Source organism: Agelaius tricolor, unplaced genomic scaffold (genome assembly GCF_023055355.1).
Source record: "Agelaius tricolor isolate 1412-34295 unplaced genomic scaffold, bAgeTri1.0.p SCAF_5, whole genome shotgun sequence".
NCBI lineage: Eukaryota > Metazoa > Chordata > Aves > Passeriformes > Icteridae > Agelaius > Agelaius tricolor.
Window position 1 is genome coordinate 54,669,375 of NW_027269265.1, and position 247,500 is coordinate 54,916,874.

At 45.2% G+C, this 247,500-nt stretch overlaps 9 protein-coding genes and 3 long non-coding RNA genes across 31 annotated transcripts; 8 read left to right on the forward strand and 4 right to left on the reverse strand.

Moving 5' to 3' along the window:
* Nucleotides 1–451: 451 nt before the first annotated feature.
* On the forward strand, nt 452–112,126 carry ABTB2 (ankyrin repeat and BTB domain containing 2). Its single transcript, XM_071428307.1, has 17 exons — nt 452–1,588; nt 72,610–72,756; nt 75,339–75,549; nt 95,581–95,733; nt 97,369–97,534; nt 100,582–100,671; nt 101,111–101,212; nt 102,603–102,699; nt 103,363–103,498; nt 104,516–104,742; nt 105,430–105,608; nt 105,958–106,063; nt 106,209–106,311; nt 106,758–106,848; nt 108,490–108,558; nt 108,959–109,072; nt 110,338–112,126. Exons 1-17 carry the CDS (start codon nt 727–729, stop codon nt 110,533–110,535), a joined length of 3,051 nt encoding a protein of 1,016 aa, XP_071284408.1. The 5' UTR covers nt 452–726; the 3' UTR covers nt 110,536–112,126.
* Nucleotides 112,127–115,608: 3,482 nt separating this feature from the next.
* LOC139590591 (uncharacterized) lies at nt 115,609–118,807 on the forward strand. Its single transcript, XR_011679367.1, has 3 exons — nt 115,609–115,677; nt 117,100–117,216; nt 118,241–118,807. It is a non-coding gene; the product is annotated as an uncharacterized lncRNA (long non-coding RNA).
* A 2,275-nt stretch (nt 118,808–121,082) lies between these two features.
* Nucleotides 121,083–124,235, forward strand: LOC139590731 (olfactory receptor 5G3-like). Of its 2 annotated transcripts, XM_071428448.1 has the most exons (4): nt 121,083–121,441; nt 121,875–122,258; nt 122,683–122,746; nt 122,848–124,235. In XM_071428448.1, the coding sequence occupies exon 4, from the start codon at nt 122,949–122,951 to the stop codon at nt 123,873–123,875; it is 927 nt and encodes a 308-aa protein (XP_071284549.1). In that variant the 5' UTR covers nt 121,083–121,441; nt 121,875–122,258; nt 122,683–122,746; nt 122,848–122,948; the 3' UTR covers nt 123,876–124,235. The 2 variants fall into 2 exon arrangements, with proteins under 2 accessions (XP_071284549.1, XP_071284550.1); XM_071428449.1 differs by lacking the exons at nt 121,083–121,441; nt 121,875–122,258 and having other exon boundaries at nt 122,634–122,746.
* A 4,136-nt stretch (nt 124,236–128,371) lies between these two features.
* Nucleotides 128,372–129,646, forward strand: LOC139590593 (olfactory receptor 5AP2-like). Its single transcript, XM_071428309.1, is given in 2 exon segments — nt 128,372–128,437; nt 128,439–129,646. Coding segments are annotated over 2 exon segments (948 nt in total). The 5' UTR covers nt 128,372–128,374; the 3' UTR covers nt 129,324–129,646.
* A 3,155-nt stretch (nt 129,647–132,801) lies between these two features.
* LOC139590592 (olfactory receptor 8J2-like) lies at nt 132,802–133,937 on the reverse strand. Its single transcript, XM_071428308.1, has one exon. The coding sequence runs from the start codon at nt 133,935–133,937 to the stop codon at nt 132,942–132,944; it is 996 nt and encodes a 331-aa protein (XP_071284409.1). The 3' UTR covers nt 132,802–132,941.
* Nucleotides 133,938–139,956: 6,019 nt separating this feature from the next.
* LOC139590732 (olfactory receptor 8U3-like) lies at nt 139,957–141,655 on the forward strand. Its single transcript, XM_071428450.1, is given in 5 exon segments — nt 139,957–140,418; nt 140,421–140,579; nt 140,582–140,671; nt 140,674–140,731; nt 140,734–141,655. Coding segments are annotated over 5 exon segments (1,275 nt in total). The 3' UTR covers nt 141,240–141,655.
* A 289-nt stretch (nt 141,656–141,944) lies between these two features.
* LOC139590594 (Golgi-associated RAB2B interactor protein 3-like) lies at nt 141,945–146,924 on the forward strand. 13 transcript variants are annotated; one of them, XR_011679368.1, is made up of 6 exons: nt 141,945–142,228; nt 143,127–143,219; nt 144,912–144,989; nt 145,382–145,498; nt 146,359–146,547; nt 146,638–146,924. XR_011679368.1 is itself a non-coding variant. In XM_071428310.1 (5 exons), exons 1-4 carry the CDS (start codon nt 142,007–142,009, stop codon nt 145,448–145,450), a joined length of 462 nt encoding a protein of 153 aa, XP_071284411.1. In that variant the 5' UTR covers nt 141,945–142,006; the 3' UTR covers nt 145,451–145,498; nt 146,359–146,924. The 13 variants fall into 13 exon arrangements, 6 of the variants coding, with proteins under 6 accessions (XP_071284411.1, XP_071284412.1, XP_071284413.1 ...); XR_011679372.1 differs by having other exon boundaries at nt 144,702–145,009; nt 146,359–146,924; XR_011679369.1 differs by having other exon boundaries at nt 144,702–144,989; nt 146,359–146,924.
* Nucleotides 146,925–150,341: 3,417 nt separating this feature from the next.
* On the forward strand, nt 150,342–152,926 carry LOC139590597 (uncharacterized). Of its 3 annotated transcripts, XR_011679376.1 has the most exons (4): nt 150,342–151,336; nt 151,451–151,630; nt 151,807–152,445; nt 152,796–152,926. It is a non-coding gene; the product is annotated as an uncharacterized lncRNA (long non-coding RNA). The 3 variants fall into 3 exon arrangements; XR_011679375.1 differs by lacking the exon at nt 152,796–152,926 and having other exon boundaries at nt 151,807–152,574; XR_011679377.1 differs by lacking the exon at nt 152,796–152,926 and having other exon boundaries at nt 151,854–152,574.
* Nucleotides 152,927–152,963: 37 nt separating this feature from the next.
* On the reverse strand, nt 152,964–171,887 carry NAT10 (N-acetyltransferase 10). The gene is made up of 28 exons (XM_071428317.1): nt 171,010–171,887; nt 169,443–169,534; nt 168,897–169,068; nt 168,482–168,604; nt 168,091–168,152; nt 167,736–167,850; nt 166,262–166,369; nt 165,608–165,741; nt 165,147–165,240; nt 164,685–164,783; nt 163,583–163,719; nt 163,367–163,491; nt 162,274–162,424; nt 161,789–161,885; nt 160,767–160,883; nt 160,565–160,666; nt 160,377–160,451; nt 159,820–159,936; nt 159,516–159,649; nt 159,002–159,050; nt 158,218–158,311; nt 158,011–158,121; nt 157,532–157,704; nt 156,694–156,813; nt 156,024–156,122; nt 155,578–155,651; nt 154,411–154,494; nt 152,964–153,389 (listed from the first exon to the last, which is right to left on the reverse strand). The coding sequence occupies exons 1-28, from the start codon at nt 171,115–171,117 to the stop codon at nt 153,296–153,298; spliced, it is 3,060 nt and encodes a 1,019-aa protein (XP_071284418.1). The 5' UTR covers nt 171,118–171,887; the 3' UTR covers nt 152,964–153,295.
* An 872-nt stretch (nt 171,888–172,759) lies between these two features.
* On the reverse strand, nt 172,760–202,959 carry CAPRIN1 (cell cycle associated protein 1). 3 transcript variants are annotated; one of them, XM_071428318.1, is made up of 19 exons: nt 202,752–202,957; nt 202,210–202,415; nt 193,857–193,919; nt 192,578–192,664; nt 190,809–191,047; nt 190,613–190,695; nt 189,432–189,569; nt 188,829–188,881; nt 188,657–188,743; nt 184,171–184,326; nt 183,973–184,081; nt 183,480–183,541; nt 181,987–182,097; nt 181,315–181,464; nt 181,024–181,174; nt 180,164–180,358; nt 179,024–179,124; nt 178,572–178,635; nt 175,660–177,901 (listed from the first exon to the last, which is right to left on the reverse strand). In XM_071428318.1, the coding sequence occupies exons 2-19, from the start codon at nt 202,411–202,413 to the stop codon at nt 177,837–177,839; spliced, it is 2,118 nt and encodes a 705-aa protein (XP_071284419.1). In that variant the 5' UTR covers nt 202,414–202,415; nt 202,752–202,957; the 3' UTR covers nt 175,660–177,836. The 3 variants fall into 3 exon arrangements, with proteins under 3 accessions (XP_071284420.1, XP_071284419.1, XP_071284421.1); XM_071428319.1 differs by lacking the exon at nt 188,657–188,743 and having other exon boundaries at nt 172,760–177,901; nt 202,752–202,959; XM_071428320.1 differs by lacking the exon at nt 181,987–182,097 and having other exon boundaries at nt 202,752–202,953.
* A 33,481-nt stretch (nt 202,960–236,440) lies between these two features.
* Nucleotides 236,441–239,169, reverse strand: LOC139590603 (uncharacterized). The gene is made up of 2 exons (XR_011679378.1): nt 238,953–239,169; nt 236,441–238,673 (listed from the first exon to the last, which is right to left on the reverse strand). It is a non-coding gene; the product is annotated as an uncharacterized lncRNA (long non-coding RNA).
* On the forward strand, nt 238,967–246,493 carry LMO2 (LIM domain only 2). Of its 3 annotated transcripts, none has more exons than XM_071428325.1 (4): nt 238,967–238,985; nt 239,710–239,887; nt 242,506–242,721; nt 245,539–246,493. In XM_071428325.1, the coding sequence occupies exons 1-4, from the start codon at nt 238,982–238,984 to the stop codon at nt 245,756–245,758; spliced, it is 618 nt and encodes a 205-aa protein (XP_071284426.1). In that variant the 5' UTR covers nt 238,967–238,981; the 3' UTR covers nt 245,759–246,493. The 3 variants fall into 3 exon arrangements, with proteins under 3 accessions (XP_071284426.1, XP_071284424.1, XP_071284425.1); XM_071428323.1 differs by lacking the exon at nt 238,967–238,985 and adding an exon at nt 239,249–239,300; XM_071428324.1 differs by lacking the exon at nt 238,967–238,985 and adding an exon at nt 239,414–239,608.
* Nucleotides 246,494–247,500: the final 1,007 nt, after the last annotated feature.

The following is a 247,500-nucleotide window of genomic DNA, read 5'->3' on the forward strand; positions in this document are numbered from 1 at the left end:
GGGTCTGCGTATTGTAGGAAGACGCGCAAAGCGCGTTTCTAAGTTAAATTCCAGGGATTTGAGGACCCGAGCCCGAAGCACAGCGAGACCCGCGGCTCTGCCCGCCGCTCCCCGCCACGGCCGCGCGGGGGCGCGCTCGTCCCGCGCACCCCAGCGGGACGGGACGCGCTGGGCTTCTCCGCTGCGCGGGCGGCTCCCGGCCCGAGCCCGCTTTGGGGGGACCCGCCGTGCTTCAAAGGCTCCCGTGGGGGGCTCCGGGCCCCGGGACCGCCCGAACAATCCCCGGGCCGAGCGCCGACCCTCGCCCGCGGCCCTGCACGGGCCGCTCCCCGCGCCCTCCCTCGTCCCGCCTCCCGCCCCGCCCCTCTCGCGTGCGATTGGCCGGGCCGTACCCCCGCCGCCGCTGATTGGTGCTCGCCGCGCGCCTCATTAGCATGGTGCGGTGCGGGGCTCGCGGCGGAGCCGCGGCGGAGAAGTTGCGCCGGAGCCGCCGTCGAGCGCTCGTCCCGGCCCGACCCGCCTCAGCCCCCGCACCCTCCGCCGCCCCGGCCCTAGCGGGACATGGCTGAGCGCAGCCTCCCGCCGGGATGGAGGTAGCCGGGCCCTCGGGGAGGGCTCCTGCCCGCTGCGCTGCCAATCCTCCCGCGCCGCTCGGGGCTCGCTAGGGATCTGCCCCTGCCTCACCTTTCGCGCTTGTCGTGCCGCTTGGCTTAGCCCGTCTTTCCTATGGCTGGGATATACAGCTCGACTCTGAAGACCCTGGAGGATTTAACTTTGGACTCTGGTTATGGGGCAGGGGATTCCTGCAGGTCCCTTAGTCTCTCTTCTTCCAAGTCCAACTCGCAAGCCTTCACCTCTTCTCAGCACAGAGGCAACTGGTGGTACTACTCGGGCTCCATGAACAGTAGGAATAACAGCTGGGACACCGTGAACACCGTGCTGCCGGAAGACCCCGAGGTCGCAGATATCTTCTCCAAGTGCCCTAAGCTGCCGGATCTCGAGGAGTACCCTTGGACCGATGAAGACATCGGCAGAATCCTGCGCAAAGGGAAGGGAGAGGGCCAGGGCAGGAGCTTTTCGCAGGAGGCTGTCAGGCGGCTCTCGCAGCTGCTGCGGCGCGCCCTGATCCGGGTGTCGCGGGAGGCTCAGCGGCTCAGCGTGATGCACTCCAAGTGCACCCGCTTCGAGGTGCAGAGCGCCATCAAACTCATCCAGAGCTGGGCCCTGGCCGAGAGCTGCGTGCTGGCCACCGTCAAGGCGCTCTCCCTGTACAGCATGAGCGCCGGCGATGGGCTCAGGAAAGGCAAATCCGCCCGCTGCGGCCTCACCTTCTCGGTGGGCAGGTTTTTCAGGTGGATGGTGGACACGAGGATCTCGGTGAGGATCCACGAGTACGCGGCCATCTCCCTAACCGCTTGCATGGAGAACCTGGTGGAAGAGATTAAGGCTAGGGTTTTGGCGAGTCAGAGCCCCGACGCTGGAGGGGAGATCTCGGCTGAAATCCTGGAGATGGTTATCAACAACGATGCGGAACTTTGGGGAGTGTTGCAACCTTACGAGCACCTCATCTGTGGGAAAAACGCTAATGGTAAGATCCAGCTTTTACGGTCTGCTGTCTTCATACTAGCAAGCTTTACTGTAAAAGTCCTCACTCTCTGTGGACTTGGGGTTTTTCTGGGTTTTCTTTGCATCTGGATTGCATCTTGCTCGTGGTTTGTGTGTGCGTAAAGGAGGCATGACGGTCCTGCCAGGCAAGAATCCTCTTGCTCTGTCCTTAAGAGGTACCAGGTTATAAAAGGCTGTGGGAACCCAAGCCCTGTTGTCCTAACAAATATCTGACTACACCAGCTGCTGTTTTGAGCATTTTCCCTCTAACTGGCGTGTAAATATGTTCTCTTTAACTCTAAGATGAAATGTGCTTTACAAGCTGCTGTCCAGAAAGTACCACTATATCTCTTTTAAGCAAAATTTATCTTACAGTGAGTATCTGGTAGTTTCATCTTAAAGATGCTGTTACCACGTACAGCCTGGAGAGGGAAAACAACGTTAATTTTTTTTTTCCTTTGCGGTTGTAAAATGCACTTTATGAGTAAAAACTTTGAACTTGTATACTTTGGAATTCCTTGTAACTCAGCAGAAACCTGTGGTGTTCTTTCCTGCCATAAACAAGAGCGCGTGTGTTAGCGTAGGACGGTGTCTCAGTGATGAGAATAACACAGTGTTAAGGTACTTACCGCTGCCATTTGTTTGGAAAGCAAAGTTTCCGAACGCTTAAGCAGATAGAGGAATGTTGGCATCTTCTTTCGGGAGCGAGGAGCAGTTTGGAAGGCTTAAGCCGTGACAGTTGTGTTAAGGAGCTGCACTGTTTGTTTTGCATAGTCACACTGAGGAATACCATATTTTTCCCATGGAAAATTCAAGGAAACGTCCAGTTTAGAAAAGTATTTTGTGTACCACCCACGGTTTCATGACTTCTGCTGGCCTCTGTTACGGTCGAGTATTTCATGCTTAATACGTTTGTGATTTAACTCTATAAAACCAAGGGGCTTTTCAGAAGGGAGTCTCATAGCGAGAGAAGTAAAGGAGCTGTTTTGATTTGAGGGGGAAAAACCCTTTGAAATGGTCAGAGATGGGCTGACTCACCTTCTCCTCCCTGGGTGCATTGATTTCCTGCAGTTTTTCCATACCCAGGCAATTCTGTTGTTCAGATCACGAGTAGGTGACTGCAGGGAGTTGTCCCCGTTGGGTCAGCATTACTAAACACTTGTGAAATAAATGTGAAGAGCCTTTTAGATGTTCTCTTGGCTCTGCTCCAAGGCATAACTGAAAGTTTCAAGGTCAAACACAGACATCTACGCTTGTAACTAAAAGCGCTTGGGTGGTTAGAGAGGTATGAGGATGTGTCTGCCAAAACACTTGTCATTCTTCGTTTTTCACGGGAGTGTTTGTTTGCCACCAGCTCTGAGAAAAGGACTTGTTTCCCCTCCCTTGTTCCTTATTTAGGGAACCCGGAGTAAAATATTTTGGTTCTGCGAACCGAAATGTAAATTTCAGCTCTTCTCTGCTCGGTGCGTCTGCCACACAGGTTCTGTGTGTAAGTGAAGAGTTGGACCCTCACTCAGTTGTTTTTTTCTCTTTAATGTATTTCTTAAGAGAAATTTCACTGGAAAAACTGCAGTGAGTGAATGGATGCTGGTGCTGAATGGGAAGAAGAAGGGTGAGTGTGCAGGGAAATGCTTATAAATATTCAGAGCACCAAATGGTCAGTTATGATAACGCTCCTGCACAGTGGAAAGCCAAGCAGTCTGTGGCCACAGAAGGATTGGCTTCTGTTGCCTCTTTTGTTGTTCCTGCCTTTCAGATCAATCCTGTCAATAATTGAATGCATTTTTTAAGTCTGGAAATTGAATAAAACCTCACATGAAGGCATCCTGTGATTTCCTGTGACAGTCTGTCACTAGTGTTTTACCTGACACAAGTCAGTGAATCCTCTAAATGGCTTTTCTTGCAGTTGGAAGGCCACAAATGGTTTTATATGGATGCAAAAAAGCTTGAAATAACTTCTCTATTCTTCTCCCTGTAGGAATTGTAAATGAGTAGTATTCACATCATTCTGCACAGTGCTTTCAAATGATCTTGTCTTTTACATTAATTTAAATCTGAAGTAGATCTGGCAGTGAAATAACTGGATTTATTCCTGTTTAAGGAACAGAAAAACTTGCTTTACTGTCACTTTTGTTTCTTTCCTAGTAAAAGCATTTAGTGGAGCGCTGGTAAATTGCAAACTTGGGGAGTATGTGTGTGTGTGTTGGGTTTTGTTTTATAGCCCTGAGTTTGATGGCAGAGATAAAAAGCACTTAGAGGTTCAGTTCTAGCTCCAGTCAAGCATTGTAATCCCTGGATGAAATCCATGGCGCTGTCCTATGCAGAAGATTGCATGGGATTATCATAATGGACATTTCTGGCATTGTGATCTATTGAATACCATTTTCATTATTAGATCAGGACAGCCTGCTGCTTTGGAGTCAAAGAAACGGTAAGTAAATACATAAATCTTCCTAAATTCTCATGATACTGAGGTTTAGACCTGTATTTCTTCAGTGACTAATCTCCCATCAAAGACCACAGTCCAGTCACTTGAAGCTTTGGAGGCTGAAAGAGCAATGTTGTGTATTACAACAAATGTGTTTTAATCAACACCTGCTGTGTGAAGGGTAAAGTTTAAAACTCCGTCAATGCTTAAGGGGGAATTTTAATAATATTTTTAAATAAATAATAATCAGTGGCTTGCTTGTTTATTTACCCTTTCTGTGAAGCTGTTCTTTAATCAACTTTTTTGCTGCTTCTGTGAGCCGTTCTCTGCCCTCGGTGCGAGTTCTGACTCTGTGCTTGGGACTTGGTGGCTCTGCCTTGGAAGGAGGAGGAATGACCCGAGCCTGTGGCCCTGAGTTCTTAATGCCCCCAAGGGTAAGGGTCCTCTTGGGCAGAGTTCAGGTGGAACGTTGCAAAAACAATGCAGTGCTGGAAAGAAAATGAAACAAAAGCAGCAAAAAAGATAGATAAACAGCTACTGAACAATGTAGCTAATGAAAGGTAAAGCAAGTGTAAATTGGCATGCAGGTTTTATTTTCTATTTTTATTTATGTGGAGATCTATATATGTAGTGGTGGAAAATGCACCCAGTGGTTTCACAGGGATTTTGAGACACTCTAATTAGGAATATTAGTGTCTATTAATTGAAAATGCTGGAGAGAGAAGTTGAAATCTGAACTTACCTTGGGAATGTGATTCTTTCACTTGATCTGCCTGTGTTTGGTGCATGGTTCTTTAGACTCGGAGCTGTCAGCACTGCAAATACATTTGGATATCATTGCCCTGTTAATTACAGCACTTGGGCTGTAGTGAACTCTCTGGTTATGGTCAGGCACTCCTCTGTCTGCCAGTCCACCTGCTGTGCTGTTTAATGCATCAGCACATCCTGGTGCTCTGGAGATAGAAGTGTTGACAGATGTTTTGCCAAAGGAAAAAAAAAAAAAGGAGAGGGGGAAGGGTTGGAATTTAACCTGATAATGCTGTTTCTTCATGTACCTCTTAGCCCAAACACTTGAAGTTCTCCCTGGACAAACTAATACACAAATGAGTCTTGTGGTTTGCTCACCTGAGGATGAAGGAAAACAGGGTCTGAAAGAATTCTACTTGTGTTTTAAGGTATTTTTCTTAGGAAGGGTTGAGGGGGGAAATGTGTAACCTTTCCTCACAGTGTGAGGGAGTGGTTTGGACTCTATAGAATTAAACAAGGCATGAATTTTCTTCTCTCTAATATTAAATACTGACAAACCGTACCAAACATCAAACATGGGCTTAGCATTTACTGTCACCAACCTTGTGTTCTTTTATATTTCACACTACAAGTTAAAAATTATAGCTGATTTTAACAGAGGATTTTTTAAAGCTACACTGTGATGGAAATTCCTTTTTATACCTGTCACATGGTCTGAAGTAACTTTTTTATTTCTGCATGGTCACGGTACTGTATTGAAATGCAGCATGGGGGAAAAAATAATGACATTTCAATAAGCAGAATGTCCTTTTGTTATCTGAGCTGAACAAACTGGTGTGCTCATCAAGAGCCTCATCAATTTTAATAAGCTATCAGCTTCACAAGTCTTCAGGAAAGCACTGCATGGTGGAAGGGGGGGCATTTTGGGGAAAAGAGCTGCAAATGCAATCAATAAATGAATTTGAGGGGAAATACAGGATTCATATGGTGCTACAGCAGGTACAGTTTACAAGGTGGCTTGTAAATTGTTTCAGAAAAAAATAATCAAGTAACTCTATCTTCCATGTTACTTTGTCTGAAGCAGGAGTTTGAAGCAATTTTGAGGATTCCTGGGCAGGAATTTGGTAACTTATGTACACACTTCCATGTTGGGTGAGCTGGGTGTAGCTATGATCCTATTCCAACTTTGGCTTCATTCACCTCTGGACCCCCAGCCCACCTTGTGTGCTTCTGCTCCTACACAGCTAAGAGCTTGGATTTCTATCCACAAACCCACAGGGACAAATTCTTTAAGCCTAAATATTAATGCTTGTACACACATGCTCTCCTCTCCTACAGAAAACAAACCACCAGGTGCATATCTGCAGATGTTTGTGTTTTTAATTGTGCATCTTATGTTAAAGTACAGAGCAAGAAAGGCTGACCTGCCTATTTTTTCCACTTTACTGTGTGTCTGTATATATATTTTTAGTTATAGCAAAGGAAAATGAATGATGTAATGATTCTGTCTTAAATTAATCCTTCACATTGCTGATATTGCCTCATGGCAATAAAATTTGTGTCCTTTCAGTAAAATTATTAAAGAGCAAGTGCTGAAATCCCTCTGTCTGTAACTACCAGCAAATGCTGCTGATGTTTAGATTTTTAGTGAAATCATTGTTGCTGGCAACTTAACCCTGTGAAACAGAGGAGTTGTTTCTCTTGGAGAGAAAACTCTGTGACCTCTTTTGTCAAGGCTGAAATCTTTTGTTACTGCTAAAGTTTGAACAGAGCTAATATTTTTGGGGTCAGGACAGAATTTTATCCCTAAGTGACAAGAGAGTTCTGGTCTTTGGTTCATTGATTAATTGATTTTCCAGGTGAAAAAAAAGCTGTTTTAGCTCAAAGATTAGCAGTGAACACGTGTGCAGTATCTGAGGTGCTGTTAGATGTAATTTTTTGTGTGCGTGTGTCAGCAGAAAATGAAGAATGAGCTCTAAATGTTCATGTTATTAGTAATAAAATGCAGTGTGTTTGATGTACATGTCTTCTGATCCTGGAATAACTGGAACTAAAGTAGAGATCTTGCAGCTGATTTTGCTGAACTGAGCCACCAGAGTGGGATTTTTTTTCTCATGTACCCTGTCTAATTTCTTATGTGATTTGAAACAGCAACTCACCTGATCAAGGGAGGGTTGCTGATTGTCAATCAACTTCCATAACTGATCTATAGGATTATGGATATCCTCCTCTTCCTTGAGATCAGCACTCATCCAGAACATGCATATCATATATATATATTTTGGCTGTTATGGCATCTTAATCCACCCTAATTTGGAGTTATTCCAAAACTAACTGCAGTAGTAACAAAGAGTAGTGGTGAATTTTGAATACATTTTGTTCTATTAATGGGGTTAAGATGAAACATCTTTTTACACTGAAAAATCTTGTTTGGGTAGTAATGTTATTGCAATGTTTTCATGTTGTAATAATTTGTCTCTGCTGATATACATCATATGATTCAATTACTCTAGTTAATGGTCCATTTAGAGCTTTCTTCATCTGTTTGATTTTTCTGTCCCTTTCCCCAGCTTGCTTTGTAATGGATGGGTCTGCAACAACTCAAAGGAAATGTTTCAGTTTATGAAGTCCTCTGTTGCAGGAAACATAAGTAAAAGTACTGGAAACATTTATTTACAATAAACAATTCCAAGTTGCAGGGGAGGATGGGTGAAGACTCAAACCCTTAATTAACTGCAGAGAAAACCGAAGCTGCAAAGTGCCCATTGCACTTGGGAGCTTAAACCCAAAATCTTGGTGCTGAAGTAGAAGTAAGTTGTTAAAAAACTCATTTTACAGCAATGCAAGAAAATGGAATAAGGCCAAAAGTGGTATTAATCCTGTGATCTTCACTAAATTAGCTTGTTGTCCCTTCTTAAAGGCTAATGCATTTTACATTTCACTTTTTCTTGAGCAATTTGTCCGTTGTGCCAGCAGAATTAAACAGAGGAGAAACAGAGGCTTGTAAACACAGTAACCCCACTGGATACTCTGCAGTGCCCAGTTAATCTCTCAGCTGTCTTAATTCTCCTGAATGTTTGGAAACAAGATGAAAATAATTCTCCATTTACATTTGAACTCTCACTTTGCATTTGGTCAGGGCTGAGCTTTACAGTCAGTGTATGTGGTCCTTACTTATAAACATTTCCTGTTGTTGGAGACTCAGGATTTTGCAAGCTGGACATTAAGGAGAACCTCTCTCTCCCTGATGAAGTTTTGCCCCACCAGTAGACAGCAGGAGGAAATGTCCATTTGCTCATGTTGAACTATGAGAATTCAGGCTGATGAACAAAAGGGTAAAACCAATTGAATTTCTGGTGCTCCCTTGTTTTATTGGGATTGACTTTTGTGGTATTTTGATTCTTAGTGCCTAACATGACATTCCAATAAATCCAAACAAGCCTGAGGCACCAGTACATCCAGGACAGTGGTGGCTTCATGCTTTCTTCTTTTACAAATTGGGCCCAAAGTACTTCAACAGAACTCTTGATTCTTTTCTGTACAGAAGAGCAGCTACATTTAAAAAACAAAGAACAAATATGTATATATGTGTAAAAAACTGGTGGACCTTGTTGAGAGCATGAGTCAATTTAAGGGTTCCAAGTTGTGGATTTTTATGGAATACCAGATTGGAAGGGACCTGAAGGATGACCTTTCAACCACATGAGTGAGGAGAGCCTTTGAAGTGGAGTTGCCTTGTTTGCATCACAGGACTTGTCCCAAGAAAGCAACAATAGAAAGAGGAAAGGTTTGTTCCTTTCACCCCCAACACATCCAGACTTGCCTTTGGCCCTGGGTCACAAGCCAGGCAGGATCTGTGAGCTCAGCCTGCTCCTTGGGAAGGGTTGGGATACAGCAGCTGACCTGCTGAGTGAGCTAGGCAAGGCAGAGGTGGCTTTGTCAACCCCCTAATTCAGGTGTCTGCCTGCAGCCTGCCAGGGTGGTGGCTGCACTTCTGTGAGCTTGGGACATGTGGGATGGAATTAATAGCATGGAAGTAACTTCTGAGGAAAGGGGATGATGTGCTCTTCAGGAGTGAACAGTAAGGATTGAAGTTAAATGGAATTCTGAGCTATAAAATCCTTGTTTTCTAAAACCTACTTGTTATGTGGTACTTGCAGGTGAAAACCCCTTGGAATTGTAAACTTCCTCCTCTTCATCTGCTCAAAACCTGTTCCTTAGTGATGTGGTTCCTGGTTGTTTGAGGAGCTCTTCTGTGGGGCAATGGTTTGGGTTGGTCTTTGCTGTGATTTTATGTGAAGCATTTCTCTGAAATTGCCCCTCAGCAGAGCCTGAGGTGCTGGGCTGCAAGCTGGGAGCATCATTAAACTGGGTCTCAGGGATGGTTTGGCGCTCTTGGTGTGGCTTTGACCCAGACACTCAGAGGTCAGTTGTACACCTGAGCACTTGTCAGTCTTGTTCTGGTTGTTTAATTATTACACCTGGACCATCTCTTTCTTAAAACCTGTTTGATGTTCACATCATGTTGTGCTTGACCTGCTTCAAGTCTGAATTGAGCAAAATGCCAGAGCAATCTGTCATGAGGCTGCATTTGGCTCTCCCTGTCCAAAAATTAAAAAGCCTTGACATAAACCAAAAAAAACCCCAAAAAAAGGGGAAAATGTACTTGAACAATTCCTGTAGTTTTTGTGTAGTGACATTAAAATGCTTGAGATGATGAAGAGTGTTTGTGGTAGAATCCTGGGGTAGAGACCAAGAACTGAAACCAAATAAACATTTCAGAGCAGCTTTTCAGTTTGTGGATATAGATTTATAACAACTGATAAATTTGCTGTGGAGCTGTGCAAGATCAAAGTAAAAGTTGTTTATGATATTATGGGGATGAGAGGAAAGGAACACTACAGAAGACATAATCTGCTTGTTCCATTCTTCAGTGTTTATAACATCACAGTCCATGCTGGATACTTCTGTCATTTTAATTTCTATCCCAATCTGGAGTCTGTTGCCTGGGACCTGGAGAATAAAGAAAAAATATAACTCTGTTTATGCTGGGACTTATACATTAAAAAGATAAGCATGCAGAGGCATAATTATCTATTATTTTTTGATCCTATATAGCTCTGGATTTTTTCCTTATTAATTCCAAGATGACAGTGAATAGATTTTCTTCTAATATTTACATTTTATTGTTTGTGAACCAAGCACACTACTATTGGAGCTGAAGGACAAGAGTTGAATATTGGCAGACAGTTAAAGTAGGGAATTGGGCCAGTTTTGCCTCATATTTATTCTTCAGATGATTTGGGTTTTTGATGTTTTACTAGAATTTAGTAGAAGTCAGTTTCTTGTTTATTTTGTTTAAATGACGACTCAGTACTCCAGGCAGCTCTGACTTCTATCAGGTGAAAGCAAAACCCAGGGTTTCAAGCTGCTTTTAGGCAGTTCACTCATCTTTATCTTTGATTCCTCTTACAAGTGGTTGTGAGGTTCCTTTTTATTTCTTTTCCCAGTTTTTGTGCAATTTCCTGAGATAACACCACAGGCCTAACCAAAACCTTAGGGATGGGTGTTTGTTGTAGTAATATGAGAGATAACATATAATGAAACGTATTTCCTCTGAGGGGGTGGATATAAGTTCTCTTGAATTGCACATTGAATTTCTGCTCTTTGGTTGAATGTTATCTTCATTCCAGCCCCCCACCCTGATTTGTGCTCAGCTTGCACTGGCGACTTTGTTTAGTCTAGAGATCATAAAAATGTCTCCTGAGCTGCATTGATACAGTTTTATTACTATCTTAGTGTGGTTTTTGGTACTTTTAAGCTGTTATATGAATTTTATAATGTGTCTGTGGATATTTGCACTGTAGGGACAGTTGGACTTAGAGGAGGGAAGAAGGTGAAAAGCTATAATGGTAGTAACCAATTCATAATCTTTATTGTTGTTTTGAATAAACAATCTCATTCTATTGTCAATATATAAAGACTTTTAAAACTTCCCCCCCTGGGAAGTGTTATGAAAATTTCTGTTATGCTTTGTTAGCATATGTTGAAACTTTGGCTTGAATGGATGTCAGTTTTGCTCAAACCTGAAATAAGATCAGGAGATTTCTCAGAGTTGTTGTCAATGACCTGCTGCTGAAAAAAAGCTCAGAGTCCATGCATGAAGTGCTGCTTACCTCGAGGTTAAACCTTGCTGCAGCCTAAGGAATAATTTCCACTTGTTTTAATAGATATTGGTCAGTTTTTGCTTAGCAGGAAAGACTGAATCCTTTCTGAAGCAGTTGCCTGGGTTCAAAATTGCTTGGATTGAGGCCACATGTTTGTCTGAGGTGGTTTTGTTTTAGTGCTTTGTAATAAACTTAAGGGATTTACACCTTGAGGTGGGAGAAGCTTTGGCTTTGGTGACCATTTCTTCCATGGAAAACCTGGATTGGGGGATTTAAAGCATCTGTGCCCTGAGGTCTTGTAGCTGTGCTGGTGAGTGCAATGTAGGTGACTGGTAGGTTCTTGTTAATCTTATTATTTTGTTGATGTTAATATTACTTGGAAAAGTGTATCCATTCTCCAGCTCCATTCTCTAAGGTCAATGCCAGATGCAGAGTCTCCTATTAAAGCCATTCAAGGGAGATTCATGCTCAACACTTCTCTGTGGATAGCAACCTTGGAATCATTTCTGGCACTTCTTCCCTGTGTGTGTAATTCTGTTGCTCATGTTTTTGTAGCAGACATGTGGAAATGCAGCTTTCACCACAGGTTATTTTGTGGGATGATGTATGTGCTACACATTTATAAATTTGGGGAGGGGGCTGTCTTGCTTTGTTTTCAGACAGTTGATGTGACCTGTGACCTGCTGGAATTGAGTGATTAAACTCTGAGTTTTCTTGTACCTCCACAGCAGTTCAGAATACTCAAAATTCTCCTGTTATAGTGTGATGATGTATATGCAAGGCTGTGTGATTGTGGTTTTTCACGTTCACTGCAGAAGGCCAGAGCTCCCCTAAGGCAAGCACAACTTATAAATGAAAACGAATATAATTTATTAGCATGCAGGTAACCCTTGCCACACAGCCAAGACTTAGATAATTCTTAAGTTATGGCAGAAGATACTGAGCTGGCACGGGGCATTTGGCCTTGCACCATCTGCAAAGCCCGCACTCCAATTTTCTGCTGTTGCCATGGGCTGCAGACTCAGACAGGAAATCATGGTAGGATGGGAAAGGCTCCAAAATACACACAGCCTGTATAAGGTTTGCAGTTAAAAGGGACTTTGAGAGAACAGGCTATCTGTTCTGCTCACCAGGCAGGGAGAAGCAAAGCTGCCTTGTGTGTGTGCCCGTGCGCTTTAAATGTCCTGGTATGTTTTATACGCTCATTTTTTTAAAAGCTGGAATTTTTTCCACGTAAAGTAACGTGGAGAACTTCAAATGATCCATTGATGTACGAGGGGCCTGATTCAGCCCTCACTTAATTGGTCGTGCTGGGCTGAAAGTGGAGGAGAAAGGAGTAATCTAATGGAGCTTGGGGCACATGAGGCAGAAGAGTAGCCCCGGCCTCTCCTTTCCAGGGACTCAGTTTGGGGGTTTAGTTCTATTTTCAGGGATCAAGGCCTGGGTTCTGTGCACTCCAGTGTTGCTATGGGAGGCTATGTGTGTATGGCCCATCAAGTGACAGGGATGCAGAAGGTGCTTGGTTAGTGGAGCTGGGTCGCTTTCTAGCACTGGGTAGATCACAGGGTCAGAGTTATTAATGCATTTTCCTTGAGCTGTAGGTTAAAATAGGTAATACTGGAGTGATTTGCTTTGGAGAGCAAACAGTTTTATCATCTGCCTATGAGAGATAAGCACAATAATCTGTGTGTAATGAACTGCACAGTCTGCAGAGCTTCTAGTGTGTCTCAAGTGTAGTGTAGGACTGGTCAGCTTATGCTGCCTTGACAGATGGGGGACAGGATAATTTCTCCAGCAGTTCCTAATTTAATTTTAGTAAAGGAGATACTCCTTGACTAAAATTTCCAGCAAATCCACACTGAGCATCATGCTTGGGAGGCATTCTGGACAGACAGAACAAGAGCTCAGCAAACTTCTTGTGGTAAAAACCTGCTTTAAAACTTTCTCTCCAAGGCCCATGTGTGGTTTTTAATTCGGACTGAAGGGAGCCATATAAGAGGGTGGTTTATTCACTGGGCATTTTCCAGTTTGGCTTGGGTATGTAGTGACTCTCCAGCTGCTTGGAAGAATGGACCTGTGACCAGGAGTAAGGTGAGGTCTGTGTGCTACACTGCCAAATATTGCTGGATGCACTGGTGATATATTTGTCAAGAATGAGACTGGAGCTACCATTAATCTCATTAGAAATTAAAAACTTCGGTAGGGTTTAACCCTGGGCCTGGGATCAGTGACTGAGGCAGTTTATTTCATGACCCTGCATCTTCCAATAACTGCTGCCTTTTTATGTGCAATATAATGTCAGAAAGATTTGCTGCTTTTCCTTTTTGATTTTATTTAAATCTGACGGGAGACAGTGTTCAAATGGCAGACTGTCTCAGCCAAGCCATCTGCCTGAGCCCTCAGCAGCGCATTGTATTCCTGAAAGAGCATTCTAGGGAAACATCCCAATTCTGAAAAGTTTGAGCTGATTCTACATTAAAAGAAGTGATCCAAAAAGCTGCTGGTGATTTACATGTGAACACTGCCAAGTATTTCTCTGATGAGAGTGCATAACAAAGGAGTGCTCGAGTGGTTGAGTAAGGCTGATTGGAACAATCTGTTGTGGGCTACAGCTCTTTCTGATGCTCCACAATGGTGAGAAGCTACTGTCACTTGTATTTAAAATCTGTATTTTGCTTAGAGGTACGAGATCTTTTGTTGTCAGGTCCCTCGAGCCAGTTGGGGGGGGGGAAGAGACAATATTTCTTGCTTTAAAATATTCATGGAGCTTGCATGGGCTGGCTTCAGCTGACTTTGTCACCCAGAGTGATTTCTAGAAGAGACAGAGAAGTTGTATTTGATTCGTCTTAATTGGGGCTTGATAGACACATTCTAATTTGACTTCTGGATCTGAATATGGATCTGCATTAATAATCAACTGCTCTCCTAACCTTGCTTTTTGTTCTCAGCTGTTAGTGAGGAGTTTGCTCAGGGAATAGCTGGAAGAATGTGTAGGATTTGTTGTGTGGACAGTTCAACTGAGGACACTTTTCTGATGTTCAGGGACAGCAGGTTATTCTCTGGGCTTGTTCTGTGATGAACAGCACGAGCTTTAGGAGACTCGTGTGGGAGTGATTTCTTCTACTTTTTTTGTGATTTGCTGTTGAAATGAGGCAGGTCATATAAAGCAGCTGCTTATTTTGGAACAAAATCAGCATAACACATTAAAGAGCTCATTAATCACTTAGCTTGACCTTCATTTATTATTAAAAAAAACTTATTGCATCTCTTGTACATTTTGAAATGCCAGGGATCCTAAGACATATGTTGTCTATTCAGATCTGTAGGTTAAGAGCATCAAATAGTTATAATTGGGAGTAAAACCAAAACAGATTCCTGTTTAAGTGTTGACTCTGCTTTTACTCATTTTTAGGAGTGGGAAGTGGCTGTATAAATACCTGCACAAAGAACTGCTGTGAACTTTCCTCTTGCGTAAATTTTTGTCCTGGGATAGTGGCTTCTTCCCTTTGTTCAGTTTTGCTAACACAAAAGACTTCACTTTCCTAAGAGTCTTTCAGTGCATTAACCAGCTTCTGCATCTCCTCTCCCCTCAAAAATCCCAGTGCTTATTTTACAGCAGGACTTATTCTGTAGTTAAAACTCCCAAGTTCCTTGGGGATGTCATTCTTATATATCCCCTGTGTAGTCCTAATGGTATGAGAAGAGCTTACTACATTATAATCACGTTAACTTGTTACAGAGTTGGGTTTTTTTGAGGTGTGGGAGTAAATTGATCAACCATTAAAACATAGATTAGTTTTGAGACTGGGGAAGGGATCAGTAGATTTGGTCAAACCTGCTCTTTAACTGTCTAATAATACAATTGTCTGTTCCTGCAAGCCAAGATGGGATCATAAGCATGGGACCAAGCTTCTATTCAGCCTTTATTTAAGGAGGGTACTCCAGCAGCATTTTTATTTTATTGGGAGGGTACAGTCAGGTTTGTGTGGTCATTAATATATAGGAGTTCATAAAACTGGCAGCCTTAATTGGATAGAAGGGTTAGTAAAGCATGAGGTGAACCAGAATGAGATCTCTGGGGGTCTGAGTTGTGCCTCCTCTTAAAATACGCATGGCTTGGCACAGTGAGTAGCTGGGGCTGAGAGCAGAGTAGTATTAATTTTGTTTGAATAATGGCATTCATGTGCCTATGCTAATGAGTGTGTTCTGCTGCCCGTCCTGCAGATTGTGGACTGGACTCTGAGCTTATTTCACATCTCTAGTGCTTATTTCACATCTTTAATGGCTTCCTTCTGCAACAGAGCCTGTCTTGATTCCCAGTGATGTAATGGATCAGAACCTGACCTTGCTGCACTGCTTTTCCCACAACTGTTGTGCAGCAATCACACAGCTGTTCACTGATTATTATTTTTTTTTCCAATTGGCTTCTTTGGGATACATTATTCTTTGGCCTCAGCTTCCTAATGCAAGTCATCAGCCACTCTTTGGTAACAGCATTCAGACAGTGCAGGCAGCGGTGTTGAAGGCTTTAAGTATTGCTGAAGTGTTTGGGTCTGCTCAAAATGTTGAATGAATATTAGGTTTATTTTTATTGGTGGGGAATTATGTGCTTCCTTCACCCTTCTCTTTTCCTCAGTTTATGACAAGCTAAGACAGAAGCAGTATTTAATAAAGGAGTGAGATGTTTCAAGTAGAAATATCCCATAGGCTTTTTTTCCCAATAATGTCATAGATATGTGCTCTGTTACATTCAGCATCAGGGAAGTTGCATGGACTAGCAGTTCAATGTGTTTTGGGATTTATTTGTGTTTTTGGGGGGATTTTTCAAGTATTTGTGATTCATTGTGAAAGTATTGTGAGCTGATTAATTAAAGCTGAGAAAGGGTGGGAGGAGGAATAGAAATGAAACTTCACAAGCTGGAAATCTCAGCTGCAGTGCACCTTAGAATCACTGAAATGCTGGTTAGGATTCGCTCCTGGAGGTTGCTCAGTCCATTTCCACTTCTAGTTTGACTCCTGCCAGAACTAGATCAGCTGAGTGATGGCTTTGCATCTCTAAATCTTGGAAACACCCCTGTGGTAGATCCCACAGCCTTGCTCAGCAACCTGCTCCCTTTTTTAGTGAAGAAGTTTCTCCTGATGTCCAGCATGAGGCTCTTAAGTCACTATTTGTGCCAGTGCCCATGTGCTGCTTTAAAGAAGAATTTGACTCCATAAATTTTGTAGCCATGCTTCAAATAGTTGTAGGTGCTTTTAAAATTGGCCTTTAGTGTCCTCAAAGCCAGATTCTACAAGCCCACCTCCTGTACCCTCACAATTTCCAGGCAGAGACCATCTCTGCAGTTTATCCATGTCCCACTTGAAGTGGGGAGCCTAAAATTGTGTTCCCCACAAACCTGCTGAGGCTGCTGGTGAAGGGATTGAGCAAGCTGGACCTCAGGATCAGCCGCTGTTCTCTGACCATTATCAGTACATTGTGTTTGCCCTCATCTCTGCCTCACCTTGAGTGCAGGACGCCTTTCAGGTTGGAAAGTGCTGCTGAATTATGTGGTTGAGGCTCTTTGAGGTGGAAAAAGAGAAGTTTTAAATGTAGAATTTTCATTCTGTCAGAGCATGAAATTCAGAGAGCCCTTTGGAGTTTCCACAGAGAAATGACTTCATTTCATGACTGGGATGCTTGCTGCCACAAGCAGGGGTTCTTGAGTTCCTTTGTACCCGTTGGTACAGTCAAAACTATTTCTGATGTTTAAAAAAACCGAAATGAAACAAAAATGAAAAAGCCACTGCATCTCCAAACCACCAAAAAACTCCCTGAAAAACCCGGCAAAATCAAACCAACAAAAATCCTTAAAGTCTTCTGTGTGGCAATTGAGTATTATGGTTTTTTTGCAAACTCACCTGAGTTACAGCTATTGCAGTGGGTGAGAATATCAGTGTTTTCAGTGTCCAGACACCTTCAAAACCAAGGGTTTGAAGTCTGGCTGTGAGTCTGCTTCTGCCTAAGATCTGGTGTCAGGTTTCAGTGCTTGTTTTCTTTCTCCTTTCCTTTCCTGTCCCCCCAACCAGAGTTGAAGGCACAACCTGCCTGATGATTTTAAGCTTAGAAGATGGGAAAGAAGGTTACAGCAGATTCTCTTTTGTAATTCTTCACCACTGGCTGCCCTTTCTAAATTTGCAGTCACTTACATGAATGCTGCCTCCGTGTACTTGGAGAATTGAGGCACTCTGCAATTGGAGAAGCGAGAAACAAATATTTTAGTTTCTCTACCCACTGCATTGTGGAGCTTTCACAAAAAACCAAAGGCTCATTCAACATCTCTTTGGAAAAATGTGGCTCTAAACACTGCTTGCCCAGGAAAACAGGTATGGGATTATGTTGTAGTTTTACATAACCCTTAAAAACATAACGTCACCACCAAAAATTACAGACCAATAATATAAAAGCAAGCAGTTGAAGAGGATCCTATTTCAATTAAAATAGCAACGCTGGCGACTGGGCAAGTTTCAGTGTAGCCACACTGCTTGTCTTCCAACTTTCATTTATTTTGCTTCTAGGGTTATAAACTTTGGGGGAGAGAGGGGGATGGAGACTGTGACGCTGCAAGTTATTCTGTCTTAAGTTGTTCAGCTCTTGAACAAAGCTCCTAAATCTCGAGCTTTTGAAGTAATTAGTACTAATAACTGATAAGAGTTGTAACTTTCTCTCCTGTGGAGAAGTTGAGCTTGTGCCGAACCCTTCCTTGAAGAGGCTGGATGCCATCAGCCAGCAGTGCCATTCCTGGGTGCAGGCTTCCCTCAGAGGAATGGAAGATGGAAAAAGAGTAGAGACTTCTTTTTTTTGCATAATTAAAAACTCTGGAAAATGTCAGCAGAGATAATGCTGACTAATGAGGTACAGACTGCAAATATTGGTATATCCCAGAAAATGGTGTTCTCCTGTCTGAGGCAGTAGAACTAAATTGGGTTTGGTAGTAGCAAGAGGGAACTGCACACAAATTCATGTCTGTCTTGCTCTAATTGAAGTAAACCCCCTGTGAAATTGCTACCCAGAAATGACCTCACCAAAGCTGTTTGCTCAAGCTCTTGGCAATCAGTTTTGAATACTTAATGCAGTAGCCAGAAAGCAGCAAAATAAGCCCCCCATGTGCTAGAGAATGAGTGAGGTGATGGTGTTGTCCCTTACACCAAAATGCTTTGTAATTCCTCTCTGCTTTCAGCTGAAAAAATAATTAAAATAGTATTTTAATGTTGCATTTATTAGTTACACCCTGCCATGTGAAATCCAAAGAAATGGCTCTGTGTAGATGCTAAAAATGCTGAGGTTAACTGTGTTTCAACATTTCATATTAATCTGAGTAACTGTAGTGGGCTACTTAAATACAAACATTGGGGGGGGAAATTCTGCACTACCCTTATTGCCAGTGAGACTTTGAATATTGGTAATTTCATGCATGCAGAGGGTAGACTTTATTTTTCCTTCATCAGCTAAAATAACAATAAAGCCCAACTTGGTGTATTTATTTAATGAAACACAGGATCCCTGCCCTGATGGTTTTAATCAGTCCCCTCGCTATGTGGTAATTAGGGGTTCTCTCCCGTGGTTCTGTTTTTACTTAACTTTCAGAATGTGCAGCCAGTTTAAGTTTCGAGAGATGCTTGCAACTAAGTGTTGCCTCATTTACATGTGGATTATCCGGAGGGGACCCTAAACGCGCGCTCACGTTACAGAAATGCAGCCCCTTTCAACACTTTCTCATTCAGGGAGCAGCGTTCTCCAGGAAAATGTTATCTTTTGTCAGGAACTAATTCATTCCACTCGGGGGATGTGACCAGCCCTTTGATTCCTCACACACACGAGGATTCAGAAGCTGGAGGTGGCTCAGAGCCAGGTTTGCCTGCGTCCCGATGGATGCAGCTCTGCTAATTCAGGAGAGCATCCCTGAAATCAGGTTCGGGCTGTGCATCTGTCACAGGCGAGACCTATATTAAACACAGGGCGAGAAATGGGCTTTTCCTGACCAGACAGAGCCTGTCAATGCTTCTCATCTTTGTTTAATAACCAGATCCCTTCGAGGGACCTGGGAAGTGTTGCATTTGTGCCTCTAACTGTGCAGCTGGGTGCCATTTGCTCCTGGCAGCTATGGAATCGCTGGAGACGTGAGGAAGTAGAGCAAGTACAGAGCATTTAAAGCTCTCTAAAACAGCTTCCCTGCATAATGTGTGATGTTAAAATACTAGGTGGCAGTTTGGGCCAGTGTAAAAGTTTTATTGGTGTGAGTTTGAGCCAGCCACATTATTCAGGAAGCCACTACTGAGCTCTCAAGTCATCTGAAACGTGTGCTAGTAAAACCCTTTTTATAAAGCAATACAACCCCATGCAAGCTCCCCGTGTAACTCGTCATCTCTGTCCTGGGATTTAGCTGGTGGGATGTTTGGGCTGCTGGTTTGTACAGGTACTCTGCTTGTAAATCCAGACAGGAGTGAGCTTCTCCCAGTCCCAGGATTCTGGAGAAACCACCTCTGCACTGTGCTGAAAGCTATTAATTAGACTTTGCTCATTGCAGAACTGAGCCCTGCTGCTGGTTAATTCCCTCCCCAAGTATTAGGAGGGAATTTGTAAAGTTTTATCCAGCACACCATGCACTTATATGTTTCTGACCCTACTGCAGTTGTATCTGGGGTCTTCTCTACAAGAAATACAAATATCAAAAAGCCTTCCCAAAAACGTGACCATAGACAGTGGAACTGGAGTTTGCGATTGCAGAAGGGGAAGGAAAGTTCTCTTCTATAGCTTTTGTCTCAGAATAAATTAATCTGAGACTAGATTAACAGGATATTAAAGCATTTGAGGTGCAAATACAAGTGAGTAGCTGGAGAGATTTGGGGTTGAGCTGGGACAAATTGTACAGGAGCATTGCTCCCCAGATGTGGATATACACACAACTGGTTCCCAAGCTCCTGTGCCACAAATACCCCCCCTGCTCCCATTCTTGGGAATACTGATAATTGTGAAATACCCTCATAACAGAAATGCAGTGTTAGGATGAAGGTCTCTTGTGTTCTGAAGGCAGTGGGATCTCTTGTTATTTGTCTAAAAAGCTGTTCAGATTCTGAGCTAAATAGGTCTTTCCAGGCTTCTTCACTCACTTCTTTGATCTGGTTTGGCACTTTTCTCTTTCATTCTGTTGTAATTTTTTTTCTTTGCTGCTCAGCTGCTCTTAATCACAACAGCTCATGAATTTGGGTACATAGCTTAGCTCTGACTTTGAGGGGGTTCATCTTTACATTTTTATCATAAATAACAAACCCAAGAAACTGGCAATGTGCTTTAAACAATTTCATTAGGAAGGCTTGTTGTGATGCACTGTGAGAAACCTGTTTCACTGGTACCAGTAAGTCTATTAACAGCAGCTTAACTTTAAACTTAACACTTACTGCCCACAAAAAACCCTCATACACTTAAAGCCAAGGCAATTTTCTGGTGGGAAGAAGACAGAGGTACGTAAGTAATACGGTTGTGGAAGATCTGTGTGTGAATAGTGTGGTTTGGAAACCAAGCAGGAGGTGGAGATTGCAAAACAAATTGCTCAGAATTCTTCCTTCATTCTCCTCACCAAAAAAAAAAAAAAGGGAAGGATGACCAAGAATGAGAATTATGACCAAGCAGCACAGAACCCAGCACTGAATGGATTTACTGTAATAGTAGTACACTGTAGTTACTTCTGTAGCAGAATCCTGTGAAGAGCATGTAGGTGAGTGGAGGACTAGGGGTGTCCCCTGCTTTCCTGAGGGATCAAATATTATTCCTGCTTTTGTGTTAATTGGCCTGGATGCAGTTGAAATATTGGAAATATTTGCAAACCTCTCCAGGTTTGTCCATGTTATTTCTAGGGAATGTAGCAGTGGATGGAAGATTGTGGGTGAATAAACATGACAAGGTTTAAAAAATGGGATCTGTTTTCACTGCTGGGGTTGTTCTGTGGGAAAAGAAAAACTAATCCCTTTGGGGAAAAAAGGAAAAGGAAAGCAGATCCCTTTATGAAAATAAAGACATGTGTGGGATAGATTTTTCTTGTATTTTGAGTACCTTTTTATTTTTTCAGCAAGGCCTGACTTAAATTAAGTTGAATATTGGTGCTAGTTAGTACAACACCCTACCCATTATATTGATGTGGCACTGAAAACTCAATTAACTGTCCAAGATCACCTTTTAAGTCAGTCCTAAAGTTGGGATTGAATTCTAGATGTTTTGTCTGGTTCAAGTTCTGAGTTTTTGTGTTCTCCTGGTGTGAAAGTTTAGAGCTTAAGATTCCAGAGGACAAGTTGCACTTGGAACAGCACCAGTTGACGATGGGAATCTTGAGCAGTGATTTTATACCATGAGCATCAAGCCTTCAGTGAGAATAACTGCAAGACCTTACTGCAGTAAGAATCACTGATGTTTGCAATAAATTCCACAACTGCTTTGAGCTGCTTGCTCATCTGATGCGTTCTCTGCAGCCTGGTAGGCCGGGACAGCCACGAGGAAGAGCAGTGACAATCTGAGTAGCCACATAACTGGGGATTTCCATTCAGCTCAGCTGTGGCATTCTGTCAGATTGAAAGTCAGTGTATCATGATGGAATATTCTGAGGAATACCCTGTGTACAGCCAGCCACATTTGGGTAACATTTCCATGCTGTAGGAAAGCAGAACACTGTGAGCCTCATTACAGAACATGTTGGGGCAGCTCCCCAGCAGCAACCTCCACGTTATCTGCCTGGTGACAAACGCTGCCTCAGCCCAGCAACTTCTCTTTTCTGATAAGCCAAGGTAGTTTCCTTGTTGCAAATGATGGGAAGGTCTCTTTCTCTTTCTGAAGCTCAGTCTTCTATTTTTGGATTCAGTTTGCATGGCTCTGAATGGTTGGCGATGACTCTGCCGGGTACGTCAGAGGCTGTCATGGTTCTTTTTTAAAATATTCTCCAGCTGGGCAGAATTAGGGCATACCAGGCACATGAGGAAAGCCTCTCTTCCCCTTTCAGCAATATGGAAAAGCTGTGTGGGTTCTCTGGGTGTTTGTGTAGATTTCCAAGCATTGTAGGCAGCGTAGAGGTGGAGAAGATGACACACAAGAAGTTGTGTGCTGGTTCTACCTCACACCCTGCTTACAAAACACTGAAAGTGCTCAAGCCTTAAATGAAGAAGCCTATAAAACTTACTATTATAATAAATAACTTGGATTTTTTAATGAAGTATTGCTTGTTGGCGTCTTGCAAGTACTAAATAAGCTTTGTAGTGCTTATTAAGCACTACAAAGTATTGCAAGTTTTAAACAAAAAGGAAAATAGGAAATGTATACAGAAGTGATTTGTTTAAAATGACACCAAAAAGTGGCAAACCTGGAAAGAATCCTTGAATCTGAGTTGATGTTGTGGTGCTGCCTAATGGCCAGAAGTGCTGTTAGTTCAGGACTTGTACCAGTTCTTCAGGAATTGAAGCAGAGGTGTCCTGAACGTGCTGTGAGGCTGCAACAGAATTCAGGAGCTTTCAGAGCAACCCCAGGACTACATGAATTTACAGCCCACAGACAGTGGAGGGGTGAAACGACACAGCAAAGCATCTTCAGCATCCTACTCTATCCCCTTCAGCATCCTGTCTATCCCCAGACAAGAAATGGGATGCTGTCTTCCTGAAATGCCTTTGGATATTGGGAAGTTTTCAGAGGGTGGTCTGCTTGAGACTTAGGGAGCAAAAGGTTGTGCCATCCTTAGGCTGTGGAGTGTTGACTGTTCATTTTAAGGAATTACTCTGGTTAGAGGTTTCGCAGGGAATTTTGCTGGAGAGAGGTGCTCCTGCAGCAAGGTGAGAATGGGAACTGCCTTCTTTGGATTGAGCCAACTCTCAGTGCATCACCTATGATTTGATTACAAAACTCCTTTCCATGATGAAAGTGAAATCTCAGTCTGTTTCCATTTGGCCATTCCCAGAAGGAGTTCGTTCTTTTCCAGCCCTCTGGTAGATGCTGAAGGTGAAGGGGGATGCATCTGCTACTGCATTTTTCTTTATGGAAGCTGTATAGAGAGTTCATTAGTGTCTTATTTTATAAAACTTCACCAAAAATAATCAATCCCTCATTGTTTTGACTTCTTTTAGAACTGCAACTCAATTCAGTGCTACACTAAATAAGAACTGGTTTAGCACAGATAAAAGCAGCTTCTGTCATTAATCAGCCAAGAATGATTTCTTTTTTTAATTACAAATAGAAAATTCCAAAGGCCTGAGGAAGTTCACTAGCATAACTTAAAATAAAACAAAAAGTTGTGATTTATTGCTTTCAGATTAGGCTCTGACTTTACCAAATGGATCTGGTGTTCATCTGAGCTCCAGTCATGTATCTGAAATGAGCATCTGGGCTCCTATCTCTTATCTACAAAGAAACCTGTTTTAAACAATGGCCCTTCAGACCAATAAAAATTAGCTACTCAGTAAAATTGGTTGTTTAAGGTAAAAGCAAGTTCTGTATGGAGGTTTAGGCTTGTTCCATAAATGTGTGTGACCATAAATTTATCTGGTTGAGTAAGCTTGCAACAACAGTCCTAAATTAGACATAAAGAACAGCTTTTACATAAGTCATGTTAAAACTCTGGAAATGTTATTGATTTATGTGCAGCTGAATTTCCTTGTTGCTAAATTTGTTCTAAAATGTCTCTTCCTCCTGAGGAAAATAATTTTGAAGTGTTGGTGTCTCTGGTTCTGCGTAAGCTGTGGGGTGGATTCATCCTGATGTGCCTTGCAGAGCTGGTCTAACACCTTCTGGTGTTCCTACCTACCACAAGGCAGGACAGGACTTGAGTGTGGATCTCTCCACCTCCTCCCCAGTCTGCCTGGTTACCTGGGCACCCAAGTGTTCTTCCAAGGAAAACGGGAGTTTCCAGCAGAGTTGGGAAAACGGGACTGCAGGGAGTCCCTGGAATGGTGCTGGTTTGGAGTTGGGCACGACTGATGGGTGAGGACCAAGTGGGGCCATGCCAGCATCCCAGGAGAGAGGTGACACCAGAGATAAGGCAGAGCATTCCATATCTGTGGGTAGGATTTTGGCATTCAGATTTGTAATTTCATCTTCTGCAAGGCAATGAGATGTTCGTGAAAGTGTTTTCCAAACAGATCCCAGTAAACAACAGAAATATCTTAATGAAAGCTAATTGTTCCTTATGGGGGGGAAAGTTTCATTTTCAACACTGCAAACTGAAACAGTGTTGGAGGAGGCTGCTTGCAACAGAGGCCAGACTTGGCTCTGAGAACTGAGCTCATCCTTTCCCAGGAGAGGCTCTGGAGTGCAAATCCTGCCCTTCCAGCATGGGTGGCAGCAGCACTGAGCTGGGTTTGTGCTGAGGAGGGGTTGGGATCCCAAAGCAAGCAGCACCTCTGTTCAGCTGCAGCAGGAGAGCACTTGGTAAATAGCATCTCATCCTCTTCCTCATGCCCCCAGATCCAGACTGTTGTGGTCTTTTAATTGGTGTCACCCTGTTGAATGTTTTCCTAGGGAAAATTTCTGGTGTGATTTTTTTTTTTTTTTTCATTGGCTAGAAATTCAAGTAAAAGAACAGAAAAGTGCAAAAGGCATGATGTGTGCCCTAAGAGCAGTGATCTGGCTCGGTAGAAGGAGCAGAGCTGTTAAGAAGAGCTCATCATGGCTTTAAAGTGATTTTTTTCAAAGTGGAAACACTCCTGAAACAGGAACCTGAAGAGTCAGGTGCTGGTGGAAGTAAAACTGAACACTTGCACTAAAACAAGTTAACTGCACCATCCAGTTAGATCCTGCTTTGAAATTCATTAGCTCTGAGTTTTGTTCTTGTAACTGGAACTGGGTTGTATTTTTGGAGGAATATTCACTAAAGTGAGTATCGTGGTTGACAGTTTTTCCAGGTGTTGATTTCAATGCAAAATAAGCAGTGGTAAGCCTTTCATAAGGCTGTCTTAAAACAGAATAGATGGAGTTGCTCTGTGTTTGGCAGGGTTGGTCCCAGAAAGAAAAGGGCACCCAGAAAGTCATCCCCATTTATGCCATGGCTTCATGATGATTACTAAAGCTTACACCCTGTACATCCTGGAATATAACAACTCTGCAGTTGAGAGGGAGAAAAATATGGTATTTCAGAATATTCTTAATGCCAGTGAACAAAGAGAGAAGATCAAAGCCAACCAATCAACCCCATTTTTTTGTTTTATTGAATTGATTTCTAAAGGCCCCGTTACTATAGTAACTCCAGGAGGTCTTTTAATTACAAAATTTGTAAAAACGCTTTAATTATTCAGAACTGCTTGGCAGGGGGGGAGGGAACAGTGGCACAAATGATTTTTACAAATATGTAGAAAATTTGCAAACAAAGCTTGACAGACTTCCAAAGCACACCAGGGGCTGCCACACCATCAGCACAAACACTCTGAGTTCAAGTTCTCAGCAATCCCCAGTGAGAGGGTTCCCTTTGGCTAAAGAGAGGCAAATCCCAAACAAACCCCCATCCCAGTCCAAATCAAGCACTTCCCTCTGCACAGATACAGATGGCAGAGCTTGTTCTTTCTGTACCCTAAGTTCAATTACAGTGTATCTGAGAGGAGCCCTGGTGTTATCACGTTAATTAGCAGTTTAGGGAACTGCTCACTCCTGGGAGTGTGGAATTCCAGTGCAATACCAGTCTGTGCTGCAGGTACTGAGCTCTATCAAAGAGGAATCATTTAGCACTAACGAGCACCTTTCAAATAATAATTGCATTTAAAATAGATGCTGTCATCTTTTATCATCAGGTACAGTTCCAGAATGGATTTATACTCCAAACAGACTTATATTTATGGTATCAGAGTAGAATTGGAGACATCATGTGAGCAATTTTGAAATGCCATCTCTTGACTTGAATCCATGCTGAGCTAATGTATTTGGCAGAGCTGCTGGAGCTTCAGGAAGTCACTGACACCCCTCAGAAATGCAGTAGTGAAATTTGGGTTCTGAATCTAATCTCTGGATTGAATTGGAGTTTTAGCTCAAATCTAAGTGGCTTTGCCTGTACTAAACTACTCCACTTGCTTGGCTGTGTTGGAAACAGTCTGCTTCTCGTGGAAACTCTTGCTTTGCAGTTTCCCATTTTTATTAGTTTTTCTGCTTACATGCTCCCTACTTGCCTTCTGTATGTCAAAACCTGTTTGCTTCTGTGGTGTGGCCAGGATTTAATCCTACATTTCATATTGCCTGTTCCATTTCTGCGAGACTTGGACCCTCTGAAGTAATGGAAGTTGTAGCAATGTGGGCCAAGAAGTCTGGATCCTGTTAAATCTACTGTGCAAGTGCAGGGGGGAAAGAAAAAAGAAACAAAAAAGATCATCCTAGATTCTGAGGATGGTTTGGGTTGGAAGGGGCCTTAAAGAGCATCTTTAACCCTCTGCCATGGGCAGGGACACCTTGCATTTAGACACCTTGCATTGATTTTTTTTTTTTCCCATTCTTGAAGAAACCAGGTTAGTGTCCAGCATTGGAAATAGTAGAAATAAGGAATTGCTGTGCTGTATAAAGTAATAATGGGTGTGGATACCATTCTGACCCTGGTAATTAGCACTTCTCTCTCAGCCTCTTCATTAACCCCTGGTGGCAGCACTGTGGTTTGAAGTGCATGTGTAGTTATTAGGCATGACTGGGTTCAAAGCAGGTTTGGTGAGGTTTGTTTTCATCCTTGGAAAGGCATCCCTAATAGCTGCTGCATGTAAAGGTGCAGGTTTTGAGCAGAGGAATCCCAGGAACTCAGTGGGAGATGAAGTTGAACTTTTCCTTGTCAAACAGCAAGAGCTCTGAAGGTCTGGGAACAACTCCCCTTCAGCCAGTTGTATTAATGAAAATAAAATATTTTGTGAGTCTTCCAGAATCTGTTACGTAAAATTTGTCCTCGCTTTGAAAACAAAGAAGCAAAATGAGCTTACTGCTACCGTGGGAAGGTTACTGGTTGTATTCTTTCCTACTTGTGCAGTTCCTAGTGCTACAAGGAACATCCTGTACCTGCTGTTTACTGAGCATGGGTTTGTATCAAACAGGACAATGGAGGATGTTTGTTAACCCCCCTTGGGGTGGTTTGGTGCGAGCTGCATTACTTGGCCAGAGTGAAAATGCACCACAAGTTTTTGAAAAGGTTCCCCCAAGACTCTTGTGTGTTTACACAGTGACAGCAGGTTGCAAAATTATTCCCCCGAGATGCTTTCACAAACACCACCCTGGTGGTGGATGCTTTTTCACGTTTTTCAAACTCTGGGATTATGTAAATCCAAGGTGGTTAACAAAGCTTCAGTGTTGGTGAATTCCTGGGAAAGAATTTGTTCCTCCTTAACATCTTGCATTCTGTGTAAGGAAGAAAATGGGAACTTTCTTCACCTGAGGAATAATCCATGCTGATGTAAAAGGAATCACACTGTGCTCAGTTCTGGGCCCCTCCACTAAGGAAGGACATTGAGGGGCTGGAGTGAGTCCAGAGAAGGGAATGGAGCTGGGAAAGGGTCTGGAGTGGCTGGGGGGGCTCAGCCTGGAGAAAAGGGGGCTCAGGGGGGACCTTCTGGCTCTGCACAATTCCCCAACAGGAGGATGCAAGCTGCCAGATGCTCTGCTCCCAGGAACAGGGACAGGACAAGGGGAAAGGGCCTCAAGTTGTACCAAAAGAGGTTTAGTTTAAATATTCTGAAATATTTTCATGGACTTAACCTTCTGCAAGCCAATAAAGGATTATTTCTCAGTTTGTGAAGCGAGCTAATGGTATGGAATTTCAGGACACAGAATTGTGAGAAGCCCTTGTTTATCCCTGTCTTTAAAAGTTGCTTTCAAAACAATTTATTAAAAAAAAACCCCAAAAACTCTGAAATTTTGGGAAGAGGACTGTAATTTGGGTGTTCTTGTGACTCAAGAAAATAGCAAATGTCTTGTATAGCATCACAATATTTCAAGGGAAGTGGAAAATGCTTTTCTTGAATGTTAACTTTTAATGGTTAAAAGTAGCATGTCTGTTGTGTCTTAATAGCACAACCTCCTTAAGGTTCAAAACTGCCACAGATGATGAAGTTTCCATTAAAGGATAATAAAGTCTCTCTGTCAGTGTGACAAAAGAACTCCCTTATCTCTTTGGAATAAGAATGCTCTTTGAAGAGCGTCATAAAAGGCTGCGCGATGAAATAAGTCTGGTGGATGGTTATTTTGAATTTCTATAAAGTGCATCAACCCAAAGGCTAAAGGGATTATCTGGCAAGTGCCAAAATGTGAAAGATGAATGCTTTCCTTCTGTGCAGTGAATGACATCTCTTTAGAAAGCACAGGTATGATTTGTTCTTGTCTCATTGGGAATGGTTCCTTGAAATTAGCGGAGCCTCTCGGGTCCAAGGGGTGCAGCTACAGAGGAGCTAATTCAGTTTATCCTGAGCGTAGATCTGGAGTGGAAGTCAATAACCATAATCCTGGTCCAGCACGTTTATCCACCTCTGCCATTGGAACACCTTCCTTCTTTTAGCTTTCATTACACCTTTAGCTGAATTATAGTGACCAGGAACAGGCATTTTCCACACATGAATTTAGTTAACAATTGCTCTCCCTGACCTACCTATTTGCAAGTCTGAAATAACAGGTAGGTTGTATCTGATGAGTAATATTTAACATTTATGCATTACTTTTTATTATTTTATTCATAAACTATTGAAACACTGAGCTTTTATTCAAAGGCAGTGGGAATGAGGCTGAGGAGAGAGTGCATTTTACTTACTATTGGCCATATACACAAAAATTATTTTTTTAATTTTTAACTAGCAAAGAAGAAACTGTTTCTATTTCATCACATTCCTGTGTGCCAAAAGTGTAAAAGCCCCTTTAAGAATGAACAAATTTGGAAATAATTGCCACAGCACTGTTCTTTTATGATGGATATATCTCTGAAATCAAAGGCAATGTGAAATTTATTCACCAAAATTTGAGTTATTAAAACCTTTGAATGGTTTTGGTGCTTTTCATTCATTAAATGCCAGGACTCTGGGGAAAAAATAAAGGGATGTAGGTGAAAGCTGTGAATTCAGATTTCCAAGCCCCTATCATTCCCAATTAGGTTTGGCAAATGGCAGAACAAAATTAATGATGCCAAATTATCCTTCAGTGCAGTGTGTGATAGCTTAACTCTTTTAGCTGTTCCAGGGTTGTAAATGATGAAACTGATAACACACTAATGTGATCCTTTCAGGCTTCTCGTTTATATTAATGAGTTTTAGTCATCTAAGGCAAACTGATAACCACTGATTAATAGCTCAGCAACTTCCAGACTGGCATCAAAGCCTGATCTCTCTTTTTTTTTTCTTTTTATTTTTTTAACTCTTTGATGGGTCAGGAGTTAAGGCAGTTAACAATTAACTCTGAGCTTAATTGAAATCCAGATGTAAAATTTTTGATGGGAGTTAATTTAATTGTGCTCTCTATGCTCATAGCTGATTTCAGTCTGATTTTTTTTAAGTAGGTTTGAACTTGCAAATCAAGAGTGTGATTTGTTTCACAATTTTTTAAAAATTTATTTCTTCACATGTGCAGTCTGTTGGAGAAGGCTTGTTAAACAAACATTGGACAAAGATAAGTTATCATAGAAGCATCAAATCACTGCCAGCAAAAGCAATTAAAAGCTCTCAGAAAATCTCAAAATTAGCAAGAAGAGGCAAACTGCTCAAGTCTTTAAGTTGTTTTAAATTTTTATATATCTATCTCTCTCTCTCTCTCTCTCTATATATATATATGAAGGACAGAAACTGCATTTCCTGGACACTGTCATGGTAGAGACCAGAGTGAGAGTTAGAGAAGTCAAATAACCATCACTTGGTTAAGAAAATATGTTGGAGGGTTTGGAAGAAAAATCATGGAGAGTGAAATAACAATCCTGCATACAGGATTGACCAAAGCTCTTGGAACAGTGGATGTAAGGCACTGTATTAATAGGACACCATATTGCTGTGGGCTTTGCTTACACACATACCTCCATGATACTTCCAAACATTCCACTCCTGCAGCAGAGATTTCCAAAGCCAAGGAGACAACAATTTAGGGGAGTGCTTGTGCAATTATTGTCACAAACACTCTGCACTTTCCCTGGCCTGATTGCTAAAAATTGCATCAAGCAGCTGAAGTTCTTGCCCTGACACTGATAATCCAGGTCAGCTTCTGCTTTTCAAACAACTGCCTGCATTCTGGGAGGAATATTGCTCCAGGTTTCCAAAGAAGCCATTCCTCAAAATAAGGAAACCTGATCTGCTGAGAAGTCTTGGCCTAGAGATCAGAAACAACATTCTTTAATCAGTATTTTTTTAGAATATAGTGCTGTGGACACTTCATCTTGGTGCCTGGATTTTAAGGCTGTCCCACAGATTATAGGAACTAGATTTGCAAAAAACCAATCTCCCTGAAGAAAGGGGGTTATTGGTGCACATTTTAGTCATCACTTTAGATCAAAACCTCTTGCAATCACTGGATATTCCACACAACATCTGCTGGAAAGATAAATCCATTGTAGTGGAAATGAAATGCATATTTTAAGTTCAGGCAGTTTTGTATTGTGTTGTCAGTGATGGAGAGGCAAAATAAATGTGAAAGCCATTTAAAAAGCCCATGTAAAACGTGCCTGTGTGCTAAAGGATGTTGTCCTCTAGAATTAGACCCCAAATCTGACTCTCTTGTCAGATTGACTGGGTTGTTTCTAATCTTAACAGTTCTTTTCATCTTTAGAAACTCGAGTTTGAAAAAGAACTTCAATATTCTGCAGCAGAATTATGCATCTGAACAAAAAGCATCTGCTGCCATTTGGGATTCTTTCCTCCCTTGCCAAGTGCCCTGGTTCAGAGTGTACTGGTGTTGGTGTTGCTTGGGGACTTCATCTTGAGCAGCTTAACCTTTTTGCTCAGTTTTGAAGAGGCCAGCCTGAATTTTTAAACTACCCCCTAACTCAAGCTGGGCAGGTTCTGTTTGACCAGGTGAGTTTCCGGGACATGCAGTAAAGACCATCTTGGCAAAAATAGTAGAATTACAATGTGAATTCCTAAATTCCAGATTTTCTCCTCAGAGCTGGCATAAGATTCAAATACCAAAATTAATAATAATAATAAATAAGACATGAATAGATTATGGTATAAAAGTTTTAATACTTACAATTGGCATCCTTTAAATATTCAAGCTATTAACCACAGAAGACAAGAACACTAATAAAAGAAACTTAATATAAATTACTGGAGCCTTTCAACTAAATCAGAAGGACCCTACCTGCAGAAAATACATAATATATAGTTTTGATATTGATGATAGTCTTGGAATGCTAGAGAGTTCTTATTATTTGCAGGATCAAGGCTTGGCTCTTTTGGCATCTTCAATATTCTAAAATCCTGGCCTGCCTATTCAAAAGTTAGGAGCCTGTTGTTTGTTTGTTTATTTTTTTTAATACAGATCAAAACAAAAAAACCTTATTTTTGCTTAGGTTTTGGTTGTTTAGTTGTGGTTGTTTTCTGGTTTTAGCCTGCAGTGTTTAAATTGTCCTTACCTATGAAAAACAAGAATATGTATGTTTTGCCTTTTTTGTTGTTCTTCTAAAGAATATTTTTCTGCTCATTTAACACTTGTGCTTGAGAATTGGAGAAAGCCCCAAATTTGCAATAGAGTGGCAACTCCTGACTGTTCTGGAGCCTTGGCTTCACACTGAAAACTGCTAAGACCTTGCATAGCCCTAATAATAATAATAACAATTGGTAATTTGGTAAATCTTGTTTTTCCTGAGTCCATAGCATGTGGACAAGGTTTCATCAGGAAAGTCTCACAATTGCTTTCTGGATCTGTTGTTCCTCTGTTTATCCAGAGCTTTGTGCCAACCTCTGTCACCACTAACATATGAAAACTGTTGCAGCAAAATCCTTAACATCTGTTCCATGTTCTCATATGGAAGAGAAGAGGAATCAGCCTCATGCACAGCAACTTTTGTAGTTGTCCAGAGATCCTTCCGTGTCCTGTGAGTCAGTCAGAGACAATTCAGGGTGCAGGTTTGTGTTACATGGAGTTCAGCCCCAGTTTGGGCTGCCAGTGAAACAAGATCCTGTTCTCCCTGGGCCAGCCATGTGCTCCCTGTGTTTGTGTTTGCTCTGGCAGCTCTGACTGTGGGCAAGCTGGATCAGTTTGCTGACTTAATGGAAAACTGCTTTCCAAACTATAAAAGCAATTTTTCTATTGGATTGGATTTTAAGACACAAAACTCTGCAAGGCTGAGGGTATGAATCTGCTCCTTAAGGGAAAAAGAAAATAGGATTTCACTTTTTGACAGCACCGGCATGATGTTACCTCAGTGATTAAATTCTGATAACACCTAGCTGAAGTTTACAGAATAATTTGGATTTTTTTAAGACATCATTTGGTACCTCCAGGTGAGATCCTGGTTTCTTTGTTGTTGGATGTGAGCTGCCCTGTGTGATAGCTCTGCATGTGGAAACACTGGAATGGGTGGAATTTGACAGGCAAATATCCTGTCCTTTTTACCACTGACTCACCCCTTGCCAATGCATCACCTGCAGTCCTGAGCAGCAGTTACATCATGGGTATTTCCTAGAGAAGGATGAGATAAACATGAAACTTCCCTGCAGCCTTATCAGAGGGTGTGGAACAAGTCTTGAAACACCTTGCTTTGAGTCAGGAGCAGGAGGAAGCTGCAGCCCAGGTCAGAGTTCTGGGTGAGTGCTTCCCCTTGAGCTGGTGACACACTTAACCAGCAGGAAACTGCAATTTCCAGCATGACAACAAATGCTTTATCCTCTCATCTCCTGTGGACTAATCTCATCTTCCTGATTGGTGCTACATGAAGGAGTGAATGGACACACTGCTTCCTTTTCTCTTAGAAGTTGTATGCAAGATCCCATCTTGCTCTGATCCCCTTTCCATTCACTCTGATATACATCAGGAGTAGTTCTGTTTGAAGTCAAGGTGTTCATAAAGCAGAATGTTGCCCTTTATTCCTGGAAGTAGTCCCTACAGGTAACCTGGGGAGAGATGCACTGCAGAACCAGACTAAATCGGTGGAAATCATGGTTTTTCTGGACCAGGTTTATGGTGGGAATAAATGCTACAAAAAGCATTTAGTAAGAAGTTATCGAGCTCTCTGTATCACTCTCCCACCCCTCAGCAGGGGAAAGTAGAATAAATAAATTAATTTTCTGTTTTTAAGAGAGCAATATCCAAGTAAGATCTATCCCAGACCTGTGAGCAGACCCAGCCTGATGCAGCTGCTCTTGGAAGCTCTTCCCATTGAGAGGAGTGAAGCCACACTCAGCCCATGTTTGCACATTTTTAGGGGGACTGTTCCAGAAACTCACTTTGCTTTGTGTGCTGCAGATCAAGGTTCTTTATTACAGTAGCTGCTAAAAAGAGCTTTATCAGGTTACTCTGCTTTGTAGCTGGTTCTTGCATCTGTCTCTCTTAAACATTTCCCTGTTTTTTGCAAGGACTATCCAGTCCTGCAGCTGTGCCTGTGGTGGTGAGGTGTTCCACAAACAGGAGTTTGCATGGAACAACTTTCCCAGTAAATCCTCTCTTCCCAGCTCTTCACAATTTCCTTTGCCAGGCACTCACTTTACTGGCCTGAGCACATATGTTGTAGTAAAAATTGGTTAAAAAAATCTAAATTGTGCTATCAAATATGATCCAACCACTGAAATGCAAAATGTACAGTCCCAGTGTGTTGTATAAAGCATGCAAAAATATCTTATGGCCATGGTGCAAATCCTTGTGCTTTACCTGCTTTTGTTCAGGTACAGAATTGGGGTAACAATAATAAACAGCCTCTCATGGTTCACAAGTGCATTTTCTGAAGCTGCTTTTTCATGTTAATATGGTTCATTGTTAATGTACAAGGAACAAATGCAAATCTGAAGGCCAAACTCCAGGCTTTTTAATGAAAATTGAAATTAGTGTCACAACACTGGAAGCAAGAACAGAGGCTGTGCTCTGACACTGGGAAAGAGAGCAGGAAATTCAGATGGATAATTCTGATTGACCCTCTGTTGGAGATATTGTTTACTAGTACTGAGTAGTACTCAGTACTACTATTGTTTACTGAGTTTTACATTCAGAAAATTACTATTATTGTATACAATTATTTTTCCTTAATGTGTCTTTTTCTTTAGAGTTACTAGATTTTTTAAATTTTTGGTTTGCAGATCTGCTCAGTGAAAGGGATAGAAAGTGGCAAAGTTGTTTTGATCTCTTTCAGCATAACCTCTGGCTAGAAATTCATGATATTACAGAACAGGAAGGAAAAAAAAGAGAAATGTGAAAGCTCTTCGCGTTGTGAGTGGAAGCCCTGCTTCCTGAAGGATAGAGCTATTCCATGTCCCCCTATTCCAATGAAGCATTATAGCCTATAATGCAGCAATTATTTTGTTGGGTAGGTGTTTCATTACCAACCTGGGCCTTGGAGGTGATGGGAGAAAATCTGTCGACCTTCCAGGGAAGCCATAAAAGAGAAATGATGTCTAAATAATAAATGTCCAGGAGAAATGGGGAATGCCTGAGAGTGTTGCACTTAGTTTCCATGATATCTGGGCACTGTAGGATAAAGAGCTGGTATGTGGATAATTTCAAAAGCTGGAATATTTTCTATTGTTCCTCTGCATTTTTGACCTTCCTCCTCCTGGTTCAATCCCTATCAAATAGGGTTTAATTTTTTTTTCTTTTTTTCTGCAGAATGTGCATTTTTCTGGTTTTCACTTCAGACTGGAGCAAACCACGAAAAGCAGATCTTGGAAAAAACCCTTTTCATTCCAGAGTGAGGGTGATGGGATCAGGTTTTTATTTGCTGTACTTTGCCATATGTGCAGCATTTGGGATTGGAGCCACCCAAGAAGGAATCTTGCCTTCTCCCTTTGATCCTGTGACAGTAGAACCAATAATTGTGTGGAAGAGAACATGCAGGAGTAGCTGTGGTGACATGTGGCCCTACTCGGTATTGATGCTCAGGGGTAGGAGTGAAGGTTGCTCTTGGTTTGGGATGTTGTGGGGTTTTTTTCCCCATCATTTCCCAAATTTAAATGTAATAATTTCCAGGACCAGCAGTTGAGGATGTTGTCATTCTGAAGTTCCAAAACTTTCTAATTCTCTTCTGTTGGTCAGTCCCTTGCTGATTATTCATATTGCTTTCTATGCTTTTGCTCTTTGAAATTGTTTTGAATTCCTCTGTGAGTGATCTATGATAAAGCTGATTTTAATGAAAAAATAATTTTTCTAGAATAAATAGTCCATTAAACCATCTCATTTTTTAAATCTTCTAACCAAGCATGAGTGTTGCCATGTGCTACTGTTCTTATTTTATGTTCCTCTGGGTGTAGTGGAGATGGAGATTCTCCTGTGCCAAGTGAATGTAATGCCCCCCAAAGAACTGCAGATCTGGGCAGATAAAAGACCATTATATTGGAGTTTAATGTTCCCAGGAAGCCTTGTGTAACATTATCCAGCCTAGCAGAGCATAGGAGGAACTTGTGATTCTGTCTGTCCTGAGTGATCTGCCTCATTCACTGGAGTTTTACAACCTCCACAATCGCGGACACTGATCCATCAGCTGAGGGGTTTCTGTTCATGGCTCTGATTCTTGCATAGAATTAATCCTTCCAAGACATAAATGCTGAACAACTCCCCTGCTGCTTTACTGCAGCTCTGTCAGGCGGGCTTTGGGGCTCTGTGGGGTTTGGGGCAGTGTACCTGGACGCAGAAGCGGATTAGGAAAGGTTCAAAGCAGGCTGCTGAGGCAGGTGTGGAGCAGAACTCGACAGCCAGGTCCTTCAGCTGTGGCATCTGAACTATCAGCCAGGGCAGGGGCTGCTGAGCTCAGAGGGCCACTCCCTCCTGCAGAGATAAGGAGCTGCTTCAGAAACCACTGATAAGGAAATAAGCAGGGTCTTGCCTCTTTTTGAAGTCACTTTGTAACTTTAGATTCCCATTGGGAAAGGAGAATCTCATCTGATACCTCGGCCTCAAAAGGTTGCCTGTGCTAGGTTGAGCTTGGAATCTAAGGAAGCACAAAGGGAACACCGTCCAAAAGCCTCTTTTTGTCACAGGAGTCACTCCTAACGCTTCTATCGTGCCTGTTGTGTTTCTGAGGTTCTCCTCCTCCAAACTTAGCTGTGCCTCTCTTCCTCCTCCATTTCAACCTCACTTTTCCACTGTTGAGAGCCTTCATCAGTGGATTCCCCCGATATGACTCCAAACACACTTAATTTGTGCAAGCTGAGCACTCTTCCACTGAACTGACCTCAGTGATGTGCCCTAAATCCTCTTTCTATTCTCAAGACTTGATCAGGTTCTATTCCCCTTCCTTCAAGCATCTTTCTTCACCAATTTCTTTTTACCTTCTCACAGCTGCAAATACTCAGAATCTGATTATAAAGCTTTCTTTTAGTTTTTGTCTCTTCCTTGGAGTGTGGCCTTTTGCCCATAAAAAGCCCTTGGTAAATGTTTGGTATAGAACAACTTCTGGGAGCTGCCATGTCCCTGTGATGAGGCTGTGCCTCTGATTTCACCCATGGCTGGTTCAGTTTTGAACCACAGGCCCCAGTCATGTGCTGTCTGAACCTTGTCATCCTCTTAGGGAGAAAATAGGTGTCTAAACTGCTTTAATGAGTATTGGTTTGGAGGTTTCAGATGACTGGGGGTAGTACACAACTCTGGGGGCAGTGGGAGTGTGAGGGATAATTTGTAGAAGCAGAAACTGGATGAGTTGAGAGGACAGAAAGTGTGATTCATCAGTTCATGTCACTATTACAAACCTAAAAATATCCCCAAGGAGTGGCTCTAGTGTTAAGTGAGCTCAGCTGAGAGGTGGTTTTGATCATGGGAAGAGCTGCCAGTTCTCCTCAGGATTTCCAGACAGCCTGGGTACCACGCTGACATCATGATCACTGTCAAATATCTATTTGCATATATGTACATGCAAAAAAGATTTACACTTGTGGTCCCTTATCTCATGACAGATGTGTCTTGCTTTACTGTGCCTCAGAACAGCATCACTGCTGATATGTTTTCTCTCCTTTTTTACTGCCTGTCAGTTCGTTGGTTTTGCCATAAAGTGGTGGTTTAAAAAAAAAAATGTACCAATGTGTACATTTAGATGATCACATTGGTGTTTGCTGTCAGCAGATAGTTGAGATAAGCAAAAGCACATTCCAAATTGGAAGCTGGAAAGAGCAATCGTCATTGCCCTGCAGCACGGCAGTGGCAAGAATGATGATAACAAAGCCATGTGGTTTTCTTAATTTCCTAAAAAGTGAGTCCTGCTCAGTGTAATGGGGCTGCTCAATAGGGGGTCTGTGTAATGTATGTTAAGTGAACACAAAGATATTTAAGATAGGAAGTTGTTGCTGAAGTTAATTATTTTGTATAGACTTTAAGCATTCGTTAAACAGTTGTTTGCCCCAAAATTCCATGCAGATAGTAGGAAGAAATGCCATAATAACTGTGAATGAAGAAGAGTGTGTGGAGTCTGTCCATCCATAACTGAGAGGGATGCAGGAAACCAGCAGGGACAAAAATGGGAAGAGCAGAGTGAAGATGAGACCTCCAGGTTTCAGCTCTGGGGTGTGGCTACCCGAGTTCATCTCAGAAATGCAGAGGCAATTGCAGAGAGCACAGGTAGTTCTGAGGAAAGAATTCTCCCTCTCGCCCCCTGCAGAGACCTTCAAGTGCCATCTTGACACAGCCTAGGATCCAAGGTTTTTCCTAGTGGATGTAAGGAGATAAAGGTCCCATGCAGGGTTGCTGTTCTGAGTTAGTCTCACCTGGAAGTCTGAGCAGCACTACACCAGATTTAAGCATCTGTTAGGAATTAAGCAGAGCAGTGCCCTGACTTTTCCTTCTATCCTTACTAATTTTCTGGGCTTTGTGTGTATTTTTCTTGGCTGTTGGTGAGTGTCCCCCACAGGAATTGGCTGCTGAAGTGTGGTGTCCCCCCAAAACCCACCCTGGAGCACAAAATAAAAAAGATTCTGTGTGTGCAGCTGCAGAGGAAGAATCTTTAAAGGAGTGCTATGAACAGCATCCCCTGGGATGCTAAAAGTATATGGGACCAATTAGTCTTCGTGGCCCGCTAATGAGTTTGTGACTGAATTGGAGATGGATCCTACCTGGTGTGTTTGCTGGAAAACGTGAGTTGATGGCACAAAAAAGGCCACTTGATCCTTGGGATGCCAGCCAACAAAATTCCTGTATTTCTGTCACATTGCCTGTTACTACTCTGGCAGGTTTGCCTGTCAGGGCTGGTGCTTCCCCTTCAGAGGGGTTAATTTTGTCTCACTTGGAGAACACAAGGGAATCAAACTCAGCCTCTTTATTCTTTTGTTCCCCCTCCATTGCCCATGTTAATTTAATTTGACAGCCTGGCGAATAGGATTTGTCAAATATGGTAACCTTAAGCATCTGAGATATTGAAAACTGTGCTTTAAATTTATATAATCCAGATGTGAGAACCAATAAAAGGCTTGGATGAAATGAAATGTCAGGCTTTGTGGAGAAAGAAAGGGGAAAAATACTCTTTGCCACTTATTTTTCCACATGGCATAAAGTGCAGAGCAGGGTCCAATCAATTATATTAGTCAGGAATAGAAGCAGGTTTTGTCATCTCAGTGCTGGTAGCTAGCAGTAAATCTGATTGATAGCAAAATGCTGAATCTCACAAGACTGGGTAAAGTAAAAACTTCAGTGTTTGGGCAGCGAAAAGATGAGTCTTGGGAAATATTTAGGGTATGATGAACACAAGGCATTGCTGAAAGAGAGTATTTCTCTTAGTACTAATAAAAAATCCTATTTAATGAATTTAGCTCTGTAGGCATTATCCAAATAATATCCCACTCACTCGTTCTGCAAAATATATTCTCAGATTATACACACAAAACAACTTCTGTTTCCACAATATTTGTTTTCCTGTATGTAGAAAGAGCCTGAAAGATGTAGAATAATTATCTTAAACTAATTCTCAGCTAAAGCTCTTCATTCCCTCTGGTGACCCTCCTTTGGCAGGAGGGAAGAAATAAATACTGAGGCAACACTAGGAATTATTAATCAAATAGTTCATTCCCCAAAAGTGCAATTTAATTTTAGCTCAAAATGGGTATTCATCAAATTCAGAGCATTGGCCTAATAAGTAGGATTAAAATTTGGAAAGTTTAAAACATTTACATTTTAGACTTAAAAGGCAAAGATTTTAATGTCAATATGAATTAAAATTTTTAATTTGCCTGCATTTAATGTGAAAGCTGAAGAAACTTTCAATCAAAACAAACCAGTTTTTCATGTTGTAAAAACAATTTGATAGTAGGCCTGAAGTTGTATGCATAGCTCAATAAGTAAATTGATAGAATTAGACTTATTTCCATTCTCTCCCATATGCATTCAGTGTTCAAAAATAAGAATAAATTAAACTATATTTAAACCACCACCCTCAGTTCCACTCTCTGGCAAAACTGTCTTTAATTTTTAAATAAAGTTAGACGTGAATCAAGTCCACCTATGATTTTGATCACATAAAAGCAAAACATGCAGGATAAGATTTTGCAAATCCAAAGCAACCCCTAGCTCTGTGTGTGTGTAAATTATGATTTGCTTGATCATAAGCTGTAGGAAAAAAACCACAAAGGTTTACTGGGAAAATAAAAGAGTAGGATGAGAAAATGCTTGTGCTGAGATTTTTGTTACTGCTCAGACACAAACCTATTAGGCCATGATATTGAAAGAACTTCTTTGGGCTGGTGGAGAGGCAAAGCTTTTATCACGGAAAGTTGCTGGAATGCAAATGTGGGGCAAAGTCTGCTCTTCTTGCTGGAGTCTCCAGGTATCCCAACCTCTCCAGACTGCTTAGGGTACAAACCAGCTTAGAGGTTCAGGCTGATATTATGACTAAAAGGGAGAAGTTTGAGCAAATAGAACTTCACAGCCCTGGATATTTTCCAAGAGAAGTGTCCTGTTAGGATTGCCTGATGCCATAGGTGTATTTGAGAGGGAAATGCTCCCGAAGCTGTTCTGTCCCACATTTTGTAGAGGCTGTCACAGAAGTTTCTGCATTAGTGGCAACTAATTTGGATGGAGACAACACTGATGAAAGATGTCAGTGGGGGCAGATCCACACTGAAAAATTCCACAGTTTTGGAGATTTTTTAAACAATTCAGTGTCTGTCTGGATCCTGGCTCTTTGAAACCTCAGTGTAACCATGCACAAAGACCCAAGTAGTAGAAATGCCATTTCAAAAAGTGAGTCCCACGCAGCTGATGATATGATCTCCCCTCTTGGGTTTGTTTGATTCATTCATTGGCCCTGTAATCTATTCCTTTTGCTGGGCTCCCATAAATCATATGCTTGCCTGAGTGGAGAGGGTTATTTGAAAAGATGGAAGAGCCATTAAGTAGGAATGAGAGCGTGTGTAAAATGCTCACCTCGGCATAGCTGGGGGGGATGAGCTCTGGCCTGTCTAAGTGTGGAGCCCAGCAAAACCTCAGCCATTTCCCCTCTTTTTGGTTAAAGTAATAAACACGAGGCTGAGCTGCTCCCAGGAGGGACATCCTGCAGCTTCCAAAACTGGGAATGGCTTTCTCCCGTCACGCTCAGCCGTGGCTTTGTATGTTTTCCCTGGAAATTACAACATGGTTTTAATCTAAACAGACATCGGCTCTCTATGCCAAGCACATCAAATCTGTGCTGCAGGGATCACAGAATGGAAGGAACATGGCTCATGGAATGACAGTGCAGGGAAGAGGAGGGGGAATTGGAGGAAAGGGCTGAGCAGGGAATGGACCCCTCAAGGAAAGCAAGTTAGAGAGGTTAATGAATAGAGGTATTGTATTTGGGTTTGTGAAGCAGAGTCCCCAGGGAAAGGTTAGGTTCCAGGAGAAATGAAATCTCCCCTCAAAAGTTCTTCTCTGTTTGTATACAGGCCTAGTGAATACCTGGGAGGAAGAAGAATTGAAAATATTTATCACTTATGTTCTAATTTACATGTCTGTACAAGTGTCTTGTTTTTGCCTGGGTTGGAAATGCTATGTCATCAGGAGAGTCTGCCTTTCTGGGAGACATTTTCTTGTAGGATCTCTCAAGCACCTTCTCCCCTTTATTTTCTTTTCTTACAGTTTTCCATGCTTAGTGCTGGAGGAAGGTCCAGACTTTTTCCACAGTCATTGCAAAACTGTTCAGAGAACAGAGTCAGCACTGTGTGAGTCCCACACTTTGGTGTCTCTCCACCTTGAAGGAGTTTTGGAAGGGAGTGTCACTGGAGAAGTGCTGGCTTTGAAAGCCTTAAATCTTGTGTGAGCTCCCAAATTTGTACAGGCAGGGGATGTGAAGTGCGCACATGCCTTATGGACTGCTTCAGGTTATCCAGATACTGGAGTTGAATAGAATTAGTTAGCAAGCATGTAGATATGCACATCTATTTAGCAGATCAAAGGTATACTACACCAGAGTCATCTGCAGCTGCCACTAACATGGTGAGACAGATCAAATATCTGGGATATTTGTTCTGTTTTTAGGAAGTTCTGCCAAACTTTTTGGAAAAAAGACAGATTACAGAAGTAGTCGTGGCCCAAAAAAAACCCAGGCACAAAAAAGAGCCATTCTCAGAGCGTGAGTGAAAGCACAAGGGAAACAAGCTGCTTGCAGAAGGTGTAGAAATGGCTTTAAAAAACAAAAATCAAGCTGAAACATGTTCTCTGTAGTCTCTGGTCTCAGTCTACAGCTGCTCCTTCTCCAGCCAGGCATGCAGCAGTTTCCTTGCAGCGCTCCCTGAGGCCTTGGCATTGCTCAGTCTGTCAAGACCAACAACAGCTCAGCACTGCTGAAACGTATGAAGCACGAGTTGAATGGTGCCAATACTTCATAATGTTACAGGGCTTTTCCCCCACAAATAGAGGGATCCTGCACTGAACTGCTTTATGTTCAGTCCTCTTTACAAATCTACATCTTTGACTTGTAGTTTTGGAGAGGCACTTGTGGCTTTTCGGAGGTGTGGTGCGTTCTCAGGCTTTGTGCTTTGATGTTGAGTATTTTGACATTTGGCTTCAAAGCTGAAGGGGATCGGGCTCCAGAGGGCTGGAGGTTCAGACTCCAGTTTCAGATGGATGAGAATGAGGGAGGCAAGTCAAGTATCAAAACAGGGCCCTGGGAAGCACAGTGGTACTCGGCAGCAGAGCCGATACAATAATGCATGACCAGAGAGCCAGGAGCAGAATTACAGGACAACTGGGGCTAAATTCATGTCTTTCCGAAACTTTCTTCTCTGGAGCTCCTTCAGTTTCTTTTATGGACCAATGAAAATGGCCTATAGTCAAAGACTAATGGTGAAATGCTGAATTTGAGGCAGTGTTTTCACACTGACTCTCCCTTTGTGGCCAGAGGTAAAATGTTTTGTTGTTTCTAATGTGTAGAACAGGCCAGACACTTCCCTTCTCAGAGAGACATGTGGGAATTAGCTTCCACTTCCAAAATATTTTAATGTGCTGTCGTCCTTCATGGTTCAGAATGGACTTTAACCGTGGAGATCTCTGCCTGTGGCTCAGCACAGACCACACCTACCACATTGCTGTGAGCTTTATGCAATTGAGTCACCAGAAAAAAGCTCACAAATTGGCAGGAGCTCACAGGGGAGCAACCCAAACAACTCAGGGACTGGCTGGAGGGGTTAAATTAATAGCACAAGATTAAAAGAGATAAATACAGGTAGTTTGGTGAAAGCTGTTCCCCTGAAGTTAATTATGCCATATTATTTGAAAGATGTAAATGGTGAAGGATTTGCTTAGTGCACTCTGGAGAGGTAATTGGCAGAGGAAAGAGGATGCAAAAGGAACTTCAAGTTGAATACCAAAGGATTTCCTGACAGTGGATGTCTTGCTCTGTCAAACAGACTTGCAGGAAAGCAAGACTTTTATGTTTCCAACAGTGAAAGCCCCACTGTTGGAAACATAAAAGTCTCCTCAATAGAAGAGAAATCCTGAGCTGAGATGAAGATGAAACCCAGTGAGTTTTGTCTGTTCCAATTACTGTAATTAGAGAGACAATTGATACATCAGTAATGCCCCGGAGCTCGAATCAGAGAGATGCTGTAGGAGCTCACAAGCAAGCTTTCCCTTTCTGTCATAAAATCTGTAGAGTAATCTGGATCTAGACTGACTCAGAAGTGAGTCCTGAAGGGCCACAGCCCTGGATATTCCTCTCTACCCTGGAGTACCCAAGAGTGGAATACAGCTCTTTAACTCATTCTCCATGTATGGGCTACAGTTCACAAACCCAAAAATGCTGTCCCAGGCTTCCAGGGTCCTTCTGATCTGTAATTATAAGAAAAGCTATTAAAAGCTTCAGAAACTACAGAGAAAAACTAATTTTCCTGGAGGTTTTCTACTTCACCTAACTTCCCAATTAATTCTGAACATCTTTTCCCTTTCTTAAATATTTTTGTTTCACTTAGATTCCAGGTGTTCCTATGCTGCAGCACATAGAGTTGACCTGAATATTTGAGAAAGGACAGCTGGGGTGCCCTGGAGTTCCTTGCAGGCAGATTTATCCTGGAGCCCTAGCAGGGTATATTAACCCATATTTAGTGCTGTGCTGTTGCAATTACTGCACTCCCAGTGATTAACTTGTTTACAGTTATCATGAGCATCTCTGCAGCGCTCAGCAGTCAGCTGAGCCTTTTTCTAGAAAACAGTATCAGCAAAAAATCAGTATTCCTGCCAGCTAAATAAGCTGCAGTCCTAAAATCAGACCATTCTGGGCACTTTATTTAGACCAGGCAAATCCTGAGCTCTGTTCTGTAGAGCAAGGAAGAAGTCAACCTAAACAGTCATGGCTTTTAACTTGCCACACACTGGGTTTGATCTGAAAGCTGGATCAAATTGTCCTTTGTAAACAAAACAGCACATTGGAAACCACATGTGAGAAACAACAGCTATGAAGCTGTAATCATATTGCATGGGAAATACCAAAGTGAGTTGTTTAACTAGGAGCATTTAAATTTCTGGGGGGAAAAGGTCTGAAGGGTTAACACAATTCTTTTTTTTTTTTTTTTAATCTGTGATAAGCACATGAGATCTGCCAAGCTCCATTCCCTGTGCTGATGAACCTTTCCAGGGTTTTGTTCCCAACCTGTAATAGTCCAGGAATGGAATTTCAGTCCCATTCCCTTTCCCATGTCAGCATTTCATGGCTTATCTACAGCTTTCTGCCAGACCAAGCCTCAGCCATGGCATAGCAGCTCTTAACATTGTGGTCATGATTTGTGGTTAGCTGGACATTGTATTTACAACATGAAGCTTCAGGGCATCTCAGATGGAGGATCTAAAATCCAGGGAGATGTGGGTGTGGGATTTCAACCTTTTCAGGTTATTTTCTTAGGATACTTCTGTTTTGGGGCATTAACTTGTTGATGGCTGGGTTTTTAGGAGGCAGTCCTGGTGGAATGAAAACAGCAAGATTTAGTGTTGCTGAAACTCCAAGAATTCCCTGCTGTTCCTGTGCTGGGTAACTCCGACACAGGAACACGTACAGCAGCATTTTTATAATTTTAAGTGCTGCCAAGCACTTCACTAAATGTGGGAGAACTCGTGAGCTGGAGCTGAATGTATTTGCTCTATTCTTTCAAAATAAAAATACACGTGCCATGACAAAGCTTCCAGAGTACTGATGTAATTCTGGTTACTTAAAAACCGAAAATTGACAATTTGAAAAGCCTGTAGTAGTTTTGGGTTTGTTCAACCCTTCACCTCAGCCTCGCTGCTTCCCATGGGGGAAAGCAAATTAAAGCCAAGGTGACAATTCTATTCCCAGGCCCAATTCTGGAAGTGGGAGCAGAATGCCTGACTTATCCAGGCTGTCCCAGCTTCCCTTATCCTCTCTGTGCCGCCCTGCACCCCGTCACTGACACTGCTCCAAGGAGAAAGGCCGCGATAAGGAGGGGCAGCTGGGCTGTCCCGTGGGTTCTGTGCTGTGACTCCACGATAACACGAATTGAATTGGCTCAGTAAGTGCTCTGTGGGCAGGGTGCCAGCCCTGCTGGGGGTTCTGCTGCTGGGGCAGGGCTGGGATAGGAGCGGTTCTCACCGTGGGCCCCGCTGCGGCATCGCTTCCCATCGGCTCCCAGGGGATGGGTACGGACACACAGGGCTGGCTTGGGGGCACTGGGGTGTTTTCCTCTGGCACAGAGATGACAGCGGGAATGAGCTCTTCCTAGATGGAATTCTCTGCCTGGGTGGCATGTCCACCACCAGCCACACTTTCTTCTCCTTTGCCTCCTCAGCTCTCTACATCCCTGGCCTTGGCTTGGGGTGGTCAGTGGCTCTTTACTTGCTCCCTTACCTTCTGCCCTCTTCATCTCTCTGACAGGAGAGAAGTAAGAAGCAGGAAAACGTTTTCTGTTGTCCTTTGGACACTGGCAAACCCACTGCTAGCATTGTCCCTTTCCATTTACTACTTCTGTGTGTTATTCCTCAGAAATTCTGCTGGGAAATACTGCTCTGCTTCAGATACAGGGCTCAGCCTTCCAGTGATGATGCCACTGCATCAATCAGACACAGTATAAACTACAATAGTTACTGTGCTGAGGTTTTCACCAGGACCTGGACTTGGATGATCCTTGTGGGTCCCTTCCAGCTTGGGATATTCTAAGGGATAACTCCTTGTGATCCATATGGATGCACAGTGTGTGTGCATTACCAAAATCTGAGTTCTTTCACTGTTCATTCATTATTTTTATTCAGGGACAGGTATACATACTGAGGGCCATTTGAAATATTTATTGCTTCAGCTGGTTAGAAGTTCCTTGGCCTTAACTAAAAATCTCATACAGAGGGAAAAAGTGTGTGTATGTGTGTAGCTAGAGAGACAAGGGCAGTCTTTTTAGGTATGCTGTTTTGTTCTGAACAGACATATCCCATTCCCATTTTCCCCCCTCCTCTGTCAAATTTGGAGCTTCAGCAAGCTGATTCTAACTACTAACATATGTCTGGGGGTGGGGAAAGTGATGCAGGAAGGAATACTCCAAGGAGTACAGTAGCATTTCTATATTCAGCAAGTTAGTCAGCAGCTCCTTCAGTTGTAACACAAAAAATAAAATGAATGGTCTGTAAAGGAGCTGTAAATCTGGGAGAGCAAAGCTTGTGCTGTTCCTGACATGATCAAATAGCAGATCATAACTGTACCTACTGTTTTCTCTGTGAGGAGGAGCTCAAAGCACTGCAGTGCTTTGAAGTAGCAGAGATGTTTATTGCCTCTACTTCACAAATGAAAACATGAAGTGCCAGACAAAGACAAAGCCAGATCCTGAATTTCTTGCTTCTCAAGGGCCATTTGCTGTTTTCAGTGTGAGGTGCTGTGTGGAAGGAGTTTTGACAATTCAGCAAGTTGTGATGGAGTGGGAGATGAAACCATGTCTGAGGTGGGGGAACACCAAGATCTCTTGCTTCTTAATCTGTTCTTTGAACCTTGGAATCATCTTAACTTTTGTCATCCAAGTCAAGCTCCACTAACAGCTCTACCTGAGCAGGATCTGTCCTTGCCTGAACTTTTGGAAATCTCTCCTTTGAACCTGCCCCGGTGGTGATCTCTTTGAGCCTGAGTTCTTGTTTTAGTTTGGCCTTTTACTGTACAAATCATGACCTGGGGGTTGTCTCACCACCTCATGTTCTCACCTCTGCCTTTCAGTGCTTGAGAATCTTCTTTCTGTGTTCACCCCTCCCAAAATAGATAGTTTCCCCCTTCTATTTTAAATTACACATATCCCTACACCTGGAAGTGTTCAGGACCAAGCTGGATTGGTCTCTGAGTAGCCTGGTGTGGTGGAGGGTGTCTCTACCCAGGGCAGGGGATGGAACTATGGTGATATTTAAGGTTCCTTCCAAGCCAAACTATTCTAGAATTCTATGATTCTATGACATAGTTCTATTTACTTTTAGTCCTTAAGGATCAACAAGTTGTTTTCTAATTGCTGTCTCCTGAGTGTTTCTTGGTTAGGCAGGTAGCTGGAGAAAGAAAAGCACTAATAGTTGTGCTTTAAATCAAATTACTTTAATGTATGCTATGTGTGTGGTCAGTATCTCCATTAATTTTTGGTCTCAAATATGAGTTGCCCATAAAGCCTCTATGACTCTTGCTGGGTGTGAGCCAAGAGAAAGGAGAGCTATGAGGAGTAGAAGCACATCTTCCCCATAATTGCAATCATATTTGAGTCCACTGGTGCTGCAGATTTAACCTTCTGCTTCTGTGCATTCCTTCACTATTATCACCTGGGGTTCAGCACTGGGCTGAGGCTTTTGCTTCAAGTCTCATCTTGAACACACGCTCTGCCTTTCTTCTTTTTTTCCCTTCCCTTTGTGTTTGCTCAGACTCAAAACTCTGGTTACAAATCTCAGTGGAGGAGTCCTTTGAGCCCTGCCAATTGTTTCTGGAAGCTAATTATTGTGTGTTAGTAAATGAACCAGGTAGAAAGAATGTTAAATATATCAGACTTGCAGCAACACGTCTCCTGTCAAAAGGCAAAACACTCACCTCTCCCTAGCAGATGAGATAGCAGCAATTGCAGCCACCAGCTGGTAGGAAGGTGAGGCACAGAGTACACCAGGAACAGGAATAGAATTGTGATTTTATACAATGAGCTGCTCATGTAAAAAGGAAACTTTCTGAAAAGTGGAGCCCAAGACGGTTTCCTGTAGCACACACGTGGATGTGTGCTGCTGGCAGTGTAAGGAAAGCCTCTTGTCTCTTTTTTATTTCCTCTTGTCCTTTCCAGACTCAGTAAATGCTGCAGTGGAACAGGAATTTGAATGCTGACTCAGAATATGTATCCCATCCTGGTTGGTTTGATTCCTGCTTTTCAGCTATAGCAGGATTTCTCCAAATGAAGGCTCAGGCTCTGAAATGCATCCCCTTGCCCAGAGGGGAATAATGAAATCCAGAACACAGCAATTCAAACCATCCCTGATTCCAAACCCATCCCCTGAGTACTTGGTTGAGGGGACACCATTTAAAAGTGAACTCAGTTCAAAACAAACCTGCAGTTCATTGTCAGTTTGGGCTGGTTTAATCTTGCAACCCTTTTGTTATTCCTCCTTTTGGAGACTGTCTGAGGTGAAGGCTGCATCTCCCACTGCAGAGAGTGCCTCATGTCAGTGCTGTGCAGCACAGCCTGCTCACGTTGGTCTGACAAACTCCAGGAACTTTGCAATCCAAAAAGGAAGCTCGTGCTAAAAGTAGAGCACAGTCAAAGAGCTTGCCACGAGTCTGTGAGCTCCTGGTGCCTTTCTGGTTCTACCCATAAAACACAGGTGACCAACTCTGAAGTGCTGCATTTTTTAAAAATTAAATGCACCCTTCTCCCTCCGTTTTTCCTGTGTCTGTGCTGTGTCAGAGGAGGGGATCACTGTGTTCCAGCACACGCTGTGCCAAGGTAGCAGATGCTGAGGCAGTATCAGGTGTCTCCAAAGTTCTCTCCTCTCATGGAGTCTTGTCCTGGAAGAGCAGAATTGAGAATCGAATCTCAGGTGTCGACGGCTGTGCTGCATAATTGATTATAACTTTATATGGCAGAGAGAGAAACAGCAATGCTGCCTCTGGGTGCTAATGGTAATAATGGATCTGGTTACCAAGGATCTGTATCACACTTCAGGGGTTTTTTTAATCTTTCCACTGGTGTATCATTTAATCCAGACGTTACCATTAATTAATTATGTTGTAATTAATCCTTGTTGCTGTTCGTATCTGTTCCATCTGAATAAATTTGTCTTAGCCAGTTGACTAAGAACAAAGGCATTTTTGAACTTCTGTCAGTGCAGAAAGTGACCCCAAGTAAACTATACTTTTAATCCTGTGGGTATCAGTCACTTCAGCTCCACTGAAGTACATATATTTCTATTTTGTAATAATATGTCTTTACCTTTACACACGCATGCTGTGAATTTCTTTTCACTACGTACCTTATGCAGCCTGTCCTGTGAATCCAGTGGTTGAGAGCTGTTGTGATGATTGGGTTAGGTTGGCTCTCTCCCTCTGCAGATGCTGAAACATCCTCTAGATGCACTCCGTGCTCTTCTTGAATTGGGACAGCAGCTAAAATACAAAACTGTTTCCTTCACAAGCTACACCTCTGCACGTTTTCCGAGTGCAACCTAAGGATGTCACTTAATCCTGACACTCTCCATCTGCTCAGTAACCATGACAGCTCCAGTGAGTTTTATTTTCATGTGCAGGAGAGGTGTATGTATTATTCAGGATGCAAAACGTAACACAGTGAACAGGTATTTGTGGTTTCATTCAGGCCAGTTATTTGACTCTCAAAAAACCCAGCAAGTAGTAGGCTGGGTTTTCCTCCCTCCTGCTGATTGCACTTTATCCTCTTTCCTCATACCCTTCTTATCTATTCTTAATTCTCTATAGAAATGCTTCACTGAACATGTCAGATGTTTAATATTCTGGTGTTCCCTGCATGGGCTCAGGCATTTTAAGCAGTTGCTTTAGAAGACCTATAAAGTGATCTACTAAATATGAATAATCTTATCTTAAATTGGTCCGCTTTAGAAAAAATAAAGAAATTGAAATTGCAGAGAAAAGTTGTTGGTTAAAATGTAAGCACGAATCACAAATTGCTTCTGAGGATATCTGAGTTTTGATTGTTTCTAGTGCAAATACTGCACAGTCAAATTTTGATCTGATTTAAACCCCTGGCAGGCCTTTGATGTCAGCGAGGTTATGCAAGGCTGGCTTTGCAAGCCTCTCGCCATTTCCTCCCACGAATCCAACCCAGACTCTCAGTCTCTGCAGCATGAGCAGATGGTTTACTGGGAAATTCACTTGGTTTCACCAAGGTTTTCCCAAGTTTCAATGTGTAAGTGAGGCAGAAATGAACACAGGCCACCAAAAGCAAGCTTGATGTATTATCCTGGCAGTACCTGCCCTAGGAGCACAGCGCTGGCTGAATGCCCAGTGGATGAAGGATCCTGTTGCTGAACTGGGAGGTGAGGGATTCTCCTGGTGTTGAGAGGAAAGGTTGCACTTTCAACCTTAACTCACCCTGGTTTTCTCCGGCCAGTGACAATTCCCAAATTGCCTGGCACATTCTCAGTGTTGTTGCTTTAAGGTAAGAGATCTGGAGGCTGCTGGAGCTTTAATAACCATGTCTGCAGATACTGGCGTGGCCTGCATAACTCAGCTCTTGCCTGGGCTTTTTTGCAAAGCCTTTCATCTGCCAGAACAGTGTCTGAGTCTCAGGCTCCTCTTGCTCACACTGATTGTTGGCCATAAGTTGTGCAAGTCCCTGGCGTCACAGCATCCAAAGGAGAAATCTCTGGTGCCTTTGTTACACACGTGGGAGTCTCCTCAGCATTGGCTGTCTGGCAATTAATAGGGCTACTTAAATATGTCCATGCTTCCATTTGGGATAGTTTAGGCAGAATGTTTACTAGTCCAGTGTGCTCCATTGTTGCAGTGGAGAAGGAATGTGAAGGAGTAGATGTGGCACTTCATGAATGGTTCAGTGGGCACAGGGGTATTTCATCTTAATGATCTTGGAGGTCTTTTGCAGCCCTAATGATTCTGTGATTCTCTTTATAGGATGAGCTATTATGCACTCAAAGCAGAACCAGCCCATCATAAGCCTTCTCCCAAATCCAAAGCTCACCTCTGGGCACTGTTTCTATATATAAGACTCACAGTGCAGGACACTGAATTTTCTGTCTGAAAGAGCTTTCTGTCTTAGATGAACCCTGCTAAACAGCTGTGACAACCATGGGAGATGAAATAAGTAAAAAAAGGTGGAAGGAGATGGCCTGAGGAGAGGAGAGGAGGGCTGCATGTACAGAGAATTATGGAATTAGGGTTTTTCAGTTCAGTAGAATTGACTGCTCTCAACAGAAATTGATCCTGCCTGTTCCCTGAGAGCCCTGGCAGATGAGTATCCCTCAACCAGGGCAGTATTTGTCCTGACAAAGTGTGGTCAGTGCAGCGGATCCAATTCCAGTTTGTCCCACAACCTCTCCTAGAAAAAGGCAGGGCTGCTGTGAAGAGCATAATTTGGGATTTGTTTGCTTTTGTAGCCTTCTGGACCCGCCTTTTCCTGTAGGTCTCCCATGACTGTTGAATGTAAAATAAGAGAACCTGGAGCCCCAGGGGGCTGTGATCACACTGGCCTTTTAGTGGGGCTAACAGAGCTGGAGTGTGTACCTGGTTTTGCTTGGAAGAAGTGGAGCGTGTTTTTAAGGAGCATATTTCCTTCCTACCTTCCCTCAGTGCACACAGATGTTATTCCAGAGAAACTGCAACTACACAGCTTTGTAGAAATTGTAGACTATACTGTTTCCTTCTCAGTTTCATGCATCTGTACAGCCTTGTAACTCAGAAGGGCTCTGTAACTCAGAAGTTCTTATCGTTTCCACCATGAGATTTATTTTCTGGGCCTTACTGGAAACATTACCAGAGCAAACTCGGAGCTAGCGATCCATCTCCGTTGTGTTTTACTGTCTGGTTTTTATTATGCCTGTGGTTTTCACTAGATTTGCTTCAGCTGTGATTTATTTTGGTCTCCTGCTCTGGCATTTGCTGGGTAAGCTTGCGTATTCTTTGCATTTTGTTGTGTTACTACATTTCTCTTCTCTGAATTGTTATTTTTAGGTGACTTTCAGGCCTTTGTCTTTCTCCTGAGTACTGGTTTTCCAGATTCCAGGTTGGCTCAGCACCTCCTGCTTGACTCAGGAGTTCTTGCTTCCTTTTCTATCTTGCTGAAGAATAGTCAGAAAACTGTTTTAGTAATAGGTCGGTAATTGTAGTCAGGATGTTCAGCAGTTTAATGTAGTAAATAACAGCTTGGTGGTGCTCAAAAGCATCTGAGTAAATCTTTTTTATTTAACTCACTATTACAAAGTTCTGAGGCAAGTCTTCAACAGAGAAGGATGGTGGGGTGAAGTAGGAGCCAGAGTTTTCTCAGTAGATTTGAGGTTCTTGTGTTCGGGGAGACAGATAAAGTGTGACCATTCCAGAGCCCAGGTTCTCTCACTTTTTTTTGCTGTTCAGACTCTTATGGGGGCCTTTCCAGCTCTCAGTCCATGAGCTCAGGGCTGCTGCCTACACAACCTGTAGCCCAACACTGTGTGCATTGTTTAGGCAGGAACTTCTCTGATTACCATATGATTCACAGCCCTGCTGTGCCACCAACTTATGTCATACATGTCCTGCTCCCACACCCACCGTGCTCACAGCAATCCTCTGCTCTGCTTGTATTTATTTTGTTTCTTTTGTAATAAAAAACGGGGGCTGGAAACCTCAGCTGTGGAAATCAAGTGTGGTCAGCTCTGACAAGGTTTTTTTGGCTTTCCTTTTGCTTTTCCTCCATGTGTGTTTACACACAGAGCACAGCCTTGTCTTTCCTCCCCAAGCCAGGATCCAATTACACCCTATCCCTGTGCTGTTCCCGCTTTTCCTCAGCTACTAACCCAAATGTAGTTGTTAATACAAGCCTCCTGCAGGTTCTGCACCGTCCTGAGCCTTCTCTACACAGTGCCAGCTTCAGAAGCCACCAGGCAGGTGCTGATGTGACAATAGTGACTAAAGCCTGGCTGCTCTCATCTCCAAGTGCAACAGCTTTACCCTCAGTCATTCCCATGCAGCAGGGAAGGGTGGTTTCTCACAGGAACTAAACATGAAGGTTGCCTTCCACGGGCTCTTACCTTGGGGACTGAGCTGCTGGTGTGTGTCCCTGTGGGGAAGGACCACAGAGTGTCCCTGCTCCTTCTCTTCAGTCAGCCCCCTGGGATCCATCAGGGTGAGCTTCCAGTGCAGCCATGGCCCCGAGGGTGGCGTTGCACTGGATGCTCTTCTGGAGATGCTTTGGACATGGACAGTGGTCCTTACCCAAGGGGACAGGAACTTCTGAGGCTGATTGCTGGTTATACTGTGCTGTATCCCACTGGATACCTGTGAGGGGATTCAGATCCAGGCATCTGCTAAGAGCCTCCAGGACAGAGCTAAAGCACAGATATTCTGGAGGCCCAGTGTGGATTCCCATTGGAATTTTATTGTTTCCAGTGAAACTCTGCATAGTCATTTAAACCACTTCATTGTTGGCAGGGCTCTGTCCTGAGCACAAACACAGAGAAGCAGAGAAATGTCACTTGTAAACCACAAAAACTGCAAGAGAATTGAGTGTTGAGTAAGCCTTTTCCATCCCTTTCCATGAGTCTTCAGTTTGTGATCTAATGAGCCAAAGATACCAAGTGCTTTCTTGGTGTGAGGATTTTTTCCCCCCAATTCTTTGTTATCCATAATACTTTATTTTAGCCCTTTGATTTGGTATTGCAGACTCCCAGTTTGACTTTTGTTGCCTTAAACTGGAAGGAAACCACTGTCTTAATAGAGTTCACTTTTCAGAAGATGTAGAGAGAGTGCCAGAAAACCTTTTTCACTTCTGGTTTCTGCCGTAGTGGTTCTGAACCATGCGGAACTGCACACTTTAGTTGGTGAAATACTGTGGGAGAAGATGATTTGCATTTCCTTGGCCAGCACAAAGCAGAAAATGCTCCAGTGAATGTGACAGTGTAGAAATTCCAGCAAGAGCTCCCTCCTTGCAACTTCCTCAGCCCTTACTTCCAGTAGTATGAGCTACAGGTGGTACCTGGGTCTTCTGTTGTTTGCTTTTGGGGTTTTTTGTTTGTTTGTTAATTCATCTAGACTTTATACGTGGCAGGATAAGCTGCTTCCAATAATAGGCTGTAAAACATAACAGGAACAATAATAATAAATAAAGTTATTTCAGTCTCGTTTGTGATGTTATTTATGGGCACTCCAAAAGCACTCTGCTTCCAGAGTGCAGGATCAGATGATGTTAAATAATAAAAAGAACAAGGAATGGTTTTTGAAAAAAAAAGACTGTGGAACAGCAATTGCATTCTAGTTGGTGAGGAGAATGTATGAATACAGCAAAGAGATTAAAGAGGCATGAGAGTAAGCCAAGATGTTACACTTTTTAAGAGATCAGGAAGGGGAAATTCATCCCTTTCACAGCCTGGCTGTGAGCCTGCCAGCCCTTGGTCATGACCTTGGGAAAGGCAGCAGAGAAGCTGAACTGACCATTTACTTGCCTTTTATTTTTGGAAGGGATTGGTCTGGAATTAAAGTAAAAATCAGTCTCTTATGTGATGAAATAAGCTCTTTTTTTTCTTTTTTTTTTTTTTTTTTTTTTTTTTGGCTCTGCCTGTCACAAACTTGTCTGCAGTTCAGCCCCAAGGGGAATGGAGCAGCAGGTCCTCACAGGGGCAATGTTATTAATGTCATATGGAGTTGGAGCTGCTCAGAACCAGTCAGGGAATGTGGAAAACTGCAAGGAAAGAAATAACTTTGTTTTAAAGATGACAATTGAAGTCAGGAGTAAAAGCTGAGGCTGATAAGTGCAATTTCAGCATGGATTGGTTCCATGCAAGAGGGAGATGCTGGAGCACGTGGGTTGGGAGTAGCTGTTGATTGAGTCCAGCCAGGCTGAGCTGCAGGGAAAGGCCTTTTCCTCCTCTGGGAAGCTCCATGGATCACATGCTGCAGATGGAAGCCCTGTGGGTTCATTACTCATTGCAGAATTATTGCAAACTGTCCTCTCTGCAGCCTCTGTGTCAAACTGAAACAGAACTGAGAGAGAAGCTGCGCTGCAGAAATGAGCCTTGCCCATCAAGAATTGAAACTCTGAATATTGAATAGAAATTCCTGTGTTATTCCTCAGTTCACAGGCATGAAAAAGAAGGCATGGAGTAAAATGTCCTAATTGGGGGATATAATTCCCCAACAACAACATCCTTCTGTGCTCTACCTTGTGACAGAGCAAGCCTCGTGCTCATCCCTTGCTCCAAGGCTCCAAGTTTCAAACAAAGTGAAGCTTTGTGTGAAGCTCAAAGTGAAGATGGCTGATGAAGCTGGGTGTCTTTTAGTCTCACCACAAGGGATTGATCTTCTTTTTTAATTGATTTTTCCCCCCTCTCTGGTCAGACAGTGCCAGTAAAGGGAATTTTCTGTGTGTGTCACTGGTGATCTTGAAGTCATTTGCTTGCTCCCACTGGCATGCCCCGGCTCGCCTTTCATCTCCCTTCAGGCTTTTAAAGGCTGGGGAGAGAGCAGAGATTTAGCCTTATCTCATAATTTGTTGTAAAACAGCTTCTTTGCTGTGTAATTTGTTTTGGAAATGTTAAAAAAAATTGTATTTTTATCAGGACACAGATGTTGCCACAAACACAGAGGCAATGAGCAGCCCCTTTGGTGGATCTGGACAGAACTTCTGGGTTCTTCCCCAGCTCTGCCTTGTCCCTGCACTGGTTGAGAATTAAGGATTTAATTGCAAATATCAGAAATCTGTAATTGCAACAACACCTGCCTTGTAATAGACAAGAAAGTGCTTGTTTTTCAGGTTAATACTTGTCTTGAAGCAGCTGCTGACTTTGTCATGGCTTTGTTCACTGAGAGTTGTCTTGCTCTGTGTTGGTTGAGGTTTTTTTTTTCCCCCAAGAATTCTTTGGAGGAAACCCAGAATTCTGAAGTTGCCTTGCTTTGAGGCTGATATATACAGCATTATGTTTTATATAAAGCAGCAGACTAATGCTCAGCTTTGCTCTCAGTGGATCAGGAATTTAGTGTTCAGTTTAGAGCTTTTCCCCTGCGCAGACTGAGAGCTTTTGTCTTGCCCTGCCGCTTCCTTCCTCGCATCTCAGAGCATTTTCCAGCATCTCTGAGGCAGGGTCTGTGGAAGCAGGGTTGGTAACTGTTAAACAGATGAGAAAGCTGAGGGAAATGCCTTAGCCACATGATTTAGTGGCAGACTGGAATAAGTTCAGTATTTCTGCTGCTGGGTCCCAGGAGCTGTGTACTAAACCTACTGTTGCCTTTCCAGCCTCCAAAGGCTTTTCCCACTCCAACCTCTATTTCAGCACAGGCTTAGGGTTTTTAATGCTGCCTCAAAAATAGCTGTCCTTCTCTTCTGAGAATAGAGAAGTTTTTCTTCAAAATACCTTCCCTCCCCCAGATATTCTTTTTTTTAAAATTTTTAATCATTCCCTGCTGAAAACCTCCACATCAATCTGATCTCAGCTTGTCCTTCCAGCAGGAGAGAGGGGTTTGCACAGGCCCCATCCAGAGCTGGGAATGTCAGCGCCTCTCTGGGTTATTTAAGATATGTCTGCCGTGCAATAAATCTCATCTTGTCATTCTAATGGTACAATAACTTGGAAATGAAAGAAGTCAGCTGGGGGAATATGTGTGTGCACTGGAAAAACCATCCAGAACACTGTGCTGGAACAGGCCTTTGGATATTGTTGTGGAAAAAGCTTGGAAGCCGTTAGCCTGGTGCGCAGGAGCAGTGAAACAAAACAGGGGTGCTTGTTTAACAAAGAGAGAAAATAGGAGAGTGGCAGAGCGAATGTGCCCATTCCTTCTGCACTCTTCCATTGCTTTTAGGTAGAGGTGCATGTCTTGTTGGCACTATCTCTCAGGAGAAAGGGCACATAAAGAAAACAAGCCAGAGGATAACCAAAACAATACTAATGTAGGCTAGCATTGAAATGATTTATTTTTCTGTTGTACCTCCCAGCTGAAGACACTGAATAAACCATATCCATATGGAAATGCCTTGAACTTTTAGGCTGTCAGGCAGGTTCCATGGAGCATATTTCATAAATCTGCTTGAGGGAGATGGCTTTCACCTGGACATGGCACCAGGTGCCATGTGGTCACCAAAGATGTGCAAACAGGAAAAGAATTATTGATAACCCCTTCTGTTCTCCCACCCTTTTCCCTGACTTCCAGGGCACTGGGTTTCCAAAGGCTTTGATGGCTGTGCCTCTGTTTCTCCTGCTGGAAAACAAAGACAGTGATATGGATCTTTGCTTTGTACCAGGTATTGTTTAAAACTTCAAACTGCTTTAAAAGGAGGAAGGGCCAAGGCGATTCAAATCCATAAATCAGTGTTCTGCAAAGAGTGGTATGGGTCTATTCATTGCATCCCAGAAGAAAAGAGGAATTGTCAGTTTGTTTTTTCAGTCTGTTACATGAAAATAAATTCAGAGACCTTTTCCTTCCTACCTAAGAAATGCAGAGATGGAAATAGTTCCTAAAGGCTCCAGTTAGACCCAAACCTCAGCTTTTCAACCATGTTTGAAACGAGAGTGGTGATGATGATGTCTTTAGTGAAGCCTAAATCTCCTAAACCTAATTTTGACAAAACACTGTGTTTGTGTAGTGGGCCCAAATGCTTCCTTCACAGCTTTTTGTGATAGTTTGAAATCCCTGCCTCAGATTTCAGGCAGGTGTGGATAAAAACAAACAAAAAACCTAAACAAACAAATAACCACCAGCCCCCCGTGATTTTCCTCCTCAGTGGTGAGGAGGAGAGAAATGCTGATGTATCTAAAGTGCATTTCCTTTTTCATGACAAAATACAGAAAGTGAAATTGGGAATGAAACCTGATGCAACAAATGCTCTTTTATTTGTGGAGAAGACATTTGGCAGCAGAAACACAAATGACAACATAACCTCTTTGAAACAGATGACCTCTCTTTGCCCTGTAAAATTTCCTGCGTTCTGCTTTTCATTAGCTATTTGCTTATGTGGTTTATGTATTTTATAGATAAAAAAAATCACATAAAATATGAACTATGGCATGATCTAGACCTAACATGAGCCTTATGGATGATGTGACCAAGCTTGTAAGAACTGAGCTCTCTGTGGTTGGATGCAATGTGGTTCTTACCGGAGTCAATGCTTGAGTGGCATTTTTCCATCTGGGTCTGCCCATGGTATTCATGGAGGTTTTGGGTCAGGATGTGCTGATAACTTGGAGGGAGCCTGTTCATCCTGGGATGATGTACTGAAAGCTTTAACTCAGGCACTAAGTGCTTTTGGTTCAGGGTTGTATCCTGGAACTTCCCCCAGCCCCAAAGGATTAAAGATGATTATATTTTTGCCCCAGAGTGTGGTGAGAGATTAATAGGAGATTACTGGAGCTGTTAAAGAGGATTCACCATTGTAAGAACTAAATGTTCAGAAGCAGAACCTCATTTCAGACCTTTTTTCCTCAGAATGCTCCAGTGTGAGGGGAGAGAAAGAGAAGGGAGAGAAAGGCTCTGTCCAGGAAGCACTGCTGATGAACCACCTTGTTTAATGTATAAGAAAGTTCATTTAGATGCTTCAACATAAAAGGCATCTATAGTGCTGCTTCAGAATTAATGATGTCATGCCAGCTCCATCAGAGAGTTTATGAGTCTTGGCTTCTTAGACTTTCATAAAATAGGTAATTTATCAGTGCTGCTAAATGAGAGAAATCACCCTGCAGCTGCAGTGGTGAACACTCAGGCTTTGATTGCAGTGGGAGAGGAAGAGAAAGTTGTTGGATGAGCTGTCATGTCTAAACTACTCAGTGCTGTGTTTTATTTTGGAGGAAAATTGTCTAAATATTGCAGAGGTGTTCTCTAATTATGATCTTTGAATTACTTAAGTGTCAGCTGCCCTTTTTGCCTGTGCTGTGCTTTCCTTTTTTGAACGTGGCACCACAGAATTCCCTGGATTGCTGGCACTATACTTAATTCTAACTCACCATCAGCACCAGGGGCTCTGTGGCTTTTGGGCTGGAGTTACCTTGTAGTCATTCCTCTTTCAGCATGAACCAAGAAAGCTCATGTGGAGTACAGAGAGTTCTGGAGGCCTTACTAAGAGATGCTCACTGCCCTAAGAATCTTAAGATGTTGTAAAAACAAACACCATTTCCCCAACCAACCAACCTCAGGAATAAAGAGAAGAAATCCTTTGTTTCTGGTCACAGGGAGTGAGTTTAGAAGCAGCCTTGCCCATCAGAGCTGAGGAGAGAACCCAGACCTCCTGCAAAACCATTTCTCCCTGCCTGTGGTACCAACAAGTTGCTAATTTGAGAGCAATATTGTTCCAGTTCTCAGGCTATCTGGGCTGATGTAATATTCTTGGCTACAGTCAGGTGGGTCATAATAAATTTTCTGGAACCACTTCCAGTTCTCTGTTTCTTTTCTTATAAACAACTTCTTGCACTTGGCAAATTCCGTTTGCTTCAGAATGCCAAAACTGTGGATAAGTTTTCTATTGACTTCTAAAAGTAAGTCTTTTACTATTTTGTCTGAAAGCAGAAGAGATTAAATTTAAGAAGTTTTATTTAATTTATGATTTTTTCAGCATTTCAGCAGTTTCTGTTATTCCTACAAGATGTGGTGGCACTGGCAGGGTGGTGTGATTTTGTGCCGGTTTTAGCTGAACTAAATCGGGAGTGCTGCAGTCTCACCCATCCTTTTTTGCCCCCAAGCATTTCCCCACTGCCCTTTTATGCCTGCACTTGCATTTGTGTGTTTATACAGTGCTTACACTGAGGCAAGGAATTGATGTAGCCAAAGCTGATCCTGCTGAGGGAGAATATTGACAAAAGCAGAGGCCAGGAGCACAAAGCTTGGGACAAAGAGGAGCAGGGCTGCTCTCACTTAGGATGTAGTTCAGTGGAAATTTAAAACAATGTAGGTGGTAATGAGAGCACTTTCAGCTGATTTTTAGTGCCTTGGGTGTCTGAGATATTGCCTCTTATCAGTGTAATGTGGTGACACGAGGGTGGAATCCAGCCTGGAGCACAGAATATCGATGGTCTTTCATCAGAGAGGGTGAGGGGTGACTCAGTCTGCAGCAGGTTAAACGAGTGCCACTCACCTGTGGGATTTGAGCTTCCCAGGCTGTCTGCACCCAGATCCAGAGCGAGCTGGGAGAGCACCCCAGGCACAGAATCCTTGTTTCCACAGAGCCAAGTGTCCAGGCTCATGTCACAGACACAGGATAAACCTCTCTCTTTTCTTGGTTTGGACAAGTCATACACGACTTTTGCATCTGGAAAATGCCAGTGGTGGGAGCTGCAATAGCTGCAGGGCTTGGATGTGTTTCCTGCTCTTAAACCCTCCAGCTTTGCCACCAGCCAGTGATGCAGTGCATTTTAACCACTCTTTAATATAATACAGTACAGCTCCAGCTACTGCACATGGCCAGAACTGAGAGGTTTGGCCTCGACTCCCACTGAAGTTTTCTCTGTGTACAATAATGTTTTTTCCCCTCACATCTGTTTTTGGCAAAATTGCAGTTGCCAGATTTGATCCAAATGTGTGTTTTTTGCTGCTGGCTCTGTATAGTTTTGTACTTTGGCAACATCACCAGATACCAGGGAGAAGGCTTGGGGTGACCTAATTGCAGCTTCCAGTACCTGGAGGGAGCTACAAGAAAGGAGAGAGACTTTAGACAAGGGCTTATAGTGACAGGACAGGGGGGAATGGATTCACACTGACAGAAGACAGGGTTAGATGAGATATTGGGAAGAAATTATTCCCTGTGAGGGTGCTGAGGCCCTGGCACAGGTTCCCAGAGAAGCTGTGGCTGCCTCGTCCTTGGAATTTTTCCAGGTCATATTGGACAGGGCTTGGAGCAAGCTGGGACAGTGGAAGATGATCACAGGAGGAGGGGGTTGGAATGAGATGATTCCTTGAGATGATCCCTTCCAACCCAGACCATTCTGTGAGATACTGAGAAAACTTTTCCATCCAGTCCTTGCCTAGGTACCATCTATGACCTGCTGGTTTACTGATAAGAGTGGGATTACAGGCAGAAAGTCAGAATAGAAGAAATCTTTTATACTCTAGAGATAGTTTTAGTGGGCACTGTGGTGACATTTCCCAAGGGGAGATGGAGGAGATGGATTGCTCACACCTGAGTGAGAGCAAAATGCAAACAGAGGAGCAGTGCAGCTGCAGATCAGGATTCCTCCTGGCTTTGCACAGCACAGATTTCCACATTAGTTCCTGTCAGCATGGAGACCCCTTGACATTATTGGGTCAGAGAAAGGTGCTAATCCATCACAGAAAATGGCTTAGCACTTGATTTATATTCATTTATCTTCACTCTCCACAAATGCTTTGTTCCTTACCCTGCTTTGAATCTGGCCAGCCTAATATATTGGCATCTCAATCATCATTTGGCTCCCACTGAGATGAAGAAGCAATGGTCGAGCCTGCAGGGCCCTAACAGTAAATCAGTGATTTATTAGAAAGAACAGGGCAGGAAGGTGAAGATCATCTTGAAAATAGGTAGTGAGGAGACTGTTACATTTTTCTGTTTGTCTGATTATTCTCCCCTGAAGAACTATAAACCAGCAAAAAACCCCGAATCAAACCCAAGTAACTTCAGGTTTCAAAGCAGGGTGTTAAAAAATTGAGACATTGATTTTTTTATCTTATTATGGTGATCTTGAAATTAGCCAGGGAAGGGGTATTGGAAGCTGAGTGACTTTGCCCACACAGCTACAGTGGGTATCAAGTTCCATCAGCACAGGGCCAAGGCATGTCCAGCTCTGCTCAATCACCCTTTGTTTGTTGTGCCACTTCTTAAGGAATGGGATGAGGGAAAGGGAGAGAAATGATCCTGGGGGTTAAAGGATAGAGAATGTCACACGTTCCTCAAGAATTTTGAGGAAAAATAAAATATTTCCAATGTTGCCTTTTTTATAGGACTGTTTCCCATTCTTTCACTAATTTCTTCCATCAGGGAATGTTTAGGATTTGGGGTTTTTTTCCTGTTACTTTTTCACCGTCCTTCTTCCATATATCTATTTCCAGCCTCTCTGAGTCTTCTGTGTGCTCCTTTCCCATCCCTGTTATTATTATTGTATTACTTTTGGGGGAAAAGATTGTTCTGAAGTACTGTTTGAACTCCAAATAAGTTTCTGTGTCAGTTCCAAGTGATGTTCCCTATCTCCTATTCCAGTCTGTTCCCACCCAGAAGTGGAGCTGCAGGGCAGCCCAGTTTTAGCCTTTACCAGCTTGTCCTTTTTTAACAGAAGTCTCTTATTTGAGCTGTCACTTCAATAATTTGGTGAAAAGAACCAAAAAAAGCATTCTTAGACAGTTGAGCCTCCCCAAATGAGCCTCTGCCATGGTTCTGCCTTTTGCTTTATTCCATGACAAATCTAAAAAGCCTTCTAAGACGTTTTTTCCCTTGGCAATAATCAAAGCTATTAATATTGCTGGGATATAGTGGTTGCAGACAAACAGCTGGATCCAAAAAGTGATTACTTCTGTGGGATGGGGTTATTTGTGTGGGATGGACCTTTGCTTTTCAAGCCCTTCCATGCTGTGCATCTCTGCCTTGCAGCAGTGGAGATGCTCCACATTGCCCTCAGAGAGAAAATCATAATTTAAAACAACAGAGAACCCACAAAATAGAAAATGGAGGTTTTATTTTGTACCTTAATGACTACAGAAGTTTTATGGACAAAGGTGACACTGTGATTGTTCATTAAAATAAAGAAGTTTTTTCCAGCTGTTTAGTTTTTGTCAGTTAAAGGAGCTTGCTCTAAAAAGTTCTTTCATTTACATTTCACTTTCTTCTGCTGTGAGGCAATTTTCCTTGTTTTTCCATCATTTTGCCTGAAATGATGAAAAATGTTTGGGTTTTTTTTTTTTTTCCTTCATTTCACCTCTACAAATAACAGTGTTCCAAGTGTCAGGACAATAATTGCATGCTATGAAATGGGGTAACTGGAAGTCCTGTGCAGGAAAGCCCTGAGACAGCAGCAGGCTGTCAAAATCAATTGGGCTGAATGCTTGAATCCATTATGGATCTGCTGCACGGCTGTGATGGAGATATCAAAGTGTATTTTTAACATAAAATACAAGATTAGGATTCTAATTTTCCCCTACACAGATGCTGTGTTAAAAATCCAGAACATGTGGTTGTGTTTCCAAATTCTTCAAAGAACCGTGGCCATCCTGAGAACTGATGCTTTTTATGCTTATGCAAAAAAATTTGCTGTTTTAAAATAAAAATACTGGTTTTCTTCAGTTATAAAACAATGTTGGAGATCCATTAATCAGAGTGGTTTCCTGACCAAGTATTCAGATCTTAATGTAAATGTCTGTAAATAATATAGTGGCAGCAACATTCTTTTGGAAACAAAATTCAAAGAGGTCCTGTTTGAGCAGCAAGTACTTGCTCAGGGCAGTTATATTTAGGGCTCTAATGGAAGTGTACAAGTTATGCTTTTTATACAAACTATAAATGGCTACAACCAAGAGACTTAGATTTTGAAATGCACTTGGCACTTGTGCAATAGTGAGACAGGCCAGAGCCTTGTAGTACAGTTGGATTTGGTTGGTTTTTTTTTCTTTTGCCTGCCAGCTTTACAAATATTGCCAAATTCTTACAGTGTTGCCACCCCTGAAGGGCACTTTGAAAAATAGATGTTGGATCTGCTCTCCTTTGGGACTGGTGTGGAGCCTTGAAAAGGTTGGAGCCTGAATGCAAGTGTAATGACAATGAAGAGGTGATGGGGGACAAGAAAGAGGAATTCAGATGCAGAAGCAGGGAGTAAAATAGGTGCTGAAACCAGAGCAAGACGTCATGGAAGGAGGCCAGGCATGAATGTGGATGGTATGAGATGGTCCTTGAGTGCCACACACGATGTGAGAAATGGGCTCAAGCACTGCAGATCTTTCAGACTGAGGGTAAAGCTGAGCAGTTGGTGAGTAAGTGGAATTCCTCAGCTTCACTTCTGAGTGTCTAAACAATTGGTCATTGTTGACAAGATCTCCAGGATGCTTTGATGTGAGGAAGCAGAAAGTTGCAAAATACTGTCATTAGTAAGAGACTAATCAGCTGTATTGAGGGGGGAACTGCCAAATACTTCCAAGTGTTTGTTTGAGGAAATGAAAATTACGAGAGGCATAGCTTCTGTCCTGGGCTAGAATTGCTGCTGGTCTTTAGTGCTATCAAAATACTCTTGGAGAGCAAGCCCTGCCTAATGGTGCTTGTCAAACACAAACATTGTTATCAGGATGGTGAAGCTTTTCGTGTTTGTCTTGTCCCAAAAGCTTGCACTTATATGGGCTGCGGCCAGAGCTGGGGTAAAAAATGACAAAGCTTGTGATTCATGAATTACTCATGCACGTAAACGCTGCTGTGCTGAAATAATACTGAAGGTTAAACTGGAGGTATCGAATCTACAGTGGTGCTGGCTCTTTTCTCCTGAACTGCTCACCATGCACCCGCCCCAGGTTTTGTGCTGTCTGGCCGGTGACTCCAAAGCTGAATCATTTTTGTCTGCAGGCAGGGTGGGAATGTGCTCATCCTGGGGAGCCTCCAAGCCTTGCCCTCCTGAGGTCAGACTCCACGGGCTCGGCGCTGCACTGTGTTTCTCTTAGATAAAATTTCAATTTCATATTGAGTGACAGATGCATATTTCACCCAGACAAAACCTAAGCTGCTGTTACTGACAGCTAAAGGAGACAGGCCCTGAGTTGCCTAAAAAATTCCTTTAGGGAGCAGTGAGTTGGTTACTTCTGAGCTCCTATTTCCTCGTGGCTTTTTAAAAATAAACTGAGAGTAATCAGCTCTTATGACACTCTGATATTTTAGGTCATTAACTGATGTAATTGTAGTCTTGATGTTTATTATTTAGTGACCATGGTTTCTGAGATCTGATTTTAATGGCTTGCAACAGCCAGGAGAGGCTAAGGAGGGTAGATTTTATAAGGCCAAGGACTCACCTGTATGAAGAAGCAGCCATGCAGGGGTAATTTCTTCCCCAAAATTGCTCTGGAATACGTTAGAAGGGATTGCACTGGATTATTCTGGAGTACTTCCCTGGTCAGAGTCTCTGTCTTGACATTCCCTAAGAAAAGGAACTGGGAGTGGCTGAGGATATAAATTTACTATCCTCTTTGTTTGGCAAGCATACAGATCATGGGATGTATAAATAGAAGAATTGAAGGCAAGTAAAGAGAGGTCATTATGGGATGTACAAAGAGCTTACTCAGAGCACATCTGGGGAACTGGGCATGATTCAAAGGCCAGATTACAGGAAGGACAGTGAACAATAAGGAATGGATTAGAAGAGGGTATTGTGGAGGGTATGAGGGCTCGAGCTGGTGCCTGCAGTTGCTGCAGTCCCACTGCTTACACCAAATGAAGCTGGTTTTACTGTAAAAGCACCTAAACTGGAGACTTCTGAAGAATTCCAGGGGAATGGAGACAGAACCCTCTTCTTCCTAAGCCTTCTGATCCCCACAGCAGTGCCACTAAAGGACTCTTACCACTGCTTACCTGTCATACCTCTCTCCCTGTTTCAAAAACAAAGCTTATTGTTTTTAGCTTGCACAAATATATATATATATATATATATATATATATATATATATATATATATATATATATGTTGTTTCTTTATAATTTCTTATGGTACATCTGCTCTGTTTGTCAGAACAAATGTCCAGTATTGTGTCCACATTCACATCTCTACAGGGCTTTCCTTAACCCTCTCAGAGTTGGGTAAAGCTTCTCTTCTGATGTCATAAGCTCCACTGAGGCACTGAGGTGCAATTAAATATTGTCATAATATCTGTACTTTCATCTCAGAAGTAGCTGCATCTTGGGGAGCCTTATTGAAGGTAAAAAGGGCTTTGTAAATGAAAAAAGGGCTTGTTGGTAAGGGGCAAAAAATGTGCTACTGACACATATGGGAAATGGGGACACTGCTAAATGTTGAGCAGCATGAAGGAGTAAGTTGAGGATGAGAAATGAAGCAAGAACACTGCTGCTGTCACGCCACCCTTACCAGGAATGAAGCAATATCCTCATTTTCCAGATAAGCAGACTGAGACTCTGAGATTATTCAAACTGGTCGGGGTTTACACAAGTAGGGAATTCTAAGACTTCAGCTTCTTGGACCACAGTAATTTTTTGGCACATGATTCTGGTTTTCTATTTCTTTCACAGTGTTCATAATCTATTTATACCACTCCTCATAAAACTTTGTTTTTTCATTGATATTTCTAACCCAGTATGGGATTTCCTCTTTCGTGTGCCGTATTGGATCCTGAAAATAAGAATCCATGGAAACATGGATTTATTGATAATCGGTGTATTTTTTTAATACTGATATTACAGTGTAGTGCAGGTCTTTGCCTGCCCTTGGGCCCTGCATAGAAGAGCCAATGACTGGAAAATAACGTACAAAATTCCAAAAGGATCAACCAAGTTTTAGGGATGTACTTGTTGACATCTGAGCACACATGCTCCTCTTCAGAAGTAGCTGTAGGAAGTAATAATAGTAGGAAGCATTTACAGTTTATATTTACAGATTATATCCCCAAAGGCCTTTTATTAGGACATATAAAACAGGAAGCATAATTCTACAAACCTAGACTTAAAGCCACATCGTTATTCCATTTATTTCCAGACTCTGCATCCGGGTTGTGGGAGCAAGGGCTCTGTGCTGCCCAGTTTGTCACACTGAGAATTTGAACTGGGAATTTTGAACAGGGAGCAATGGCTCTGTGCTGCCCAGTTTGTCACACTGAGAATTTGAACTGGGAATTTTGAACAGGGGGCAATGGCTCTGTGCTGCCCTGTTTCATACAGGGAATTTGAACTGGGAGGTTTGGGCTTTGCCAAGTGCTGGTTCTGGTGCAGGAGTTTTGCGGTTGCTTCTCTTCCTTTTGCCCGCGTTTCTCCGTCTCAGAAATGGGAATGAGGACAGTCATTGTGCTGTTTTTTGGCAGTTATGACAATGCAAGCCCAGGGTATGTTCCCTTGTGCTTATGTTCAATTAAGTGCTTGGGGCCAGGCCAGGTTAGTGGTTGTCCAGAAGACCACAGGGATATGGAAGTGGGATTAGTGACTCAGTAAATTCTGACTCGGTATTAAACCAAGGCCTTTCTCCTACTTTTATAGTCATTTGCAAGCCCATATATCACAGCTGGATTCAAATGGAATACAGATCCTTCCTACCTTTGTCCAATTCCACCGTGTTCCTAGCAAAATGTGTGGGATGAAGACAGGCACAGGGAGTTTCCCAGGACTAGGGAGGCATTTTTAGTGATGGTCCACAGGCTCCTGCCCCTTCCCTGGCTGTATGCTCTGTGGGTTTCCCTGCTTTTTAGACTTCCAGTTCTGCAGTGACCTGTACCCCAGGAGGAAAGAGTGGTGAATTTTGAGAGTGCTTTATAAGTCTCTCCTGGGTTATTTTTGTACTTTACTTGAACAATGCCTGTAGACACTGAGCTACAGGAAGACTGTGAGCATGAAGGCAACTCATTCTCTGATAACATTCCTGAAGTCCAGGAAAACTGTTTTTTGTTAATTTGGAGAGAATGTTGTCTATTTGAGCAGTAGGACCAAGACTGAGGGCTGTGTGACTCTGAGATGTCCAGAAGTGTCCCCTTAGGACATCAGCTCTTTGATGGAGAGATCCAGCGTAGCACATGCAGAAAATTTTAAAATCTCCTCCACTTGCAGCTTCTCCCTCCTCTGCTTCTCCTCCTGTTTCCAATTACAGAATTACTGTTTAATGTGGATGCAGATATAGGAAACTGTGTTTGATTTTTCTTACTGCTGACAAACTGGGAGAGATGCCTGCCTGCTTTCTAGCAGAAGCCACACTCTTTTCCTATATATGAGCAATTAGGTGCATTGTTCCCTGATCACAAGCCTCTCTCACCATCTATAACATGGCTGCAGCTGATTATAGAGCCTGATGTGTTTAAATGTTGAGGGAGCTCCATCAGGAACACTTTGGTTGCTGTTTTGTGGAGGGATTTGTTTATGTTCTGTCAAAATGATCCCAACTCATTTCATAAAATAAAGAGGGGTTGAGCTTTGCTAGCCGCGGTAGGTCAGCAAGGAGAAAACAGAACTCCAGGAACTGGCATTAATTCCTGCTGGTGCTCCACACTGGGAACTGATTGGCAAGAGGGAACTGCAGGGCATTGTGTGGTGTGGGAGAACGCGGAAGGGAGAACAAGGAGAGCCTTGAATGCTCCTGGCCATGAGGAATGGCAGGACTTTGTGCAAGGTGACAGCCGTCCCGATGTCATGGCCACGTTCCAACGTGGGAACTGCACTTGCACTTGGCTGAGCTTTCCCCAGGCTCCCTTGGAATCGGTGGGATTTGGCAACTCCAGCACAGTGAGGTCATCACTGTCCGCCTTCAAAACTTGGGCCTTCCAGAATTTCACTTCACAGGGATCAGCCATCATTCCCACCCCCCGGAATGTTTCTTGCAGAATTTATCCCAAGCCAAACATTGCAAAAGCACGCTGCTGTAGGGATTCCTGCTCGCTTTCCTAGTGCATTTTTCAAGCATACTCACAGCACTCCTTGTTTCACACATGGGACTTTTAGCAGCAATTTATAATGTATAGAGATGATTTTGAATTTTCCAAGGGCTTTCTGGTTGGTTTGGCCAAATAGGTGCTTTTTTTCCTACTGTTCTGATTTGTTTTATGGAAGTGTTTAGGTATAAATAGCACATTGTATTGTCCCATGCATTTTGCTAGGTTTATTTTTTAAAAAAGCAGTTTTTTCATGTCAGTAGTTTATGGTGTATATCCCTGTCCTAATTATATTCCTGATCCTTTGCCTAATCTGTCATGAGCAGAGCCAGTGCATTTCTGAAATAAGGAAATCAGTACCCTGGGCAATTTCCATGAGGAATCCCAGACAGCAGAATTCAAGTGCTTTCCAGCCAAGACTCCTTGGCCCTTTGCCACTTGTGAGTGGCCCCATCTTAACCTCTAGACATCATAGAAGTGTTTGAAAGCCATCAAATGGCTGATGAGTTAATCTCTAGGAAGCTGTCTGCCAACATCAAGGGTCCAGTCTGGAGAAAGCCCAGAGAAAACCATTACAAGAAGGTAAAAATGATGGCAAGTCCCTTAGCACAACCGTGGTGTACAAATGGTTTGAGCTGTGAAGGGGCCGTGGGTAGCTGAAAAGTCAAACATTCCAATCTCAGAGCAAAATTCAGGGAAAGGTCTGCGTTTGCCTGTATCTTGAGAGCAAAAGAACAGAATTTGATGCCAGCCTCTGAATTATGAGGACATTCAGAGATGGACCTGGGGTTCCTTACAGGAATTTTCCTGCTTGAGGAACTGGATTGACTGCCCAGCCTGGGAAGTCATAGAATCAGGCAGTGGTTTGGCTTAGAAGGCACTTTTAGAGATAATTTTGTTCCAAACCCCTTGCCATGGGCAGGAACACCTTGCCTTAGACCAGGTTGCTCCAAATCCTGTCAAACCTGGCTTTGAACACTCCCAGGGATGGGGCAGCCACAGTTTTTCTGGGAAACTGTGCCACGGCCTTCCCACCCTTACAGTAAAAAATTCCTTCCCGACATCCCCTCTAAACGCACCCTTCTTCAGTTCAAAGCCATTCCCCTTTATGCTGTCACTCCATGCCCTTGTCCAAAACCCCTCTCCAGCTCTCTTGCATCCCCTAGGTCCTCCCTGGACCCTTCACCTCTCCAGGTTGAACATTCCCAACTCTCCCAGCCTGTCTCCAAAGCAGAGGTGTTCCAGCACGTGCTGGAAACCACACAAGAGCTTTGCCCAGCCCTGCTCGGGGGAGCCCTCACGTTGCAGCCAGAGCTCTCCGCAGAGCTGCTGCACCTCTTAAAGCAGAAAGATGTCCAGGAGTGTGAACAGACTTTTCCCTGGATCTTGCTCAGACTGGAAACATTTTCAGTTGCTATTAAAAAGCATCAGATTACGGACAACAATTTCAAACTCTTTAGGCAAGCAGAATAATTTGAGTTTAAGGAACTGCTTAACTGGAATTCACCCAGTCGTGACTGCCTTTTAAGAGCGTTGGCAGCAAGTGCTTGTGAACAGGTTTCATATTTAACTGAGGCAGAATAAATATGGCTTTATTTCCAGCTGCTGTTTCAAAAACTATGGAAAGATCAGGAAAAAATTGTTAGCCAGCCGTGCTTTAATTGAGAATCAGGCCATTCCAGGGGTGACTTGTGAGCTCTTGCTGCTCCTGAGGTTTGAGCTAAGCCACACTTGAATTTAGTCTCTCCTTAGCTCCACCAGGGCCTGGATCCTGTACTTAAAATCTTAATTAAACATGCTGCCCAAGTGGTTCATTCCTGCACAGTAATTATGTATTGTTCTGCATTGTTTTGAGGGAAAAACACAGTTTGGAAAGTCAGGAAATAAAGGTGAATATCAAACTGAGAGTGTTCTGACATGGATTGATTTATTTCAGTTGCAGTTTTGCTTATCTTGCTAGTCATTATTAAAACCAGTGTTGCCACTAGTATGAAAATGCAGGAATGTGAATGCCAGACAGAAACTGCCCATGGTTTATACCATTTTAACACCTGTTGACTGAAAATTCCATGATTTGGGAAGTAGGAGAGCAAGAACAATAGTTTGGGATACAAATAATCAGCACAAGGCACTTGCCTGTTATCAAAAAACGGGGTTTTTAATTGGTATTAAAGATTAAATCCTGTTCCTACTTAAAACAGCACTGGGCAAAGCTTGACTGCAGATGTCCTTGTGCCTGAATTTCTGATCTGAAGAGCAACAATGATGCTTTTCCAGCTCTACAGAGTTACTGGGAGTGGATCAGAGGGGAAACCCAGGGTTAGGGTGCTGCAAGATAGAATAGTTGTGTGGTACATTTCTGTTTTGCTTCCCAGTGTCCCAAAATCAGTGTTGGGAGGTGTGTCCTCATTCCCAGGCCTGCTTGTACCTGCGGAGACCTGCCAGATGTGGGGAGCCTTGGGAATCTGTGTGTCATTCATCCCCCTCTCCAATCCCAGGGTGGCATCACTGGGCTTTGGCACATGGCCAAAGTCTTGGTGAGTTCCTTATTCCTCTCTGGTGCCTGAAGGATGTTCCTCAGCTGTGCCAAGGCAGGTGACAGCATAAATCTTGTCCATAGCTATCTTGGATGAGTCATTTTTCCAAAGGTAAATAAATCCTCCCTGTTTCCAAGCATCACCTGGCAAACTGTGAACTGAAAAACTGAGAAAATGTTGTTGCCTTTTGCGAGCCAAAGCGTTCTGCAAATCTTTAATTCCTTGTTAGAAAACACAACCAACTGAAAGGGGCTGGCAGAGAAAATGTGCCCCTCTCCTTTCCCTCTGCCGGGCTCAGCAGTGGAGCTGCCGGTTTCTGTTTTTGCCTCTGTCGAATTATGTGCCTCTATTTGAAAGTTTTGACAAACCAGGCTGTTTTCATTCTCCCTCTGCCATAAATTCAATCCATATGTCTCTCAAACATCCTTTCATAGCTTTGGCATGGAAAAGGAAGTGGCTTAGGCTCTGTATAGTGTATTTAAAGCAAAGCTCTCCTAGTTTGCATGCATGGCTTCTGGTAGCTCTTAAAGCCTCAACTTCCTAATTATTCAGGTTAAGAGGGCATTGGCAGAGCATTCTCCATTAACCAACAGTGATGTACAGTGAAGAAGCACAACAGGATAAATCATTCCCTTATTCTCATCATGTCCAGGAAGTTTTTGATACAGCCCTTGGCTTTGCCACAAAGCAGGATGCAAAGAGGATGTGAAAAGGGTAGGAGAGATCAATCCAGCATAAAATCTCAAAAGAGAACATCAAGACAAAGAAACAAAAGGTCTTGCACAATGAGTTGCAGGGTTTTGTTGGGCAACAATACCCAGCACCTATGTGACAGGAGGTCACTGCCACAGGAGTAAAGGATCTCCACATCCCAGCCTGAGCCAGGGTCGGGAGGTAAGGGCGGAAGGAAACGTGGGTCCGAGCTGAACTCTATTGCTGGGGATCAAAGTTAAAAAGCAGAAATACAGGATGCAGCAGGCTAAGAGCACAGGCAGTCGTGGCTGCTCTGAGTGCCCTTGTCTGGAATCAGGGAAAATATGGGCCAGGAGGTGCTGCTGGAATTGTGGGATGGATCTGTAATTAAAAATGGGGCAGTAGGGAGGGCACAGGAACAATGGCTGAGTGACTGCAGGTGGCTTTTTGGAGTCCACCTGCCCTGTGGATGCAGTGGCACCAGATCTACCCCAGGGTGCCCCTTGACAGGGCAGGTCACTCTCCGAGCCCAGCCTTTCACGCTCCCTGCCTCACATCCACTCCAGAGGTCACATTCCCCCTTTTCTCTGTGCCACACAGAGCAATCAGTTCCTGTGCATTTGATGGAGAGGAGATGTGTGTGGTAAACATGTGTCTGCAGTGTAATTACCTTCCTAATCTCTCTCTCTCTCTCTCTCACATGGGGTCATTTACAGAGACGAAAATTCAGGCAGCCTCAGAACTGCTGGGCGCATCCAGAGGCGTGCACATGCAGAAACCACAGTCTGAGCACCTGAAACTGCATGGCAGGTTCAAAGGGCTGGCACAGCCCCTGGTTTTGTTTGCAGGGTTCCAGGGATGAGGTGGACTCCAGGCTATATTCCACATCTCTCCAGATCAGGCCTTTCTATCTGGGGATCTGCATACAGCTGTTCAGCAGCAAGCCGTGTGTGCGCGGCCCTGTTGTTGTATAAACAAGAGTAGAGACTTAACCAAAGCTTTTCATGTAGTTTTATCTCGACTGCAATTTGTTTCCAGCTCTTAAAGGCTGTAGGAACATCCAGCCTTACTCCCTGGAGCCCGTTTCAGCCATTCCAGCAGTGTTCACAGCGCTGTTTGATTTCCTTTGAACCCGTTCAAAAATTCCCGGAGAAAGGTGTGAGTTCTGTATCCCTCCTGGAGGGATTTGCTTTTCCACACGAAGTGTGGGCTGATTTGTAAGAGGTGTGCTGTGTGCTCTGTCCCAGGTGTGCTGTCCCTCCCTGCCTACTTCAGCCCCTACCACGACGGCTCGGTGTGCAGCGACGGCCGGGCCGACGCCTACGCGCAGCTGGAGCTGCGGACCCTGGAGCAGTCCCTGCTGGCCACCTGCGTTGGGAGCATCTCGGAACTGAGTAAGTCTGGGATGGAATCCTCTAATCCACCGTGGGGCTCTTCCAGCAGGGCACAAGAGCCCCATCCCTCCTCCTCCACTGCTGAGGGGCAGCAGGAGCACTGCCACTGTTGGCAGCGTGAGCAGCATTTAATGTTGGGTGAGATGTAATCGTCTGGTGGTGCTGTTTATGAAAATCAGCTGGTTTCATTAGTCTGTTTAATGTCTCATTCAACTGGAGAGGTGTGAGATGTGCTTCTTTTTTTTTGGTAGAGATGTTACTGCCAGATGAAATTGGATGCTCTTTCCCAGATGCCTCTTGAGGCTCTCCTGTGCATTTGTGAAGCACAGCAAAACTCCCAAAGACAGCAAAGAGGGTTCTCTTGGTTAGTGTTTCTGCAGTGGACATGTCTGGGATATTCAAGGAAAAGTTTTTGGTTACTTAAAAAACAAAAAGCGAAGGAAAAAGAAAATCTGAGAGCACTCTGGTAACAAAAACTTGTTCAATCCCCCTTTTTTTTTTTTAAAGCTGACCAAATGAAATGTTCCATTCCTAGAGTACTCACAAAGCCCCTTTAAAGTAAACAAAAATGATTTGTGTTTTCCTGGTCTACTTTCCCCCTTGCAACGTTTCTGCTGGCATCACTTTCTTAGCCTGCACCATCTGAATGCTAATGAATGCCAGGGCCAGTAAGGAGTTTGTGTGTTTCACCATTTATTTTGCAACCTGCCTTAGTTTGAGGTTTTCAAATTCCTTCAACACACCTCTATTTATCCTGGAACACAAGAGAACATTTGTAGCAAGGGGCTGGGATTGAATACAGCTTCCTCTCTCCCTCTTCCCCCATCCCTGCCTGGCCAACTTGGTCAGTACATCCAGTGAATGGCTCCCCTGATACAGTTGCCTTTTTTTTTTTTTTTAAAAACGTTGCTGCCCATTGCCAGAAAAATAGAGTGAGTGTGCAAAGGAGAAGGAACGTTATTCTGAGCTGAAAATTTGAATTCCAGATGCATTTCTGCTATAAACTGTGCAGACTTCTGTGTTAGCACCAGTGCTGGAGGATCCGTGATGCTCTCGTAAAACGTGCGGATCCTGGAGCTACTGAAGTGGAAAGGCAGAGTTGTTAGAAGGATTTTTTTATTATTCTGAAGTGGGTCCTTAAAGCTGAATGTGCTGTACAACAAAGGAGTGGCAGGGCTTTAGACTACAAGCTGAGATTTTTAATACCCCGTTGGTCTGAACCACTAAAAATGTCATGTTTAGACGTACAGTAGCTTTGTGGGGCTTTCTCCTGTATAACAGTAGAACCCCAGGGCTTCTGACTAACAAATTTAGTGTCTTGCTTTTAGATATAAATGAACAAATAATAACTTCCTAAGAATTTCAGAGGGAGGTGTTGCTAATGCATATGTGGCAACACTAAACTCAGGTTGCTTTCCCAGGAGCCAGCTTTGTGATGGGGTGACTATTTCGGTTCCATCCTTTCCCAGTATTGTAACTTTTGGACACAATAGAGCAATGTTTCCTGTGAGAGTTTGAGGGGACTGTGAAGCATAAAGCAGCAGAGATTCTCCCAAGGAAAAAACAGATCCTAGCTAAGTATAGTAATAATTCAGCTCACTGGTTGGTAGTCACACTACTCAAAGATGAAGCTTTTAAAGCTTTTTGGAGTTTGTAATGTACCACAACACAAGGAGATTAAACAGGGTTGTGCCTAAAGCAAGCTTATTGCAAAAAGACCAACTTTGGGGTCATTGCTCCGGGAGCTTTTTAAAAACCTGCAGTCCTAAAATTCTGAGTGCAACTGTGTGATCCAGGTCACCTTAGTCGAGGCCTCCTCAGGTCCACCGTGCTCCGACACAGAGGCAGTTGGCTCTAGTTCAAAAACCAAGAGGAATGAGAAGCCCAGAGACCTCCTGGACTGAATTTCTTATAATGCTGCGGGATAGATTTCTGGCACAGCTTGAGACAGCCAGCATGATAAAGATTGGCTTTTTATTAAGAGAGTCAGGTCCTGGCTGTTCTGGAGAAACCTGCAGCTGGGGTGAGAATGGGAGCAGCAGACCCCTCAAAGAAGGGGTTTCTGTTTTGAACATAATGTCACTAATTTGTCTCAAGTGCCTGTACAGGAGGGTAGAACAGCATGACCCAGTTGGAAGAAATGGGAGCAACTTCCTAAAAAAAGGAGAGTGAAGTATTGGTGCTACTGACTTTGCCTTGTGAGACTGTCGCTGCCAGGTTGGGCAGAGAGCATTTTACAAAGACATCAGTAGTTTTTGTAGGCTGGCAAAAAATTTTGGTATTTGTGGGTGGAAAAAGGAGAACACCAGCAGTAAACCAGCCAACTCACTGTAAAGAATGTGTGCTAACTGAGAGGTGTTGCACTTCATGTTTTCTAACTGATAACTTGGTATTTGAAAGAAATGCAGCAGCCTGAAGGACAGGACACCCTCTGCCTTCGTGGAGGAGGTTCTGTGCACACAGCAAACATTCCTCTGAGCTGTGAGAGCTTTCCTCTGAGCTGTTCAAGAAGCATGATTAAAAGCACTGTGGGTGCCTAATAAAGAAATGATTTTGTGTTTTCTCCCTGTGTGTGCGCGCAGGCGATTTGGTCTCGCGAGCCATGCACCACATGCAGTGCCTGAACACCATCCGGCCCGGCATGAGCCCTGTGAGGCAAACCCGGCAGCAGCAGCCCATCTCCTGGTCCCCTGATGCCCTGCACACCCTCTACTACTTCCTACGCTGTCCCCAGATGGAGTCCATGGAGAATCCCAACCTGGACCCTCCGAGGATGACGCTGAGCAATGAGCGGTAGGTCGCTGAGCTGGGAGCGGGCACGGAGCAGGCTGAAAGGGCTCCTTCTGCTGAATTTCCAGGGCAGGTTTGTGGGATGCTACCTAGGAGGCATCACTTATTCCTGCAGCCAGGCCACATTAGCTTGTCAGCCCTGCCAAGTTTGTGAAGCCTTGGAATGGGAGCTGGAAAGTGAGCTGGTTTTTCGTGCGGTCTTTCCGAGCAAGGCACAAGGCAGTGTGCTGCCAACAGGGCTTGTCTGGAGACCTTGCCAAAAGTACATGTGGTTGCCTAAAGCAGGAGAGGCCTTCCCAAAGAAAATGTTACCTCCTGAATGGTGCCAATTAACAATTGTCATCGTTCTGGGGAAAAGCCACGGCGTTTGCTGTGGGGAGGGTTCAGGGGATTTATGAACAGGGGATTTATGAACATCCTACTTGAGGGTTACTTCAGATGGTGCTGTGTGTCTGGAGTAGAAAGAAATTTCTGCAGGAAGCCAGGAGCTAACCAGGGAAGGCAGTGGGTCTCCCTGCCTTCTGCCAGCTCCATGACCAACTCTCAAAGTAGGGCCATTATTAGAGCAGTCAGAAATTTTCCAGCGGGATGTTTTTGCTCTTGGAAGCCTCCCTCGTTTCCTTCCTGCCCAGCCCCTTGGCAGGCTGCCTGACAGGCTGGTGGCACAGGAGAGCTGAGGAGCCCTCAGAGCTGAGTTCCTGGACAGGTCAGGCAGCTCCTGCTCCCCAGTTGCATTCTGGAGGGACACCCAGGCCACTCCAGACTTGTTTCCCCACTTCCAAGTGCACATCCAAGTTTCTGTTCATTTCAGAAATCTTAAATGGGAAGTTCTGTTTTCTGGTTATCCATTATTTATTCTAGCTTGCTTCTTAGATGTCTTTTTGGCCTGCTGGACATCAGGCTGAGGGAAGGTTCTATCCTGGCCCTTCCCAAAACTAGCCTGTGGTTGGGAAGTTTCCCAGTGTATTGATGTGCTGAGGCCATACTCATAAAACAGAAAAGCAAAATGCTTCTTGGACAGGTGAGCAGGGAGAGGAGAACATCTCTGCAGTTTTGTACATAACATGGTTTCTTCTTCCCACCTTGGGCTTTACTGTACTCAGCCCAGCTTCTGAAATCTATATGAAATCCTAGTAACACACAAATAATTAATTACAGAAGTAAAAAAAGGTTGCCTTTCTGTTTGATCCTCCCCTGAAATCTTTTCAAAAAGAGCAGAACTCTACAAAGAGAAGGAAGAGATGTACAGATATGAAGAATCAGGAGGAATGAAGTTGAATAAAATAGGAGTAGAGAGAAGCATGGCTGCACACCTCAGCCTGCTGCTGGCTGAGTTTTTTGTGCTCACTAAGCTTAATCTAGGTTACCCCTACATAGTGCAAGGCTGTTTATTTTGCACACTGTGCAAAAAAAAAAAGTTTTCACGAGGCCAGATTGTGTAAAGTTGTGCCACTGGTTCCCACAGTACAGCTGAGGCTGCTGAACAGCTCGTATCAGAAATGTAGATTAGGCTTTCTGTTTTGTATTCTTTTCAGTGCTCTCAGTGCAATGATGTTACTGTAGCTACTTGTTTTGTACACTGGGGATAATATATGAGTTAAATCAGGAGAGCAGTTATCTCTCCAATTGCTCCCAAACAATGCTCTTCACATGGTTCACCGGCGTTTTTCTGGAGGCAGCAGCTCTGTTCTGTTTTGAAATCCACACTAGATCCTACAACAGCTGGGGTAAGGGAAATTTCTGCCATTTTTTCTGACCAGTACTTAGCTGTAAAGGAAATTAAAGAGGATATATTAAAATGGAGCAAAAACTGACATGAAGAAAAAAAAAGGAAAACAACCTGAGCACTTAAAGGACTGGCTTTGAAAATTTATGGAAGCTGGAAATGAAATTAATACTGCCCATCCAACCCTACGTTCAGTCTGCTGCAGGATGTGTTTGTGTCTCTCTGTCCTGAGCTCTGGGCACATATCTAGCAGAGGCAGGGGGTGAATCCTGCTGGCAGCACTTTGCAGAGGAGGTGCTTTGCTCTCTCCTGGCTGAGGAGGAGAGAGGCAGCCGAGGCTGCGTGCGAGGCGCCGGACTCGTGGCGTGAGAGACGAGGGCACTGATTCACCTAATGTGACTTGGCAAGGCTGTGCAGCCCAGTTCTTTTATTCTTCCCTGAGCTGTGCTAAATCAGCTGCAAACTGGGCACTGCTCTTTTGTGTGTGTGTGTGTGTGTGCTCAATTTCTGGAATACACTTTGCAGAACACACGTGGCCCGTGCTCTGCAGCCCCAGCTCGCTTTCTGCTGGAAAAATCCCGGTCACGAGCAGGGACAGTAACGCTGACCTGTTCTGTCTTTGCTTGTGCTTCAGTCCCCACACTCCTGCCTAAATCTGTGCATCTATTGATCTGAAATTCAGCAGAGAGGGGTGGCTGTTAGAGCTGCAGGCTTGGTAAGGCCTGGTTTTGGGGAAGATCCATGAGACACAGTGATTCAGTGGAAGGAGCTGCAGTAGCTCATCCACAGACCTGACAATCGGCTGTGCAGTTTGGCTTTCTGTGTGTCACACTGCCATGCAGAATGCTGTGAAAATCATAACACTGTAGGATCTGGAAGATCTTCACTGCAGCATGAAGGCAAGTCTAGGATTCAGTTCTGAAACCATGCCTAATGGAGGCTGTCACGTGCAGTGAAGGGCTTTTAAAAGCCTGGCTGAGCTTCTGCACTTACCCTGCAGCAAACTGCAGAGGGTATGAAAACAGACACACTTGCAGATTTGAGGCACCCTGGTGAAGAGAGCCAGTTTCAACCCACACAAGTGGGTTTTTATCCATGCTAAACACCTTGGCAAAAGACCTGAGGTGAGGAAGGTGGAGAGGGCTGCAGCAGTGTGGTGGATGGAGTCACCTATACAGCTCTCTGGAGTATGTGGATGCTTTGGGATACCCAATAGGCTGAAACTCTGCAGAGTTTGTGGGTTGGGGATGTTTGCTTCTGGCACCTTCAGGTGAAGGCGTTGAAGCAAGGGGAGAAGAGGAGGCAGAATTAGAAAGCACTCAGGGATCTCAGGCAAAACATGAAGCATTTCCAAAGTGAATGCAGCTGCTCACTGTGCAGCCAAGCCATGGCCTACTTAGAACCCCAGAATGACCTCGTTTGCTGCACAGACAGTAAACCATCTGCTGTTTGGGGTCGAACAGGACACCTGAGGAAGCGTTTTGCAAACACAGAGTGCCACTTGTGCAATATTTTGGCAAGGGAATTAGACCCTGAGGTGAGCACTAGCTCAGTGAGGATACACCTGAGTGCCCGGAGGCTCGGAGCTTTTCCGTGTCAGCAGAGTTCTGTCTGTGCTGCTGCTGCAAAAAAGGCCTCTGCTGGGCAATAAGATACTTTTATTTTCTCTGAGATCCTAGTCTGTGTTGTGTTAGGGGTCAAGCTATGTGGTTTTGGACCAGGCACGTGGCATTTCTGCTTTCTTCAACTCTGTTCCTGTTCTGGGATTTCTCCCATTGCTTATGTCAGGCAGACTGAGCTTGGGAGCACTCTTGCAGTGTGAGCTCATGTCCCTGAGCATGTTTGCTGGGATTGTTTGGGATACTGTGACTTGAGAAGAGCCATTCAAAGGTAAACGAAGTTCCTTTCTCCTTTTTCACTTTTCCCCAAGTGGGATATAAAGCTTTTGTTTTATTTTTAATGGTGTGTCAAGGCAGGAATGCTCTCACAGTGATGCTTATCTTGGGGAGTATTTGTCAGCTCCCACAGAGCCCAAACCCAGGTCAATATTTAGGCTCATTTTACTGCTGAATGGACTGCTCTGCCCTGGGCTAATTACTTGGCCAGCATAGTGGTCCAACCTTAAAGTTGGGAATAGACACCACTGACTGCCCTCATCCTGTCTCTTTTTGGTTATCATCTGCCTGCAGCACTTATTGTTGGAAAGTCAGCATGATCTAATACCTAAGAACAGGCAAAAAAAGTTGGATCCTGCTTCCTTGTGTAGCTGATTATCTGTGGGTTTGGGTAAGCTGGGCTGCTTCCCCTTCCAGCTGCCCTATTAAAAAAACCTCTCCATTTTTGTCTGTTGTTGGTACTGTTGGTCTGTGGAACACTGTGGAGCTCATTCCAGGCTTGTCCATCAGTGCCTGTCGATCCAGCCGTGTCAGGCCTTTCCAAGCTGTCCGTGCTGCAGCAGTGCCAGGTTTTACATGTTGTCTGAGTTTGCTGGTGCATTATTTTATCCCAGACATCAGGGAGGGAGTATAAAACAATTTACATCTGCAGAAGCCCACAGACTGTACCCATCTTGAGCTTGTCAGTGGAAATCCAGCAAAACGCCGGGGAAATTCCAGAGCCGATGGAGGATTTGTCAGCTGCCAGCAGTGAAATTTTGGGGCTTGTCAATTTAAAGGAAATTCACAGCTCTTAAGCTGGAAAACTGGAAGAAGCCCAGGGGCCACCTCTTAAGAAAAGAGAAAGCTCTGTGGTGTTTGCCATGTGCAGGCTCCAGATTTGCTGCTTGCAAACAAACCTGGCCTCACTCAGTTTCTCCCTTGTCACAGAAAATCCTTCAGGAAGGCTGCTGCTCATCCTGCCTTCAGCTCAGTGGCTGCTCTTGCCTACCAGGCTCAAAAGTGACCTGGATTTGTTTTCTGCTTCCAACAGGAGTCTTCCCATTACATCTGTTACCTCTCGTGGTCCAAAGCCAAAGGATAAACATGGAAACCATATTTTTCAGGAGGATCAGGCAGAAAAAAAGGACTCCTCTGTGCCATATTAGCTGGGCAGAAGAGGAAGGAGCTGAGCTGCCTTCTTGGGATTTCTCTGTGGAGTATTCCCAGCAAAGTTATTTATTGGGAAACGGTGAAAATTGCATCTGATTCTGAAGGAAGATGAATCAATGCTACAAAAGCAAAGATTGCAGCCCTTTCATGCTGGTTTTCAGTCCTCTTTGCTTAAATACTCTATTTTTCCAACATCTGAACTATTGATTTAAATCATCATTGGCTGGAACACTTGATAGTTTTTGTCATGTGTGTGATCTAGACTTACTTTGGCTAGAACAGAAACCAGAGTTGGGTCTAAATTAATCCTTCCTGGTAGAGTGTCAAAATCCTGCCCAAGCAGGATGGATTGATTGATTGATTGATTGATTGACTGATTGATTGATTTTGCAGGGGCCAATGCAAATAAAGAGCCCCTATGGCATGGCTGGCTTTTAATCCCTAGTGATCCTGGGTCTCCTCATCGTATTTCCTAAATTCCATGTTTTAAAAACATATGACTTTGATCTTACCTAGTTCCTTTTTACTCAATGATTTCTAGGTGCCTCATTAGAAGTAATTAGAGCCTGCAGCTCCTTCCCTCATGGCTCACTGGGTTCTTTTCCTGTGTTCAAAAAATGCCTGCCACGACTAAATGTTCCTTCTGGAATTGCTTGAGACAGGAGTGATTCGGTCACATGGATCACATTTATGCAAAGATTCTCATTCAGATTAAAGAGAATATTAATAGCCCAGTTATTAGTGGGAATTGTCTCCAAAAAGTCTTGCTTGGCATAGCATGGGCATCCAGCTGGCAGGAAAGGAAGGAAAATCAGGAATAACCTGCAGAGCCTGCTGCTGAGACCTGGGTTTGCTTGAGCTGCATCCTCAACATCACTGGGAGGAATCCCTGCTTTCAGAGCTGGTTGAGGCTTTTCAGGACAAATCTCTTCTCCAGATGGATCTTTCCAGACTCTCACTGATCTGTCATGAGGCTTTTTCCCCCTCTGCTCCTTTTAACTGCAGGTTTATGGAATTTTATTAAGTGCCATAGCTACATCATTGCCTGTCTTTTAGATTTATCTGTGGCCTAGTCTTTCCTAATTCCACTTTAATGTATTTATGTCTGAATTCTTTTATTTTACAGCCATACCCTATTGTTTCCATGCAGTATCAGGAGCAGAACTTGATACACTTAGTTCCTTTGAAAAGGTCTGCAATAAAACAAGTTCTGGGGTCTCTTGTCTGAGAGCTCTGAGTATCTTTCCATTCTGTCTGCAGCTGCCTCACTACTCAAATATAGGTGGACAGGAATAATAAAAGCAGACCCTGACCCAGTCATTTGCCTTGAGAGAGCAAAATGCTGTGATCCTGCAGAATTTGACAGTACTTAAATCCACTCAGAGTATCCCTGAAGTCAACAGAAAGATGTGTCCACACATTCCAGCCCCATCCCCATGCCACAGTCTATTGATTTTATTCTTTCCCCCAGAGCTGTTTCGATAGGAATATAGTGATTAAATATAGGGAAAGAGAAGGAAGCCTTACAGTGAACTGTGTCATTAGGGCATTGCTTGTGCAAAGGGCACATATAAATGTGCCTCCTCTTTAAAGGGAAAAAAAAGCTATTTGCTATCCATGAAAGCCTAGTCTGCTAGATTTATTAGCAGAATAAAAGGGTTATAAACAGATAAGATCAACTTCCTTCACCAACACAGGGAGAGAGGCTGCTACCATGCATTTTTCAGACTTTGACCAGTTAATGTCAGCCTTAATTGTGATTTTGAGGTGCTCATTCACAAGGAGATGACATGAATAACCCTATTTCAGAGGCCAGTAAGCTGCAACCCACATGTATCTATTGACTGAAATTAACTGTTCAGTGGCAGTGCTGTTCCTGACCTTAGGCTCGATCATTTGTTTGCTGAGTCCACACTAAATAGTTCAAAACATTGAATATATTGCACAATTTTGAGATCTGAGGACACCTATCCTTTTAAAAAGTGAGTAGCTTTAGCACATTTATGATGAGCAGCTTTCACTTTCCTGCTGTTTATGAGACATCTCAGCACATATTCAGCAGTAACTTCTAGATCAAAATGAAAAAAAAAAATGACATTTTGACAGAGTCAGAGCCCAAGGAAGTGGGACTCCTGCATATGTGCTCCTGGTATTTTAACTGAAAGGCTGCAGAGAGACACAGGATGAAGTGTTTATGGAATATTAAATGGAAAGGAATTAAAACAAGTCTGGCTAAAGTCAGTAGGTGACAGACCCCAGTTATGCTTCCATTCCTGGAATATTCCTGCCTGTGCCTGGCATCACCTATTGAGGTATTTTTAAGCTGTATATTTAAGCTATTGAGGTATTTTGAGCTTTTTCTTTTAAAAAAATTGTTCATTTCTTTATAGTTCAAAGATTGCAGAACTGGAATGTGAGAGATGACCTTGGCATTGGTGAAGGGAATTAATTGCAAAGCCTGAGGATCGAATCCATTCAAGTGCAACTGCTGAAGCTGGCAGTGCACTCTACTCTCAATTAGATACTTTCCCCCCTCTCTTTTATGTTGTTTGTATAAACATGCACTGCTCAGTTTTTGGGGTTTTTTTTCCACCTCTACATATCTCACACCTGGGACAGACCAGCCTTTCTTCCACATTGCTGGCTGTGAGCAGTTTGGAGTGTTATTGTAGTGCTTCCAAAGGAGCCCCTGCATCTTCTGATCTTTCTGTTTCAGAGCAGGGGTGTGATACAAACACAGATTATTTCATTTCTCTGCAAAAGTGGGAGGAGAAGACTCTCCCTGTGTATGAACTGGAGCAGCACAGAGCAGACTGCATGGAGAGACAGGGGTAATATTACAGGTACAAAAGAGAGTACAGTGAAACAGAAGTTTGATGATAAAGGCCTTGTGTGAAGCTGTGTGGGAAAGGTCAGGTTTTTGAGCTGTCTTGAAACTTGGCTGCTGTTTTTCATGTTTTGAGAAGTCTCAAATGTCATGGTACAGATGGGACTGGACACCTGAAAAATCACCCATTTCATGTGGTCCTGGGCAGTGTGCTCAGCTGATCCTGGTTTTGAGCAAGGGCTTTGGACTGAATGTACTCCAGAAGTGCCTCCAACCCCAGCTGTCCTGTGCTGCTGTGGTTCTAATTTTGGTGTTTGCCCTCAGAGCTGTTTAACATCTCTTCACTTGGTGATTTCCCACTCAACAGGAATCAATACCTTGTTCCCTGGAACTGGTTCTTCAGCAGGCAGTGGTTGATCCTCACCACCTGCCTGGAGGTGTCTGACGTCTTTGTCCTGTCAGTTACACAATCTTTGTTTGAAAACCACAATTTTCTGCTCTTCCAGTGGTTTTACCCCAGTGCTGGGTGGAAATCCCCACAAAGGCCGTCACTGACCAAGGCCACTTCTGGTAAAAGTCCCTGATGTAAAAGTGTTGAGAAGTGGAGAGATGATCTCTGGCTGTGCAGTTCAGCAGTGAAGAGACAAGAGGCACTGTGTATGTGTGTGTTTGTGTGTGTTACCACCCTGCAATTACAGCTCCAGTAATTACTGTAACTAAGGCAGAGATGCCCACGTTGAGCTCTTGGCTCCTGCTCTTGAGTTCCCATCTGCTCAGATAAAAAAGAAGGTGTAAGAAGATGAGAGCCTGGCAACTCAGCTGCCTGGAATCTTGGGGCTGGTGCACCCAGGAATCTCCAGTGCCTGTGGGCAGCCCGGGTTGTGCATTGTTTGTTGTTTGCTCCTTGTGATGAGCAGCAAACCAGCATCAAGAGTGAAAGGAAAATAATCCAGGGAGACCTAAAACAAAGCTGTTAGAGCATTACAGAAACACAGGAATGAGGCAAGGTCTTCTGGCTTCTTTTCCCACCTTTTAGATAGTGCCTATGGGAATAATAGAGGACTGACTGAGAGTCTGCACCTCTCTGCTTGACTCTTGCAGGTTTCTGTCTTTCCTGTGTCCGTCTTTCCTTAAGGACAGCCTCCTGACAGCAGCACAGTGCTCTTGTAACTAATACAATGAAACATCAGTAATTCTGGGGATGAAAAGTTCTGTGCACGTTGCAAAGAGCAGTGATGGTAACAAGCCAACAAGTTTCTCCTTTTTCAGTAATTGCTGTTGCCAATTGAAGTTAATATTGTTTCCTATTGGACTAAATTGCAGCCCTTCCCTTGCAGAACTTGCCTGTTTCCTGAGGAAGGAGTTATCTGGTGCTTTTTAACAAAGGCCACACTAAATAAATACAATCCTGAGCCTTTGCTGTGCAGCAGCCAGGGCTGGCAGGTTGTTGGGGGTTTTGCTGTTATTGTTCCTGACATCTTTGTAACACATTGCTAAGAGCCAAGCTCCGCTGCAGAATAAATATTTCTGGGTGTAATTTGTGATAATAGCAGCTATCATTCTCTGTTTGACCTTATGGAGATTATACCATTAGACCTAAGCTTTCCCTGGGGTAACTGAGGTTGGTGAGTCTCTGCTGGCTTTCTTTTTCCAAGGCAGTTTGCACTTCCCCATCCCATCCCTGTGCTGCCCTGCACCATTTTTATCACATGTTTTTTACAGCAGCTGCTGAAGTGAGTGTTTCAAAAAGCACCTCTGCTCTGCAAGACAAATCCTATTCAAATGAGCTGCATGTCTGAGCTGATTCAGCCCTGGGTTTAGACTCTTCTGGGGCTGAAGCACCTGGTGTTGATCCCATGGGTGCTGGTCTAACATGTTTGCTGAGAGAGGAGGGACCAGGCTGTGCTTTGCTGGTGATGCTGCTGGAAGGGGCATTTCCAGCCTGGAGTCAAACCACTGGCAACTCGAGTTCCACTGGAGACTTTGTACCTGCAGGTCTCCCTTCCAGAGATTGGAAAGTCTATCTTAATGTCTAGAGAACAGAAGAGGCAGGCAGAAGCTGGAAGGTTTTATTCCTAGGCTGGCTGGAAAACTCTCTGCTGCTGCTGGAAGGAATTCAGTTAACAATTCCTCACCCCTTTGGCTTTGTTCAGAAATGGAAAAGATCCTTCTGGAGAAACAGGGGGCTCTTCTTGGACAGGTGCTGCAGAACTGGGGACATTTTCAGTGGGAAAGGATGAGTTGTTTGTGATGCAGCTCCAGAAGATGGTCTGAGAGGAATAGGAGCACGTTAGCATGGAATTATAACAGGGCTAACATAACCTGCTCAGAACTTATGTGCTTGTAATTATCCTGCTCCCAGCAGCCAGACTGGGTGATTAAGAGTTCCCTCTGTCAGCCCTGCACTGTGCCAGGTAGCCAGTGCTCAGTTCCCTGTTGGGGCTGCCAAATTCTTCAGGAAGGATCTCTCTGAAGAGCTGGTGCAGTGGAATATCACAGAAACATATGTGCTTTAAGTGACTTTCCATCTGGGCATCCCATTCTTCCTTGTACAAGAAGTTACAATAGTTTAATTAACACACTTTGGGGCTACTTTTGGGCTGCTAAACTGTCTGTGCTCAGACACTCAAGATACCTAAAGATAAGTGGCTTTATCTGAGAGCACAGTTTGCCCCAGCATAGTGACAAAATCTGGGCTCTGTACAGCTTCATTCACAGTCAGGGCTCAGAGGTACCTGCTACAAAGAAAATAGAATGAAAGCCAGTTTGTTTCTCAAATAATTTTGCTCCTTCATGGTTATTTTGAGGTAGAAACCCTGGGAAGAAAGGTGTGTGCCATGTGTTGTAAACATTTCATTGATTACTCTTTCTTTGTGCTTGAAATGCAGAGCATTGGATGCTGAGAGGACAGTTTATTAAAGCAACAGGTACTCAAGTGTAGAGCAGAATTTTAGAATGCTGTTATTTTCCTCAACAAGCTGAAAAAGAATAATTGTGCAGGTTGAGTGCAATGGTGCCAGAATAGGCTCATGTTCAGCTTTGTCATTTTTATCATATCAATCATTGATGCTTCTGTGGTTTGAGGTTTGCTTTTTGGCAGCAGCATTTTAATGGGGCTGAAAAGGAAAAAAAACTCTTGCCATTTGGCATTAGAAACAAAAATTATTGGTTTTTTATGCTGATCATTAGCTGAGAGAGCAGCTGGAGCTTGAAATTCCTCTGTGTTCCTGTAGGAAGCCCAGAGCTGCTCCCTCTGCCATGGTCAGCATGAACGAGGCTGGGCCTGTTGCAAGAACAGGTTTTATCTGAGCATAAAAAAACTTCATTATTTCATCCCTAATAGAATGTTTATCTAATCTATTAATATGAGACTATTTAAATGTGGCTTTTTAGAGAGAGAGGGGGGGTAGCTGATAAGTTGATATGGAGACTTGAGTGACAATTGGGTTTTTTCATCTCCCTATGCTGCAGGTGTCGGGGTGTAAACAAATATTGCTGGTGTCTTACTCAGGCATTTGCCATCTGGACATAAAATCTGCAACTCTGTAGTTCACAGTCCATGAGAAATAGATATAAAACTCTGGTAACTTGACAAGTTGCTTTGTAGGAGGGCATTGGTTATGCCTCTGGCCTCCTGTTTGTGCTAGTACTTGGCCACAGCATCCAGAGAGTGTCAGGGTAAGAGCTTTTTTTCCATGTGTCCTGTCAGCATTGCTCTTGGTTAGGCCAAGCTGTGACCTGCTGAAAGATCTCCTGCATCCATATATTGAGGTTTGAATCATTTTAATTACTCTCATTTGAGATTCAGTAGAAGTTCATACACTATAGCAGGCAAAGCAAGAGGCTGCTCAGCAGCACTGCTGGCACTAAAAGCAGACTTAATAGCTGGAATTTGTGGCATCTGCTGAGAAGCTCCAAATGTTGAAATGTAGTGCATGCATGCTCTAAATTTAGGATATTTGAAAACTGAAAGAATTTGAGCTTGGCCAATTAAGTCCACCTACCAGAATCCCAGAGTTAAGCTGTTGTGTCTGCCATTCCCAGTGCTGTTTAGGTTCAGTGATGATGCCCATTGATAGGATCATAAAAATCCCAGAGGTAGAACCATAAAAAGAGTTTGAAATTACGAGATTTCACAGTCTTAAACACAAAATGGGAGAATGAGATGATTTCTTGTCTGGCATAGAAAGACTTCGTTGCAACAGTTGTTTTCTTTAAATTCAGGACACTTCTGTTGCTTGCATTTCTCATATCTGTAACTTTACATGGCACTATTTATTTAGTTTTTTAAGGCAAAATGCAAGCATGGAACTCTATGCTTTCCAGTAAAAAGCAGAAACAAATTCATTCACCACTGGAATTTTCTCTTCATTCTGTGCAGTAACTCTTCAGTGTTTTAAGACAAGAACTGTGGAGCAGAGCAGAAGCTCCTTGAAGATTTAGGTGAAATGTGTTCATTGAGCAGTTTGCCATTAGGGCAGAGTGATGTCTTCCTGAAAAATAATAATTAAAATGTTTCCAAAATGCCACACTAGCATCTATTTGATCAGTGATGTTACTTCTCCCTCTGAACTTTGATTAATGGCAGATTTTGTGTCTTACATGGCACTATTAGAAAAGTGCTGTCCATTCATTCACAAATGCTACACCCCCTGGGCTTTGAATACCCTTTATTTAAGCAAATGGACTCTTAAATTACATTATTGGGTGGAGTGGATACCTGATTTTAGAGCACACACTGCATTATTTCACCTAAGAGAGCTGCAAACCTGCATGTGTCGGTGTGTTCTTAGTGCCTTCATGCTAAATTAATTCCTGGAACATCTCAGATTCTAGGAAAGTGAAAAGGCAAAAGATTTCTTGGATTTTCATGAAGAAAGCACTGACATCAGCAGTGGGGTGACTGATGACACACAGTGTCCCTGCTCACAGGAGTGTGACATGGCACAGGAGTGCCACATCAGTCAAGTCTATAGAAAAACAGGAGTTTCATCAACTTTTTCTTAGTCCCTAGAAAGGGAAAGAAACATCTTAGAATCATCTTTTTAACCTTGAAATGTTTTGCCTCTAGATACCAATATTCTGTGTTTTAAAATGTCTTATTTGAAACACTAATTAGGTTTTGGCTTGTGCTGGGATGTAAATGGGAAAGCTTTTCCTGTTTATTGTGAAAACCCCTTTGCTTCGGTAAGAATTGTCTTTGTTTAATGGAACAAACTTTTCCAGCTATAATTAATTGAACAGCTCTCAGTATTCCAGAACTGCAGAAAAAAAACCATTTCTCTTCCTGGCTCTTTGCTCACCCAGCTTTAACTGGGGAGCTCCGGGCAGTTTTCATGAGCGTGGCAACGCTCCGTGTCAGGATTTTACAAGTGGGCCCTGAAAACCAGTTCAGTGATTGAATCTGGCACATTGGGTTTGGCTCCAGAGCCAGCATATGCTTTTAACATATGCACATTGGCAAATCAGATTGAAGTCATAACTAAAAGGGCTGCTGTCTCAATCCTGCTCCTGCTGTTGGGAATTATGTGTAATGGGCAAAAAAAAAATTGGGGAAGGAGGAGTCTGGGCTGTGGGTAGTGAAGAACCAGCTGACCCCTGGTAAATCTGCTTGCAGATAGCATGGGATATTTTTTTTGTTTTGTTTTTGGTTTGGTTTTGTTTTGTTTTTGTTAGTTTGCCAGTGTAGCTGCTGGAATGCACCGTAGGAGTTACTGCTTGGCGTTTCTGCCCACAGGATCAAGGCTGATCCAAGAATAGCAGACACCCCACTCTGGCTCTCTGCCTGTGTTGATCTCTGACTATCACCTAACGTGCTGCTACAGGCTCATTCCTTTAATGCATGTAAATTGTGCTCCTGTCCTGCTCCGAAATGTACCAGTTTTTTCCTTTGCTGCTGGAATTGTTGGGCATGGCAAGGTTTTCCTGGGTCAGATTCCTCAGGGTGGGTCCTGGCCACCAGGACTCCACATGGCTGCACTGGTTGGATCTTGTCTGGAAAGTGTTTTGTGCTTGCAAACCAGGGCAGACACTTTTTTGTAAGAGTTGGAAAGGGCTTGGGTCTGATGTAGATGGCCTGGCCAGAGCCCCTGTTGGAATAATCATGGAATCAGGATAATGGGATGGTTTGGGTTAAAAGGGGCCTTAAAAGTGATCTTGTCCCACCCCACTGCCATGGGCAGGGACACCTCCCACTATCTCAGGTTGCTCCAAGCCCTGTCCAACCTGGCCTTTGACACTTCCAGGGATGGGACAGCCACAGCTTCTCTGGGAATCTCTTCCAGGGCCTCCCCACCCTCACAGGGAAGAATTCCTTCCCCATATCCCATCTGTCCCTGCCCTCTGGCACTGGAAAGCCATTCCCTCTTGTCCTGTCAGTCCAGGCCCTCTTGTCCTGTCAGGTCCCAAGTCCCTCTCCAGGTCTCCCTGGAGCCTTCTCTCATCCAGGCTGAGCAATGCCAGCTCTCCCAGGCTGGCTGCAGAGATGGGGTGTTCCAGACCTTGGAGCATCTCCATGGCCTCCACTGGACTCACTCCATGTTAACTGAGGTCAGGACTGCAATTAGGTCCAGACACATGGAAGAATAGTTCATCCCCCAAATGGTTTGCTGTAGTTTTCACCTAATGAAGAGCTTTAGGGCACTGAGGAGTTGGGAGCAGCAGCAGGAGCAGGATTGGTGATTTTCCTTCCTCTGCGTTTCCTCCGTGTCCATTAGGGCTCCAACAGCTCCGTGTGGGGCTGGGAGGACAGATGGAAATCTGTCACATCTTGACCCCATAACTGTGACCATATTGTCATGGTTAAACTATCATGTATATTTATCTGCCTCTTAACAACAACTGTGTACATTTGAAGTTGGTTTTCATTATGTTCTGCCTCTCTAGAAACCTTCCTCCTGCCTCAGCTTTGCAGATGTTGCAAATATGTTTTTCTAATGAGACACATGGCACATTCCAGAGCAGCACCAGTGCTTGTTTCCAGCCTGAAAATGAAATCTTTTCCCTGTTGGTAAAGTTTGTAAAATGTGATTACAATAAATAAACCATAGACTTGAGAGCTCTTTTTAAGTTTCATAGTGAGTTCCCAATGATTACTTCATGTTATTTTTTTTAGTGAACTCAAATTTAATTTTTCCTTTGATTTGTAGCAACATGAAGTAAAACCTGTCTGATGCTGCACCTTATTTTTAAGTGTGGTTTGCAAAGGATGGAAAAGGTCTTATATCTGTCTGTGGGAAGAAGGATCAGAGCTGCCAGTTCTAGATTTAAACTACTCTTGTACCATTTTATATTCTCTATATAAAGAGGAAACTCTGAAGGCAGATTCAGTGGAGAAAGGATCCCAATAAATATAATAGTAACCAGATGGCTTTCATTCCATTAGTGTCTGACTGCAGGATAACTCTCTAAACTCATGGCATAGCCAAGCCAAGGCCTTAGTAACTTGATAACGATCCACTAAAATTTGAGAACTCTTATCTTCTGAGATGTGAGCCAGTCATTGTTTTAAGGGAAGTCAGAAGAACACTTTTTGGGGTCAGTTGGATGTGGTTAAATTTCTTCTTCCTTTTCTGTAAGGATCTGGACTGTGTGCCTTGAAAGATGTTGCACATGTTGAGATGATCCTTGAATAGGGCCCAGCATGGTAATTCCTGCTTTTTTCTCCTGTAAATGTGGGAAGCTCTTGAAATTTTGTAAAATACTTTCGAATCTGTGAGGAATAGCTCCTGTCTGAAGCTGGTTGTATTTTGGAGCAACAATTTTGTGTTTCTTCTAAATCAACATCTCTGTTGTTATTTTATTCACATATAATTACATACTCTAAGATACATTTTTTTCCTCCCTGCTGCTTGAAGAGGGGTTTTAGTGTTTGAGAATCCAAATTGTAAATATGCCACTATTTTCCACATCAGTGTGCCATGGTTTGAGTTTTGGATACTCTGTCTTGCCTCAGAATCTTTTCCCTTCTCCAAGCAATGAGACTTCACTCTAATTTCTTTTTGACTCTGTTGCCATCCTTGGGATTTTTCCATCTGAGTGACTTTGAGCCATAGAATTTGATTCCAGCAATAAATTCAAACATTAGCTCACTGCACTGAAAACCTTTCCTTTTTATTTTTTAGTCCCTTGCAAACTGATCTTTAAAGATTTGGGATTCTTCTCCACGGGAGCCTCTGTATAGTCCCTGTAAGTCAAATATGGGGGGTTACCATGGGCTACCCCACTCTGACCATAAACATTGTGAGATTTCCACGTGCTTTAGTTCACTCAGACCATTTAGAAGGCCTGGGCACAGGCAGGATGGAGACTGTGCCTGTGTGGCTCAGGCCCTGCTCAGGCTGCCAGGAGGGAGGTGAATTTTGCCATTCCCACCTGCTTCCATTAGGACAGGATTTTCTTTCCCACTTTAGAAGAAGGAGAGCCTTGTTTAGAAGAACAAGGTTTTTCTTTTTTGCTGTTGCTGTCACTGTTGGCTCCTGCTTTGTTTTGCTGTAGCAGAGCAGAAGGCAATGAAAAATGGCAGAGAAGAGGTGGGGCAGCAGGGAAAATGTTTTATTCCTCCTTTTTCCCTCCAGGTTGGAAGGGGCTCTGAGCAGCCTGGGCTAGTGGAAGGTGTCTCTGCCCATGACAGGGGGGTTGGAACAAAATGAGTTTTTTTCGCCCCAAACCATTCTATGACTGATTTTTCAGCAGTCTTGTCACTGGATCCTCCTGGGGGCACAGCCAGGGGGAAGGAATGTGATAGAATGGCTTTTTTTGTGGGAAACCCCACTGTCTTCACCTGAGTTAGCAGGTGCTCAAAGCACAGGAAAGATCATGTGATTTTCTAACTCCTCTGGAGTGCTCTCCTTTTTGCATACAATTAACTTCCCTTTGCCAAAATATCTTGATCCCAGTGCTCCTAGAAATCCCCAGAAGAGCCCACTTTGGGAAAGATTTCTTTGTGATGGATATCCCTGAAAGTCTGTGATCCCACAGCTTCTCCTGGAGATGCTGCTGCATGTGCTCTCCACATGCCAGTCATGTCCAGAGCCATTCTAATGAAAGTACCTTTTCCAGGAAAAAGTTATCCTAAAGCTTGCTGTAAATTCTCTGCCAAATGCTGCTTGGCCTCCTCGGCTATGTCTAAATAAAACAATGTGGTTTAGCTCAAAGGAAGGGGGAAAGCCCATAATAAAGTCTGTTCTTTCTCAGAGTGCTCTCACCCAGCTCCAAGGTGATCCCCTCGGGAGTGGCTGTCCAATTCCAGATGGAGAGAATTTCAGAGAACTTACGAGTGTGAATATTGACAGCCCATGACAGTATCAGGCATCAGTGTGATCCTTCACAAGGTGTACAGAAGAGGAGAAGTTCCTATTCCACTTCCCAATCCTGTGCACTGTCCCAGTTCACACTGGCATCACTCCAAAACAACTTCACGGCAAAATAAACTGGAAGAAGCCATGGTGGCCTTGTGCTTCTAAGAAAACTGAGGGTCTGCGTCCCCAGGGAGCTGCTGCTGGAATATGACAGCTTCCCAAGGCTGGATCACTTCATGTGTGGAATTTAATGAGCTGCCAAATGCTTCTAAATGTCAGGAAGACCAGAGGAAAATGGCACCAGGCAGAGCATGGCACAGGCAGGAGAGCAGAGACAGAAATTAATTCTTTAGCTTGCAGCATCTCCCAGTTAATTTTCCACTAAGGTTTCCCCCCTTCCCCTGCTGCAGTCTGTGAAATGATCAGTGATTCCTTGGGGGCAGATGGATGCCCAGGTTAAGGGCCACAGGGTTGAGAACAGCATTTTATTTTCTAGGAAATGAGTAATTTCATTTATTTTCTTAGTGCGACGTGAGCCAGTGTTGGTGTTTCATTCAGCTGAACTGCACCTCTTCTTTCTGCTTCAATCCTGGGATAATGCTGCTTATCTGGTGGAGTGTCAGTGAGCAAAGGAAGATAAAGCTGTTCCCAGAGCGTGGCCAAGTTGGGAGAAAGGAAATAATTGGATAAAAGCAGGGAGAAAGAGTAAGAAGCCCATCCTCAAGCTAGAAATTTTGCAGAGAAACAAAGTTTTTTCAGCAAAATTGAAGCGATTATAGTGACCCTCGATAGAATAATGAATAATAAAGAATGATTTATCCAATTTGCACAGCAATGCCAGCAGTGGGGTTTGGAAAATCAGGACAGCAGGATGAGAACATCCTTCCTGACACTGCTTTTTGCATTCCAATGTCTGCTCCCCTTTGGACACAAGGAGAACCAGGCAGTCTGAGCTGTCACTTTTAAAGCCTTTGGAAAAAAATCTGTTGAGATTAAAAAAAGAAACAGAAGGAGAAAAAAAAATCTTTCTTCTTGCTATTCCTCCCAAAGCAAGTTTTCCACATCCAAGGTCTGCTTGTGTGGAAGCCATTTATAACCCTGGCACATGTGGATTTTTTGCAGAGTGGAAATTCCTTCAGGATAGGTGTTATTTCTGGTGCAGACTCCGTGGCATTTGCTGCTGGCTGACCACAGGTTCTGGCTGCCCAGGGCCTTGAGTCAGTCACCAGGGTTTGATCAGGGTTCCTGCCCAGCAGTGTTCCCACCATGGGAGTGTCAGGGAAGCTGGGATATGGCCTAAATCTTTGCTTACCACAAAAGGTGGCAGATGGAATCTCTTGTAAGATGATCTTTTCCAGTGCTCCTGAGCATTCCCAATCTAAATATAATTTAATTCTGTACTTAGTTTTGGTGCTTTTAGCCTCCCTGGCCTACCTCTCTGCCCTCATCACCTCTGTGGACTTTGAATTCCATGCTAGAGGCTCTGCAGAGTACATAGAAAAGATAAATAATTATTTTGGCTCCTCTCTTAAGTACCTGCATTCAGAAAGTGTGAATGGCTCTTTTCCAGGCCTGATAAGAGTTGAAATTCTCTGGAGCAGAGAATTTGCTTAAAGGCATCTCCCAAAAGCCTGTGGACACTTCCTGCTCTTCCCTTGAGGAGGTCAGTCAGCTCTGAATTGGATGAGCTGGAATGATTCATCCCATCCCTTTCAGAAAGTCTTGGGAAGGATGAGCTGATGGGTGATTTTCAAAGTGGTGATTGTAGCAATATCAGCAACTGTGATATTCTGATTCTTTGGCAGAAAAGTGAAACTGATAACAGGAGAAAGTCAATGTCCTGTTAGAAACACCCTGGCCCTGGGCAATCCAGGATCCGGTGCTTAAAACAGCTCTGGTTTTGTAGAAGCTGTTTCACAACTTAGAAGAAAAGGAAGAGGAGGAGAAGAGTGAAAAATAGTGGGTGTGTTCGCAGAGTGATAGTGGCAGCGTTTCAGGGTGCACCTTGCAACTGGGAATAATGGGAACAGCACATTTTTACAGAGTGGAGTTATTCCAGCCTGGAGGGTGTTCAAAGTCGCGATAAAGGGAGTTGTGCTTGTAAATCCCATTATGAATGAATGGTTTCTAAGGGGATTGGTGCAGCTCCCTCTTCCTGCCCTCACACATGTACACAGGCACAGCTTTGAAAATGCCTTTCATGGCTTCAGCTGCTTTCATTAATGCCCAATCCGTTCATATTGCCTCATATATATATTTTTGTCTCTGAACGTTGTAAAGGAATTGATCCTTTCTCTCCTCAGTTCTTTTCTTTTGAATGGTTAAATGGAACAGACTTTTTTTTTCCCCTTCTTTTTCCACAGCGTTAATGAAGTCGTTTCTGGGAATGGGAGAGGTGTTTTCATTACAGCTGGCAGTTCCAAGCCTTCCACTGGGGTGGCAGGTATCCTTGGGGAAAAAATCAAGCAAAATAGATCAGTCTGGCTGTATATTGAGAGGGTAGATGAGATGTGTTGTGTATGAGAGCATTATGGTTAATATACATTAATGTATGACCTCAGTGCTGTGTTCATTCTTACAGCAGGAGTAAGGGGGCTAATCACAAGCTGGTGCTGCTGTTATTATCTTATTTATATTCCTTTATTGCCTTGTAGCCCTTCATATTGAGTAAAACCTCATTGTTCCACCAGTTCTGTGGTCTGGAGGCTCAGGGGGGTAAAACTGAGGGTCAGGTGGGCATAACTGAGCTCTGCATAAGAAAGGCATAATGCAGAAAGCCGCGGGGATAGAGGTAACGTAAAGATTAATGGAGGCAGGACTGAATTTAGCAAGGTTTGAAGTTGCAAACAGTCAAGGATATTTGTAGTGTTCCTAGCGGAGGAGTGTAAAATAATAATAAATAATAAATAATCCTGTGCCTATGGATTATTTAGAATAACAGACACAGCTATTACATAAACTGCTCAGGTGGCCGAGGCTGAGCGGCTCATTCCTACAGCCATGACCTCCAGCCCAGTTTCCTTCCTCAGGTGGGATTTATCCGTGCCATGCTCCTCCTTGCACACCCAGGAGCCCACAAAGTGTCCTGCAGCCCCAGCCCTTGTTCCCTCATGGATTTCTGCCCTCCCTTCACAGCCCCTTCATGCTGCTGCCGCCGCTGATGGAGTGGATGCGCGTGGCCATCACCTACGCCGAGCACCGCCGCAGCCTGACCGTGGACAGCGACGACATCAGGCAGACGGCCAGGCTGCTCCTCCCGGGGCTGGACTGCGAGCCACGCCAGCTCAAGTACGTGGGCTGAACTTTGGGAAGCTCCTCCGGTCCTTGGAGCTTCTTAAAACTTTGCTGTAGTGGTTTTGGCTCGCCATTTTGAGATTTCCCGGCCAACGCGCCAGTTAGTGTGGTGGGTTCAGTGCTGGCCAATCACCAGCACAAAAATGGACAATATTAAACAACAAAACCTCTTGCTGCTCCAGAAGAGGTGACAAACTCATAAAGCCCCCTCTGTGGGCTGTAGCTCAGCTCACTTAGTCTCTTATCAGTCCCTCCAGTGCTGGAAATGCTGTTGCCCCAGCCACAGGTGGGAGCTGCCAGTGCTCAGGCACAGAATATTCCTGGCTGGAAGGGACCCACAAGGATCATCAAGTCCAACTCTTAAGAATTAGCACCATGCTCTAACCACGGAGCTAATCTCAGGGTCATGCTTCCACTGTGTTTGCCAGAAGCCAGATCTCTCTGTGCTGCACAGGCGATACGCATTTAACCTTCTGGTACTTCCCTAGATAAAGGAACTTTGGCCAAATTATGCAGCTGGGGCTGAAAGATTCTTTTGTCTTTCTGAAAATTAAATGTGAAATGCAAGTATTTGGGTTCAGGGTTTTTCTGTGCCTCAGACTTAATGACAAGATTATTCTTTGCTTTATAAGATAGCTTGAATGAAAGATCTAAACTAGCAAAAAAACCCCAAACTTAATTCCAGATTGCATTATTTGATCCTTTAAAGCAGTCATTTTGTATCCAGCATGTTCAGGGGGAAAGAAGGTCTTGAAACTGGTATGTTTGTTTAATTGCTTGCTTATTTATTTATTTATTCCTGACTTGCTGTGGGATAGGAACAATGTGCAAAGGCAAGTTCCATCTCTTCAAAAACCTTTGTTTTTCTGAAGTTCACTGGAGTTCAAGTGGAGTCATTTTATTTCACTTTTTTTTTTTACATAGTTCTTTTTTTTGTCTTTCTTCTTACTATTATGTAAAGTAATTACATCTTATTCTGGGTAACATGGTAGACTGTGATACCAGTTAGAACAAGATTATGGTAGGATTTTATGAGAGATTCATCCTGAATCTTCTGTGTGAGGTTATGAGTGGCCTGTTCCTCTGGCAGGCTGTCCAGGCTCTCCAGAGGAGGATGGCTGTGCTGAAAGCATCTCATTTATCAGAGGAACTTGGCAGGCTTATATCTCACTCACTGAGAGTTTGCTCAAGAGCCTGTGCTGGAAACCAGGAGGGCACTGTGGAAGGCATTCACCCCAAAATAACATCAAAGGGCTGAGCTCCCAGTGCCAGCCTCCACTTGGGAAGTGATCCTCCAGTGAAGGAGACACACTTCCAGGTCTGGAATTCAGAAGAGTCTGAGCAGACAGTCAGAGGATTTACAGTAATCCCTGGGCTCCTTCCAGATGACATAAAAGTTGTCCTGATAGTCATCTAAAGGATAAGGATTTAGTAGATCCTCACAGAAATGTTAAAGCATTTCTTTCAGTTGAGTTGCTGGAAAAGCATTGAGGGTGTTCCCCTGCCTAAATTGGATTTTGATTTCATACTTTAAAAAATTTTTGATATTTTTTTGCCCAGAAAAGACTAAGGATCCATATATTTTTTAATGGTGTGGGCACTATCCAGGAATTCTTTTGTCTTTCACAGACCTGAATGCTGCTTCAGCTCCTTCAGGAGACTGGATGCTAAAGCTGCTACTGAGAAATTCCAGCAGGATCTGGGCTTCCGCATGCTGAACTGTGGGAGGACGGATCTGATCAACCAGGCCATCGATGCACTGGGCCCCGACGGGGTGAACACCATGGATGATCAGGTGTGCCACAGAACAAACCCTCACCACCCCAAAGCCCCCTGCATCAGCAGCTCCCTCCTTCCTTTCCACGTGGCAAATCAATACCAGGTCGTGTTTGTTGCCTCTCCCAGGGTTTTCTAATTTTGGCTTGTGGTTTAGACTGAAAATGCATCCCTTAAAACACAGAAAAATACTTCCCCACCCCTCATGCCACCCCTCCAAAAAAAAAAAAAGCCCCATTAGAGCCTGGAGTGGATTGTTTATCAGCTGGAATGTCTGTTCTTCTTTGGATGGGCTGTCTCAGGCACTGATGGCAGGCAGGTTAACACAGGGGCAGTGAATGGAAAGTCTGATCCGTGCTGAGAGGATGTCAAAGCAAAGTGGTTTCTTTTCCAGTGACACTCTCCTCTGGCTCAGCAGCCCAAATCCCGGCTGGGTTAGTGAGGAGTGACCAAAAGGTGTTTTTGTCTCATGGCTTTCGAGCTCAGAGCAGTTTGGAATACAAGACACAGCACTGAGAACCCCGCCCCAGTGGCCTGGTGTCAGTCAGTGTTAGATTTGCTCATAGTCCATCGTGCTGATGTGTCTGTTTATCCATTCTTAACTGTTCCCTGCTCAGCTACACTGAACCACAGGGATTTGATAGTCCTGGGAGTCTCTGGCTGCTTCTGCTCATGCTGTCAGTCCCATCAAGTAACAGCAGAGTCTGTCCTCTGGGATATCATTCAATGCATGGAATTAGCTTTTAATTTAAAAAAAGGGGGGAAAAAGCCACCTCTCCTAAATAAACACTCGTTACAGCTGTCACAGCGAGGAGAATGAGCTGTCACATCTCTGGAACAAGAGGATATTGAGCAGTGGGAAGGGTTTATGTTCAGGTAGAGAGGTTTTCTCACTGCCAGCATTTTACTGCAGTAACATTTCAGACCCAGCTCTGAACCTGGCACATCTTCCATAGCACTTCCCACCTTCCTGCAGTTTTAAGGGAAGTGTGAATGTATACACAAGTAGCAGAAACTGCTCCTGGACATATCTGGGTGTGTAGTTGCCTAATTTACAAATCCAGTACCAGGAGCTTTGTGATCACTGGGGTGGGTATCTCATCATAGATACTCACTTCAGTAAAGTGACTGAGGTGGCAGATTTATATTATAAAGGTTTCCCACCTCCTCTTTATTTTTTTTTTAAATAAGCTTTTGCAGTTCCTGTAGCCCAGAGGCCACTCAATCTCTCAAAGATTATTTTGTGATTTGCATTGTGAGCCACTGTGCCCCAACACCTCAGACACTGGTGCCAGGACTGTCACTTCTTGCTGCAGGATGTCCCCTACCTCTGACACAGACAGCAAACTGGGAGCTGTCTGGCTTTTGTCAGCACAGAGACTCCTGTGTGCAGCTCCTTGGGAAGTCTGAGGAGTTTCTGCTGTCACTCACTGATGTCTCATCCTGTGGGTGGGATCCTCGTCTTGCCAGCCATGCTGTGAGAGGGGCAGCTCTGTCGTCTTTGGCCCTCAGAGAGTGTTTTGGCACCAACAAAAAGGGCAGGACAGGCCCCCTCTGGAGACATTGTTGCTTGGAAATTCTCCGCTTGACTCTGGAGCAACTCAGCTTTGTGTCCAAGCAAGTGCCTGCACGGCACTGCCCACCCCAGGCAGAGTTAAATCCCAGTTCTGGGAATGAGCTCTGCCATAGCTGGAACAGGAAACCAAAGCTGGACTTTGCCACCAGCTTGTTTTGCTCCTTTTGGAAAAGAGTAAGACAAAGCCAGATGCCCAAACGTGGGAAAACTGACTTGGGTATGACAGAGCTGCTGGATAATTTAATACAAAGGTTTTAGATCCAGGTTGGGATTTGGACCACTCCCAGGGTGTGAGCGTGTCCAGGATGTTCAGACCCACTTGCCCATCTGTGTACATGGAAATCTGTGGAAAAAAACTCAGAACATCCCCTCAGAAATGTGAGTTTGGAGCAGGACCCTATATTCAGTTCTGATGGGGACCAAGCACTCTGGTTTCAAGGGATTGGAGATGTTCAGGAGAACAAACTCTTCTTCCCTTTGCAAGGAGCAAGCAGGAAGTGCAAAACTAACATTAAAAATTAAAAAGGACAGTGTTAAGTCTATACAAGTTTTAGAGCCCTAACTTGGGTTTGTGCCTGCAGACCTGCATTTTGAATTCTCAGTTTATTTGTCTATAATGAGTGTGGAGCCTCCCAAGCCCCACGAAAGCCAAAATATCTCACCCAGAAATATCCTCACCAATGGAAGTGCCCCAAAGCAGGAAACTGGGAGTTGTGGCTGCTTTGAAAAGAAACCTTTGCAGAGTCAAGAGCAGAGCTCCTGTGTGAGAGATGTAATTCCATTTTACAGTGCAGCTCCCATTAAGGATGAAGCTCTGTTATTGCACACTGAGCTGCGGAGATGCTGCCTGTAAAAAATTCAAATGCCTGCAATAATTAAGAGGAGGGGGCAGGAAAGCTGTGAGATGTGAGCAGGAATGGATTTTACCAGGCCATTTCCTTTCTGTCCTTGGCTACTTCAGGAATGAGCTCCATAAGTAAGGCTCATTTTTCTCATCATTCATCTCTGAGCCGTCATGGTTTGCTGGTTAAGTAGAAGGAGGGAGATTTATGGGATTGAAATGCTGAAATATTGAGGCAAATAGGATTTTAGCGATGGGGAGAAGTTGCCAAATAAATTCATCGTCTGTATTTTTGTGTTGCTTTCTGCCTTCAGTTAATTTGGCTACAAATGAGCCAAGAAATGGGATTTTTTTGTTGGCAGCCTTGGGAAAGCTGGAGAGTTGTGGACAATACAGGGCTAGAATTTTCAGTGATCCTTTTTGTGTTCTTTCAGCCTTGTCCAGTGATGTTTTGTCCAGGTCATTTTCCAATATCAGTTGTACCCACTCTGCACAGAAATCATAAATGCTTTATAAATACATGTATGCTGTCCCTACACAGACTCTGTAGGTTAAGATTCAAACTGGCTGTGTCCATGACAGTGTCACTGTTGGTAGGGATAGAAAGATAACTTTGTTTATGTTGTTATTTTTTGTTTCCTTTCTGAAGGGTATGACCCCCCTCATGTACGCCTGTGCTGCTGGAGATGAAGCCATGGTCCAAATGCTTATAGATGCTGGAGCAAATTTGGATATACCAGTGAGTAACCCTCTCCCCATAACTATCCAGCTGTAAACTAACAGGAGTTCTGAAATCTCTCCTAGCAACTGAAGGCTTCAGTCCTGGAAGCTTCAAGCAAGGCATTTCTCCCAGAAACCATCACTTCAGGGATTTGGGAGGGGGGAGAAAACCTTCCAAACCTCTTGGAGCACTCAGTGGCTCCAGTTAGGATAGGCACTGGCAAGTCTAATGGGCAGGGGAGGGCGAGGGAAGGAGCTGCCACAGGGAAAAACCAGTGAGCCCATGAAAAGTCCCAGGGGATGGGGCAGAGCGAGTGGTGGTCACAGTGTTCTCTAAGTGGCCCAAGTCCCCGTTCCCTGGGCCAGTCACTCACAGAGGAAGAGGCTGGTTGTGTAGAAGGCAGGGGAGGAAGGCAGGCAGGCTGCAGTGGGTAATGAGTGCTGCTTCCCTGCTCCAGGTGCCCAGTGCCTCTCCACGATACCCCTCGGTGCATCCCGACAGCCGGCACTGGACTGCGCTCACCTTCGCCGTGCTGCACGAGCACATCTCCGTGGTGCAGGTAAGATTCCAGCCTGCAATCCTTCCAGCAGGCACAGGGCACTGAAATGCCTTGCTCCCAGCCTTCCTGAGCCTCCTAAACACCAGTGAAAAAACCTGCTGCTGTTTAAAACAAGGAGAATGAATATTGGTGACATAATTCCTAGGAAGGCCTTGATAACAAAGCACAGCATGTTTCTGTATCTTTCTTTGGTTTCAGTGTTGCTCCAAAGCTCACTGCTCCTAAAACAATGCTGCACAAAATTTCTTTAGTTTTAAATAAACTAGTGCTTCACGTGGAGTGGTTGCAGGTTGGCTGTTTGATCAGGAGCTTTATAACAGTAGATATTAATTGGTTTATAAATTTACATGCAAAAATCCAGTGTGTGCTGATGTCTGCTCTAATGGCAGCAAATCTCTGTAACTTCCTTCATAATCCTTGAGAATTGCATGAACAAGACTTGAGCTGTTGTGGGATTTGAGCCTGTGGCATCCTCCCTGCTCCTTTCTCTGTGGAATTATCACAGGGGGCAGCAGGATGGGATGGAGCCCCAGAAATGCTACCCAGACTTCCAGGGGAATGAAAAACTGATCACAGCAGACAATCAATTGCTGTTGAATTTAATTTACCTTCTGCTCAAAGGGAAGGAATAAAATTAAAAAAAAAAAAAAAAAAAAAAAAGTAAGCAAATGGAGGCTGCACACACTCATCTTTTGTTTGTGTACATTTGTACATAATTATAAAGATTAGATTCCACCTGGCAAACTGCCCAGGCAGCCTTTGGTATTCCAGAGGTTGGACAGCCTTAATTTATGTGTGAGATATGAGTTTGATTCTCCCAGGAGATGAAGCCAAGTGAATCAAAGCTCCTGTTGTGTACTGCAGTGCCCACAATCGTGGAAGCATGGAATATCCTGATGGATACACACACACAGGGCTGATCCTCCTTGCCAGCCCTGCTCTGGGTGCTCCAGAGCCTTCTGCCAGCCCCACCTGGCCATAAAACATGCCCATCACCCTGGCACCTTCTCCCCTTCACCTGGGAGGGGGCTCTTTCCCTCACAGCAGCTCAGTGAAGCAGGTTCTGTGTGACAGTCCCTGCAGCTGCCTGGCCTCCCTACACAGGCTCCAGAGGTATGACCAGCCTGGTAATTCCCTGGGGGAACCCTGCTTCCTGTGCACGGCATGGAGCTAGGATGGACTTCCTGCTCTGATTGCAGAGCCCTTTGGAGCTGGAGATTCCAATTGCACAGCCACGACCATAAAGGAGATTAAAAAGGAGGCAGTGCTCTCCACATGGGCCCTCCTCACTCTGAACCCACTGGTTCTTCTTACTGACACCCAGCCCTGGCTGCTTGGTCCTCCTGAATTGCCCTTTTCCCAACTCCCTGTCTTTCCTGTGCCCTTGCAGCTGCTCCTGGATGCTGGTGCCCACGTGGAGGGCTCTGCCGTGAATACTGGGGAGGACAACTATGCTGAGACCCCACTCCAGCTGGCCTCAGCTGCAGGTGAGCTCCCTGTGGCCTCAGCACTCTCCATCTCTTCCTGCCACCAGCCTGATGGGCCCCAAGTATCTGTTTTCCAACTTGTCCCATTCATTGACTCCTCCCCAGAGCCCCCACAGCAGAGCTGATGGCACCAACTCCTTCCCAAAGCACTGTCAAGGAATATAAACTGTCTAGTCTGGGCATGTCTGTGGGCCTAAGCAACACCCAGATGTGAAAAATTAACAAGTTTCCATTCAGCCTGGGGAAAAATGACTGTTATATAAAGAAATTTGGTTTATTAGTTTATTAAATGCAGGTAAAAATTCTGCATTTCTTCTAGTGGGCTGTCAGGAGCTGAGCATTCTGAGAACGAGTCTGTGCTGGCCTTGTTTGTCAACACTTCTCACCTCAAAGTGGTTTTAGTTTTTTTTCCTTTTGTTTCTTTCTCTGTTATCTTTGTGCTTTTATGAAGAGGAGTGGCTGGCTTGCTCTGTTCCAAGCTTTATGGAAAGGATAAAAAAGGCCTCTTCCTCTCCCAGAGACACCCAGTGCTGGATGTCCTGCCACCACTCCTTACTCCCTCTAATGGGAACAGAGCCAGGGAGTCCTGCCTGTGGCCAATCCTCCCAATGTTTTGTGCTTCCACACAGGGACCATGCTGATGTTCCTGTCCTTTTTCCCCAGGGAATTATGAACTGGTCAGCCTGCTGCTCAGCAGGGGTGCTGACCCACTGCTGAGCATGCTGGAGGTCAACGGGATGTCATCGTCACTCCACGAGGACATGAACTGCTTCAGCCACTCGGCAGCACACGGCCACAGGTAGTGCTCTGCTCCTGCTCACAACAGGGCTTTTTTGCACTCTAGGTGTTGCTGTGTGTCCTGTGTGACTTTGTGACCCAAACCCCTGCCTGTGCAGTTCAGCAGGTGGGGTTAATACTCTCCTGACAACAAAGAGCCAAGATCTTTCTTTGCTGTTTCTTGTCCTTACACTTGCTGGTCTGGCTCTGCAGCACTGAGAGTGAGCTGGTTTTAAGCCCCACATCAGCAGACCAAGTCCCACCTAAGGATAGGTTATGAGATCAGGGTTGTGAGATCCTGCTTCATGTTCTGAGATGGGATCTAATCAGGTTGAGGTGGCAAGAAGAACTTTCAGCAGAGCCTGGGTGTCTGCATCTCTGGTTTTTGGGTGGCCAGTCAAGAGGTGAATCATTAAACCAGCCAGCCTGGGCTCTCCAACCCTGTTTTCAGGGTGGTTGTTCAGAAATAAGACATTACTTGCAAGATCCTCCAGAAACCTCTGTGTTCCCAGAAAAAACATAAGTGAGATCCAAGGCTTGTTCTGCCATAGGAGAGGATGGGGTGATGCTAAAGCTGGGTCCTTAAATAAGCTGGATTTAGCCCCAGGGAGTGGTGTGGGTGCAGGGGGAGCAGCGGCTGGTGGCAGTGCAGCAGCACAGGGAGTGCTGGGTGGCCCTGCTGGGCTGGGGAATGTCTGGAGCAGCTGTCCCCAGCTGGCTGAGGGACACCCGTGATGCAAACTCCCCAAACAAGACACAAACAAGAAAGTCTGTTTCTTGCAACTGCCGTGTGAAATTCCAAACAAACCCCCCATGTGAGGAGTGCAGGCCATGTTTATGCCTTTGCTGAGGGGCACCAGTTTCTAGGATGTGGGGTAGGGAAGGACAAGTGGTTTCCATGCTGCTCCACAGTGCCAGCTGTCTTTGGGAAGGAAATTACTGTTTACTGAGCCAGATCCCTAATCCCAAATCCCCACGGTCCTGTCTGAGTTGTTGAAATTTCCTTTGTCGGTAAGCGAAACCTCTCGTCCCTGCTCAGGAACGTCCTGCGCAAGCTCCTGAGCCAGCCCCAGCAGGCCAAGGGGGATGTGCTGTCCCTGGAGGAGATCCTGGCTGAGGGGGTGGAGAGTGACACCTCCAGCCAGGGCAGCTCCAGCGAGGGGCAGGTGCGGCTGTGCAAGACGCGGATGAAGGCCCTGCAGGAGGCCATGTACTACAGCGCCGAGCACGGCTACGTGGACATCACCATGGAGCTCAGGGCCCTGGGTGAGCCCTTCCTTCTCAGCACTGTGCACATGAGGCATAAAAACATTCCTTTTCTGCCCCTCTCACTTAGAAGAGCAACAACTGCAAAGCTGTTTAATCTAAATTTTAAAAGTGTTTAAGGCTCCTCATAAGTGGGGTTTTTTTTCAAATTCCTGCTGCTCTGGGATGTCCCTCATCCTTGGCTGAATCCTGTGTTCACATGTATCAAGGAAGGGGCATCTCTCCCTGTCAGATACTTATATCTAAAATTCACTCTTTATCAATGGTTTAAGGTAAAGGAACAAAACTGATCTCAAGGTAGGAGAGAGAAAAGCTTTGAAGCTTGTGTGTAACTGGGAGAAAAGACCTCACACCACAGTTGTGTGGCGTTACATATTCTTACAACTTCAGTTCAAATTTGTCTTGTGGTTCTGACTAACCATGAAGCTCAGAACAAAACACGGAGTCTCTGATCCTTAGAAAGCCGCAAAAATTTCCAATTTATGATCCTGGTGCCAATCCTTTGTCACTTAATCTGTCAGTGACCCAGTTCAGTCACCTTTAATATCAAGATAAAAATCTATCTGCTGTTAGGATGTAGATAGAGCTACTTCAGTGCTGCCAAGTGTTAGTAATAGGAGCAGGATAATCTCCTCACAGGCACTTCAGGAAATCATTTTTCACTGTCCCTTTTTCCTGTGGCTGCAGGAGTGCCCTGGAAGCTCCACGTGTGGATCGAGTCCCTACGGACAACCTTCTCCCAGTCCCGCTACTCCGTGGTGCAGACCCTGCTGAGGGAGTTTGTCACCATCAAAGAGGAGGACTACAACGAGGAGCTGGTCACTGAGGGGCTGCAGCTCATGTTTGACATCCTCAAAACCAGCAAAGTAAGTCAGAGCTTTATGACTACCAGAGCTGAGTGTTCTGGGGTTTCATTGTTGTTGGCCACAACAGGCACAGGGGAATGGCTGGGCAAAGTCCCTTGGAGTTATGGCATGGAAATGGCCCTGGAAGCATTTATCTCAATTCATAAACAGCCCCCAGACAGTCCTCAAACACACACCTGGGGGAAGCTCTGCAGCTCTTTATACCTCCACAACTCCATAGATATTGTAATTCTGCCTTAATTTAAAGCTGTGGGGAGGTAACTCCTGTAGGGTGCAGTTGCTGCAAGCCCCAGGTGAGCCCCTACAGCACATTTGGCCCCTGCTGATCCCTGTTCCATCCTCCTCACAGAATGAGTCCATCAACCAGCAGCTGGCATCCATCTTCACCCACTGCTATGGCAGCAGCCCCATTCCCAGCATTCCCGAGATCCGGAAGACTCTGCCAGCTCGACTGGGTAAGGTGCTCATCTCAGCAGTGAGCTTCTTGTGATTGCTGCTGGCTTGGGGCTTTTTTATTTGTTTGTTTGGATTTCTTTTCTGAAAAGCATGCACGGTATAAAAAAAAAGTGTCACCTTTTTTTTTGTCGCTTTACCCAACAGATCCTCACTTTCTGAACAATAAAGAAATGTCTGATGTAACTTTCTTAGTGGAAGGAAAGCTCTTTTATGCACACAAAGTCCTACTGGTTACTGCATCTAACAGGTGAGTCACTAACCAGGGACATAATGAATCCAGCCATGATTATCCCTGAAATCATGTGTGGTAGATGGAGTGCACATATCCAGCCATTCCCTGCCTTCCCATTCCTTCTCCCAGAGTTTGCAGGGAGAGCTGCACTTGCTCCAGCTTTCCTGGAATCTCACACTGGCCTGGTGCACTTGCAGTTTGCAGTTTGTTTCTCTGTTCTTGGCATGGAAACAGGGTTTTCCACCTATCACAAGGTGGGATTAGATCAGATCCAGGCAATTTACAGTTTTAAATTATCCCTGAACTAATCATCATTAAATTAAAGGAGATGTTCTGATTTTCAGCTTGCAAAGAACAAGGAGGGATCTTTGTTTTGCCCTTGCTGTTTGTGATGAGTGTGTGGCACACTAATACAGTTAAATCAGATCTTCTCAATTAAATCTGTTTAAAACCATTCCCAGGTTCAAGACCCTAATGACCAATAAAACAGAGCACGACGGCCACGGCAGCAAGACTGTAGAAATCAGTGATATGAAATATAACATTTTCAAGGTATGGGACTTAATCCAACTCTTTCTTTATTCTTTTTCATCTTCTCAACTACTTGGAAGGTAAGACAAACCCAAGTAGTAATATCATAAGTAGATAATAAGTAATGCCATAATTAGATAATACTACACATGGAAATGGAGTACCTTTGAGCAGATCTGAATTTAAGGAGTTTTCTGAAATACCCTTTTTCCAAAGTTCCAGCCTTAAAATAGACTCTTCCAGTCTATATTCTTATTGTATTCCTTCTATATTCTTATTGTATTCCTAGGCAGCTGACTCCTCCATAAAGCAGGAGAAACTAGTCTTCTACTGAAAAGTAGTTCTATACTTTTAACACACCATTATCATACTTTTTACAACACCATTTTTATGCTTTGCTAAGCAAAAAGTAACTTATTTACAGCAGGTATGTTGCCTTCATATTAATTCAAATCAGATTATAAGAAATCAGTGGTGTCCCTGTCAAGAAAGGCTCAGAACTGAGAATTTTGCTTTGCTTTTATGACATTTCCATATTTAGTGGAGGAACAGGGAGATGTGAAGTGCAGAATAAGTCATGTAGCTGTTTCACTAAAGGGTTGAGGCTTTTTTTTCTCTTTTATAAGCAAACAGGCCTGGTCTGTTGGTCAGCAGTGCTGTTATCTCACTAGAGGGAAATAAGTTGACCATGGGAACATCTTTGTTCTGCTTGTAAGGGGCTGTACAAGTTTTGTGTTGGACAGGTGACATCCAAATTTTGCAGCTTCAAGCCACAACAGAGAAGAAAATGTAACTGAGTATTGAAACAAGCTTCCTTAACAGCATTTGTACATCAAAAGGTTTCTAAAGATAAACTTGTGCTTCAGTGGAGGGAGAGAGAGACAAATCAGAAAGAATTGAAACAGTGCAGTATTTGACAATTTGATGGCAAATACAGTCAGAGGGGGTTAAGGAGAGGCGGGCTCAGGTAGGGTGGAGGATGCTGAGCCACCAGAGATGTGGGTCCTGCTCAGGGCTCTGCATGTAACTCTGTTAAACAAATAAGGCAATCTCACAAGGGGCAGCTTTGTTTAGTTCCCAGCCCTGTTAGGAATGGCAAGCAGAGCTTGCAAGCCCCACACAGCACCCAGGACACTTCTGTGATCCAACACCAGATCCATTCCCTCCCCTGACACTGCCTGGGCTGGGGGTGGCGCATGCAGATCAAAGAGCAGGAGCTGCCTCTTGCTCTCCCTGCAGACAATTAATGCCTTTTCCTCCAGGCCCAGAGAGGGGCTGGAAGCTGATTAGAAGCCCAGCAGGGGAGGTGAGTGGCTGGGAGGTCCCCGGGATGCTCACGCTGGGCCCGCTGGCACTCGGCGCGTGACCGGCCTGCCCGGCTTCGGCAGCCTGGATCCCAGACAAGGACCGTGGTGTTGCTCAGAGACACGCTGTCACCCTCAGCCCAAAGTCCCCAGCAGGGCCCTTTTCAGGGCCCAAGAGAAAAAAGGACTGTTAGAAAGTAGCAGATTTGCTACGCTACAGAGTGAGAAAAAAGCCACCAGTGGAGGTGGGAGCCGGCACAGGACACGATTCCCGTCTGCTCAGGAAGGGGACCACAGCCATCAACAGCCCCTTGTGACTGCCCTGATAACTTCATGCCTGGCCTTCTTCCCATTCCAGATGCTGATGCAGTATTTATACTATGGAGGGACAGAATCCATGGAAATTCCCACCACTGATATCTTAGAGGTGAGAGAGCTTTTTCTTCCAAGTCTTGCCAAGTGCGCTGGGGCATAAAACAGAGTTGAAAGGCAAAATCCAGGAGCTAACAGCAGGCTCCCATTCAGTCCGGGAGCATATTTAATGCTTGGAAATGAGCTTTAAAGTTTCAAAACATCGCTGCTTGGTGTTTCTGTGTCGTGCTGACAGAAAGGAGAGCAAATATGCTTGTGGGAGGAGCTTTTGCTAAGAGGGGAAATGTGTCAGTCTGACACTTCAGCATGGAGCGGCCTTTTTGCTGTTTGATGAGGACTTGGCCATTAAAACAGCGAGTCAGAGACTCTTCAGAGAGGAAATCATCTGTCCTGTTTGCCTTCCCCAGGCCTTTCAAGCCTCATGATCTCAAATAGCCTCTCTCTTGTCCCCGTAGCTGCTGTCGGCTGCCAGCCTGTTCCAGCTGGACGGCCTCCAGAGACACTGTGAAATCCTCTGTGCCCAGACCATCAGCATGGACAACTCTGTCAACATCTATAAATATGCAAAGGTAGGTCCAACCCCCCTGGTTTGAGAACCCCAGTGAGCAGCCTGTGTGCTGCTGGTGGTAACTAAAAACCCCAGGTGGGCACCCTCCCTGCAGGTGACTCCTCCCAGCCACAACACGAGGGAGATGGTTCCCAGCTCCAGGCTGGAAAGTCCTGCACAGCCCCGGTGTGTTTTCTTGTCTGGAGCAATCATGGATGAAATGGATGGGGGATCCCTGCAGAGCAGGGGAAAGCTGTCTTAACAGGCTGATACAGCAACATCAGCAAATCCTGAGGGATTCAAATCCTGAGAGCAGCAGGGGCAATTGATCACACCACAGCAACTACAGAGTGAACCCTTTCCTGGCACCCCTGCTGCTAGAGAATATTCTTTTCAGCTCCAAAAGGAGCATAAAGTCTGTTGTGTGACAGATACACACCTCTGTAGCAACATAAATCAGAGAAATGCTCTGCTCTTCCTGGAATTTTGTGGGATCAGATCCTTTAAAGACAAAGAGAAAACTGCACAGAGGGCTGCTAATGATTTTTTTCCCACCGTGTGTGTAGTGTCCCACCGATGCTTTTCAATTTCTCTCACATTAGGCTGGTTTCTTTCAGACCTAAAATTTAACAGTGTGCAGTGGTAAAAAGGGGAAACAGCATTCCCTACTGGCCATTATGTACTTTTCCTTAAATTATTATTTGCACAGAATTCCCAGGAAGAGGCTGTGTGTGCACAGAGCTTCTTAATATTGAATTTGAGTTTCATTGTTCTTGTTACTGATCCTGAAGCAAAAGAGCCAGATCCCAGGCAGAAATCACCTCGTGGTGGTTCAGGAGTGCAGCATCCCCGTTCTCCTGTGTTCAGCCCCTCCTTGGAGGGATGGGGCTCCCGTCCTGTGACCCGTGTCCTGATTGCCCCGAGCCCTGCTCGCCATCTGCCAGCACAGCAGCGTTGTTGTGTGCTGTGGCTCAGCCAAACAGGTACCTTGGCCACCTCATCAGCCAGCTGCTCTGCTGCAGGAAGGAAAGGGGCTGGAGTGCAGGCCAGCAGCTCTGCCAACAGCAGGCCAGCAGGGGAAGGAATTAAAAAAGCCTGGATGCCCCCCTGCAAAAAGCACCAAGAGAAATGATCAAAGTCCTGCCTTCAGTGCTTTTCCACTGTTACTCCTATCTTTTAATTTTCCAAGAGACAAAAAGGAGAAGAGCATTAGGAATGAGAGGCTCAGGGATGTCATTTAGGTCTGTGATGTACAGAAGGGGTTAATAATGCTGCTGTCTTCCTCAGATTCACAATGCACCAGAACTGGCCTCTTTCTGCGAGGGCTTCTTCCTCAAGCACATGAGCTCCCTGCTGGAGCAGGACTCATTCAAGCAGCTCATCTACAGCAGGAACAGCAAAGTGCAGGGCCTGGACCCTCTGAGGGACCTGCAGGCAGCGCTGGCCGGGCGCCTGCACTCGGTGTACGTCACCTCCAGGGTGTGAGGCAGCCCCAGTCCCGCTGGCAAACCGCGCTGCCCTGGGGCTGGCTGCCCTCTGCACCTTCCTGAGAGTGCCCTGGAGCCTGAACGGGCACCCCCTGTGCCCAGGGAGGGGAGCTGCCTTCTCTGTGCTGCTGCTGCTGCTGCTGCCACAGGAACAACACTGTCACACCAACCACGCTGCCACGGCCCAGACACCAGCTGGGGTGCAGAGAGAGCTCCAGCCGCAGCCATGGGCGCTGCCCTTTCCACGAGCACGGCGCCGGGCTGTGGAGAAGGAGGCAATTGAGCTAAGCCCAGCACTAATACATGGGTTTAGGTTCATCCACACAGATGTTTTCCCTGTAAAAAGGCTGCCTAGAAGGAGTTTCCTGATCCTAAAGCCCATCCCACGAGCCATCTGTCTGCACACAAATACTTGCCCTCAGTAGTACCAGCGTCTGTGCATCACAACAGACCGACAGAAACTTCCCCAAAACTGTTTGCACCTTGAGAGAGAGGTTTTATGTTCAAAGCTGAGTAGAAACTAATACTAACACTGAAATTACTCACTCTTTAAGCCTAATATGAGAAGCTGAGCTGGGGCAGGGAGGGGAGGGGAGAGTTGGGGGTTTGAGTGTTTTGAAATACAGTTTCACTGTGCCAGTTGTTAATCTGGATCTGTTTTGAGGAGAAAGAAAAAGACTGTCTACCCTTTTGCTGTCAAGGTTTGATAGTGAGTGTCAGTCACGTTTTTCACCTTAAAAGCCTGTTTCTGAACATTGCCTGTGAGACCTGACCTCACAAAAGACACTTTGTAGAAGGCTCAGGTGTAGCAGGAGCTGGCAATAGGCTGAAAAACTGCCCAGTTGCAATAAAAGCAATAAAAGCCTCCCCTGGCCTCCAAAGAACATCCAGCTCAGTGGTTTGCTCTCTCTCTGGAGCTGGTTGGGATTGAGGAAAGACCTCTAGCTATTCCCACTGAGCTGTGCTAAGCATCCACCAAAAATCATTTGCCAGGACACTTCCATTTGTTGTAGACGGGTGAACAAGAGGAAACCAAGTTTTCAGTGGAGAACTACTTATTCCTCATTAGAAATTCAACAATTTATTCCCATTGTATCTAAACACAGTGGAAGGAGGAGGCTCAGCTGGACCCAGGCTCCAAAGCCCAGCACAGACACAGTTTAGATAAAGGGAAGGAGAAGGAACCACCAGCATCTCCCAGCAAATCCATCAAAATCTGACATGGCCTTGTTCCTAAAGGATTTACACAGAGGCAAATTGCATGCATGGATAAGGATTTTTAGTCAGCTGACAGGTTGGTCAGGGCACACTCCCTTTGTGCTTTAGGTACACATCTGCTGAACATCACCAGCTCCAATAACCCTATTTATTACAGAAAGCCATACAGGGGGGTCAAAATTATCACTGAGAAATGCCACAGAAGGCTTTATTTTGGAAAGTATTTTCAAGTAGCTGCTCCAGCTATCTGTACAAATATGTAGGTCCTCTTTTGTTGCTGTAATATTACAATGCTTTGTTTAATTGTACATTAATGTTGTCATTTATGTAAATGTACCTGGATTTTATTAACAACATAATTTTAAAATACACAGGTGCTGTTATTTGTTCTGTTCCTCTAACAGTAGGAAAAAAAGATTTAAAGAGGAAAAGGCTGTTGCAATTGAAGCATCTTAAATTGGTTTTGGTGTACATAAATCTAATTTTAGGGATACAGAGCCATTCATTTCCCCTTCTTAGGCTCAGACATTTTTGTGAAGTTAAAAAGTTTAACTTGCATTTTTCCCTAGCTGGAATAAGATTACCTGCTTTCCAGCAGAAAGCAGCAAATGTAGTGTCCAAGAAACCCCTAATTCCAGCATTCTTCCCTGCAGCAGGAAAAACAGTGAGGGTTAAAGTAACTCTTAGGTCAGAGGTATTAAAAAAATAAACAGGTGATCCTTCCATGTCACCTCAGATCCCAGAGGCCAGAAGGGCTCTGGTTGGTGCTCTGTGGGAGGATTGATGTCAGAGCACAGGACTCATCCAAGAGGTAAGGAGTATAAAAGCTTAAGAGCAAGAATTTGACCCAGAAGTATCTTTTTTTTTTCTCCTTATTTGGAAACCTGCCAGCATAAACAGGGACTGGTTCTCAAGAATCATGGAATACAAACACCTCAGATTCCCTTTGGAGCACTTTAATGAGTAGGCTAAACAGAAATTCCTTGTGAAACCAGTTGTACACTGCCTGTATTTTATAGAGTGCTGCCCGGGGAGCCTGAGAAAGTACCAGAGCAGTTTGCCCAGCTTTGGGGAAGCACAGAACTTTACTGACCACAATGACATCATTCCAGGGAGCAGAGGAAATAAACATCTGCCTGAACAGGCTCGATGACTTCCAGCCTGAAATAAAGCCCTTTTTGCTCTCTAATAAGGCTTTGCACAGCAGGCAGGCCCTGGCTAATGCAGCAGCACCACTCGCAGGCCCTTTGCCCTCGCCAAATGCTGCCCAGGCAGGCAGACCCTGCTTCCTGCACCTGCCACAGGCACAGCCAGGGGTCACACAGGCAGGAGGCAGGACACTCCCCAGGGAATGGGGCAGCAGGCTGCTGTCACACTGCTTGTGGCACAGGACAGGGCTCCAAAGCTGGACCTGCCTCCCCAAAGGACAGGCTTGGAGCCTGAGGGATCCATTAATCCACAGAATGCTGCACTTGGTGTTATTTGCTCGAGAAAAAGAAGGGCAGAAAAAAGGTATCTTGTGATAAAATCGCAGCAGAGCAAGGAAAAAGGAGTGACACAGCCCAGAGCTGGAGTTATCTCAGTGCTGTTCCTGCTGATCCTCTCTCCATGCTTAGCTCAGGCAGGAGAAGGGTTACCATGTCCCTCTCTCCATCCACAGCCCTGGCACCCACACAAAGCCCTGGCCACACACCAGAGCCCTCACCCGCGATTCCCAGGTGCACAGGCAAACAGAAACCCAACTCTGGAAGTTAAAAACTCCCAAGGGAATAGCACCAGGACCAAGTGGAAAGGACCTTCCTCCTGCCCCTTACCCAGTGCTTCCCACCCAGCTCCCTTCTCCCTGCCGCTGCTCTGGGATGCCAGACCAGCCTCAGCTTCCCTGGTTCTGCTCTCTCCCAGGACATGGCCAGGGTCAGCTGGCTCCAGCTGTCAGAAGAGCTCAGGGGTCTCCGAGCAGGGGCGTGATTCCAGTGACAAGTAGGTCACATCTCGCTGCCACCTGCAGGGAGCTGCTGGGCTCCAATGAGCCACGGGACCCCATCACTGCTGGCAGTGGGAGAGGAGGGAGAGACCCTGCTGCAATGGTCTGGAGTGACCGGACAGCAGCCTGGAGGGTGTGGGGCAGGCTGGGGACTGAGACACCCGGGTGCTGGGATGTGCACAGACCTGTCCTGGCCTGTCCCCACGCTGGGACAGGCTCACAGGCTGAGCTGGTTTAGGCCGGGATTAAAGGCACACTCTGCAATTAGAGGCACACCCGGCTCCTTCCGGCATTCCCAGCCCCATCTGCGCGGGGTTTGGAGAGAGGGAATGCTGAGGGTGTTCATCCCTAGTGTCCAAGGCCATCTCTCTGCTTGTCGTTCCTTGGAATAACAAAAAAATCCTCTCCCTAATGCATCAGGATGTTTCCATCCCTTTTTGGGGAGGGAAATACACCTAGAAACTGTAGGATCATAAGGATTTCCAGGAAAGCAAAACAAGCACGGAGATGAGGGAGTAAGATTCCAATTTAAAAATTATTTGATGGACATGGGAATGATTCTTGTATGTTTTACAACTCCCCTTTTTATTCCTGCAATAATTTTAGATTTTATTTTCCTTTAACAAATCATCTAAATTTGAGAGGAAACAACACAAAATTAATGCAGGGAGAGATGGTAGAATCATCCTGGAATGGTTTGGGCTGGAAGCCTCATCTCTGAGCCTGTCCTGGGCTGGCTCCTGTCCTTCAGCCACTCGCTGCAGGTGGACGTGGAAGTGATGGAGATGTGCAGGGAATGCTCCTTGGTTTTCCCTGCCTCTGGCAATCTGGCCATTCAAAAGACTAATTGACCTCTTCCAGCAGGAAAACATTTAAACAAGAGGTGCCAAAGAGAATTGGAGCTTCTGCACAATGAAATCTGCAAGAATCCAACTTCAAATCCCCCTGGATTGTCACCGGTCCCACTTCCATGGACTGGTCACCGTGGCCAGGAGTGCCCAATCCTGCTGGAAATGCACTGGACCAGGATGTCATTTTCACTTGATGCTGGTAAAGACCCTCTGGGTGACCCCCAGTCACTGGAAGGACCAGACTGGGCTCCCAGGGCACTAATTCCAGGGGTTCTGTTTTTGGGAATAGCACAGGAGCCTTTCCCTTGCTCCTGTGAGGAGGAGCAGAGGAGCAGCCGGTGTTTCCCTGTTTGGGACAAGGGAGGTGGAAAACACGCTGGGTCACTGCGAGAGCTTTCAGGGAGAGGGGCATCCATGGGGATGGGAGACTCTTGCTGCCGTTCCCATCTCCCTGCAGGCACGGAGAGCTGGTGCCGGACCAGGACAAGGCGATTCCCGCCGCATCCCGGGGCGAGCGGCTCCAAACGGGCCGGGCCCGGCCTGCTCAGGTGCGCGGGGCGGGACCGGGGGATTGAAACCCCGGGAGCCGCCCCGGCCTCCTGTGCCCGTTCAGCGCTCGGTGCGGGGGGCAGCGGCCGGACCGGGCTCCTCCGGAGGGGCCCAGGTGAGGAACGGGAGCCTGGGGGTCCCATCCTGTACCTCCCTCTACCCCTCCTGCCCTTATTCCCTTTTCCTGCCCCCCCCTTCTCCCTCGCCTCCTCACTCCCCGCTATCCCCCACTCCCTCTTTCCCCCAGAGGGCCGGAGCGGCGCCCCCGCTGTCCCTGGAGCCCCCACACGGGGCCGGAGCCGCTGGGCGGGTCCCCCCATTGCAGTGCAAAGCACGGCCCGACACCGCCGGGGTTCCGGCTGTCCCTACATCACACTGGGGGTCCCCGGGCGGGGGGGTTGGGGCAAGTCCTGCTAGTCCGAGCTCAGAAATAAAACCCGAGGTTTTTTCTGGGACCAAACTCAGGAGCGCCGTGGCGGAGCCCGGGGAGCGGCGGGGCCGGGCCGGGGCACCGGGGGCGGCGGCGCCGGGCTCGGAGGTGAGCGGGGAACGGGGACGGCCCCGAGCGGGGAACGGGGGATCGGTGTTCCGGCACAGTGATCGCTGTCCCGACGCAGGGATCGCTGTCCCGTCCCGGGACCCGGAGCGGGAAGGCGGCAGCAGCGGGAGCTGCGGGCAGGGGACACCGGAGCTGCCTCGGCCGAACGGGGCCCGGGGCGTCGCTGCGGGGCGGATTCTGTAGGGGCCAAAATGAACATTTTGGGGTAGAATCTGAGTTAATGTGCAGGGGACAGAACGCACAGTTTGGGGTAAGGAAGGGGTGGTCGGTGCTCTGCGGAGGGACCAGCTCGGGCTGGCTCTGTGCTGCTGTGAATAATTTGCTTTATGGAACGAGACAGCTGAGACTGCCGCGGGAATCCAGGGCTGGAGCCGGGGAGGAAACCTGGTCTGAGCGCGGGAAGGGGAGCGGGGGTCAGGCGGGGCTTCCGTCGGTCACTGGAGCCGCCGCCGCGAAAGCGACGTGTAAGGATGTATAGCGAGATACAAGGGACATACTGATTGTAGGGTTACCGATAACGATACGTAACGGAGCTACAGAACGATCGTATAGCGAGATATAAACAAAACTCCCCCACCGTCATCCTTCTCCCAGCCCCGCTGTGTTCTCAGGATCTTGGGGAAGGAGCCGGGCTCTGGACAAGGCTCCCGGGCACAGCGGGGAATTCTTGGGGTCCTGTGCGGGCCAGGATTTGGACTCGATGCTCCCCGGGGGCCCTTTTGGCTCAGGAGATGCTGCGATCCTGTGCCTTGGAGGGTGGATTCAAGGGGATCGGGGGGTTTTGCCCGCGGTGTTCGCGGCCCCGCCGGGTCAGGGCGGGCCAGAGGCGCGGCCGCCCCGGGACAGCGGCACCGGCCGGGCTGGGAGCGCCCGGTGCTGCCGCCCCGTGGCGAGCGCCCGGCACTGCAGCCCGGGACGGCGCGGGAGCGGCTGGAGCGGCACCCCCGGGAATGCTGGGGCATCCTGGGAATGCTGGGCATCCCTGGGAATGCTGGGGCATCCGTGGGAATGGTGGGGCATCCGTGGGAATGGTGGGGCATCCCTGGGAATGCTGGGGCACCCCGGGAATGCTGGGGCACCCCCGGAAATTCTAGGCATCCCTGGGAATGCTGAGGTATCCCTGGGAATGTTGAGACATCCTGGGTATGCTGAGGTGTCCCAGGGAATGTTGAGGCACCACAGGGAATGCTGAGGTGTCCCAGGGAACGCTGAAGCATCCCATGCCCGGGGCACTCGGCAGCACATCCCTGATGTGGTGCAAAAAAAGGAAAGCCCTGGGTTAGTGGGAGGATGTTTCTGGAATGGAAGTGGGAGAGGTGCTGATCATGCCATGGAATCAGGGGCTGCTTTGGCTTGGAAGGGAGCGCGAGATCATTGACACTCTCTTGTCTGATTGCTCAGCCAAGAACATCCCAAAGTGCCTCCTCACCCTCATGGACAGCAGGAACGTCTTCCATGGCTCCTGTTTAGGAATGGCAGTGGCTGTTGGGAGCTCTGGCAGGAGCACCTGGAGACCAGGTAAGAGCAGCAATGGGATCATTCCAGCTGCTGCTGGAGGCAGTTTTCTCTTCTCAGGATGTTCCTCTGATTGATCCTTTCACAGGAATTTTCTTGGGTGTATTTGAGAGTAATTCCAAGAATTTGGGAATAGTTGAAAAACAGAGGGGGAAAACTGAAGCTGATCCATTTCTAGCAATTCCAAACTTCTCCCACACCACCATTATAGAGACCTGGTTAGGGGATAAAGATGCAGAGGAACAAATGTTGTAAACCCCTCTGGATTTCTGACAGAGCAAATCCCCCAGTGATCCCAGCTGATGTCTCTGAGAAACTGTGGGATCCTCGGGATTTCCAGGAAAGAAGAAGAAAGACAGAGGTGAGGGAAGAGGCTTCCACTTAATAATGATTTGATGGACATGGGAATGATTCTTGTATGTTTGATGCTTCCCTTTTTATTACTGGAATAATTTTTAAGTGATTCCTTTAATAAATCATCTAAATTTGGGAAATTAAATTTGAAAAGAAACAATATTAAATTGATGGATGGAGAAACCATGGAATCATCCTGGAGTCCCCAAATGGTTTGAGTGGGAAGGGACCTTAAGGATCACCTCATTCCATCCCCTGCCATTCCATCCACAGCCCAGGGTGCTCCAAGCCCCATCCAGCCTGGCCTTGGACACTTCCAGGGATAGAGCAGCCCCGATTTCTCTGGGTTGATGGGCACAGGAGGGAATTTCCAGCAGGAGCTGAGGCGTTTCCTTTGCTCTGGCCAGCCTCAGCAGGGCTGTGGGAGGCTGAGGATGTGGGAGCAGGAGCTTTGCCCCCTGCCCCGGGGGAGTCTCTGCTGTCCCAGCCCCAGCAGAGCAAACGTTTGTGCTTTCACATCCCGTTCCAAGGAGCTGCCCAGGCAGGAGCGGGGATGGGCGCGGAGCAGGGACGGTGCCAGGCACAGGGGGACATCCAGAGGTGCCCCCAGCCCGTCCCTGCTGCCCAGGCTGGCATGAGCAGGCTGGGCACCGTCCCTGGCTTTGCTCTGCAGGCTGAGGAAGCCAACCCTGGCGAGGAGGAAGATGAGGAGGCGTGGGAGGATGGAGACAGCGGCCCCCAAAGGCTGGGGAAGGCCCAGCTCCAGGTAGGAGATGCTGCCTTCCAAGGAGAGGGACTGGTCTGTCCCACTGGAATTTGGGCTGGGAGGCCAATGGAACAAAGGGGTTGATTCCATTTTCTTACTCAGGTTCTCATGTGCCTTAGGAGGTATTTGTGGAAAGGTCATTATCCCTGATGGAATCTCTGAAAAACAGGGATTGAAGCTTTCTGAAGTGACCCAAACCTGCCTGCATGTATCCAAATGCAGCCCCAATCCCTGTTTTTGTTGGAATGAGACCTCAGCTGCTGGTACTTGCCAGCTCACAAGTTGTGTGGCTCAGAGTCTGCAGCCCTGAAGGGCCAGGCTGTGTTTGAACAGAGAGCAGAGAGCTGGAGGCATTTCCTAGCAGGGAACTTGACTTGGAAGCTGCGTTCCAAACTTTGGTCCACATTTATTTTATCTCCCACATGGAGTTGCCTAAAGAAGCAGAGGTGGGGTGTTCCTAACAAAAGGACACCCCAATTTATTGGTGGTAGAGGGCTTAAAGTTAAAGTGTGAGTGGAGGTACCTTTAGGCACTTCCAATTCCTTAGTATAGGAATGGAATTTAAATGAAATATCCAAATCCTGACAAGCTTCTGTGAACTCCAAAGCCTCCCCCCAGAAGTTAAACCTCAAAAGGTTGTTCTTCTTCCTGTGTTTCCAAATTAAAAGCCAATAGAGAGGTTCAGCATCACATGGTATGATGACATCACAGTGCTCAGTCACCTTTCCCTGCAAGGTTTTCAGTTTGTAACTCCCAATCCCCCAGGAGGAGCCTGAATTAACAAAAGTCCCCCAAGCAGGGATACAGCAACACCACCTGGAAAGGGAGCAGAACCTCAGAGCTCCTACCCCAAACACTGACACCAGCCAGAGTCACAGACACAATAAAAAGCCACAGGTTGGAGAAATTAAGGCAGGAGCAATTCTGTGCCTCCCATTCCCTGCCCAACACACCCCAATTTTACACTGCAAGTATGAGTTGAGGCCTGAACTGTAGAAGCTTAAAGACTTGAAAAAAATCTTATTTATAAAGGAGCTTCCCAAAGCAATTACCTGACCTAGCAGAGAGCAAAACCCTCTGCACTTTTCCACAACCAGAGAAAACCCCAACCAAGGGTAGAAGCTGATGTAAAATATCCAAAACCCATTATTTCAGTCCTGAAAAGGTCAGGAAAAAGCCAAATTAGAGCAACTATTGCCTCCTAACTCCTCATTGAGGAAGAGTTTGGAAGACTGAGGCACACCTGGGGAGATTCAGAGAGCAACAGCCCCTCAGCCCCACCACAGCTTCAGCTGGGGCCATCTAACACTTGCCCTCTTCCATACCATATACTGAAATACCATTTAAATTTTGACACAGTCTTAAAAGATGAAGTAAAACACACTTTTACCCCACTAAAGCAGCTCAGAAGAGTCAGACACCAACAGAAAGCAAACACAAAGTCACAAATGCTAGCTCCCCTCAGGCCCCAGCCTCTATAAACCTGCCCAGCTCGTCACTGGCCAATGCGCTGAGGCGCTCCCAGCGCTGATTTATTTTTCTGGGGAGCCCCAAAGGAGATGGAGGTTTTGGAGCTGATGTCACTCAGAGACTGAAAATATCAATGTCAGGTGGAGCTGTTCCCAGTCCAGTGGCTGTTCCCATCCCAGGCACAGGGAAGCTGAAATCCAGAGACATCTTTCAGCTTGGACCTTTGCTTCTGTTGGGAACCAAACTTGGAGCCTGGGACATTGCAACACCTGTTCCTGCTCGGGGGAATGCCACTTCCCAATGCCAAAGGTATGGTCTTTGTGGATTTTTCTGCACTGTCTGTTCCTATAAACTGGGCATTTTCTTTCCCCCCGTCAGTAAAAGGCAGCTGGTCTTGTTCAGTGTTTGGATCCAGCACAGAAGTGGGATCTTTGTCTTGTGCTGAAGAGGCAGTGGGTAGAACCTCTAGTAACAGACAGGACTGGAGTTGTGTGGGAACTGCTGCTCCAGCTGGACCCCTACAAATCCATGGGGCCCAATGGGATACATCCAAGAATCCTCAAAGAGCTGCTGATGTCAAAAACCTCTCTCAATTTTTTGAGCAGTCTTGGGAATCTGGAGAGGTTCTAGCTGACTGGAAGTTTGTCTGGGTTTGAAAAGAGAGGTGTCTGTTAAGGAAGGCAGGAGCTTCTTGTGAAATGGAAAATGCAAACTTCTTCTCTCTGAATTACTATGATTTTGAAACTAAGAGGTTCTCAGGTAAAGCTATGGGAATAGGAATAACAGTTCTTTACTAAGAAAATTAAAATACAAATGCAATAGAACAAATAAACAAAAAAAAAAAAAACCACTGACAGAGAATACAACTTGACACTCAGTTGGCCAGGGTGTTGATAGCAGTCTGAGTAGATGGTATTTGCAGTCTTCTTGGAGTGATAGATGTGGTTTTGTTGAAGCAGTGATCTTGTGCAAAGGTGTAGTTTACTTCTGAAGGCCCAGTAGTAGTGTAGATGGGCTTGGTTTTCTTCTGGGAATTTAATGGAGAAGAAAGCTGTTTTTCTGGGAATCTAGTGGGAAAAGGTTTTCTCTGTTGTTCTAAATCTTAAATTATATCCAGGTAGGAATGTTTGGTTCCTCTCTCTGGGTGGAGCACCTCACAATGGGATGATGTAATTTTTATTAGTTATGTAGTGACACTCAATGGCCCATTAACAGAAGATATCTTTTGGAGGGAGGATTGGTTGTGGAAGAGATAAAGGTTTAAGCTGGGTATTAGAAGAATGATCCTCACCCAAAGGGTGATTGGACTGACTCCCCAGCCCAGTGGTCACAGCACCAAGTCTGACAGAGCTCAACAAACATTTGAACAATGCTCTTGGGTACATGGTGTGACTTTTGGGGATGGGTTTGTGCAGGGCTGAGAGCTGGACTTGGTGATCCTTGTGGATCCCTTCTAACTCAGCATATTCTGTGGTTCTCCTGGGTTCTTGCAGACAAACTTCATAGAATACTGGAATGGTTTGGGTTGGAAAGGACCTTAAAGCTCATCTTGTTCCACCCTACTGCCATGGGAAGGGGCACCTTCCGCTAGACCAGATCACTCCAACCTGACCTTGAACACTTCCAGGGATGGGACAGGTGAGCTTGGTTTGGGTCTAAGGAATTTGGAATGGGTAGAAAGGTGGTTCATCATCTCTGGTGACTGGAACTGCTGATGGAGACCAGCTCCCATGGGACTGTGCCCCACCAGTGAGATTCCCCTCAGCTCACTGGTGTGATAAGGCCAAACACGGCATTTGTAGAGCTGAACATCTCTGGAATGCCCAAAAATTTGTCACAACAGGTGGGGTTTTGCACTGTGGTTACTCTGGGGAGTCCCCAAAGCCCTGTGGCTTATTAAGATGAGATAATCTCCTCTGTGTAATCACCTCCAAACTCAGAAGCTCAGAGAAGCAATAACAACGTGCTTTGGGCTTTGTCACTCTCCTGGGGCTCCAAGAGCCTCTAAATCCCCAAATTACATGGAAAAAGGTCTTTGCTGACAGTGGTATATTTTTAAATTCACCTGCAGAGCACCTTGACATCCACCTTGAAAAGCATCAGGAGGGAAGCAGGGAGGCTGAAGAGATGTAGGGGAGGATCATCCTGGAGAACCACGACTAAGGACAGCACATGCCAAGCCACCCATCTCCTGTTGTTTTTTCTTGCAAAGAAGAAACAGCTTCAGCCCTCAGCTCCTGCCTGGAGGCTCCTGGGCTCCAGTTCCTTATTGTACTCTGGGCTCAGCACCAAATCCAGGTGATCTGCTGCAGGTGTGTGGTGAGGACACCCCGTTGGAGCACTCACTCTGGGTACCTCTCACTGACCACAAAGGGCTCCTGGATGAGGACTGGCAGCTTTCCTGCAAAGAACTCTTATGGATCTTACTATTGTTGATATAAGGCATGTCCAAAAGGTGACTTTTAATTTTTTTTTTCCCAAAAAATAAATATTTTTAGGAGGAAATTGCTGAGCTTTCAGTGTTGCATGTTTTTGTTTGAAGACTGCAGGAACAGAATAAAGAGCTGGGAAAATCTTTTAGGAAAATCATCAGGAGGGAGGGGAGACTTCATAGTCAGGAAGTTTTGGGTGCCCCTTATCTGGAAAATGTTCAAAGCCACGCTGGATGGGGCTTGGAACAATCTGGTCGAGTGGAAGGTGTCCCTGCCCATGGCAGGGGGTGCAATGAGATGGTCTTCAAGATCCCATCCAACCCAAACCCTTACAGGAGTCTGTGGAGAAGACAGACAAGGCAGGTGGTTGGCAGATGCCAACACAAGGAAGAATAGTCAATTCTGTGCTGTCTTTTATAGCTTTTGTTGGGTTTCTCCATGTTTCAGGTTGTGCTGGATGATTTCAAAGTCCCAGACTGAAGACACACAGGGGATTGAAGGCAGCACCAAGGTAAAGCTCCTCAGGGTTGTGTAACCTACAGCTTCTCCCTACCCATGCCATGACTTCCACCCAGCACTGTTTATCAATCTGTGCCTAAACTCTTGTTTTAGATCTTGTAGGATTGTCTCCAAACAGATCCCACTGCAAAGAGGGTTTTCCAGCTGGAGGAAACCTCCAGCAGGGAGTTCACACAGACAACAACTTTGAAGCAATGCCAGGAATCAATTGCACCCAAACAACTGAGTTCAGCTTGGCAGGATTCACCGAGGACCCGGCAACTCAGGTCACCCTCTTCCTGCTCTTCCTGCTCACCTACCTTGTCACCATCCTGGGGAACTTGGGTACGATCACCTTGATCAGAGCCAGTGCCCTGCTCCATTCCCCCATGTATTATTTCCTGGGCAACCTGGCTTTTGTGAACCTCTGCACTTCCACCACCATCACCCCCAGGATGTTGGCTGGGGTTTTTTTGGGGAAGAAGGGAATCACCTATGCTGGGTGCATGGCTCAGATATTCACTTTTGGCCTGTTTGTGGTCACTGAGTGTTTCCTACTGGCTGCAATGGCCTATGACCGATATGTGGCCATTTGCCACCCCCTGCTCTACCTCCTTGTCATGTCCCCAGAGCGCTGCTCCTGGCTGGTGACCAGCTCCTACCTCCTGGGGCTGACCAATGGTGTGGGACAAGCCATTGGCATGTCCAGCTTGTTCTTCTGCAGCTCCAGCGCCATCGATCTGTTCTTCTGTGACATTTCCATGCTGATCTCCCTCTCCTCCTCTGACACCACCCTCAGCCTCATCATCCTGAGGACTTCTTCATCTTTGCTCAGTGTTCCCAGCCTGCTGGTGGTCCTGGTGTCCTATGTGGCCATCATCTCCACCATCCTGAGCATCAGCTCAGCTGAGGGCAAGCGCAAAGCCCTCTCCACCTGTGCCTCCCACCTCGCTGCCCTCAGCACCTTCTATGGGCCATTGATTTTCATGTACTTAATCCCCAGGTCAGACACCTCCAGGGGAGGGGATAAATGGGCTGCTGTGCTCTACTCTGTGGTGACCCCCATGCTGAACCCCTGGATCTACAGCTTGAGGAACCGGGAGGTGAAGGAGGCTTGGAGGAGACTCAGGAAAATAAAATGAGCTTGGATGTTTTAATGTTGTGGCCAGATACAATGGAGATGTGGGTGATATGCTGGGATTTTTGTAAAATATGTAGAGAGACATTTTTGGGGCCTTCTGCACTTTATTCAGATGATGTGCTGGCTGATTTAGATGATTTAGATGATGTGCTGGCTGGCTCAATATCAGCTGAAAATAACAATTTCACTCCAGTTTTGGTGTTTGGATGAGGCTTGGAGCAGCCTGGTCTAGTGGAAGGTGTCCCTGCCCACAGCAGGAAGTTGGAACTGAATGAGCTTTGAGGTCTCTTCCAACCCAAACCATTCCAGAATTCTGTGACACATTTGGTGTTAAAGCACTGCGTATATGAAAAAACCCAAACCCTCCAATCAGTGCATTATCTCACCCTGTGCCAGGTCCATGGTGAAATCCAGAGTGATGAGACTCTCCTAGAGACTCAGAACAACTTGGGATGGAGGAGAAGCTGCTCAGTTGGATTAAATCAAGCCAGAATCAAGGTAGTTTGCTGACTTATTGATGACACAAAACTCACAGGCACTCAGAGTCACTCAGCTGAATCCTTTGTTCCCAAGTCTTGCCAACAATTCCCTGGTTATTATTTAGTCAGGCTGCCTGGCTAAATCCCCCTGAGCTGTTTATGCTCCTGTTCCTCTTTCCTCAGCTGTGCTGTGCCCCCATGGCAGGCCCCAAAGGGCTCAACTCACATGTCCACAGATGTGGAGACAACATCCTCAAGAGGCACCAGGGGAGGTTTAGGTTGGAAAGGGAAAATTCCTTCACGGGAAGGGCTGTCCAGCCCTGGAACAGGTTGCCCGGGCAGTGGTGGAATCCCCATCCCTGGAGGGGTTTAAAAAGCGTGTGGGTGTGGCACCTGGGGACATGGATTAGTGGTGACCTTGACACTGATGTGGGAATGGTGGACTTGATGATCCCAGAGGATTTTTCCAACCTAACCAATTCTATGACTCTGTGATCAGGACCATGAACTGGGACCTCTTTGTGTATTTCCTGCTGTTCTCCCACCCTTCTGCTCCTCCGTGCCACCCTCAAGACATTGTTTAATTTAGATGCAGACAAGATTGTACATTTTTTCTTTAAATAAGACCAAAGATTATTTTAAATGTTTTATTTAAAACATAACCCCCCCCATAATTTTTAATTGATTAAAACATTAAGGCATTTAAAACATAACCCCAGAGCAACTCTCTTTGCTCTGGGACCTTACCATTGTTTGGCAATACAAAAAATATTTGAGAAATATTCAATATTTTAATAATAGTTTGAGAAAGCATTTCATGGCTTTAATTTCTTTGTCCAGCTGGTCTTGCCTTGGCCATCAGCTGACCTTTAAACAGGATCATGAGCCCTTAGTGAATTAAACCCTGAGTTTGTGGCTGTGGCACTGTCACTGTGCATGTTGTGGCTTTGTGCTAGAGCTGCTGCTCTCAAAACCAAAAGGTTTTGGGTTGTGGTGCAAGTGGGGACTGGGGAAATGAGGGTGAACTGTGTCCAACTTCTGTGGGAACAGCACCTGACCATGCACGAGTGGAGCTGGAGCCACCATGAGGGAAGGAGATGGAACGTCCAGGACTGATGTTTGCTCCTGGTGGAGCAAACACACTCCTCACACATTCCTCAGGGGTCATCCTGTGTCCCTGCCCATGGCAGGGCATGGGAATGAGATGAGCTTTAAGGTCCCTTCCAACCCCAGCCATCCCAGGATTCTCTGGCTGGTAGAGTTTACTCCCCATAAGTCTCCTCAACTCATTTTGAAGCACACATTGCAAAACGGTTTTTGAAAATGAGGCTTCCTGGTCAAAAATGGGCAGATGAGAACCAGGTAAGCTTGGAAAAGGGAAAATGCTGAGCGTTGCCCATGGGGAAGAATTGTCCCAGACACTGGGACAGGAGAGCAGGTGTGGAGGTTGTGGTGGCCACCAGGATGGAGATGAGCCATCAGTGAGTGTTCTGAGTGCAAGGACATCCACCAGCAGCTGGAGAAAAGCACTGACAGCCACTCAAGGGACTTCCTGCAATGAACCTCTGACTGAGAGCTGGAGGAACAGGGGAGGAAAAGCTTCTTTGGGAGGGTGAGAAGAGAAATATGGAATTAGGGAAGAATTTAAAAATTTTTCAGATTCAAGCCTTTCGCAAAAATCCTTCTTTTGGTGAATCCTCTTGGCAGTGTTGTGTTCACAAATGGCATTGCCCAGGCTCTGCGGGCATCAATTCTGATGTGCTGCAGGCATCCCATCCCTAAAACTCCAGGGAGAAACCTTGGGATGGATCCCAGGGCCTCTGGAGAAGGCTCATGGTGTGTTCAGGTGCCTCAGTGACCCTGTGGTTATTGGTCGCGTGGGGATGGGGTAAAACTTAAATATTCCAGCCACATTAGGGGGTGGGAACAGAAAACTTGCTGGTTTTGGCCAGACTGATGGAGCTTGTGGACTTCAGCTCCAGGACCTGTGAGTATCTTAAGAATCAGAAAGGGTGAAATGTTAAGTGGTTTTGAGACAATTTTTTTGCTGGTTGGGGAAAATTGTGCTTCCCAAGTGTTTGCAGAAGAATATAATAACAAATAACTCCAGGAAATTGGTGAAGGTTCTTCCTGGTTGCAAAACATGTATTCCAGTACATCCGAACCTTCATTCCTAGCTCACATTTTGGATGAATATTCCTCACACTCTGGGCAAATTGACTGAAGGGTCAATCTGAACCTAAAAGTCTTAAATTCAGCTCATCATTATCACCAGAAAATGTAAAAATAAATTGCAGCAGTAAAGTTCCTGCAGAGTTTTCCTTTCATCCTGATTGGCAATTGCAACACTTCTCCAAACCCTGGGCTGTCTCTCAATCCCTGAATCTCCATTTCTTACACCAGTTCTTTTTAATTCCCTGTGATCCCAGGAAATTATTTATATATTCTAAGAGATACATTTAAATGTATGCAATTACATATAATATATAAAATAAAATTATATCTATTAGGAAAATATTTATATTTATTAAGTAATTACATCTCTAACTACATATATAAATTAAACCTCTATATTAACTTTATTTATATTGTAAAATATTCATATATTTAATTGTATATATATAGTGGTAAATAAATCCTCAAGCTGCCATTTAACTTCCTGAAACTAATTGATTTGTTTTAACTAATGGTCTTTATTTACCAGCACAGGTCTCCTCTTTAAGGAGCTGCTTCCAAAGTCATCCATTCCCAAGGGAAATTTCCTGCTCCAGGGCTGGGCAGTGACAAACCCCTTGGTGTTCCTGTGAATGAGGACTGCAAACAGCAGATTTTTTGGTCAAGTTTTAATGCTTTTTGTGAAGGTAAATTTGTGAAGGTAAATTATTCCCACACTAACACTGGTTTATTTCTCCCTGGAAATTATGGTCTGGGAGATAAAATCTGATCAAGCAAAAAGGGCCCTGAGATGTGAGGAAACAGGTGAATTTTAGCCAAAATAAGGCTGCAGGGAGTTGATCTGTTGCAAGGAGAGGGCTTGAAGTGGGAGCCTATTCTCACAACAAATAATCATCCAGGCTCAGGGTCTCTGAGGTGAAACCCAGGAATTTATCATGACATCCATGGCTTGGGTTGGAAGGGACCTTATGGATCCTCCAGTGATGATCCATGGGCAGGGACACCTTGCACTAGCCCAGGTTGTTCCAAGCCCTGTCCAACCTGGCCTTGAAGATCAATTATTGCATAGCAGCACTACCTCGATTATTTCCCAAATTATAAATATTCTATTTATTTGAAATGTATTATCAGCATCTTACTCCTCCCAGTTAATCATGGCACCACAACGTTTCTGGGGCCTCCAGACTTAAAACCCTTTTCTTTCTCCACTTCACACTTCTCATAGGAATGACACAAGTATCACCATATTTAAAGGGTTTTTTAATACACTAAATCTCCTGTTTGAACCTGAATTTCAGTTTCATGGGAAGGAAGAGAATAAATTTGGTTTATTTTAATTTGTTCTAACTCTCCTAAAGAAAATTTTAAAGATGTCCTGATCTCTCACCAGTGCTTTGTCTCTTTTGGATCATCTAAACCAATGAGGTTTGGGGTTGTTTTTGGGTGGTTTTTGTTGTTTTCAGGTTTTTTTTCAAATTCATAATGATTTCTAAATTCAGGATAAATTGCTGGGGTAAATGCTTTGAATCTGGTGAGTAATCGTTCCCTTAACTTCTTCAGGAGGTGTTATAAACCTTCCACTGTGCAAAGTGATTTATCAAACCCAATCAGTGGCTAAACCAGACTAAAACCATTAGAAACAAACTCAGTAGTGAACTTTGACTACTTTAAAATGTATTTTGAACCAAACAGTAAATTCTGCAGTTCCTGCATCTCCAGGCTGTGTTTGCTGATAAAAACACAGCCATTTTTAACCTGTTTGTGCAGAAAACAGGAATATCCTGACTCTCCATCTGGGCTTTCCCACAGCAGAGAGTGTCACACATTTCCATTTGGCTGCATTAGGATGGCAGCCAAAGGAAATGGAACCACCAGTGCTCACTTTGTCCTCTTGGGATTCTCTGAGCAGGGCCATGTCCATCCAGGTTGTCCTGTTTGTGGTCTTCCTGGCAATCTATGTGATCACCCTGCTGGGGAATACGGGGCTGCTGGTGTTGATCAGGCTGCTTGCCCAGCTCCACACCCCCATGTACTTCTTCCTGAGCAGCCTGTCCTTCCTGGACCTCTGCTATTCCTCCTGCATCACTCCTAGGCTGCTCTGGGATCTCCTGGATGAGGACAAGGCCATTTCTCACGCCTAGTGCCTCACGCAGTTCTATTTCTACGTGGCCTTTGCCACCACCAAGTGCTACCTGCTGGCTGCCATGGCCTATGACCGCTACATGGCCGTCTGCCACCCCCTGCTCTACCCCCTCTCCATGTCCCGAGGGATCTGTGCGCTCCTGGTTTCCAGCTCCTGCCTGGCTGGGGCCACCAACGCCGCCCTCCACACGGGCCTGGCCCTCAGGCTGAGCTTCTGCGGCCCCAAGGGCATCTGCCACTTCTACTGCGAGGGGCCCCCGCTCTTCGCCCTCTCCTGCACGGACCCCGCGCCCAACAAGCTGGGCACGTTCCTCATGGCGGGATTCAGCCTGGCCGCCACCGTCCTGGCCATCCTCCTCTCCTACGCCCGCATCCTGGCCGCCGCCCTGGGCACACGCTCGGCCGCGGGGAAGCGCAAGGCCTTCTCCACCTGCGCCTCCCAGCTGGCTGCCGTGGCGCTCTTCTACGGATCCCTGGTGTCCATGTACTGCCAGCGCAGCTCCAGGAGCTCCCGGGAGCCAGACAAGGTGGCCTCTGTGTTCCACACCATGGTGACACCCATGCTGAACCCCTTCATCTACAGCCTGAGGAACCAGGAGGTGAAGGCCGGGCTCTGGAGGCTGATGGGGAGGAAACACTCAGCTGAAAAATAGTATTTCCTTTTTTGTTTGTGTTTGCTGCCTGGTATTTTAATTTCAGGAATTTAAGCCCTTCTTGACCACTTGTAGAACTTGAGGACCAGGGACTCTTCATCTCTTCTGATTACACCTACTTGGGACCATTTCCTTCATTTAGGGGGAAAAAAAAAAAAGAGAAACTTTTCTCCATCTGCCTGATTGTGACACTCTCTGGTTGTTTAGACATCAGGATATCCCAGATAATGTAAAAATAAAATCCAGCAAGAGAGTTTCCAAAGTGTTCTCCCTTCTTCCCAGTTAGCAGTTGCAGCACTTCTCCAAACCCCCAGTTGTTTCCCAATCCCTGAATCTCCATTTCTTACACTGTTTCTTTTTATTTCCCTGTGATGCCAAGAAGCCAATTATATATTTCAAGGACAAATTTATATATATTTAAAATTATATATATATTAAGAAAAAATATAAAGAAATTCTATAAATAAACTTTCCTTATATACATAAAGAAATATATATTAAGATCTTTATACATATAAATTTATATATATAAAAAGAAGTGGGACATAAACTCTCAGGCTACAATATATAGAATATATATATCAAACTTCCTGAAACTGATGGTGTTTACTTACCAGTGCAAGTCTCCTGCTGAAGGAGCTGCTTCCAAAGTCATCCATTCCAAGGGGAGTTTCCTGTGTGCCACCACAGGGTGGGCAGTGACCCAACTCAAGGCCCAGTCTTGCTCAAAGAGCAGGAAGCCCTCATCTGGCATCTCCTATGGATCATGGTGGAATTACAACTGCTGCTCCCTATCCCAGCATTTTGTTCATATTTTGGTTTTGTTATTAAGCAGGCCTTGCTTAGTTTTGAGCAACTATGCAATTTCCCCTCTAAAATAAACCAAGACAGAGAGGAAGGAAAAACAAACTGTTTGAACTACAGTGAAAATGAGCACAGAAGGAGTGGCAGGAATGCTGATGAGGAGCAAATATGGGGTAGAAACAGTTACAGAATCCCAGAATCATTTAGGTTGGAAAAGCCCTCTAAGATAATGGACCCCAACTGTTAACTCAGCTCTGCCAAGGCCAGCACTAACCCATATCTGAGCTCAGTCTGTAGAGGTCAGACTTGAGAGGCCCTTCCAGAGCCTAATGGGACTCCTGGAGAGCTGCAGAGGGACTCTGGGAAGGGTCTGGAGTGGCCAGACAAGCAGGAATGGCTTTTAGATTGCATATGGGGAAGAAATTCTTCCCTGTGAGGGTGCTGAGGCCCTGGCGCAGATTGCCCAGAGAAGCTGTGGCTGCCCCATCCCTGGAAGTGTCCAAGGCCAGGCTGGCTGGGAATTGGAGCAGCCTGGGATAGTGGAAGGTGTCCCTGCCCATGGCAGGAGGTGGCACTGGATGGGCTTTAAGGTCTCTTAACACAGACCTGTGCCAACACATTGACCCTCCAGCTTTTTGGCTCCAGGGCCTGGATCTGACAAACAAAGCATCTGGAGAAGTTCACTTTCTCTTTAACAAGGAAGAAAGTTTCTTCCTTGTTTTCCTTTGCTAATTAGTCTCTAATGGCTCGTTAAGATGAATGAAAGAAGTTGTTGAGAAGCCCTCTGAGAAGTTCCATGATGATGATTAGGAAACTCTTGGCAAAGCCCAGAAGATCTTGTTAAGCTGGTGATCCCTTGAAGGGTGGTTGGTCTCCCAGGATCACTTCTTGCTCTGGGAGTGGGAGCAGCATCCCTTGTCCTGGAAATAGCTGTGAGTACCTGTATGGTGGCACCCTGGAGCTGAGATCTGCTGGTGGGCTTTCTTAATTCTTCATTTAAACCTGAAAATCTTGAACTGAAAGAGAGTGGGTTTACACGGGATGTAATAAAGAAATCCTTCCCTGGGAGGGTGCTGAGGGCCTGGCACAGGTTGCCCAGAGAAGCTGTGGCTACCCCATCCCTGGAAGTGTGCAAGGCCAGGTTGGACAGGGCTTGGTCTAGTGGAAGGTGCTTGAATGGGATGAGCTTTAAAGTCCCTTCCCTCCCAACTTTGATACCTATATTTGACATTTATACCTTTATCATTTAATTATATCAATTCCAGCTTCTTTATCCAGATCCAAATCTACCTTTCCCTCTTCCCCCCAGACTTAAAACATCTCTTCTCCTGCTGTTTTTTCCCAGAGAACAAGGAGACTACTCACAGTCCATTTACTTTTCAAACAGCAGTGAATTCTCATGTAACTCCTCAGAACACAACATCTGCAACACAACACCAAAGGGAAAAGTTTTCTGCTTCCACCTTTCCCTGCTGCAGCCAGGGCTTACCCCTCTGCACAGTCTGAACTCATCCCAGCCCCCAAAGGTGACAACAGGTGAGGGACAACCAAAATGAGGGGGAGGAGAAGAGGAGGAAGAGGGGGAAGTGTCTGCTGAGCTTATCCAGACCATCTGAATTGTAGAAGAAAGTTGCAGGATTGTGATCAGTTTGCCCTCAAAAACAACAAAGGATAATTATCCTTTGGAATTTGTTAGGATGAGCAGAAAGTAGGAATGCTGACTTTGTTCCATTCTAAGTGCCTGCCAGGAGAAGATGAAGGATTGCTGGTCTCTCCCCAGTGTTGTGGCCACCCCTGTGTCTTCTTTATTGAGCCATATTTTGGAGAAGTGTTGGTTTTGGCTTTTTAGGGCCTTTTCCAGACCCAAACAGCTCCCAGCTATCCATAGATCAGGTGTTGAGGATTCTTTCATCTATGGAAACCAAGTCACTTAAGTACTTAAAGTTTGGGTGAAATGCACCTGTTAGGTTTTCAATATGTGATTTGCATTCCCTTTGATATTCCAAGGTGTATCTTGAGATCCTGACTTGCATCAGCTTTTTATCCCTCTCAGTCAGAAAAAAAATGCACTTTTAAAGCCTTTTATCTTACTCATTTATCAACCAAATTTAAAAATACTCTTGTTCTTCCCAAATGCTCCCTCCCACCCCAGCAGCTTGGCTCTAATAAATAACTCACAGGTAACAATGAGGAATTTTATTGGAGTTTAGGGATAAGGACAATAATCTTGCAAGAAAAATACATATTGATCAGTGCAAAATAAGTTACAAACCAATAAAGCTGTGATTTGCTTTTCCTGAGAGAAAGAAAGGTTTAATTGGAATAATACCCTGGAATAATTCTGGGTGATTTCTATTGACAGCCTCATGGCCACAAAGGAAATTCAAGTTTGAGGCTCCCACTCCTGTTTCCTTACAAGGAATATGTGAGCGTGGGGTCTACTTCTCCAGGATAAATATTGTAATTGAGTTTTGTGAGGAACTATAGAAGAACCTATATAAAACTGTGAAGATCAGGGAAAAATCCATATAATTTAATTTTTTTTTTTATTCTTGCTTTAGAGGAGCAGTTTTCTTCCACAAGAGCATGGAGTGTCAGAACAACAGAGAATGGCTTTAAGCTGAGGGTAGGTTTAGATGGGATTCTGGGAAGAAATTTTTCCCTGTGAGGGTGGGGAGGCCCTGGCACAGGCTGCCCAGAGAAGCTGTGGCTGCCCCATCCCTGGAAGAGTTCCAGGCCAGGTTGGATGGGGTTTGGAGCTGCCTGGTGTAGTGGAAGGTGTCCCTGCCCATGGAGTGTTAGACCAGATGATCTTTAATGTCCCTTCCAACCCAAACCATTCCAGGACTCCCTGATGCCACGAGCCGCACCTCTCTGATGCCGGCAGAGGTTTAACACCCTCCTCCTGCCCCTCCCCAGCGCTGCCTTCACCTCCCTGTTCCTCAGGCTGTAGATGAAAGGGTTGAGCATGGGGCTGACCACGGTGTAGAAGACAGAGGCCACCTTGTCCCGGCTGCCGTGCTGTGACGCCGGCTGCAGGTACATGAAGAACAGGGAGCCGTAGAACACAGCCACGGACGCCAGGTGGGAGGCGCAGGTGCGGAAGGCTCTGGCCCTGCTGGGCGCCGAGCTCGTGCCCAGGATGGCGTGCAGGATGCGGCCGTAGGAGAGCAGGATGACCACGCTGGTGCCCAGCCCGTTGGCCGCGGCCAGGGCGAAGATGGCGGCCTCGCAGCCGCGGGTGTCGGAGCACGCCAGCCTCAGCACAGGGCTGGCGTCACAGAAGAAGTGATCAACATGGTTGGGCCCACAGAAGGAGCCCCCAAATGTGCAGCTGGTGTAGAGGAGGGCGCTGAGGGAGGCCACGAGGTAGCACCAGGCCACCAGCTGCCAGCAGGCCCGGGGGGACACCACCAGGACATAGCTCAGGGGGTGGCAGATGGCCACGTGCCGGTCGTAGGCCATGGCGGCCAGGAGGTGACACTCGGCCGTGACAAAGAGAGCAAAGAGGTGGAATTGTGTCACGCAGCAGGCCCAGGAAATGGTTTTATCCCCAAATAACAGATCTGTGAGCATTTTGGGGGAGATGACGGTGGAATAGCAGACGTCGGCCAGGGAAAGGTGGGTGAGGAAGAAGTACATGGGGGTGTGGAGGCTGGGAGCCACCCAAACCAAGACCATCAGCCCAATGTTCCCTGCCAAAGTGACGATGTAAATCAACAGAAAGAGCACAAAAAGAGGGGCCTGCGCCCAGGGAGTGTCTGTAATTCCCAGGAGGATGAATCTGAGCTGTGTGTAGTTTCCTCCCATGGCCAGGTGTTACCTGCTGAGGCAAAGGGAAGAAATACATCAAAATTGTAAAACCCAGAGTTTTGCTTTTGCGTCATATTTCACTCCAATTGATCACCATTTTTATTGCCATACTTTGGTATATTCCATATATTTTCCAAACATAAATTCTATACTTTTTTATTTATCAGTTGAGGTGCCTAGAAAAGAACATAGAGCTTAAAGAAACACAAATGGCAAATTTGCTTTTCTGTGCTTGGATACCTAAAATGATGGATTTATTCTGGCACGTGTTTATTAATAACAAAGAAAAGAATCAGATATTTATTCCCTTTTGGTTTGAAAGAAATTTGTTTCAGAAGGCACCTTGGAGGAATCTCATTGGAGATAATGTAAACCTGGAGTGGGAGAAAGTCCCAGTGCCAGTGAAATCCCAGGTTGCACCATATTAATAATACTTTTCCTTTGCTTTTAATTATTAATCCAGTCCATCAAACTGTTGTATTATATATCACTCACACTGGATAAAAATCACATGGATAAATTCATGTTTAAGCCTTTCTGAGCTCCAGCAGGCTGAAACATGCAAAAAAACATGGGAATTAAGATAAGACTTACTTTGAATGGGAATGAATTTTAAAACAATCCAGTTCCAGAGGCTGATTTGTTAACAACTGCATTCTTCTGACAGTTCTTCATAACTAAATAAGAATTGTCTTTAACACTTCCATAAATCCATTTATCTTGCTTTAGCTGCCTAAGGAAAACAAAAACCAATTTGCAGAAGCCATTACTTCCATTTATTATAAAAAATCCTGTATTTGGAAGGCTGTTTTTCAGCACAGCCCCAAAAAAGAGGATATGAGGACATGGAGAAGGAATCCAACTTCTTTCTCTTGGATTTACAGCTCCTCCTGTGCCCTCGCTGTGGTGGTGGGAGCCAAGGGTTTATCCCAAATGCAGCAGAGAACATCCAGGCTGATGTGGAGAGGGATGTGCTCCTTTCCTGACTCCAACTCTGAGCCTGTGGGTGACAGGGCTGTGAATATGTTCCCTCTGCTCTCCTGGGACAAACCCCTCAGGGCTCCTCATGGCACATCACATAAACAAAGAAAAGAGGAAAAAGAAAAAGGGATAGAATGGAATTCTGAAATCCATTGTGCTTCAGGGATCTCAAGTCCATCACGTGGATGAGCCACCACATCACATGGACACGTGGCACCAGCAGTGACCGGCTGGTGACAGGGTCCCCAAGTGTCACACAAAGCCCCTCCAGCTCTGGAGCTGCTGATGTTCCTCTGTGGACACCAGGCAGCCCAGTTTTCCTTCAAGGATGGGATTATCCAAGGTGAGGTACCTGCAGCCCAGATGTCCACACCTGGGCGGCTGCTCTGGGCACTTTCAGACAGTGATTAATTATCCCAGAGTGAACTAATTTGCATTAATCACCCCATCTGGGGGCTCCATCCACACCTTGACCCACAAACTCTATTTAAGCTCAGCTTAAGCTCAGCCCAAGGAGGTTGTTCCCTCTGCAGAAGTCCTGGTTGCCAGTTTAACAACATGTGCACATCTTCCTCTAATCTGCACCTTGTCTTGATCACAGATCCAGCCCTAACCAGGACTGAGTTGGTTTTTGGATGTTTCAGCTTACTGGAGCTCATAAAGGTATAAAATATCAATTTATCTATGTGAACTTTATCCATGGTGAACGATTTATTGTATAACAGTTTGATAGACTGGATTAAGAATTAAAATAAATACCTTATTTAAAAAAATATACAATTTAGGTCAACCTTGGACCTGCCTTATTGTCACCAGCTGTCCTGGTGGTTTGGAGTCTTGGCTCAGAGAACATCAGGAGGCTTGGAATAAATCTGATTCTGATTTATGAAGCAAGATGGAAGGTGGAAAAATAAGGTTTTTGGGGAAGTCAGTGGTGATTTGGTGCAATACAGTCCTGGAAAAAGATAAAATAGATCTGATTTGGGTCAATGTCAAAGAAATGGAGCAGAAATACTCATGAAAGCAAAAATTGCCATTTTTCTTAGAAAATGCACAAAGGCAGAGGAAGGATTGAGTGATAAACAGTTCAAAGGTTTATACTTAATTACCTGATAATTATTTAACTTCTTTTACAAGCTGTTTTGCGTTCTTGGTCATTCTTTTCTAAGCATCAAAAGTTTCTCATGGAAATAACTGGATGTCTTGGTTTTATTTATTATTTTGAGAAAAGAGGGGGGTGTTTGAAGTTGTGCCTGGGGAATGGGGAATAAAGCAGGAACTAATGGGAGTCAGTGGTGAAATTTTGGTGTGGAAACTCACCAAATTCCAACACTGATGTTAAAATGTTGTTGTTTGCAGAGCTACACCCAACCAAAACATCAGCACGAGCTGGATGATCTTTAGAGCTCTTTCCAACCCAAACCATTCCAGGATTCTGTGACCCTGTGTGGGTCTCCTTTGGACATGGCACATCCTCTTCCAGCCTACCTGGAGTCTCTTGATCCCTCTAATTCCACCTAAGCTATCGTGGGATGTGTTATTGATAACTGATCAATCCCACCTGTGGATCCAAACTGTACTTTGTGGGCAGCTGAGATATTCCTGGGCATACCTGGAGCAGAATAAGAAGGTTTCATGGACTCTGGATCATGTTCTGACAGGTGTGTCCTGTACAGACCTCCCAGTGCTAGGCCAGGAGCAACCTGGAAGCATTTTGGGCTCATTCTTTACCTGGAGGCCTGGATCAGCCCTCACCCCCTGCAATCCCAGCTGGCTGCTCCAGGGATCCATCCAGGACAGCCTGAGATGTTTGCCATGAATACCTGGAGCAAACCCACCCCTGACCCTGAAGTAAAGTTATGTTCACTATAAAAATTAAATTGTATTTCTATTAAAGGATGTTTTGCTGATGGAGAGGGTTTCTCAATGAACCTTCTGATCCCGATGCTCCTCTGGTGAGGTAATAATTGGATTTTTATCTTTAATCCTTTTATTCTGGTTTGTTGTGTTATCAGGGACAGGGAATTCTGTCTGGCTCTTTTTTTCCCCTCCCTCATGCCAGGGCTTTCATCCATACCTTGGTTTCAGCTGGAAATGAAGTGGGATTCATGGAAGCTTGTGAGGGGGAAGAAAATCCAGTAACATGTGGGTGTTGGTGCACACATTTAACCCAATAATGTTTTGCATTTTATGTATAAATATATGGGATAATGTACATTTGATATTGGATTTTAATATATATTTATGATGTTGGATCAGAAAGGACAAACATCTAGGAGATCTCTGGTCCTAGGATAGCAAGTTATCCATTTATATCCATATATATTTATGGATATGGAGCTTGGAGCACCCTGGGCTAGTGGAAGGTGGCCCTGCCCATGGCAGTGGGGTGGAACTGGATAACCCTTCAGGTCCCTGCCATCCCAAACCATTCCAGGATTGTGTGAGAGGTGTCAGGATCCCCTGTATAAAGGTTATGTGGGTTTAACACATTTAAAAAAAACACATTTCAGACTTCTGTGATTTCTGGGCTGGATTAGGGAGGCAGCTCCCACGAAAAGCCCTTTCTAGAAAAGATGGAAGGATAACATTCTAAATGGATTAATTTGCAGTTTTAACACGGTTTGGAGATAATGAGATATCATCCATAAGCCAAGTCAATTAATTAATTAATTAGTAACCTTATACTTGAAAACTAGGTAAATTTCCAACTGAACCAGTCACCTTTGCCCTGTCCTTTTTCCACCCTCAATTTCTGCTTTTCAAAGCCTTCAAACAAAGCTCTAATTAGTTTTCCTCTTTATACCCCTGGTGGTTTGCCAAAAACAGAGTCAGGAATATTATCAGCGGAGTTTGTATCCAGAGATTTGCCCTTTGGCAGTGGGGAAAAGGGACTGAAAAATAACAAAGCAAAGCAAGAAAAAACCTGAAGACCTGAAATTAAAAGATGAAGGGTGATAATTATTTAAAAAGTCAAATTTTTAGGCAAGAAATAACTCCTGACTGAAATTGCAGGTCCCTCATTTCTCTACATTCTGGATGAAAACTTGGTGCTGGCAAGGATGACAAATCAACCTGGTTTTTGTTGTCAAAAAACCCCTTTCCTTGTAAAAAGTTGCATTTCATCTACTTCCAAATTAATTTAATTCCTTTTTTTACATGAACAACTTATTTTTGCTCCTTTGGTACACCGTGGTACTCAGCTGTCAATCCCAAGGGACATTAAAGAGCCACAAAAATCCTTTTAAGGTATCAAATGGAGAACTGGAAGGGGAAAAAGGTTAAAAAATATCCATCAGTATTTCCTGTATGTCACCACCATTTATTGGACGTTGCTGGAAATATGATCTCCTTTTTATTTTACATAAAACTTCCTTTTTCCCTGTAAGCCTTGGGTAGCAAAGTGTCTTGTTCTTGCTCAGGAAACTGAGAAGTAGGCAATAAATAAAACAATGGCATTGTGTGCCTGATCCCACCTGGATATTTTATTTTCTAAGTGTCAGCTCCAGAGCCAGTTGAAAATATTGGGTGTTTGAAGTTCTCACATTTGGAAAAGATGCTTTAAACTGCACTTTATTTTTGTCTCAGGACAATTTTCAGCTGGTGCTTCAGGTTGTCTGAATCCTTCGGGTGGAGTTAGATGGAATACTGGGAATAAATCCTTCCTGAGAGGGTGGTGAGGCCCTGGAATAGATTTCCCAGAAAAGTTGTGGGAAAACACTTTTCCCACAACATCCCTGGAAGTGTTTAAGGTCAGGTTGCTTGAGGTAATCTTGGTGAATCCTAGGGCAGCTCATTGGAAGCTCTTCTACTGATTTGCCTAAAGATTTTAAGGAATTTGGGTGCCACAATGGAAATCCTCACCACAGGAAGACAGGATGAACACTCCATTAGTTATTCCACACCAACCACCTGCTTCTCAGCAAGAATAAAATATAACCCATGGGTTTTAATTGAGTTTATTTCCATTCCAGGTGTCTGATCCATCACACAAAGTAAAGCTGGTTGGTTAAGTAAGAAAAAGTGAGGCTGGACTTTAGTTAAGCAAGAAATCGAGGTCAATTCTCTGATGGAAGCAGGTGGATTCTGCCCCTTGGGGGAAATTCAGCCTCAAAAATGTCTGGGTTTCCTTATTTTTAGCATCTCTGTCAACTTCATGAGGGTAATGAAAAGCAGCTCTAAATCCTCCTTAGTAACTCCAGGAGACCATGGAATACCTGAAAGAGATGTCAGGTTCTGGGGCTGAACTCAGCCTTCAACCAAGGCTCATGCAGTAATGAGGATTTCCAGGTTTGGATCCATTTGTCAGGAGCCAGCAGTGCCTACTTTTGGTTTACTCTCTGGTGCAATTCTGTCAAGCCATGATTATCCAGGAGAAAAATCCATGTTGATTTATTCTATCTGTTGTAAAGTAGGGTTTTAGGAGCTGCTGATCTCTCCCTGGTGAACAGCAAGATGGAACATGAATTCATCTTTTACCTCCAAATCAAGGATCACATCTAAAGCAAAGTGAGGTAAGAAAAATCCCAGCTCTTATCCCTACACCAGGAAAAAATACACTAAGGGAAGTCCCATTTTCCAATGCATTCACCTAGAAAATCTCTTCCTGGGACACGGGGAGCAGGTATTTATTCCTCAAGTGCTCAGGCTGGATAGGGAATGGTCAAAAGATAAGAAATAATTTCATATTCCCAGGAATTAACATGAAAATAATGGAATTCCATGTGTAAGTGGATTGAGAAGAGCTAGGAGGAAGCAATGCAACTTATTTATGATTTATTAATTTTGATATGGTATTTCCCTTCTTCATGGCTTAAATATGTTCCTGCTTCCAAATACATTGGCTGAACAGGGTTACTGGTGCCAGGAACTTGTGGTTTTTCTCTTTCAAGGAGAATTTACCTTTTATCGACTGAAGGTTTTGTAACTGCTTGACAGAAATTAACATTCTTATCATTATCAATGGATTTATGTGCATTAAACACTTCAATCTAAAGACAGAAAGCAGCTGAACTGCATGTAGAAAATGTTCAGTATGGCTGGAGAAAATGAGATGTTTGCATCTGAATTTATTCTCCCAGGTTTCACCACCCAAGCAGATCTGCAGGTGATGTTTTTTGTCTTGTTCCTTGCCCTCTACGTGGTCACTCTCCTAGGAAATCTGGGAGCCATCGTGTTGAACCTGATCGATCCGCGCCTCTGCATGCCCATGTTCTTCTTCCTGAGCCACGTGTCCCTGCTGGATGTCTGCTGCTCCTTCACCATCATCCCCCGGAGCCTATGGGATGTTTTGGTGGAGAAGGTGATTTCCTTTGTGAGATGCGTCACCCAGCTCTTCTCCTTCGCCACCTGGGCCACCACGGAGTGCCACGTGCTGGCCACCATGGCCTACGACCGCTACGTGGCCACCTGCAGGCCCCTGCTCCACTCTGTGCCCATGTCCCAGAGGATTTGCACGGGGATGTTGGCTGGAGGGCTCAGCTCCACTCTCCACACCATATTTCCATGTTCCATGTCCTGTTCTGTCCCTCCTGGGCCATCAAGCTCTTTGTTTGTGACAGGCCCCCACTGCTGGCCCTGTCCTGCTCTGACACCCGTGCCAGCGAGGCTGTGGTGGCTGCCATGGTGGGGTTCAACGTGCTGAGCACCACGGCTCATCCAGCTCAATCCTGGTGTCCTCTCTGTCCATCCAGGCTGCTGTCCTGTGGATCCGCTCAGCCCGGCAGCACGAGGCCTCGTCCGCCTGTGCCATGGCAGCTCCCACCCGGCCTCCATCGCTCTGTGCCATGGCAGCTCCACCCTCACAGACCTGCACCCGTCTCCAGCCGCTCCCTGGAGCAGGACAAGCTCATCTCCCTGGGGTATTCCATCACTGTCCTCAGGCTGAGCCCGTTCCTCTATGGCCTCAGCAACGCGGACTTGAGGAACGCCGTGAGGAAAGCAAAATATTGGATCCTTGCTGCCTGGTCCATCCATGGATCCTGGTCAGCTGAAAGGAGAGGACAACCCCGTGGCGGTGAGGGGTGTTTGATTTTGGACCCTCAGGAAGAGAGGTTGGATATCAGACCCTCAGGATCCCAGGGTTGTAGTCCAGACTCATCTTCCAAGCCATTGGTGCCATGGTGTCCCTGCAGCAGCACCGCAGGGAAGGGAGGAGACATCTCCTGGCATTGTGTGGAGCGCAGGAACCGAGGGGGCACATGGCAGAGCAGAGCCGGGGTGGGAGATGAGGCACCACCCTCGGGGACACTCCCTGTGCTGCAGGACAGGAGCTGCGGAGATTCCAACCCTTCAGGGAGCTGCCCTGCCCTCCCTTGATTTTTCCCCCTTTTTGGGGGGGATGTCCATGTGGAGAGGGCTTTTATGGAAGCACCGAGCTGCTGGCCAGGGCACTTGGACTCATTTCATGCCTTCTCTGGGGGAGAGGAAAAAGGGAAATTGGGGAGTCCAGGGGGTGATGGTGTAATTGGGACACTCCAAGATCTGTGGAGGGGGAGCCAGGTGAGTGAGGGATGAGGGGGGTCAGGAGAGGTCCTCCTAAAACCCAAGGGAGGCTATAGCCCAAAAAATGCCAGAAAATTCTTGAGGGGTTTGTGTGTAAAATACTTAAAACTGCAAAGATTCTCATTTTCTATATATTGAGAAGTAATCTCAATTTATATAAAAATTGATTTTAAAGGAAGACCTCGTACCTGCTGTGTTATAGGATTTTAGACTGTAAGAAATTCTGAACATGGATCTGTAGGGTTTGAAAATACAAATAAAGTGTTTGTGTACATAAATGAAACAATAAAGGGCTCGAAGAGGTAAGACAAGGTGGTCTGTATGAAGGAACTAGAAACAGCCCTGTGTACGCGGATTCTTTCTCCCTCCTCTCGCTGGAACACCCGAAATCCGGGATCTGGGATTGACTGAAATTGGGATTTATTGGCACCTGAAATTGGGATTTTTTTGGACCCCTAAAAACGCTTCGCATGCGCGGTGGCCGCGGCTCCCTCCGTGCTGCCGTCTTGTGGACACACCCGGTACTGCAGCTCCGAGCGCTCCGGGCCCTTCCCGCGGCTCCGCGGCACCGGGACCGGGACATGGGGCTGGGCCGGGACCGGGACCGGGACGTGGAGCTGGGCCGGGACAACGACCGGGACTGGCCGTGCGAGGCCGCGGGGCCCTCGGCCGGGACCGCTCCCGGCAGGAACCGCGGCCGCTGTGCCGGGAGCGCAGGCGCGGAGCCGGGAACGGCAATGGCGGAGCCCGGGGAGCGGCGGGGCCGGGCCGGGGCACCGGGAGCGGCTGCGGCGGGCTCGGAGGTGAGCGGGGAACGGGGACGGCCCCGAGCGGGGAACGGGGACAGCCCCGAGTGGGCGGCGGGGACGGCCCGGGAGCTGCGGGCACCGGGGCGGATTCTGTAGGGAGCGAAATGAACATTTCGGGGTGAAATGTGAGTTCATGTGCGGGGGAGAGAATGAATGTTCTGAGGTGAAAGTGAAGTTATCAGTAGTGAGTAGTGAAGGTGGGGAAAGTCCCAGACGGGATAAAATGGATTGTAAAATCCATGTATGAAATCAGAGGGGTTAGAGCAGCTTTCCTTCCCACTGCTGCCCAGGTGCTTTGATTGTAGTCCGGTTTTCAGGAGGGAACACGGTTTGGGATGACACAGCTTTGGAGAGTTCTGAGTTTTCCTTAGCTGTGCAGAGGTGTCAGGATCCGGAGGCACTCCTGTTTCCCTGAAGGAGGATGCCCTGGGGAATGGCCTTACGTGGGATTTGGCTCCTGCTGAGGTCAGTCCAGGGACATCTTCCACTACTCCAGCGTGCTCCAAGCCCCAAACAGCCTGGCCTTGGACACTTCCAGGGATGGAGCAGCCCCGATTTCTCTGGGTTGATGGGCACAGGAGGGAATTTCCAGCAGGAGCTGAGGCGTTTCCTTTGCTCTGGCCAGCCCCAGCAGGGCTGTGGGAGGCAGAGGATGTGGGAGCAGGAGCTTTGCCCCCTGCCCCGGGGGAGTCTCTGCTGTCCCAGCCCCAGCAGAGCAAACGTTTGTGCTTTCACATCCCGTTCCAAGGAGCTGCCCAGGCAGGAACGGGGATGGGCGCGGAGCAGGGACGGTGCCAGGCACAGGGGGACATCCAGAGGGTGCCCCCAGCCCGTCCCTGCTGCCCAGGCTGGCATGAGCAGGCTGGGCACCGTCCCTGGCTTTGCTCTGCAGGCTGAGGAAGCCAACCCTGGCGAGGAGGAAGATGAGGAGGCGTGGGAGGATGGAGACAGCGGCCCCCAAAGGCTGGGGAAGGCCCAGCTCCAGGTAGGAGATGCTGCCTTCCAAGGAACTCTCACTCCCAGCAGGAGCAGCTGTGCTCACCTGGATCAATGGCACAGGCAGGAGAGCCTTGTCCTGAGCCAGGGTTTCATTGGAGGGCTGTCAACTCCTTGAGGATTGCTTAAAGGTAGGACTGAACTTGGTTCTGCACTTCCCATCTATTTCACATATGAGCCAAAGTGTCAGGTCTGGGCTGTGCAGGAATGAGCTCCCATGGTTTTTTTCTTCATGCTTAGTCAACATTGAGCTTCTGGGCATTTTTTTCTGTTGCAGGTTGATGTAAATTTTAACTAAAATCCCAGGCAGCTGTTCCCTGAAAAAAGGTTAAAAGGAGATTCCTGCACACAGACACATTTTTGCAGCACATTATTAGGAATAGGATTTGAGCTGTCTTAGACTTGGAAACAAGTCCCTGTTTTTTTAGAAGCTTTCAGCAAATTACTGAAGTTCTCCTGAGATCCAGCCTGTCAGTAGCATCTTCCTATCCACCCTGGAAAACTGGGCAGGGACCCCACTGAGGACCCTCTGGATTGGGCACAGCTTTTTTCTGCTGGGAGATGCTCCAGCAGCACTTGGCAGTGAATGCTGGGGATGAATCCATAGGAACAGATAAATCCACAATCACTGCCAGGCCCTTTGCAGCACTGAATTCCCAGCTGAGGGGAGAGGAGCCTCTGAAATTGGCCCCTCCAGCACAGCAGCTGCTTTGTGCCAGTGCCCGGAACCTGGGATTGATCCTGATTGTCCAATTCTGGAGTCCCTGAATGCTGGATTATGGAAAACAGCCAAGACAGTGGATCTGCCCCTGTGTCACCCGGTGGTTTTGGGCAGGGCACAGCAATTGGCAGTGGGTGTGTCTGGAGAGAGGAGCCACTGCTTCCCTTCCCAGCAAGGTCTGGGAAAGGCAGCCCAGAGGATGAGGCTTGGGAAGGAGTTGTGAGCTGAGAAGTGGCTCAAATCAAGTTTAAGTAGCCTTAAACTCCTGGAATGGTTAGGGTGGGAAGGAACCTTATAGATCATCCTGTTTCCTTGCCCTGCCGTGGTCAGGGACACCCTCCTGGGGTGTACATGGAATTTACTCAGTGCCAGGCTGGTGAAATGGGTGAGGTTTTCTCCCTGAGCCCAGTCAGGGGCAAGTTTGGGGCTTCCATGGGAAGAAGCCTGGGAGCTGCATTTCCAGAGCTGAGAGTCTCCATGCCTAGAAGTGTTTCCAGTTCTGCTATTTGGGTTTTTCCAAAACTGGGCATTACATTTCTTCCCTGAGTGAGGTGGTTTTCCCTGGGTTGTTGGGATTACACACTGGTTGTTTAAGGGCTCTGATGTCTCTTTCTCCTGAATAGAGGAGTAAGGAAATGGAGATGCTCCCAGCTGTCACAGAGATGTGGGAACAGCCCAGTTCCAGCAGAATGTGGTGCCCAGCACGTGGTGTGCACCCTGAGATGGTCTTTCCTGTTGTTTATTCCTTAGAGCCTGTTGGAGTGCTGGCCTGGATTTGGGAAGAGCCAAGTATACTGGAGCTGTGAGGTTTTTCCTGTCAGAAATCCATGATGGGGATGTTTTCCCTGGCTATCCCAAGTGGAAGGAACAGCTTTGGAGTCCCCACAGGCTGGGGATGCATCCCCTGAAAACCAGTTCAGGATTGTTCATCTGACTCTGCCTCTGACCTGTGACTTCCAGGGACCCTCCTGGTATCCTGGATTTTCCCAGGAGAGGATATTCCATCACCTGCCTTTTGAGCCAGGAATTTCAGACCCAGTAAGTCAGTGACATTCCATGTGAGCTGTCCCAGTGGCTGGGTGGGAGAGGGAGCAAACACCCCACCCTGCTGTTTGAGACATTCCCAACTGGAATTGGGGCTGTGCTGTCATTGCAGAGCTCTGAGGCCACAAGTTCAGCCTTGAATGGCATCCCCAGGGAAATGCGTCCCCAGGGAAAGGCATCCCCAGGAATGAGGCATCCCATGCCTGTGGCACTCAGCCACACATCCCTGATGTGGAGCAAAAAGAGGAGGGGGGAAGCCCTGGGTGAGTGGGAGGATGTTTCTGGAATGGAAGTGGGAGAGGTGCTGATCATGCCATGGAATCAGGGGCTGCTTTGGCTTGGAAGGGAGCGCGAGATCATTGACACTCTCTTGTCTGATTGCTCAGCCAAGAACATCCCAAAGTGCCTCCTCACCCTCATGGACAGCAGGAACGTCTTCCATGGCTCCTGTTTAGGAATGGCAGTGGCTGTTGGGAGCTCTGGCAGGAGCACCTGGAGACCAGGTAAGAGCAGCAATGGGATCATTCCAGCTGCTGCTGAGGCAGTTTTCTCTATTTACGATAGAGAAATATATATTTACGATAATTAGATAATATATGATATATTATATATTGTATATTATATATTGTATATTATATATTTTATATATAGAGAGAGAATTATATATTTACGGTAGAGAATCTATATTATGATTTTCCTCTGATTGAGCCTTTCACAGGAATTTTCCTGGGCATATTTGAGAGTAATTCCAAGAATTTTGAAATAGTTGAAAAACAGAGGGGGAAAACTGTGAAGCTGATCCATTTCTAGTAATTCCAAACTTCTCCCATAACACCATTCTGGGGGAAACCTGATTAGGGGACAAAGATGGAGAGGAACAAATGCTGTAAATTCCCCTTGGCTCTACAGCAGAGCAAACCTTCCAGTAATCCCAGCTGATGTCTCTGAGAAACTGTGGGACCATAAGGATTTGCAGGAAAGCTAAACAAGGACAGAGATGAGGGAATAAGCTTCCAATTTAATAATGATTTGATGGATGAAAGAATGATTCTTGTGTGTTGGATGCTCCCTCTTATATATCTGAATAATTTTGAAATGGTTCATTTAATAAATCACCTAAATTTGGGAATTTAAATTTGAGAGGAAACAACACAAAATTAATGCAGGGAGAGATGGTGGAATCATCCTGGAATGGTTTGGGCTGGAAGCCTCATCCCTGAGCCTGTCCTGGGCTGGCTCCTGTCCTTCAGCCACTCCCTACAGGTGGACGTGGAAGTGATGGAGATGTGCAGGGAATGCTGCTTGGTTTTCCCAACTGCCTTTGGCAATCTGGCCATTCAAAAGACTAATTGACCTCTTCCAGCAGGAAAACATTTAAACAAGAGGTGCCAAAAAGAATTGGAGCTTCTGCACAATGAAATCTGCAAGAATCCAACTTCAAATCCCCCTGGATTGTCACCGGTCCCACTTCCATGGACTGGTCACCGTGGCCAGGAGTGCCCAATCCTGCTGGAAATGCACTGGACCAGGATGTCATTTTCACTTGATGCTGGTAAAGACCCTCTGGGTGACCCCCAGTCACTGGAAGGACCAGACTGGGCTCCCAGGGCACCAATTCCAGGGGTTCTGTTTTTGGGAATAGCACAGGAGCCTTTCCCTTGCCCAGAGGAGCAGCAAGTGCCTCAAATCCCCAGGATGGACACAGAGAAAATAACAGGAATATGGAAATCCCCCACACTGGGAGTTTGTGGTGCTCTGGATTACATTTTGGATTTAAAATGTTAAAGGAGGGTGTGGAGGGGCTTTTCTCTCTCTCCTGTTCATTATCGTTCTCACTGCTCTTGTTGCTCTCACTGTTATTGTGTGTTGTCATTAATATTAAATTATTGTATTTGACTGGTTTCCATTATTAAACTGTTCTGAGCTGGATTTTTGTCTCTGGTCTCTTCCCCATCCCACTGTGGGTGAGGGAGCTGTTGCTGGGGCCCAGCTGGGTCCGCCCATGGCCCGGGGCGTTTCTGGGGGCTCCGAATGCTGCGGACTGGAGCAGTTTTGGGGCTCACAGAGAGACACCCAGCACTGCGATTTGGGGGCTCAAAACTGGGCTCATTTGGCCAAGTACAGAAAGAGACACTAAGGACTGGTTTGGGGGGCTTGAAACCAAGGTGCCTCAGACAGCATTTGGGACCTCAGAGAGACCAAGTTCTGCATTTTAGAGGCGTGAAGCAGAGACCATGGCCTGTGTTTGCGAGGTCTTGAAACCGGGGTAGGTCAGCGTTTGGGCTTCACCAAGAGAGATTTAAGTGCTGCATTTTCGGGGGCTTGAGTGAAAGGCCAAACGCCGCGTTTTGGTGCTCCAGGCGGCTCTTTCGGCCAGGGCCAGTCCGTGTCTCTGGGCTCCGAGCCGTGCCTCGGGCACGGCCCAAAGCCGGGCTCCCCCGGCCGCGGCAGAGCTCCGGAGCAGCGGCCGAGCGCCGCGGGCGGGGCTGGCGGCGGAGCCCCGGGGTCGCGTTCGGGGCTCAGCGCGGAGCCCGGCCCGGCGCGTCGGGCTGAGCGCGGCATCGCGGGGGCTGCCCGGGCCCGGCCCCAGCGCCCGTCCCGGAGCGGCTCCTGCCGGAGCCGGAGCCGGCCCCAAGCCCCCTCAGTGCTGCGGGGCCGGGACCCGCAGCGCGCCCGGCGGGGGAGAGGCGGCACCGCCCGGACCCCCAGAGACACCGGCGGGACCCGGAGCCGCGGCCCCGGTCCTGGTGCGCTCGCAGCCCCGGCCCGGCCCAGGTGAGAGGGGCGGGTCCGGCAGCGACGGTGCCGCCGCCATCCCGGGCAGGGCGGGGCCCCGGGGCTCAGGGGCGGTGCCGGGGCTCAGGGGCGGGGCCGGGGCTCAGGGGCGGTGCCGGGGATCAGGGGCGGTGCCGGGGATCAGGGGCGGGGCCGGGCGGGGCCGGGCGGTGCCGGGCCCGGCTCAGGTGCGCAGGGCGGGTCCGGCTCAGGTGTGCGAGGCCCCAGCGCGGCTGCGCGGGGCGGGGCCGAGGTGATTTAATCCCCGGAAATCTCTGCCGGCGCCATTTGCTCATCCGGAGCACGGTGAGGCTGCTGCCGCGCTGGGCTCTCCCGGCGGCGATTTCCCTTTTTCTTTCCCCTCTTTCTTCTGCCCTTATCCTCCTCCTTCTTCCCCCCCTTCTCTCCTCTTTTCTATCCCTCCAGTTTCTTTCTCCCTCCCCCCCATCCCTCCTCTCCCTTCCAGCCCCCCCTGCCCTCTCCCCGCTCCCCAGCCTCCCCTGCCCTCTCTCGCTGTTCTCCTGTACATCCCCGACCCCCCGTTCCTTTCACCCCTCTCCCCAGCCCGACCCCCCTCTCTTCCCCCTGTACCCCTCCTCTGTCCATCATCTCTCCCCCCACCCGGCCTTTCCCTTCCACCCCCTTCTCCCCAACCTCTCTCCGTTCCCCGCCTCATCCCTCCCTATTCCCCTCCTCTGTCCCCCTGTTCCCGTCCTCTGTTCCCCTGTTCCCGTCCTCTGTCCCCCTGTTCCCGTCCTCTGTCCCCCTGTTCCCGTCCTCTGTTCCCCTGTTCCCGTCCTCTGTCCCCCTGTTCCCGTCCTCTGTCCCCCTGTTCCCATCCTCTGTCCCCCTGTTCCCCTCCTCTGTCCCCCTGTTCCCGTCCTCTGTCCCCCTGTTCCCATCCTCTGTCCCCCTATTCCCCTCCTCTGTCCCCCTGTGCCCATCCTCTGTCCCCCCTGCCTCTTTCCCCCGCAGCCGCGGGTCCCGGGGCGCCGCAGAATAAAGCCCAGAGGGCCGGAGCGGCGCCCCCGCTGTCCCTGGAGCCCCCACACGGGGCCGGAGCCGCTGGGCGGGTCCCCCCATTGCAGTGCAAAGCACGGCCCGACACCGCCGGGGTTCCGGCTGTCCCTACATCACACTGGGGGTCCCCGGGGCGGGGGGGTTGCGGGGGCGGTGGGTCAGGGAGGGCCCCCTCCTCAGGAGGGGGTCCGAGGGGGGAGGGGGGGAGGGGGGTAGGGGGGGTAGGGCCCCCTCCGGAGGAGGGGGTCCCTGGGAGGGGGGCGGGGCTGGCCCCCTCCGGAGGAGGGGGTCCGGGGGAGGGGGCGGGGCCGGAGGGGGAATTCCCCCCTCCAGGTCCCGCCCCCTCCTCCGGGCCGTCTCCTCCGGACAGGGGCCCCGGGGGGAGGGAGGGGGGCGGGTGGGGTGGGGGGGAAGCAGAGGGGGTCACGTCACTCTGCAGCGTGAACACACAAAGACATCACCCGACAGACAAACGGCCCCTCCCATTCTGCCCACCCCACCCGCCCCCCTCCCTCCCCCCGGGCCCCTGTCCGGAGGAGGGGGTCCCGGGGAGGGGGCCGGGCCGAGCCCCGTCCGGAGGAGACGGCCCGGAGGAGGGGGCGGGACCTGGAGGGGGGAATTCCCCCTCCGGCCCCGCCCCCTCCCCCGGACCCCCTCCTCCGGAGGGGGCCCGCCCCGCCCCCCTCCCAGGGACCCCCTCCTCCGGAGGGGGCCCTACCCCCCTCCCCCCTCGGACCCCCTCCTGAGGAGGGGGCCCTCCCTGACCCACCGCCCCCCCAACCCCCCCGCCCCGGGGACCCCCAGTGTGATGTAGGGACAGCCGGAACCCCGGCGGTGTCGGGCCGTGCTTTGCACTGCAATGGGGGGACCCGCCCAGCGGCTCCGGCCCCGTGTGGGGGCTCCAGGGACAGCGGGGGCGCCGCTCCGGCCCTCTGGGCTTTATTCTGCGGCGCCCCGGGACCCGCGGCTGCGGGGGAAAGAGGCAGGGGGGACAGAGGATGGGCACAGGGGGACAGAGGAGGGGAATAGGGGGACAGAGGACGGGAACAGGGGGACAGAGGACGGGAACAGGGGAACAGAGGGGGTGGTCGGGGTGAGTCAAGGATGGAGGGCAGGTGGGGTGGTCGGGATGTGCAGGGGAGCAGGGGCAGGTGGGATGGCGGGGGCAGGACGGGCAGAGGATGGAGCACAGGTGGGGGGGGTCAAGGTGCACAGGGGAAAAGGAGGAATAGGGGAATGTAGAGGGGAAAGAAGGCTGAAGGAAGGAGGGTGAAGAATCAGGGCAGGTGGGGAGGAACTGGGGGGAAGGGAAGGAGGATGAGAGGGCAGGTGGGAGCCGTGCTGGGGAGGAAAGGAAGCGTGGAGGAAGGAGGAGTAGAGTCGGGTTGGGGTGTGCAGGGGCATAGGAAGGGTAGGGGGGACCGGCCCGGGAGGGAGCGGTTTGGGGGGGAGGGAGGGGAGGGCTAGGGGGGAGAGGGAGGGGGGGGGTAAGGGGGGGGGAGGGTGTAGGGGGTGGGGGAGGGGAGGAAGGGAGGGAGAGAGAGGAGGTACTGAGAAAAAGAGGTTAAAAAAAGCGTAAAAAAAAAGAAACAAATAAAAACATATGGAGCCCGCGCGGACAGAACCTTCCCCTCCGAGCGCCGAGGGGGCAAATGGCGCCAGCGGCGATTCCCGGGGGTTAAATCCTCTCGGCCCCGCCCCGCGCAGCCGCGCTGGGGCCCCGCGCACCTGAGCCGGCCCCGCCCCTCACACCTGAGCCGGCCCCGCCCCTCACACCTGAGCCGGCCCCGCCCCGCCCCGCCCGCGCCCGTAAATCCCGGCGGATCCACGCCCGCTCCGCTTTGTGTGATGGATGCTCATCCCGGGATGCGATGGGGCCGTCGCTGGAGCGCTGTGCGGAGCCCCGGACCGGGGGCTGTTCCCGGTGATGCGCGGGGCTCGAGGCGCTGAGGTGGGGCCGGGAACAGAACCCGGGCATGGGGATCTGGGTCCTGCCGGTGTCTGCTGGGGGTCCCGGGCTGAGCCACTTCTTCCTCGCGGGGCCGCAGCACCGAGGCGGGATTGGGGCTGGGATCGGGATCGCCGCGGGCAGAAAGAGCCGCTCCGGGATGGGCACGGACTGAGCCCGGCGCTGCCGCTCCCGCTTGGACCGGGGCTGCTCCCGCTGCGGCTCCGGGCAGCTCCCGCTGCTGCCGTGGGGAGCCGGGGCTGTGCCGGTGCCGGGCCCAGCAGGAGAGCGGCGCATTCCCGGAGCAGGCACTGGATTGCGGCTGGAAGCGGCCGGGGAGAGGGGACCGCCCGAGGCCGCCGGTCCCGGTGTGTAGGACCCGCCTCGGAGCCTCTCTCCCCGGGGGTGTGAGGCTAGTCCTGCACAGCGGGACCCACGGCACCACTGCTCCGGCACCCCCTGAGCAGAGCAGGGCCCGCCTCCCGTCCTGCGCCCACCGCATCCCTGGGACATGAGTGGAGCTGCAGAGCCACGGGCACGAGCAGCTGCTCCAGGATAGGCACTGTCCTGCTCCAGCTGCTCATTCAACACCTGCCAGGTGAGACCTGATGCTTTCCTCCCTCTTCCCCCGAGATCTGTGCAACTCACAGTCTCCAATGGCAAAATCTCCGTTTGTAAAATTCTAGTTGAGATGTTTAATCTGTGTTTCCAGGTCACAGGATATCATGAGATAGAAGGGACCCACAAGGATTATGAAGTTGACCTCTAAGTGAATGGCCCATCCAGTGACTGAACCCACAACCTTTGGTGTTTTCAGCACCCTGCTTAAAACAGCTGAGCTGATCTCTGGGTCATCTGGAATTCCAGGCTGGGAATTGGAAATACCAACAAGGTAATTCCTATGCCAATGCAGCTCCTTTTATGCTAATGCTGCTTTAAATGTCAGACCTTGGAACATCTGTGGGGCAGAGCTCTACAGCTGGCACTGGGCCATGGAGCAACACTGGTGAACTGATGTGTGACAGCACAAAACACTTCCAAATAACCCTGATTTCCTGCCCTTTCCAGGATTTTTCCAATAGCTGTGAAGGTGCTTGTGCCATGTCTCTTTCCAGGGAGAAACGAGCAAGACGAGTCCTGAGGGTTCCCTTGGTCCATGGCAGAATTGTTCTGGTGAGTGTTCACATCTGGATGTAGTGCTCCATGCAGAGCTGGAAGCTGGAATTCCAACAGGTTTTGGTGCAGTGTTCCCACTCATCTGCTGCCAGCTGGGAAGGGAAATGGAGTCAGACATAGAAATGGAGTCAAGTGGTACCTGTTACTCAGCTGTGGCTGCCCCATCCCTGGAAGTGTCCCGGGCCAGGCTGGACAGGGCTTAGAGCAACCTGGGATAGTGGAAAATGTCTCTGCCCCTGGCTGGGGGTTGGAATGGGATGAGCTTTAAGGTCCCTTCCAACCCACCCCCTTCCATAGTTTGACTGTCACCACCCCATCAGATCCTAGTCTGGAAGCGTGACACTTGGGAACAATCACACACTCCAGGTTTTTTAGGCTTAGGCCTCAAAATAATAATAAACTACTGTCAAAAAAGGAAAGCCAGGAATTCAAAATCATTCCCTGCCCCTGTTTCTTTTTGGTAGTTTTCCTGAGAAGAAAAGCTGCCCTCTCCTCAGGATTTGCCAGGAAAAGGAGCTGTGAGATCTGCAGGTAAATACAACACAGCTGTGCCTCAGCTGCAGGGAGGGCTCTGTTCCAAACCCCCACAGCAAAAAGTCAGAAAGATATCAAGGCAATGCACCAGGGCTCTCAGGATTGGGACTGGGACACTCTATGGCAAAGCTCTGGCCTGGGTTTGAAGCCTCTGGAGTCTGAGAGGCAGCAGACCCAGAGTCACAGCCAGTCCCAGCTCCAGACTGGCACAGTTATTGCCAAGCTGATGGGAATTCAGTACTTGGCTGCTCAACTGGCCCCTGAGGTCAAAGAGGAGATCCCACAAGCAGGTTTTGGTACAATAGTGCTGATTTCTGCCAACCTGAACACAAAGCTTTCCACCGCAGCCAAGGGGCAGCTCAGACCAGCAGGGAGGCAGAGTGAGTGTGCAGTGACCAGCCAGCCCCAAATACAAAGCACATAAAAGCCCCCTCAAGCTCCAAAGGACCACCAGAACCAGCAGCTGCAGAGGTCAAGGTGAGTTGCAGTGCTAAAGCAGAGTAACATTTCTGTCCTTTGTTGTCCAAACTCTTGTTTAATGAACCACAGAACCATTAAGATGCAGGAAGTTTACAGATCTGCCCTCTTGCAATGGGAATTTTGGAGCTGCTCAAGCACCTTCATCATTCCAGTGCATTCCAGTTGCTCAGTCACCCTCTGCAGTCACCCTTCATATAAAAATCTTCACACAAACACTTGAGCGCTGCTCTTCCCACAATACAAACACTTGAAAAATGACTAAGGATTTTTCTTCCCTCCAAAATAGTCTCTTGGTTTAGAGGAGAACAGGGCTTTTTAAGTACAGACCCAGCACTTGTTCATTCAAGTTCATTGATTGGCTTGTAAGTCATTTTTTCCTCTTCTGCTTTAGATCTTTAGTTTTCTTAAACTTCTTCTGTTGCTTGGGTCCTCGTGCTGTTTCTAGTTTTCTTTTCTTCTCACTGGAAAACAGGAAGAAAACATCTGTTAAAAATACATTGGATTGCCATCTTGCAGGGAAATTTTTGTTGTAATATAAGAGTGAGGGAGAAAATTTAAACTTGGTGCTAGAAAAAGCACAAAGAAGAGCCTGACTTAGATTTTATAGTGTCCTGAGATTCTCTAACGCAGAAGATCTTGATTTTTAGCTCTTGTCTTTGCTTTTCAAAACTTTATCTCTCCTACATGGGGCATCTAGATTTTAGAGTACCTAGAAGAGAAACTACTGATTGTTTTAAACATTCAATTTTGTCCCTGCACTGGATTCTGACTCAAGCCAACACAACAGAATTCCAAGCTCTGATCTATATCTTACAGCAACTGCTAAGACTCTCTCCTTCCTGGAAGGCTTTTGGAAACTTACAGCTTCAGCATTGATAGAAAAAACCATGAAAAGGTGGAACAGAGATCACATAATTACTTGAGCTGTCAGGCACTCCAGGAAGGGGAAATAAGTGAGCAGGAAAGTCTCAGCTATAAATCCCCAAGGAAAAATTTGGGAAAATTACATGCTGGGCATGGCAGAAGAAAGAAGATAGATGAGAATTAAGGAACTGCAGAAATACAGACATTTTTCCAGGCTCAAGCTCACATTTGAAAGAATTCTTTCCTGAATTTGCATTTTCTCCACTGGCACCTCCAGGTGCTCCCACTCAGTGTTAGATCCCAAAGCAAATTGGGCAGTCAGGTGGAATGAGTGACCTAAGGGACGAAAAGTCCCAGCTTCTGTGTGGGATCAGGATCAGATCATCAGCAATAAAGTCAGAATTAAACAAGTTAATGAAGAGAGGACCATCCTTAGAGCAACACAAACACTGGGTAGTGGAGCTCAAAGCTGCTCACACCCCAATTCCCCCAGGAAAACTGAGGATCTAGCCAGGACACTGAGTTCACTTTTAACCCCTAGGCTTCACTCTTTTGGAAAACATTTAACAAAGCCAGCAGGAAGAGGAGAGATCTCTGGAATATTTCAAGTTCCTTTACCTTTTCAGGCTGACGACGGAAGCGTTCTGTCCTGCCTTGCTCAGCACCTCGTTCCACTCCTCATCATCCCCCCTGATAATGTACCTAAGTGGGAAAGGGGAGGGAAAGTCAGGTCAAATTGTTAGCACAGAGGAAAACAACATATAAAAGAGGTGTTTCTACTGTCAGGCACACACTACTCTGCAAACAAAGCCACTGTGCCAGCACCCAAGCAAATCTGATTTGGGAAACACACACCAAGTCAGGCTGGAAAAGCTGGCATGGGACAGCTTTCCTAAATCAGTCTGGGAAAAAGTGAAGAGCTTTTAAAAAGAGAAATAAAGACAAAAATTGCTACTCAAATAAGCTCATGTCCTGTGGCCCGTTTCTGGATGTTCGAGCACCCTGGAAATTACACCCAGATTTAAAGAGGCAAAGCAGTTGTGTAGTAAAATGGAGCAACTGCTCTCCATCTCAAGCTCTTGGAGATTTGGAATAGATGAGGCTTTGTCCACAAAGCTGAACAATGTTGGATAAAGCCCCACAAGTTTTCTACAACCTGCATTGAAAAGTATTCAAAATAGATTTTTGTCTCTCTCTCCTCGTGGAGAACAAAAATCTATTTCTGGCTGAGGATAAAAAAAAAGAAACACAGTCCAAAATGACAAAAAGGTATGCAGCACTATCAATGCTATAAAATAGAATTAATTTGAAAACATTCTGGTTGTATTATTTTCCTTATGTGACTGACTTGCAAGTCACTTCAAATCACATCCATTCTTGTCCTTTCTCCAAACATGACAACCAAAGATTCTATAATTCCTTTCACCAGATTTACCAGAGACCAATTTAGAGCCAAGCCAGACAACTTCCCTGGGACATCAGCACAGTGAGCAGTGTTCATAAGACAAAAAGTGGGAGGGGAGAGGGAAGAGAATCAGTGGCATCTGTAACTCCTCTTGCTCCAGAAAGACAGAAATCTGCTGACACTTAAGTAAAAGCTCTGGTTGCTTGCCCTTTTTGAGTTGATTTGGGTTTTTTTATGTTTCACCCACTGCTGACAATACACACTGGTTCTCGTTTACTGATGGCTTACTGCACCTACAGCCTTGTGCACAAATCCCAGCAAGACCCAGCATTCCACCCAGGGAAAAACTGGATTTGAGACCCAGGCAGATGAATTCTTACTGTGTAAGGTCCATCTCCCTCAGCTTCATCACCTCCTGCTTGTGCTTTTCTTGGAATTCCTTTGCAGCCTCCTCCTGCAACAGGACAGCACAAGATGCTTTAGTTCCTGAGGGCAACACTGACTTTGTAATGAGAGGAAAATGCCTTTTCCCACAAATACATCCCCTAAAACAAATATCAGCTGGTTCTGACTAGCTTCTTTCTTTTATCTAATTGTATTTTTATGTTATTTGTACACACAAACTTGTAATTTTCTGTGAAAACCCCACACTGCAGCTTAAAGCACAACTCCAGCTGCACATAATGCAAACCTGTCAGGTTTTAACTCCCTTACAGTGCCAGATGTGGTGTGGAACCCTTTCCATCCAAGAAAATTTAATGTTTCTGCCCTCAGGTGAACTCCCTGAAGTGTTTACATATGAACCAGGAATAAAGTTTGTAATTACCAAATCATCATTTAAAGATTTCAGCGTTGGCTCCATCACAACATCCTTTGTTGCTGCCATCTGCTCCTCCACAGCTTTTTCCTGGACTGTGTTGAAGAGCTGAAAATGAAACAAGCCAGCACAAGTAAGACTTGGTTTTTAAAACACCATTTATCACCTCTACAATGAACTCCTAAATCCAGACTTCAGCTTTGCTATCCTAAACCTTAGAGAGAAAGAAAACCGGGAACCAGATCCAAAACTTGACAATTATTTCAGTGGATTTCAGGTCTACCTCTAAATAACACTGGGAAATAATTTTGTTTTTTTCCAAGGAAAGCTGAGATGCCACCAATGCTCTGAACAATGGCTCAGGCAACAAGGATTGTCTGCTCAGCATTCTGGTCAGGGCACTTGAACATGGAAAACCGTAAGATAAGCATTCTTATCTGGGAAATCACTACAGAGAATCATTAAGTGGTTTGGGTTGGAAGGGACCTTAAAGATCATCCAGTTCCAAATCCCCTACCATGGGCATTTAAATCACTGCCACACATTTTCCACCTGGGATTTTCCCCACCTTGCCAAGAAGTTTATGGCCAGTAAGTGGGGATGTGTTAAGGATGCCCAGCACTGACCCAGCTCTCTCTTAGTGTCATATTTTCTGTTAATTTTGGAATTATGGTCCCACCTGCACCACTTTGCGGATGATCCTGTTGAAGAGCCCCATCAATTGACTGCTGGGCAGTTCCAGCTCCTTTTCCAGCTGGTCCAGAGATTTGTGCTGCAGGCCAATCCCTAGGAAAAGGGCCTGAGGAAGAGACAGGGATTTCAGCACAGAGCAGACAGACACACATCCCCATGTCTTGGGATCTTTTGCTGGTCGCTGTGACCCCGAGAGATGTTAAAAGTCTCTTTTCCCAGCCCGGTGCTTGAAGAATGAGTTGGAGCTCTTCATTTCTCACTCTCAAGGTTGTTTACTGCATCTTATCTGTAAAAATTTTTCTCCTGTCCTGCTGAGGTCTGTCTAGCAGGACAGTTCCAGGGACTCTGCCTGCCCACGGGGTGGTGTTATGTCTTTATACTAAAAACTACGTATACAATGTTTACAATTACTTTCCAATACCTATCACCTATGTCAGACAGTGAGCTTCTACTCTAACCAGTCTAAAAGTGCCAACATCTCAGCAGAAGATGGAGGCCAAGAAGAAGAAGGAGAAAGGCTGGACACACCCAGATCCCTCCATCTTGCCTCCTGAACCCCATTCTAGAAACCCCAAAATCTACTTTTCCACCCTGTGATAACTTCACTATTATTCTACCGAAACTGTTGTGGCTTGCTGATCTTCATCTAAGGTTGGTAATTTGCTCCACGGGTCATAATCAAACCCACAGGTGTTCTGGGCTCTGTGCCAGGCTCTCTGGGCCCCCTGGCAGGGCTCTTGGCCGCTCTGGACAGCCAGAGGGATGTCCTGGGTTCCCACACCCGTGCTCTCCCCAAATCCTCGCTCCCCCCCACCCACACACACCGACTGTGCAGCAGAGAGGGAGATGTCTCCCATCTGGCCAAGGAAGAACATCCTGGCAATGGTGGGCACCATGTCCATGATGAGGTGGTAGTCCACCATGTTGCGGGAGTACATCTCCAGCCTCTTCAGGTCGTATGGGATGAAGGCTGACTCCAGCTCAGCACGGCTGAGGGCTGGTGGGGAGCAGAGAAACACAGCAAGGTTGGCAATGTTCCTCAGAGCACCCAGGACCTCAGTGTTTAGCATCTATTCAGGTATTTAGTATTTTTCCTTTGCCTTTAACAATTCACATTGGTTTTGCTGTTCCCTTGCTGCAGCAGAAAAAGCGTCTAGCCAGCACAGACACTAAAACCCCACAGGTACCAAGTTCTCCCAGAGGATTCTCCTGTTAAAACATCTTGAGAAAACAGCAAACTGAGGTGCCAGGCTCCAGCCATGCTTTGCTATGCACTTACAGCTGTCCCAGTCAGGGTACTCACGTGCTTGGGGCTGCTGTTTGATATTTTTGTTCTGTAGAATATTCAGTGCCAAGGAGGGAGAGAAGGTGCTGAACTGGTAGGAAAGCAGGGAAAGGAAGCGCCTCCTAAAATCTACAGGGCAGGAGGACAAAATAAATTAGCCCAGTGGACCTCTTGAATAACAAACAGCCCAGAGGGCTCTTGCAGAGTCAGCAGGATCAGAGTTACCTTTCCAGAAGGCAGTGAGCCAAGGTTCCTGTTCAGAATCCTCTTCGTTGAGCATCTTCAGCATGATGCAAGAATGCTCCCCTGTCAGATCATTCTGATAAATAAGATACAGTTCTGTGATTCTGTGGTGGATTTCCCATCACCCCCATTTGAACCTTTTGCACTCTGTGCTCAGCTGAGGAAGGGAAATACCTTCTAAATCAACAACAACAAATGCATCAAATTCTATTTTGTTCCAAGGCAGTTCACAATTCATCTATGATCACTGATGAGAAGGCATCAGAAAACATAACTGCTCTTTATTTCTTGTCATTAGTACTATGTTTATTGACATTGTTTTGGATGGGAAAATTAAGTGCAGACATTTCTGCTGACTAAATTAAATGGTTTCTAAGATTATCTTCAAGTTCTTGACAAATAAGTAGATTTAACTTGCTATTTTTCCATATGCATGCTTTTCCAGCTACTGACCATGTCCACTTAATGGAATACCTATGAACTTCTAGAATTTGGTAAATCTCAGCTATTTTATCAGTAACCACATTAATAGCCCTCAACAGCTCTAAATTGTTATGTACAAACTACTTGGAGGCCCACATTCACAACCCTAAAACTCTACTCCTTACCTATAGGCCCAAAGAACAAAAATGAACATAAACCAAGACTTAAAAGCAGCCTCAGCAAAGCTTCCTGCCCCAAACCCCTTCTCACAGAATCCACTGGAATGCATGCCCAGGGATTTCAGCAGGGCTGGACTTCCATTCAGGAACAGTGTGGTACTTACAGGGGTCTGCCTCAGATAAACTGGCACAAATCCAGCACGCTTCCAAAACCTGGGCAAAAGAGGGAACACAAGGAGAATTATGGAGCTAAATAAGTCATAAATTGTGGTTAAATGCAATTTATCTGCTGTACAAGGACAGCTGGTGAGGAGCAAGCAAAAGTCTGTAAGACACACCAACAACCAGAGCAAATGAGCTTTCTGTCAGAAAGCAGCAACAGCACCCACCTGACTGAGGGTCCAGCTCAGGGGAGTGAAAAATTATGGCTGTAATGTCAAAAAATGCACAAACTTTCAAGGTGCTGTGAAAGGCATTTACATCAGTCAGGAAAAAAAACCACCAGCTCTGACGTCAGCAGCACCTCACATTTCTACAGGTCACAGGGAAGAGAATTCAACCACTCCCTACCTATCACAGGCTGTTCTTACTTCTACACCCTGGAAAAACTGGGCTAGTAAAGCTCATTATCTGTTTAAGAAGGGCAAGATGTAACTGGGAAAAAGAATCATGTCCTACTTGAGCAATCTGGGTGTCAGGCCATAAGACACCCCAAGATAGTCCAGGTGCTCAGCTTGTCTCTCACTCAGTTTGAGCAGCAAAGGAGGCAAATCTTTCCGGGGTGTCACAACCTCTTCTAATAAACCAACAGTCTGGAAAAGAAAGTGGGAATGGGTTAGCAGCAATCCCCACAGAAAGCTGCAAATTAAAGCTCTTCTTCTCTGTGAAAATCAAACCTGAGTATTTCCTCCCTACAGAGTGGAGACTTACAGGGGAAATTATGCAGCTCAGCATGACAGAAAATAGAAAAAAGTTACCATACCTCACTGCTCACAGTTGTGATTTCTTTTGGCTTTTGAACTGTTTCTTCTTCCAAACATGGGAATTTGCCTTCATAGTACATCTGCAGCAAAGTGAGAGCTCTGCTGCCATAGCCCATCTGTGAAGAAGCAACAACATACTGTAAGCAAAACCAGGTCTCTGATTTTTAATACAGGGCAACAACGTTCTCCCCTTAAACCCATTAACAATCAGCACTGCAGACATCACTCAGTGACTGCAAAAATGCTTCTTTTTGGCCACGTGGCAGCTCCAGGGACAGAAGGAACAGAAGAAATCAGCATCAGCCCTGGTAGTTCAGGGCTGTGTAGTAATTTTTGGGGCTTAACTCTGGCACTCAGAAAATGCCAAACACTTGGTAAGGTCACAGCAAATATCGCTGGATTGTGTACGGTGGCTCAGGATGCTCTGGGAGCACTGGTTTGGTGCCCTGAGCTTAAAATGCTAAGAACTGGAGGAGCTGCAATGTTTGCCCTGTTCTGAGCTCTGCCTGCAGAGCCATTTCCCTGGCCCCACCAGAGCTGGTCCCAGGTACTTTACCCCCTGGTAATCCGGGTGAACCGCGATGCGAACCACGCGCCCGCCGGAGAGGCCCCCAAAATCCGGATCCTGGAACTGCACAAGGGACAAAGAGACAAAGAGCCCATTAAAGGACACAGCTGGGCACTCTGGAGGCAACAAATACATGAAATACACCCTGGGTGCCAGTGCACAGCCAAATCACCCACCTGCTCTGAAATGGTCCAGGGGATAAGATCACCAGAGGCCTTCTTTCCCCTGGAGAGGCTGTTCATGATGGACTGGCGGGAGATCTCTCCCTCCATGCACACCTGCCAGGAAAGACACAAAACCATGAAAACAGACACACAAAATGCTGCCTCCTGCTCAACTAGACCAGGATCAAAACTGACACTCGAGTCATTCTCTTACCTGAACAACAGCCAGGACTTCTGGTAAGGAATTCTGGGTGGGTGGAACAGGAGGCAAAAGGCAAAACAGATGATGGGCAGGGGCATCAGAGAGCATCTGGAGGTCATTGGGGGAGTTCTGGAAGGTGAAGACATCAGAAAGATCAAAAACTGTCCAGAGAATCACAGAATACCCTGAGTTGGAAGGGACCCATCAGGATTGAGTCCAGTTCCTGGCCCTGCACAGGACAACCCCAAAAATGCCACAAATGTGCCTAAGAGTGTTACCCAAATGGCTATTCCATGAAGAGAGCTTCAAAGTCCAGCTGATTTCTAAACAATCTCTATTTTCCAAATTTAGAGCTATTAAGAAATTTGGAACTCATACAGTGTTGAGGGGTGGAGGGGCAACCAGGCCAGCTCATGGCTGTCACATCCCCAGACAGCATCTGTTCTCCTCAAGGGAAACCTTGTGCTCTAATATGTACAAACCTGAACTTCCTATTTTCATACAGCTCCTTACCTCCCAAGTACCAAATCCTAATTTCATTTTTAAGCTTCTTAAGCTTTTAGAACTCAGTAGTTCAGCTCTTCTGGACTTGCTCACTCATATTTACATGACCAGATCAACCCTGGTCTTGAAACCTTGAGATGAATTACTCCTCTTTTCAGTCTCATAATGGAGAGAGAGAGAGAGGTCTCTCACTGCTCCTGATGAACTTAAGACCACCAGAACATGGTAAAGAGAACTGCAAATGAGGTTCAGCACTGATAAAATCCTGACAGGCTTGGAGGCTCATTTAGAATTTTAGTCTCCACTTTTTCTCAAGGCAAAAATATTCCAGACTATCTGGAAATCCAGTGTGAACAGCCAGGACTGAGGCAGAGATCTCAGAGAAAGGAGAACACAGCTCTGTACACAACAAGAAGCAACAGAAGCTGTTGTGAAATCTCAATCAGGCTGTCATAACAAGCACTTCTGTCCCCAGAAAATTCCACACTGAAACTGGGGATGAAACTGGATGGAAGAAGCTCAAGCCCTACCTTGTAGTGAGAAGCCACATAGAGGGCCATCAGCCTCTGCAAGAAAACTTCTGATGCTCTGTGGTAACAAAAGAGTGTGTCTCTATTTACATAGTATCTAAACACAGAGATTAAGGAAAAAAACCTCCTAGGGAACCAGGAAAAAGCTTCCTGTGGGGTTATTTTCAATATCTGGGCCACAAACTGGATTGTCTTCTTAGACTCCACAGCTTAATCTACAAGAATAAATTATTTTTGGCAGTGTTTGTAGCTTTCACACCCTTCACCTGTAAAGATAAACCTTTTGTAACTCCAACAAGGGCTTTCCCTCATGCAACCTTGCTTGAGGTTGTCTCTGCAGCAAAACTGGGGTTTGGTGATGTTCTGGCAGCACCCACCACCAGTGCCAGGAGAGCTTAACTCCAGGAGCAAGGTTTTAGGGAAAAAACCGAGTGCTGAGCTTATCCCAGCTCTGAGCCAGGCTGAGAACCTTTCAGCAAGGATACAGGTCACAGGTGTCTGGCAGAGGGCAGCCAGAGATGATCCTGGTGATGTTGAGGCAGTCCAAGCACAGGAGATCATTCAGCCACTTCTCCACGGGGTCCCCAGGGGCGTACCTGATGGACTCGTGCAGGGACACCTCGTGCAACGTGCGAGCTGCAGGGGTTAACAAGGACACTCAGTGCTGGACAAGCACCCCACAGGATCCCTGTGCTCTGAGGGGCTCCCAGATCAGACAACTGTCAGATGCTGATTTTTCACCTCTTAAAAGCCTTCCATCTGAAACTTGTGAGGGAAAACCAGCAGAGCTCTGTCATTTCCCCACACAAGCCCCTTCCCACAGCTGTAAAGCACATGGATGGGTGGGACAGCCATGGCAGCAGTCCCAGGACACCCACAGGTGTGGTGTGGCCTGTGGGACACACAGGCCAGAGGTGCTGTTGTTGGGAAGGATGAAAGTTTGACAAGAAAGTCTCACAGATAGGTATGCTTAGCAGAAAGATTTTTAAATGTAGAATCTGAAGAAGGAATAGAGATGGAAGCAAGTTTTGATATAGAAGAAAAGAATTGCTGAGCCAGCCTTACTGGATAACCAAGGAGGCAAAAGGTATGTTTGTTAGAAGGGGTTTTTATGCAAAGGATAAACCCACCCCAAACAAGAAGATGTTTTTACCAAGCAGAAAGATAGCACAGGCAAACAAGTCAGCAAAGTTGAAAGTAGAAAAAAGGTCTCAGAATTTTCCACTGCAAGAAAACTGAATAACAACTTCTAGCTTAAACTGCAATGTACTAACTTTTAGTGATTGGAGAATAGTAACATGAATATGGTGTTTATAGTAGTTATGATAGGCTATAGATAATAGTTAAGGTATAGATTGGTTCTACTGTATAAAGATGCTCAGCAAAGAAAAGTATAGAATGCATTGTAACCAAAACCAAAGGGTGTCCAGGCCTGCCTGCAGCTGGAGCTGACAGCTGTGGGCACAGGCTCTGTCCTCCATGACCCTGGACTGCGGGAACCTCTTGGATGGAATAAACTGCATTTTAGAGAGCCACCTGGAGTCCTGCATCCCTCATTTCAGCTCTCACACGCTGTACCTGAGGTGAGCTTGGCAGTGGCTGTGGATTTGTTCTCTGCTGTCAGGGTCACCTGGCTCTGGGCACTCTGCTGGCGGAGCTGCTGGATGAGCTTCAGGGACAGCGACCGCCCGGTGCCCTCGTACCTGGGAACCAGGACACAGAGAGCCTGAAACAGGAACCACAGGAACCAGGCAGCTCTGGGGAGCCCCAGCAGAGTGGCTGCTCCAGCCTTACCCATTGATGGTGGAAGCCATGAACACCAGGTAAGGGCCCAGCAGGTTCTTCACCAGGGGCAGAGGAATGGCAGCAGCTTCGTCGATCACCACGAGCTCGGCCTGGCCCAGCTTCACAGAATCAGCAGGGTGGATGTACTGCAAAGGAGGGGACACTGTCACTGCCAGCAGCTGCCAGCAGGGAAACACCAGGGTTCACAAAACTGGGGCCTTGGAAAGCTCTTTGCTGTTCTCCTCAAACACCAAGCCAGAGACTGAGATGTGGAAAAGCAGAAAGTCAGGAGAGGGTTTATGCTGCCCTAACAATGACAGGCTCACACATCTTGTTTGACACAACTCCACAAGAATTCATCTGCAGAGGTGAGGAAAATAAAAGGAAATCTAATCACTAAACCCTCTTCCTGCACTGCTCCTGATGCTGTGAGAAGGCTGACCTAGAACAGAGGCTAGAAGGAGTTAAACAATAAAGGAAGGATTTACTAAAAGGCCTCAATAGATCCACCCTGGCAGTACAAGAACCCAGCCAGGGCTACACCCAAGATGAACCCAAAATGGTCACAAAATGGACAACTGGTCATGAGGTCTCTCACTTTTATAAGTTCTGGCCCATTTGCATATTGGAGTCAATTGTCCAATTACAGCTTTAGGTTATGAAGTCCCATCCTTCTTGTTTTTCTCTCTTCAATTCACCATTGTTTATTCTTTTTGGGCCTGAGGCTGTAACAGCTCTCCTTGGTTCTCAAGCTGGAAAAGGAATTTTCTCTGTGAAGAGACCTTACTAACACTATGAAGCTCAGAGTTACACACTAAAGCAGCACAGAATCTGAAAAATGTGAAAGCTAAAACTTAAGGCATCACTCCTTTCACCTTCCTCTGCTTTTGTTTTGGGAGAAACCCACGAGGGAGCTCTGTAATCTACAAGTTATTCCCTGAAAGAGAGAAGGTGTTTTGAGGAAGTCACTCCCTGAAGATCTGCCTTACAGCAAAACCCACCAGGGCAGCTCCACATCACACAGAATGAACATGCTGAAAATCAAAACAACTTCAACACTGGCAAAAACTACAGCCAGGAACAAAGCTGGAAAGGTAAGAATGCCAATTACCTGGATGGTCTGCCTGTGCTCCTTGAACACATTCACTCTGACCACTGCCTTGTTGAACTCCGGATTTAAGGACTGAACAATCTCATAGTCCAAGTGCTCCTGGAAAATAATATTTTTAAACAATATAAAAAGCTAAGATCTAAGAAAAAAAAAATTTACCATCATCATCAAAATAAGCTCAGACACTGTTATTTCACATTCTAATAAAAAATTCATATAGAAGCTTCAAAGGCCTGAGAACTGGGAAATTATTTACTGATGTTAAAATCTGCTTCACAAAGGAAGTGGTTTACCCTGCTTAAAGACAGAGAAAGAAACACAACTCTACCATGATTCCTCTTCTTGCAGAACATGGTAAAAAAGGCTGGTAGCAAACATATGTAGCCAAAAGCACTGATGAGGTGTAAAACTTCCTAAGCAGGAATGCTTTGAAAATATTGTAAAATAGTCTGCTCCCCTCACCTGATATTGCAGTGCATCAAAGCCTTTAAATATGAACTCAAAGAGAGTGTGAAGGTTGTCAGGGCTGGGAGATGTGACAAAGATATTGGAGTAACTGCAGAGAAAAAAACAAAACAAGAGCTGAATGATTTTTCTAACAAATTTTACCACATAAGTACTAAACAGGATGGGTTTTTCATAGGAGGGGTTGACTTTACCTAACAACCAAAACACAGCAGATTCCTACAGACAATAATCTTGATTTATGTGTGATTATTTTGAGTTTTAAGAAAAATTTGACCAAAAGATACAATCTCGTCAAGATATAATCTTATATCAAAAGATACAAGATTAAAAATGAGGCATTTAAGATTGGAAATTACAAATATATTCCAATCCTGTCATCTTGGTTGTGTTTAGAGTTTTTTTTAAACTCAAGGATGCAGATAAGGCCTGGGGGATTGGAGAGGGAGATCACTCACCCAAAAGCCACTGCTCCAGCAATGGCCAGCCCCAAAGCAGCAGATTTCCCTCGTCCCCTGGCTGCTGTTAATGCCACAGTGCTCCTCAGGGTCTTCTCAGAAATGGCTTCAATGAATTTTAGAACTGCTTTTGCCTGAGGATTAGAAAACCCCCAGAAAAGAGAGTTTGTTTCCCTCTCTCTGGGACCTGCCCCACCCAGAGAAGCTCAGCTCTGGCCAGCACACCTGATGCCTTGGGGAGGCTGGCCTAGAGCAGAGGCTAGATGGAGCTAAAGAATAAAGTAGGGATTTATTAAAATGCCTCAGTGGATCCACCTCGGGCAGCACAAGAGCCCAGCCAGGGCTACACCCAAGATGAACCCAAAATGGTCACAAAATGCATAACCAGTCATGGGGTCTCTCACTGTTATAAGTTCTGCTCCATTTGCATATTGGAGTTAATTGTCCAATTACAGCTTTTCTCTCTTCATTCTGCCATTGTTTATGACCTTGGGCCTGAAATTTGGATAATTTATCCTTGGTCTACCTACCTTGTTTTGTCTCCCTGCTCTGTGAAGAGAGCTTACTATCCCCTACTATGAAGCACAGAACTACACACTAAAGCAGCACAGATTCTGAAAAACATAAAAGCTGAACCTGAGGCATCACACCAACCTGATCCAGGGTTTTGCAGCCATCCACCAGCACTCCCACAGGCTGTGTGTCCTGCAGGCTCTCCTTCAGCTCCCTCAGCTCCAAGTCCTGAGGCCCCAGGCTCTCCTCCTGCAGAAACACAGCAGGATGAGCCAAGGGTATTTCAGCACAATTTTACCTTTGTGGTGTCTTCTGACGCCTTTGGGCAGGCAGAGAAAAGGATCCCAAAGGAAAAGGTAGCACAAGAATGTATTCCCCAAAACCATGAGAATTTCTATGGACAGACATGTATTTAATACTTAAATTTCTAGGCATCTTCAGGAGAATGGTCACAAAGAGATTCCCCAGTCCTGACTTCCCCAGGTTTGGAAGGGAAAAAAGGGAAGGATTTTGCAATACATAGTAATTACAGAATGGCATTGATAGGAAAAACAGATTAAAGAAGAGTTCTCTAAATAATTTAATTAATTTTTTAGTCTTTGGACATTCATGATCTTTGTTACACTTCTCACATGCAGTGTCCAGGCAGGGGGAAGAACTACTCCAGCACCAATACAAAAAAAAAAAAAAAAAAAAAAAGCCCATAAAAATTTTTTAGAAAATTAGAAAAATTAAAAATAGCCAAACAATAAACTTGGACACAAACACAACCAGTTTTAGATGGGAATGAAGGCTGATTTTTCTGGTTGTCACCTAAAATTCCAAAGGCACCAGCCTCTCCAGCCCACAGATAAGCATTTGTGCTGCTGTCAGTGTTGTCCTAATGATTAAAGGAGGTTGGTTTATTTATTTATTTTTAAATAAATAAATAAACCAATTAGAAAGCACTATTAGAATGTTTTTACCATCTCTGACAGAAGCTGAATTGGTTATTTCTTAGGCCACACAGCACAGTTTAAATGCTTCAAGATTTCTGTTTAAAACTGGTTCCACTTTACTGCAGTCTACAACTGGAAGCGATAAAAGGATACACTTCTAAGAGTGCAAATATGTGTCTGGATTATCCTCAGGGAATTCTTCCTGGAATGTGACATGTGTAACTCAGAAATTGAAACAACTGCCACAGCTTCCAGCTGTGTCATGAGCCTGCAATATACTTACTTCCAAAGTGCTCTCCCACCCTCCAAATGCCAAAGAAGTATTTTTATTGGTCTTGTCCCCTCTGTCCATCAGCTTGAAATCCCTCCATGCAACCACAATCAAGATCCACCTCACTGGGCTGAGCAGTACGGGAAAATTAATAAATATGGGCAAGCACAAAAAGTGATAGGACAGAAAATTAAAAAAAAAAAAAAGCAGAAAATAGAAAAAACAGCTCCCAAGCTTCACCCACGTAATTTTTGCAGAACGTTCTGCTTCCTCTCTGCAATGCCATCCTTCGATAAAAATCGGGGTGAAACAAAACAAAACCATTCCCTGTTTTTAAGTCTTTAACACTCTGTGGCCAACTCAGAGGGATTTGTGGCAGGGCAAAGGGCTGGGATCACTCACTGACCTGGGACTGGGGGGGCAGAGGAGTGATGTTGGCAGCATGGCTGGAGATGGGCAGGATGTTCAGCTGGTCATCGATCACCAGGCAGGTCTTGCACGAGGCCAGGGACAGAATGAACCTGGGCAGGCAGAGAAAACTCAGGAAAATCACCAGCAGCACTCCCTGGTGGTTCAGCTGAACTCTCTTCTAAACACAGAGAATTCACAGCTCCCCACAGCTGAGCTGCAATTCCAGCTTCCAGGAAAAGGCCTGTTCCAATGCAGACCTTTGGGATGTTTTCCCACCAGGAACAGCCAGTGCTGCTCCTGTGCTTTCCTTGGGCTGCCAGCCCAGCTCCTCTGCACTCTGAGCCACTCACCTCTCATTGAACCTCCCCACCACATCCTGGTGGGCCTCGGTCCTGTACCGGGAGTGAACGTCCTGAAGGAAAAAGGGAAGAAAACAGAAAGAAAATGTGACAGTGACATTTACAGGATTGTGACCCCTTCTTTCCCACTCCTGTCTCTCCATTTCCATCCACAGCACATCCCAGACAGGATCCTGACTTTGTGGTGAAACACCCACATCTGCAGCATTTCAGAAATGCCCGAGTGTAACAAACCCCATCCCATCTCCTCCCACTCCTGAATGAAGGAGCAGGAAAGATGATGGGAGGAGGATAACAGCCCACAATAGAATCAATAAACACCCACCCAGTATCACCTCAATGCAGCTGCTGGTAGAGAACAGACCCACTGTGCTGCACATACCATGGTCATTGTATAGAGCTGCTTCAGGGAGTTCATAGTTCTCAGCAGGATCACCACAATTCCACCACCTTCCACTGTCTCCACAGTTCTGGCCAGCAGGTTTGGAGTCAAGGCTTCAAAATCCTGGGCAGTAAAAAGAACTTCAGAGTTGCCCAGAGTCCAGCAGAGCAGCTGGCTCCTACTGAAAGGCACAGAAAGCCTAAAAGCTTTATTCCTCCAAGTTTAATTCCCACTGAAATCTGCACTAAGCAATGCCCTGCTCCAACTCCTACCAACGAGGCCACCTCACCCTCACACCACTCGTGAGGGAAAAGCAAGGCCACCAAAACTGCAGTGACAGAAGCAACAAACCCCATTCCTGCAACATTTCAAGTGATTATTGTAGAGCCCTTTAGGGAGCCAAGGCCCTCCTGACCTGAAGGACACACATTCCAAAGGTGTTCCCCAGGATCTTGTGGGTCTCGTTGTAGTAGCAGTAGCGGATGTTTGTGGCTGCAATGAACAGCTCAAAGGGATCATCATCCTTGATGTTCAGAGTTCCACTCTTAATCTTCTTCTGGAGCTGCCTCATCCTCTTCTTCCTGTGGCTGGAGGGGAAAAAACCATACAGGAGTTTTCTTGGGGAAGGGTTTGAGGGAAGCGTGCTCAGGCTGAGCCTAGAAGTCAGAGCTCAGTCCTAAGTATGACTGAGGCAAAACAGATGAGGAACCCAAGTTTTGAGGTTAAAAAAGGTTAAAAAGGGAGTTTGGCCCAGGGCAGCAGAGTCAGTATTGGAGCTAAAGGAGAAAAAACAGAGGTACTTTCTGTCAGTGCCAACTCTCCTATGGAAGCCACATTTCACTCCTGGAAGAGCAGATTTCCCCCAGCTGCTCCAGGAACAGCCCTGGCTTCCCCTCCCAGCCCTCCCCTCAGCCTGCAGCCCTGGCTGCCCAGGGAGCAGCAGGATCCAGGGCTCTCTCACCTGCTGAAGCCCAGCTCCTTCTTGTAGCACCAGAGCACAGAGGGCCTGGCCTTCACCGTGGCCTTGGACAGCATGTGGTGGAGGATGACGACCTGCCAGGGCACAGAGCACTCACAAACAGCTCTCAGGGAACACCACAAAGCAAAGTGTTCTTCTAAACTTGGTTTTACAGCTGCATTTCCACCGTGGAGAACAGAGGGGTCCCTTGGCAGGAAGTGAAGCTGTGACTGTGCCTGCTCCAGGGCTGCAGGACACTGGGTTTTACCTCCTGTGTCCTCAGCTCCCTTCTCTGCCAGCACCAACACTGATAATTCCAGGCTAAACACAGTTTTGTCTCTTATGGATAACCCATTCATATGGATTCTCCACAGAGGGTTTCAGTGAACACCACCAGAGCTGGGAGATGCCAGAACCCATCAGTAAATAATGCCAACATTCCTCTACTGCCACCTGAATAATTCCTTCTTTTCCAAGGTGGTTTTTTTTTTTTTTAATAATTAGTTAATTTTATTTGCCCACAGACAAGAGATAAATTAATTGTCAGTTACACAGCAGTTAGAACAGAACAGCAGCAGGAGCAGGGCAGGGATTGCTCCCCTCTGCTCAGCACAGGGCAGGGAAAAACCCTGGGCTCAGTTTTGGGCCCCTCATTGCAAGAAAGACACTGAGGGGCTGGAGCATGTCCAGGGAAGGGAATGGAGCTGGGGAAGGGGCTGGAGCACCGGGAATGGCTGAGGGAGCTGGGAAAGGGGCTCAGCCTGGAGAAAAGGGGGCTCAGGGGGGACCTTATTGCTCTCCACAGATCCCTGATGGGAAGGGGCAGCCAAGTCAGGCTCTGCTCCCAGGAACAAGAGGAGAGGAAATGGCCTCAGGCTGTGCCTCAACCTCAGGGAGGTTGAGGTTGGTTTTAAGGCAAAATCTCTTCCCTGAGTGGGCTGTTAAGTCCCCATTCCTGCAGGGATTAAAAAGCCACGCAGATCTGGCACGTGGGGACATGGGTTAGTGGCTGCTTTGTCCCTGCTGGACTCAGCGATCTCGGAGGGCTTTTCCACCCTGAACAACTCTGTGATTTCGTGAATAAACTTGTCCTAAACCACCGTGGGTTTGCCGAGCTGTTCTTTCCCTCCCCCCTCGAAAAACACAAGGCGGGAGTTCCCGAAGAAAAACGAGTTTAGCACTAAATTTCCTCCACACAACTTCACCGAGCAGGTTCATCTCCGAGACAACTCAAAGCCCACTCCCAGAGAGAAACCACCACAGGGCAGAGCCGAGGGGAAAAAAAACCCCAGCTGGCCGGAAAGTTTAACAGTTAAAAAACAAGTTAAAAACCAAACCAAGCCCAAAAACCGCAGCCTGTCCTGAGCTTCACTGTCGTTCAGGAGCTTCCCAGCCAGGAGATGCCTCAGGTGGGGTCTCACACACCATTTCCAGCACCGTCCCTGCGAGTTCCCTCCCCTCAGGCCCCGCTGCTCTGCCTGGGGCTGGCAGGGTTCAATTCCCGCTGGAGCAGAGCGGAGCAGTCCCTGAGGGATTGCGGCAGGCCCGGGCGGCTCCGGCACGGCCGTACCTGGTCCTTGCCGCGGTCTCCCACCACCACGAACAGGCTCCGCTGCCGCTCCGCCACGCCGTTCTCGATGAGGACGCGGATGCGGTTGTCCACCTTGCGGCGCTGCATGGCTGCGGCTCCTGGAGCTCTCCCGGAGCTCTCCCGGCTCTTTCTCGTGTAGCTCTCCCGGCTCTTTCCCCGCGGCTCCTCCCCGGCCCCGCTCCCCCCGCACCACGTGGGAGCCGCCTGGGCCCGGCCGCGAGCGCCGCGCAGTGTGGGAGGACCCCGGGGCTGCCCGCGCCGGCCGCCTGCGCGAACCAGGTGTATTTCTAAATACGCATTTCTGTAAAATCACACCTAAAACACACACATATGCACTGCTCTGTGTGTCGAGCTCTCAAGTAGAGTAACTGAAAGTAGCTTTCCACATGGGAAGGACTTCTGTGCCCAGCCAGCTCCCAAATCCCTGCGAGACACGGAGCAGCCCCTACCGCCCACTGCTTTCCTCTTCCTTTGTCCTTTCCTTTCCTTTCCTTTCCTTTCCTTTCCTTTCCTTTCCTTTCCTTTCCTTTCCTTTCCTTTCCTTTCCTTTCCTTTCCTTTCCTTTCCTTTCCTTTCCTTTCCTTTCCTTGAAATTTCCTTTCCTTGAAATTTCCTTTCCTTTCCTTGAAATTTCCTTTCCTTTCCTTGAAATTTCCTTGAAATTTCCTTTCCTTGAAATTTCCTTTCCTTGAAATTTCCTTCCCTTTCCTTGAAATTTCTTTGAAATTCCCTTCCCTTATTTTTTTTATGATTTATTCTAAACAAATCCTGCCTGTGACCCCTCCAGGCATGTGGGCACAAAGAACAAGTTTTATAAATTTGAAAATTTTGATTTTTATGAAGATAATTCCATTTCCACAACTGCCAACTGAGTCTGGGTGGCCTTTGCTCCTGGGGGAGAGGGAGAGATGACAAAACCATATATATATATACACAAATATATATATATACACAAATATATATATATATATATAATATATATATAAATATATATATATACAAATATATATTTAAAACAATATATATATATTTAAAAGGGCATTTGGAGCTAGTTTTCCCAAGGAAACAGGAGTGCAGAGACCAAACAGAACACATCCAGGAAAGAACAAATCTTTAGGATTCATTGTTTCAGGACACTCAGCCATCCCCCAAGGAATATCAATGTCGGGAATCCTGCTCCTCAACAAGAGGAGGGAGCTGCTGACATTTAACTCTGCTTCTTAATAAATCCACCAGAGCTGTTGGAAAGTTTTCCCTACAAAATCCCAAGCTGCACAACCGTGGAGCAGCAAGAAAATGATTTATCAACCTGAGCTGAAATTCCAGTAAGGTTTCAGAAACATGGAATTTTATTCTCAAGCTGTTCTAACCTTTCAATACCAAAGTTGAGCCCGGCTATTTGCATAGATAGATTTATTCTTAGCTTTGAATACTGCTTTTTTTTTTTTTTTTTTTTTTTTTTACTTGAACATTCAAACAATGAAGTATTCAAAACCAAGTGACAGCGTAGGAAAAATGTGTTTAATACCACTGGATGTATTTGGGGTTGTTTCAAAACATAACAAAAATATGATAAAAATACTGAATTAATAATCATAAAGGCTGTAGAACAATTTTCTTTTAGGTGAACCCAGTTAAACCCAGTCACTGAGACAAAACCACCAATGCAACAGAAGTGTAGCAAGACAATCCCTTTAGGTATGAAATATTTGCTTAAAAGGGAAGGACATAAAACATTTAAATAGATTTATTTGTCAAGTGTTTACATAAGCCATGGACCAATTTGTTTCCAACGCTGAGTTTAAGAACTGCAAAGACATATATACAGGTATGTTTAAGGCCATCAGAAAATTTAAACCTGACAACAAACTAAAAATTCTCAACACTTATTTTATGTGCTAGAAGCATTACTAAAATTCATTCTAAAATCCAAGAGCTTCAAAAGAGGAAGTACATTTTCATTTCTTAAAAGTCTAACAGATATTTCCTAAAATTTAGCTTGAGACCAAAATTCCAGGTGTCCTCTTGATCCTTCCTTGGGTAGAAATGGGCCAGCAGGGTTGGAAGCGAGCCAGTGACACCCTTCTGACTCTTCTATGAGTATTAGAAGAGAGGGGAAGAGAATCTTGCTTTTAATAAAACTGCAGCAAGAGCAAAAAAAAGTTAAATTCAGAATCAAATGCCAAGTTAGCCTCTAGTTTTCCTAATGCAGATATCCTACATGCTAGTCTAAGTGGCTTTTAGGAAGTGGATTTTGGAAAATAGATTTCTTTCCCTCCCTTAAGGCTGGAACCAGAGAGACACAAATTTTAATAGCATTCTATTCAAAAAGCCTCTGAAAGTGGTTCACAGAATAGCACCTCTGCCCTTAGATGAACAGTCTAGAAAAGGAAGTTTCCCATCACACTCTCCACACATCACACCAAAAATACACTTCTGCAGGGCCTTCCCCACCTCCCTCCCTCTGCAAAAATGGCCAACAGGAAAATGTTGCAGTTTAAGCAATTATCCCTCTCCACGACTGAGAATATGCTGGCAAAAAGAAGGGAATGTTCCCAAAGCTCCCTTCTTTTTGTCAAAGTCAAAAGGTCCTTCCCTGAAGTTGTGCCACTGCCTCCACGACAGCCAAGATCAGACCAGACCATTGGAGGGCTCAGATGCATTTTAACAAATTCTCTCATTTCAGGAAAAACACCATTAGAAGGGAGCTTCCAGCAAACTCCAGACAATAATCACAAATATATTTAAGGCCAGATTTAAATAAGGAAATTGTCCTCTGAGTTCAACAGGGGAGTTTTGTTGTCTGGGCTTATTTCTTCCTTGCTCTCCAGATGTTCTGGGCCATCAGTGAAGGACACCTGCACCTTCCCAGCACATCCCTGCAAGTTCCCTGCTGCCAGCTCAAGTGAAGGGAAACCTTTTAGTCCCATCCATGCTCAGTGCAGATGGAAAACTGGAGAAACAGGTGCCCAGATTGTAGGAACTAAACCTGCCTCCTTCACACAGTGACAAACCTCAGCTGCAGCTCAAGCACCCATGCCAATACTTTGCAACAAACTTCACCCAAGAACAGTTTCACATCAGCAAGAGGGACCGTCTGGATTTCCCAGGATGTGACTGCAGCCTCATGAACAGGGTGAGGGGAATATCAAGATTCTTCCAACCAACTGGTTCTGTATCTTGCTCTGCTGCACCACAAAGATTTTGCCCTATTTGTTCTTAATCATATGAATTTTAAGAACTTCAGTATAATTGATCATCTTTGAGGTATTTATCTGCAGTTAGAGCCTCTTCAGTAACTTCTCTCTACTCAAATGCCATTTGGGAGAAAGGGAAGCTCGATCCTTTCTCCAAAGACCTGGAACACAACCAATCTTCCTAAAATCTTAAGGTTGGTGGGACATTTTGAGAAGACACATTTTTAAGGACAGGGGGTTCTCTGAGAGTTAAGGCCCAGCAGGATACATTGCCTGGTTAAGTAACAAAAGCCAACAATCCTCTTCCAACTACTCTGCCTGATGATTCAGAGATTGCTGCATACAAAAGACAGGATCTGGGGAAGAAAACAGGGGATAAGGGATGTTTAGAACCCTCTCCACAGCAAAATCCCTAAGCTGCACTGGTGAACTGTTCTTAGAAAACAGCCTGTACACAGCAGAAACACAGGAGTAAAATTCAGGAGCAGGCTGGCCTCAGGTACAAGACAACAGCTCATGATTTCTGGGCCAGCTTTCACTAAGGAAGATGCCTAGGAGGGATCCAAATTCCCCAGACACAGTAACAATCCATACAAAGATGTGAAATACTTCAGGGATTTAAAAATCACTTGCTCAGAAACCCTTGAATTGCAGCCAAGAGGAAGCAAGAGGCTGAAGGCAGAAGTTTGGTTTTGAAGTTTGGTTTGACAGGCTCAGCCCCAGCCCTGTCCCAGCCCCAGGATCACACCCCAGCTGCTCATGAACAAACAGCTCATCCCTGCATCCAGAAGGGGCTAAGGGGCTCAGCAGCAGAGCCAGCCCCAAAGTGCCACAGCTTTGCTTCAACATTAACTTCTGGCAACAGTCTTTGCTCTAAACAGGACCTTTTCCAAAAGAAACCCACCTAGGAGTGCTTGGGATCTGGAGGGAGCTCAGACTAGAGCCAAGCCATGGAGTAAAAACTGAGAGGTGCCCTGAGCAGGCCAGAAGAGCATCGAGGGCTCTGGGTGCACAGGGTGACTCCAGCTGATGTTTCAGGACTTTATCACACCACGGTGGAGATCAAAGGGCTCCGTGCAGATTCCCAGCTCACATCTCAGGGACTTGTTCCACCTCTCCTCTAAAGGCCACTGGCATACAGGAGGTTTAAAAACTTGTCTCTCTATGAAGAGGCCCAGTGTTTTATTAATAAATTCAAGTTGGGAAAAAACCCCAAACCAACCCCCCAAACTCAAGGTGGAATGTTTTGATCCATTCAGAGGTCTCTGATTGAGTATGGTGCACATTTACTGACAAACTACAATTCGTTCCTTAAGGAGCATCTGGTGTGCAATGGAAAAAGCTGAGCAGCTTGTGTTCCACCAACCATTTAAAAGCTGATGCCTGAACAAAAACAAAATAATTAAAAGAATTCACTGTTTTCCTACATCAGTTCAACATTAAAAGGTTTGTCTTTTTATTTTTTTTCCAGTTAAAAAACAGTTGGGACTATTATCTCAGTAATAGCTTCCTAAAAAACACACAGAACAGCAACTTCTCACCGGACTGCAGTTTAGGAATGTTCTAGGCCTTGACTCAAACTGCTGCTTCCAGACATCAGCCCCGTTTCAGGATGCCTGGTGTGGAATATGGTCTTCACAAGCTTATCACTTCCCGCAGTGAAAACATTTTTCATTTGTGCTCTTCATACAGGACATGGAAAAGTGATATCCCACCTATTTGTATGGAGTTCCAGACTGCTTCACAACGAAGTCAAAAGTATCTGACTGCAAGTTCTGAAAGTTCAGTTGTGATACAAAGTAGAAATGACCCTCTGAGTGAAAACAACCTTCAGTTTTGTACAGAACAGTTAAACACCACGCAGCTGTTCCTCAATTTCACCTTTCCACAGGTAGGAATTATTTGATGAGCAATACTTAACAGAGAATATAGCACTTTTCTTCTCACACGTGCTATAGAATGCAACAGAACTACCAACACCTCTATGGAGGCAGCTATCAAAATATTCTCCCCACTGCAGAGAGAGTGCATGTGCGCAAAAGGCAGGCACAAGTGATTTTTCCTAAGATTATACCACAAGGATGCAGTAAAACTTGAATAAGACTTGGTATTTTCCAGCTCCTAGGCTTATGCCATTTCTTTTATACATCGCTGCCTTGATGAAGGAAAAAAAAAAAAAAGGAAAAGTCCATCAGAAAGAAAAGTTTCCCAGAAGTCACAGCTAGTAGAATAAAACCAGAAAAACAGGAGGAGGGTTTACATCTAGTCAGGAAAAAGAGACTATTGGGGAAAAAAAACCAAAGAAAGAAAGAAAAAAAAACCTTATGAAATGTTACCCCATCACATTGAATCTGTTTCAGCCGTTGAAAACCAGTGTTCCAGGATACAATTTTTATAAACATGTTTTATTTATCTTGCTTATACCATTAGAACTGTAACTGCTGGCTGTCATTTCCCTGAAAAGGGGAAATCAACTCAAACACAGACTGGTGCTTTCAAAAGACAGCAATTGGAAGGGCAGCAGCAGCGGGCATTTGAGATTTCTTAAAACCTTCAAGGCTGCAGGAAAGACAAAAGGACATGTGACCAAAAGTGTTATGATTATCCATTAGGGATTTCCATCAGTACCGGCATCAGTTATTCAGGTGATAATACAGCAAGGTCAAGTATTAGTGACAGACAATGTGCAAGTCATAAGGAATGATAGAGAATACCAATCCTTACAAAAGTCATTGCTATCAAAGAAACTTAAAAGTGTTTCAAAGAGATATCTAAATACTTCACATCAAATATACAGTGGCCATCCAGATTATAGCTCAGGATTTGTTGCAAAATTTTGTCCAAGTGCCAAATCAAAGCCTTTTTTTTTTTCTTTTTTTTTTTTTCACCTTGTCTCCTAAAAAAAAATTAATTACACAGTTACATTAGCAGTTATGCAAGCGCTCTTAACTCCATAGCCACAGGAATCAGGGCCCTGGTGATGAGGAGTGCTGCAGCTAAGGGTGCCTCTTTCTTTGTCACAAACTGCCTCTAAGCCCACCTGTCTATTTAGGGCAATTGCATCACTACACATCTTGAACTGTTCAGTGCTTCGATTTAGTAAGAAAAAGATGAAATGTAGTTTTCTACCAAGCCACACTTCACCTTTTCCATCTTTTCATGGGAACATTTAAGTTTTTTTTTTAACTGCCACCACAGAAAATCTTTATGAATTTGCAGATTTTATCTGAATTTTGTTAAATCACTTTTAAATGACAGAAGTGAGTCTTTGTTTTTTTCCTGCCACTTCAGTTAACCATGGAGATTGGATCACCCTGAAAATTGCCTTTTTTGCTTTATTCTTAGCAAGGGTGAGGAATCTGAATCTCATGTGCAAGGCTCAAGATGATGCTTAGGACAGAACATGCAGAGTAAACGTTGTTTCGTTCCTTTCAATATCCAGGGAATATAAAGCTGGCAACTGCAGTCCTGTCATTATGGGTAATGAAAATAGTCCCTTTACAACAAACTTCCTGTAAGGGAGAACAAATAGATAATAACTCTTCTGGTAACATGTATTGTACACTGGCCAGCGTGTTTTTGGCGTTGAACGGAATCCTGTGAACGTGTTTAATTCACTTGCTGAGCGTTCATCTGAGGCATCCCTCTGTTTGGTCTGGGGGGCCCTCCACGACCTGGAAAACACAAAGAGGGGGTTGAATTCTGCAGGAAAGCTGGTTAGTTTAAAAATAGTCCTAAATCTTCTGCTCTGAACTCAGTCAGACTTTGTTGTGCTTCCTAAAACACACTCTCAGCTTCAGCACAGCCCAATGTTGCACTGAACTCCAGAGGCCTCAGCTCCACACCTCAGGGCTTTCAGGACAAAAGGCAGGGACAGAAACTGAATACCCTCAAAACTGAACTACCAAGTGGGGTTTCACAGATGCAAGGCACAGCCTTGAGCTGCCCTCACAGCAATGTCTGTATGGAGACAGAACAGTCTCATCATCAAAAATGTTCTAAGAAAAAGACCTGAGGAAATGTGATGAAAATAGAATTTAGAAACTTAACTACAGCCTCATTATGTCTGTCGGGTCTGTTTCCTAAGGCTTTCATTAATAAAAGACAGATAGGTAGTTCTACTATATCTCAATGTTTTAGCTTCTTTTCCAAGAATTCCTCATTTAACAGCCAACTTGACTTCCACCACCAGTTCACAGGATCCCAATAATTCAAGTCAGCTTATTCTTAATTGTGCGCTGCTGACTAAGGAGTGAGGTTGCTTTTAAGTGCAGAACTTTAAAAGTTGGCTCAGAAACTTCCACTCAACCCAAATCAATTATTCCCTATTATTCAGGAAATTACCTCTAGGAGCTCCCCGAGGTCCACTTTGTCCAGAGCCACGTTTGAAATTTTGTTGATATCCATCCTGAAGCAAAGAAATTTAAAAAGTTACAACATAAAACCTGTTATTAATTGCCAGCAAAACAAGGACCTTTTAGAACAATGTGCACTGACAAAACACCTGCAATTTCAAAATGTAACATTTTATTAGTAAAAAATAATCTTTAAAAAATAAACTCTTACTTCCACTAGTGCCTAGCAGCTGTAATAAAATATGCAGTGACAAATGCTCTCTCTAGCTACAGGATGTATTGCTCAATATAACTAAGAAATATAAACAGATGCATTTAGTATTTTCCAAACTACAAAGGGGCAGTTTGTCTTCCTGAGCAATAAAGAAGTCGCAGAGGAAGATGTCACTACCAGCTCTGAGTGCTTTTGGCAGGTTATTTCCCTCCCCACAGGTAGCTTACCCTCTGGTAGTTTGAGTAATCCCGAGGAGCATTGAACTGGGGCTGTGTGTAGCCACTGTTTGGAGTGTTGGAAAAGGAAGGACGGTAGCCATCGTATCCCCCTAAGAAACAGGGCACAAATCTTTCACTTGGAAATCAAAGCTGCACTTAATATTTGACCTTCTGCTACTATAGAAAGAAAAGCAGCAACAGCATTTCACCTAAACCTTAAAAAAATCCCATCCCTTTAGGAAAGGCTGTTTACCTGCAAATCAAGCAAATGTCTCCAACATCAGAGCTAATATATCACAAGAAATAGAATGAACACCTCATAAGGCCTGGGAGGAGGCAGAATTCAGTGCATTTCTCAGAATTCACTGCATTTCTCAGTTCAATCAAACCTGAGGTTTGATTTACAGAACATTCAGTTCAGAGCTAAACATGATCCTAGGTAGGATGCAAATGTCCCAGCTGTGATTACTGCATTCACACTCCAATCAGCTGCATTTTTATTACACATATTTCTTCTCTACTCCCCAGCCACAGAAGGGAAAGAGAACATGGAAGACAGTACCCGAGTCCATAAGTAATCCCAGAAAACCTGACAAGGAAATCTCTGTCCTATTCTAACATAAACCTCTTTGCAGAAACACTGACAGCCACACATGTAAGGTCCAGGGATCATGAACGTTCTCTTTTCTATCCAGAACTACATTCTATCTATCTACTACTACTACTACTACTATCATTCCTCCAGTCCTGTTAATCCCCTTGGCCTAGTGACTTTTGGACTCTTGTACTTCTACATAAACCAGCCTATTCTCATTCTGATGAAACACAGAACTACACTGTACAAAATGCAGTGTGGAATCACTAAGCATTTTTGAAATACCAACTTGCACCTGAATTCCCTGCTTGATGGATGGATGTTTCTGCATTTGCTTACACTTGCAGCAGATGCTTACTATTATATTGTAAGAGTCCAAACACTTTAATTTTAAGTTGCTTCTCTACAACCAGTAAGATTTTTACTGCAAGTCTGTCTCACAGGGCTGCTACCCCAGTCTCCCAGCAGCAGGTCAGTTTAACACCCCTGCTCTCCTGAGCTGGTGTTCCCCAGGGTCGAGCAGAGCTCAGGGAGGGATTTGCAGAGCTGCTCACCTCTGAATCCATTTGCTGGGCCCCTGTAGCCGTTCATGAGGCCCCGGGCCCCGCGGGATCCCCCCCGGGACACGCCCCGGCTGTTGTAGTAAGGCTGGCTGTTCCTGGGAAATCCAGTGCTCTGCTGGGGAGGCTGCTGGTGGTTTCCTGCCACTTGGTGACTCTGGTCCGGGGAACCGTGGTAGGTACCAACCACTGCAGGGGAATTGGGGGGGAAAAGAAGTAGAAAAGTCTGAATTTCTTGATGTTCCCACCTATCTCTCCTTAAACCCAATATTCTGTTACAGAGGAAAAGGATGAGGCTCTTTGTCCTTGTTCCACATCTAGTACTTATTAGCACTTCAGTGGAAAGTGAAGTGAAGGCAGTGCTGAGAGAAAAACAGCTCTGGATATAGACTTATACTGGAAAGCATTTTGCCTGCTGAATTAAAATAATTTCTCACTGATTTCAGCACAAGATTCCAGGTCTTTGTGACCTTACATCTACTGTGAGAAGCAATCCTCATTTGCTCTCATTTCTGGCTTATTATTTCCTTTACAGAATGGCACCTCAAATTGCACTGGTTTTTTTAAAGCAACCTTAACATCAGCAGAGCCAGTACTTCACTCAAGTATTTGCATCTTTAGAATAATCCTGTTCATGGAGTTTTTTTAAAGCCATATAAACCTCAGTCAAGTGGCTTAACAACTGGCGATATACTTAATTTCACTCCTTGTTGGATATTCAAACCCAGACAGAGTAACAAAACCTGGTACTGCTCAGGGGTAAGGCCTGCAAGGGAACCTGCGGCATGCTGTGCTCCATCATCTAGGATGTCACAGACTTATTACCTGCTCTACCAAGGCCACAAGAATTTTACCTGTCTGGAGTTGTTCTTGCTGGAGATCTGATTGTTCTACTTGGTGAGGTTGATTGGAGAAACTCTGGTTGTAACTGGCCTGGTACTGGTTTTGCTGCTTAAGGGTTTCTGGCTCATTCACAGGAGGAACAGGTGCATTCATGTTGAATACCTGTAAGAGCAGAAATTCAGTTTTAAGGCTCTGTAAAGAAGCCTCAAAGTCTTAGAAATGTGAATAACCAATGCATGACTGATCCCACCACAAGGGGTGAGCACCAAGCCAAAGGGATCAAGGACTGATTTCCTACTCACTGTTTGCATGGATTGGAATGGAGCTGCATTGACGTTGATTCCGCTGCTATGCAAAGGCTTGCTGGATCCAGCCTGGAACACCTGTGGCTGGGATGCAGTGGGAAGTGATGATGAGGATGGGGTCTGGTCTGCATTCAGGGACATGGAAGCCTAATAATTAAAACAAACAACATTTTAGCTCTAGAGGTACCAAAAATTTAACTTCAAAAACTTTGTTTAAACAAAGAGTGGCAATGCCTCAGCTTCACCTCTACTGATGACTGTTTTGTACTTCAGCTCAACAGCCTAATTCACAACAGCATAATGAGAGGAAAAATCTAACCATCTTCTCCCTCATTAACTTGAAACATAACTAGAAAAATCCAGAGGGGGGAAATGAAGAAGTTTCCAGGCTAACTGCTGTGAAAAAATAAATCCCACTTCCTAAGCCAACAACACTGATGCTCCCATGCTGATGTTGGCATGCTGCATCCAACTAAACAAACAAGCTTCCAAATGAAAAGTCTTGCTATGGAGGACTCACTGGTCACAGACAGCCTCAGAATTTTGAAATTAAAGGGAATTGAAGCACCCCTATCAACTAAAAATAATGTTATTTACTAAGAAACATAGACTAACATTTGATGCCACCTGCAATCAAAGTTCTTCCCACCCCTGTGAAACCTGACTTGCCTGAATCTGGTCAATTGATTCTTTCTGTGGCCGTTGCTCTGCTGTGTGAGAAGGCTGATACATGGGTTGGGAAGCTGTATATCCCTCACTTGTAGAAGAAACCAAGGGAACCTGACAAAATAAACCCCAAAGTCCCCAGAAGTCAGCTGATGCTCACACACAGTTTTGTAAAAAGTATCAGAGAACTCTGGAGTGGATGGTACTCTCTACACTGTGAGACAGCACATCTTCAAACCAGTACAAAATAATTACTTTTTAACCACCAACATTCTAACACCACACAGCTCCAAGCTCAAACACAAGTGGCCAAGGGCTGGCTTCCAAGGGCCTGAATTTTACATTTTACAAGCTCTGCTCCCACACAGAGAGCCCAGGGAAAAGTCCAGCCAGGAAAGCAGAGCACTTTGCATTAAAGACTGTACTGGGGAGTTAAAGAAGCCATGGATAATAACTGATGGGGGTGTTCACATCACACCGGAATGTTCCAAAGCCAAGAGTAAGTTTAGCTACTGCTTGCAAGATCCTTGAGAGAATCACTGGCAGCACTGGTTGAGGTAAGGGAAATAAGACAAAAAATCCATGGGATTAAGTCAGACATCACCTAACAGCAAAATAAAAACTAGTGCAGAGAAAAAAAACCTCCCTGCCCCAAAAAATGATTCTACTCCTACGAGACAACAAAACTGTGGAGAGCACCAGCATTTCAGGAGGTACATACAGAGCAAACTCAAGAAATAATTCCCTTGCTCCTGTTTCTATGTAAATGAGTGACTTAAACCTTGCAGACCTAATCTGGACAAGCCAAAGGAAGCAATTTACACTGCCTGTACTGTGAGATGCATCACCTATCCAGATTTTTTTTTGGTTTGCAAACACCTACATGGATCAGACCCATTACTGAGACCAGCAGAGTCCTCAGAGATGTCACATATGCTTAATAAAAAAAATCTTTCATCACCAGACAACTGAAACATCTTAACAACAAAGTGATTACTTCATTTATACAGTGCAGAAGCAAGTTTAGGAGATCCCTAAAAGCTCAACTGGAAACAGCATTCAACTCACACTGACTGCTCTACAACTCCAGGGTAAAATCCCAATCCAAGCAAGTGGGAATAATCAAACAGAACACAAACTCCATATAATTAATGCATGAGATCTGCTTGTGCCCTGACACTCACTTGGACAGACACAGACTGCCCTGTAATCAAGTGGTTTTGATATTTCTGTTGCAAAGAAGTAACAAACTACCTGCTTCCCATTAGTGGAAATTTGCAATGTCAGTAGAGAATGAAACCAGGAACTAGTAATGCCTGTAAGCAACAATGGAGATCACCAATTTCCCAAACCTGGACCTTCAGCTTTTTCGTAAGTCTCTCATGTAGTCAGGAAATAAATCCTTTTTTAACTCAAATCAGGCCCAATATCAAACTCAAATACAAATTTACTAAATTTACTAAACATTTTACTAAAGAATTTACTAAACATTTTACCTGTGTAGCTTCTGGTTGCACAGGAACTTGGGTAGGCTGGGCAAGTCTTGATTCAGCATGAACTGGAGGAAAATAATTTCACTTATTACACAGTAAAATCAAGCCTTTTACAGAATAGCATTATTATCTGCTCTGAGCACTTATGTGAAAGCTGATTGTCATGAAATGATGAAGCCTTAAGCATGGTAAAGCTATATTTAAATTACCAACTCCTGTTTCCACACAAAGAACATTTTTTCTAGTTGTCCAAAATAATCCAAAGCAAAACCAAAGAAGCTTTAGTTTCTCTGTATTTCCAAGCAAAACCTATAAGCAAGTGAGAACTGGAAGCCTAAAAAACAGTAAAACCACATTTCTGAGAAAAAACACACTATAACAGGATTGTACTATTACTTGTGGTGACCTTTTTCTTATGCAGCAGCAACTGAAGCATTTCTAAGAGATGACTTGCAGGCTTCCCCAGTATTTCCCTTTAGGATTTACCATTACAAACCTGGAGGGCAAACCATTTGGGGCATGTCCAAACTCTGGGCTGGGTTCATGGGCTGTGCAGATACAATGGCAGGATCAAGCGTTTGGTTCTCAAATTCCAGCATCGAGTCCTGGGGAGAAAAAAAAATAATTAAATAAATAAAAATCAAACCCACACTGCTGTGGGTTAAACAGATGAATGCTCAGAGTACAGAAATACCTGCATGAAGTTGTAGGGGCCCTGCATCTGTGCCATGAGGTCCTGTACTCGCTGTCTCCTGACCAGGGGGTCTGCCTGAGCCACAGCAGTGAGTGCGTGAGGTTCCGGGACGGGAGGAGACGTCGCCTGTGTCTGTTGCTGCAGGGAATTTACAACCTAACAAGAGACAACAACCAACTGCAATTTCAGCTCCAGGCAACGCTGCACTCAAGTGACTCAGGAGTTCTTGCATTTCTGGCCATTGCCTGACGGGTTATGGATGATGAATTGCTGTAGTGGTGTTGAAGGACAGTATTACATCCTAGACAGGTCAGTACTGTGGCCAGCTACTCATCTGAGCACTCACAGGATTACAGAGCTCACACTCTGCTCTTTTTTCTCTCCATCTACTCTTTTCCTCATGAAAAAAGTATTTGTTCAATATCACATGGAGTTTTTTAGACCAGGATTTGAGACAGCAATTTATCACCATTTGGAAATTTAAAGGAAGTGGGGGAAGAGTAAACTTCAGAAATATGCAGAAATGGGGAAGAATTATTTTCTTACAGCTTTTCAGTAAATATAAGTGGAGTCAGAATTTTTTGGTCTTTTTTAAGACTTCATAATGCTCAATTTTCACAGCCACTGTTACCCTAGCTCCCTGATTTACTGTCTCAGGAACAGCAGGCAGCATTGCATGACAAGGATTGCCAGACAGCACCGTGAGGGGACACCAGAAGCCCAGAAGCAGAAGCACAGATCAGGGAGGGCAAGAAAGCTCAGATTTACCAAACATATCCCAAAGTGGCAAACATCAACAAAGGAACAAACTGCAATGGGCTTTCAGACAGCACCTGATTAGACAGCAGAGCAACCAGCCAAGCTGGACATGGGCACCTCAAACATCCATCAGCAAATATTTTGAAAACAGACAGTGACAAGGATGGTTGAGCTGCACTTTGATGGCCCTAACCAGTCCCTCACCTGCTCTTTAGGCAGCTCTCTAATCCAGAAGTGCCATTTTCAATGCCAACAAATGCCCTTTAAAAATATCATTGTCTCTTACCATTACTTCTCTATTTCAATCAGCTTGTAACATCACTAACATTCCAGATAAACAGCTATGCCTCAAAACTTAGTTACACAGGATATAAATTAGCATACAGGCACCTGAAAGGTCAAATATTGATGTAAAACACATGATTTCTTATTAGGACTGCAGAAGACAGATTTCTGTGCCCAGCCATGACAATTACAAACCATCCTATAACAAAGGTCTGAACTTTATGCCTCACACTGTCACTATCCACCCTCAAAGCCTGCATGTTCCATATTTATTTCTCCAAGAAACCTGCAGCATGTTCCAGCATCCCTACTGCCTGCCCATATTTCCAAACCTTGTTTGTCCATGGCATTCTGCACATGCAGTTGCCTCACCAACTCCAATGGCTTGTTCCTTGAGCAAATCCCAAACAGAGAATCTGAACAAAACTAAAAGCTAACCACAGTCCTCTCTGAGATCCCCTTCAGAACCAAACCACCACTGGTAGCAATCCAGAGAAGCAATTTGACAATTCCCATGAAAAATACACCCTGTGGCAGTCCACACTGGAAACCAAGCACAACTCTGCTCTATCAAACAGTCCCTGAATTTCACATCATGGACTGTTTCCAAATTAAGAATTAAGCCCTATGAGTGGAAAAAAATTATCTAGAGAACATATATAGACCTTTTGCACATGACAAAATTTAAAAATTGAAGAAAAAGTGCAAGCCAGATCATCAGGTGAAACTTGAGTGGTAAAACCAACATCTACTCATCTCCTGCATAACTGTTACCAAAAGTACTCTCAGTTATTTGAGCCCTACCACTCAACTTACGGAGTCCAAGTCATTCACAACAATTCAGTATCTTCAAGAAAAAAAAAAAGGAGTCAATGGAATCATCAAGAACTCAACAGAGACAAAAATACCCAATGTTTTCCTTTTTCACAAATAGCATAGCAGTAACTTCAGATGGTATTTCATATTTTACATTATCTTTTCCAGTACTCCTTATTTGATGTCAAAAGGAACAGTTTAGGACCTACTCCTTCAGCCTTATTAGCACTACCAGGGTACTCTGAGCAAGTAAACCATAGTAGGATGGAACTGAGCAAATTTCAAGTTGTGTGATTAATTTAACCTTGTCAGCAGGCAGAGCTGCCAGACACAGGGCAAGGAGACTGACAGGGGACAGATTAAAAAAGAGAAGGACAGGTAAAACCACAAGTTTAATGACACCACAAGCCAAGAGAATGAACTTGTATTTTGTTAGTCTGAGAACAGTTTTCAATTCTACACAAAATCCATCCAACCAAAGTTCCACAATCTAAGACACAGAGAACTTTGTGTACACCCAGACTCAGGCATTAATTACAGAAGAAGCAGTTAAAAAATTAAACCCTACAAAACAACAATAAAAAAATCTCCATAAGTACTATTACCAATAAAGAACATATTCACCAAAATTAGAACATCCTATAATGCAAAGACACGTGGAAAATTCAAAAGGCAATTATTTAGTTTAAAAGTTATGGAAGGACCATACAAAAAACATCCTTGTGAAGACATCATCACTTCCCAAACTAGAAACACAGCACAGAAATCCTGACTGTATCACATCTACTTGAGGGTTACTGAAAGAGAGGAGTTTATGATATCCTCCCGCTTAGTGAACAATTACAGAGATCTTCTGAGCTAATGTTCTCTTTCAGATTTCAAAATTCACAGCTATCAGTGTACAACCTGTGTCACCATCTTGCCAAAGCACAATCCAGCTGCATTCTCCTGAGAAAGGAGACTGTGGTGTCAGCAAGAATAATTTTACAGGCAGATATTCTCAATTTCCCTTTTTTTGTATTATAGCTGAGAAAATAAAGTTCTTTATTATGAAGAAACAGGCTTCAACTTTATTTTTTTCTAAATTATTCCCTTCTAACATGTCAAAGATATTGGGTCAGAAAGGGCAATTGAAGCACACTATCTCTGTATTGTCCTATGAAAACAAAGCTGAGCCAATTCCAGATTCAGCCGACTAGGAAATTATGAGTTTCTGAAACCTACAACCTGAATTATGCCTTCATCCATGCTCCTTTTATTAAGAACAGAGAACTGAACCACTCTGGACTCTTAGGAGAAACACAGATATAAAATAGGTATAATTGAAGCCAATTAATCAATAATTTTAAAATGCTGTGCTTTCTAAGAACACTCCAACCAAGCATGACTTTAATGTATGGGTTTGGAGGGTTTCTTCAGTTTGTTAAGATAATTCTTAAAATACATTCAGTAGACAGTGAGTAGCAGTGACAATTTAAGCGTTTAAGTAAGTAAATGAAATACTGTGACAAGGAACTACCAAACTCCTTCACATACATGGCAAAGCTGTCTACTTAGTTTTAGAAGTCTCACACTCATCCTCAGTATTATTAAATCTCTAAGTGGTCTTCAACACTGTAAAATAGGAATTTCATCCAGACTCAATGTAAAAATCAGCCAGATTAGTTTATCAGATCAAAACAGCTGCTCTGTTTTTCAGCACTTCACAAGATGATGAACACTTATTCCACTCCTACACTTAGAAACAGCCAAAGGCACCAGGAAAGTCTAAAAAACTGACCATCTGCAATTTGCTGCTGCAGAAGGCTAAAATCAATCAAAAAATAACTCTCCAGCACCTGAAAGAAGCTGCTCATACTTGTTTTTCCCAGACAGACACAACTCAAGCTCCAACATACCAAACAGGGACCTTTGTCTTTCCCCATACACGAGGACCACAAATTCCAGTGCAATAAAATAATGGACTTGCACATGCAGCAAAGTCTGAGTGCAAATCACTGAACTGGGAATGGATCCCAACACCAGTGCACCACAAACACCACAAGTGAACACCACTCAAGTGCAGAGGAGTAACAAGTGAGATACTTGAAGAGCTGTAGTTCTGGGAAGCAGAGATGTACATACATACGAGCACATTTTAACACCAAATGATGCACATAAGCAATCTGGAGTAGGAATTAGTTGAGTTACTCATTTTCAGCTCCCTCTCCAGGCACCTGTGCTTCATGAAAGCAAAACTACACCACACTGTCAGCAGCTGGGTAGATAAACTTTCAAGTTCTACATTTGCAGCTACGTTCTCCAAAAGAAAAAAGACTTCAAAAGAAGTCCTTAAGTCTTTTTAAGCATAAGACTTTTAAGCCCTGTTTTCCCAAGCAAGCCACTAATTAAGAAAAGCAAGTTCTCTGCAAACTTCGCCAGACTAAATAGGTTTTATTTCTTTTTATTTTAGGTACTCCTGGGCTAAGTATGTAATTAAAGAATTAAGTAGCAAGTCCAAGCCTACTTAAATAAATGTATTCTTTTATATATTGGGGGAGAAGGGATGCAACACTAAAACCTATCATGAATTGTGAGCCAGCAGAAACAGGGATTGCAATTTTACCTGCAGTACACAAGATCTTACCTCAACCGTTTCAACTGTCCACTCATCTACCTGTTCCTTCTCACTACTGCTGAACTGAGTCTCTGCCATGAATTGTCTGTTTACATACTAAAATAAAAATAAGAAAGGGTATGAAAGTAAAAGTAAGTGGCATTGAAGGTATACAAAATGACAGTGTTTCTGTGAATAATACCTCAGTTGATTCAACTTCAGTTGGCTCAGTAAATTCTTCTGCTGGATCAGGTTCTGGAAGAAAAAGAAACAAACCATTTATGTGGGAAAATAAAAATCTCAAAACAACAATAATAAAGACCTCAACCACTCTCATGTTATAGACCTAGAAGATACAAAGTTAGATGAGAAAAATCATGTGCCTCAGAATAAAGAAGAAAAGTCATGGGTGTTAACAGAATTAGTAATATCAAATGTTCTCAGAGCTTTGAATTTAAAAGAAAAAAACCCATTAAATTCTCACTAGCGAGAGTTATGTTCAGCTATGCCTTCTCCACAAAAGGGAAAAATGTCCTGAGTTGTCTTAAAATTGGATACAACATTCCCAAGTTTCTTAAGTATGTAATTACACTGTCTGCTTCAGAAACTGCTCCCTTCTAGCTCAGCTTAAATTGGTGGGAACCACTGAATATTGGGAAAAGCCTCAGGGAGCCACAACTTTGATCTTGGATGGTTTCAGTGCTAGAGATGAACACTGCATTTGCAATTTAATCACTCTGAGGAGTGCAGAGACATGACAGAACAACACACATGTGTCAGTCACAGGGCATCTTCCCCTCCTCACCAGCCTCTGCTGCAGCGTCTTCTACTGCAGGTGCAGGTGCTGCCTCCTCTTCCTCACACAGCCCATTCTGGTGGTTGTGGGTGCTGTCAAAGTAACTGGTCTGAAGGATGCGTTCAACAATCTCCTTCAGTGCTTTATCTGGGGAAATGGAACAGGGAAACATCAGCACCACCTCAGTCCTCATCATCCTCTCTCTCCTTCCATCCTTCCTTCCAAAAGATTGCATGTACATTTTATGACCCTTTTGCTGGGAAGATGCTGCTGCCCCAAGCCAGTCCATGAGCACCAGTAAGAGATTTCTTCTCTTACTGGGTCACATTCAATAAATCCATAAATAACCCACTGTCATTCAGAAAAATCTGAAGGGCAAGAAGGATCTTAAGAGTACAGAACTCTTCAGAAGTTTTGTGGAGCACTTCACAGTGAGGTCAAGTTTATGAATTTAATTACTAGACTTTTATTCCTGTTACTTAAAATCATTTCTGTAAGACAATTTCTTCCAAAACAACTAACTGTCAATAAAAATAAATCTACACAGGTACCATCTGATTCATGAGGGTTCTTCTCCAGAGGTGAAGTGGCTCAATAGTGCCTTTGTAAGCAAAGAACAATTGCCCTCAGTGCTTCAGATGAATGCTGAGGCTCCTTAACCCAAAAGACATCAGCACCATTGGCAAAGCAGTATTGCTGGCTGCCTAGGCCAGGTATTTGGGAATGATTTCCATAAAAAGCAGTCTGGCTGGCATGGTCACAGCCTGATCTGCAGGTAATCAATGAAGACAGGGCAAAACTGCAACACTTTTTGCAGGAGCTAAGGGGGAGAGAACACCCCAGTAAGGAATGCCATGTTAGTGTACGTATTACACTGTCACCTTGTTCACACCCAGGTCTGCAGAAAACAAAGAACTGCTACTGAGCACCATCAGCAGCAGAGTACTGCTGAAACAGCAGGAATGGACTGAGCTTCAATACTGAGTAATGCTGAGCCAGTATAAAAAATACACCACAGACTGAGTACAAACTTCACTAGTCACTATTACAGTCCAGCTAAGAGCTGAGAAAAAGTAGTTCCTCTAAGACCTCACAGATAATTAACTGCCCAAGTTCTCTTACATCAGATGTGTGTTTTAGTTCAGACACAAATTCTGTGTGCTGTCTCTTCATGCAGAGACTGTACTTACAGGTTGTTCCACAAACTGGTTTTTCCTTCCCTTCCAGTAAGTCCCACAGGTGAACAGATGCTTGCTCATACTGCTCATTCAACCTTAAAAATTAATTAATAAGAGTTAATTTCTTACCGAGTCTTTAAATTACCATACCAAATACATTGTTAACTGACTGGCAATTAGAAAGAGGAGCACTTTGCTGTAACCCTACCTCATGCTCATGTCTCGTTCAGGGTAAACCAGCTTATAGAACTCATCCAGCATTGTCAGCTCCTCCTCTGTCAGCACTGGCACCCCGTTGGATCCCTGTTTGAGGTCGCTGCGCACTTCATCGTCCCCCAGCTTCTCCAGAATGAACTGCAGCTCCAGCACCGTCTTTAAACGCTTCTGCTCGGCCTCCTCTCGCATCAGCTGCTCCCTGCGAGCTGTCTTCTTTATTGTTTTCTGGATCTGCAATGGATCCAAGGAAAAAAAATCTTTGGAAATGTCTTTAACTGCTAAGAAAAGGTCCAGAGGAAGGCAAGGGAAAAGTCCAAGTGCTGGGTTCTTCCATTTGGAAAGGCTTGGGTGATGCAGATTGTTCTGGCCACATAGAGAGCAGGAACAGAGAGGTTATTCACCATATCCCACCAGAGTAGGAAGCATTCATTGGAACTACCAGATCAGCTTAAAACAGATAAACAAAAGACTGGTTTTTTCACACACCACAAGAGGGACCTCATGGAATGTTTTGACATGAAAGGCTGGGGAGATAGACAGGATCAGGAAGTCCAAAAAAGGATTTCAACAAATTCTCATCCCCAGTCAGACACTCCAGGGAACAAGCATGTGCATCCACTGCAGCATTCCCAGTGCAAGGAGCATGACTGCAGGGAGGGAGAAGATGACACATCAGCAGCAGCCTTGTGCTCTGCATTGAACCTTCCACAAAGTCTAAATGCAGCACCACTCTGAACCTACAGGATGTTTCTTCCACTCTTCATCTTAATCCAAGTATCCAGTCCAAGTTCAGCTGGAAATGTAATATTCTCTTCTAAAAAAATTTATCACAATGGTAATTTTCCCACTTGAAACATCCAAATTTTGTTTTTAAAAATCAAAGACATATCTTAAAATCAACTAACTAGAGACAGGAAAAGCTACTACCAAATTTGAAAGCAGAGCACCAATCTGGTACTCCTGCATTCACTGGCTTGCTTCAGCAGTCAGGGAAACACTTCAGAACAGACTTATCCAGAAAAGGACGTTCTCCATTACTAACATTCCATAAACACAGATGAACTGTGATGCCAGAAAATAGAGAAACAAGTTGGCTGAGTCCTACAAATTAATTTACAGCCACAGCCAATGTAGAAAGCAGTTTATAACACAAGGATGCTGCTGCCCTTCAAATTATCCCAGCCTGTTCACAAGCTAACTCTGCTCCTTAGAGCAGTCAGCTGTATTAACATCCACTACTCAGCCAATTCCTCCAATGCTGCTGCTCTTTCCACAACTGCCAAATTTTTAGAATTTAATTCTTGATTACAGTATTATTCTGCATCCTTGATAAAACATCAACCCAAAAGATTACCTATTTCATACTTTACAAAAGTAGTATTGTCCCATAATGTAGTTTCAGATTGTATTACCAAGAAATGAAAACTCTATGAAATCAATTTAAGAAAATGTTACCAACGGCAGCAAATGACCATCTTTAATGTTGCATGACAGACCTGTGATCAGGTTCTGTGATCACTATTTTCAACACTTGTGTTGTGTCAGAAAATTACATTATTCTTGTTTCCATACATTTATGTAGTACATCAGAAATTCTTCAGAAAACCTGACATCAACTAATATAAAAAAACCACAAGAAAACAGTCAAACATAGAAGAAATCAAGGGCAATTTACCTCTGTAAACAGAGGTGACTACTGCCTCAGTGGAAGAGTTTAAAGTGTTTGGATAACCCACATGGCAATGCTTGATCTTTACTTACATCTTGGCTCAGAGCCATAAAACTCCTCTGCAGTTCCTTAGCAAATTCCAGATTATTTGTCACTTCCTGGTACTTTGACACTGCATCCTTAAAAAAAACCCAGAAAGACCACAAATGTAAACCATCAGCAACAGAACTGAATATATACTTCCAACAAATAAATTCCCACATTTTTTAGTTCTAAAATGAGACACAGGATCCCTGAATGGACTGCAACTATGTTAAGGTAAATTTAGATTTTCACAGGCCCAGATATCAAAGACTTGTGTATGTCTTTAGGGCTCCAGTTTCTTTAGATATGCTAAACATACAGAGAAATATGCCTTTATGTGCTCACATGGATGATGGACTGGTTTCATGTTTGGCTGCAGCCAGTTCCTGACAAAATTAACAAACAACTGGAAGAATGGGGGAGAAGAACAATCTGGCAACTCAGAACTGCTTAAGAGTTTGAGAATAACTGCATTGTTATCTCCAGTCAGAGCCAAAACCAGAATATACAGAGCATAATGTCCCCATCTCCAGAAATCTTTGCTTTTGCTATCTTCTTAAACCTAACAATCTGATCTGCACCAAAGCAAACCAAATTCCTCAACCTATTTGGTATGACTGAGAAATTACATCAAATCAGAATCAAATCAGGGGGATAAGGCTGAGACATTTACATTCCTGCTGTGACAAAAGAATGTGTTTCTCCAAACTAGCATTCATTTTTATCAAACCTGGTAGTCAAGCTTGATAAAAACCATGAGCTTCCCTCCTGAACATGATGTCAGCTCTCTATCGTGGCTTATCTTCACAACAGGCCATCACAAAATAAAAATACACAGATCTGTGATATTTCAGTTCTCAGCTGGCACAGAACCACCAAAATGAAGATGAAATCATCCAAGGGACCAAGGGAAGCAGCTCATTCTCTTAAGTGTCAACAGCTGCAACAGTTGGAGGGTACACTTTTGTCACTTTCAGTGTCAAAAATCATCCATAAAACACTGTTGATCCTAGACTGGGAAGATAATTGTTAAGGATTTGACTTCACATAACACTGAGCATCTGGTAATGTTTTGAAGTATCAATGAGCATGTTTGCACCATACAACTGAATTTAAATTGATATTTGCTTTTTATTTACAACTGCAAAACTGCTGCTGAATCAAGCTCTGCAATAACCTACTTTAGAACCAGCCCCAAAAAGGAGAGAGGCAGGAAAAACTCCTCATCACAAAGATAACAAAACAATTTAACAGAGATCTGGTTAGGATTTTTTTGGTTGCTTTTACCAGTTGATCTTGATTCAGACGTTCTCCCTTGTTCATTCGTTCCTGGTAATCATCAAGTTTGCTCTGAAACAAAAGAAAAATGCTGTTATGAAGAGGCAAAATCAATTTAAAGCTTTTTTCTACTTGTGCTAACAAAATTATGCATTCTAATATTACACTACACAGACTGTACCATGTTACACAAGCACGTAACCATCCTGTAGAAAGCGTATAAGAGAAAAACTGTCTTCTGGGTTAAAATGTAAATATTTTCCCAAGAGGTAAATATTTTTATCTTATTTGGCTATTACAATGTCTTCATGGCTAGTTGGAATTTCCAAGGAAATTCACATTCCTCCTAAGGGGACAAGCACTCTCAATGCACATGTCCTTCAGTCCAAACACCAGAGAGCTGCACTGAGGATTGAGGTAGAGCTTATCACCACTTTATCACTACAATACCAAAAATCTGACTGCAAACCCCCACTGTCAAGGCTATTAAGATTCAGAACTGTGTTTCTCTGTAGCTCCATCACTTAAGATAGTTGTAAAGAATTTTAAACAGTTTCTAATCCTCTGTGCAAGAATGCCCACCAACACAATTCATATTAATAGCTCTAAAATAGTTTTTTTTCAAGAGCATTAGGATTTTTCCCCCCACAGGAAAAAATTGAAAAAAGAATCATTAGGCTACTTTTCAGCAGGATCAGTTTTCTCATCTGCTTCAAGAGAAACCACACAGCAGAGTGGCATCAGCCAGAATCCAACTCCTGTGTGCCCCAGTGACAGATTCTACAGGCTAACTACAAAGGCTCTTCCAAAGGAAGCAAAGCCTCTAAGGGTTACACACCTAATTATTATACTGTTTTCACCATTTCTGTATTAGCACAAATTACTGCATCTGGAATGAGATTTGCCATGATCTAATTTAAAAAGTTATTAAAACAAATCCTTAACAATTATTTTCCCAATCTAGGATAACAAAACACAAGATGCAGGAGAATATTTAATTTTGAATGTCAAAGATGCCACCACTGTCTCAGGGTTTACATTTGCACTGAGTGACACCTTGTTTGGCTGCTGTTGCTCTTCATTTCAGACTTTTCAGTTAAAATACTTTACTGCTATTTTTCTAGTTAATTCAACTTCTATTCTATGCTCAGTCTCAGACTTTTGGAAAGATCAAAGTCTGTGGAACAGTTTATCAAGCAAGCTCCTCTTCCAAAGTATTTGATGCCCATCACTATTTCCTGAAACCCTAACACCCTTATGAGGCTTGGTCCATTTGATGTCATTTTTGGTGCTGGATCTTTTTACGTCCTCTAGGTCAGACAGAACATTTAACTACTTCACCTTCCAGTGTATCAGAGCCAGCAATGGCCTAGGAAAAGTCAAAGCAAGAACTTGCAGAGCTCCAAAAATATATTACTGGGAGTTTCATGCTGGGGACAGAAACTACATGGTAACAGTTGTTAAATGCAGCAGCCACAGCTCCTAACAGATCAAAAAAGCAGCCCTGGAGAGCATTTGGCACACTGCAAATCTATCTCAACAGGAAATAAGGTCAGGTTACTCTTCTCCATCCTGATCTCAGAGCAGATGATGACATGCTTGGACAATCACAGGACAGCCTCTTGATTTGGGAGAGCGTGGCTGAGCTGTGCAGCCAAAAGGGAGCTAAAAGAACTGAACCACTGCAGTGCCCCAGTGCAAAGCCAGGTCAACCCCCACCTCTGATGGCTGAAATCCTAAAGCAAAGGGGCTTGGCAGACAAGCAAATTTCAAAGGAAGTTCCTACTTGCTCAAGTCACTGGCTCCCCTGCTGCAGATTACAATTCCCCTGGTCACCCTGATGCAATTGCTTGTGAGGCTGCTCAGTAAATAGACTGCAAACATGAGCCAGCTTGAACAGGGTCTACAAAAATGCACTAAAACAAATTCTGTGATCCACTTTCCAACACCAACCCATAAACAACAACAGTAAAACAAAATGGGTGGAACGCTGTATTCCAGAACACTACTTTGTTTGACTTTGTTGAAAAAAACAACATATATTGCAAAATTACACTGAAACATTCACAGAATCCCTTTTGTGGCTGAGGGCATAAGGGAGGGAAGAGGCAAAAATACCCTAAATAACTACAATTTTTTCTATATACTTTTTCCATGCATGGTTGGTCCTTTCAGACTAAGCTATTGCAGTAACACAGTGAACAATGCACAAGGTTTTTCTTGAATGGTCAAATACTCTTAGGTCTAATGTAAATGCTTTGCTTATTTTTATTCAACTAAAAAGTCAAGGATAATATGTCTCTTTCTGTTAGGAATAGAAGAAAAGTTACTTGTCTTCACATTTACTTCTTACAAAATATTCCTGTTGGGAAGGTAAAAGGAAGGAAAGCCCTTTCAGCTGCAATGCAGAGGACAAGCCAATGTGCATTTAGTTAAATGTTACCACAAAGATTTGGACTGCCAAGTAAGCATTCTTCTATCATCACAAAGACACTTTTAAGATCCAAAGCTGCATTACACAGAAATATTAAGTAAAACGCTTTCCTTTTTAATCTGCACTGTCAACTAACAGCAATCCAAGAGCAGCATTAGAGCTGTAGAACAACTGCAGTGAAATTCCTGCTCAGGAACCTACTGCAGTGCCTGCAAGAGGGCAAGACTCTCTTCATCTTACCCCTCCTTACACAACTTCACCCTCACTCCTCAGACAGAGATCTCTGAGCACGAAAACCAAACCAGCAGGAAAAAAAATAACCCAGTGGCAAAGTGAGCACATGAATTGTGTATTGAACAGCTCGTGAGTCAGCAGCTCCCAGTCCTGCAGGCAGCCAGCCACTCTGCTTCAGCTTTTTCCGCTGAGATACCTGAAGTATTTTGGAGTTTCCTGGGGAAAAAGCACCACTAACAGGCTCTCTTGGGACTGTGGGGCTCACTGCTTAACTATGCCCTGGATTTTACTTTAATAGGAATCCAAAACTGAGTTACTTTATTGCACTAATAGACAGTTCTCTTCACCTCCTCTGAATTGTCTCAAAAACATCATCCTGAAGTGGAAACAAAAACTGCAGTTACCTGGCATTACCCTCCAAACCTAGCCTGGTTTTAGAAATGCCTGACCACTGAGCCACCACTTCCAGTGCTGTGCTGCAAACTGGATCACTGGAATCATCAGATTAAAAATAACCCTTAAAAAAGGGGGTCAGGAGCAGGAGGGAGGCTCTATATTTAACCAGATAATTTCAATGCTGTGGTTCTACCAATTACAACAGCACAAGTGTGCACAACAAGCTGCAAGGTGACAAGGTAACCTCTGCCAACAGCTGGAGTAAATCGTTAGTAATTCAAACTCCACCACACAAGGTAAGAAAAGATGGAAAGGACATTCCAAGTTTGTCTCCTTAGGTATCTCTAAAACTGAATGAATGTTTTCGACAGCACAAAAGCAATTAAGATAACCAAAACCTTAAACAGCTGTGTAATACAGTTTGCATTAGAGCCAAGTAAATGCCAAGTTAAAAATTAGAAGTTTGTTAACCTGTTTTACATCTCTGCATTGTGATTTGTTTGCCCACCACCATCACCTCCACACTTTTCATGGCTTTGCAGCTAAAACTGCCCAGAAATGATGAAAAAGCCCCACAAACCAAAACCAGTCTTCTATTTCCTCAAAAAAAGGAAAAAGTAAAACACTTAGCAGGGAAGTTCAGAACCTCTCAAAACCCACCAATTCTGAGCAGCGGTTTCAGTCCTGAGTTAGAACCAGGAAGATGGAAGGATACAATAACATCAATACTCCAGAACACAAAACACTTACAGGTCTTCTGTTTCAATTGAATTGATTTTTTGAGTAACAGTAGTAGATATTCTCGTGGGAGGGTTTTTCCCCACAGTCTGGGAAGTTTGATGGTTTAGAAAAAATATCTGCATAATGTATTAGTTTTTAAACAAAGGACAAGGACACATCAATTCTGAGACTGCAGTTTCACGATCAGTTAACCCCAGAGGGGGAAAAAGCTTCTCCAATAACCAGAATTAAGTCACAGAGGAGTAGAACCCCAAGTTTTGGTGACTGCAGAGGTTTCTTTGCTAATCACCACCATACAGGATTTCCTACATAAACACACTGAATTAACAGGGAAGTTGACTACACTGTAGAAGACACGGATTTTGCTCTACACATAATTTTTGTTCCAAAAAGTTACTTTTACAAATGAATTCTAGAGCACAAATGTGTCTCTCCCAACACATTCTGCATGCCTTTTTCTTCAAACAAAAACCATGATCCAAACCCCAGAGCGGCATCTGAAAAACTGAAACTAGAAGATGTTTCACAGCTCCTTGGACTCATCATGCATCCAGTTAACTGAGCTCACTGTGAGACAATCCCTATTTTACAATAACCAGTTAAAACCAAAACAGACTGGCCTGAAACCTCAAAGCACCAGCACAAGATTTCACAGATAAACTGCTTGGGTTTTTTGACCTGAAGCTTGATATCCAAAATTCCTACGAAGAGAGGTTTCAAAGAAACATTCAGGCTTACAATATACTGTCTGAAATTAATTTTACAATTTGTTCCATGCTAAACCTCCAAAGAATAATTTCCAACCAAACCTTCCAAGGAGTGATTCTGGAGCCACTCACAAGCCTGAACATCCAAGGGGCCCAAATCATGGACAAATGCCCTGAGAGCTGCTACCAATGGACAGCTTCAAGCTTCCTGCCACCAGAATGGAAAACTGACCCCAGCTTTTACTACAGATTCCTGTTTCCCATGGGAAATCCAATGGGGTTTCAATCCAATTTTACTGAACCAAGTCACATCACCTTCAGATGTCCACCTGCTGTTCTGTGAGAGCTCTTGTGTAGCAAGGACAGCAGCACCTGTGAACTGCTCATTCTGCACCCAGCCAGGATTACACCGAGGAGGAAACTCAGACAAGCTGATAAAGTGACAGCAGCTCAAGTTACCAGGCACAGGCAGCATGTGCCATCTTTCCAACTCCAGACACCAAGCTCACATCAAGCTCTAAGCTCACATGTTACCCTGTGAACATCTGCCCATCCCCTAGTACACGTGGTAGCACATTAATTATTTTGCCCCTTTGGCAGAACATTTGTTTGATGAACTGTTCTTACATGGCTCATGCCCTATTACACAAGATGAAAGCAAAAACAACTGGGTTTTTTTTATTCAGCCCTGAAACAAAACCAGAGCTTGATCTACATTCAATTGGCTTAAAATTTGGAAAGGATTTTCTCCTCTAAAAACAAAAACCAGAAGAGCCAGGGAGAAGGAGAAATTGAAGGTGAAATATTTTCTCCTAGGGAACGTGGACAGCTGGCAGGATTCAAACCCCAGACACCTGACAAACACCTGGAGGAGTCCAGGCAACTTTCAAATTAACTAAACTTGTCAACATAAACTTGAGTTGCACATCTGAAGGTCCTGGAGAGAAAATACCTCTTTAATTACCCCTTTCCATGCACACACAAATATCTTGTCATCTAAGAGCAGAGGACAGCATTCCTATCTTTTCCAAATACAAAGAGATGAGGGGAACACAGACGTTTTCAGGCCATGTTTTCACATTCATTTCTGAACAGCAAATCAATTTATCCCAGTCCCTTCTAACAAAAGAAATACTCATTCTTTCAAATGAGGTCACATTTAGAAAAAGAAAATGAAAGTGTAACTAATAATCCAGTGGTTTTAGTTTATACAGAAACATTCAAACTAGTACAGACCAAAGTTATAAACATTATTTCAATTTGTATTTTGGTAGTCACATTATTTTGTCCTCTGTGTTTGCAGGTAAACATCACAAACTTCACTCCAAAAACTCAAATTTCTTTATGAAGAGTGACCTCTCCTCTACTAAAAGCTGCACACTTCTTTTATTTAAAACCTAAGATGGTACCTCTTCCAGAGCAGTAATTTTTCATCCTTCAGAAATGTGTGTCTAAGTATTTAGTTGTGTTCATCCTGTGACACAAAGCTCTGAAAATCATCTCTACTGGCCTTCGTTAGCAGCTGCTGACAAAGAAAGGATTAACTGTCCAACTGAGCACAAGTTCCCAGTGAGATTTACTGCATTTCTCACCCACTCCTGGCTCTGCAGTTTCCAGAACAATTTTACTTTCTGGATGCTTGGAAAAATTAAAAATATATTCTTGTCCAAAGATGCAAAATGTAAGGAAATCCTGCTGTGTACAATGAGCTTTGTTTTAAGACACAAAGCATGTACTGCTCCCTTTACTAAAGAACATTATTTACTACAGAACTCTTGGTTCCCCCACCAAGGGAGAGGCTCAAGCCCACAAATGAGTTCCTTTGCTTTAATACACCAAAACCCGTTTCCCTCATAACTTTTGTAGTGCTTATGAGTCCTCCTTCAGGAAGTTTCAGAACTTCAGCCCATTAAGACTTAGGAATCTTTGAACTTTAATTCATCAGTGACAGACAACACTTTTCAGTGAGAGACAGCACTTTTCCTTTTTAAGCCCCAGCCCTTGCCTGTTCTTTAAGCCCACATTGCCCAGCACAGAGTATTCAAAAAATAAATGCTTTCAGTAATTTTCATGGAACATCTTCCAACAAAAGCCATGTCCAGAAAAAAAAGGACACTTTGTCCCCTCTACTCACTTGGTAAAACACTAAAACTCCACTCAAATAGAATGGAATGGCTAAGGCAAGTGTAAATTATTTAAAAGTAAATAAAAACACTGCTCCCAAGGACCCTCACAGCAGTAACACTGTGCTTTATCCTCCACTTACTAATTTTGGTTTTTAAAATACATGCTTTTAACATAATAAAAAATATTTTCAGAGGATTTTTGTGTATGTTGGGTACAACAGTTAATTTTCAAACAATTTTTTTTTTGTATTAGAACAACTAGAGACAGAAAGATCAGCTTTCTTTCTCAAGCTGAGGACCAGTATTGGCTGTGCAGATATTCCTGTGTATTAATGCCAAGTTTAAGACAGACATCTTGTCCTGTCTACACACAACAGACATGGAGGAAAAGCTCCTCTGACTCTAAAACTTACCTAAAATGGCCTGGCTTGCTGCTTTTTGCCATGTCATCTCTAAAAACCAGGAAAATCCCACATTCAGTTTTGAAGTGGGAAGCTACACTGTACACAGTGTATTTATACAGTGTATTATTGATACACAGTGTGTTATTTATAGGTAAAGCACAGCTTCTCTCCTTTACAACCCACCTGTACAGACTAATTTACTGGGAGTACTTCCACCTTATACAATATGGAACACTATGAAAAATATCAAAAGTGACAGTTAAAAAAATTAATAGAACAGTTATTCTGCTAATTCACTTCTAAAAATAATAAGAGCTTTAGGGCTCTAGCACAAATAATAAATTTCTCAGGGAGTAATTTTAGCTTGGCACTGTGGTGTTTTGAGGCAAGTCTTGAGGCTATGTATTAGTTCTTTTTCTGATGGACACCTCATGCTCTGGAGGTTGTAAAGCCCTGCGAAGCTCATTTAATCTGCCACCACCGAGAGGGTGCAAAACACGCCGCGAGTAACCACGGCAGCCTTTTCCTCCCGTGCCACAACTCGAACCGTCCGAGCACCAGGGATTGAGTAGCTGCTCCTTCTAAAAATAACCCGAGAAAGGCCGCTTCCAGCTGGGCTCAGGCTCCCAAAGAGTTGAGCTTAGGGCGATGGAAAGCGAGCGGTGACACTGGGGCGGGGTGGGGTGGCCCCGGCTTTGTGCGGGCGGCACAATGAGCTCCGCCGGGGAGGCCGGGCCGCCGCCATGTTACAGCTCCGCGTCCATGTGCCCGGCTCCGGGGGCACCGCAGCCTCTGCCCGCCCGCCCCGCGGGCACCGGGCGCGCTCCGGCCGCCGCACGGAGCGGGGATGTGGGGAGCCGCTTCCCGGGATGGCGCGGCTGGGAAAGGCCCCGCCGCGGGGAACAAAAGGCGGAAGGAGAGGGAAGGGGAAGGGAGCGGCGCCGCCGAGGGGGCTCCGGGCAGCGGGGACGAAGGGGGGGTCGGCAGCCGCAACCCCTCCGCGCTCTGCTCCGCGAGCTGGGGGGAAACTGGGCCGGGTCCCGGGGCGACGGGAGGGCGGCCGGGGACGAGGCAGGGGAACCCCGGGAGGGGAAGGGGACAGGCCGGGGGAGCGGCGCTCGCCCTTCTGGAACCTTCCAGGAGGCGGCCTCTGGGGGCCACGCCGGGAACAATCCGGGAGGGCTCGGCGGAGGGCCCGGCACAAGGGAACGGAAGGGAAACAGGCCAGACCGGCTCGGGGGCAGGGGCGGCCGAAGGCGAGGGACAAGGCGGGTGGGCACAAGGGCTGGACTGGGGGATCTGAGGGGACGTGAGGATCACCTTCTTCTTCTCCAGGTTGCGCAGCTTCTTGTCGATAACCCCCAGGATCTGCTTCATGGCCTCGGTCTGCACCGTGGTGATGTTCACACCCGCCGCCGCCTGCGGGGCCGCCGCCGCCGGGGCAGCCTCGCTGCCCGGTCCCGCTTTGCCGGTGGTGCTGCCGGTGGTGCTGCTCGCCATGGTGCTGTTGGTAGCCGAGGGCATCTCTGTGAAGGAGGGAGGGCGGGCGGGAGAGAGAGAGACAAGAGAGCGGAGAGAGCGCCGGGCGCGTCACGGGGGGGAGCGCGGACGGCGGGGACGCGCGGGAGCGCGCACGCGACCGCGCGCACACGAGCCGCACCTGCCCCGGCGCGCGCGCCCCTGAGGCCCCCCCCTCCCCCCCCAAAAAGCCGCCCCTCCCTCCCTCGGCGCGCGCGGGGCGGCGGTGGTCACGTGACGGCGCGGGGCGGCCGCCTCGCGCCCAACGGTCATTTTCCCCTCACGCTGCCCTTCCCCCCCCGCCCCGCTCGGGGTGTCCGGAGGGGCCTCGCCGCCCTCCTCACCCTGTGCGCGACTGAGCCCGGGGGGGACACGCTGCGCTCTCTCTCGCTCGGTAGGAATGGCCGCCTCAGCCACGCTCCAGCCCCGCCGCCCGCGCTGCTCCTGCTACCACGGGAGAGAGAGAGAGAGAAGAGAGGGAGGCAGGGAGAGAGAGGCAGCGGCGGCGCGCACGCCGGCGCGTAGAGGCGAGGCGGCGCGGGAGCGCGCGGGGTCCTGGCCGGCTCGCGGGTTCCCGCGGAGAACGCCTGAGCCCGCGGCGGCAGCTGCCGCGCTGCCCGCGCGGGGGAGGCGCGGCGCGGCGGGTCCTTCAGGCGCGCGGCGGGCGGCCCCGCGGCAGACACAATGGTGGGGCGGCCCTCAGGGGATCCTGGGTGTCCCTGAGGGGCTTCCGGGCCGCCCGTCGCCCGCTCCCGGCACTAACGCCTCCAAAGCGCCTTTCTGTGCCCTGCGGCGGGTCCCCACACCGGGGGAGCCCATCACGGCTGTAACTGAGCCCTAATAACCGCAGCTCAGTGGCCGGGAACAGTTGCTTCGTCTGTCTGTCAGGCTGGGATTTGCGTCTCCAGATATATCCCTGTATGTCCCTACGATCACCACGTAACGTGTGTGATGTTAGTCCTACACGTTCCAGTCACCAAAAGCTGCCACCACTCAGTAAACCTTTACTTCTATGCTAGCAATTTATTCTTTCAATATTAATTATTTCAGTGTTAATAAATAAAATACAACATGGGGGTTTCTGTGAGGCAAAGGGAATTTTGGGATGAATGCTCCAGCTGCTTAGTGGGGCACAGCTGGAAAATGAAATGCCACTGCCTTCAGAAGCCTGGGAGCTAAATGGGAAAGGATTTGGTATTTATTGACTTGTCTTGGAATTAATGGGTGCAAAACTTTGGGAATAGAAATACCTGAAAACCCAGTTCACAGTATTTGCACATGGACATTGGAAATTTTGTTAAAATAAACAATTAAAGACTGTATTTGTACCATTGTTTTTTTAAATTGTTGGGTTTTTTTCTTTGCTCTCTTTATTTGTGGATCCACACAATCAATGACATTGGAAAGAAGGAAAAAGCCCAGTTCCTTCAACAACCTGATGGTTCCCATCACCAGAAGGGAGATGTCTCACAGCCCTTCCTCACCAAGTCCTTGCCCTTGTTTCCATCCTGGTTCTTGCTCCCAAGGAGTTAATTCAAGCTGATAATCCAGAAAGAAACTGGTAACTCAATGGGAAGATTGTCCCTCTCTATTCCATCTGTAAATATTGCTCCTTATGCTTCTGCTTTCCATGTATCTCTGCATTTTCTGGAGCAGCTCAATGCTTTGTCATTTTGTATTAGATATTTGCTTTACAAATCACTTAGTTTTGCATAACAGGTTATGGGACATGTAATAAATCACCCAGCCTAATTATTTCAGTTGAATAAATGATGTATAAAATGAAATCTTCAATTGTTGAAAGTCCTTTTCACTGTTCAACAAAAAGACTTTTGTAATACCACTGTATTTTCTAAATTCCATTGTATTGAAAAGATTTAATTTCTATGGATTTACTTCTCAAAGCCCCATACTTGGGGGTTGAGATGACGTTTTCTCCCCAAGCAAAATGCAGTTTTTCTGTCAACATGTGAAGCACTTGAGACTTTTTGACCACAAAATACAATGGTTTAAAATAATATGGAATTGTCTCACCCATTCCTATTCATTTCTCCTTTTCCCTCACATTGCCATTGCAATTCTCCATAAGTTCTAGGCATAGCTTAGGCAGATTTTTCAGCCAAGCTCTGATAGAGTTTGTACTCAACCTTTCGAGGTGTTTATTCTTCATGGAGAAGTGAAACATGAGGTAGCAAATGTTGATGGTTTCAGAAATAAAGGAAGTTAAAAAGGAATAAAGTAAATAAATAAAGGAAGTTAAAAGGAAGTTAAAATGCTGCTCTTGAGAGCAGTTACTGCATGAGATCACCCAGTCAATCTCAACTCCTGGAATATTTCTTACTGCTTAACGTGCTCATCATTTCAGGCAGCTCTTGCTAGGAGTTCTTGATCGACCCCTTTCTCACCATTCCTGTAGAAACAGCAACCACAAATTCCTCATCCTTCTGTGCCAACAGTATTGATCACCTGGCAGCACCTGGCAGAGGAAAACCCTGCAGAATCCCCAGTAAGAGCTGAGACCTTTGCTTGGAGGAAGTGTTGCTGAGCTGTGGGTAAACTCCATCCTGGCAGCTTCCAGTGTGACAAGCTTGTAATCAGCATGTGGGTCTGAGCATTTCCATTTCTCAGAGATAAGTATCCCTGCATTTCGTGTTTGGGAGCTCTGTAAAACGAAGGTCAGCTCTGGAGCTGCTGGGTTTGGAGTCATGCTTGTTCAATCCCCAGGGAAAGGCCTGAGAGCAGAGAAAGTCCCCCCAGCAGAAGCACTTCCACAAATGGGAGCCTTTAGAACGCAGAACTGCTCAAGATGAGGGAAGTCACATTCCTGACCCTTCCCATCTCAGATTTCTTCCCTTTTTGCTCTCTTTGCTCGGGGACTTTTCACCAGCCAAGCCTTGCCACTCCCTCTGGGGAAAATCCTACAGGGAAGTACTACTACTCCTCCACCCCCTTGTCCTATCTCCAAGTGGAAAAGAAAAAGGAAAAATTACACCTTTTTTTTTTCCCCCCTCATGCCCTAAAAACTATTTCCAAGCAAAAGCAATGTCCTGGACTGTGGGAAATGGATTTGTAAAGAATTCTCAAAACCTGACAGAAAGCTCAGACAGTTTTGTTCATCTGTATACAAAGACTAAGATAAAGTGTGCTAACTTTAGAAAGCCATAGAATAGAGAGGACATTGTTAAGAGAGAAATTAAACTAAAACCAAGTTTCAAAATATAGCCTTACAAAAAGACTAGATATATTAGAGGATTAGAACTGTGAAAGATGCATTGTAACAAGACCACGTGGAGAAAAAATATAGATGATTAGTGTTAGAAGTAATAGTGACATCATGTAACAAAAACTAATGAGCTGAAAAACATTTATAAAATATTGTAACCAAGAAATAAGTTAGCTTTTGATAGAATAGTGTTAAGTTTTACATCTCTCATGTCTTGCTATTCATCAAGACTGATAATAGAATAAAATCTTTTAAAACGTCTCTCAGTTGCTCCGTCTCTGTAAAAACTAAGAAAACCAGCACCAGGTTGTGAGCTCCAGAAATGAGCTGTGTCTCCCTGCAGCTCCGCCAGGCTCTGACCCTTCCTGCAGGTCATCAAAGCACACAAACAGAGATGTGCTCCTGCCTTCCCAAACCTGGCATCCCTTCGCTGTGTCCTTCCATCTTCTGGTTCCCCACTTGTCCAAAGCTCACCAGCCTTCCCACCCTGCTGATCTGTTCCCAACTTCCCCAGACCAGGAACTCTGGCCCACTCAGGGCTCTCTCCTTAATCACCACATCTACTCCCTAGTCATATTCAGAATTATCCTGAACTATATAATGAAATGAACACAATTAATAACTTCAATTTTTTCTGTGCTGGGTTGTTTGGGTTTTTTAGGTTTTTTTTTTGTTTTGGTTTGTTTTTTTTAATAGGTTCCATAAGACTAAAATGAAATTTCCTTCCTGCATGTTATCACAGGCCTATTCATCAAGCAGTTCCCTACCTGAGCTCATGGAATGTTATGGGATTTCAGCATTGCTAGTGTTCTCTCGGGTTCTAGAGGTAACCACAGCCTAAGCTGAAAAGCAGAGTCCATCCTGCAGGGGGAGAGAATGTAAGAAAATAAAGGGGTAAGTAATCTTACGCCCTAAAGAGTTGCAGCTGGGCTAATTATTAAAGATTAGGAGCAGGCCTGGTTTTAACAGGCCACAGCTGTAGCCAATAAAAAGAATACTGTTATAAAAGAGTGGATTGGTTGGTTGAGGGGATCTGGAGTCAGTTGGCTACTGTGAGAAGAAGGAAGAGCTACTGCTTGGAGAAGCTGCCTATGAGAAACATCAAGGAGGTAGGAAACTCTAGCAATATGGAACCTGTGCAATATAATGACAATAGAACTCTTGCAATATGATGAGAACAAATGGTGACCCTGATGTGATTTGGGAAAAAAGACTCAATGACTTTATGACCCTGTGCATTTGGGAAAAAGGTTTTAAATACTAAACTATGTGACCCTGTAGTGATTTGGAAAAAGGAATTAAGTATCCACTGCTGTGAACCTGTGGTGTTTCAGGGAAGAAGACTTAAACATTAGGCAGTATGATCCCATGGTGATCTGGGTAGAGAACTGTATGAGGAAAAGCAACAAAACTGAAAGAGGAAGGAGAGAATTTACCAAAGCAACTGTAAAAACTGGAAAAGGAGTAGTTCTATTTAGTACAATGTGTTTATTGATTGGTAAAATATATCAATTGCAGCTCTTAATGTTTGTTAAACATGAGTGTAAAAGATTTTGAAGATAAGTACTTTGTAAACTGAGAAAAGCTACAAAACTGAACTGACGCTTAAAAATACATATATTTGTACTGTAATATGTTGTCTGAACACTTGTATAACTATTAGTTCTGAATGAAATATATGAATGTGTTATAATGTTAATTTATTTGGACGTGTACTTCTAGAAATGCTGTAACTCTGTAATTAAAAGAAAAAGGGGGGAATTGTAGGGGGACAGACTATAAGGAAATAAAGAAATATATAGAAAGTAATATATAGTATAGAGTAGTATATAGTATAAAGTATAGAAAGTAATCTTACCCCCTAAAAGAGTTGCAGCTGGGTTAATTATTAAAGATTAGGAGCAGGCCTGATTTTAACAGGCCACAGCTGTAGCTGGTAAAAAGAGTGTTATAAAAGAATGGATTGGTTGGTTGAGGGGATCTGGAGTCACTTGGCTGCTGTGAGAAGAAGGAAGAGCTACTGCTTGGAGGAGCTGCCTATGAGAAACATCAAGGAGGTAGGAAACTCTAGCTGTGCAATGTAATGACAATAGAACTCTTGCAATATGATGAGGACACCATTCCGCCTCTGGATGGCAGAAAATGGCAAGGACCAACCTCACTTTCCAGTTCCTGGATTTGTTATACAGGGATTGTGGTTGTTAGGTTTTGAGGGGGCCCACTCTGCACATTTCAAAAGCTGGGGCTCCTCCTGCTTATCAGGCTGTTTTAGAAAGGTATTGCTTTGTTTTTATTTAGGTTTCCTTTTTCCACAGGAATTTGCTCAAAGGAGAGAAATTCCCATTCTATCTCAGCCTACAGGCTGGCTAGCTTTCATAATAAAATGAGACCCAGACAAAATAAGCTACTCTGAATAAGGATTGAAAGCTCAGTGTATGTTTTTTGTCTGAATAAGATTAAAATACAAGGTTTTTATCAGAAATGTTAAACATTGATGTTTTAGGAGAAAAGTCAGTAAAAAATTCAGAAGGTATTTGAGTTCAAAGGAGGTTAAATGAAATCTAATGGTATGATTAGTCAAAACTAACATAATTCCAATCCAATGCAGTGAAAAATTGATTAAATGCTACTAAATGATAGATTTCCCTACATAGCCATGGATTGGAAATCCTTAGAAAAGGTATTTGTTTCAGTTCTTCTCTTCCACAAAGCAATTGTTTATTCAAGTCTCCAGCTGCAGAACCTGGCTGGAACACTCCTTTGCTCCATGAACTTCATGCAAAGCAGATCAAGCCTTAGTTTATGGACAAAGCCCTGGCACAGGAAGGGAGGAGGTTGGTCACGCATGCTGAAGGAGCTCTGAAAAGCAGCCCAAAACTGCCTAGGGCTTTATATTTGCCTGACTTAGCTAATTTGGATGGGCCCAGCTTACCACACTCTCCAGGATGTTTATGCCTGTCCTCCCTCTCATTTACTCTTTCAGTCATCTTTTTGTATTTGTGAGTTAGATCAAGTAATTAATTCTGTCTTTATTTCCTTACTGCCAAGGAAAATATTGTGGCAAATGCTGCAGCCCCAACCAAAGCATCCTCTTAAATAACAATCTTCTGTTCAATTTGGGTTTGTTTTTTTTTTAGGCACCTTAGTGTATCACAGCCATTTAAAGGAGAGTATCACAAGGCTGTAAATCAAATTTAGGCGGATCATAGTCTGTCTTAGATCTTTAATTCTGGAGAATGTCTACAGAGGTTGTCATCCCAAACTTTTAATCACCTCAGAAAATATTACTTTTTTTTTCCTCAAAGAGATGTGCTGTGTAACTGTGGAGTAAAAAAATGGGTCTTTCTGAAAGGATATTCAACCCAATGCTGAGATGTATCATGAAAGTCAATAATTGAAAGGGAAAGGTGCTGTCAAGGGACAGGTTTTACTTTAGATGGAATGTGTAAGATGGGGCTCATGATGTGCCTAATACCAACTTTTTACCTTTATTTCTATGGATAGAATAATTTTATCTTTATTTCTATGGCTCTTTCTATGAATTGAGGAGTTCAAGTAGTTCTTGACAAATGAGCAGATCCAATGCCTGCCCTCTTATCTGGCCCCCACAGGACATTTGTGCCTGAGCCCTTCATCCCTTCAGCTGATTTGGTCAGCCACAGTCATTAGAAAAAACAATGGGTCTTGCTAATGATATTCATAATTTATTCAAGTTCACAACACCTGAAAATTGCCAATCAAACCTTGCATTCTCCAAGGTGCACCTCAGGATTTTCCTGCACATCGCATCCATAAGAAAGGTAAAGGAGGAGTGAAACTGGAAGTAGCTGAAGGTGAAGGATGACTGGCTATTTCAGGGAATCCATAATGCTGATATAGGACAAATTCTTCTCTTGATTCTTGATCCTCCTTTCCTTTTGAGAGGGAATGACTGGAAATTGTTCTTTACATAGGCTGGCTTTGCACTCACTTTACTGTGGTTTTCATTTGGGCCTTGATTTCTTAGGCTGCTTCTGAGTTGTGGGAGAGAGCAGCAGAAAACCTTATTCAAGTCAGGAGATCTTCCTCTGATTTTTCTCTGCTTCTCCTCTGTCCATCTGTGGAAGGAAACGAAATAGCCTGGTACAGTTTGGTTGTGGCAAATTCATGTTGCCTGTTACCTCCTTTTTTTCACTTGGGATGTGATACCTCCTTTTTTTCACTTTTTATCACTTGGGATGTGATAAAGTAATTAAATAAAAAAGTTAGACATGCTCTGCCTTTAATTTAGGAAGACCCAAGTACACAGCTTAATTTGAAGGTGGCCACATCAATTTGTTGCTCTAATTTTATTTCTCAGTTGAAAAACTCTTAAGAGCTTTAAAATAGCAAAGTTTCCTCCAGAAACAGCTGAGGTGAGGGGATGCCACTCTGCAGTCTGCGTTCTGTGCTTGTTTGTACTGACCTGCTTAGCTCAGACTGTATTATATAATTTACATTTCTTAACCCAATATCTCTTTGCCAGGTCAGAAAGGGACAGGAAATACTTAAAACCTCTTCTGGAAAATATCCTTGGTGTGGAGGATAAAAGTGTTCTTAGTGAGCATGGCTGAAAGAGCTGGAAGTAAATAACCCTTAAGATGGGGCAGGTACAGGTTGTACCTTCCAGTTCCACTGAGCAATCTTGGTACGGTAACCATGGAGCAAGAGAGAAGAGAATCACAGGATGTTTTACTATTTTCTTCCCATCATATTTAAGCCCAAGTCTCCTGTCTTTTTGGAAGTTCTGAGGATTTCTCCTGTAAGTCAGGTGTATTTTAAGGTTGATAATGTATTGGCTGTATGTGAGGGTTTTTCTGCCTATCTGTGAGATGGCAGAGCCATCAGCCTGTTTAGCAGATAAAGTGCTAACAGAGATGTCACTTCCCCACAGTGAACAGAATTGCATCTCACAATAAATACTGGCATGAGGAATGCAGAAAGCCTTTACCCCTGCAGGATAAAAGACCTCCAGCCCAGAGGAGAGCAAGGAAGGGCTGGCAATTCTCACACTCCAGTCAGTACTGGAGGCTCAGCTGGGCTATTTTGAGGAAGACTGATCCCAGACCCAAAATTAAAGAACAATTAATGATTGCTTTAAACAAGTATGTCCAAATCTGTTGGTGTGACAGCTGCCTTTCCATGTGTGCTGGCTCCAGGAGTGCCCACTGGCACTGCTGCCCTCTTCCTTCCTGTGTGCTCAGCACTCTTGGAGAAATAAATTTGTGTGTTCCTCTAGGCCATATCCATCCCAGGGAAGCTGAACTAAAGAATTCTTCCACTAAAACTTCCACCAAAGAATTGAAAATGCTTCTGTGTGAAAAAAGCCTCAAATGGACCAAAAAACGGCCAAACAGAGCACAATCCCCCAAGCCATAAAAAATAATGTAAAAGCAGCTGAGGAGATCACCTACATCAATTCACATTTATTCCTCATTTTTGCCTGTGCTTCAACATTTTTTTACTTGAAGTCCAAACTCTTCAAGTCCACTGGGCAATTCTATTCCCCAGCACCCCAGTGATGAATGGATCATAAATGTGTTTCAGGAACTCTAGGATTATTCACCAGGTATCTGCAAACACACACAGGTGGCTGCAGCAGGGGAAATGAGAAATTTGGGATCAGCTGTCCCTGGGGAAGCTGAAGCACACCTTGCTGAGGAGCAATGAAAGGTTTAAGGTTAAAAAAACCCCCAAAACAGTGTGTAATTTTGATTCACTGGCATTGGTAACTAAAACATTGCAGTAATAACATGTTGCACTCTGACAATTGCAATGGCAGAACAATTATCTAATTGGAAAGTAAAATTAATGGCACCATATTTTAATGACTTAATAAGCGAGAAATTGTTGTCAGGCTGCAAAATGTCATGAAAAATTAGCAGGGAGTGCAATTTTCTGGCTAACAGAAAGTTTTCCTGGCAAACATGAAGTTTGGGAGCTGCTCACAGAGACACCACTAAGCTTTGTTTTATTCCCCACATCTGTTTAAGGACAAGAGGGCTTGGTGGAAAATGTGGGATTTGGAATAAATATTGGGGATACAATCCTTCCAGACCCAGGATGTTTGGTGAAGGATTGTTACTGGAGTGATTTCCCAATCTTCGTGGAAAGCAGCATGATGATGAAGGAAGCAGCCATGGGGAGGAAGGCAGGCAAACAAGAAGGCACAGTCTTCAAATAAGCAGATAGCAGACAAAAATAAAGGCAAACATTCAAATAACATGTGTCTGTGAAGCAGGGTGTTTGTTTTTGCTGGACAGGTTACAATTAAACTGTGAAAAGGTATGCAAATAATGCTCCATGCAAATATTCCTGTGGACACAGGCCTGTGATCTATTAATTATTCCAACCCAACACCAGGATTTTGTCATCGCTGTCTGTGGCATATTCCTTGCTTTAATCTGTCCTTTGGTCTGGGAGCTGCCAGATTTCCATAACTGGGTCACCCAGTTCTTTCTCAACTTTGTTTTCTGCTGTGAAATGAGAAATTAGCATTTTTCTGTGACATACATTCAGAGCTTCTGTGAAGACCTTGAGTGGCCACTCTGGAAATCAGGAATCCTGAAATAGGTGAGAAAATAGGCAGGGAAATATTCACAGTTATGGATAGGATGAATTTCCAGTGGGCAATGAGAGTTTGGATGAAAACTGTTGGTTTTTTAAAAAGGTAAATGTTATTTTGATGCACAGGAGTGATGTTAAACTCTCTCTCTACACTTTGCATAGTGAAAAATCGCTCCAGTGCCTAAGAATAAATTGTAATAAAATCTTATTATAATTACAACAATAATTAGAACCTTAATTTAAAAATCTTTTTATCTCTGAGAGGCATGAGTCACAGCGAGTGATTTATTGATTAAAATTGAGAAGGTGATGGAAGGTGCCATTAGCAGGAGTTGCTCTTTAACCACTAGAGAGCGTTCAAGAACTGCTTTAAAGCTCCATTTTCAGCTCATCCCTTCAGCCCCAGGATTTTTCTGCGGGGACACCACGGGACAGTCACGGTGGTTTGAAGGAGACACAGGGAGAGGTTTCGGTTCTGGCTTCTGCTGGTGATGAAGAGTGTGATGAAGGAAAGGAGGCAATCCTCGATTATTTGGCGTTTTTCCATTATCATTCCCACCGGGTGTATCCATCCCTAGTGGATGTGCCAACAGCACATCAGAGATGGCTGTTAGGAAAAAATAATCTTGGAAGTGTTAGAGAAAGGTGAAATTTTTGTTTCAGTTTTCTTGGGAGAAGGATGAGTAAGCAGTGCCATTTTATTAACTCAGTGTGGATAAAATTTTTAATTATTTGTAAAATTCATCATTCTATGAAGAGTTTTGGCTAAAACTGGAGCAGGGTGCCCAGAGAGGCTGTGGCTGCCCCATCCCTGGAAGTGTCCAAGGCCAGCAGGCTGGACAGGGCTTGGAGGCTGGAATAGTGGGAGGTGTCCCTGCCCAGGGCAGGAGGCTGGAACAAGATTTTCTTTAAGATCCCTTCAAGCCAAACCATTCCATAATCCTAAGATTCCTACTGGGACCTCCAGAGAGAATTAAAAAATCCATGCAGCCCTTCAGTGCCATGACTGCTGTACTTTGTCCTTCCTCTTTGGAGCGCAGTTTCCAGAGGGGTTTGTACCTTTATAATCTGTGGAGTCAGGGTGAGAAGTGAGCACAACAGTCATTGTTACAAGTGAAAAACCACAGGATTTCTGCTGGAGTCTTGTTGATAATGATGTTGAGGAGCCCCAAGCTAATTTTCCCTTCAGGAGTTCTCATTCCTGCCCTGCTCTCCTGTCTTTTCCCCACTAGAAGGCAGAAGCGAGGTTTCATGAGAACATCCACCAAAAAAATAAATCGTCCAGCGGGAAGTTTTACAGCAAACTGACTGCTGCTGGCTTTCTATGGTTTCATCACCTTCACACTTCCCATTTTCCAGGGTGCCAGGGCCTCCCCAGTCCGGAGCTGACACCCGGGCTGCGTGCAGCACCCGCGGTATCCATCATTGCCTCTGTGGTGAGCTCTGCCTCCTCCAGCCTCACAGGGCGCGCATGGAAGGATGTATTATCCTGCTGAAACTTCAGGGGGAATGTTAAAAGGAGGATTGTAATTAATTGAGTTGGAACTTGGCCAAGGCAGAGACTTTAATATGTCTTCTTTCCTGGCTCTTTTTTTTTTTTTCTGCAGGCACAGGAGTTGTATAACACCCTTGTCTAGAGCTTTGACAAATTCCTGGCAGTCCTACTCCCGGCAGGAAGGTCCAGCCATGGGGCTGGGGGATCCATTCAGCCCTGTGTGGGTGCAGGAATGTCTTTGCTGTTCCCTCAGCCAGGTCCCTTAAAGATAAAATTGATGTGTACAGCCTGTGCTTAGTGAGAGCCTATAGAGTGTTAGTGTTCCCTTTCAGCACATTGATGCTTTCATGTTTTAAGCTCTTGGCTAAGCAAATCTTTGTACTTCTTTCCTCCTTCTCCTTAGCACCAATTAAACTCCCCAGGCATATTTACACAAAAATCCCTGTTCTTTCCAAAGCAGAAACGCTTTCTCTGTCTTCCCAACAGATTTTAAACCTCAAGATGACTGCAGCAATTTTGCCAGTTAGCAAAGAGAACCAATGTTACCTCATTTCTCTGGTAATTCTGCAATGCCATTTGCATAATGTGAAGTTTAGATCTTCCACTGTCACATGCTCCCACTCATTTACCACCCTAATGTCCATTGGAAGTGCACGATGGAAGTGCTGGAACATTCCTAGTTCTTTGTTTCATATCAGCCTTGGATTGAACCAGTTGCTTAATTTTCCCCAATTCCTGCAGCACTGCAGGAGTCCCCAGCATTTGTCCTCCCAATGTGCTTGTCTGAATTGCTGTATCGTTTTTGCTCTGTTCTCTAATGGCTCCCTCCAAATAAAATGTCTTTATAGCATCAAGGAAAATAACAAGCACTTTTAAACTCCATTCTTCCTTATTTTTCCCCCCCATAAACTGTAAAAATCTGCATATTTGATTGATGCAACTTCATCCTGATCTGAAGCCACACTGCTTTGCTCTCACTACTCCCTCTAAAGCTGGCTCTGATCTGTTGGCTATGATTTTTGTGGAGCTTTTTCCCTCTGCACTGACAATATACGTTCACCTCCATAATTATTTTGATCAGCAGAGCCACCTTTTGCCAGGATTGAGGCAAGGATTGCCTTCAGCCAGGCACCTGCGAGTCTCTCACTCCCATAAGTGTTTGTAGTGGTGTTATTTTTGTACCTGTTCCACAGCCTTTCTCATTTTTAACTGATTCACTGCTCTGGTGTCCCTATGATCCTGGCTAAACCTGGGTTCAGCACTGCCTCACAAACTGATGGGTCTGTTCTTGCAGTGTTGTGGAGTCTTTCATGCACAAAGATGTGCTGGGTCTGATCCTCCTTGTTTCACGTGCAACCACGGGGTCACAGGATCCCAGAGTCACAGAAGGGTTTGGGTTGGAAGGGACCTTTAAAACCTTCTTATTCCACCCCTGCCATGGACAGGGACACCTCCCACTATCCCAGGTTGCTCCCATGTCCCATCCAGGCTGGCCTTGAACACTTCCAGGGATCCACAGCTTCTCTGGGTAACCTGTGCCAGGATCACACCACCCTCATAGGGAAGAATTTCTGCCTGATATCCAGTCTAAACCCACCCACTGGCATTGTCACGTGCCTTATATGGGCAAAAAAATGAACACTAATTTTTAATTGATAGCTATATTAGGTATTTAAACCCTGAGTTTTGAAGTCCTTCTGTTTATTGTTCCTATAAGCAGGGTTGATGACGAAAGCAGATGCACTCCATTACTCCTGTGACAGCAAACCATGTGGCTTCTTTGTGTTCCAGCTACACTTTGGACTTTAATTAAATATAGCATTGCATTCCTTGGCTTTTCTCTCCACTGTCTCCCTTCACATTCTTCCATTTTAATTTTCCCCTTGTCTTCCCCCACCCATATTTTCATTTTTAGAACTCCTCTCATTTATTATATCTGTGTGTGCGCCTTGGGTGAGCTCTGAGCCCCTGCAGCTCCCACAGCGCTGAGGTGGATGTGATCAGCACTTGCTGAGCAAGGATTTGGGTTTCCCAGAGCTCAGGACATTTTGTACACTTCCCTTTTCTCCTGTCAGTGTGAAATATAGATGTGACACATAACGTGATGTGTGATAGGAGAGTGTACGAAAAAACACGATTACTCTCAGAGGGTACCATACCCTCAGAGGTACCTTCAGGTTTTAAAGAAAAATTTTTAAAAAAAGGAGCAGGAAATAAAACAAACAGCGCTGAAAATTTTGGTTGTAGTTGTTTTCGGGGGCTGTTTCTCGGTCGGTGCCGTTGCTATCGCTCCGCAGGGTGTTTTACACGCCCCTGTGAGGGGGCCTGTGCCTCTGGGCGCGCCGATAAGCGCGGCCCGGAGCCGGTGGGCTCGGCCTGACCGCACCGCCTTTCCCCTTCCTCCGCTCGGGCTTGGGCCAGGAGCGCCGGCCGAGCCCCCATTATCACCGCCCTGCAGAGCAGCCCGGCAGCGTGGCCGTGCCCTGCCTGCCTTTCCAGCCTTGAGTGCCTTTATCAGCTCCCTCAGGGCCGCGGGGAGAGGCCGATCCTGCGCGGATGGCCTCGGCTGGGGCCCGCGGGTCTGGGCCAGCAGAATTGCTCATTTCTGTTAAAAATAGGTTAGAAACTGTTCGAAAGTAGTTGATAGATCGTTAAGCATGTATTGTTATGTCAGGACCCAGGACATCCCTCTGGCTGTCCTGAGCAGCCGAGACCCCTGTCAGGAGCTCAGAGAGCCTGGCACAGAGCCCAAAATGCCTCTCGTTTGGATTATGACCCATGGAGCAAGTTACCAACCTTAGATGAAGGTCTGCAAGCCATCACAAATTAAGTAGAATAATAGTGAAGTTATCACAGGGTGAAAAAGTAGATTTTGGGGTTTCTAGAATGGGGATTCTAGAAAGATGGAGGGATCTGGGCATGTCCAGCCTTTCTCCTTCTTCTTCTTGGCCTCCAGTGCTGGGCTGGGAAAAAAGACTTTTTAACATTTCTTGGGGTCACTCTGACAAGCTAGGGACCCCAACACTGTTAGTTTGGTTGTTATATTGTAAAAAAGTAGTTATAAGAAATATGGTACTCAACCTACCATAATACACCTAAGTAAAGTGCATCACCCCCCCAAGCAAAACGAGCCAGCCTGGACAGAACTGCAATGGGCCAATCAAGCACCTTAAACCTTCATGCAAATGAAGGATCCAAAAAGAAACCAATTCAAAGGAACAAAAAACAGGATCAAAATGGGGCTTCTGACCCACTGAATCCGTACTGTTCCATCTGGGACATCAGGGACATTGCTGCTGAAGCAGACCCAGCGCCGGTGTTGCAGCATACTCGACGGGAATGCTCTTGCTTGCCCGTGGGCCCCCTTGCTTTAGGCCTTTCTTTTTCTTATAATAAAAGCTGAAATCACTTGTTCTCATTTTTATCAATTTCTAGGGATTTCTGTCGCCACATCTGCAGGAGAGTGGGTTCCCTTCCAGCAGTTTCCCTCAGCACTCAGGGGTGTGCCAGAAGTATCTTTTCATCCTCCCACCATCCCTCTTCAAAAGCTTTTTACCCTCTGAGGAAGGTCCTCGAGGGAATACTATACACAGAGCTGATTTCCTCCCAGCTTTTCCCCAGCTGGGATCCAGTGGGAGCAGCACCCCTCCATCCTCTGGGAGCCCCCACCCTCCCAGGTACCCACAGCCTTCAGGGGGGCCAGTTTGGATGGCTGGTGGGCAAGTAGCCATCTCATCTTCGCATGGCCCAGTCCCTCTGGGCTAATCCACAACGTGTATTTTACCATATATTTTACCATCCCACCATGGAAATGCTCTGAATAGTCTCAATTCTCTGAAATTCTCAGTTTTGAATATAGGAACTGATGTTCTGCTTATCAGTGTGCTTCTGACCTGGAACCACTCGGGGACATAAACATCCAAGAGATTTTGCACAGTCCTATTGAGTTCCACCCAAATTTTTTGCACTTTTTTGGGAGTTTTTTAGGACTAGGTTTTCATCTGCAGAGGCTTTAGGCCAGCAGCTGTTTTTTTGTGGCGTGGCTGGTATGATAGGTGAACACCTGAGAGCTGAAGCCTCTGCAGACTGTTGTGCTGGTATATCATAAAATCATGGATGATTATAGATGTATGAAGAAATTCAGGGAGCAAGGGAGGAGTTGGATCGTGGTCCAGGTGACAAATTTCACTTGAGTCCCTTCCCTGCTGTGTCACAGACCCCGCGGAGGAGATCTGTTTTACTGGATGAGTGTACACGTTATCAGCCTGCCTTGGAAAACCTTTTATTTTATTCTCAGTTTTATCTCCCACTAATCTTTCAAGTATTTCTACAATTGAGCAGATGTTTAATACCCAGGGACATGTCTAGAATTGAAGGAAAGATATTTTCCAAGTAATTTGGGGGAACCTGACAAGAATCCCTTAGTGCTGGCTGCTAACTGTGTTTTCTTCCTCTTTTGATAGATCTGGTTGTGTCAAGGAAAGTCTCCGTGGACTTGGTCTAACAAAGGCATGATGGATCTGACCCTTTGTAATCTTTGCCAATAAAGCTGGAAAAATGTTATTTTTTTCCTCTGTTGCTATCCTGCCAAACATCATTTTGCTCCCAGGAAAGCCTGGCTTTGTATCATGCTCAGTGCAGTAGTTACCCACCTGGGCTTGTATCTTTTACCCAAGCATGCCAACTATTTTTTTCCCCTTTGTATTGCCAAGGTTTTTTTGATTTATTGTACCTCAGCTCTTTCTGAGGTAATGTTATAATCTTGAAAGAAGATTTTCCTGATCAGTTGCCACAATAAACAAAGCAAATCTGCCTTGGGTGATTGCAGACATTAAGCACACTTGGATCCCTGTTGCTCAGGATTTATTATGGACCATAATGTATCTATGGGATGCATGGAGAGGAAATTCAGAGGGGAAAAAGGGCTCCTATCCCAGTTAGGCTGGTGAAACTGAGTAGGGGAGAATGGTGAGAGATGCAGAAATAAGGATGTTATTTCTGATACTCTAATGAAGAAGGCGAATCTGAACAAACAGCTCTCCCAAAATTTCACTGTTCACTTAAAATGTGCTTGCTGCTTGTTAGGAACAGCCTCCCTCCAGGCTTGCTGGCACTGCTGTTGTTAATTACTGACTCAGAAGCTGTGTGAAGGAGGTTGAGGATTTAGATTCTTTGGATAATATAGAAATTCAGCCTAGAAATGAGGGATGTGCTGCACAGGTTTATGGCTAACGAAGGCACAAACTGCTTTGGGTTGGAAGGGACCTTAAAGCTCATCCCATTCCCACCTCCTGTCATGGGCAGAGACATCTCCCACTATCCCAGGGTGCTCCAAGCCCATCCAGCCTGGCCCTGGACACTTCCAGGGAAGGGGCAGCCACAGCTTCTCTGGGCAACCTGTGCCAGGCCCTTCCCACCTCACAGGGAAAAATTCCTTCCTAACTTCTTACCAAAATCTCTCCTCTTTCAGTTTGATTTGTCTATTATTTTTTATCTCCAGCAAGTGAGCCCAGAATGACTCAAGGATTTAAAATTAAGTCTTAGTTCAGCACAAATAATTCTATTTTTTTTGGTCTGGTTGAACCGCTCATTTTATAAATGATATTTCCTATTTGATGTTCTTCCCACCAAATCACTCATTGCAGTGTCCTTTGTGATCCCCTCCTCAGCAGGGACTGCAGTGTGATGGATGCTGTGCAAACCCAGGTCTGGGATGGATCCTACACAAACACTTCCCAAGGACAAGGCGGGCAGAAGGTGCTGGGAAGGAGGCAGCACCATTCCACTGTGCAAGTGGAAAACTTCCAGAGGCACACAAGGCACTCTTCCCAAGAACACCCTGGGAACCTCTGGCACAGCCAAGAGCTGAATTAATATCTCCTGAGTCCTTCAAGGACAACCCCTTCTCCCCAAATCAGTTTTATTTTCTAACAGAAAGCCAGTGGAAAGAACCCTTTGATTTCAGTGATTTAGGCAGAGTCCCAAATGCTCCCAAAAATCCATTGCTGCATTCCCAAGCCACCTTATCCAAGGCAGAGAGGAATTTTAACCTCTGTTTCTGTCGAGTTCTGACTCAAAGTCAGGTAAAGGGTGGTGGCTCAGCAGGAGCTCTGGCCCCTCACTGGCAGTTCTATGAAAATGATTTATTTTTGTCACTTCTTGTGATTAGTCATGTCTCACATGGGGTATGTTGGTACCATCTCTGTCTCTCTTTTTGCTCTGCAGTTTGAATTCAGACATGGAGTAGTTTTTGGGGGTTTTTTTGGCTCAGCACACGTCTTGTATACAGAATACTTCAAGGAAAGCTTTTTCTGACCAGTCCTTGTGATGAGAGGACCCAGCATTCAATCTTTATCATTCCCAATAACCAGAAACTGGTGGAGGCAGATGTTAAAAGTGTGTAGCCCCCATTTCCAAGAAGTGCAAAGAGCCACATTCTCTTCCTTTGCCCTATCCTTATTCTAATCCTTGTGCATTTGCAAAGGCTTAGAAGCAAAGCATGTGGAAATGCCCATGCCGAGTCTGTTTGGTTATCAGCTAATTCATTCTCAGGAGTAAAGCCCACACTGGTGAAGTCATCCTGGGTAACTGAGCATCCTGAATTATTCTTTCTTGTCAAATCTCTCGCTGAGTGATATATTAATTTTTTTTTTTTTTGTGTTGTCAGAAAAAGAAAGAAAAAGGCAGCTTTCAAGTTTCACTCAGTAGGTTTTTCACATATCACTGGTGATCCCTTTACATATTTGAAAATTCCCACATCCAAATTAATTCATGCAAGGATGCTTTTCATTTGTGTTTTTCAGAGAGGGACTTTGACCAAGGGTACGGAGTGATGGGAGAAGGGGGAGTGGTTTTAAAACGAGAGAGGGTGAATTCAAATTGGATGTTGGGAAGAAATCCTTCCCTGTGCGGGTGCTGAGGCCCTGGCACAGGTTGCCCAGGGAAGCTGTGGATGCCCCATCCCTGGAAGTGTGCAAGGCCAGGTTGGAAGGAGCACAATAGTGGGAGGGGTCCCTGCCCTGGCCCAGGGTGATCTCTAAGGTCCCTTCCCGGCTGGACCCTTCTGGGATGCAGTGGAGGTTGGCCTCGAGGCCCCATGATGCTGGCCAGGGCAGAGCAGGTCACAGTGGCCCTTCCTTGTCGCCATGAGCTGCTCTCCTGTCAAACCCAAGGAGAACAAAAGGGGCCATTTGTTGCCGAGCTGCTGCCCAGCTGTGGCTGTGTCTAATCAGAGTTAATTACGGCCCTGCAACGCTCCTGTCCCCGAGCTCCCAAGGAGCCACCGCTTCATTCCTGTGCCTCCGCTGCCAATTTTGGGAGCTGCCTATTATCAAGCACCAAAAGGTAGAGATTGCACAGGATCCCTGGCAAGCAGCACAAAGTATCCCAGCTTAATACTAAAGCAATGACTAATCAGGGCATCCCAGGAGGAAGCTTTGCAGTAGCTCTTGCAAGGGTAATGAGGACAATTTCCATAGCTATGACACTTTCAGCCAAGAGAAATGCCACAAATCTTGTTTATTCTTATTTATTCTCTCCTGGAGCAGCAGGTAACACAGAGCCAAAAGAAAAGGACTTTTCCTGTGGGAGGGATTGCACCAAACGTTTTGCAGGATGAACAGCCAGGGTTGTTGTTTTATCATGGCAGCACTAACAGCTAAATTCTATTAATTGCTGAATGTTGTTTTGTTTGGCAAATACAGGAAGCAGTTTACATGGCTACGCAAGTGCTCTGGTTCCCAGTCCTTCTGAAATGGTATTATTGTAACGGGATAATACTGATTAAGGACAGTTCCCTGAGGAAGGAGGGCCTTTTGATGACTGAGTCATTTCCTCTCCCTGCTCGACTCCAGGGCGATAGCACTTCTCTGCCACAGGCACACACCCTTTGTAGCCAGGGACTTCTCCACAGAGGAGGTCCAAAGCACAGCCTTGGCCTTAGGTGGAAATGCCCGAGGCCATGAGTCCTAAAGAAAGCATTGGAGCAGCAGAAATACAGCAGCAGTCCAAGCAGAAGCTATTTTTTCCCCCCAAAATATTTCACTTGCCAGTCCCTTTTCAAAACCATTGTTTTTGGCTACACCACTCTGCTGGAATAGTCTGTCAACCCCTTAAAACTTCGATTTTTGTTCCCATAGAGGTTTGGCAAATTAATTTGCTAAAACCAAGCACACCTCTGCAAACCGTGGCAGTGCAGCCTTCTCCTTCTGGACACGGTCACCTGCCACCAGTGACCACCAGGCCAAGGCCACCAGGTCAATTAACACAGGTCAGAAATCAGTAACAGCAAAACTGTTCACTCCTAAACTGCAGAAAATTCAGAGTAAGGGCCTAGAGGGAAAAGATTCCATGTCCTCTCACAACTGATGGGCATCAACACTTCCCAACCCTCAAGCACCAAGGGATCTGATCCTAGTGGAACACAAGAACAGCCCTCAGCCTCTCCTTTCCCTTTGATTTTTGTCACATATTGCCATGGGAGACGCTCGAATGAGCTCAAGTCTAACGACGGCTTAGCAAGAGAAGGTTCCTGTTATCACTCCCGAGCTCAGCCCGGGCCCTTCTCAACGTTTTCCCTTTTGAGGTACAGTAATTGCTCTCCGATTAGGCAGGAAACTGTACCAGGGTTATTGCTCTAAAGGAGCCAGTGTTATCAAAAAACAACACATCAGGGCCTGTCCTCACAGGAAGGGAATCATAAGTAATCAGCAGTGCTATAACGCAATTGGCTGCTGCTCCCTCCCCGCCGAGCCCAGAAAAAAAGCAGCGTAGGACATTTTTTTTTTTTGGTAGCCAAAGTGTTTTAAAAGAGCCCTGGTTCCTCTTTGCCTCCCTGTTTGGCTTCTCCAAACATTGCTGTGTTTCCTCAACAGGACATAAAAAACTCTTGGTGTGTGCAAGGACAGGGAAGGGGGGCCTTCCTCACAAATTTTGCAGAGTGGTGCCATCCCTTCCCTGAGTGCACCCTCCACTTTGGGAGCAATGCTAGTCAAGGGGAAGAACTGCCCTAGAGTAGAAAAATGATGAAGATCCTTGGGTGACACCCTTCCTGCTCTTTATTCCCATTCAGGTTACCTCCCTTGGAAAATAGGTGTTCCCCAGCACTTGTGAATACCCACAGGAGCAGTGGTGGGTGTAACGTTGGTTCTCTTACACAACTACTTGCCATAATGGCCTTTTAACCCTGTCCAAAGTGGTAAGATGAATTGATTTCATTCATCAGGAGCTGCATCAATATAATTTAATTGAGCAGGACCTCCATCCATCCATCCATCCATCCATCCATGAACACACCCACAAGCGTGCACAGTACTTATATCTGGGTTACAGAGCTCAGCATGTGCTACAAAAGGAAACAGAAATATTGAATTTGGTAATAATACAGAATCCATCTGGGAGAGATGGTCAGGGAGCAAAGGGAAGGCAGGTCAGAAAGGATTTCCCATATTGCTGGACCACAGGTGAGGATTTCAGGGTCCCACCCTCGTCAGGTGGTCAAGGGATGTGGGGTGGTGGTGAAGGAGAAGCTATGAAGTCTGGGAGAACAAATTCTCCTGGAGGAGCATTTTGACAGATCTTCCTGCTCAGCTGAGTCTGCCTTCAGCGCAGAACTTCTGACAATCCCTGGTGGATGAGGAAAGGAAGGGATAAGGCAGAAAACAAAAAAAATCTGTCAATAGACCATTCTGGAATGTTTCAATACTTTGCTGTTTGGTGAGTTTAACCATGGGTAACAAAAAGGACAATACATGAGCCTTGAGCTGTCAGAGAAGAGGCTGGAAAATCAGTTGGTATCAGCAAGAAAGGTCCCAACGTTTTATGCTTATCATGTGTCCCCAGAAATAGAAATATTTGTCCTTTGGTCGCTGCTTTTCCTGTTTGCTTTTCCCCCTCTATTAAACATGGAAGCCCTCCCTGCTTAACTGAGCCCCTGGATGAGTTGGAGTCTGGACACACAGGGATGTGAGCACATCCCCCACAACCTCCCTGGCAGGAGCCTGAGCTGCTCAGAACTCACAGATAAAAGTCTGAAGAGCCCAAGCAGGAACATCTGCTTTGCCAGGAGTCACGATTTCCCCATTTGGTCTGATCCAGGGGTCATGGTCCTTCAGACCTCAGCAGAGTTTTTAGCTCAAGGGGTACTTGGAGTGCTGAGCTGCTTTTACATCTCAGCTGCTCTCCCCAAAACGACTTTTGTCAGTTTGGTTGTTTGTTTTAGTGGTGATGTTTTTAAACTAAAGCCTGTGTGCCCATAAGGCACATAAAATAAGAGGCTTTTAAAAGCCAGAGGATAAATAAAACACAACCTTGAATAAACAACAGGCTTTTGTCCTAATTTCCTCCCATTCCTTAATGGATGCTGATAAACTGTCTGAATTTCTCAGTGTATTAATGCCACAATGACAGCAACACCAAACCCACAACTTCACAACAGCAATGATTTGACCAAATTGTTGCATTTGAGGCAAGCAATTGTTTCATTCCAAGTGGGTTGTAGGATATCACGGCCTTACCAGGCTGCTTCTTTCTCTACCCCATCACAGACAGCTTCAGTGACAGGCATTTGTCAAAGAAAACCCACTCAGGGCTAATAGATTTCATGGAAAAAAGTATCTTGTTTGATCAGGTAAGACCATGCACATCATGGTTTTGTTACTCACTTTATGCTCAGCACCCTTACAAAGGGAAACTGTTAAATTTCACTGTTAATTTTTTTTTTTTTTTTTTGCTGGTGTGCCTGCAAAAGTGCCATGATGGCTCCAGCAGTGCCTGGTGTCCTCCAGAGTGACTCTTGCCAGGATGACCTTGCCTTTGTTGTTTCTGCTCATGTGGTTAATTCCTCCCCTCACCCAGGTCTGTGTATTTATGGATTTCTCCCTGTGAGGGTGGTGGGGCACTGGCACAGGTTGCCCAGAGAGGTGGTGGATGCCCCATCCCTGGGAGCACTCAAGGCAAGATTGGATGGGACTCTGAATAGCCTGGTCTGGTTGAAGATGTTCCTGCCCATTGCAAGGGGTTGGACAAGATGAGTTTTAAGGCTCTTTCCAGCCCAAACCATTCCAGGATTTTGGATCTGTGACCTGTGTTTAAGCACAAGAACTGCTCTGTAAACAACATGGAGCATTTTTATCCCTCTGGCCCCGTGGGGATCAGAGCCTGAGCCCAGGATTTCTGCTCCTAGCAGCTTCCATCCACGAGTCCACTCACAAAGTGCTCTCAACTCTGCACCAAGGGCAAGTCCAAACAGCCTGAACACCCACCCAGAGCTTTGTTTGGAGAACATTCCCAGGGCACGTCACGCCCAGCCCATTTTTCCTTTGGAAGGTCTCGGAACAAAGCGGGCGACGCTCGGTAACATAAACACACATGCACCAAACACAGCCAGAAATAGGCAGCAAGCAAAAACAAAAGTCACAAGCAAAACAAATTTACAGAAAAACACAACTTTGGGCATGTCTTGGCACAGCACTAATTTGGTGAGTGTATGCACTTAATCTTTACTGCTTGGTGAGAGAAGTTGTTCCTTCTCTGTATCAACCCATTCCCTCTTTTGCTTTTTATTTCAGGACATGTAAAATTTTTACTGAAGGGGGGTGGTAATTTTCACAACCAGATTTAATTTTGCTTCAGAAGCAGGCAAAATATTACAACAGGCCAATTCATAAAAACACACTTAAATATTTCACATAATATGACCTCACCTCCAGGAATGAAAGCTGAGAATTCACATGGAAAGCACAGTGATTTGTTACAAGGGGAGCAGATGGGCATCATCCTAAAGAGCAGGAATATTTGTCCATCCACTGTTTCTTTCCTAAAGGATTATTTTCTCATGCAGCAAGAAGAGAAGCCAGACCTTACATCATCAAAAACAATCTCTGGGCATCCACGTGAGAATCAAGCAGGGCATGGATTCAAGTACTAAAAAGAATAGTGGGGGGTTCTTCAACTCTGATTTTCGAGAGAAAAAGGGCTGAAAAAAGAGATTTTAAATTTATAATTAATAGGCATTCCAATCTCCAAGTCAAATTAAAGTTCTCCCATGTGCAGGATTATCCCAAACCCAAAAGAAATGGAAGCTGAGCATTCCCCTTCCAGTCACTCTCTGCTCCCTGAAATCATCCTGGACATCACAGCGTGCCCTCAGTCCATCCTTGGGAGCTGACAGCCTGGCACAGGAGCAGGGCTGGGAGCACCAGGCCTGGCTGTGTTATGATGAATTCTCTGTTTTAATGATTTGGAGGAAAATATTGTTCGTGAGCTACATAAACAATTTTAATTGGCTCAGGCGCCCAAAATGTGCTTTTTTTGTTTGGCTGCCAAGGTTGCTTTCTTGCTTGCTAATTATGTTTCGCTTTAGCTTTCAGCAAAAACAGGAAATAAAGCATCCATTACTCGAATGACAACTTTTCAACAAGCCAGCATTTCAACATCCATTGTGTAATTTCCGACCCCGAGCCAGCTAGGAGCTAAGTGCCTTTAGAGCCATATATCCCCTCTCACAAGGGCCTTTTGGGCCCCTTGTGCTCCTAAATAATGTTTGTGTGTCTGAAACAGGCCAGACACATTTGCTGTTGCTACCCACTGCCCAAAGAATTCCCTTTCCTACCACAAGATTTCAAGGATCCTGAAGAAGATCATGTTTTTTTTTCCCAAGGTCATGGAGTGATGGGAGAATGGGGAATGGTTTTAAAATGAGAGAGGTGGTGAAGGTGGTGAGGCCCTGGCACAGCGTGCCCAGAGAAGCTGTGGTTTCTCCATCCTAGGAAGTGCTCAAGGCCAGGCTGGACAGGGCTTGGAGCAACCTGGGATAGTGGAAGGTGTCCCATGGCAGGGAGGTTGGAATGAGGAGGTCTTTAAGGACATGTTCTTTAAGGTCTCTTCAAAGCTGAACTATTCTGTTATTCTGTGATTCCAGGTGTCAGGCCAGAGGCTGCCCACATGTCTGAAAATCAAACTGCAGAGATTTTAGGGTAAGATTAAATGATGGTTTCTCCTCCCTCAGGTGAAAACATGGTGGTCCCAGGCCCCACAGAGGAGGGTTGGACTGATGAGTGTGTGTGTTTTCCTTTTACATCTCTGTTTCTTTAGTGCTGATATTGATTCTAGGCTCTGATTGTCAGGGTTTTTTAACAAGTCTTGCGAGTTAGGCTTTTATTTCCCCTCCTGAGATGCCCTGTCTTTTGTGGTTTCAAAACACACTTTCAAAAGCATCCAGAATGGATGCTCTGTGCCATTTCCCAGCTCAGCTGTGGAGGAGAAGCTCTTCTTCCTTGTGTTCAGCCAACTGAGCTGTTCTTGGCAAAGCAAGCAATAGGTACCTACCACATGGTGGGGGTGAGTGAGAATGCCCTTTAAATTACCTATAAAACCCTTTGATTCAAACTGCTGATGTTGCCATAGGCAATTTGCTAAGCTTATTGATCATCTTCTGTTTAAATTAAAGTTTGATGTCCTGGAACAGGCTATTCAGCACTGAGAGCTAATGGGATGGGATGAGATACAGGGAGACAGAGAAACATGCACATGGGGGAAATGGATTGTGGTCAAAAAGGAAAAAAAAGAGGGTTATATGCTGAATAAGTTCCATGGGTCAGTTAGCAATAAATATTGTGGTTGTAAAAGAGTCCAGGGTGGATGTTGAAGGTGGGGGTTTGTCTGTGTAATTAAAGGGAAACGGGAAGCTTGTTAGAAAACAAAAATTTCAGAGAAAGGAGGTGAAAAAATGAGTTGTATGATTTATTATAAATGTGTGCTTAGTGATATCTGCTGGAAATTCCAGCTGCCCCAAAGTTTTTGGTAAGCTGGGTGAGATTTGAGCCAGTACAGGCAGGAGGTGATTGAGGCAAACATTGGCCAAGGAAGTGTGGAGAGGCTGTCCATGGCAGATGTGAGTCTGTCCTTCCATCTCTCAGTCAACCATGCAATCATTCATACTCACACAAAATAAACCTTTGGAATGAATTAAAATCAGGCTTTCAGAAAGAATGCAGGATTCCTTGCTGGAGCCATACCCAGTAAGACTGTGGCTTCTTTTCCCCCCCATGAAAATCAAGGTTGATTTCCTGGTTTTAGATTAGTTTTTGAGCTTTTCATTACACACCACCATGTCTGTCCTAAAGTTAATGGAACATGCACTTGCTGAAGGAATATCAAGATAAATTCTATGGCTGAGTTACCAGAGGAGTAACTGAGAGAACAACTAAACATTTCTGGCCTAGGCACTAAACTTTGCCCACACTGGCCTAGGAAGTAATTTCATAACCCCCCAAACTTCTTAAAGCTGAAATAGTATTGGTAAATAGTGGTCAGACGTTCACCAGTCCCACTAAAATCAATTAGTGAACAAAGCCTGATAAAAACTTTCAACACAGCAGAGAAAAGCAATAGTGAAGAAGGTACCTGTAGAACCTCAGTGGACACTCCCTTCTGGAAGCAAAGTGAATCCCACCTTTGAAATTAAATATAAATATAAATATAAATATAAAATATAAATATAAATATAAATATAAATATAAATATAAATATAAATATAAATATAAATATAAATATAAATATAAATATAAATATATATAAAACCTGAACAGCCTAGGTCATGGAAGGTGTCCCTGCCCACAGCAGAGGGTTGGGATGAGATGGACTTGGAGGTCCTTTCCAGCCCAAACCATTCCAGGATTCTGTGAACATCTCAAGATAAGCTGACTGCTGCTGCTGATTTTGGTCAGACATTCTCCTTTATCTCCAATATTGCTGTAAATCTGTAAGCCCACGAATCCTTTTCGAAGGAAAGGCTTGCAAGATATGGACTTACTTATGAGCCATCTAAGCATCCAGAATTTTTGTTTCTGAGACCACCCACTTGGGCAACCTGTGCCAGGGCCTCTCCACCCTGACAGGGAAGGATTTCTGCCCAATGTCCCACTAACCCTGCCCTCTGTCGATGTGAAGCCATTCCCCCTTGTCCTGTCCCTCCAGGCCCTTGTCTGATGTCCACTCCTGGAGCCCCTTTAGGCACTGGGAGGCTCTAAGGTGTCCCCAGAGCCTTCTCTTCTCCGGGCTGAGCCCCGAAGGCTGCGGAGCTGCCGGGGGAGCGTGGTGGCCGGGAGGAGCTATCGCAGGAACCATCTGTGCTCAGGCAGCTCTGCAGGAAACCCCGCCAGCCCAGCACCCAGCTTGGAGTCTTATTTCCCTCCCTGACAGTTTTTCTCCTTGACACTTTCCCCAAACGACAGCGGGGAGGAAGTGAGTTGTCAATTGAGCATCAGGGCTCGTTCCCAGCCGTGGAATGCAGAGTGCTTTAGTTAAGAGCCAGTGCCTTTTTACTGGGCACTTATTTCCTGTAGGCACAGCTAACAGGAAATCTATTGGAAATAGAAATAGTTAGAAAACTACAGTGGGTGCTTTTAGAGTCATAAAAAATGACAGAATCCGCTAGGTTGGAAAATTAGGATCATCAAGTCCAACTACCCGAGTTTACCTGAGAAGGGTGATTTTTGTCTGGCCAGAAATTCAAGCTCATGGTTTTGGTGCGTTCTCAAAAACACAGAAAGTTGTGAAACAGGGGAAAAAAATCAATTAGTGGGGAAAGCCTGATAAAAACTTTCAACATGTCAGAGAAAAGCAATAGTGCAGAATGTACCTGTAGGACCTCAGTGGACACTCCCCTCTGGAAGCAAAGCTAATCCCACCTTTCTAATGAAAGATATATATTTTCCATGGATATATAATGACTCAAATAGCCATTAATTCTACAAGAATGGTCTTTCATTCTAAAAGAGCTACAGGGTGGTAGGAAGAAAACACAGAAAATGTTGCTGAGATTGCAAACCATCGTATTGTCCGTGTTGCCAGTGCAATATTAGGGCACTGATCCCACCTGGAAAATACTTTTCCTCTGCCCAGCCCACTGGTTATGCAATTATTACATCTCCTATTATGTAAAACAACAAAAATATCTTTAGAATATTCTCTGAACAATTGATAAAAATCTTATTTGATTGAAACTGCAAATCTATAAAACAAATCTAAAATCTAAAAAGACCCTAAGCAAGGTTTATCAATTCAGTGTAGAGAATGTTATTCTGAGAGTCTGGTGATTCTACTTGTGCTATCTTTAAAAAAAAGAAAAATCATAATTCAGCCTTTCCTCAAACATAAGCTTAGAGTAAGCTTAAAGCCTGCCATTTCTGCCCTACTCTGCTGTGGGGAACACCACTGGATTTTGTTTCACCCGAGGAAGGCAGCAAGAAACTCCTCGAGAAGATGCTGCAGAACAGGCTGCCCAGGGCAGGGCTGTAATTCCAGTCCCTGGAGGGATTTAAAAGCTGTGTGGATGTGGCACTTAGGGACACAGTTTAGTGGTGGCCTTGGCAGTGCTGGGGGAACAGTCTTAGAGGGTTTTTCCAGCTCTAAATTATTCCCAGATCTAAGCACCATCAGGATTTTGCTGGGGCAGTGTAACAGCACGGGCAAATATTCCCATTTAGGTCTGTCCTAAGTTTCCTACTCAGCAGGTAGTAAAGGAAATAGGAAATCAGACATCAGGAAGGCTGAAAAGACATTTCTGAGCCTGAAGAAGAAGTTCCCAAAGCAGAAATCCCTCCAGTCAACAGGGATGCTGGGGACTGTCCTGCCCTGCAGCAGCAGGAGGGGCAGAAATTGTGCAAGAAGCTCAATCGGCGCTGAAATGAGGAAGGAAATAATGTGTTAAATGATTTAATTCTCTGAGCTCACTTTGTTCCTTAGAGATAGACCCAGAATTGGGGCTGATTACAGTGCCTTGTTTTGATTAACAGAGGGAGATCTGAGACAGAGACATTTCTATCAGTTTCAAAGAGTTCCCACATCTTGTATTTCATTTTCACAGTGGGGTCAGGAATTCAAAGAACATTTATCTTTCATTCTTTATAGCTAAAAAATTATTTTCAACGATGCCAGTTTAATGCTAGTCAATTCCACTGACCTTATTATACTTCAGTGGAATTACTCCAGATTTACACCAGTGGAGTAGGTGGACTTTATCTGATGTTAAATGAATTTATGGGCTTTGAGTACTCAGTATATGCTTTTTTAAATTCCTGGGGAGTTTGATGGGATTTAAGGGTGATCAATTACTTTAGTTTTGTTTCAGCTCTACATATTCCATCATAATGCAGCCAGAATTTGGAAGTTAATGGGCCAAGTGCAGCCTCAGATGCAGCCTGGGATGCTTTTGAGGCCAGGTTCCCCAGCAAACCATCACTCCTGCTGCCAGCACCTGACAAATCCTGAGCTCCTCTGTGCTGCTGCAGGAGATTAAAGCAACATTTCTTTTGTACTACCCAGTAATCTTTATGTTGGGTGGTAAAGTTAATGTACGGGATTGTCACTCAACCCATTTCACACCAAAGAGCCCAGAGCAGCTCTGAGCCAGCAGTCTGGAGGTGAGAGCATCACCCACCCATTCCTCAGTCTCAGAGGATGTGTGGAGCCGCTAAATGAATCATTAAAAAGAATTGAGAATTCCTGAACTGTTGTAACTACTGAGAACACCTCCACCCCCACGAGTCCCCCGCTCTCAGGAACAGCAACTTGCTCTCAGCTTGGTGGGAGAAATGGGTTTTAAACAACTCAGTTCTTTAGTGCATGTGTTCCTCTTCACAAGGAAGGGAGAGAGGCTTGCAGAGCCCATTAGCTGTTCCACATGCACATCCATTGGCAAGGGGAATTAGTTTCTGGCCAGCACACAGCCGCTGGGTAACACAAAGGACAGACTGCTTTAATCTTCAGCAGCAGCATAGCGGTGTCCAGGCTTGTCAGAAGCTGCAGGAGGAGTGATGGCCGTGCTGCTGACAGCCTTCTAATTGGGTAGTAGAAAGCAGCTCTAAAGGATGTGTTTGTGCCAACAAGTGTGGCTTGACATCAAGAGAGCTCTGCCGAGGAGCCGAGGGGGGAGCGCTGGATGCGGGGCTGGGGTCTCACAGCCAGCAGAGCCGAGCTGGGCTGTGCTGCTGGAAAGCTCCAGCAGGGAACACATTGCTGGTGTGCAATCAGGAAAGGTTGGCCTGGCTGCTCTGCCAAAATGAGCTGTCTGTGTCTTTGAGCTCCAGAGAATCATAGAATGGTTCGGGTTGGGAGGGACATTAAAGGTCATCTTGTTCTGCCCCCTGACACACCACAGAAGATGGGAGAGCCATGAGCACTGGAAGCCATTTGCCCACCATAGGTTTGTCCACTGATCCTGATTCTCTCGCTCCATACCCCAGAGGTCCCAGTGCTGCCTGCTGCACTGCTGGGATCCAGCAGCCAGGACCTCCTGTGCCAGCCCCTGCTCCTCCAAATCCTCTGCAAAGCAGCAGCAGAGCTGACAGAAGCTGAAAAACACAGGCAGCTGTGCAACACTGCCTTCACTTAAATATTAATAGGGGATGCTGAATAATTCCACCTTTAGCCGTGGCTGGAAGGCTGGCTGATAGGGAGTGTGTGATAGGAGCTGCTGCACCTACCTGTCACTGTGCTTAGGTGACTACAGCTCAGTCAAAGGGGAATTGAAACCACAAGTTAATCTGAGAGTGCTCAGCCCCTGTGGTTTTGGAATTAAATGCCTGCTCTAAATATAAATAAAAGCTGATGGACTCGCTGCAGAGAGAGCTGTAGCCCAGGCAGGGTGGGAGGCACCTGGCCTCAGCTGCAGGTTCTGGCTGGGGCAGAAAATGCAGGGAAGCATTTCCAGGCCTTCCTTGTTGTTCCTGATGACCAGGAAGAGAAGATGAAACTTCTGGGTGGTGACATCAGTGAAAAGGGGCTTAGAAAGCAAAAAGGAGAGCTCCAGGGAAGGGTGCCCTCCAAAGTTGATCTTTTTATTTTTCTGGGTTTATTCCCACCTGAGAGTGGCCCAGTGACAGCTGGTCCATACATGAGAGAAGAAAGCTCAGCAGTGGGTGCATGCTGGTGACCAGATGGGATGGGACAGGAGAGGATGCTCTGCCAGCAAACTGCTCAGCATCCCAGCTCTCCTGCTTTGGCACAGCCCTGCCCTCCCCACGTCCTGCCAGAGCAGGGCATGGCACTGCTGGCAGCTGTGCAGGGGCTCCAGAGGCGAGCCCCGGGCTCCTGAGGTGACTGGTGCAGAGAGAGAGGCGTGAGGATTGCAGCAGGAGGGCTTCACAGAGACTGTCTATTTAAAAAATGTGTCAGGACTGATGAATACTCCAACAAACATGATTGGGATAGGGTCACTGTGAAGAGATGCAGTAACAGCGTGGAGAGACCCCAGTTTTGCTGGAACCAATGCTCTTTTCTCCCTGAAATGACACTTCTCCACAGACTTGTGTGTGGAGAGGGAGCCAGACAACTCATACCCATGGCATCCAGAGGCAGCTAATAATTCCCTCAGTGGTGGAGTGCAGCATGTTCCACTAACATCTGCAGTAACTGGAAATGTACCCATCCAATTTTCTCCTCTCCCCCAGCCACAAAAGGAGACCACTCCAATTATTTTTCAGACAGAATTAAGGCTGATGTTTACCATTATCTCCCTGGTAACCCTCTCCTCATGACTACATTATGCAACATAATTGTAAAGCCGTCTCAGCTCACTGGGGTTGTTATTAAATGTACTCTGCTGCTTTTTTTTTTTTTCCCCAAGGTCAAGGTTAGTAATTAGGTGGCTGGTATGCTTGGGACAGAGGCTTGTTAGGTAGGAAAAAAATTAGAAGGAATTTAAAGGATGCATCAGGCATTCCCAAGTGATGAAATTTTGTCAGCAGAAGGTAGGCCAGTGAAGGAAGGGAATTAGGGGGTGTGAAGTGCTCCAGCACACAGGTCTGTGGATGAAACTCGGGCAGACTCAGGGCGTGAGACGTGTCGGATGAATTTCCACAGGGAATGCAGGGAAGCGAGCGCTGATATTGCAAGCTGAGGTGAGCGTGGCTCCTCTGAGCTGCAGCTTTAATTGGGGCTGCTGGAACAATAGTGAATCGAGCTGTTTGTTTTTCTTCTGGCTGGTTTTTCTCCAAAGGTCCACGGTGCTTGCACATGAAGTGTCAGCACCTTATTGTGCACGGCAGGAGGGCTGGAACGGGATGGTCCTTCGAGGTCCCTTCCAAGCCAAACCACTCCATGATTCCATGATTCCACTGTCCCCAGGCCAGGGATTCTTAGGGATTTGCCTTTGCAATGGGATGGGGCAGCCACTCAGCAGGAGTTCTCGCTGTTTCCCTGGCCCATGTGAACTAGGTGAGACCAGACTCCCTCATTAAATCCACCTCCTAATACATTTAATTAGGAAATATTGCTTCACTGCATGTTCAACCCTGGAAGGAATGAAGAGCAGAAATAACAACGTTCTATGGGGGAATGAGAAGACTGACGGGTTCCTGGAATGATGTCAGATTTCCTGGCAGCATTGCTGGCTAGTGCCAAGGTTATTGAATCTACCTGGTGGTAACATGAAGGAGTGTGTTGACTAGAGCCTCTAATCTGGAAAAACGCCTTTAGTTGGGAAACAGCTTGAAAAGGAGCACAAGATGAAGACCTGCAAGTCTGCAAGTGTCTCTGTGTTCACAAATGCATACTTATATACATACTACCTAGAAATGTGTAAAAAAACCCCATGAATATATAAATATCTGTACATATCTGTGTCTGTATATATTCACAGGAGAGCCTGAGCTACAGTCTCTGGTTGTCTATGACTCCCTCTTAAATTTTCCCTGAGGGAATTGCATTCCCAAGTCACCATTTATTTTCTAAACTGGAAGTATTTGTGGGTCTCTCCCTTGACATGAATGGATTGGGATGAGATGTTTAATGCCAAAGTCAAAACTCTCCCCAGAGCCCTACTGGGGTCATTCCCATGCATCAGCATAGGAGAGAGTATTTACCATGGAAAAAGAGGGAATTACTTGAAAGGACTGTACTGTAGAGCAGTAGCCTTATGAAAACCATGACAGAGTAATTGGATCTGGCTTGCGTGCAAGGCAGCAAGAGAAATCAATAAAAGAAGAGGGAGGAAGTGGGGAGGGGGACCTTTCACGTTCTTGCAGTGAAATATCCCTTCATCTGACTGCCTGTAACTAACTTTTCATCATCCCTGATGTGATCTGTAGTTGAAGATTTCTCTGGGCTATAACCACAGCTGCTGGGCTGGGTGGTTTTATTTCTCTCAGCTTTGCTGCTTGTGGGAGAAAATAAGGCAAAGCAAAACTAAACAAAACAAAACAAAACTTTGTAACTGCCCAGACCTCTCTGTGCACCAGGATCCTTATCTAACGTCTGGACCTCACAGTCCCAGGGCAAACCTCACCCTGAGTGTGGTTTTTATTGTTCTGGTTTGTTTTCTTCCAGTTCAAAGGAAGGGTTGAGCCCCAAAAAGAGAAGTGTGTCCTTGGTCAGAAGTCTGTAAGTTCACTTAGTCACACTTCACCAAAAGCCTCCAAAGTGTGTTCAAGTCAGTGCATGTGGTCATCACTCAGTGACAACTCCTTATCCTCTCCACCCACCTCTGTCCTCAGGGAGGTTAGAAAATGTGCTAATTGAGAGAATGATGAGGAGGGTTTGATATGAAACAAAAAAACCCAGCAAAATCAAAACAGCACTTGTGGAGAGCACACAGACCAGAACAGAACTTTGTGGCTGAAACAAAATTTCCAGGTTCATGAAAAGGGAACAAATACTTTTTTTTCCCCTTTGAATTATGTGGTGCCCTTGATGCATTAATATGACACTGTGGTGATATGAGTAACTATTGATACTCATTATACTCATTATATATTGACAGCATTGGTTCTCCAGTGGCACAGTCCCACCTCCTTGGCAGCAGCTGGTTTATACAGAATCATGGAATCACAGAATGGTTTGGCTTGGAAGGGGCCTTAGAGATCCCTCAGCTCCAGCCTCCAAATTCCTCCTCAAATATTCTGTGTTCTTTAAGAGAGACCAAGGATCTTCTGTGGTATCAAATTTGGGTTGAAAAAAGCCAAACCAACCCAAAATTTCCATTACTTCAGAGCATCATCTCAGGGGCTGGCAGGCCAAGGTTTCAGTCCAGTGTGCGGTGGGAAAGAGGAGGATTCTTGCTAATGGGTGGATTGGAGTGGAGCAGTGATTCTATCACCAAATGGAGGCTCAGCAGAAGAAGACAGCCCAAATTACAGAAATCCTGATTCCTTTGTGCCACCTCTCATGTTAATTGTTCACCTTTAGTCACAGTCCTGACTTTTCCCTCTCACAGAAAGCATTAACTGAAAATCTAGGCCACAGTCACCGAGATTTAATTCTTCCATCTATGCAGAGACTTCAATCTTCATAAACTGCATTTTTAGGCAACCAGCATTACTGGCTATTGAGGGCAGCAAAGTTAATCTTACTGAACACAGACTTCTCTAAATGACGGTGACCTGAAATAGCTCAATAGTATCCATAAGCTATAGGGGGGATAAAGCTGGGATATACCAAGGGAATAAAGGTAGGAACAACCTGAGGCTGAGTGGTGATGATGATATTTTGGCCTTCCAAAACCAAGCTGAAAATACTCCCTGAGTGCAAGAGAGGATGTTTCTTTGGAAACAGACACATTGAGCTATTTCTTTAGATTACACCACTCACAGAAATGACGCAGCTTTGCATTGAATTCTTATTGAGAAATATCCAGAAAAGTCCAGCTGACTTATTCATGGCACATTATTCCAAGCCCCAAATGCTAAATGTAGTCTCTTACAGCAGATTTGACCCCAGCCATGCTCCAATAATTAGTCTATAGCGTGATCTTTATTAATAAAAGTTAATTGAAACCAAAAACTCATCCCTCAGGATTTCCAATCAATGAACACACACGCACACACAAAAAGCCACACTAAAGAGCACTGGAAAATCCAGCTTCACAGAGAAAGAAACAATGGAAAGAAAAGCCCTCACTAAAAATAGTGCTGGTCTTTTTGTGCCTGGGCAGGAAATGTCGGCACCACCAATTCCAGCGCTGAATAACGCTTTGTCTTTGGGAACGTTATTCAGCAGGAGGCAAAAGTAAATCAACAGCCAATTCTGCTGAGGAAAGTAAACATTTGCAGATGGGAAAATTGAGGCAAAGTGGTATTAAGGGACTTGCTCAAGGTGAAGACAAAGAAGTTCTTCTTGGTTACTGGTCATCTGTTCTGCTGGGACAGAAAATCCTCAGCTGGAAAGGCCAAATTTCACTGTCCAGAGTAAGAATTTATTATGTGTAAACAAAATAAATGAAAATGGAATTGTTCCAAAAAGGTGTATGGCTTTGTTCCTCAGAGGTGTTTGAAGATGCAGCTCTTGGTCAGCATTCTGAGGACCTTCTTGATGAGCTTTTAGCTGCAAATCCAGGGGTTTTTTTCCACTTATCTTTGCTCATGACTTTGCCTGGCATCTCTCCTTCACAGGACTGAGAGAAAACAAGAAATAATCTCACAGTTTTAATTAAAATTACTTTAGATGAGGAGACAGATGGTACTTGCAGGCCCATGGAGTGATCCCAGCGCTATCACAAGTTCTGTGCTTAAAGATCTGACTTCATCTGGGAAAGTTTGTTCTTGATCTGACTGAAAAAGTGAAGCACATACAAATTGTCCTCTTCAGCTTCGATTATTCCACTGGTTTTATGCAGAAAAGCTTTCTGCAGGTGAAGGGACTGATCTGGCAATGCAGGAATGTTCCTGGTCTGTGCATCAGTGCTTGTGCTCAACTATGAATATGAGAAATATCTCATTATGTGCCAGACCTGAGGTGGTCTGAGCAAAGCAAGGAATTGCAAAATCTTAAAAATTGTTTTTTCCCAATAACCGTTGGCCACTGTGTATTCTAAGTCCTCATTTTGATGTTGTTTTTCTAAGGAATTAAGTAATTCCTTATGTGCTAATGTTGATACTTTTGTCCCTCACCAAAACTTTTGAACTCTTTTAGATGCACAAAGGCACAGAGGTCTTAAATATATTAATTTCCTGTGAATTTTGGGAAAATAAATAGAAGAGAGGCAGCAGGCCAGCATGTCTGCAATGTGTGCACAACTTCTGAGATCAGAACATTTACTGGCATGGAATTGTTCACATTAATCCATCAGGAGTTTATCAGAATATGAGTACCCCAATCATCAGGGAAATTTTGCCTTTTATATTTTAAGAGGTTATATTTTTTTAAACCTTGAGACACTGGAGAAACCAAGCTCATAGAAATGTCTTGGGTATTTTTAAACATCTTTGATGTCCTTCTGAATGTTTTTGAGCCATCTTTAATTAAATTTCTGATTCTTGTTTTTAACCAAGTGAAGTTCCTGGCAGATTCTTTTTTCCCATGGAATCTTGCAATAGTTTAGTTATTCAGTCTTCTGGCAAGATTTACATTTATTTTACTTTGCTGATCACAGGGTAAACATGCCAGAAATTAAATAGTCATCATATAATTCAGTCCTGTCTGTGAAAACCTAACAAAAGAGCCTTTTCCTTCAACAGAAATGAGAGTGACTGTCCTGCTGTAATAGCTGAAAATACATTGGAGATAATGTGTTTAAAGAATAAGAAAGATGTGTTCTAATGACCAATGATAGCTCTAAAGTATTTCAAGAGCTTGGTTCAAAGCCCCTTGAAAGGAATAACAGTCCTTCTGCTGACATTACTAATCTTTGGATCGGGCTCATTAATGTATTGCAGATATTATATCCCCAGCTGCCAAAAAGCTGAAAAAAAGGAGAATGTAGTCATAAAAATAGACATCAAATACATTTCTCTTTTGGGAATTAATATAGAAGCGAAATATTGCTGCTACTACTACTCCCTGGGACTTTATTACAGATATTTCTTTACTGTTTTTAAAGGAATTAACAGGGCAAGCTGTTCGTCCCGTCCAGAACTCTGCCTCCAGCAAGGGCCAGCGTCAAATGCCACAGAGCCTGGCAAAGGCTCGGATTGCTGCAATAGTTTTCACTCCGGCGCTGTAAATCAGTCCTTTCCGGGATGTGCTGTGCTGATGGAGAGGAGGAAGGGTGGGAGGGAAAATAGACATGTTCAGGCAAGACTTTCCCCGTCTTTGGCATCTCTTGGATTAATTACGGATCGATACTTGGTACTCGCCGGCTTTTACAGCTCATTAGCATCACGCCGTGCCAGGGCGTAAATTTGTTACAGGGCTTGCCAAGAATCCGGGGGTGCCTGGAAGCAAATGTTCACTCGGGGCTATAAATGAGGCACAACTGAGCTGACCGGTTTGAACTCTGGGCGGACAAATAATGCTCGGGATCTTTACCTGTGGCTCTCCGAGTGCCGCACAAACCCATGGGTGCGTGTGGGCATGTGCATGTTGGTGTCAGAGAGGGAGAGGGCGAGGAGAGGGATGGTGAGTGCCGCTCTCTGTGCGGCTGAGAAGGCGGCACAATCCGGAACCAGGCGCTTATTCTTTTCCAGCTCTTGGGATCATTCTCAGGTCGCCCACCTGCCTGCGCACACAGACAGCGTTAGTAGGGGAATAATAATAATAACGTGAGAACGCCTCGGCAGCCCCCAGCCCTGGCTCTGGGGAGCCCCGCTCTGTCTCTTTAAGGAACCCAGCGAGTCGTGATGCTGCTGTTTGTATTGCCGAATCCCCAGGAGTGCAGTTAAGAAACGGGCAGCTGTCTCTTTAAGTGTGATTTCCTTCTATTGTATTTGAATCGTGATCAGGAAAAAGGAAATGAAACCAGAGAGCCGGGGCTGAGCCACGGAGTAATAATAATCCCGGGGATGCGGCTGCCGCCGCTCTCGGCGCTGCCGCCCGGGCGCGGAGCGAGTGCGGAGCTGCCCGCGCGGAGCCGCTGAGCGCCGGGCGCGGAGGAGCCGCGGTGGCGGCCGCGGCCGCCGCCCCCCGCCCGCCGCGGGAGCGGCCCCGCCGTGCGGGGCGCGGGGGGAGCGCGGCGGGGATGGGAGGTCAGCGGGGCCGGGGGGGGCCGTGCGGGGCCGGGGGGGGCCGTGCGGGGCCGGAGCGCAGCCCCAGCCCCTGTGTGTGTCTCTGTGTCTCGGTGCTGCAGGAGGAAATCCTGTGAATGTCATCGCGGGGCGGCGGGGCAGCGCGGCTGGCGACAAGGCTCCGCGAGCAGACAGCCTCTGCGGGGGCGGCGGGGGCAGAGCCCACCACCGGCACGCCACAAAGGAACCGGCCCTGCCAATGTCATCGGCCATCGAGAGGAAAAGCCTCGATCCTTCCGAGTAAGTGCGCGCTTTTTCTGCCCGGTCCCCCGCTCGCCATCGTCCCCGCTCGCCTCCCGGTGCCGCCCGTCCTCCCCGACGGAGCCGCCGCCGGCATTGTGTGCCCGGCAGCCCCGGAGGGCTTCGGCGGCAGCCCCCGCCACTCCGACCCCCCTTCCCCGGCCCGGACACCGGGCTGCCCCGGCCCCGCGGGGCTGGCGGTGTGCGGGAGCTTGGGGAGAGCCCCCCGAGTTGTGGGAAGGAGCAGCCGGGAGCAGAGAGGCGCAATTCCCCCCGGGCAAGGCATCTCCCACTCGCTCATCCCAGCGCGGGGTGGTGGGGATGCTCGGCGAGAGAGACAGCATCCCGCTTCCCAAGCTTCCAGGTTTTCCATCCCAAGGGACCCTCTCGGCCCCGTCCCCGATCTGCCCGACTCGCTGCAGCCCATCACTGAAAGGTCAGGGCTGTTAGCTGCGGGTGCCCAACTTCCACGTTTTCGTAATGCAACTTCCAAAAGCTCGTAGAAAGCTTTGGTGGGGGCTGGGTGTTCTGCTAAGAGCATGTAGACAGACTTGATGGACGGGATGTAGGAGATGAGAATTTCCCTCCCTGGGCTTCCCACTCAGGGAAGGGACCGGCTTCCGTGTCCAGAACCAGGCTTTCTCCCGGGCTGTGCTCCCGCTGTCCCATCCCTGCTGCACACCCAGGGATGGTAACCCAGCACAGACCCAGGGCCACTTCAGCCCTGAACGTGCTAATTAACTGCACTTAGGCTTGTCAGCGATCGCGGTAAAAGAGAAGAAAAAAAGAAATAAATTATAAAATCTCCGTTTCCAGATAACGCTTAAAACATCTCTCTCAGTAAATTGAGTCATTCGTGGTTTGTTTCCTGTCAGATACTAAAAATGCCATCGCTTGGAGCCCGGAACGAGCACATGGGAACTGCTGCTTTTGGGGGTTAAATCACTTCATTCCATGATGTTTTACATGTTACATTTTCCTTTATGCTGTTTTTTTTTTAATTTTTTTTTTTTTTTAAGAAACGCTAATCCCAGCTCCTAATGATGTCCAGCTTTCATCTACCAAGTTTTTTTTTATTCTTTATTTATTTACCTGCCTTGTGTTCTGGTGGCTTAAGTGCTGGCTTAGGAATCGGTGGACATCAAAAGCCTAATGTTAACCAGGAATGCTGCTCTGCATAAACATCCGTTGGGCTGTTCCCGAGCTCAGGGCTCTCAGAGAAACCTGGCTTGGGATTCCCAAACACCCCTCAGATGAAACATTTTGGGGTACACCCCAAAGTTTCAAAAAATAGATAATGAAGGATAATGATGAGAGCTTCCTTCTACTGGAAGGCTCTCAGAAGTTGTCAGCATGGAGCCCACGTGTTAGGAAAGTGAGCATGCGGCCCAAAAGGAAAAATTTGGAAAAAGCAGGGCCTAATCATGTGTTCCCCATGATTTTAATGAAAACTCACAGGATGGTGAGCTGGCAGGAGAGGCATAAGTTATGACATAGCTTGCAGGGCACAGCAGTTTAAACTTAGAAGGGAGAAACCAGAGCAGAATAGAACCAGATAATATCTCAGGGCTCAGCTTGCCTAAATAAAAACTGCAGGATCCCTTTCTCAGCCCAGAATTTTTTGACCAGAGGTCGTTCCTCCCTGCTGAAGAAAGTAATTTTTGCCCAGAAAACTGCTGATCCAGTAAATAAGCAGGAGTAATACAATTTTTTTCCTGTTGCCTGCTGGAAACTGGGAGCAGGGCTTCTTCATCAGTGTAGGTCTCCTCTGCCCCCAGCAGCCCAGGGGAGGACAGACCAATGACAGTAGCAAATTGCTCGGGGACTCTGTGCTGGAGCACTAATCCAATAAAATGAAAAAAATTGGGGTCCACTCTACTAGCCACAGGTTTGAAATTAAGCAAGTGCTTAAGGGATAGATCCAGTAGATTTTTTTATTTACTTCTCTGGTGTTTAGGTGAATCCCAGAACATTACAAAACTGAGTTCAGGCACTGTTTTCTTTTAATTTTTTTTCTCTTTTTTTTTTTTTAAGTTGTGAAATTACCCCAAAAGACACAGAAATACTTAGAAGAAAATTCTCACTTCTTTTACCAGAATTATCCTAGCTCTCCAAGCTTTTTAGGAAAAGGAACAAAATAGGTGCATAAAGAGTCAGTGCTAATATCACAATAAAGATTTGTGCCTCCTTTCACTCTTGGATGTGTAAATCCCAGATAATTGAGGTATGTTGGCATAAACCCATCCCAGGGGATTCATGTCCTTGGCTAAGAGAAAAAAGAAGTCCTGCAGCAACATGAGGTAAAATGCTGGCTTTATGAAAATCAGCAGCGAGACTTAAACCAGTTGGGCAACAGAATCAGCTGTTGTGTTTATCCATTTTGTGCTGTTCTGACAAGTGACACTGTCAAACTTAGTCTCCAAATTTCCATTTCCCAACAGAAACTGTAAAATCCCTTGGGTGCCTTTCTTAGTCCTGCTGAAAACGAGCAATAACGAGGACGCCACCCTCCCTGTCCTAACCTGTCTGAGCTTGGGACCCGTTTTGCTTGTCCCCCTTCTCGTGTGGACGCTCTCGGAGTGGGTTTCCCTCGTCCAAGGTTTGTCTCACCCCCTCAGGGAGCCGGTGGATGAGGTGCTGCAGATTCCCCCGTCGCTGCTGACATGTGGGGGTTGCCAGCAGAACATCGGGGACCGCTATTTCCTGAAGGCCATCGACCAGTACTGGCACGAGGACTGCCTCAGCTGCGACCTGTGCGGCTGCCGGCTCGGCGAGGTGGGCAGGCGTCTCTACTACAAGCTGGGCAGGAAGCTCTGCAGGAGGGACTATCTCAGGTAGGCATCCCACTCCTCACACCCTTCCTGCCTCCTTCCCGTTTTACTGAGTGCAGCTGGGATTGAGGAATTCCTTTGGAATGGCTCTCGAAGCCTGGCAGAGTCTGCGAGCTCAGGTTTGCAGTATGGGCTCCTGTCCTAGAATCCCTGGAACGTCTGGGCTGGAAAGGGACATTACAGCTCCTCTCCTTTCAGCCTCTGCCACAGGCAGAGACACCTTCCACTAGGACAGGCTGCTCCAATTTGCCTCCAAGCTGGCCTTCCAGGGATGGGGCATCCACGGCTTCTCTGGGCACCCTGTGCCAGGGCCTCACCTCAGGGAAGAATTCCTTCCCAATATTCCAACTAAACACACCCTCTGGCACTTTAAAGCCATTCCCTCTTGTCCCATTCCTCCATCCCTTGTCCAAAGTCTGTCTCCAACTTTCCTGGAACCCCTTAAAGCACTGGAAGAGGCTCTAAGGTCTCCCCAGAGCCTTCTCCAGAGTGCACAGCCCCAACTCCCTCAACCTGTCCTTGTATTTTTGGGATTCATATGCAGATACTTTTAGTATTGCTGGGATTCTTCAGTAAGTTATAGATAAAGCTAGAGATTACCTGTGTTGCTTAGATAAACAACACAGAATTGTTTATAGATCAATCTTTTAAAGTTTGGGGGGAAAAAAAGCATTTTTAATGGAAGTGAAAACAGTGCTACACATTGTGGACGAACCAGAATTATTTGATAATTGAAGAATACAGAAAGAACTCCCAGGACTAGGAGTTGTTGGCATCTGTCATTCTGCACAGACCTAACCCCACAGGTGAAGGGTCAGTGTGGCATTCTGGCAAGCAGAAATTGGGAAAAGGGGCTGAATTCCAGCAATCTCCCACTAAGATGGCAATGAACTGGTTACCCTGAATGGTTTTAAGGAGTTTTCTGCTTCTCCCAGAATTGCCTTGGAGCTTAAAGGTGTTTAAACCCAGGTAAGAGATGAAAGATCATTTGGGGTTTTGGCATTCTTAAGCCCAGTGGTGAACAAGCAAGAATTTGCACATTTTGCAGAATCAGATCCTACAAATACACTTGTTATGGGTGTTTTCATCAATAGCTCTCTGCCTGCCTGCTTTGCCCAAATTTGTAAGTAAAGGATTAATTGGAGACTAAGATATTTCACAAAAAAATTGATAACAAAGGATCTTTACATTCTTGATTAAAATGTATTGATCTTTGCTGTGCTGGTTGTGTTCCATTTCTTCTAATGGATCCCTAATGTGTCAGGAGGTTTGTGGAACAGAATAATGATATTTGGTATTTTTCCAGCTTTTTTACTGAAGGCTAATTTACCTGCCAATAAAAATGAAACCAAAATCTCAGTGGACTTCCTAATTATGCTGTCCCTGGGCTTTGCTGATGGAATTTTGCTGAGCAGAAATTAAGGACTGAGTTCTGCTAATGGGACCACTTGTAAATCCAGCAGTGATCCAGTGTTAATTACACTTCCCAGATACTTTTCATCTTAAAATGGAAGCAACAGGAAATATGGCAATACAATTAATGCGTTTTCTTGCAGTGCAATCCAACATTTTTATTTATTTAATAATGCAATAGATATCTTCCCTCATTAATGAAAAAATTGGCAACCTTTTTGTAACCTTAGTGTTACTTTCACTGGGCAGAAGTAAACACTGACATCTCCTGGTAGACAAAAGGAATTATATTCTTTTTCCTTAAATGTCTCTTAATTTACCAGACATCCTTTTTCCAGTTCAGAAGATGATTTAAATCAGGCACAACACATGCAGGAGATGTGTAGGAGGTGGAAAAACTCTTTCCAGAATCAGTGTGAAAGTTTGGAAGTCAAACTCAATGAATACATCACCTGTAGCACTAGTCCCTTTCCAAAATAAAAAAATCAGTATATTCATGTTTCTTTATTACTGATTTGACTTAATAAATGCTGCAGGGCATTCTTTAGAGTCTCCTTTTTATAGACAATGTCACGAGGACCTCAGCAGGGTTTCTCCACGTGGATTAAAGAGCAGTCCACAGTATAAAATTTTCTCATAGGTATCTAGGAGGTGTTAGAATGTGTCCTTCTGAAACCCATCAGGAGTGACTTCATGGATCAGGAGTGCCTTCATGGATATAGAAATGCTTGAAAGAATTTCCAGTGTGGAGGCACAGACAAAAGGCAGGAGAGCCTTAGACCATGGCTTATCCCAACTCCTTGGTGCAAATTACAGAGCAACTGTTTAGGAAAGGCAAAAATTATTAGCAAAAGGTAATTTCTGTTGATCACAGAAGTGGAAGTGTTAATATGGCACAACTTCATGCAGTGCTCTGGGCAACCTTTGCTCCTCCAATTCAGGATAAAATCATTGATCAGAGAAACCAATTATATTGATATATTTCAGTAGATTTAGTTTGGATATTATGGAAGAAATACTTCCCTGGGAGGGTGGGGAGTCCCTGGCACAAGTTGCTCAGAGAAGCTGTGGCTGCCCCATCCCTGGAAATGTCCAAGGCCAGGTTGGATGGAGCTTGGAGCAACCTGGGCTAGTGGAAGGTGTCCCTGCCCATGGCAGGGGGTGGCACAGGATGGACTTTAAATTTCTTTCCAACCCAACCCATTCTGTGATTTTATCCAAGTTGAAAACCTTGGATTTTCTGTTTCAATTTTTGGTGTTGTAAAGTTTCCAGCTCTTCTGGGCAGCTTCCCACATGACCTCTCTCTAAGTCAGCACTTGTCCTAATGGACCAGGGCTGTTTGCTCTGTTTTTGGTTGGGTTTTGCCCAGCCAAGGAGCCGTGCTGACCTCTGCGCTGTCGCTGCAGGCTCTTTGGGCAGGACGGGCTGTGCGCCTCCTGTGAGAAGCGGATCCGCGCCTACGAGATGACCATGCGGGTGAAGGACAAGGTCTATCACCTCGAGTGCTTCAAGTGTGCCGCCTGCCAGAAGCACTTCTGCGTGGGGGACAGGTACCTGCTCATCAACTCGGACATCGTCTGCGAGCAGGACATCTACGAGTGGACTAAGATCAACGGCATGATCTAGCACGGACGCGCCTGGCGCTCTGGGACAGACACCTCCCGGGCCCAGCTGCAGCCAGGAGATCATCCCTTGGGCTGTGGGCTTTGGAACGGGGGGGAAACGCCACGCAGTCAGCCCTCGGCAGGCAGTGCTACCTAGAATGTAAACTACACCCAGGTGAAGGAGGGAGAGCAAAGCAATAGTAGCTAGACTGACTTGTGTTCACAGCACGGACAGTAACTGACATCAGCTGGCAGCTGGGGACAGACACAGCACCATAACCCATCCTCCCAACTGGAGCAGAGTAGGGACTTCTGTAAAGAGATGTAATGACGTTGTCACCTGCAGACTAGGATTGTGCAATTCAGTTTTCTTTCTGTCTTGTTTTCATTGCTGAGTTTAGATGACAAGCTCCCACAGTAGGCGTGACGAGGAATACTGGAAGGAAAGAGCCATCCCTCATGTGGTCATTCCATATGGCCTTACACTTTGGGTGGGAGTTATTTTTGCATGGATTTTTTTCTTTTTCCTTTGAGAATGAACAGTGCATCCTCTAGTCCCAGACTCTTCTTTTAAAAAACCCTGCTGAATAGTTGCTTTCGGGCACTGCTGTCTCAAGATGAGATGTTCCCCAGATCATTTCTATACAAATATAAATCTAAAGAGTTGTTCAACTATTTTATTAACTTAGATTATATCAATAAAATATTTGTTGTGTGTAGTAAGACTCTGCAGCTTTAATAAAAATAATGAAAGATTTGAGTGTTGTTCTTTCTTTTTTCTTTCTTTTCTTTTTTTTTAATTGTGCTGGATTTTTTTTTTTTTGTTTGTATTCTTAATTTTATTTTTTGGTAGCAGGGTTTCTACTCTTTGTCTACAGCTGGATCCACTTCAGGTTTTGTTTTAAAGCACAAATGTGAGAACACTGAGGGTTCAGTAAATCTTGTGCTCTTCATGCTAAGAAATAGGAGAAATCAGTGTTGTGTGACACCAAGGCTCTTTGGTGTTTATGAGGATGTTATGAGGCTGGTTCTGGGTGTTTTGCAACAGATTGCATCTATCTGATCTTGGAAATCATGTAAAATTTGGGTCCTTTAGAAAGGTAGCTCATCCTGATTTTGCTCTGGATTAGGGAATCCAAGATAATATCATGAGAGCCAATAAACCTATTTAGAAAGAATTAATTTCAGTCATCTTTAAGGTCCCTTCCAACTCAAACCATTCCATGATTCTATGCTATCACATTCTCTCCAACTTATTTTTCCCGAGGTGAATAGTCTTAAGTTTCTTCTTGCCTGAAAGCTGTTTCATGCCTCTGATAAACTCTTATTTCTCATCTCTGATTCTACATTATTCCTTCTGAGAGTGGGACTACAACTGCAAGTTGTGCTGAAAGGCACTAAAAATTAAAGCTTTTCCCACAACCGAGCAAGTCTGGCACCCACCCAGAAGGTGCTTGGCAGGTCCATTCACTCCATCACCAGTGACACATCAGGAATAGCAGCTTAAACCTGTGGATATCCACTTGACTGTTCTCAATAAACTCATCACCCAGGGGATGTGCCAGCCACTGATCAATGACAACCTTCTGCATTTTACAATGCATACTCTGAGACAGCTTTTCTGGCTTTTGCTGTCACAAGGAGAGTTGGGGACAAACCCTTTAAATCTTGTTATCAGTGAAATTGGAACCTGCACCTAATGAGAACAACTTGGAAAGTATAGTTTGAGGGCGCTGATATTTAGCTATTTTCCAGTGATATGCT

Bases quoted from the DNA above. Each gene is read 5' to 3' on its own strand.
- ABTB2 (XM_071428307.1), top strand. From the start codon at position 727: ATGGCTGGGATATACAGCTCGACTCTGAAGACCCTGGAGGATTTAACT. The intron at 75,550-95,580 runs GTAGGTCGCTGA...CTCCCTTCACAG, and splicing joins ATGACGCTGAGCAATGAGCG to CCCCTTCATGCTGCTGCCGC. The intron at 102,700-103,362 runs GTGAGCTCCCTG...CTTTTTCCCCAG, and splicing joins CCAGCTGGCCTCAGCTGCAG to GGAATTATGAACTGGTCAGC.
- LOC139590731 (XM_071428448.1), top strand. From the start codon at position 122,949: ATGCCAGGAATCAATTGCACCCAAACAACTGAGTTCAGCTTGGCAGGA.
- LOC139590592 (XM_071428308.1), bottom strand. From the start codon at position 133,937: ATGGGAGGAAACTACACACAGCTCAGATTCATCCTCCTGGGAATTACA.
- LOC139590594 (XM_071428310.1), top strand. From the start codon at position 142,007: ATGGGGCTGGGCCGGGACCGGGACCGGGACGTGGAGCTGGGCCGGGAC. The intron at 142,229-143,126 runs GTGAGCGGGGAA...TTTGCTCTGCAG, and splicing joins CGGCTGCGGCGGGCTCGGAG to GCTGAGGAAGCCAACCCTGG. The intron at 143,220-144,911 runs GTAGGAGATGCT...TGTGACTTCCAG, and splicing joins TGGGGAAGGCCCAGCTCCAG to GGACCCTCCTGGTATCCTGG.
- NAT10 (XM_071428317.1), bottom strand. From the start codon at position 171,117: ATGCAGCGCCGCAAGGTGGACAACCGCATCCGCGTCCTCATCGAGAAC. The intron at 161,886-162,273 runs GTATCCTTGCTG...CTCTGTGTTTAG, and splicing joins CTGCCAGACACCTGTGACCT to ATACTATGTAAATAGAGACA. The intron at 160,884-161,788 runs GTAGGGCTTGAG...TTCACCTTCCAG, and splicing joins ATGTGGCTTCTCACTACAAG to AACTCCCCCAATGACCTCCA.
- CAPRIN1 (XM_071428318.1), bottom strand. From the start codon at position 202,413: ATGCCCTCGGCTACCAACAGCACCATGGCGAGCAGCACCACCGGCAGC. The intron at 184,082-184,170 runs GTATTTCTGTAC...TTTTCTCCCCAG, and splicing joins GCCCCTACAACTTCATGCAG to GACTCGATGCTGGAATTTGA. The intron at 179,125-180,163 runs GTGAGCAGCTCT...CCTGTTTCTTAG, and splicing joins CCCAGCAAATGGATTCAGAG to GGGGATACGATGGCTACCGT.
- LMO2 (XM_071428323.1), top strand. From the start codon at position 239,264: ATGCTGCTGTTTGTATTGCCGAATCCCCAGGAGTGCA. The intron at 239,301-239,709 runs GTTAAGAAACGG...TCGGTGCTGCAG, and splicing joins GCCGAATCCCCAGGAGTGCA to GAGGAAATCCTGTGAATGTC. The intron at 242,722-245,538 runs GTAGGCATCCCA...CTGTCGCTGCAG, and splicing joins TGCAGGAGGGACTATCTCAG to GCTCTTTGGGCAGGACGGGC.